Here is a 253313-nt window from a genome sequence, read left to right on the forward strand (position 1 = left end):
CAGTTCTGTAGCTCTGGATTTCGCTAGGGTTTCGCAATTACCAATAGACGACCGAATCAGACTACCGATGCAACAGAAAACGCCAAAAACGGACACCAGCGAAATCCAGAGCTACAGAACTGCAGCTACCCAATCATCACATGTACTGTAGAAAGAGAGAGGAGCGATCGATCGACTCCCTAAGGTAACTAATAAAAATACATCATGAAATTGAGCAACAGTTTTATGAAATAACCATTGTAAATCACAAATAACACATCAGAAGTTCATAATTAATAAAACAATTTTTTCAGTAAATCGTAGGACTTTCATCTAGCCCAAAAAGCATGCTTTACCAAACTACATAGTTCAAAGTTAAAGCTGACCGAAAATGGCCGTTGAGGGCACAGACCCATTATACTACAAGTAAATAAAACAACATCTCACTTATGTTGGCATCACTCACATCGTACTAGTAAAACGCGTCACAGCGATCCCGGCTGCGACGTTTCAGTGGCGGCTTCGCCGTACATTTTTGCTTCATATAAATAATAATTTAAAACAAAGCGTCTTACTAAATATTCATTCTGGCACGTTCACTGTCTATTTCGGATGGCTAAAGTTCCTTCAACACCTTCTTGAAAGCAACTCTGAAAACAGCAGCGGCCGGGGCAGCACCAGTGCAGCGAACGACAATTTGTTATGCGCAATAGTTTCAGTGACGCCGACGTCATCCATGTGATATTTAAATAATAACACATGCTTGTGAGGGTAATATCACGATTTGTTGCCTGCCCAAGGGATGGTGGTCATGACCATAATATTGATGTTGTCCTCGCCGAACCAACAGCCCGAGGGCAGACAACAAATCGTGATATTGCCCCGGGCCGAATAACCATGTGTTATTTACTTTAACACATCGAACAGACATCCACCATGACAATCACAGCTACCATACATCACTCACACCCGCTCTCCCACAAAATAACAACACTTATATTTGAAGTATGCAATATTTTATTTTATCTATTATAACAAGTTTCACATTACTCAATAACATACAGACATTGTTTGCTGAAAAAAACAACGAAATACACTCAGTAAATGTTATTTTCAGCCATGGATACTCTTTTTAGTTGAACCGTGTTTCAGCAGTGTGAATCACTCAAATTATCGAGAATAACATTTTTGAAATGAATTGAGAAATTCTCAAACGCAAGTTATTTGATAACTCTACAGATAAAAATGTCAGAGTGCCGTGGAAATGGCTGAAATTACCTTTTCACGAACGTACCACACCTATTCACAAGCCACACAGCTTTGTTTAGAGGGTTTTGGTTAGCATCGGCGTGGAACGCGTAGAAATGCTTACAGCGTAGAACGCGCTGCAGCGATCCCGGCTGCGACGTTTCAGTGGCGGCTTTGCCGTACATTTTTGCTCCATATAAAAAATACCCTATACATCAAAACAGAGTATCTTACTTAATATCCATTCTGGCACGTTAACTGTCTATTTCGGATGGCTAAAGTTCCTTCAAAACCCTGAAAGCAACAGCGGCCAGAGCAGCCCCAGAGCAGCGAACGACAATTTGTTATGCGCAGTATCGTTGCGCAGTAGTTTCAGTGACGTCATCCATGTGATATACCCATGTAATATCCACTTGGCGGGCAATATCAATCTCCTTCCCAGAGGCCTTTGCGCTTTACGCAATAGTGCCTCTGCCACAGGCAGCCTTCAATTTTGTGGTCAATCACCTCACTACGCACAGCCATTTTCTTGTACCTGTTAGATCTGAAAACGTACTACAAAAAGTGGGAAAAAACGTATGTGATATCCGAACTATTTATTAATGTCAGACCTCAGTAAAAACGCATTTTATCGCGGACTATGTTTTGCAAGGTAATGTTACTGTAGTGAAATGGCGCACGCGATACACTAAAACTTGGAAGAAAAAACGTTCTGTTATCGTATATAGTTGGGAAAGAAACATTAAAGACTAATTTAACTGAAAAAGTTTCCTAACATTTCCGTTCATCTTGTATTCTGGTGAATATATCAATACTATTTCTGGCTTGAACGGGTTCGATTTTGCGCGTCTAACAGCGATAGAACACACAGGTTCTAGTAAGTTTATAAAGTTAGTCATTTATAGTAGAAACTAGTGCTTTGGCACGTAGGAAAGGATTGTAATTTTCTAACGCAAGTCATGTATATTTTGTATAAATAACTGAACATTTTATTTAGAGTCAGGGCGTGAAACCTCTTAATAAAGTGATTAAAGTAACCGAGTGACTTACGCATAACTTTGTTAACCGACAGGGTCTTGTAGTTCGAACATATTCGAATATGCAAATGAGTTCTATGCAAAGCTGCTTTGTGCAGTGATGATAAGTAACGCGCATCGAACTGTGCGGAGTTCGGGGCAATATACCATGTAATATCCATTTTTATTCCATGTCATGTGGCCGAGTCTCAACCAATCACAGCATGCGTAACAGCAGTGAGATATGATAATTAAATAATAACACATGCTTTTGAGGGTAATATCACGATTTGTTGCCTGCCCAAGGGATGGTGGTCATCATCAATATTATGGTCATGATCAACAGCCCGAGGGCAGACAACAAATCGCGATATTGCCCGAATAATCATGTGTTATTTATTTTATGACATCGAACAGACATCAACCACGCACAATGACATGGAACTTATATCAGTCACACTCACTCTCCCGCAAAATAACGACACTTATATTTGAAGTATGCAATATTTTATTTTATGTATTATAACAAGTTTCACATTACACAATAACATACATACAATGTTTGCTGGAAAAAAAAACTGCGAAATACATCCAGTAAACGTTATTTTCGGCCATGACCGTGTTATAACCGTGTTTCAGCAGTGTGAATCACTTAATTTATCGAGAATAACATTTTTGAAATGAATTGCGAAATTCTCAAACGCAAGTTATTTGATCACTCTCCAGATAAAAATGTCAGTGCCGTGGAAGTGATTGAAATTACTTTCTCACTAAAGTACACCTTCTATTCACAAGTCACACAGCTTTAGATCGTTTTCGGTTAGCATCGGCGTGGAACGCATAGAAATGCTTACAGCGTAGAACGCGCTGCAGCGATCCCGGCTGCGACGTTTCAGTTGCAGCTTTGCCGTACATTTTTGCTTGATATAAAAAATACCCTAAAGATCAAAACAAAGTATCTTACTTAATATCCATTCGAGCACGATCGTTGTCTATTTCGGATGGCTGAAGTTCCTTCAAAACTTGAAAGCTACCCCGAAAAAAAAACAACAACAGCGAGCGGGGCAGCACCAGTGCAGCGAACGACAATTTGTTATGCGCAGTATCGTTGCGCAATAGTTTCAGTTACGTCTTCCATGTGATATACCCATGTAATATCCACTTGGCGGGCAATATACCATGTAATATCCATTTTTATTCAATGTCATGTGACCGAGTCTCAACCAATCACAGCAAGCGTAACAGCAGTGAGATGTGATAAACACATATGTAGTATCCACTTGGTGGGCAATATACCATGTAATATTCAAAAAGTGTGATATTTCCCGTATACATGGCGTGCATTGGATGGGGTCATTCCTTCAAAAAGCGTGATATTTCCCGTATCCTCGGGGGCGCAGCTACGTCACTAGACGTTCCACGTTGCTAAGACGCGCACCACTGTACATGCATTTCTATAGGCTCTGTGCGCGCTGCTGTGAAACGCCGGGGAAAATTCGAGAAAAAAAGTCAAACTCAACTTTGAAGTAACCTTGAACAATCAAATTTATATAGTAAGTAAGTAAGTAAGTAATACCTTTATTGAAATCATATCCTGTTCAGGATCTGGATTTTTAAAATACAATAAAGTTTCAAATAAAAATATATATGTTACACACGTAGAGCTAATCTTGTAACACTGTTCAGGGGAGTCTCAACAACCATCCCAAAGTACCGTTTTTTGCTAGTTTTCGGCATTTGTTTTCACCGCGAGGGTTGCCAAGCGGTGAAAATGCCCGGATGTCCGCCCCGAGGAAACGTGGCGTACATTGGATGGGGTCAGTCCTTCATAAAGTGTGATATTTCCCGTATACGTGGCGTACATTCGATGGGGTCAGTCCTTTGAAAAGTGTGATATTTCCCGTATACATGGCGTACGTTCGATGGGATCAGTCCTTTGAAAAGTGTGATATTTCCCGTATGTAGGGTGATTGGATGGGGTCAGTCCTTTGAAAAGTGTGATATTTCCCGTGTGTAGGGTGATTGGATGGGGGTCAGTTCTTTGAAAAGTGTGATATTTCCCGTATACATGGCGTACGTTCGATGGGATCAGTCCTTTGAAAAGTGTGATATTTCCCGTATGTAGGGTGATTGGATGGGGGTCAGTTCTTTGAAAAGTGTGATATTTCCCGTATACATGGCGTACGTTCGATGGGATCAGTCCTTTGAAAAGTGTGATATTTCCCGTATGTAGGGTGATTGGATGGGGTCAGTCCTTTGAAAAGTGTGATATTTCCCGTGTGTAGGGTGATTGGATGGGGGTCAGTTCTTTGAAAAGTGTGATATTTCCCGTATACATGGCGTACGTTCGATGGGATCAGTCCTTTGAAAAGTGTGATATTTCCCGTATGTAGGGTGATTGGATGGGGTCAGTCCTTCATAAAGTGTGATATTTCCCGTATACGTGGCGTACATTGGATGGGGTCAGCCCTTCAAAAAGTGTGATATTTTCCGTATATAGGGTGATTGGATGGGGGTCAGTCCTTTGAAAAGTGTGATATTTCCCGTATATAGGGTGATTGGATGGGGTCAGTCCTTCAAAAAGTGTGATATTTTCCGTATATAGGGTGATTGGATGGGCTCATTCCTTCAAAAAGTGTGATATTTGCCGTATGTAGGGTGATTGGATGGGGTCAGTTCTTTGAAAACTGTGATATTTCCCGTATACATGGCGTACGTTCGATGGGATCAGTCCTTTGAAAAGTGTGATATTTCCCGTATGTAGGGTGATTGGATGGGGTCAGTCCTTCATAAAGTGTGATATTTCCCGTATGTAGGGTGATTGGATGGGATCAGTCCTTTGAAAAGTGTGATACTTCCCGTATACGTGGCGAACATTGAATGGGGTCTGTCCTTTGAAAAGTGTGGTATTTCTCGTATACATGGCGTACATTGGATGAGGTCAGTCCTTCATAAAGTGTGGTATTTCCCGTATACATGGTGTACATTGAATGGGGTCAGTCCTTCAAAAAGTGTGACTTTTTCCCGTATATCGGGGTTTACATCGGATGGGGTCAGTCCTTTGAGAAGTGTGATATTTCCCGTATACATGGCGTACATTGGATGGGGTCAGTCCTTCAAAAAGTGTGACATTTTCCCGTATATCGGGGTTTACATTGGATGGGGTCAGTCCTTTGAGAAGTGTGATATTTCCCGTATACATGGCGTACACACTCGATGGGGTCAGTCCTTCGAAAAGTGTGATATTTCCCGTATACATCACAGTGTATATGGACGGGGTCACACTGTTGAATGGCGTGAACTCGTAGACACATGTGCGCTTGAAGAGTGTGATTCTGACAGGATCGGGTGTTCATTCTGTCGAGACACGCGTCGAAAGTATGTAATAGACATCTGATAAGTAAGTCGTGTTTAGGACGCATGATCATTATTAAAACAAAGGGTCCTAGGAATAACTAAGATGTTTCTGAAAACTCCAAAGAATGTTCTGAATTTAATAAAACTCACGAGCAGTTCATAATGTGACGTCAATTAATAAGCCATCCACACTGTATACTAAAATAATACCATCATGTTTTTGTCAATAAAAATATATAAAGTAAACAATTTCACCAAAACATGATATTACAAAATTGTTGATTGACAGCATATTTAGATTGAAAGACATATTTATCATTGAAGAACTGGTATTGCAATGATTAAGGCCTTTTCTTGGTTGATTTGTTTATTTATTCGATAAAACTAAATTTCTACAATAACTATTTGTATTAAAACTAATTTTGTACTTTTCTGAATCTGCATTACATTTTCTTTTTATTGTGTAAAATTGTTGATATCCTGGAACATGGAACATATAATAAAAATGGGTCTAAATTATCTGAATATGTGACCTAATTTATGCATTTGCATAATTATTAACATCACTCAACAAGTGTACACATATTTTGTGAAATACCCAACACCAGTCTGTACATGTGACAGAACAGTAATCCACTGATTTCATTATTCCGTAGAGCCATTAGCATTATAGACACAAAATTGCGAAAAATCAAAATATAAGTCAGCGTCGCGCATGCTTATTTTACATACTCGGTAATATAATGTGTCTCAGATAAATTTAATAACGTGGATGGAATGAAAAAAATGGCGTTGTTACGTTAAACAAAGTAAAATCGAATGAATTTTAGTGTGTTTTTTTCTAATTCTATCGAAGTTTTGAATTTGATTGACAATACTCATTTTGTAGTCTTTTAGGAGAAACTTTAATGAAATTAAATAAATATTCCAAAAATATAAATTTATGGAGCGAATCAAGTTAAGACATAATCTTTAGGAACTTCAATTACATACCATATACAAGTAAGAAGTAAAATGTCATCTTCAATGAGAAACATAGGTTTGAATAAAAGTGTCAGCGAGCATGGAACTCAGTTTAATTTAAACTTAATTTTAATGTAGTGATTACAATTTAATAGTATGTTTAAAAATGAACTGCATATTGTGGAAACCATCGAACCTGCTGCAATTTGTACTAGATTTTTATAAATTGACTCTAATATCTAGTTTCCAAGGGCATCATAAGATTCTTGATAAACATTCTATCGATGACATCAATATCACATGATATTTGCTACAGACGATAAAATCTAAGGAATAAATTTGTGGCTGCCAGTTCAAACCATCTCTTTCTACCTTGTGGTTCACATATTTTTCAGTAATTTGTCTATCGAAGTGTTCATAGTGTTCAATGTCACTTGCTTTGTTATTTTGTTCGCGAACTGGTTCGATTATTAGGTCCGAAGTTTTTAATTTTACCGGGAAGTAGATCCATTGCTCTCACGAAATATATTTTCATTTAAATACAACAAATTCTACGTTTTCTAATTGTGATGCACAATAAAACAATTGCCGAGTTGAAACATTGAGTGCCACGCAGAATTTTCTTTGTGCATTATTAGGCTGACATGTAAAAGTATGTAGTCTATGATAGGTTATTACAATTATTTCATGTCTTGGGGGATTTGAGTCATTTATTTTTATTTCACATATTTATCTTGTCTGGGTGAGGGAAAATATACTTCGTGGAGTTTAATAAATATACAAATGAGGTAATTCATATCTTGATCAAATATAGATGCACATATCTGTCCCTATTATTTAACTTTTAAACTGAAAACAATATGACCGTATCGCCCGATTGACATACATGTTGAAACGGTTGCCATTGAAATATGTAAAAAAAGGTCCCCTACCGTCATTTACACCAGGCACAACCTTCATGTTTTATCATCTTCGCCATATATGATAATATCATGTTTAAAAAGAGATGTTATGTTGTTCTAATGCGGGGAGAGGTAAGTGCTCTTAAGTCTAACTAGAGGGTCTATATTTTAGACACTCTTGACATCAAGAAACCAGAAACTATTCTATACAAAGTAACTCTAACAGATTTATAGAAAACCATCCTGTTTCACTATATAGTCATAACAGCTGTATAGATAGTTTTTCTCGTTCGAAACCTTTCAGAATCATTTCGGGAAATATCGTCTTTTCGCGCCAATCATACAATGCCTTGTGATATATATGGAAATCCTGCAAAGATACTAGTGAAATCACGGCCTGTATTGCAGCTATGAATAGAAATCACAGAGTCAGACCAAACTGTCGAAAAATTAATAATTACAGAGTTGGTAGTGCCTATGTGTACAGAGGGTTTACCGATTGTGGTAAACTGGCCACTAAAGAGAAAGGTTCCTACTACAGCATGTTCAGATGTTTATCACATTTTCAGTCCATCCATATGATTTAATCTGTTTACGCAATTGTTAACATCATAAACATAGTAATTAATATACACAAAATTACCAGAATCAAATTTCAAATTTATTAAAGCATGTACAAACTAGAAAGGCAAATGGTGACAGCACTTGTGTTGGTGAAGGAGCGAAGTTGAGGTGTTCTTATAGGAGCTTTGGTTATATGACATTGACAAAAAAAGACTTCTAAATACTAAAGAATGCATTTTAACTATAATTAGTTGAGATATTGAGGCTCAACACTGGATTGCCTTGAGGTGTTCTTATAGGAGCTTTGGTTATATGACATTGACAAAAAAAGACTTCTAAATACTAAAGAATGCATTTTAACTATAATTAGTTGAGATATTGAGGCTCAACACTGGATTGCCTTCTCTATCAAATATGGCCTATTGGAGTTCAGCTGTTGCCTTTGGTTTTTGTTTTCCATCAGCCTCGTATTGGCAGAATGATATGTTAACTTTTTTAGCCAGTCCGATGCGGGGTACGATGGTCATTCGTAAGCAGTTTATCGAATCGAATGATTTAATCTGTTTACGCAATTGTTAACATCATAAACATAGTAATTAATATACACAAAATTACCAGAATCAAATTTCAAATTTATTAAAGCATGTACAAACTAGAAAGGCAAATGGTGACAGCACTTGTGTTGGTGAAGGAGCGAAGTTGAGGTGTTCTTATAGGAGCTTTGGTTATATGACATTGACACAAAAAGACTTCTAAATACTAAAGAATGCATTTTAACTATAATTAGTTGAGATATTGAGGCTCAACACTGGATTGCCTTCTCTATCAAATATGGCCTATTGGAGTTCAGCTGTTGCCTTTGGTTTTTGTTTTCCATCAGCCTCGTATTGGCAGAATGATATGTTAACTTTTTATGCCAGTCCGATGCGGGGTACGATGGTCATTCGTAAGCAGTTTTTCGAACCGTAGAACACCTAATGTGTGTAACACTGTCACATTCTCAGAGCTCAAAGCTGGGCGTACTATTCAATGGATCCCCTTCTTTCGGGGTACCACCAGAAGATTGTCACATGGTTGACGTGAAAGTATGACATTGTTGGTGGTTTGAACTAGAAGAATTGGAATGGTACCACCAGAAGATTGTCACATATAAACGTTTGAACGAATAACCAAAGGATGGTCCCTGAGTGATTTCACCAGGATAAGGTCTCTGCTTGACTGTGTAACTTATTATTGTTAACGTGTATATTGCTTGCACGTTTTTGATACTTTTTAAAACCAAAATTTTCCAAATAATTGAGGACAACAAAAAGTACACCATCATTCACAATATATAATTTGTTCAGCCACAAGACTGCAATTTGAGATACGGTATAATATCTCAGCCATAGGAACCTATGGTAAAAGCATTATAATACTACCAAAATGGCCACAACAATCATTTTCTCGAAAATTAGGCTGGTAACCCCTAACTATTTTTAAGTGAATATCCTTATATTGGAGTACAAATTATTGGAAAATTAGTATTTGCATTCATGAGTAGGATTCTTTTTTAAGATGGGTAGATGAATGGAGGTAATACAGTAATACACGTCGCTTTTACATGACGCTCACTTTCTTGAAATTGTTGACACAATACATACACTAAGAAATGGCTAGTTGGACCTCTTAATAGATCATCTTCCGTTCACTGCCAGATATCCTCTGTTAATCATGAAATCGAACGTAAAAACAGGAGAAACAAAAGCCATGGCGTCGTAATGACGTCAAAATATTTCATCATGGGATTCGACAAACACGGATTTTTTTTTTCGGTATTTCCATGATTAATAATGTGCTATGCACCTTTTGTGGTAGACGTTCGGTCCGCGCCTTTCTCGCATTACACGAGATCTCGCATCGCAGTAAACAAAAAATCACGTAACTGCATACAGTTAGTACTAATGGGGACGCGTTGAATAATAGGTTCACCATTCATGTATTATTCAGGGGGGAGAAGTAGGCATATTTCATTCAATTAATTATAGAGAGTCACATTTGTTTAAGTATTGTACTTTCGACACCCCCTGAAATTTCTGTCCAGGCCATTAATTAAAAGATATTATTATACATCTGTCACCGTAACGCCATAAGTTACAGCGTGTCGTAATTGTGCGGTATTTTACGGGGTATTTTCATCCTATCATATTAAGAAATGCGAATTCCAAATATGGAATGATTACTCACGTAAGCGTCCTCTAGGGTTTGACCGGATTACAAAGAAGTTCGCTGATTCTGTTCTAAACCTTTTAGATTTCGGCATTTCTATGATGTATCCTTGGTAGGAAAAGATGTTACTTGATAAAGAAATGTTCGAATATAAATGAATAAATAAATACGTGAAATGTCCTTATTTTGAAGCCTTTTGTCATAGCACAAAATCACCACTACAGACAAAACAGGTTTGTCATTATTTTACTCCACACTTGACAAAACATTTTTGTCCCCGACTCACATACTCAGTGAGTACGCCCTCAGCGTTTATTTTTCACGATTTTGAAATTATTGTTTCGCTGATACAGTTTAACGATCCGTATTTTACCCTGTAGCTCTTTCCTAATAATAAAAATCTGACACTTTTGATTTGCATGTAATACATGTTTAAAAAAATGAATTCATTTACAAATACTATAAAAGCCATTTTTCTTTGGAAATACATGTATGTACGAAAAATATACTTTCCTTTTTTTTTTATAATTATCCTTACCATTGACTACAATTAGCTGTGACGTCGTCGGACTGAGGGTTGTCCTCTTTTCTCGTACTTGAGAGAACCGTCATTTGACAAGCCCCTGTGTTTTGGTGGAAGGGGGTAGCCCAATGTAAATGAACTACGAAGAACTACGTAGTTGTTTACGTACGAGGTCATTAGTTCAACAGGAAACGTGTTGTGAGCATGCGCAGTAACATCAGCTTGTTTACAAGGACGTGTACGTCGATGTCAACAACAGTCTTTCCAAGAACTGTATTAAGATTATGATGCATTTCCGATCACTTCGCCTAACCTGGCCTGATCATCAATCATGAGTATGAGATACGCACCACGACAAGCTTGATTATCCCATGCATTTGTGCAAGGTAAGGGTGATATAATATTTCCATTTTATTAATCGTGCTCTTCATGCTTAGGAAAATCAAAACTGGGAAATCTCGAGGTCCTGGTGCTATCTCAAACCCTTCATTACTAATAATAACCAGCTTGAAGAAACTTTTTAACCAGATTCTATCAAACAATGTGTTTCCAACACCAGCTACCTTGTCCCATTACATAAAAGTGGAGACAAATAGAAGCATTATAGAGGCACTTTAAAACTCTATATCAAAACTTCTCAACTATTTTTAGATAATCAAAATTATATGAAAAATACACAGTACACGGTTTTTGATAAAAAAACAACAAAAAAACAAAAACAAAAAACATCGTACCACAGATAGTATTTTCTTTTTAAAATCAATAATGAAAAAATAAATAATCTAATGGTTGCTTTGTTAATCTACTCATGGAAGATAGGACTCCTTCTACCCTGCAGGATCTGCGCAAGGCTTTTGATAGTGTTTTGCGAGATGGCATGCCATACAAATTACTGAAGGGTGGGAGTAACAGGAATAGTGTTCAGATCTATGTATTGTGTTACCAAATACTTGTATGCAATCAAAACTGTTCATGGTTGCACCAATTCATTCTCATCATTTTATCCATTCAACATTCTTTCTGGCAATATTATTTCTAATCTGGTTTGTAATTTCTCACATTATTTTGATAATGTTATAAAAATAATATTTTATTTTATTTTATTTTATTTTATTTTATTTTATTTTATTTTATTTTATTTTATTCTATTCTATTCTATTCTATTCTATTCTATTCTATTCTATTCTATTCTATTCTATTCTATTCTATTCTATTCTATTCTATTCTATTCTATTCTATTTTCTGTTCTATTCTATTCTGTTCTATTTTATTAGCTATAATATGTACCTATAATTAGAGTTCTTCAGAACACTGAGAAAAGAGCCCATTGGCTAATACCAACTATAATAGGCTAATGAGACCAGTACCCATTTTCCCTAGTTTTCTTTGAGTTCAGGAGACTAAGTACTAGAAAATAGAACTCATAAAGGTCGTCAAGATCTCCTGAGAGAGCTACGTGACTTGTTTTTGTCTTCCAAATACCAGTCTTCCATTCCTTACCGTATCACGTCTACTGTTTAAAATGCTCAGCAGGTCAGCAGAACATGATGAGGGTAGGGAATGAAACACTAACACTTTAGAGGGGGGGGGGGGTCTGGGGGAAGTTGCATGGCTTTTTGACTCAACAAGATTACCAAAACCATGTGAGAATAGGATTTATTGTTAACAACCCAAGATACATAATAGATCATAGAAACAAATGAACATCTAGATCTCATTGAAAGCAAGAAAGCCAGGAGGCATATCCCCTTATTAGATCAGTAGATGTTGACAGTGGATAACGGGGTAGATGGTTGATCCAGTCACTATTGTCCCACAGGTTGTTGTATAAATACATGTACCCTCTTGTCACACTGCCTGGAACTGGGACATGACTGACTGGTGCAATAATACATGCTTCCGTTGTAAAAAGTAAAACTTAATATGCCATGTAAAGCGATGTACTACCATAGTTGTTTCACTCCTTCAAGTGGTTTAAAATGAAGCGTTATTAAATCGTATATTTTTTCAAGTTGCATGCATAGGCATTCTTATGAAATGATTGACATGTACATGTAAAGTCAGTTTCACACTAAACATAGTGATATACATGTCAGCATAGTTAGAGCTCATAATCAGTATGGGAAGGAAATCATTGTTTGCCTGTATGTGTAACAGCAGTCACATGCAGGGGTTTTTCTAGAAAAAAAACTGCAAGAGGGAGCACTGCAATTTTGTGGCACCACCAAGTGGGGGAAATAGGGTTCTCCCTACCAGGGTGGGGAATTTTTGATAATTCTAAGTTAAAATGAAGCATTCTATGGCTTCCTTGGGGCCAAAATTACTATCAGACAGGTCACAGTTGAAGACTGTGGCCACATGTGATCCCTGGTCAATCAGAATTTTATGCTCGCCAGGCTAAGGGGTGGATGGCCATGGCATGAGGGCGCTGCGTCCCTGTTCCCTGACATGCATGGTGTAATAACAATAACTCATCATACACTTGTAATAGTGACTGAAGGTTTATTTAAAAAAAAAACACTATCACCACTTAGATGTCAGTGCATCAATGGGTATTTGATTCATATGAACGTTTTCGTTAAATCAAATTTTTCTGGCATTGTGACACTTGGAGTTAGTCGTGTGATCAAAAGACCTGATGTTATTTATTCATAGAGCTGAGTGATACTCGGTTCATGGATAATGCTAGTCCATGTACTTCACTCGTATCAAACAGCTCTCTGACAAACTGATATCATTTGGCAATCCCATAGCATGTTAGTCATATTCCACCCGGGCAGTTGCAGTGATGGCAGTAGCTTATAGGGAAATGGGACATTGAAATACATCAGAAATAACTCTGCGACTTTCTTTAAATTCTCAAAATCATAAAATTGTATTTGCTTGCATTCCAAATAATTTCAATATTGTGTATTTACAGAGACCGAGTTACAGTAGACTATCAAGACTAAGAGTCACCAGAATTATTCAACATGGTACATGTAGCAGCCATATTAATATACATAGCTGTCTTAGAAACACAATATTCTGCAACTGGTCAAGGTAAACCACATATTTGAATATCGTTTCTGTTCACTGCAAAATCCTGTGTTATTTGTGAAATCGAACATAATAACAGGACAAACAAACGTCATAGCATTGTAGTGGCATCAAAACATTGCATAGGATTCGACAAATGCGAAAATAGTTTTGAGTGTTTTCAGGCTTATTAATATATAGTATGCGATACAAATTAATTTTGATGAAATAAGGATATCTCAGTGCCATGTTCCTTTCATTGATCTAATAAAAAATATATTCAAGTACAAAATCAAATTATTTGAGACATTCAGTTCATCTATGACCCAATACACAAGATCTCACAATGAACGGGAAAATTACCTACACAGTAATGTAATAGAATACACCCAATATAAACAGCAACATCTGAACTGTACAAGTCAGTCATTTCAAATATGTTACGAAAAAGCTGCGAACAGGTGTTATACATTAAATTTATACCTTAATTTACTGTTACCGCTTTTAGAGTATGATGTATGTGCCACTGACTACGACTGCTCAAACCGCCAAGGCTACTGCCATTATGACGCATTGAAAAAAGCCTATGTTTGCAAGTGTTACTATGGATACTACGGCAGGAAGTGTGAAAATAAAGGCACATCCATTTCGGAACCAATCACCAATGACTATAAAAGTAAGTACCGGTATATTTCACTTGTATTTCATATAGTTCCTTAATTAGATTTAATTGTGTACAACCATAATGATCACAATCATATAAGCTGTAAACAAGCATATTTCATGACTTATATTATTACATGTATTATTATTATTATTTTCACTTTCAGACAATGATGCATGTATCACAGACAGTGATTGCACAAATCGCCAAGGTTATTGCCATTATGATGAATCAAATGGTACCTATGTTTGCAGGTGTTACTATGGATACTACGGCAGAAAGTGTGAATATTGTTACTGGTTTGAATCGTCATGTAATGATAATGATGATGATGATGTAATCACTTCCATTCCACAAACAACCAATGACTATAGAAGTAATTAGTATTTTTTACATTTTTTTAATTTGATGCAATTTAAAATATTAAACAAATTAATTGCAAGTAATATTGAAATATAGAAAGTACATTTTTGTCTGTAGACTTAAACAGAATGCGGCCATCATATATTTTCATTTTCTTTTCATTTTAGTTTGCCATAGAAATTATTGCGGTGACCATGGCGCCTGTTATTATACCTCTGAGGATCTCTGGTGTGTTTGTGATGAAGGCTACCAAGGAGAATATTGTCGAGACCGCATACAAATTGTTAACATCGCAAAACTAAAAAGAGACAAGATGGCAACATTAATAACAGTGTACAGTCTAACTAGTGTAGTTGTACTGGTGTGTGTCATAGTTATACTTTGTAAGGTTTTTAATACATGGGACAGTGGATGCAGGAGAAAATCTGAACAAACACATAGAGGTACTCAAATTCTTGAATTTGTATTAATTATTATACATCTGTCAACGTAATGCCTTAAGTTACAGTGTGCCGTAATTTTGCAGTATTGCACTTGGTATTTTCATCCTACCATATTAGGAAACGTGAATTCAAAATATCAAATGATTACGCATGTTAGCGTCCTCTAATAATAAAAACAAAAAAACATGGCTACCCCAGGTTTGACCGGACTCCGCACAAAGAAGTTCGCTAAATCTGTTCTAAACATTTTGGATTTCAACATTTCCATACGCAGAAGTCGATGTGACCACATACTATCTGAGTGCATACTTTGCAGTATCCTCGTAATAACCTCATAACATGCAAATAATTTACGTATGTCAAAATCATTGCGTTGTTAATGATATGTATCTCTTTGTTTTAACTTTATTGCAGATACTACTTTTGAAGGTGTAGATCTTAGCCATGAACCTGGGACATGGCTATCAAATGAAAATAATTTAAGCAATGCAAGTTTACAGCGTTCTAATCACAATGCCAGTGATAGTGGAGATATTTTGATGCAGATTACTCCGGGTCATAGTTCAGATCAGCTTGCTGGACAGCACGATTCAGAACAGACCTCAGAACTGCATGGTATGCAACAGCCCACCGCTCCATTTCCATTAGCTGCAAGTCCTAATTCAGGGTATCAATATGACGATTTACCGCCATCTTACATGGACGTATCACAAGCCACATATCCTGAACATGCACCAACCCCTGAAAGAGATCAGCATGGTTCGATGGGTAACACTCATGCTAGTGAATCCCCAACTGCACCAACCATGGATCAACCAGTCCCAGATTCACCACCTCCAAACTATGAATCCGTGATCGGAATGCGAACCATTGACAATGAAACTGATAGTAACTTACTACCAACGAACACTGATGTTACTAACGGTAATTACAGGTCCACTGCAGAGCATTATGTTTGAACAATTTAAAAGAATAAAACTATTAGTATCTCATTTTTATTTTCAGTATTTAATATAATAAAGACTTTTCACATTTTGTTTTTTTCTCAACCGTCTCTAATTTATGTCACTTTTGGATCAATGTAGCTATTTTTTTCTTCTAAATTTAAGAAGTTGTATCTAAATCTCATGATGTGTTGTGCTGCCCTCTACAGCTGTAAGATGTTTAAATTCTCAAGAACTTCATAAGAATTTTTCATCCAATAGCATTTATTGTATACTTTACCATTAAAATATGAAATATTTCAACGAGAGATGCACCTCTGTCATTTACATTAACATTAATTTTTGGACACTGGTAATAAAAATAAAAAAAATGTTTAGTTCTAACAAAATGGATTTTCAGTGCCTTTCGTTTGTTGCCTCCCTATAGAAATCTGAACTGACATATTTTAATGATCTATTAAATAAATTAAATTTTTGCTTTTAATGGAACAAATACTGTATTCAAAACATGAACAGCATTAGATTTTATTTGCATTAATAATTGAGGCATATGAACAATATAAATCACTTTCCATTGCACGAGAGAAATTTTTTTACAAATTACGCTAGTCAGGGAAGAATGCAGAATTTGTAGCTGTGAAGATTTTATTTTGAATCTTTAAAGACGATATTAAAGTCGCAATGAATTTCTTCTGTATGAAAACCCAGAACATTCTTAAATCATGATAATGATACTAATGAAAATATAGCTGTTTAAAGCGCAGTGGTCGTCGCGCAGCGCGTGTTTGAATTTCATGTAAATAAACAATGTATTTTACATGCGTTGTATACGTTGCTATGAGTCCCATATCGAGCAGGATGCGACACGACGACTGTCACCCTTTAAAGTGCCTGTGCAATGCCAACCCTCACGTTTCCCATTTTAGACCTGTGTCCCACTGAAATTGATTTTTTTGCTGAAAATGATTACTTGTGTCCAAGTAAATTTGGGATATTTCTTGTGTTGTAGCCACGCCCACCTATTCTGAAACGGTCGACTGTTTCCGGAGTGTGCCACCAAATGACAAAATGTGGTGATATATAGACACAGAATATGACTTAGTGATATATTGTATAGACACTGAATATGACTTGGTGATGTATTGCATAGACACAGAATATGACTTGGTGATATATTGTTTGGACACAGAATATGACTTGGTGATATATTGTATAGACACACAATATGACTTGGTGATATATTGTACAGACACAGAATATGACTTGGTGATATATTGTATAGACACAGAATATGACTTGGTGATATATTGTATAGACACAGAATATGACTTGGTGATATATTGTATAAACACAGAATATGACTTGGTGATATATTGTATAGACACAGAATATGACTTGGTGATATATTGTACAAACACAGAATATGACTTGGTGATATATTGTATAGACACAGAATATGACTTGGTGATATATTGTATAGACACAGAATATTACTTGGTGATATATTGTACAGACACAGAATATGACTTGGTGATATATTGTATAGACACAGAATATGACTTGGTGATATATTGTATAGACACAGAATATGACTTGGTGATATATTGTATAAACACAGAATATGACTTGGTGATATATTGTATAGACACAGAATATGACTTGGTGATATATTGTATAGACACAGAATATGACTTGGTGATATATTGTATAGACACAGAATATGACTTGGTGATATATTGTATAGACACAGAATATGACTTGGTGATATATTGTATAGACACAGAATATGACTTGGTGATATATTGTATAGACACAGAATATGACTTGGTGATATATTGTATAGACACAGAATATGACTTGGTGATATATTGTATAGACACAGAATATGACTTGGTGATATATTGTATAGACACAGAATATGACTTGGTGATATATTGTATAGACACAGAATATGACTTGATGATATATTGCATAGACAAAGAATATGACTTGGTGATATATTGCATAGACACAGAATATGACTTGGGTGATATATTGTACAAACACAGAATATGACTTGGTGATATATTGTATAAACACAGAATATGACCTGGTGATGTATTGCATAGACACAGAATATGACTTGGTGATATATTGTATAGACACAGAATATTACGTGGTGATGTATTTATAGACACTGAATATGACTTGGTGATATATTGTATAGACACAGAATATGACTTGGTGATATATTGTATAGACACAGAATATGACTTGGTGATGTATTGTATAGACACAGAATATGACGTGGTGATGTATTGTAAAGACACAGAATATGACTTGGTGATATATTGTATAGACACAGAATATGACGTGGTGATGTATTGTATAGACACTGAATATAACTTGGTGATATATTGTATAGACACAGAATATGACTTGGTGATATATTGTATAGACACAGAATATGACTTGGTGATATATTGTATAGACACAGAATATGACTTGGTGATATATTATATAGACACAGAATATGACTTGGTGATATATTATATAGACGCAGAATATGACTATATATCTACAACATTAATAATTTTTGAATGTATATATATATGCAGACTATTTTCATTTCTTTACATGTCTCCTTTCGTCAAAAATATTTAACTGAAGGTTTTGTAGAGAACGACAATCCTCGACATTTTTTTTTTTTTCATGTATAATGAGCTAATGGGTAAATACAATACTCTCATTTTTATAATTATTTATAAATTTTACAAGTCAAACTGAAACAGTTGGTTTCTATTGGCTGATTAAATATCACTGGAACTTTGCCGTCGATGGGCACTGTGCTCATTGATTGACTGGATGCATTCAACCATTGGAATTCATAGATATATATTTTGTATACGTCACTATGAGTCCCATATATGAAACAGGACGCGGCGCGACGACCACCGCCCTTTACATAGTGAGGCAGACTACAACACTGCCATCTCGTGTTGGAAAAATACAACTTCTTGTTTTTATGACGAACATTGAAGGCAATTTTTAAAAATTGACTCCACCATTTTCTTGTTTATTCATCGAAACAGCGCCATCAAATGTAAAACTGGACTGCTTTTCAAATTATTGGCTTCATTTGACAATCCTGTGACAAAAGAACATAGTGCGCTGCAGATCTCGTCCCAACGTAAACGGTTGCATCACGTGGTCTGCGAACTTGCCAAGATGGCGGACAACGACGCTGAAGAGCGTTTTGAAGAGGACCAGGAGATTTGGAACGCAAATAGCCTATTTCGCCAAGCTGTAGAAAACATCCTGTCAGTTACGCATGCATATCGAACCCTTACGGATATTGATGGTTTTACCAAAAGGTACATCGCCGTGATTGCCAAGGTACGGTTAAAGAAAATCAAACGTTTTACGCTCGATTGGTTAGAGGTCAAGTGAGCCAGTGAAACTCATTTAACGGACGAACCTGACCTGTTCTTTTACAATTCTCATTTGCTAGCGACGGTTCTCCTTAAGTATTGCAATAAAGCAAACCTGGTTCAAATCTTGCGACACTCGACTGATAACACTTGACCACGGTGATTGTGTACAGTGCTTTGTTGTTATTGTTACACGTGGTTATTATGTATTTGAACGGGAATCGCCGGAGATCGCGTACTTGCACGTAATATTTCAGCCTGGTCACGTGGTTAAGATGGTAATCCGTTGGCGCCATCTTGAAGGTGGGCGGGGCGGTATCCCTAGATATGCCAATAAGATTATTCAGCTGACTTGTAGTATTTTACACGATTGCATATACCCTGATGATCATTGTAGTCGGACCTTTGTATTCGTGTGCACTGTAGTCATTTGCACACCCTACATTGTAGGGGTTCCAGAGCTGGGATAGGACCAAATAAAACAAAAGTGTGTGTAGTTTGGATAACCCAACCCCAGGGGCACTTGCAACAGGAATTTGTTAGGCTATAAGTTAGGCTTATATAAACCCAGTATACTATAGAAAACCGTGAAGTACATACAACTTCGGTACAGACGATTGCTGTACACTGTATTTACTGAATTTAAATATCACTGAGAGATAGTTATACCTACAATTAACAATAAAATGTCGTCTCGCAGAGAAAGAGATAAAAACGACTATTTGCTCTGTGTCTGACTTTTGTTATTGTGATCCTAAATTACTGCCATAGTACATATATTCAGTGTGTAATACTTGATGTGTAAGATCACCAGCTTGTTGTGTAAAATTAGATTTCTGATGAACTTTTATCATGATAGTTTGGAGTGAAACAAGACTTCTTGTTTTCTGAGTATAAACCTTATTCTTAATTGGCTATGCATGTTGCAATGTAATGTTGCTATACCAACTGTTTAATAATCGCGGAAATAAAATAGAATCACTATTTATTTGTCAGAAATGTACTCCTTATTTGATTGATCTTGACTACTATTTAATTTTTATTTATTTTTTAAAAACAAATGCCCATTTCAGTGCAATATAAACCAAAAAAACCAAAACAAATCTGTTGGCAGGCATTTCACTAGCACTTTAAGTTCACAAATTTTGCAAGAAAACAAAGAGTTCTATTGTTATTTTACATGTTCATATGAATTAGCAGAAATATCTATACTGAGATAAATAATAAATTTTGTACAGGTTAACCTTACCACTCCCATAAGTAACTTTGATAAATTAATTAATTGGTACCCCTTCCCCACCTCTTTGTATACATTTAAAATCCGTATGTGTATATTCCTTTGTATCCTGCCTTAATCTAGGCTCCAAGGCTTGGGTTGGTTTATTATATTAACAGCTGATGCAATGAACAATACATGATGGCTAGCTAGCTAGCTGGCTGACACTATAAATTTAATTTCATCTTTGAAACAAGGAAATTAATTCTAATTTGACACTGTGCATTTGTCACTAAAAAGGAAAATTCATTTGCTATATATTTGCTTACAATTTTGGAAAACCCCAGAATAACTAATTCTGCTTCCATTGAGAATTCACGGGTCTGCTTAAAACATACCATAAAAACTCAATCAATTCGGCCACTCAAATAATTCGATTCAAATTAGCAGTTCGTCCAGTGAGGAAATCGCCCGATTTTTCCCGTCACTCTCTCAACAAAGGTGTTGTTTTACACATGCACGTAAATGCGATGTAAAGCAATTAGAATATCCACCAGATCACCAGATGTGCAGTCATAGACTCGTGTCAACCGTGGCTGTTTAAGGGACATATAAATGACATTCTGTGTCATTACAAATTACCCAGTACATCAGTTGTAAATAATCGCAAAATAAAAAAATCATTGTGATGCACAAACTATTCACGACGAACAATTATTTTAAGTCGTTGCTAGCAATCACTAACAAAACGAAGCCTTATGGGTCTGGCAAACCACTGAATTCAGGCCGACACTCGACATGCAAATTTTATTGTATGTGGAATGTCCAACAAGTCGATACAAAGTCGACATTTTGTAGCGTTTTTATTGGACAGAGTTTTGTTTACACTGTCACGCAGCCAGCGTGTCAAGATGTCTTTTTGACAGTGATGTTTGAAACCTTGTCTTGCAACCTTTTTAATTTTAATTGGGTGAAAAAATGGGGTCGTGATATAGAAGCCATTTCAGTAGCAGCGCATGGTCCCGGCAATACGGCAGATAAGACAACGAGATGTGTGAATCTCGGGACTAATCATTTCGGTATTGTACATCAGACTGAGTACTGACTGATGAAGGCTAATAAAATGCTTTACTTATTCATTTGCTATAAAATCTCTAGTTTAGGTGTAATTTTTCAAATATTTCAATCTTTCCTGAAGCTTAAGTTAAGAGTCTAATTTAGGTTTTTAGTAGTCACTGACGTCTATTCAAGAGTACAATGTTTATTGTGGCTCGCGTGAATTGGGTAACTCGTCAAACCTGTGTTAACGACCACCTGTGCAGAGCGGCCACCTGCTCATAGCGACAGCCTTAGTACAGTCCCTTCGCAATTTACATGTTAAAGACACTGGATATAGCGACCACCTGTCCAAAGCGACCAGCGACCACCCTATTGTAGACCTATTCACCCTTTAACCTTTGTATAACGACCACCAACATTTCCATCAGACGGTCTCAGCAAAAAGACAATAGCTACTTGCTAATCGCTAACAGGAAAGTGGCCATATGTTACGTTCAGATTACAGAGTACGCATTCTTTAGGGCTAATAGACAGGGGTGACCATCGCAAATTGGTTTGTGAAGTTGCGAAAAAGTAAAAAAAAAAGTTGAATATCATCTGAAAGTAACTTCTGTAGACTGGAAAGATTTTAATAACAAATTAAAACAAAGTTTGAAATGAAAAACTAGCTTGTATCCGATCGGTACTATACTATCGTTCCCCAGCCGGCCAGCATCACTTCTGTGGACTGTCTCGCACATGAAGAGCAAATTCCTCCATCTCGAAAACAAGAAAAATTAACCAGTTTTATTAAATGAGAGATGTTTTATTTACCTTGTCGACATGAAATATCCAAACAAAATAATAAAACATTTGTTTATTTCGTTTTCATCGCGGGATTGCAAAATCCGACTTATTTAAGCCGCCATGTTGTTTGTTGTTGATCGTTATAAATTATGCTAATGAAGCTAGCGCATGGGCAAAACGTATTGTTACTGAGGGGTCATCTCGGGGTTATTCTCAACGAAAGATGTTTTTTATTTTGATGCTCTTTTTTTTATAAACGAGAAAATTCGTTTCGTTTGGGCAGTTTTGACACGTCGATGCTTGCAACAAAAAACTGTATAACTGCGTGAACGATCATCATGTTTCATTTCCAGTTCGTTTGACTTACTGATTCAACACCGAGAGTTGGAGCAATTGTTATGAATTTGGTAAATTTTGTTTATTACCAATGCTTCTTCATTTTTAATGCTTGTTTGTTTGTTTTTTCAAACACGGCAATTTTGGTTTCAGTGATTGTACATGATATAATTTGTAGTAAAAAGGTAAAGCTGTGTAATTATCCAGATGAAAATAAGTGACTTTTATTAAAAGAGATCTATTCATTGTACAATGTGTAGGTTTGTTTTTATGCTTTGCTTATGATCTCCCTTAAAATATCCGCCCTAATTTATATTCATGGTTGAATAAATAAATTAGACCACCTCCACCTGTCTGTAAAGGACAGTTTGCCTCAGTCCACTGACTGTCCTTTATAGACAGGTTTGATTGTAGTATGTACTTTCAGAAATACTTCTCCGGGATGAACAGGTTAATTAGTCCCTGGGCGCGCATAGTCTGAAAAATGGGGACTTGTAATTTTGCCTATGTGCATCCATTTGCAGTTTTAGGGTCATATCTCTGACATGCTTTGATCAATCACATTCAAACTTTACACGTACATCACACATAATATCATATATAAACACATGTATTTGTTTCATGATCATATTCAAGATGGCTGAATTGTGGCCATTTTAGTGCTAAAAATTTTTCGAAATCAACAAGTGTGTGTGCGATTTGATTCACGTATGATTGACATATGATTGGCGTACAATAGATGTAAGATTGAAATACTTATAATTTACACAAATGTTTATATATAGCAATATTTTTGTGTAGAAAGATAGAGGTTAACCAATTTTTTTGGTGAAAATCATGGTTATAAATAGTCACAGTCTCGCTCACATTGGAAGTGTAGATATAAAATAGAAATAGAAATACACGAAATACGCAAAAATATGTTTAAAAGAACATGAATAACATGTAAAAAAAAATATAGTCTCAAATTATCACCACTCATTGGTAAAAAACTAAAATATTTGAAACAAGGACATTGACGATGTTTTTATTTATATTCTTTGCCCTTTGACCTTCTGTGCATTTGTAGACAAGTCAAACAACTGTCATGCACATTATGAAAGTATTTATAACCTTGATGCTTGTGAAAAACACTAAATTGATTCCTATTTTCTCGCAAAAAAATATTGTTAAATTGGCGCAAATTGCTATATACATTTGCGTGAACTATAGGTAGGTATTCCAATGGGAGTATCAATTGTATGTCCATTGTATTCCAATCGTACATGAATCGAACTGTACGCTGTCTTCACACTAAAAATCCTGCATTTCTGCCATTCCAGAACTGGATCTCAGTCGTGCATGGGACATATTATGTTCAAACTGTGTATGTCCATTAAATATAATGGGTCCTCATCATTTTTTTTTTCAGATTTGAATCAAAATGGCTGACTGATGGCCATTTTGTTTTTAACAAAATGCTGTTTTTGGAGCCATATTATCAACATTGCTGGACTGATTATGTTCAAACTTTACACATATATCATGTAATACATTTGCACATGCATCTGTTTTAAAATCTGATTCAAAATGGCCGATTGTCATTTTCATGCTAGAAGTGCATTATGAATGTCATGGACAAAATAAAGGAAAGAGTGACACAAATAAAGTGGTTCCACTTTGTATCATGTCTGTCACATGCGTGTAAATAATTATTTGGAACCAATGTAGACATTCACTAAAAACTGGACGGGGACTTGTCATTGACAATGACTTGTTTCATTCAAACTTTGTATTGGGGGGGGGGGGTCATGCTATGCTAGTTTCTTATAATCACTACATTTTGTCAGTGTATGTGCTTCCAGTCATACTGCATGCAGGTGATGCATGGAGCCCTTTTGGTAGGGATGTGACTTGTATTGAACACTGAGATTGACTACCAGTAATACCAAGTTACAATTGTACATTGTCAATGCTTGTGTGATTCATTATTTCAACCTTGATAGTTTGGGCCTTTTGAATGCTAGAGTGAGGCTCATGGATATGCAAATTAGGCAGACTGGCTGAGAAGCAACCTATTAAACCAAAGCCCTTCTTATTTTGTGTATTTCATTGCGTTACTGTATAAGAGTTTATTATTTGTTGAAGTATGGAATGTATTGTTTCACTCACAAGCCACTGAATTTACAATAATTCATTATAACTTGATGAAATCGGATAAAATTAATTCCTGTGAATAGTTCTTTTTCTACAGTATCTGCTTAGTATTCTATTTAACCCTTGAGCTCCAAATTTTTTTCTCTAAATGGGGTAAATTTGTTCAAATCTTATCTTGATCTTAATTTTGGGCCAAACAGACCAGATGGGACATTGCTTCTAGTTTTTGATCAAAAAATTTGAAATTTTTGTCAACAATTCCTGTCGAAAAGTGCAGACTATGAAAGGAACTGTTTTGCGGATGGTGCCAAAAGTTGACTTGATGCTTGGTTAAAATTTGTATTGCTGTATGCATTATCCAACATTCCATTGGCTAGTAACAGTTCACATGTGATGTTGAGGGATTGTGATTCCAGCTCAAATAATTGTGAATTTAAGTCAAATCTGACAAATTTTGTTGTTATACTGTATCACAATTATATTAATATTTGATTCAGAGTCGATTCTATCCACAATGGGATTTTGTGAAAAGATTTATTTATCAGGGATTTTTTTAAACAAGGGAACAGGGGCGCAGCGCCCTCATGCCATGGCCATGCACCCCTTACACTGGGGAGCAGATCCCCCGTCAATCATAAAATTCTGATTGACCAGGGATCAACTGTGACAAGTCTGATTTTGGACCCAAGGAAGCCATAGAATGCTCCATTTTAACTTAGAATTATCAAAAACTCCACACCCTGGTAGGGAGAACCCTATCTCCTGCACTTGGTGGTTAAACAAGGGAACAAGGGCGTGGTGCCCTCATGCCATGGCCATGCACCCCTTACACTGCGGAGCAGATCCCCCGTCAATCATAAAATTCTGATTGACCAGGGATCAACTGTGACAAGTCTGATTTTGGACCCAAGGAAGCCATAGAATGCTCCATTTTAACTTAGAATTATCAAAAACTCCACACCCTGGTAGGGAGAACCCTATCTCCTGCACTTGGTGGTGCCGCTGAATTTCAGTGCTCCCTCTTGCAGTTTTTTTCTAAAAACAAAAACCTGTTTATGTACAAGTCAGAATCAAACAATATTTGTCTTGTTGTGAATTTGGTTGAATTCTTTCACTATATCTTTATTTTCTTGTTTAGGAATTTTATACATGTCCCCCAGTGTCTGTGAGTCAGCAGTTTTACCTTGGCAACCACATCATATTTAATCTACTAGAGCTTTCTGATAAACTGGACAATGATTGTCAACAGTATAGAGCACTTATACCGGAACTGGTTGAGTAAGTACATGTACATTTCTGTCTTTTTTTGTTCTCTAATAAGTTTCATCAAGGATTTGTTGTCCCCCCATGTCATGTAGTACTGATCGGGCATATAGTGGTTACCAGTGTCTGTACAGTATCATATCTATAAGAAATTCCACACTCTTCATTTTGAAATTTGGTATGTGGTGCTCCATACAGATCTGGTGGAAATAGGTGTCAATTGTATGCGTATTTTATGCATATATTAATGCAGAGTGATGACAATTTATACACTGTTCTTCTCCAAATTTAAACACACGTGCACTCATCATTTTGAAACTTGGTATGCATGATGTCATACTGTTCCGGTGTATATTGCATGCTGGTGCATATATCAACAAGTAGATCATTTTCTGTATACTGCAAGATTCTGCGTTATAGTATTATAGAAATTGAATCTAAATAAAGGACAAACAAAGTTCATAGTGTCTTAGTGGTTTCAGCACATCACATGGGATTCAACAAGTGCGAAAGTGTTTCTGGGTATTTCCCCTATTTTTATTTCTATACACATTGTGATGAAGTCATGGTATCTCAACGTTATATTGCCCTCTAAAAGATTGTCACTGAACTATAAAAAAGAGAAGTTAAAAATCAATTCATTTGAATTTAGCGACAGAAGTTTTTCATGCATTACGCGAGATGAACGGGAAAATCCCCTAGTATTACAAAATTTATGAAAACTAATAATTTAAATTCAACACTTGCCTAGCATGATGATCTTACAGTTCTGGTGCATTGATTTGCAAAGGCTATAATAGTTTTCCTATGTTATAAATTATAGCCTTGAATATGGGTGCCCTCTAAACTCCAAGTTCATACTCTCCTATTGGTCAGAGTGAATTTGGTTTGACACATGTCAAAATTTGCATATCACCATACATGGGTATGAAAATATTCTTATCTTAAAAGTACTTGGTCTTGATATTTACCCCAGTCATTTGCATTGAGTTCCAAAACATTGTTATGTAGATTTGTTGTGTTTCAATTTTCAATGAATCCTAGATTGCCAAGTGATAGTTACTGTAAAATATTTTATTTTAGCTGGATTTAATTTTCGCTAAATAGACTTTTTTTTGGTGTTTTGTATGGAATTTATTTTCACTGATTTTTGACAGGTTTATAGGAAAAAAGGTATATTCGCTGGATTTTATTTTCGCTGAATCATTCCTTCAGCGAAAATAGTGAAAATTAATTCCAAGCGAAAATAAAGTATTCCACAGTATTCATCTTAAACAATTGTCAAAAATATTAATTTCTTTTCCCACGTTATTTGCAGTTATATTGAAAAGCTAATACTGCATGAAGGGTATGAAATCCTCTTGCCTGAATCAAGTAAAACTTACCTATGTGACCTATATATGAAGGCTGATAAAACGTATCATAGTATTGTTGGGGACAGATTTAAAGTATGTGCTGACCTGGTGATGTCTGCCTGGACTAATCCTGCGCTTGTTAAAATAGTCTCTGGAATACCGGTTATGGAGGAAGAAGGTAACTATAGCAACTGCATGTAAAACACTAAAAATGAAGTTGTTTTTTTCTGACTCTGTCGGTCATTCATGACTCGTTTCTTTCACTCTACAGCATTCGGATTTGTGTCTCAAGAAGGACCGCGACTAATGTCACAAAGAATTAAAATGTTGACTGCCAATGACCTCATTGAGGAAGCCCTTCATCTTGCCAAATGCTGCGCTGATCATCCTAAACTAGGAAAGGATGGTATATTTTTTCGAATGGCCGTTTACCTTATGTGTAAACAGCAGTATTGGCAGTCTGTGAAACATGAGGTAAGTGTTTTATCTACGACAGGTAACTAGTCTTTTGTTAAAGTTGCATGATATGTGGTTGCTATAGCAACCAGGATGTAAATGTTGTTTACTGTTGTAACTGTTGACGTAATATACATTCATTATAAATTCCCATATACACTGCAGCTAGGCAAATTTTTTTACAATCGTTTTTTCACATTCCACGTACTCAAAAATTACACTAAATTCATACAGGGACTATGTCATTGACAATGACTTGTTTGTCATATGTGTAGCAGTTAATTTGGGAATTCTACAGAACTTGTTTTGAATTGTTTGTTTTTTCTCATAGTTGGACAGCAAATCGTGCTGCGAAATTTTGGATTTGGTGAAGATTTTTCGAAATGTAGATCTTAGTGGTGCTGCCGTACATATTAGCACACTAGCTCTCTTGATGTACTGGGAACGAAAAAAACCCTGTGACTGTGTTCAAGATCTGTCAACAGTGTGGTTTGACGCTCAGATAAACCACTGCAAGGAGGACCACACAGAAATAAAAGACCGCGTGTCCTGTCTCATCGAGATCTGCAAAACCTATAAGAAAAGCGTAGTGTGTGATTTTGTAAGAAGTATCATTTCCTGTTTACCGTTAAGTGTAAGTATGTTATGTTATACTTGTATCCTCTTGTTTTGGCAAGCATTTTTGCATTAACTATAACATTACATTTTATATGCATTGTGTTCATCACCTTAAAATATTTAATAAATGAAAGACTGTTTTTACAGTTACACGCAGTGTGCCCTCTAAGTCGATACAGCGTGCCACTGACCCATGAAGATTTGCTGTGACAGAAAATAGTTCAATGATATAGTGATCTTGAACACAAATCTCACTATACTTGTAATTTTGTAAAATTAAGTTGACATTTTATAGACAAAATAAGTAAATACAAAAGAAATCAGGGGCCACGATTCACATGCAAATTTATTTTGTTCTTGAAGACTCGAGCTGACTCAACTTGATTTGAGATTTCATTTTGACTCAGGAATTCTACAAAATTAGTCTTGTTAGAGGGCACACTAGTTCTACGTATATTTTATAAGCTTTATTCAACTTTAATTAATTTGTCAGGAGCAGATATATTGCTTAGAAGATGAATGGAGGTGGTTTGTCATTTGTAATAGTTGCACCAACTTATGTATTTCAATGATTATTTGTCTCCCCTCGAGTCTCGGACCCATATTTTCATTCAAGATGCAGAACGTTGAAAATTGGGGAAACTTATACACATTGTTGAGGGGTGGGGGGAGGGTTGAATACATGACCCTGTGGAACAAATCTGTTCATTCAATGCAGTGGTTTACTGATTCAATTCAAGATGGCTGACTGGCGTTAAAAATGACTTGTTAGTTTTGTTTTTTCATTGGGACACATGCACAAAATAATGTACCAGACATGTAATCAAAACATGAAATACTACTGTAAATAATTTTGAGCTTATTAACATTAAAAAACCTGAAATTAGCAGGTCGGGGTACTGGAAACTAAGAATTTATTTGTTGGCCTCATCACATCACAATCTGTTGTTGACTCTTTCAAATAACAGAAATACGACTTTTCAAACGACTTGTAAACTCAATCTACATGTAATTAAATATTCAAAATGAGCAAAAAAGTGGAAAAGGTATGCTGACCAAGTCCTAAAATTTAACACATCTGAATATAGTATAGTACTTTTTAGTCAAAACATCATTATAATCACAAGAACCGGCGCGGCAATTAAATCAAATAATTTGACCTTTGCACATATTTAATGCAAAATGCCCTCAATGGCAAGAAATACAACATTTTTGTTTATATTGATGCAATTACAAACAGGGATGTGAAGACTAAACTTTGCTGACATTTCATCAATAGTATTACCTAAATTGGGGCGTTCTATGTCAACTACATTCATTTCCACATCTTACAAGTGTAATACAGTTTAATAAATAGACACTGTTCACATGTAGCAAATTTCAGAAGGACACAGTTATATGTTCATTCACTCACCAAACTTTATATTGAAAAAATCCATAAAATTTGTTATATAAAACAAGGCTTGTGGCTAAAAATGCATTTATTCCAAGACATGTCCAGATATTAAAGGGCCACAGTCGTAGCGTTGCGTCTTGTTCGATATGGGACTCGTAGCAACGTATACATTGTTTATTTACATGAAATTCAAACACGTGCTGCGTGACGACCACCGCGCTTTAACATAACAAGATGTCACAGTATTCAATATTTGATACATAATCAATATGTAGTCATCGTTAAATGCAATTTAATTTGAATTAAAGCATCATGACTTGTTAATTTTGATTACAGATGGAGTATTTTGTTTTAAAATAATGTCGTTCCTGGAGCCCTATTTCTGACATGCTTTGGTTCATTGGCTGATCATGTTCAAACTTGATATATTCCTCAAACTTGAGAACTCATGAAGAGTTCATGAAGACTATGTAATGCAATTACTGGTTGTCTCAAAACGAGACACAAATGTCATCAACATCTTGTTATAAGTGCTGTAGTTTTAGATTGGATGCATAATTGCTCATACTAAAGTTGTAAATTTCCATTTTTGTTTGATTTTGCAGCTTCTAAAAGAGGTGACGGAAGTTGTTGCTGAACTGTGTCTTAGCACAGTTAGGGAACTCAATGTTCGAGACAGTCAAATGAACCGATGGCAGAAGAGGAGAAGCAACCAAGACGTTATCAAGATTCTCAACACGTTGTTTCAACAGATAGATTTGGATCTATTTAAGGATAGCGCTATGACGTACTACATGCTTCATCCAGAAATGGAATCATTTAATTGGTTGAAACAGATTTATAGTACTTCTGCGGAAGAGCTGGGTCTTTCTGATGAGCAAGCTATCTGGCCTGTGCTGCCATCCACAATGCGAGCTAAGTTAGTGCACTGCTTTAGGAATTTGAGACCCATCACTGTCAGTCCGTACAACATGTGGGATAAAGATATAGAAAAACAGCTACTGTCACTGTTGGATATTCAGGGAACTCAGATCAGTCAAGGAAATAAATCTAAACCGAAAACCGTGAAAGGTAAAAACAGTTCAAGGGGTAGAAAGTCCAAGGGTGAACCTAGCGGATGTCAGAGGACCATGCTGCTTCAAGGAAGCTACGAGAAGAATAAGTCACGTAAATCTGGTTTGCCCAATGGCTCTACAAGTAGTGGCAGATCTTCTGTTGATGCAGATGTTGTAGTCCATGATGCGAAGTCTTCTGATGATGAAACAATCTGTGACTATGACTATGCACCAAGCGACATTGTAGTTGTTGATGGCGATGACGATCTTAGCAGCCAAAATCACAGTTCTGTTACTACTGAGACTTCTGTTGCTGCTGAGAATTCATCTATATCAGAGCCAAAGACATTTTTAAAATCAATAAGCAATGCTAACTTGACAGATTCAGGAGTTGATATGTTTACTCAAACGTCTAGCACTGAACAAGCTTCTCAAACAAAATCAGACAATCAACAATGGCAAGAAGTTTTAACAGATACTGATGACAAAACCTTGCATTGTGAAGAGAAATTTTTAGAAATAGATGATCTTGATAATCACTGTGAAACTCAAAAGTTGGAATTACCTGTTCTTGCTGCTGATGATGTTACTGTCAATTTGCCAGGTGAATTGTCTGTCGAGAGAGATCAAATTCTTGCAGAGGTTACAAATGAAATTCTACATAGTGCATTGACCTGTTCTCGCAAAGATGCATCCAACATAGATATGTTTCTCTCTGATAAAACATGTGAAGATGGGGAGATGGTTATAGTTGATAAGAAAGTCAAAGCATCTGAAACAAACTATGAACTTGCAGATGCATCTCAATGTGAGGAAATATCTTCAGGGAAAGTATGTTCAATCTCCAACTCTTCCGTTAAATCCATGAATGACACAGAAGCGCATTTAAATATTCATGACGATACACATCAAGACATTACATGTCATGAACCAGAATTAAAAATTGGAAAAAATCTTTGTATAGTTGATGAAGTGAAAGAAAACTCTGGCAGTATGATGGAAGTTGGGGAGATAAATGTTGTTGATTCTGCTCATAATGTTATTGATGTGGAACACTTGCAGCCTGGGGAATATAATGATGCGTTGTCAGGGTTACAAGTTCTGAGAACTGAGAGCAATGTTGATGATGTAAATTTCATTGTTAGTGATGTCTGTGAAAAGGGGCATCAAGTGTCATTACACTCATCAAACATTGACAGGCAGCCTCTAGAAGCAGAACAGTCATCGAACAATGATAAGAGACATTCCAAATATTCTGTTGTTGCACGTACTTTTATTGCTGAGAGCTCCTCGGACAATGCTGGTAATTTTCATGCACCACGACGTCACAAGGATGGTAATAACAATGTTAACAGAGGTACTCGTGTGACAGAATCTAGTCCCGAAGAACCTAATGTGACAATTGCTGACAATGACAAAAAAGAAAAAAGTTGTTCTAAACCACAAGAAACTTGCATTGCAGAACAAGTGGATAATGATTCAGGAGAGTCGATGTGTGTGAAGGAGGAAAATGATGAGGATGTCGGTTCAACATGCATATGGTTAGCACGTTTGTGTCAGTCAAACAGTGATGATAGCGACGTTGATGAAGTCATTTCAGATGACATGATTGAAACAGACAATCAAACAAACTCTAGAGGTAACATCTTTGAGATCTTATCCGATGCCTCTTGTCCTGATACGAGTGGTGGTGACAGTGATTTGACATCACCAATCAACGAAGACAAACTGCAGAACAGTGAGGCAGAGGATCATCATCTATTGTGTGAAATTGATCTTTCATTGGTACATTTGAACTCGTGTCAGAGTGAGGATGCTACCAACCAGAATGATTTGATATCAGCTCATAGTAGCAGTAGTCCTGAAAAGCAGGATGAGGTATTTAAAAATTCACAGGAAGAAAAAGAACACAAAAGCGTTACTGATTCATGTAGACCTAGTGATGAGGTAGATATAAAAGTGAGTGATTGTCCTAACAGAGAAGAAATTCCTTATTCATGTCTTTCTGAGCAAACATGCTCTCCGGCAAGGCTAACAGGATGTTCAGAAGGCGAGAGCTGTTTTCTCTCTTTTGTAGAAACTGTTGGTATGTCTCAAACAAATTGCCAGGATGAACCAGTAAAAGAACAAAAAAATTGTAACATAACGGTGAAAAATAAAACAGTTGAGCTTAGTGACATTACTGCATGTGCATACAGTCATGACGAATCGGTACCAGTACGAAAAAATCGTTCCACGAGGGGGGGAAATAGCAAGGTGCTCAAGACAAATGACATAACTACATGTGCAAACAGACAAGATGAACCAGTACAAACAAATCATTCAACAACAGTGAAAAATAACAAAACATTTGTGACTAATGACACTACTGCAAGTGCAAACAGTCAAGACGAACCGATGCCAGTACAAACAAATTGTCCCACAAAGGTGAAAAATAACAAAACGTCCAAGACTGATGACATTTCTCCAAGTGAAAACAGTCAAGACAAACTGGTGCCTGTACGAAAAAATTGTTCCACAACGGTGAAAAATAGCAAAACGTCTGAGACTAATGACTCTGCTGCAAGTGCAAACAGTCAAGACAAATCAGTACCAATACGAAAAAATCGTTCCAAGAGGGTGAAAAATAGAAAGGTGCTCAAAACAAATGATATAACTGCATGTGTAAACAGTCAAGATGAACCAATACCAGTGCAAAAAAATCATTCCACAGCGGAGAAAAATAATAAAACACTTGTGACTAATGAGATTGCTACATGTGCAAACAGTCAAGACGAACCGGGGCCAGTACAAAAAAATTGTTCCACAACAGTGAAAAATAGCAAAACAAGTGAGACTAATGACTTTGCTGCAAGTGCAAATAGTCGAGATAAATCGGTACCAGTACGAAAAAATCGTTCCAAGAGGGTGAAAAATAGAAAGGCTCTCAAGACAAATGACATAACTACATGTGTAAATAGTCAAGATGAACCAATACCAGTGCAAAAAAATCATTCCACAACAGTGAAAAATAACAAAACACTTGTGACTAATGAGATTGCTACATGTGCAAACAGTCAAGACGAACCGGTGCCAGTACAAAAAAATTGTTCCACAACAGTGAAAAATAGCAAAACAAGTGAGACTAATGACTTTGCTGCAAGTGCAAATAGTCGAGATAAATCGGTACCAGTACGAAAAAATCGTTCCAAGAGGGTGAAAAATAGAAAGGCTCTCAAGACAAATGACACAACTACATGTGTAAATAGTCAAGATGAACCAATACCAGTGCAAAAAAATCATTCCACAGCGGAGAAAAATAATAAAACACTTGTGACTAATGAGATTGCTACATGTGCAAACAGTCAAGACGAACCGAAGCCAGTATGTAAAAATTGTTCCACAACAGTGAAAAATAACTTATTAGAAATAAATGATATTGACAAAAAGCCAGAAAATTGCCAAAAAACAAAAAAATCATGGGCAACATTTCTAGAGTCTCACCAGTCAGGTGTGAGACAGTCTTCAAGGGCGAGTTCTATTGCCCGAAAATCTCTTGGAAGTTATTCCACGGAAAAACGTTGTGCAATAATTGACACCAAAAATGACAACCCTGAATTAGACATTTCAAATAATGACTCAACTCTAAACCAGAACACTAGTCAGAAAAGTAACAAGCGGTACATGAAGGAAGTCGCATCAGAAACAGCCGCACTACAACCCTCAGTTTGCGGTAACACTACATTTGAACCACCTTGTAAAAAAATACTTTTGGAGAAAACTGTTCTTCATAAAACCGATAAAGCTGACCAACCAAGCAGTGTTGTCTTGCCGATTACAGATGGTGATGAAAAATCCCTTAATATTGGGGACGAGGCTTGTCAACCCACAAGTAAATTTGAGCTTCCATTGACTCGGCAAAGAAAGGAATTCAACCAGAACAAAGCTCAGTTAGCAAATAACATAACAATAGGAGTTGATGAAGGAATGAAACATCCTAAAAAAGGTACAAAAAGAAAAAAAAGGGTCAGAAAAAATCGATTTGCCCCGTCAAAGGCCAGAAAAAAAAATCGAAAGAAAGTTAGTCGTACTAAAACAGAAAAAAGTCTCCCAAGTTTTCCAGAACGAAATAGCGCACCTAATAAATCCCAGGTGAAGGCTTGTCGGCCAGATGTACGCAAACGCTCTAGAGTATCTGTTAATTCTAATAGTAAACGTTCCAAGACGTGCATTCTTTCTCATAAAGTCGAGGCAGTTGAGTGCGAAGAGGAAGATTTAGATATCAAAAGAGCACACCATAATGGTGTGCCCTGTCCTAATGAAAAACAACCAGAATCAGATGGTAACAATGCACACAAAAAATCAGTTCTGGTTAAAAATAGAAAGTCTGATGATGAGAGCACTTCATCTGAATTGTGTTCACAGGCAAGGTATACTGACACTGCCAAGAAACAAATTAGTAATGCAACATCAAACAATGTTACGCCCACTAGTAAAGACAATTTGTCAATTGCGTTTGGTGGAGATGCGAATAAGTGCAAAGTACCTGGTATTGCAACGTACATCAAACGTGGTAAGACCAGACAGTACAAGTGGAAGAGCATTACACATATCGAGGAGGACGAATTGGAGGGTACCAACAGTAGCAGAGACACGTCGCCGGAGAATCCAGCTAAACCCACTAGGAGATGCCGGAACCAATCACATTAGTTGTGAATCAGAAGGGATGTCGGGTGTTTACACACGCAGTTCCACTATATTTATACACTCAGGAAAATATTAATCATGTGTAAGTTTTGATATTTATCACCAGCGTCTCGAATTTCATAATATTCTACTTGTACAGTTGATACCATGCTGGTTTCGAAGCATTTTGTATCGAAACTTGGATGGTGCATGTTTATTGGGGGGGGGGGGCAATATGTTGTATTGCAAGGGTATGGGTTTTCAGGTACCACATGAATACTGGGCATCTGGAAAATGCTTAACCCTTCGAGCACCATAATTTTTTTGCAACATTTTGTCTTTTGATATGTTCTTCTATATTTTTTTTGGCAATTTTGGACGAAATTGGACTTAATTTCCTACTGGCTACAGACCTTGATTCACATTTTGTGGGTTTGAAATTGTCAATGTTGACGAACGTTTACTTTGGTGCTCAAAGTGTTAACATGTGTCTTGATTTCTGTTTTGTATTGTGTTCTTTTGAATCATGTGATAATTTTGTTGAAAATCTTTACATTTATTGAGTAATGAAACACACCTAAGAATTGTAAGCAGGAATAAAGTCTTCCCAGTCTATTCAAGCAGATGTAGAGAATCTGGTGTTACTGTAGAATACTTTTATTTTCACTGGAATAAATTTTCGCTGAAAAGACTTTTTGGGTGTCTTGTATGGAATGTATTTTCACAGATTTTTGACGAGTTGAATGTAAAATATAGGAAAAATGGGATATTCGCTGGATTTTAATTTCACTGATCATTCCTTCAGTGAAAATTAAATCCAAGCGAAAATAAAGTATTTTACAGTATACTGTTATGATTATACGCCATTTTCTCAATATGCGTTTTGAAATTGTATCGTGAAAACCCCTTCCTTTTCGAAACAAACTACAGACAGAGATAAGGATTCCAAGTAGTGCGTGCACAAGGGGAATAGTAATCTCATTTGAAAGTTACTTTGTTTAGTAATGTTCATCACTTTATCTTTGCCAAGTTTTATATCCAGATATTAATGTAAGATAAGGATGAATATATGTAGCGTGTCATCTTAAAGATAGGAAGGGGGGAGCTAGTAAAAAAAAACGGGACTATAGAGTGGGGAGGTCATGGTATGCCAGTTTTCTCGAGCACCTTCCAAGTTTTTAATATGTTGATGACGTTATCTTTATATCAAGTATTACTTTTGGTCTTTCTAATTTAAGTATATGTTTTGTTAAAATAAGAAGTTTTTTTTACTGTTCACTGACTATCTATGTAAGAGAAGACTACATAGTTGATAAAGAATTGTATTAAGCATTTTTTTTGAATTGAATGTACAGATTTGATAGAACATGATCACGGATTAGTCCATTTCTGTAAAAGATTCAGTTGTACCTCCATACATTAATTTAATTTATAAAATTGCACTTATACTTATGGGTGGTACCTGCTAGCACATTGTGTGCATAAAAGCAGGGCTTGAACTTCGCATTTAAGGAGGCACCAATTTTTTTTTATGGGTGGTACAACCCACAGTTTGATGACATTTATTGGGTAATACTCCGAACCATTGTGCCAGTATTTTGTGTTCAAGTTAACTGACAATATTTATATATTTTCGTCATATTTTATTAAGACTTTGAGTATACATTGTGCAATATTGTTTTCATTAAACTCTGAGCACATCACATTCCAAGAACACTGCCAGGGATTGTGCTCATAGTTGTAATCACATCCTAACTTTTCACTTTAATATCTTTGGGACTGATAGTTATTTGTTAAACCAGTCTGTCATGTAATATATTCATAGTACTCTATCACTTTTAACAATTATGTATTAAAAACACCAAAAGTTGAAATTGAGCTGAACTTTTTGTCAACGATGGATATATTCAGTCACCCAAGGTTCAAATGCATCGTTTTTATACCGTAAAACTTTGGTATGCATTAATCGATATCTGGTTGTTGACTTTTTTCCCCCATGAGTGAAGAATCTATTGTAGTCAAAGTATATTTCAGATTTAAGAAATGTGTACTCTAAGTTTTAGTTATTAGGCTATGCCGACCTTGTTACAATGCATTGCCAGTGTTAACATTGAATTTAATGTACTACAGTGTTATAGTTTCCAGCATAATAGCATTAAAGTTCTATTTTATTACTGCAAATTTAACATCACTAGCCATCGTCCGAATCACACGGTTTTACTAATGCCAGCCATTCATAACCCACGAGCCAGTGTGTGATAGTGTTAGGGAAAAGCTGCAGTTAAATTGGGTCTTTTGATTGGGCGTGCTAAGGAGCTGGCACCACTTATCTGTTGCCATATCATAAATGTGAAGGTCTGGGGGTGATCAGAGAACAATGGTGGCATGACACTGATTTACCGGGATTCACAGACATTTCCAAAATGTCTTATCCCAACGTTGATAACATAATTTTGGGACAAGTGAATGAAAATGTAATGTCTAAATATTTGTGCAGTGTTTTTTGAAACAGATAACATACAGTAACTTGTCTGATCCAGTCTTCGTTGCACTAAGCTCGTTCGAAGAAAATGATAGCAACTTGTTGATTTCTATATTTCACCATGTAATGTGCATTTAAGAAGTGAATCGTGAAATCTGCCAAGGATAAATGGTCACAATTAAATTTTGGCTTCTGTGTTTGCAAAGTATATACAGGTCAACTGCAAGTCTGGTTTGAAAAACCGATACTAAATCTACCCTAGTAGATGATTAGGGGTTGAACATTCAAAATCAATTGTTGGGCTGGAAGAGCATGACGTGCATTTTTTTTCTCCCTTGCAATACCTAGTTTACAATAATAATGAATATTCAGTTCAGAGTAAACCAAGACACATGTTTCTGCATTGATTTGATTGGTAAATTGAAATCTCGGTGTCATGTCATTTCCAAATGAAATATATCGTAGCCATTTTGAGATGTTAACTCTTAGACACAATTCACAAAATTAAACCCATTGGATTTGTTTATAAATTTTGACAAGACCTGTAACTAATAGAAAAAGATATCTATTTGTTCTAAAATTATATCAAAATCTTAAAAAAATATAGGAAAAATGTTGCACCAACATTTTGGTAAAAAAAAAGTTGTGTTCCTTTGTATTATATGCAGAACACTTACCACCATAAGAAATGATAAAATCAGTTGGCATGGCAACAAATCTAATCACTAAATCAAATTTTCAATGTAATCACTCAAGGCCATGTGCAGGTAATTTTAGAGGTTCTTTAAAATTTAACTTCAGTATCTCGTTAAACCAAAGACACTTGCCGGTAGTCCAGAAAATATTTTTCTAGTATTTTTGGTTAATCGTACAAACTTCAGGGGGTCAGTGAGTTTGCTACTGATCATACATACATACGATCTGTAGCCACGTCTTCACTAAATACGTTCATTGATAAGTAAAACCTGCAACTCAATTGCATTGGAAATGTGGTGCTACATTAAAAATCTGAACTAAAAATACATCTTGTATATTTAAAAAATAATTGGCTTTATTGGAAGGTCCCTATCACTGCAGATTATTCAGTACAAAACTATTTGTTTTGAAACTCACTCCAGACCAATGCAGATATTCTTAGTTTCTTTGTAATAACAGTATAAAAATAATGCAATTTTGATTTTTTTAATTTGTTGGTTGCAAGTGATTAGAAGGAAAAAAGTAAAATATTTTGGCAATACATGTTTATTGTAAAACCATACCCATCACATACTACTTACTACCTAGGCTAGTCTCAAATTAAAATATACTTTTCATTCTATTCAGTATGGCCAACATGCAAGAGTGAATGTAGTTGTACAGCTCGTTTCCATAGGCTGAAGATGATCATGTGTGGATGATAACATAATTCAGGACACGTAGTTTGTTGCAACAGAATACAATTTCTTAGCACACATGTTTATTCAATCTCTTCGTACATCTCTCTTTCCTTAATGGGTCTTCACTAATGACTAAAATAATGCAGTAATGCTACACTACACAGATTCTTAGAAGCAATGCGATGTTGCATTGATTCCCCGAACTGTTCAGCAATGTAATAAACACTGCATGGCACAGGTTTTCAGAATAATGCAGCTCAGAATGTGACGTGTATCGTTTCTCAGAATAATGCTACCCTGCACTAATTATAAAAACAAACTACTTATTCACTGTCATGTAAATGAAACCTGACAGCAAGTGATCACAAATTTGCTTTTCGCCATGGTTTAAGTCCCCTGGCAAACGAGCCTTCAAGTTTAAATACTACAACATCAGTGTTCTGTGAAGCAGTCAAGTAACCTTTACATCAAGATGGAGTTGATGACAAAAATCAATCACGTTTGTGCTACAATTGTTTTCACTAATAGACTTTTTCAACCAAGACCCAATTCCTGGAACTTTGCTAGATCTCTTGACAAGCATGGAATTTATAGGTTACAGGGTATGATCACTATCTCTCGTGCAGCTTCATTTAAATTAATCAGCATCTCATCGCATATAGAAAGGTACATGACAATAACATGAGATAATTTTACAAAATATATACAAAATCCTTTATCCTAATCATTTACAATTATGCAAGCGAATAGCACCTCGTCCAAGGAATGTATTCCACGGGTAAACTTGACTGCACATTTCAAGTAACCAGCGTTTTACTTTAAATTGGGCAAAACTGGTAAACTATTAAATAAATAGACATGAAACCATTCCACGGAGATGAATATGACTTGGTGTTCTGTTCTCGATTGTTCTGTCACCAATTGTGCAACTTGGCCGTCATGGAAACATCAGTTCTCCCATCAAAGGACTCATCATGTTGGGATACCAGCCGCAATCAGCGCATGTTTCTCATTGTCATTTAAATTAGGTATGAAGACAACTCTATAGCAGTCCTGCTGTGAAAGCCGCTGAAAATACTCCGTTAAATAAGCCTACCAAAAGAATTAAAAGAATAATCTGTGTTAGCATCCATATGCAAGCCAAGCCAGATAAGCAAATAAGCCAACATACATGTATGACTACGTGTTGACCTAATGTTGGTGGCAATATGAACCTGTTTGTGGCGCTATGAACCTGTTGGTGGCGGTATGAACCTGTTGGTGACGGTATGAACCTGTTGCTGGCGCTATGAACCCGTTTGTGGCGCTATGAACCCGTTTGTGGCGCTATGAACCTGTTTATGGCGCTATGAACCCGTTGGTGGCGCTATGAACCCGTTTGTGGCGCTATGAACCCGTTTGTGGCGCTATGAACCTGTTTGTGGCGCTATGAACCTGTTTGTGGCGCTATGAACCTGTTGGTGGCGCTATGAACCTGTTGGTGGCGCTATGAACCTGTTGGTGGCGCTATGAACCTGTTGGTGGCGGTATGAACCTGTTGGTGGCACTATGAACCTATTGGTGGCGCTATGAACCTATTGGTGGCGCTATGAACCTATTGGTGGCGCTATGAACCTGTTGGTGGCACTATGAACCTGTTGGCACTATGAACCTGTTGGTGGTGTTATAAACCTGTTGGTGGTGTTATAAACCTGTTGGTGGTGTTATGAACCTGTTGGTGGCACTATGAACCTGTTGGTGGTGTTATGAACCTGTTGGTGGCACTATGAACCTGTTGGTGGTGTTATGAACCTGTTGGTGGTGTTATGAACCTGTTGGTGGCACTATGAACCTGTTGGTGGCACTATGAACCTGTTGGTGGCACTATGAACCTGTTGGTGGCACTATGAACCTGTTGGTGGCACTATGAACCTGTTGTTACTTCCCATTACCTGCATATCCATTCGATAAATCGGGTCGTTGAGAGCATCAGGGTCATCTTCCTCATCATCGTCACATTCAAAATCATAACCTGGATAGAAACACGAGAGATGTACACTTATACTGAGTCAAGATTGAATCAAAAGATAACCGGCTCCATTGGTCAATTATTTATTTTCATTTGTAGATTTCATGACAAGCGAGCGTAATTCAACTGATTTGTTTGCCTACACCAATCTGGCCTATACTGGTTAATATATAGTGCACAGCGTTGCGGACCACAGAATAGCTAGGCCATGTATGGAATAGAGCAGATAAGCTGGTTACCTGGAAAATCTGTGGCTGGAGCAAACATTCCCAACATACTTTCTAACGTTTGGCCTTCAGTCTCATCATCTCCATCGTCTTCTTCACAGTCATCCCATCCTTCATCCTGTTAACAGAGTTAACAATGTTGAAATTATTCTATTGACTCTAAAATCAATTAACACAGTTCCATGTATGTTGCCATGCAGAAAAATTACCAGTAGTCTACACTGTCCTTTGTACATTGCCATTAGATCCAAAAAAAATCTTCAAAACAATTAGATTTTTATTGTATAACATTGAAGTGCAAGCAAATATTGCAAACATTGAAGCAGATTATCATACTACTATTTGAATTTCATTATGCAATGTTTTACTTGTGTTGTTTTGTCCAATATCCTTGCAAGTGAATTTCTTTTTTTCTTTTTTTTGCCAATTTTAAATTTTCATACTCATATTGCATACATTGAAGCAGATGATCACAACAGCGGCGAACAATGGCAATGAATGCGGTTGGAAAACACACAACTCCCTAAGTCCCACCATTGCCACCAACATCAAGTGATTTTTGCACAAATTTGGCAGGTGTGAGCGGATCTGATGAACAAGGAATTTTTTTTTTAGTCTGGCCTAACAACACACAACATGGTAAAGCATCATAACGAATGGATATGACCGACAAATTTTTGATTTTCCCTAGACAGACAGTTCAAGGGTACCGCCAACTACTGCATGTTATCAATTGTCACCACAAAAGAAAGAGGCTCAATGCCATGAGGAAGTCGCTTCTATTTAAGTTAAAACACATTCATCTTTAAAGTTGCATTCATTTCTGTGAGGCATAATTCCCTGACAATTACATGTATATGCACCCCAACATTTTGAGGTTGTGGATGGGTAACTGGAAATCGACAACATGAATTGAGGCTTTGTCCAAACTTGAAGGTTGTATCTTTGCCTTGTACTCTCAAAATGAAATGGTGTTGAAAGGTCAGGACAGGATCTTTACTTTTACGAATCGGCAAACCATCATTTTAACACATGGTATGTTTTTAGCTTCGTTTTTGAAGTGATATTTCACATACATTCATACAATGACTACAACTTTAAAGCTACAGCAACACTGTCCAGAGTGCAGACTCACTTCATCCAAGTCTTCACCACCTGCTGACGCCTGTCTTGACATATTAGTTTCTACGGCATTGGACAACTCATTCACCAATAGTTTAAACATCTTTACATGTATTTGTATTGTAGTCCACTGATCTGGAGCTGAAAGTACAAAGTATACATCTCATTAATTAAAATGAAATCATTATATCTGCCTTGGAATTATTTTATGACACCCCACCTTACATTTTATGGCATACTACTATTTGAATGATTTTTATTACACAATGTTACACTTTGTTTCATATTCACATTTTTTTTTTCCTTTTTACTCTTTGAATGCCAAATTCTACATTTGTCACCCATTCACAAAATAAATTTGCATAATTTTGTTCATACATTCACAAAGATTTTGATCATCAAGATATGTATCCACGGAAGAATGATGTCCCTTTTGGTTCAAAATAAAAAAAAATAACAGAAAACAAGTCATTGCCAATGAGAAAGTCTCAGGTTGTATCATAGACATGAGCTACATGTACAGTACTCATTTCGCCCAGCCTCCCGCCCGCTTCCGGATTTCGATCGCTTTTTTTTCGCTCGCTTTGTTTAATTCGACCGCGCAATTTCCGCTTTTTTTCGACCGCGCAAATCCGGAAGTATCCGCTCGCGCAATCGCTCGCTCGCTCGCTCGCCTGGCAGAGCAACCGCCCGCATTTACAGTTCATTACCTACTGTTTCATGTACAAGTGTGTCAATTTTGTTTTTATGATGTTAAAATAAGAATAAATACAATCAAAAATTTATAGAACGACCGTTGAAAAAAATACGGTGGATCACACGGCCATATAAAATTGGTAATAATACATACGCGTAGCAATAATGTCCACCATAAACAAGATCGAACCAAACATGTGAAATCAAATACGAGACTGACACAGACACAACTAATATGAAATAAAACCATTCAATTTTTGGTGGAGAGCTAAAAATGTATACTGTAGAGTATGGTATTCATTGAGTAACCGTGTGTAGGGTGACGGTTGTCATGCACGCATGGTTTGGGTTTAACACGGGTCAAGTTGTAGATATGTAAATCTATGGCACCTATAACAATTGAAGAATATCTGCAGGAATAGTAAGACTGTGAAAAAAACTACCAATCGATTGTTATAGAATGACAGCAGTGTAAAATTTGTCAAACAAATACAATACTTGCAAATGTAATGTCGGCCAGCGCCCATCTTACTTGTCGAAGTTGTCGAAGCCGACATCAATGGAGATCGCGTTTTTCAACTAGGCGGCTGGCAAGCGGACTAACACGTTACATAAACTTGTTGAATTACAATTATGGTTTTTATTTTTGCGCCCAATGTCTCGTTATAAAATAAAGGATTCAAAGTTTGCAGGGTATTCCGTATTTTGCGAACTCTGGGCGAAATACTTTCATGAACTGTACGTAGTTCACTTACAGCCAAAACAAAGTCAGCTTGGACATTAAGTTGTGAGACGCGACAAAACAAACGCTGCCAGTGATAGATTACGTGAATAAAAACAAACAAAATAAACGCAATCAAAGGCGCCGACCACACGCTTTGGAAATAAATAGAACGCGTTGCTAAGAGGAATCGCACATGCATCTCGACGACGTCTCCGGTCATGAGCAGGGTTTGCCGCGTCTTAGAAAAATTGAAAGTTAAAAAGGAATCAGTGTCGGGGAACCATTCACAATGTTTGCATGAACAATCCCCCGCGAAAACCTTTTTTTTTCTGTTACAAACACTATGGTACCTGAATCCCGATTAATTCATAAATATGAATCGTTAAGGGTCAATTTCCTGCAATCCTTCAAGATTAAATTTGCCTCCGAAATTCTTTCTAACGATGACCTGGAAGATTGCCATGATTGAGTGCCACCATTTCTGTTCTAAGATTTATTCAGTATAATAATACAAATGTTCACCCCAACAGAGGTGCACATACAGTTTTAGCGACCCGAAGAGCTCATTGTCAACCGAGGCGAAGCACTACGATAAAGACTTTCCGTTCCCAATAAATAATAATAATAACAAAAAAAAAACTTCTCGTTCCCGACATTATGAAATTCTTTCGTTTGGGGGGAAAAACCCTGAAAAAAAACTGATTTTGACAAGATAATTTAGAAATTGATATTAAGAATAATTCATAACGAAATGTATTCCATATGTACCCATAATTTTTTTCATAATTACTGATTACACACGAATATTACAGAAAAAAATAATTTGCTATATTATCTATATTTGTGCCTTTTATTTGTCTTGAATTGTGACTGAAAGGAGCTGGATGAAATTACAAACTATGTAGTGTGTTCGACAACTCATGTATGAACAATAATTTTAATAAATATGATTTTACTTGGTAAAATTACTGTATTTTTCTACATAAAAACAAAATAATTTCACAATGTCTTTATTATCATAGCGTTGTTGGTAAAAGTTGAAAATGATACATCCACGTGAACCTGCTTATATGAGATCGAAGGAGTCTCTGTTTTCAACAGCCGTATACATCTAAAACTGCGTCATCGCTAAGTTTCCTTGGTGGACCACGAGCTCTGTTCCTTGTTTGGACGTTATCATGTTCACACAATCGCAGACATTATTTGTAAGGGTGCTTTTTGAAATGGCACATTTTCTCGATGTTTTAGCGAGTACTCCGCGGGTATATGGCTTGTTCTCACATCAGCATAATTTTTCTCGAATTCACTCATCGCTTTCCCACATGCACTTCTCGTTCTTTGCTGCTAGCTTTTTGCACTCTAATATGTTGTTGTTTTTGTCTTTCTAAACATCGAGTTTATTTTTGACATTCAACGAGATCGCTTGAATTTTGAATTTGATGACTGTTCGAATTTATCCACTTTTACAGTGATCAACATTGCGTTCGAGTAGAGTTACTAGTAATTATAAGCCTGATTTACATTTTTCTTGCGGTGTTTTTCGTCAATGTATTAAATATAAGTGCTTTGGGAAATAACATAATTATATTGCGCGAGTAAAAGAGTTTGGTGAGACTGTCACAACATACTAAAACAGATGTTTTATTTATTTCCAACGCGCGTGGTCGGCGCCTCTGATTGCGTTTATTTTGTATTTTTGTTTTCAAAATGTATCACTAGCTGCGTTTGTTTTGTTTTCCTCAACAAATTAACTGTTTCGAGATCTCTTTCATTTTTCGTCCGGCTGCTGCCAATCCAATAATTCGTCGTCGCATGTAATCAGACAAGCGATTAATCGTCACAGTCATTATACTAGTAGTTTAAGTCCAATTGATTTGTAGAAATTCAGCTATGCGATAATTATATGTGCAGTTTTGTTTTGCGCACCCAGACACGATCAAAAGTTAACCAATAGATTTTCTGAACTACACCATTCGTATTACTTGTGCAAATTGAGTAAGAGTCATAGTGTGAGTTGCGTTCGCAAATAACAAAGTGTCAAATTATTTTGAGCGCCGTTCGGAATAAATTTAGTCAAAATCACACAGAAACACACACACAACACACAAATACTAGTACTCAATACATATCGCGATTGACCAGTCATATAGCTGCTTGAACTACACACACAAGGACGTAAATATGTAAATACAGGTCACAGTTCGACTTGCGTAGCAAACGTTACAATGTGTCAAGTGATTTGAAGGCGTCTTTTTTCCAAAACAGAGAAGCAATGGGCGTTGTATTTTGAATCGTCATTAAAACCTAAATTTATTACGAATAAAAACTTAAGTTTATACATACAATGTACGATCATTGTTACTCCAGCGGTCGGTTGGCAAGCGGACGGTGTTTCTGAAGCCAGTCATAGCAGGAGCGAGCGAGCGAACAAAAGCGAGCGAGCGAGCGAACAAAAGCGAACGCGAGCGAGCGGAAAAAAAGCGGTCGGTTTCCGGTCGGAAAGCAGCGAGCGGTCGGAAATTAAGCGATAAGCGGTCGGAAAAAAAGCGATAAAAGCGGGAGGTTGGGCGGAATGAGTACTGTATATATATGACCTAATGTGTGAAGTTTAAACATGATTGGTCCAGGCTTGTATGAGATGTGGCTCTGGAATTGAATTCATTTAAACAAGATAACCACCATTTTGGATTAGATTGTGATGAATATGCATATGTTTTTGTGCGATATGAGGTCTGTTGAATGTGTGAAGATTGGACTTGATCAATCCAGGCATGTTGAATATATGAATCAGGAACGTTTTTATGGATGTCCATAGCAACCCGTCAGATTTCTCTACTGAACACCTAAAAACCAAGATATAACTAACCTTGGGCAGTTTTTGATCTTGTCCTTATTCCTTCATTGAGGTTGAAAATTTGATCTCCCTTCACTGTGATATCAACAAATCTTTTGTCATCCACTGCTATTATATGCTCCAGCAGTTTAGCTAATGCGGTTGTGCTAAGTAAATAAAAATGGAATTGAATGAAATCATTGCAAATATCTACATATCTATCATTCCCCAAAACAAATAATATCGTAGGTGGCCATGGCAAACGATTGTTTACCCTGCTATAGTAGAATGTCAGAAGATAATAGTAAAACAGGCTTACACTTCAATCTTTACAATCACTAGTTCCCTCTTTTCATCACAAATTCACAAAATAGTCCCATTTATAGTCTGTACTTTCCTTCAGAAGATTGGGGCAAAAATAGCCAAATTTTTTGAATAAAAATTGGAAATTGGAACAAATTTTGTCTGTTGGCTCCAAAATTAGGGTTCATTTCCAGAAATATTGAAAAATATTAGGAAACAAATGCAGAAAAATTTGGATGAGAAAGACTGCTGGTGAAAAGGTTGACCAGGTACATATCCTCTATGTTACATTGCCAGTTTCTAAAAATCAGCTATAGTGAATAGTTCATACCTAACTTTACTATCGTAGGCACCATAAAATAAGTGTTGTCTTGCCACCCATTCAGTCATGACGAATTCTAAAGCTGGTTTGCCAGTCGGACCAGGCACATTGTAAAGAAACTCTAGCACTGCATCAAGTTGGTTGTGTATTAGATGTGCAAATACCATAACAAGAGACTGTTTAGAAAAAAAGAAAAAAAATTCAAGTGAAGCATTTTACGGAGAATCACTGATTGGCATTGTCAAAACTACCAAAACTATTTGGAAATCAGAGCTTGGCACCTAATGTCATGAATATTTAAAAAAAGGAATGATATTTGAGTTAAATCACAATTTATTCAGTCACCAATTTTCATCACCATTTTGTCGAGTCAACTTAGAACAGCTTTAGAAACAGTTAAAAAACTGTTGAATTACGTACACACATGTGACTATGGATTGATTAATAAGAGCACAAAATTTGGAAGTTTCCAAAACATTTGACCACAGTACTACTTACCTGCACTACACTAAGCGACTCTGCCTGCTGCATTTTACTGAGGACGGCTCTTAACATAAGATCCAGGTCACTACCCAGAGCAGTGCCTGCTTTGGAGATTAAAGTAGACACCAGTCTTCCAACAAATGCTGCTGTGAACTCAGATGTCCTGGGATTCAACAGCCTAGATACAACTTGAACCACGTAATATAAACCACTATGTCCGGTTTCATCGTGCCACTGTATAAGCTGTTCTAATGCTACAGACACATATGCCCTCATGCATTCTCCGCCACTCTGAAAAAAAAAATACATAAAAAAAATATTATCTGGAACTAAAAAAGATGAAAAATGATTTTCATGAGAACTCCGGTATTAATTTTGTCTGTTGAACTGTATCAGTAGCTGCAGTGTGTGGTGAGGCTCATGATTTATTTTACATGGCAAGAAGCTTGATCGAAGGCCTAGTGTGCAGACAAATAAATACATATTTAAATACTGTAAAATACTTCATTTTCGCTTGAAATTCATTTTCGCTGAAGGAATGAATATACTTTTTTTCTTATATTTTACATTCAACTCATCAAAAATCAGTGAAAATAAATTCTATACAAAACACCCAAAATGCTTTATTTTATGATGAAATTTATGGATTACCTGCATAACAGCATTGTCATCTGTTCTCAGAGTACACTGTGCTGCTGTCGGGAATGATTGTGTGATGAGCGCATCGGATAAAGGGACAGTGCTGTTCCGAACTATTGTACATAACACGTCCATTGCAACCTGTAGACATGAATAGAGGTACTGATTTTAAATGCATCATCATGCACTGATTGAGTTTCAAGATAGCACTTGACTAAGTAAGTTAATAAATATGTAAATTAAGCTAAATTAATATGCACATATTTGTATCAAAAATTAGGCAGATGCTGCAATTGTCCGATAGTATCTGATCAATGAGCTGCATTATAATTAGACAGACTAACAAACTAACAGACAGACAGCACCATGACATTAGCTTTATTTTCGTTCTCTATACAAAGCATAGATTTACTTACCGATGCCAAGCCTAAAGGTACTTTATCTACAGGTGCATTAAGTATGCTGTCCAGCGTCGGAAGTAAACGGACTTGTAACGGTTGTTGGCAGGCTTCATTTTGTGATAGTTCTTTAAATATATCTTGAGCCAGTGAGGTGATGAGTGGATCTATACAAGAGAACAGGTTATTTTTAGCATGAATGAAATATCTAAGAAGATGATTTTTATCTGTTTATTTTGGGCCATAACTGTCACTAGACTATGACAACAAATTATCTGTGTCATACCTTACCTTGACTGTACTTCAAAAATAATGCTGTTGTCAGTGGCGTGACCTTGTTTTCAACAGATGCTGTAAATGCTTTGTCAATCTGAAAGACACCACGTTTTGTGATAAATGACAGTTATTTCTCAAGAAATTATAATGTATTTCTCACTTTAAACATTTGATGTTGAAATTTCAATATCAGGGTCCATAGCACCAGTAGCCAAATGATTTCCAAGACTTTTCCAGACCTTTTCCCAAACTTTCTTGCATACCCCCCCCCAAGACATTTTTACCCTTAATTGAGGCCAACATCATCACCAAAGCTCATCAAAGTTCTGAGGATATGGTAGTTCCCTGGAGAAAACTGGCCTTTCTAAAATGAATTAATAACTATGAAGAAATTTAAAGACTTTTCAAAGATTTTTTTATTTTTCCTGTAATTTAAAGACAACTCAAAGACTTTCCAGACCTCAAAAAATCCAAAGATATTCAAAGGATATTCCCAATGCTATGGACCCTGGAATGGCCTGGATATTTGAATATGTCAAGAAATGTCTGATTAAGGGCTTTTAACAAAAGAGTATGGAACTTATGTATGGTGATACACACTGAAGATCCAATTCCCTGCACGCATCATTCTAATGTATGTCTAACCTGCGGCATCACAGAATTCAGTTGACACTTGGAAAGGTTTGATATAATTCACTGTATTCAAAAAGTGTAAAACAATACATGCTCTACAACAGAAGATGAAAACTAAAACATGCATTTCCAAAGAACTGCATGCCAGAAAACTGATAAATTATTCATTTTCTACTAAAGATAAATTCATCAATTTTATAATGGATATAATTTTCAAGAAGCACCCTACAATCATTAGCTCTACAGTCTCATTTACATCATTTGTATATTAAGCTGTATATTTGTCTTGCAGTGTTATGATGATCGTGCAATTCAAGTGACTTTAATCAACGTAACTGGCATCTTGACTGCACATAACACCAGTTTTATAAGCTTATCCAATAAATCCTTTTCAGGAGATGTCCAATAGAATAACAAGATGGTAGATTCCTTGCTGGTACTTACTGTAATAACTATACATAGTGTTTCCATAACTAGTGCTAAGACCTCCGCTGCAAATTCTGTCGCCAACACAATTAACCCATCTAGGATATGAGTCAAGTACGGTACTAATATTTGCGTGTTACTAGATGTCTTCAAGTGATCACAGAAACCATAAACGGCTCTGACAGATGACACTCGAACTGATGGTGGCTGGTTTTTCTGTAGTCCACGGACAGTGGCTTCTAAAAATCTGTTGAGTAAATAACATTTGTTGTATGGAATCTTAAATCAGATATCATGTGACATTTTGGCAAAAGCATAAGATTCAGTTGTTCATTCTTAATGTATTTATGAAAACAGTGGTTAATGTCCAATGGACTGAATAGTTCATCATACATTATGCAGACAGATTACACACCAGTAATCAATATTGTTCCTACTGTCCATGACAAAAAGGACTCGTGTAACAAGCAGATTCTCCACCACTTTACATCCACCAATCCATGCCACGCCTATGTCAGTACTTACTGTTGAACTAATTCTGGTGTCATTGCTAATGTAAATCTGCTGGCCGCCCACAAAGCTCTACCCAGTAAAAATGGAGATACTGTCACAGATAAAAAAAAAAAAAAAAAATATTTTTTTTACAAATGTCAGTAAGCCAAGTGATAACTTATTCTACAATATAATTTGATTAGTATTTCCACAAGCTGACCATTAGTACAAAAAAACAAAACTATGCACACCAAGGCTAAGACATTCTCATAGAAATATATTTGGAAGTGGTTAATTTATGTTTTTCATACATCTACTTGGTTGTTATTTATAAACTTGTATTCAATGTTTCATTTTCTTCAGAGGATCCAATTTCTAAAAGTCAATAATGCTGCCAGTTGCAGCCGACTGCTGAATATAAAGGTAGAAAGATTGGAAGAAAAGTCAGGAATACAAAACAGACAGTTTCAAAACAAAAAAATCAGGTCACAATTGAAAGCATGTATGCACACAGAAACGTCAACTCACCTGCAACATTGAGATCAGTAAGTATTACTGACGTTAAAAAGTCATTCAATGGAAAATTTAAATTACCACTAGATACTGTGTCAATAATTAAAGCTTTGACGGAACCCATTGTTAACAAACATGATTCATGTACTTTCCACCTGCGCAAAAAATAAATTTCAACCATGTTATTATTTTATTTAAGAGAAAACAATCACTGATCAACCAAATTAGAAATGTATTCTCTAAAAGGATGCAATCAATCAACATTCATTCATTCGTTCATTCATTCATTCATTCGTTCATTCATTCATTCATTCGTTCATTCATTCGTTCATTCATCCAATCGTTTTGGATTACATCAAAACAGAGACTACAATTATTACAACCCAAATATACAATGTACATCTTTGGGCACTTCAGTGTTCTCCCCAGAAATTTTCCATAGAGTCCCGGCTAATTTGCATAATAATTAGCATATCATTTGCATAAATTAACATATTGTTTGTCATTTGGGAAATAAAACAAGACCAGTTTTTTCCTCCTTTTTTTTCTATTTATTTTATGTACAATCTGTATACAATTATTGCACTGCATGTTTAGTATTGCAAATGTCCCGCAGAAATACTGAGTTTTCTGTTTCTTTGCTTGGCCCAGCAATCAGCAACTTTATAAAACCCTGTTCGGTCCTGGTAAATTAAACATTGGGTTGATGATTCTCAGTGCTTGTATTCCATTTCTGTTGTTTTCTGGTTAAATACTACAACTGTTACGAGTCACGATACTTGCGCTACTATGTTCGAGCAATAATAGTTTTTCTGGCTGAAATTATCCATCTTTATGTATTTTTTTTAATCATTGATGTGAACAATTGTGAACAAGTCGAGACAACGGAGGTCTGAATTAGGAATTATACCACGTAAAATTGAGACTTTTCCTCCAAGAAATAACACAAGTGTCACTCCAATTTCCACACGTTTCTTGATTAAAATTCCTGATTTCTTGATAAATATATTATTTTCCATTATGCTTCACTTAACCCTTTGCACACCATAGATACTTTGTTGCAACAATGTTGCAGGGCCCATTACTAATTTGCATATTTGTACTCCCATTACCCAAAACTTCTTTACCAATTCAGTGTGAGCCAGGTAGGTTGACATGTACACAGGGAAAAGAAGACTAGGACACTGTAGTTTCATTTCATTTAAAAAAAAAAAAAACATTTTATTTACAATTCACTTGGTTTCTAATTTATTATAAAAAAATATTACTCAATGCTGTAGCATACAGGCATGGTACCTGATAAAGCAGTCATCTTTACACAGAAATACATTACAAAACTTGCACCCAAATGAAGTCTCCACAGAATAACCCTTAGGAGTTTTCTTACCAATTCTAGAACATCATTTACAAGAACGTTTCTTTCGCTTGGAATTTGGTTGCATCATTTCACACTTATGAGTAGGGAGGTTGGCGTAACTCAAGCTGTTTTCAACACCAAGTGACTGTGGTTGTGGCCCACGTTTTTTTACGACTACAGTACCCAGCAATGAGCTGACTTGATAAATCAAGACGAAAATCTAGTTGCCTATACCTTCTTCTTGGATTAGGGGAGTGAGCAATTGAATATAAAATAAAAGAATTAACAATCATTCGTTGGATAAAGAAGAAAAAAAGATACTTCCAATATTTCATATACTTCTTACTAATGGAATAGTAAGATGCCAACTGGTCACTCAGATCCACACCACCCATGTACTGATTATATTGCAAAACAGAAAAAGGAGTAAAAAATGTTTTCCCACCCCTGGTGACATCTCTCCCACCTGGTGAACAATTTGTTGTCAGCATTCGAACTTCACGTTTATCATACCAGGTACAAGCAACAACTTTCTGACTCTGACGTACAATATAGTCACCCTGTTTCATTTTCACAGAATTCTTTATTTCCCCTGGCAGCCCTTTACTATTTTTACGAATGGTGCTACAAATGTATGTGTCTTTGGAATATAAATCTAATGCTATCTGTACAGAACTGAAAAAATTATCATAATAAATATGGTGACCAAAATAAAAATATTGCTGTGTTAAATCACAGACAACCTGGTAACCAAGACCTTTCTCAGGAGTGCTTTTCTTGCCAGTGTACGGGGACATATCAAATGTGTAGCCTGTTCTGGGACATGCGACAGACCATATTTTGAAGCCCCACTTTACTGGCTTCCCGGGCATATATTGGATCATATGAGACCTGCCTTTAAATTTACACATTGCCTCATCAACAGATATTTCTTTGAATGGATAGAAATGTTCAGGAAATGTCTTACGGACAAGGTCGATGATAGGCCGAACTTTGTAAAGACGATCGCGGTTTGGGTCAGTCCGATTAGGTTCGCTAACAAAATCACTGAGATGGAGATACTGGCTATTTTTGATGAACCTGTTTCGTGGCATGACTTTTGCCACTCCGGGAACTTGGAGACGGTCATCTGAAGACCAATAATCCGGTACTTCTGGAAGCGGATGTATTCTCATCAGGATGATAACACCGAAATAGGCACTCATTTCATCTCTGTCCATTTCATACCAATGCCGGTCTACGCGCCCGGTAACTTCCTGTCTATGTCTAGCGTATTTATTTGTTTCCCCGACCAACAAATCCAAAAAATCGTCCGTAAAATATAATTTAAAAAAATCCAGTGGTTCCCCGTCAAAACCAACACCATGTCTTGGTCCTGAAAACTGGTCGTCATGTGCTTGAATGTTCACGTCGGTCCTTTCATTTGACCAGATGTTTGGTGTATCGGCGGAGTCATCGGCATCAGAGTCCGAGTCACTGTCGGCATTCAGCAAGTCTAACAGTTCATTAGGATCGATGTCACTGCCACAGTTGGTATTTTGGCATAGCAATTCACATCTCAATCTCCCTTCGTCTATTTCTTCCACTGTAAAGCCTTTAAACTCAGTGTCTGAATCAGACTCATCGAAAAATCTCAGAATTGCGTCACGATCAGTTTGCGATGACAGCTCTGAGTCGGCCGGTTGCTGTGGCATCCCGGTACTGGGGCCCGCAGTCTGCTGTTCGCTCACAGTTTGGAAATTCATCACTGAGTTAAAACTTAAAACGTATCACACAAATAGTTGTGAATAATTGCATAAAAAATCAAAAAATACTCGACAGGAATTTAATTCGTTCGATTACAAGTCAGCTGTGTTTACAAATAAATGCAAATACGCAGTGGAGGTCAACTGAATGATCGTGTCTGACAACCACTGAAAAACCTTGCATATTCCCGCCACAGTCAAATTAGTGGGTAATTTATACATATATTCGGAAGAAGTATTCCTTATTTGGCAGGATTCTTTATTAGGAATATACATAATATGGAACAGTAGGGCGGGAATTACAGGGGCAACGACACAGTGATCGTGTTTAAATATTCAAACCAACGGTAATTGATGACCGTGTCGTTTGGCCTACAGAGGTCATTGGATATTCCTGTTTAAAACCCCCATTTTAAAGCGATATTTGGACACTGTGAATGAAAAAAATACATGGATATCCAGTGGAAATACAACAGAGGCGAAATAAGGACTTGCAGTGAAAAATAGCTGGGATTGCCTTTTTTACAGAACCAGCGACTACGGCAATTTTCACGTGTTGACCTCTGCTGGCACGCAAGACTGATTGCGATGACAGTCTGACTTTTCGACATAAAAACTCGCCGACAAGGAAAAATCAAAGAAAGCTTAGAAAGAACTCCCATTTGCTGAGAGTATTGGAGACACATTAAATATAATTCGAAATTACTTAGCTGAAAACTAATTATGCAAATCAGAAAATTAATATGACCAGATTTGAGTGTAAAACTAATGAGGTCTGCGCAATATAACAGAAAATCTATGTCTCCAAGTTTAATTGAAATGTGATTAGAACCAAAAAATTATGAATTATTATGCTTATTAGGGAATTAATATGAACAGATTTTTACCCCAAACTAATTAGGTTTGTACATTGTCCTAGAGCATCTTTGTACTAAGTTTCATTGAAATGGAATAACTAGTACCGTGAAAACTCCAAAATTTCGACCCCTCTAAAAATTCGATCGCCTATTTATTTGCCGGGTTTCGGTGTTTTATTTACCTCCAAATTTTCGACTCCACTAAAAATTGCCGACTCATTCTTATTCGAAAATTGCGACCAGTTTTAGTTTTCCCCCAAACGAAAAAAAAACGATGTGAGCGTTCAAACGGGACCTTCCTCGAAGGCATGAATCCGGGTTTCTGATTGACTGAGAGATTTTTATTTTATTGGTAACGATATATTCTAAATAAACGAAGTTTCAAATAAAAACGAACACAAAAATCTCGGCATGCTGCGTTTCTGAATTGTTGATTATTACTGTACTCAGTAGTGATTATAATAATGTACACAAAATAAATTTGTTGAATGGTTATGAAATACAAATAAAAGTCAACTTAGTTTCATCGTAAGCGAACGATTCCGGTCTCGTATAAACGTTTGATGCTGTAGGATATCCGCCATGTTCTCTTAGGTCAAATAGATCAAATCGCTAATTAACCAATCAAAAAGCTGGATGATGCCAACGTGTTCAAATTACCATAGCTTATTTAAATATGTTAATGTTATTGAACGCAATGCGGAAGAGATTGATGTTGTAGTACGATATTTTGGCTTGGATTTTGATGCGAAAACGGCATGATTTTTTTTAAATAAAAAAATTAGTTGTTTTTAAAAAATAAACTGGTCATCTGAAGAATAATTTAACATTGTTCACAGTGATAACAGCTCATTCTCGAAAGGAAGCTTACCCGCTCACGCTAGTCACGATAAAAATCATACACGTGTACTCTTGAATAGACAGACGTCAATGACTACGGTAAAACTTACTCTATTTTAGCCGGCAGGATTGATTGAAATGTCCGAAAAATGACGCCAAAATACACCTTAAAAGTCCCATTTTATTTTCTTAAATCCCATTTTATTTTTTAATCCAAGGGCGAATTTACGGCAGAATTTGGTCCCTCAAATAAGGGACACGTGAGCTTTGATTCTAACCGGATACATTGCACTGGGTCGGGGAGATAGTTTGCTAAACTTCCATGTATCTTTTGTCCAATGGGTACCTGTACTTCGAACATTTGCAAGTTTTCCTAGGTAGTGCGAGACAGCTTTGTCTTTTGACCTATTAGTTTTGTGCTGACCTCTTCTCCGCGTCTTGATGTTTTGTTTTGCTTGTCATAATACTCACTGATTGATGACTTTGTTTAGATTTTGAGTTACAACTCGGCCACGACCTTTGCTTTTACCGTGAAACATGAGGAAGTTTACGTCAATTGACGGACATTGCATTTTTTAAAAACTAATGAAGCACACTGTCTATCATCCCCATTTTTTCATTTGCTGATTTCTATTCTGAAAAATTCGACCGTCCGAAAATGCACCTTAATTTTGACTCTAAAAACACGTCACATTTCTAACACCAATTATTTAAAACCGGTCGAAATTTTGGAGTTTTTACGGTACTTTAGATATCAGTGTGAAAGCTTAAAATTGGTTAATTATGCAAATTAGGTAATTAATATGTACAGATTGTAACCCACAATTATTCAGGTCTGTCTATTGTCCTACAGCATCCATGTACATTCATTGATATGTGATGTATAGTACCTGAGATATCAGTGTGAAAGTTGGTTAATTATGCAAATTAGGTGATTAATATGCACAAATATTTACCGGAAACTAATTGGGTCTGCATAATTCTAGATTCATTGAAATGTGATGATTAGTACTTTAGATATCAGTAGAAAAGCTGAAAATTAATTATGCAAATTAGGTAATTAATATGCACAATTATTTACCCTAAAACTAATCAGGTCTCTGCATAGTCCTAAAGGATCTATGTACCAAGTTTCATTGAAATGCGATGATTAGTACTTGAGATACCCATGGAAAAGCTGAAAATTAACTAATTATGCAAATTAGGTGATTAATATGCACAAATATTTATCGAAAACAATCAATCTCTGCATAGTCCTTGAGTATGTAAGTACCAAGTTTCATTGAAATGTAATGCTAACTACTTATATCAAATGCTGAAAATTAATTAATTATGCAAATTAGGTAATTAATATGTACTGATATTACCATAAAAACTATCAGGTCTGTGCAGTGTCGTATGACATCTATGTACCAAGTTTCATTGAAATGTGATGATTAGTACTTGAGATATCAGTGGAAAAACCGAAAATTGACTAATCATTATGCAAATTAGGTAATTAGTATCCACGGATTATTACCAAAAACTAATCAAAACCTAGCATTAGTTCAGAGCATCTATGTACCAAGTTTCATCAAAATCCAATGAGTGGTTCTTTAGATATCAGTGGAACAGTCATAGAACAGCTAAAAATTAGCTAATTATCATGCAAATTAGGTAATTAACGAGCATGGATTTTTACCAAAACCTAATCAAATCTGCGCATTGGCCCAGAGCATCTATGCACCAAGTTTCATCAAAAACCGATGTATGGTTCTTGAGATAGCAGTGGAACAGTCGGACACACATACACACACACATACACACATACACACATACAGACACACTAACTGCAAAGACTCCCATTTTGTGCTTCGCACATGGGAGTCAACAACATTTCATACAGGTAATTTATTTAAATAATGTTTTCAGTTCAGATGAATATAAATTGTATGTATTATGCGTTTATTTTGGATAAAAACTGCGATAGAATAAATGAACTTTCACCAAACATGCCGCTGTGTTTGTTTATTTATGCAAATTTTCACAGCTCTTCACAGACACCACATGAAAAACCCGTTGTACAAGAAAAGTATGAGGACAATTCGTATATAACTTTCAGTCTGGACGTACCTGTATTTCGAATTATTTTCATCAACAATTTATTTGTTCATGCAAAGGTCAGGGGAGATCAGAATCAACTTCTGTTTCAATCTATGAAATACCGGTCGTTTACGGCCGCATTGGGATTTTGACAGTGCATTAACGGGTGGCCTTTTACGGCCGAATTGGGTTATCTTTGGTCAGAAATAAGCGGCCGTATATGGCCGCATTGGGGCGCAAAGGGTTAATTCATCCGGATCTGAGCACGATATGCGATCCGAGTGGGAAGTTCACGCTCGCTGGATTTTACATGGGTGACGCCATCTTGGATTCACGATCACGAGGTCAAAATTGTTTACTTCATAAATATATATTTTTCACATTCTGATCTCAAAAAACAATTACAATATCAAAAATACTGATAAAAATCAAAACCTAGAATAATAGTACGACTACATTTCTAAAAATAATAATTAAAATACGTTTCGTACACACCGGAAACATGTGGCTTTTGACCCCAAGTGTGACTATATCATTTGCATATGAATATACGTTTTGCAAAAAGCGTTTGACACTGGGGCTTACGGCTTTGTCTTTATAGAACTGCTTTGTTTTATTATAAACGATATCCAACCAATGAGAAACAACAGGGGATTATCCCGGGAATTTGGCATTAATACCATGCATTTGTAGATTTAACTAGTTAGCCAGGAAACTTTACAGTCTGTGAGAGACTGAAGAAATCAGATCATGGGATAAATAATAGCATCGCGGAGAAAACACATTGCGTTGCGGGCAAATCCGATCGCGTCGCGACCCGCGACGCTGTTTTGACCTCGGGAGAACACTGCACTTTGTAACAAAGAGAACATTTGTCGACCGAATAAAAACAGAAGTCTCAGTCTTACAACACAAATAGTTTTAGTGAAATACGTGTATTGTTAACTTACCAGTTTGCATTCCCAGCATTCTTAGCGACTTCTGCTTCCTGTAAATGTCTTGTAACTGCATTAGCAATACCTACGGCACATTCCGCTTGGAACTCGCTTGCCACAGACTATAATAAATCACAAATGAAATTAGTGACTCTCTGATTTATAAATGGTTTGTATACAATTGGAGAAACTTCTGTGACGCCAAATAAATATAAAAATGCAACCCTAAAGGTATGGCCTATCATGATATGGACCTTCATCACTATTCTTTTACTCTGAGAACAAAAATTTCTCACCAATAGTAAATCCTGGGCAGATATCCTCACGGAGTAAGAAAATGTGTCTTCATCTTCATCTTCCACAAACTGATCTGGATTTGAAGTCCATGATTTTACCTAGGAGACAAATGACATAATATAAGATGGGGATCTTAATCATTACAGCAGGGAATGGAGAAAACGTTAAATATCTAAAATGTTTGGAATACGAATGACAACAGCACTAACCCCAGAGGGGCACTCAGTTAAAACTTGGGGACCAAAATTTCATTGCTAAGCACATTTTGTTGAAGGTAGAAAAACATCCCTTTTCATGTTCTAGTGTCAACAAAATATACCTTAAACAATGGTTACATGAATGTATGAACCAAATGACGATAAAAGATGAAAGCTCACAAACTTGATGAATACCATAACACCAGAAAACAGTCACAGTCATCTCAATTCTCCTATTAAGAAGCATAAATAGGTTTTTTTTTTATCTTTTTCCAGGGAAGTTTCTAGGGGGGGGGGGAATATGTTAAATATTTGAATGTGGAAACCTGTCCAAAATATTTATCGCCAAGTATGTGTTGTTTTTTCAGTTTGATGGTTGCATATCTGACTTTGAGTTGAGTGTCTGTCCTGCTATGGTGCTACTGGCTCATTAACTACAATAGTGCTAATGGCCACTCATACTTAATTCTACATACCTGTTCTTCTGTAATCTGCATATACAGTATAATGTAGTATACAATATCATCCAAACTTTTTATAATTGTACTTCGGAATCGTGGAGTTTCCACTAAACCATGCACAAAGTCAAATATGCTAAAAACTAAATTTTCAAAACCAAGCACTTCACCTGAAGAGAAATAAAAAATTAAAATTTGTCACACAAAGAAACATAACCCTGCGACTAATGCAAGGACGGCGCAGTTATACGCTGTCGCAAGAGGTAAATGTTGATGTGATACAACCAATGCATGTACGTATTCATCCACAGAAAATGTGTTTTTTTTCAATATTTTTAGAAGTAAAAAGTAAATTAAAATTGTACAGAGTCAATACAGATGGGGGGAAAAATATCTGTCACAGTTTCTTGTACATGCCGACTCTGGAAACTGTTGCCATGCACATGCACCATTGTATGTGAAATGATTGCTGTGTCTGCACCAACTGTAGTTAATGCCCTGCACATGCACCATTGTATGTGAAATGATTGCTGTGTCTGCACCAACTGTAGTTAATGCCCTGCACAGTTCTGTGCATCAAGTTTCAAGTGCTGCCACCAACAGGAAATACTATACTGACCCCATTTGTATTACACAACCTACAAATCATTCTGTCCTCTGTTGTATTACACATGTGGCATACACACAATAAACACACTATTCTGTCCTCTGTTGTATTACACATGTGTCGCCAGATTTGTGGCATACACACAATGGACACACTATTCTGTCCTCAGTTGTATTACAAATGTGGCATACACACAATAAACACACTATTCTGTCCTCAGTTGTATTATACATGTGGCATACACACAATAAACACACTATTCTGTCCTCAGTTGTATTGCACATGTGGCATACACACAATAAACACACTATTCTTTCCCCAGTTGTATTACACATGTGTCGCCAGATTTGTGGCATACACACAATGGACACACTATTCTGTCTCCAATTGTATTATTAAGAAGGAGTTTCACTGTAACTACTGTACATTGTCAACTTTTTAATTTTATGGGTCTAGTGATACATGCATTTACATAAACACATGCATAATTTTATATAATAATATATTTTATACAATAATATATTGTTGTACTACGTATCGTATATATTAAATAATTCTTATATGATTTATTTGAATACCGTACTGACCATCCGAATCAACAGGATCATCGGCATCTTCTGTATCATTAACAACAGTTCTCACGTAGACGTCAGCGCTTTCTGTCAGTGCTTTCCATATCTGTGGCAGTAGTTCGGGTAACCACTGAGACATCTGTTTAGAGAAACTTTTAACTAGGGTGGTAACTGCCTGTAAGAGACAAACAATGAAATGTGTAATCTTGAGGTATTGTATATAGAATAGCGAAGTTATATGGCTAAAAAGGTTGATACATACATGTGTAACTAGAGTAAATTAAAGCCTTGCTCAACAATCCTCAAAGATCACACAGGTATTAAAATATATGTGCATCATAGGAAATATAATGGCCTGCCCATCATTTTTACGGCCACCACATTCTCCAGAAAGAGATATACCGTGTTTTAACGAGTGTAACAGTTTGATTCATTTAGCTGTGGGTCATTGGCTCTTTTTGTGTCGGCGTTTGGTTTTTGTGGTGTTTTTTTAGTTGGTATCATCAAATTTGTTATTTTCAGACATAAGGGTTTTTTATCGACACAGAAGAGCTATGCCCCCTATAAACTAGCCTAACACAAACGTGTGTCGCCAACACAACATCTACCGTCACCTATTTATATTACGTGCAGTGGACGGTTGAACGTTATGTTTGCTACAATGATTTGTTTATCATAAATGTCTACTCAACTAACCAAAACATTATCGTTTACAAAGCCTGTCGCTGACACTGGGACACGTTTCGATCTGACTAATTTCACGCAATTGTGATGTTTGTTGTATATATGATCTTATATACCAGTGATTCAGATTGACAATCATTTTAAAAATTCACATGGCTTCTCATCAACTTTTAGGCTAGAATTGTGCTTAAATCTTGCCCAACTACTAAAGTGACCTCAAATTTGAGTTCCATAAATAATAATGATTGTATACAACAGAAAAGTACCGGTACTTAATCCATTCTGATTATCAATAAGAACAATATCACGTGTACCCGAACCAGATACATCACTATGGAGAGCAATTTGCATACTAAAATCTGGTCACCATCTTTTCTTTTATACCTCCAATTCAGTGGTTTAATGTTCTATCAGGACTACACAATATTTTGGCCACAATTAGAGGAGCAGTAGCTAAATTTCAAGTAGGCAACTCTAAATATAATATATCTAGAATTTGAATAAAAATATCAGCTATCAGATGCATTCTATAAAATTCATTCTATATTATCTCAATTTGATGATCTCAAACAAAATTTCCTGTGAAATTGTTATGGTTACAAAATTGCACAAGATTTTTACTGATGATCACATAATATTTTGGAAATTATCAGTGTCAACATACCTTAATTACTTCCATTTTCAAGCCACTATCTGATTTGTCACCATCTGGAAATGACAACGCCTGACCAAAGGCAACCACAAACTGTGACAACACTGGAAACAATAACTGCTTGGCTACGCCCTTATAAGATAGAGAATGAAAACAAAATGATAGAACATGAGCTAATTAATTCTGCAGGGTAGAGGATAGCTGGAACTGGCTACAAATAGTGTGGTCTGACAGCAATCAGTTAGGTTCTTTATTTCCATTGTGTCTAGCACATAATTACATAAATGCAACACAGACACAGTACCAGTCATGGTTTTAGATCTAGAAGAAGTAGTCACCAACACCCACTCAGCCAACATCAACCAGCCCAGTGACTATTAAGTAACATCTAACCATGCAGCAAACAATCAATCCGCCAGCCAGCTAACAAATTGACAAACTACCGACAACCAAATCAGCCATCCAATCACCATGAAACACCCAGCAACCATCAAGCATCCCTTGACAGAATATAGAATTATCAATCATACCTTGTGGAGCTCATTCATACTAAATATGAGCCCAGCACATGTATTGAATATTTCCACAGCGCGGGATCTGGTACGAATACTAAATACTTCATCATTTATGAATATATTATACATTTCTGGTAAAATCTTTGGTGCTACTTGGGGCATCTGCATATCGGTCACTTCACGGGAAAATTCTAAAGAAATAAATGACTAAATATTATGACAAACAAAAGTGAATCACTAAATACTTTCATAATTTATGCTTTATCATCCCTATTTCATAGTCCAAATAAAATTATAGGAATGATCTGAGAGTGCAACATAAGATTGCCTTTAGTTTTAGCGCCTTACAAACATGAATAATACATGCTAGTCCAGTATGAACCATTATAAGTATAAAGTAAACATTATTGGTGGATTACACATATTTGCTGCTACATAAGTCTTACCTGTGAGTACACGCATAGCACCATGGACTGCATTGCTGTCACCACTGGTCAATGCACCCATCAATTCACCGAATAGCTGCGGCCAAGCATCAGGCCAATCCCAATGCGCTATAGCTGATATAGCATAGGCCACACTGGTGCGAACTTTACTGATCGTCTCTCTAAGGCCTGCTGGGAGCATGCTTCTGATGGCCATCTTGGCCTACAAAAGAACATTCATATCTTACTCTGATATGCTGGTGCGGAAAGTGTTAGTGACTTTATTGGTGTCGGAGAATACAAAAAGTATAGGATACAGCAACAAATCAGCTTCAAGAAAAATCTTGCCCAATTCAATGTCATACTATGAGATTACAGATATGAAAATAAATCTATACACCAATTTTTTATTTTTTCTACTCTATTGTAACAGATGATATAAGAACAAAAATGTCAAATCATATATAACTTTTTTTCTTAGCCATAAGAAAAATCTTGCCCAATTCAATGTCATACTATGAGATTACAGATATGAAAATAAATCTATACACCAATTTTTTATTTTTTCTACTCTATTGTAACAGATGATATAAGAACAAAAATGTCAAATCGTATATAACTTTTTTTCTTAGCCATAAGAAAAATCTTGCCCAATTCAATGTCATACTATGAGATTACAGATATGAAAATAAATCTATACACCAATTTTTTATTTTTTCTACTCTATTGTAACAGATGATATAAGAACAAAAATGTCAAATCATATATAACTTTTTTTTTTAGCCATAAGAAAATATAAAATTATTCGTATAGATTGATGCAAATGTTATTAACATGTTTTCTTTTTCCTGTAATCATTTTTTCCCACTACAGTGTTTTAAAAGAATTTCAACAATCTTAAAAGAAAACATCATTAATACTGTTTATACTCACCGTGTCAGAGGTCTCTGGAGGTCTGAACTTATCAGAATGTTGTGACCAGTGAGCTTCCACATACTGCTTTAATATAACCGATGCCAGCTACAAATGATTGAACACATGCAAAAAACATTGAGCATTGTCACCTTTGACCTAAACCAGTATGCGACTACAATGGTGATCTAACACTGGGCTTCCACTAACACAAAGGGCGCCGCATAACTGAATTTTAATATTCATTTTAAGTAATATGCGAAATACAATATATGCAACAGTTATGGGAATTTGCAAGATATCCATATTTGAAGTTTACGAACTGAGCAGTTTGGTGGATTCGGTTATGAATGAGTTTTCGGCATTTTAGGACAATTGCTACATTCAAGCAAACTATAAACATCAAACACTACATATTTATGTACATACATTAGGGAGGGTTAGTATTAATATTAGTGTTCACTTTAACCAGCGTGAGGCGGGTGGTTGGTTGGGTCTTTCTAGTTACCAGCACCATAGACCAGTAAACACTGAGCACATAGAAGTAATTGTTGTTGAAATCAGATGATTTGAATATTATATTTTATTTTTTACCTGTCTGATGGCGAGGGCACCCTGTGGATCCAATGTAAACTCAGCAAGATATACACCAAACTCTGCAATATAAAAACTATACTAATCAGCCTGTCACACACTGGATCGATTCCAAAATTATGTATAAAAACTTCTAAAAATTGCTATGTTTTACATCTGTGAAATAAAAACAGATTTTGCAAGTTTGGCCATCACTTGCATTAATGCCAAGAAATCATGAACATCACATCAAATCAAACAAATCAAATCTATAATTGGTCTTCTGGTAGCGATGAAATAGTTGTTTGTCGTTGTGGCTAATACTCATTGTTTTTTCTAACTACATGTAGTTTAGTCACTGTAAATAGGGACAAGATTATTATGAACAAGATTTAACCAATTACAAATGGTTACAGTTTATGACTTAATCTTCTATCAGTGATTCAGTGTACTTTTCCATTTAATGCACAGAAACATATGCTATGACGTAGGGTTATAAATTCAAACAAATAATGTGGTAGATACCATGGCTACCTTCCTTGACACTAATAGATACATTGTATGATAGAAAACAAACAATAATATCATGTAGTTCGATGGTAATACCGATATTTTTTTGCTGATTTTTTTGTGATAGTTTTAGTTGTACTAATGATGTAGTAGAGGTTGTGAGAAGGTAAAATTTCACACTAATTATTTTCACAGAATTGTTTTAAACCATATCAAACTATAATATATTTCACGAAAATTCATAATTTACAAGTACTGTGGAATACTTTATTTTCGCAGGAATTAATTTTCGCTGAAAGGACTTTTTGGTCGTTTTGCTTGGAATTTATTTTCACTGATTTTTGATGAGTTTAATGTGAAATATAGGAAAAAAAGTATATTCGCTGGATTTTATTTTCACGGAATCATCCCTTCAGCGAAAATAGCGAAAATAAATTACAAGTGAAAATAAAGTATTCTACAGTAATTTACCTCTGTTTACACTAATTACAAGTCGATATGAAAATGCATTATGTGTCAGCACTAGCACTTGCAATTTTCACATACAAAAAAAAGGCAGGATAGACAACAGTGACATTCAATGTCCGGAACTGTCGCCTGGCACAAAAAGAAATATTAAAAAAATAAAAATAAAAAAATAAAAGTCGATATGATGTTGGATACAACTTTCATGTGGTCATGTGACTGCCATGTGACTTTATTGAAGATTCAAACGAGTACTTTAAAGAAACATACAGCATTTCGTGGATTTTCATTACATCTCACATCAGTTGCAAAAAACCCTGGCATTACATAATAACAAATCATCAAACAAATCATCAACTGGGATAAAGTCAGCAATAAGTGACACAGTTCTGGTGGTGATGTCTGAATTTTTTTTTTTACACAAGATGGATCCGTTTCAGATTCAGATGCACACAATATCAAAATAATTTTCAAATACTGCCCTCGCCTGCTCCCATTGTTGTTGCTGTTATTAGTAAAAGCATTCTAAACATGTTATGACAAAATGTTGGATGATGTGCCTCACGATGTGATACCTGTGTATATACTATCCTGTTACATTGATTCTGATAATTATTTGGACAGTCAGTCAGCAAGATGGCATGCAAGTACCAAGTTGAAAGCCATCTTGCTAACTTACTTACTGGTTATAGTATGTTTTACTGTCACTGTAACAGCTACCGTATTACCCCGGGCACGCGCCCAGGGGCCTGAACGTACATATCGGGAAAAATTGAGGGTGGGCGCTTACCCGAGGACCACCCCAAAAAGATTTTAAAAAGTTGTTTTTGTGATCGTATGATAAGGTCAAATAAAGGAATGCTTTCGTACACTTTGTACACGTACTTATTTCTTGATTTATGCGAGGTTTCAATAAACGTGAGCACTCTGTGGGAACACTAAGACACAGGGTCGAATTTCAAGAACAAAACTTGTTTTATGTCAGCGAATGAAGTTGTATTACTCACTGAAATTGACTACAAACTATGGTAAATATTGTAATCAATGCACGGTTACATTTTTAGTAACCGTGATCAGTGCAAGTCGAAACGGCCGGGAAAAACTACCGCTTGTAATCCAAGAAGGCGATGACCTCATTAGCATAATTTTGTTCACGCACGTATTGATACATCGCATCGTAATTACTGAAGAATAGCAGACAGGGTTATGAAACAAAAAAAACTTTTATTACTGATGTGAAATGTTTACAAACTATTGTGAATACATAAACATATCCAAATGGCGATACATAAAAAACAGACTGAAAATAAACTCTGGTCGACCTCATTAACATGATTTATTCACGCACCCACACACAAGACAATGATGCAACAAGTCCCCAACGTCGGCATGCGTCATTATGGTTATCGTAATGGACTTGAGGTCGGCAAAATGTGTTTTTCTTCAACGCCAGAAAAATAATCCACATGACCGTAATGCCATAGCTGTGATGAGGGATGGAAAGAAAGTAGCAATGTCTCAAAAGTGCTAGCTCCCGTTCACAGTCAGCTGGCATCGGTGTCGCTGGGTGTATATGATAGAGGGAAGTTGTGCAACCAAATTTGTCGAGTTCGCAGTTTTTCGCCGATAAAAAAATAACTAAGGCAAAAACTCACGGTTTTTCAGCATTTTTGTAATAAAGACATTATCCTCTATCAATAATCCGCCCCAAATAGAAACATTTCCACTAATTCTTGTGTTTTTTCGACGTTTTTCGAAAAACCTGCGATTAGGCTGCGAAAGTAGAACATTCCGGAGGGGGTGAAACGGAAGAGCCAAACTTAACGCGTAAAAATAGAACGCGTATTTTGACCTCTACGTGGCCAACCAATGGCTGGACACGGATACGTTTTTGGTCGTTGCCAAAGAGCCCCGCGTCCATCGCCTGGCAATGCTCTTCCAATGAGTTTTTACGTAAAAACACAAACAAAACGGCCCTTTTCAGGGCCACCACACACTCCAAAAAGAGAACTACCGTAACGAACACACTATTTAAATAAATCAAACGCGTTCGTTTTTGACAAATACAACTTTATTGTTGACCTAATTCTTGGCTAAAAATCACCCTGGGCGTTTAACCGAGGATGTCCCCAACATGTAACTTTTGTGAAAACAGGGGGGTGGGCGCTTGCCCAGGGAGGGGCGCGTGCCCGGGGTAATACGGTATATAATATTTTAACAAATTTGAATTAACAGAATCCTAATTATTTAGCTCAAGTGCCAAAATCTCATTGTAATAATATACTTTATTTTAAATTACCCCCCCCCTCCTGTAGCTACATGTTAAATTAGTGAAATTGCAGATTAGCTAAATTAGCCAACATATGATGCCAGCTAAAAAGATGAGTTTTACCGTACTCGACCGTGTTAGCGCCCATGGTTCTGAACTCATAAAATCGGCTTTTTTAGGGGTGTGCGCTTACCCAAGCACCCCCCTCAGAAAAGAGTGCAACTGACAATTTTAATTCACCGTGTGACAGATTGCGGGGATATTACGTATTTGAAAGTTTGAGGGAAAATAAAATTACAAAATTAGGTGCGTTGTCATTGATTCTTACAATGAAGAAACAGAAATGGTCAAATATGCACATTTTATTACAATATTAATTACGTACCACCCGAATTTACGAGCTTAAAAATATTTGAGTCTGTTGGAACACAGTCAAAGTCAAAATCTTCATCAATATCGCCACTGACAAATGTGTTGGATAGTACGCAAACTCTCGATAAAAAGCTCTTTCCGCCACGATGTATTTGCTTTTGACCTGCAGTCAAATGTGTTATCCAATCAAAATGCTGTGTGGTACCGAGACAATTCTTCGGAAATTACCGAATACTCTTGGGTAACGCAATGTGAAAGTGAATTATCGATGTCGAAGTACGATCTGTTTGAATTGATTTTGGCAAATAAACGACATGTTTTTTTTTAAATGGTAACTAGCAATTTTTATCAGTAAACTGAATACAGCATGAAATATTTACCGCATTTTACTTTTATTAACAAGTCATTGTCAAAGCGTAGTTTACGCACGGTTACCGTGGTCTACGCAATCACAACATATTCACGGCGGTCGATATTCACGCTGTATCATATAAAAACGATTACCAGTATCCGTTGAGAAATGATCAATGACCAAGTTTTAAATTAGTGGCATTTTAAAGGGGTGGGCGCTTTGCCGAATGTGACCCCGAATATAAAAATTGCGCAAAAGTGGGGGGTGGGCGCTTGACCGGGCATGGGCACTAACACGATCGAGTACGGTACAATATTCTGTATCTCTGATATGTTGATAATTACTTTACAATTTGTCATATATCAAATGGGAAGTTTACTCAGGTTAGGTTAAAATAAAATGCATTGTTTTCTCAAAACATATGTGATTGTGTTATTTGTTTGCTGTGTATATTTTTAAGGGATTTTACTTCAGGGAATATGCATGTGGCTGATATCTGTTATGTCAGATTAAACACCTATTTTGCTATGTTCACATTATCAAGGTTAAAGTCTGTAATCTTATCTGTACAATTGCTGAAACTAATCTATGATGGTATTTTGTGGTAATGGTAATTTTGAAGGAATTCAGGAATTAATAAACTAATCCATGCATTAAAGACAGTACAACCACTAATTCCATTTAGTTGATTTCCATATAGTTACATGTATGTTCTGGTCATCCACTACCTCAAAGGACAGAAATGAACAAAGTCTTTTTTGTGGGTAAACATGGATAATTTGCATGCATATTAAGTGACAATTGACTAATTTACATAAAGTAAAAATTTCACCCAAAATATGGGTAGGTAGGATTAGTGTAAAAAAAGTATTTATTTTTTTCGTCTCGTCCCAATTTTCATGCAATGCATATCCGTGAAATAAAATTCTGGTGTTCCTATCCCGCTAGGACTTTGGTTCTCTGGAAAAACATTTTGATATATCTGATATGAGTATTACCGTCATGGACATGAATATTAATTTCATGGTAATGCATTGCATGAATATTCTTATCCCAGACTTGTTCCCTATAAAAGCATTTGATACAGGTATATGCAATATATTTTATATTATTAAGGATAATGAAGATTCATGCTGTCGTAAATTACCATGAAATTAATATTCATATCAGAAAGTTTTTTTGGAATATCATATTTGAATTTGATATATCATATGTGTTAAAATTAATGAATATTCATTTTTTGATATATTTAATATCGACACTGCGGTGTGATATTTAGGGTGTATTCCACTACACACCTTAACTAATTATCATTAGTGGTGATTTTCCCTTCAATCCAGCATTAACAGAACAGGCTTCGCTGTGACACAGGTTCACTGTTTTCAACAAATTTAGTCAAAAATGGTAATTTGTGTTAAAGCATTTTTCACCGTTTGTACAGAAAATCACCTAAACTAGTAAAATGTACGATTTATTTCCAAGGGTTTTTAATTTTCCTAAACAATTCCAAATTTGGGATTACTTATACATGAGCTTGTGAAATTGTATTTGGTCCAAATACTGAGATAGATTCTTTTTTAATTCAATATTGCACTGCGAGTGCCGCTCACCGAGGCCAACTCCTAGACACGGTACATTAAGGGACATACCATACTCGACGGGGTCGGGGACCGATTAACAATTGCATCATGTGTTTACAAAAGTGGTCTGAGGTTTACGCTGTAGATTATGGAGAAGGCCATTCCGCATATAACTTAGCGTGCAAGATAAATGCGCGTATTACCACGACTCCTATAAACTGATCTCACCGACGGAACAAACGCCGCCACATTTGATGCCGGTCGAGTTTTACTACAATAAGTCCCACGACCAATAAATCATTTGTATGTTCTTGACTTCGTCCGTCCATCCACGACTGCACACATGTCATGGGTCTCTCGTGTCTGTCTGTCTTGGTTTGGGAATGTTCGCAGCATAATGCAAGATACCTACCTTCAGTTACTTCCAACAGTTTTATCTGATCCTCCCCTTCTATTCTGATTCTTTGATCCGGTGAAAGAATCGCCTGTAAGCTCTCCAACAGTACCCCTTTTAGCGATCGACTAACTGGATCCGTCACTTGCTGCGCCGCCATGTTGAGTAGAGGTGGTACTGTGCGCTTGCGCACATTTGTTGGCGCCAAATTCGCACGCATTCCCGTGTTGTTTTATTCCCCAATTTCGTTAAGGATACGGACCCGTCTCATGGAAACCACTTATGTAATTTTTGTATATTTTAGCAAATTGCATTGCGTCTCAATGCTATCCAGATCATACTGAGATACCGGAACATACTGTAATACAGATGCAAATTGGTTGCGTCCAGAAATTATCATCAACATTTTACAGCGTAAGACCTGTATTTTTAAGGTCTATGACTAAATCTGTAATCGCATTCAGACATATACACCTAGTCGCGCTCTTAAATCTGCCGACAAAAAGCTTTTAATTACTAGTACTATAAGAACCACCAAGGATAATCAAATGATTTACAGTCAACTCGTCCCAATTCACATTCGTCCCACAAGTCGATTGGTCCCAAATCATATTCGTCCCATTTCAGGTCAATTCATATTCGTCCCAAGACACTTTCGTCCTATTGACTTTGTTCGGCCTTACGATCTTTTGCAGAAATAAAATAAACAACTTTTACCATGTTTACCATTTTCGGCACAATAATTAAACCATAATCAGGAAATATGAATTACTTGATTTTACGGATTAACATAATGCAAGCGTAATACAATAAATGAATGGGATTCAGTTTTCGGAGTGCTGTAGTGTACACGATGAATGCGTGACCACGATTAGATACAGTTAGTTGTTCGGGTTCTGTTGCGCGTATTATTTATATCGTATGGCAGTCGCCCATTTTCTCTTGCTGCGCCAAACTATCTACCACTGGAAGTTAGACATCATCATTAGGACACATTTATTTTCAAAAGCTACAGCGACTTTGAGTGTAACATGTACTGGCGCTATATAAATACATTGTATTTTTGATAGATTGATTGACGTATTCACCTTTCGTGGTGAGAACAGGTAACTATCCAAGAAAAACACGCACAAAATTAGAAACTCGAGGGCCGAACTTGAAATCAATTACCTAATCTCATAAACTGAATCTCAATGAAATTGATTGCTGGGCATGCGCGGATTTGGGGGAGGCGCACCAGCCCCTCCCATGTTCGGCTGGCAAAAAAATGACAAATTAAATCAATTGACAGGCCTTTGCCACGTCATGTGCAATCTACTACTTAATCTCTGTGAAATCAGTTGCTGAATCTCAGATAAATCCATTACTGAATCTCAGTGAAATGATTTTCTGAATCTCGATGAAATGATTTACTGAATCTCAGAAAAATCTACTAGTTACTGGATCTCAGTGAAATAAATCATGCATGTAAGTGAAGTCAATTTAAAATATGCGTCTCGTTCGATAGCGACGCAAATAACCAATACTATCTACATTTATATTATTGGAAAATATGCCAAACCAAAGTTAAAAAGTTCATTATTCAGCAACTTGGAGTCAAAGGGGTGATCGTTTTTCAAGCGAGTCGTCCTAAATTCAATCACAGTCACTCTACTAGTAGAGTGACTGTGATTCAATTTAGAGCATCGCAACTGCAGTTGGAAAAAAATAAACATCCCCACAGTCCGCCAACACCAAGTACACGATGTAGTACTTTATACAACATCATTGCTCGTTACTGTACGCACGTGGATTCAGTAACAGACGTCCCGTACTGGAGTTTACCGTGGTACCCAGGCGTTCGCGTCATATGTAAATTTATGCTAATTATCGGGACACGCAGTGCCGGGATGATTCGAATCCTTGACACATACTGCAGATTGCTGACAAAACAAACCGACAAAACTGAGATATCCCCATGTCAAATCTTGTGAATGTTGAGTAAGGATAACTCGAGGTAGGTATACAAATGAAATACTATTCTTACATAAACACTTTTATTACAGATTATTACAAATGTACTTCAATCATTGATTTATCGCACCGACGTATTTATCAAGTAGACGTGAATAAATCCCGGGAATAAATTGACGCATACACATACCCAATAACCGCGATGTATCTCCGGGGATGTACCACATATAAATATTGAACGTTCAACGTTTTATCTACCAAAGAACAAAACTCGTAATATCGTTTTATTCGTTTCGATGCGTTTCTAACGCCATTTGTAAGCAATGATTTCGGCGCGTACTCGTGCGCGGCGACGAATAGAAATCTAACGTAAATTACGATGAACGCTGACATTCCGAGTCAGCCACGAACACCTTCAAACAGATCGTTCGAAAGCTGAAATCATATTCTCTCAACAATATAACAGCTCAAATATCAAAAATATTATTTATAAATTATTGCAATATTTAAAATATCACAATTTAATTGTCATTTCAATTTTGTCATTCACAACGAATTACCAATACTCACAAGCACAGTAAAATCTGAATGATACTCCAAAGGTATGTGCAAAAAACAAATATTTTGACATAAAATACGCCATAAAGAAAGCAAATAAACAAAAAATGTTTGATGACCCTTATCAATTACCATCAGTTTCTCAGGTATACGTGGATCAATAATCAAACTTGGCATTGACGTCACTCATGGTGGGTTACTCAATCAAATGACCAACTGGCGACCATGTTGCTCCTATTTCCTTGTGTAGACTTCCCATTTTTGGACATGTTTTGACCGATTTTGTTTGCTTTTTTTGTTTTTTTATGATTTTTGACAGTTTGGTGGTTATTTTCTTTCCCTAAAACACACACAAAAATGTCACACGCTGTTACTCAGGCAATTGCTTTTAAACTGGATAAGAACATCGTACATTATGGGTTACTGTTTTGTTTTGTGATTTGATTCAAACTGGTCGACTTAGGTGTCCTTGCCCATATTAGGATAAGCTTTAACTGCTTTTGGTATGAACAAAACACAAGATTTTTTTGTTTTGTTATTTGATTCAAAATAACCTACCTATTTATGTGTGGGTTATACAATTCTGTAAGATATGAGAACGATTCTATTCCTAAATACTATTCAGACTGAAGAAAACGTGGCGAATGTGCCATTTGTATTAACACCAAATTTTTAACATGCTAAATACTTCCATACTCAGGCAATTGCTCAGGCAATTGTTACTCAGGCGATTACTTTTAAACTGGATAAGAACATCGTACATTATGGGTTACTGTTTTGTTTTAACATATTCGAATCCTTGACACATACTGCATATCTTGACACATACTCTCAGTGAAATGATTTTCTGAATCTCGATGAAATGATTTACTGAATCTCAGAAAAATACTTTACTTTACTTTACTTCCTATGTCGACAGCAACTATGGTTTTAAATACTTCCATAGTGTATAATTGACACACTAACTAAACTGTCATTGACAGAGACTTGTCTCACATGAGATAACACTTGGCACTTGCAAACTGTTTTGTACTAATTTGGATTTATTCTGAATATGTTAATTAGCTAACTTGCATACCAATAAACTACTTTCAGCATGTCGTCATGATGGGCAAATGTATACTGATTTTTTTTTGCTGTTGTGTGCATTGACTGATAATTGTTTGGTATCCTCGGCGATCATTCGCAAGAGGCGAATACAGTAATCTCCATCTGAGTGTCATCGCTTTGACATAATAGCAATAATTGTTCAAATCCAGAAACTGCATGTTGTAATAGTTGAAGACATCTGAAACCCTGGTCCGTTGTTTTGATTAACTGTCACGTAGGCGGTATGTCTGAGCTATGATTGTTTATTCTTATTTCTTACAGTCAGGTCTTGCGGCCGGGTCAGGTGTGTGCTAAGTTTGAATGGGCTAGCTATTTCCAGTTCTATTGCAAACATACACCGAACGCTCCAACTGCGAACTGCTTCGCGCTGACACAGGTAACCAGTTGAAATATACACAAGGGAGTGGATATGTTATTACTATTATAGACTAATAATAACGATTTATTATTAAATAATGTAATTATAACTCCTCTCCCTTATTGTGCGCTACAAATGAAATGGGGTACTATTAATCCACGAATTCCTGGCTCAACCATGTGTTTTTATTAGTGCTTCATGGATGCTTCATGTAAACGAGCCACAGTGATAAGACACTGTTTAGACTACCTTATTTGTTTACAACTTTTGACGCTATGAACCACGTGAATCGAGCATTCGTTGTGTGCATGACCGAGTTGTTTGATGAATACAACGAACCTGTCATCAAAACAAGTTTCATTTCACTGAAAATGCGGTTGCCAAAATAAAAGATCAACTAAGCTGTAAATATTTAGACCGATTGTGAGTTGAAAATAATACGGCGTGATAAGTCAATGTCAAACGCTCAGAACGGCTGTTTTCCCTACTCGATATACAAGTATGCCACGTCATGATGAATGCATCTCGATGACTCAGGCGTACCGGTTCCTCCAGTCATGTGACCATACCAACACACGATGGCTTCGAAATATCGGCAACAGAAACCGTACCCGTATCACGGCGAAGATCCTCAAGCGCCCCGAGGAGGGGCATCAGCCATACCTGTGAATTCAAACACGGGAAGTACTGCCAATAACAGGTGATGAATCTATCGTTATTTCCAGGGGTTATTTTGACAGTGCACTATGCTGCCAACTTACTTCACAATAAGGAGTGTATATACAAGTCGTGTTTGCAGTTCACATAACATTCCACACTCGTCTTGAGAAGTACTCTATTGGGTAACTAAGAAGACGTGTTCCGTAACAGACTATTTGCCTGAACCAGTGATATCTCGACATATAAAACCATAGACTATAGAACACATGATAAACATAACCTCAGGCTGACCTCAGGCCGACCTTTTAGTTGAACTCTTATTACAACTAATCTGCATAATGCTAAGCTTTCGCAACTGCTAATAGCGCGCGATTGGTTTATAATCACACCTACACTGATACAAACGTCATAAATATGACGTCAAGCAATGACGACACAGCCATTATGCTCAGGCGACCGCCATGATGACCTAAATCGCTTCGAGAGAACTCGTCGTACTCGCAACAAATGTGTTAAATGTGCTAGTGTTACGGTTTATTTATTACAGTGAACAAAGTTCAAGTGTACACCGAGAAGCAAGTGACAATTCAGCAATGAATAGAGATTATCCGGGAAATATTGATGCAATAGGCAGCGAATGGACAAACTATCCGAACCAACCCCCTCCTCCCCCGTACCACGATATCCTAGAACCCCGCTCGCTGGCTTCAGGTGTAGATCCGGCTGAGGTATAGTGCGATTACGTATTGTTTCTTTCAGACTAGTTTTGTGTTGTGTGTTTTACTTGACGATCATATTGGTAAGCGCCTATAACATTTTATGGGGGGGGGGGGGCAAGGGTTATTTTCGTTCAACGTAATTGCAATATTTTTTTGTTCGTACAACGTAAATACAAAAAATAAATTCCGTAATTCTGTAATCACAGGCTAGACATACAACGTAATCAATCAAATTTTTTTTTCGTACACTGTGAAAATGTGTCATTTTTCTCGTACGTACAAAAATTCAAATCCAAATAAAAAATCGTAAAGCATAATCCAGGGAAATTACATTTTAGAAACTGTAAAACGACTAGATGACACAATTCACTACAAAATTGAATGTCAAGACGTAAAAGGCCCTCTAACCGAATGAAGAGCATTACGAGGGTAATATGCGCACGGCGCAGCAATGGTGGAGAATTTGAGTCGGAGAACTCTTTGGACCATTCAATGTTACATTTGTTAACACTGTAAACTGTAAAAACGTCTTTTTTTTTTCTTCGTAAATTGTGAAAAGCCCTTTTTATTTCCCGTAAAACCGTACCAGCTTACCCCCCTTACCTCCCCTCTTTTATTGACGTATAGGCGTTGTTAAATTTAGACGATACATTTCAGCTTAGCTTTACCATGTCAAGTGACTCACTGTTGAATGTACATATGCATACAGTCTGTCACCCTACTTGAATTTCTCATTAGAGTGATTTACAGTTTGTGCAGTTATTGTAACTTTGGTTGTCATATGGCTTACTGGGTTATCCTTAGGAAAATGGATAAACTATTAGTTACGAAATTCACTCGTAGTTCGGAAAACCATTAAAACTTGCTTTACCAGTAGCGGTGGTGTTCAAATATCTCAAATATTATCAAGCTGGGCGTTATTTGTAGTCAATATAATCTACCAGTATGCTACATGGACATGTAGGAAGTCCGATACAGCAGTACGCCCCCTCCGATCCCCGAACGGAAAAAAATTAGCTTTCGTATTGTTTAGTGGCCCACCATTATGTATTCAGAATTATCTTACAGGCTGTTCATCTTACTGCTCCAGCGGGGTATGAATATATGGGAGCACCGTTGCAGCCACCCAGCTATGATGAAGCAATACTTTCCGAACCTCGACAGGAAAACCAAATGAGGTAAAATGTGATAATCGATATTTGCAATATGAACCAGATATATCAGTATTTTTTTGGATAGTCCTGACAAGAGATCTGTTCCTTACATTATTATGCTGGCCATGATTTGTTTATAGTACTCGTGTCTTGGAAATGATAATGACATCACCATTTACCACCATAACTGATAGTTTTAGCTTTTATTACATTTGTAAGTTTTATTAAGTTTGTGGTTTTGATGCATATGTGGGTGAAAGACTGCGAGAAATAACCGGTTTTTCAATGCGGATCATCTTTGTTTCTACTTCGATTTAAATTAATTGGTCATTGGTAGAAGTTTCAGTGTTGGCAGTGGTTGAAGGAGTGACATCACAGACATCACATGATAACTGTTCCCCGACACTTATTTTATTTATATCAGCATTGAACACATCTGTACGGCGTGACTTGTAGTATGCATACACATTATTTAAATGACACTATTTTGCTTTCATCTGCAAGATTTCCCACTATAACTGACGACGATGTACGTGATGCGTTGCTACGTTACATTGACCATGATGCTTGTTGCTGGGGAAGAGCTGCTGCCGTTGAAATGAGTATCAACGATATACAAACCAACAGTGCTTTTCACGTAAGGCCGATGCCTCTTTTACTCTTTTAACTTTTTACTCTCAGCTGGGATTATTGGACGGCGTCCATGTACTAGTTCTCAACTTTCAATGCGAACTGACCACATATGATGGAAGTACGTGTTCTGTTTTGTCTGTAGTACACCCTTGAAACCTTTGCTGAAAGCAGAACGACAAGTTGGGTTTTTGAACCGTATTTTGGTAAGTATCTACCTATTATATTTATTTTTAAATATTCGCGAATAAATAGTGTTTTCATCAGCATATTAGTTTATTTTATTTTCCATGTTAATTGTGGTTATGCCACACTGAATGTGATAAGTACATGCTGATTGTGACTGAATAGCATTCAGTTTCCACCAATAAAATATCAATATCCATCATGTCTGATTCGTCTGATACACTATTAACATCAGGGAACAATTGTATACTTTAGGCCAGGAGATCGAATCTGTCGACGGTTACACGCCTCCGGCTCCCTGGGACATCAACGTACAACCTACCGATACATTTAAAGATGGTCGAACGTTTTTGGAAGTACCACACACAGCTACTGTCAAGGTACCGTATATATGTGACGTTTTCAAAGTTCAGAAAACCAATGTGTTTTATTTATTTATAATTAAAAGCCAACCGCTGGCTATGAAAAAAACGAGATACGCCATCTATATTTGCAAAAAATGTGATTTTATCAGGTGTAATATCTGAATTGAACTAATTTGTACATATTATACCCTCTCTCAGAATTGCAACAAATGCAGGGGCAGTGGAAGGACAACGTGTGTCACGTGTCGAGGTGTAACATTGGTAAGACCCTACGGGGAGATTATAATGTTTGTATGTTACAATGTATAATCTCAGATGATTTAAATCAGTTCAATGAAATGCGTAAAAGTAAAATGTTTACCAGTTGCCATATGCAGTCTGTTATTATAGCTCAATGTCTCCTTTATATATAGCAACCATGTACTTTTTGTTCGGGGAGTGGCCATACATCAAAATATGAGGCCAGTGGTGGCGCTGTTAGTGGAAGCCGCATTTGTGGTTCGTGTGCAGGGACGGGCCGTCGATCGTAAGTCATTTTTGTTTCGTACGTTTGTTTTTATCTCTGTGACATTTTGTTCACGGTTATATGGGTATACTGGATAGAAATCTGGTTTACACAATATTTACCGTATTTGCTTTCAGATGTCTTCCCTGTTCCGGTGTCGGCACTCAACCCTGTAAAATTTGCAAGGCAAAAGGGCGACTGAAGGTCTACGTGAAACTTACTATTCGCTGGTGAGTACAGTTTATTGCCGATGTTTTGAGATGTCAACTACACCAATCTTCACAACGTAATATTCTGAAGCAGATGACATATTTGTTTAAAGAACCAGTATTCATAATTTCATAATTTAGCTTAAAACATTGCAGCACACAAAATATGAAATAGTGAACTTCGAAGAAAAGCATGTGCATTGTATTACTGGTACGTACTACTATTTGAAAATGTATGTGCAAATTTGTTTAGCTCACTATACGATTAAACTTTTGTCACCTTTCAAAAAATACATTTTGACATAACAATTGTAAATTATTATTATTAAACTTTACTTCAGGATAAGAGTAAATATATAAACACTTTCTCATATCAGAAAACATTTGTAATACCAAAAAAAATACATTATATTTCTATACAAGTTGTGATATTTAGAAAAATACGTATCTGAGTTGAGAACTACTTTTAAAATCTTGTTCTTGCTCTTATACAATTGCACATGGAATTTATATTATTTATTCCCAAAAAAATTTACTTCGGTAGTGCAATTTGCAAACTTACGAAGAAGTATAATAGCATGTGTATATTTGACCCAAAATTATGCAAAGATTATAGAAGAATACATTTGGCAACAAAATTATGATGCTCGAAAGGTAACATCGACTGTTAAGCACAACATTTAAAAATGTATTAATGAAAGTTGTGTTTATTACATAACGATTGCTAGTGAATCATCTATGTTTTAGTGTGTGAAAGGTTACATATTACCATAACACTTCTCCGTACCTCTTTAAAAGCCACGGTTTGTAATGATGATGCAATATTTTATACATTTGTATACAGGAAAGTGCACAAAGACGACCATGTTGTGGATGGCACATCGGTAATTCCAAATGATCTAATTCGCCATGTCCAAGGTGATACCAGCTTTCAAGAAGAAAAGCAAAGAGTAAGTTAATATTTCGATTGAACATATTTCGGGAAAACAATTGCTTCTATATATATGACTACAATATCAGGGTTATATTGATTATGTATATGTGTGTTACTAAAACTAAGCTGGTTGTTCTTGATTGGTAGGTGTCTCCAATTGTATCATTCCCTGATATTAACGTGAATAATGCATCCAGACAACTCGTAGAAAAACATAGAACTTCTTTTCCCATGGAAAAAATATTGAAGCAGGTAAGTTTACATGTACACTGAAAATTCCGCTGTTTAATATTAATGCACGCACTTTATTATCAACATTTCATCCAACTTTTGACAGTGTTGTTCAGCATACAAATATTGTTAAATGTGCCGTTTTATAGACAATCTCGTCGGCTGTTCTAACTTGTTTGTTCTCACTCTTTGCAGCGTCACAAGATTCGTATCGTACCAATTACGACGGTTCAATCTCACTGGTCGAGAGAAGACTTCAACTATTACGTCATCGGGTTTGAAAAACAGATCTATGCGCCAGAGTACCCTCTAAGAAACTGTGGCATGTGTGCCATACTGTGACGTGTCAGAGTCGTGTATAGTACTGTGACGTCAGAGTTGAAAAGGGACATGCATATTTTCGTCAACTGAATAATTATTCAAATATAGCAGTATGCGAGTTGAAAGTCATGGATCGTAGTACCGCGGTGTTTCACGTCGAATTAAATATTGAAAACAATGTCAAGAAACACTAAACTGTTAATGCGTCACTGGTTGTCATCATTTTTGTTCTTCACTTAGAAATTATAGTAAAAGGTAAAACAAATCGATGAAACACTCAAGTTTATATAAATAGAGGACATTTCACCAATGTTCATACAATACAAAATCTGATAGCCTGTTTATCCCATATATTAGTTTCATACCTTTAAAAACGCAATAATTAACGGTAAAAAAATAAGTGTTTATCTCATTTGATCGGGGACCAAGATTTACCTTAATTAAAATAAAAAACGTTTATTTTTTAACCATTATTATATTTAAGGTTTCGGTATGCATTGGTAGCATTATTACCAATTTTTCTGTCCAGAATTCGCAAGAAATATTTCCACTAGACAGACCGCACGGAAAGTTTGGTATGCGGCTTAACGCCTAATATTCGTATTCGTTCGGTATTTGGAAAAGAATTTAATGATTGCGTGATGATATCTATTGTCGATATTGTGTATCTACAAATTTAATGTAGTAATGGACAATGTTGCGCTCATTGCGAAATCCCGCGTTGTGCGTGAAATGGAACGTAAAAACAGGACAAACGAGGGTCATGACGTCACATTGACGTAAAAACATCGCGTGGGATTCGACAAACCCGAAAGTATTTTGTAGGTATGATTTCCACGCTTAATAATTTGATGATGGTAAATTTTGCAGAAGTAAGTTCATCTCAATGCCATATTTCACTCTGGATGCATTTCGACATTGAACTATAAAATTCAATTTCAAAATTAAATCATATCATTTTTGCAGCAGATGTTCGTTCCGCGCCTTTCACGCATTATGTGAGATCTCGCAGTAAACAGAAAATCGTATATGCTTAAATAGAGTAGCGCTTATTCACGTCACCAGACAATACTTACGAAGCAAGACGCCTGGCTGCTAGATATGACCATTTACAACTATTTAAGCAGTTACTAAATACTTGCATTAAACAGTTCTTTTGAAACAATTGTGTCTGTCGAATTTGTCCACACTCGTTCATACTGCATAGAGTATCCAGACCACTCATGGTCACGTGCATCATTATTCTGAAATGTACATTAATCACTAACACCTATTGTTTGTATGCAAATTAGTAAACCTTCGCTGTTACAGTAATATTCATCAAAATACTGCGGAAATAGAATCAGTTCGACATGAGCAGCGTGCAACATTTTGTGTCGTTTGGTGGTTTACTGAAACAATTGGAGGCCTATCAAAGGTATCCTAATCAGCTGCAGTGCCTTCTCTACACACTATTTTGCAACCTTCAGATTTATTATTAGTCCCCGTTCGGACGTAGTCCGAAAACGGGGACTTATGTTTTGCCCTGTGTGCGTGCGTGCGTCCGTCCGTGATCACCTGTATCTCGAACATGCATGGACCGATTAAATTCAAACTTCACTCGTACATCACACATTATATGGGACATATGCACATGCATTTTTTTCATGATCCGATTAACGATAGCCGAATAGCGGCCATTTTAAGGCCGAAAATGCATCAAAATCGCACATTTTCACCATTCCGGACCCGGATCTCAGTTATGCATGGACGGATTTTTTTTTTGGATCGGGTTTGAAATGGCCGACTGGCGGCCATTTTGTTTTAAAGAATTCAGTTCTGGATCCGTATCTGAGACATGCTTGGATTGATAGAGTTCAAACTTCACACACACAAGGTACATCATGTCACAAATATGTATGTGCATTTGTTTCATGATCTCATTAACGATAGCCAAATGGCGGCCGCTTTAAGGCCGAAATGCATTGAAATCGCACATTTTCACCATTCCGGACCCGGATCTCAGTTATGCATGGACGGATTTCGTTCAAATTTGGTACATACATTAAACATAATAGGACCTTGATGCACGTCATTTTTTTTCGGATCAAGTTCGAAATGGCCGACTGGCGGCCATTTTGTTTTAAAGAATTCAGTTCTGGATCCGTATCGACATGTCTGGATTGATCAAGTTCAAACTTCACACACACAAGGTACATCATGTCACAAATATGTATGTGCATTTGTTTCATGATCTCATTAACGATAGCCAAATGGAGCGCTTTAAGGCCGAAAATGCATTGAAATCGCACATTTTCACCATTCCGGACCCGGATCTCAGTGATGCATGGACGGATTTTGTTCAAATTTGGTACATACATTAAACATAATAGGACCTTGATGCTAGTCTCTTTTTTTTTTCGGATCAAGTTCGAAATGGCCGACTGGCGGCCATTTTGTTAAAGAATTCAGTTCTGGATTCAAACTTCACACACACATGATACATCATGTCACAAATAGATATGTGCAGGTGCATTTCGGTCATGATCTGCTTTGAATGTATATGTCACTCAAATATGAACGGAACGGGGACGTGTCACTGACAATGACTTGTTACATAAGTTGTTTCAAGACTTTTATATTCACTTTGGCCATGCAAAGAGATCGTGCTTTATTTGCATCCATCCATCCATCCTAAATCTAGATTCTCAGTGGACAATGTTGTAATAGTAAACATTTTCGACTACTGCCCCCTCCCAATTAGAGACTATAAATCAATGTATGACAATTCCTGGTATACTCTGAGCTACATGTGAAACCTATTGATGACGTCAATTAACGACTACTAAGTATAACTTCCCCCACGGACAATAATGACATAAACATCCCATCCGTGTAATGCTATCGTTATTGGATGCTTCTATCCGGTTCTACTGATGTTATAATCACTGACCAACGCGCAGTGTACACGCCAACAATTGCTTGGTGCGTTCGTGAATTACAATACACAGGATACTTTCCTAAAAAGTGGAGATGTATCGTCACTTACTTTAAACAGTGATAAATGGATACCCTTTTTACAATATGTTGCCAACAATGTTACATACTTTAACACAGGCATGGATTGTTGCACAATGGGCAGAATATTCATGGAAGACATACCCCCCCCCCCACCACCACCACCTGCCCGGATGGCTGGGCGTCTCTTCTTCTGATAGGACAGATGAAATCATTTTCGCAATTCGCAGTGTTTAGGATGTCGTACTTTACCTATAATACTTTGCTGGAGAATCAAGATGGTGGTCTACATGATATGATGATACTGATGAAAAGTTGAGTACTAGTAACTAGGGAATGAAAAGTGATATGAAAAAACTGTAAACTGCATCTTTCATTGGGTAGGGGTTATATTGTTTGCTTAGAATTTTTCTTTAACAGAAAGATGCATCTCATTTATTCTTGCTTCCCCGTCTTATTGTTGTTTTTTTAATCTACCCCCCAAAAAACCCAAGGAAAGGCTAAAACTCGAAATAGCGTTCGCGATAATGGAAGTTGATCGCGAAATGTTTTTGCGATCATTACATTATTTCACAATGTTAGCTGTTTTCAAGGTATTTTTCTTAATTTATGTATCTTATTTTTATTTTCGAAAAAAAACAAACAATAAGGCGACATTAATAAGCAAGTCTACACCCCATGCTCTACAGCCGACAACATGCATGCTTTACATCGGGCTTGAGGGGGCGCTGTTTGGGTCACATCGGGTCGCTTCTATTGAACAAACAAAAACGTCTACTTTTGTTGAACGCGGAAGCTTATTATGAAAAGAGAAATTTCCAACGAGGAAGTAGAAACCACTACACCGATCAGCAATGGCGTGTTTGGTGACAATAAAAGCTTGACGCGGCGATATTCTGCTAACTCCGCTACCTACGACCCGATCCTTGCAATAGAACGTATTTTGGAGGAAACATTCACCATCGACTTGGAGAAAGAACTCAGGGAATTTGAGGAATTCTTTAGCGAAGAAGAGACTGAAGACCCAATACCAGTTGTCTCAAGGAGGTAGGCATACCTGCGTAGTAAACGTAGCGGATATTGTACCTTGTAAACAATGCAATTGTAATCACTTTCGTGCGATAATTGCCAAATTAGCAAAAATCGGGGCAGTGGTCAGCATGGCAAGTGATGATTGTTGGTCACTGTCATGCATTTCTTTCTATGGATATTTTATAGTGCGGAACGGTATTCACTCACCACCTCTGGGTGAATACGACAGTAATCAATGCATTTCTTAACAACAACACAACTATATCACAGGCCGGGCCTTCACTTTCCACTATTAATTACTTCTAGACAACTTGCCACATTTCAAACAAGAGCGCCGGCGTTTTTCAGCTCGATGCTTCACTTAACATTTCTGCACAAGCACTGAAACGAGTGAGCTACGCATGGTGACAACAACACTTTCATTGCAGTATTCTATCGCGCATATTCAATTATAACTCAAGAAACTGCCTCCAGTTTTTTGAACCGTGTTTATACGTGAAGCATTGTGATATAAGCATTTTGGACGTAGTCGGATTAATTTAGTCACCAGCTTTGATTTTTTCCAACGATATGTTAACAAATTCCAACAATATTGAAATACTTTTTTTTTTTTTTTTTGAATTTTCTACAGTAAATTAAATCGGTGTTACAATTATTTTCTTTCTTTTCGCTAAGACTGTATAGAAACAACTTGAACGTTTCAAAACAGCTGGAAGAGAAACCCCCACCTTTAACGTCCTCGTCAGAAATGCGGCGAGTTTCTGCGTATGATATGTTTGGAGAACCGGTGGCACCACCTCCCCCTGAGGATCTGACAGAGATTGAGTTGGAGGAAACAGCACAGCCGATTGAAAATGGTGTCTACAGCCTAGCAAGGTGAGTGTGAACAGCTCTCGGGTACTGCGACGACAGGGTGTCAGCGTGTTTACAGAGACACTGCTTTGTTCATATATTTACATTATTCAGCGACTACTCGGGTCAAAGGTCACGGAAGTTGAAACTGGACTCCGAGAAAGCAATTAGTATATACGTGTGTACTGCTTTTCAAGCTCTGGAACATTGGACCATGCTTTGCCGGGGCATTTATTCCGATGCGCGTGTTTGATTCTTTTGTCCCCTGAAATTGCCGTAAAGACATTTTTTTGGTGTCACGCTATGATATACCACCTCAATTAATTACATTTCCTGGACGTCGTAAATTAAAATTTTAATTATACCAAATTATATTATATTATATTGCATTGTCAAATTTGAATGTTTCTTTTATGTAAGAATTTGAATCGGTAAATTTCGTTTCAGTTTAGTATGTAAATATGTAAAGTACGAATTTGAATGCATCTCATCTATTCATATTTAATGAAGTATATATTGACTCAACATTGACATGCATAAACATTTTGTAAGAATCCATAAATTTAATTTCAGTTCTGTGCGTAAATATATAAAGTACAAATTCGAATGCATCTATACGAACCCATTTTATTTCATTGAAATGTGACATTTACAAATTTGAATGCCTCAACTGAGTTTTAATAGAGTATATATTGAGTCATAACGTTCCATGTTTATCGTATCTTTACTTTATTTTCTGGGGCGAAAACGTGTAAAGCGGTTGCCGAATTAAACTCATCACGAACACCGCTATCAATCTCTCTTGCAACATTGCAAAACATATGTTGTCTCTGATGATCCGGGTCCCTGATATCACTTATCCGATCGTCAGGGTAAATGTAATGATAATAGCCTGCCAATATCGAATAATAATGTTGATATGGTATCACGATGTATGTGTAATATTTTTCAGTGCGGCAGCAACAGAGGAGCAAGCCAGAACGGCATTTCTATCGTATGTATCGAAACATATTTGTTACGGTTCGTCAGCAGCAAATCAGTGTACCATTGACACCATACGTTGTGTGGATGCCTATCATGTAAGTGTGATATTTACACGAGATTCGTAATTCAAGGCAGTGACTGAATGCAAGACGCGTATAGAGTGTCCTGGCTCATTTGTTTTAGGACCTTCACTATATTTATGGTTTCAAGAGTGTATTACTAACAATTGTAGCTCTACATCATCACAATCACTGCATTGTCACATTCCGTGAAAATCGCCATTCGACATAGGTGAAACAGATTGAGGTTGAGAGAATTTGAAATACCATATGAAATAGTATGCACACAATTGTTTTTAATTTACCTAACATCTGAAACTACCAAAAATATATATTTTCTAATAATAATTCAATAAATATTGTGTAAATCTATGTTTAAATATTGGCGTATTTTGTGATAGTCAGCTTTGATGTCAAGAAGTCAATATTCCATTGCAGATAACAAAATAATATTGAAAACCACTACATTATTACACTGCTTTATTACACTTCCATCCTGATTCTTATCTAATGGTGAATTACATAGGTTAAGACGACTATGTTACATTAATACATCCTTGTTGGGAGAATGATTATTATATATTTGGTAAAACAAATGTAATTTTCCCCGTGTTCCATTTTTTAACATTTTGTAATAGATCTCATTGATGATGAAATTTGCGTTGAAATATACAATGATAAAATGACATTCGCAAACAAATGCCCTGGAAATAAATATTTGAAATCGCAATACATTAATTTATCAACAATTATATTTATTTGACGATAGGTCATAATTGTAATGTCATTCAAAATTGTGTTCCGCTTCTGCAAGGTTCGGACAGATTTACAGTTTGGATTTTTACTTTATGAATTTTAGATTCCCAGAGATAATCACCGAAATCATATACATCTTGCACTTATGTCTATTTTACCTATTGTAACCTTTGTGTACTATGGTAACAACTTCACTGTCTAGTATTTCGTCATTTCAGTACCTACTCGAGTCATTTACCGAAACCAGGTCGTCGAAGTTTGTTGAAAGCCCGTATGATGGTAAGTTTTTGAAAATATGCGCGAGTTTCATTAGTAGCCGTACATTTGTATCTTATATTCGCTAACACACATGTGGTTTTATACTTCCAAGACTGCGTATTTTTACAAATAGGCCCGTACTCCCTTTTTATATGTTTTTAAATAATATAGTTGATACAATGTTTCATTATCTCGATTTCCAAAACAAATTACAATGATTTTTTAATTAAATTGGTCAGGTTGTGTTTTAACTTTTTCCCATAGAGTCCTCTGTATTAACTAAACAATTTGCGTACGTTTATCTCAAAATATGGCCCGTCACTCCACTTTTGTTTCCATATATAATTTGTATGGCAATAAGCATTATATTCTCAAAATATAACAAAATTCCAAAGACTTACATGAACACCGTATTAATCAATTGCGCACGTCGCCGTCTTTGTTCGGATAAAGTTGTGAAAGCGTTGTATACAGACACATGAACATATGTTTTATCTAAAGACCACTTCAACTATACAGTCCCATTACCATCCCTCTTTACTTACTTCCCCTTACCACCCATTTAAACTGCTTGAATCGTTTTAGTGATCAGCAGAAACAGCAGACCGATTCCCGGAATCATGGACATGACACTTATACCATGGAGTTCCATGCTTATACAAAGATACACATACATACATTGTTGAACCGTGCATTACTTCCCTTTATATTGCATTCTCGTTAACTTTATTGATAATGCGTTTTTGCACTAGGGGACCAGGAAAACACTCCTCATGTTGACGAAGATTCGATTCCTGAACCTTGGAAGATCGACATTCAACCTCCCAACACGTTTGAGGATAGCGCTACTCACGTTGTGGTTCCAAACTCTGAACAGATAAAGGTACGTATATGTTTGATGCAGGAATCCTGTGAAAATTTTATATTTTTTAAAACTAAAATCATTTAGTTTATTATGAGTCCCCCAATATCAACATGCTTCTATTTTTTCAGACATGCGCACATTGTCAAGGGAATTGCAAGATCACCTGTTCTTTCTGTGACGGCGTTGGATCGGTAATTGATTATTTCTGTTAAACTATCTTACGACTAGCACCCATTGTGTTACACGTGACAATAGTTAATCGCTGTGTATGTAATTACGAAGCCCACTGTTTAAATACGGATAACATGTTTTCATGCCGGTGGCAGAAACAACCTTGTATGTACACATGGCCTGATCCTGCTTGTAATATTTGATCACAGTTCCTCCACAACGACTGTGATTTGATACACGTTTTGATCGAGTGGCTGGGTTTGGGCTTACAATACAATAAGCTACAAACTCAAATTACGTTGTAACAAGAAATATGTACGAAGAGAAATGTTGACATACTATATCTGAGTGAAAAAAAACAACGAAAATACAATTATGAGTTTTGATATTATAAGTTTGGTATATTTCGTTTAGACTACGTGTCTGGAGTGTGGTATTTCATCGTCGATGCCGACAAACGAAGAGGAGGGAAGCCACCAATGTGCAGCGTGTAAAGATACAGGCCGTAAAGGGTGAGTTGTTGGTAATCATATTCTCAGACCACTAAAGAATTAATGGTCGCAGTCATATTACATGAAAGTGAGCCTCATTTTAAAGCAAGGCAACGTTGATTTATTCCTCAGCTCCTGAGAGCGAGGTTATTTGTAGATATGTTGGCGATCGACGCTGTGTCTGCGGAAGTACTATGGGAGATTGAAAGTCTTTTGATCAGTAAAATAATTTTAGAAAAGTGAAAACTAAAGTGACTGTGAAATAAAGGTTGGTTTTAAATATTAAATATCATGACATTTGGATGTAATAATGAAAGGAAATTGAACTGGTATGAAAGGGCAGTACATGTAGCCGGAACGCAAGGTCAGAATCCGGGGTCAAAATACGTCACAACGGATGATCAAGGCGGTTGCAGAGTGTCAACAACTATGGATGAGGTAAAAAACTTCGTTTGCAGTTTGCGTGAATGGCCGGGAAGAAAAATTCATGCAAATTATGCGCTTCAGTAACAGTATTTGCTTCTTCTTTTTTTTTGTGCAATGGAAATTAATACAAGAAATGCTGCCAATAAACATGCCCTTCTAGTACACAAAACAACCCTGGGACGTTTATCTTGAGAAATTGGGAAGACAAAAAACTCCTGGAACAGTCGTTGTGAAACAATAGACATGCTTCGCCAGGGTATCAAGTTTATTTTGATTATTTGAAGATGGAAACTGCTGCTATATGGAAGAGCAAAGTTCAATGTCATTGGCACAGTAATGACGTTTTAGAGGGGTGACTCGCTAGAAGTATTCGCCGTGACTCCAGACTTCTCATTTGGGTTCTGTCACGTAACTCTAGATTTTGTCGACTCGTATGCACTTCTGGACTTGTAATAATTTTCTGGAAACTGCATAGCAAATCACATATTTTCCTTATTAACAGTTCATAGTTTTTATTTTCAGTTTTTATTGTTCATAATTATTTACAGTAATAACATATTTGTCCGATTGTGTGCATGGCAGCTTTGCCCACACACAATAAGACAGGGTGATATGTACGGATATGTGTGAGTATGTTTCATGGATTAATAGGTCACTCCTTTTTTTAAATTCCAACTACATCTCTGGAAATATCACTTGCTGTTTATCATCCATATTTTGATATCTCACAATGTGTCGATTGCGTATCTGGAAATTCTAACTACTATTTCGCAGAATTTGACCAGCCTTGCGTTTACCAGTCATTTAAGTCAACTCCCATATTGTCCTTCACAGTGAAGGTAAATGCAGATATATTGTAAATTACACAGAGGTAACATTACAAGACATTTCCCTTCACATTCCCCAGTATTATATAACAATCTTTGAGCTGAGGCAGTTATGGTTCTACACCATCACCAGTTCTCTTGTTCAATGTGTTTGTATGTCCGTCAGTTGTAAAACTTACTTCGGATGACTTATATTTTCTATACCGGTTTACCATTCTTCAAGTTCGCACCAGTTTATTTTTTCACTGTCTTAGATGAAACAGTCTAGCGTGGAGAACAGTGACGACCTTAATGGAATCTACACCTACTCTATATAAATAATAACAACGTTGTTGACGGCGTCTCGCTTTCTCTTATTAGATGCCCGCCATGTTCAGAGTCAGGACAAATCACGTGTGATCACTGCAGCGGAAAAGGAAGACTAAAAAGTCATATTGAAGTTGTCGTTATTTGGTAATGAGATTATAGTAAAATATTTGAGTTTTACATAAAGTAGTGATCATTGTCTTTGTTGATACTTTTCATACAAAATGCTATATTTGTTAACTGACACGTGGGTTAACGTGGAGCTTTGAATTCGTGATATTCTTTTACTGTAAAAATGCTAACATGGCTTGGTCTGCGCTCTTGATGTCAACAGTACATATAGCCGTTAGGAGGCGCATAAATCACACGACATGCCTAGGGGGCAATAATGTTATGCAATTCGATTTATTCGAGTCCCGGGAGAGTCACTGGCCTTTCAGTTTGGTGGGGGTGACCCCATCATAGACCATTTTCACCAAATAGTATATAATAGTATATAATAGTATATAATAGTATATAATAGTATATATTTCATATATCCCATCAGAGACGAAATTGTCACTAAATTTATTCAGTTATATGTTGAATTACCCGGACTCATCATTAAAAGTACTAAAACTCCGGTAAATGCATGGAAATGAAAAAAACAGACCCCATCCCCCGGTCCACCCTAGACAGACAAACCTGATATTGGACCTAAAGGCAAGCAAATCTATACCCCATTCTAGACAAAACAGCTAAAAATTACGACCCCCAAGGACGGCACTTCCCATAATGTAATTTGCATTTGAGTGACCCCCTGGATTTTAGTTTGAGCTATTGTATCGATTTGGGGCTTTCTCAATCAAAAACAGGACTTGAATATATAATGTGAAAAAGTTATAAACACATGTCCATTCAATACATAATTTGATTAAAGTCACGGTTATTTTCAGATGTTTTTAACGTTCTAGCAAGTTGTGCTATCTTTAAAAACACTCTTCAGATATTTTTTCTTGATATATTTTTTGTTCCTCACTAGGAAAAATAACTGGGACGACTTCATTGTAGATTACGCTAGTGCAGTTCCCGAAAAAGTGCTTCGTGAAATGGAGGGCAAATACGTGTTCAAGGAAGAGAACAGAAAGGTGGGTATTATCGTGCGATGCGTGACCAACTGATGATCGTGATTAGTGTGCTTGAAATATCTTCCGGAAATGACTTCAGTTATCGTATATTCACAGGTTTCTCCCATAACTGATTTCCCTAACAAAGACATCGTGAATGCATCAAATGAGCTAATCGAGAATCACAATACCGAGTTTGATAAAACTCTGATAATAAGACAGGTAATAAGTTTGCGTTTCTATTCGTGCTTGCAAATACAATTTTGCTTTTACCGTGTTTTTCTAAAGAAATCGGTTAAAATATCTTGCATGTCGAAGTTGTCACAATTTCATCTAAAAAGGACTGCACATTTCTCTTTTACAGGCAGAGGATCGTATATACATCCTAGTTTTCATAATAATGTTTGCACTGACCCCACTGACCTTTCCAGTTCTCATACGGAGTACATTTTGCGATTGTGTTACTCGCACTAGCCACTCGATTACAACAACCATTATTTGCGATTATTTACACATAAGCGACATATCAACTTCATCAAAATACAACAGTGCTAGCTGCCAAACACTTATTTGAGTAGCGTCCTCCTACAATTCATGTTGTTTTATTTCACTACAACGGGTTCGGCTAAGTTTGAATAAGAGATGTAATTATCGGCTCCGGTAGAATGCTGTCGTGTGAACATAGCAATTGTCAATGTCATAGTCCTCAATCGGTGTTCATGACTGTGTCAATTAGACAATGTAAATATAGACAGATTATAATTAAATGTTAGGACAGTATTCAACATGTTACCTACAAACATGTTTACCTTTACATGTAACTGTAAAGCCAGTAATTTGGCATGTATTTTGGAATTAGGTAGACACCCTATTTTACCGACTAGTATAAAACAAATGATAAAATATTGGCTAAAAATAAAACAAAGGATGAAAACATACTAGCCCATGAAGCATACAAACTTGGCCTAGAGATGGATGGTAAAGGTATATTTAATTGGGTATCCGGTATAAAACATATTTTGCACTATCTGGAAATGGATAAGTCATGGGAAAATAATGATCCAAATTATAACACCAATCTAATCAACACAATTTGCATTAAACTTAAAAAAAGTATTCGAAAACAAGAGTCAAGAACAAATGCATGAAGATAATAAAAATAAAAACCAAAAGAATAAGCTGTGCACATATAGACTGCTAAAGAAAAATTATCTAACAACAGTAACACATGCAAAACATAGAGCAGTGTTAACAAAATTGAGAATTAGCGCCAATAATTTAGAAATAGAGAAAGGACAATATAAAAAAATTCTTTGAAATTGAAGACGAAATGCACTTCTTACTTTTATGAAAGCTGTATGAAAATGAGAGGACTGAAATGTTGAAGGAAATAAATTTAATACATTGCAACATTACACATACTAATTGTTTCAGTGCGAGAGAAAATCATTTCAATCAAAAAACTACCAGCAAAATAAACTATTTCTTTTTTTAATTCTGTACTATTTTAGCGCTTCCATTTTGCTACTTCCTCAGTTTTTCGTCTTTATTGTAATTTTCTTTTTCTCAATATCCAAATAAGGGTACGATTATGCAATAAAGATTATTATTAATTAATATTACAAGCGATGTGGTAGCTCATATATAGATCATTCTCACATCGCACAGGGCCCTGGGAAATGTGACACTGCGATCAACGTAATTGACAGAGTATATAAGATTATAATAAGGGTCCCTGGTTCATTTCTAGAAAATGAAATCAAAATGACCGATCGTGAGACACGTGAACTATAAGTTATGCGACACTTCGTTGAGAATGAATGATGCGTTCAAAGGGCTTGACGTTGTTCCCGGAAATTGACACCTTGTCTTAAATTACTTTTTTTTTGTTTCATTTCACAGCGCCATCAAGTTCGCGTGATTCCAATGTCTGAGGTGAAGTACACGTGGAAAAACAAACAGTACAACTTCTTTGTATACGGCGAAAATCTGGAGAACGCGTACGCACCCAAGTATCCACAGCGGTTTCTCTGCTGTACTGTCATGTAACATTCTGGGGTGCTGCTACCTTGGTTGAATCAAATGAAGAGAATCTCATCACGTGATCCGCCTTTCTCATATTACACGATTCTGATAGAATTTTACAGGGCACACAAGGTTTCATCAATATTTATAATATACAGAGTAGATGGCACGTACAACTTATATATATATACATAATTTACTAAGAATAAAATATATACAATAATAATAATCAGGAAAACCACAAACTGAACTGCAGTGGGAATTATATTTTTGCCAGTGGCAATGCAACTTTATACATGACTTTCTCGGCTATGTTTAAACTGTGCCAACTATCCTCGGGGGCGGAGCTACGTCACAGACGTTCCACGTTGCTAAGATGCGCACCACTGTACATGCATTTATATGGGCTCTGTGCGCGCTGCTGTGGAACGCCAGTCGAGCCGGTGAAAATTCGAAAAAAACAACACAAACTCAACTTTGAAGTAATCCCGAACAACCAAATTTATATATGTTAAACACGTAGGGCTAATCTTGTTACACTGTTCAGAGGAGTCTCAACAATCATCCCAAAGTACCGTTTTCTGCGAGTTTTTTGCCTTTGTTTTCACCGCCGCGGGTTGCCAGGAGGTGAAAATGCCCGGATGTCCGCCCCCGAGGATAGATAACTTTCATTACTTGATAATATAATTGTTCATGTACACACTGTATTATTATCCAAACAAACTATTTTGGTAGCATGATGTTATTCGTTTGACGGGTTAAGCAAATGTATTCAAGTTGGTACCCGTAATTCACACGCGTTTTTTGAATGGCTTATTGTTTCAATAAAATAAATGTCATTTTTCTAAGGACCACAATGTCTTATGCTACACTTCTACTTGGATATAATACGGTTTGGAAATAATAGTCCCATTATATTTGTAGAAAAGTTAAATTACCAATTGGACTGCTAATGGTTTATTTCTCGAAAAAACGGCCCAGTTTTCGGAATCCTAACTCCGAATATCAGAATGCAATATTTAACAACAAATTGGGATTTTGAAAAACATTTAAAGTTATCTTTATTGTCTTTTTTTTTATTATGCAACTATGATTATAATATGAAGATACAACTTCCACATGTACATTTTGAATGACACTGTTTTCATTTCAAAAGTAAACTAATGTAAATGAAATGTATTTGCATGTCTTGTTTTAGCATACAACATTCATGGAATGCGTGAATCAAAATAAACTAATTTAATTTAATATACAACACGAGTATTTTATTTTCCGTGCTAACATTTATAATCATTTGAAAACTCTGATAATGCATGTTTATATCAACATCAATACGTTCATTTTCTTTTGGCGTTTAATAATTCAGCTCGCTCATCTTGAATCTTTGACAAATATAGAAGGAAAAGTTATGAAACGCAATGTTCGTATGCAGGTTTTGTTCACACAAGAACGTTGTCATTTGTAGGATTTCATAGAATATATTATCCTCAACTGGGATCTTTTGACTCAAAAAGGACATTTTGTGCCAATAGATGGCTTGCATACAGTCAGTCCCCAATTTGAAAAACAGATTTACTTACTATGAGGTACATGTACAGCGTATTAACAGCTTCTAACGAATGCCGCCATGGAAACGACCTTCAACCTTGTGCTGTGACCAGTATTGTTGATGTAATTTTATTGCATGGTGCATGTACCATATATGCAATACTATTTGGCTGTCTGAATTTGTATATATTCACATGCCATGTGGGAAGCAATCGTTCTTTTTGTTGTTTCTGACAGTGATTCTGGTCGGATATTTGTTACATCAATACTAAATTGGGTATTATTACCCGATGCCACTTAATTTTACTACGGTCTCCATGCATCTTCAGTAATGCAGTCATATGACCAACACATTGAAGAATATCAATGTACATCAACAATTTGGTACATTGTATTTCATAACATAGTTCAATTCAGTATGATTATAAATATATAACGTCTAATGAATATTCATATGATGGAGCATTACCATCACATTAATATTCAACTTCTCTGTATATATTTCCCCCAGAATGCCAATAACTATATATCAGAAATATTTACGAACATGTTTTAATTGAGTCCTATGAAGCACACTTTGCGCACCAAAGACAAATTGTGGGAAATATGTTTCCTGCAGTAATCATACGCACATAAAATTCCAAAAATCAAATGGAAATCTGAAATTTGGGCATTTAGAGAATATTTTAAGTAATTCACACAAATTAATAGTTCCAGGACCTCATTGAAGCTTACCAGTAAAGGGCGGCAGTCATCGCACCGTGTCCTGTTCGATATATACAACGCGTGTAAAATACATTGTTTATTTACATAAAATTCGAACATGCGCTGCGCGACGACCACTGCGCTTTAATAGATAATGTCAGAGTGCAATTCTTCTACATCAGTGTAAAATACAGTTATGAAGAGTCCAATAAAGTTGACAACTTAGACTGAATCCTCCTTAAGCTTACATTTTATTAATTCCACAATGATAACAAAAATATTAGTAAAATTGTTTTGTTACGAGTACAATATGATAAGAAACGACACAATAAAGGCAGCCATATTGGCCTTTGCTGGCTAAACATTACATACGGCTTTGTCTTTTTTGTAGTTGTATCTTTATACATCTTGACCATATAGAAATGTGCGCTCTATCCATGGATATGTAAAATCGTATTGTATTTCATTTCATTTATTGGTAAATCACAGATTCATTCGCAGTAGTTCACCAGCACAGCACCTCTATTTCGGAACGTGCAATCAAAAAAAGGTCACACTTTGCCGAGAACTCACAACACCCTTTAAACAGCACCCACTACTTAACATAACATAATTGAACAAAGGCAAATGTCTAAAATTGTTACAGAAGTCAAAAAATATCTTTGTTTAAGAAAGTGAAATGTCAAAACTGATCACTGATTGTGAAATACCTGCAACATTTGAAAATAATCGCACGACTTTCAACTTTGTAATACGTGTGATTGAACGCGACCGACCAGACAAGGCCAGAAATTATGTTTTGTAAGCAGGCATAAAACATTGAGAATGGTGAAAATTCAAAAACTGATTTCTATTATTTTGATTTCTTCAAACATGCTGCTCATTCATAACATTTATTTTTAACCTTTATAATAAAATCATAACATCTGTCCAGATTTACGGCAAACCAGTCAATATTTGATGATAAGTTTTATCCACCATCGAAATGACCTCTCTGAACAATAATAAATTCGATAGTAAATTTTGAGTACCAATTTTTCACATTAGTTAATTTGATTGATCTGGTCAAAGAGTGTACAAGTCGCAAACTTCAGTAAATAAGCGATTTTCTGTTCGCTGCGAGATCTTGCATAATACGTGAAAGATGCGGGTCAAACATCTGCCAAAATCAAATGATTTGGTTTTGAACTTCAACTTTTTCAGAGAAGAATATAGCGTTAAGATACCCTTACTTGACCATCATCAAATGTATATAGCATGCGTGGAAACGCCCTAAAAATAGTTTTCTGTTTGTCGAATCCCATGCGATGTTTTGACGTCACTATGACCTTTGTGTGTCTTGTATTTTATGTTTGAATTCACGCATAACGGGAGATCTCACAGTGAACAGAAAATGGTCTATCAAGACCTGCTGAATGTGCAAACATAATCACAGAAACTATTGTTTCCAACATAAAAAGAATCTAAAGTAAATATATATGTATATGCATAATAAAATACAGTAAAATTAATATTTCATCTTTTCCAGTGGCATTCTGTTGACTTTCTCATGAAACTACTGATGTCTAGATAATACAGCATGCATCAATGTTGTAAATAAATTACTATAAATTACAACAAACCTTTATATTTATATATATGTATATATATATCTGAGATTATTCAACCCAAAATTTCCCATTCCATAAAAAAATAAACAATATATAAACTACGGCAGTGCATTTATACGTTACTGGTGATTCGTATATTAATAGCACGATTGACATTATGAATTACTGCAAGTTGTATATTGAAATCTGGCTGCCATCTTTTTGTTCATACACCAGGTGCCGTGATTTAAACAGAACCCAGTCTGCAAGGGCCAGAAATACAAGCATGCACATGGAACCAAGCCTGTAAGAACCAGAGATGTGTCTGGATTGAGGTGTTCCAGAAGTAGCCTCCCCCCTGTCAAAAATATAACTACCGGTACATCCAGGACAATAGGAAAACAGCTTAATGAAATAAAGCATGTTCTCTTGTGTCTGCTTGTTTCTTAGACACCACCACCAATTATGCTAAAATAAATATAAAACAATAATAATTAAGACATAGAAAAATGCAAAACACCATTGCAAAAGAAAAAAAAAATTCCGGTCAATGGTTTTCAAAAACAGGGCATTGAGGCAATTTTTTTTTTGTTTTTGCTAAAAATCATTTTCAACTCATCAACAGAGGGCGCTGTGCAGTGGCCCACACTTTTTTTTGGTGGTGCGCACAAAGACCAGAAATGTTTTTTAAGGCCTAAATACTAATAACAATAAGAGTTACCATAGCAGTAACAATTTACCAACAGAAGATTATAAAATTAAAACTAATGCACATATTGTGTTTAGGGGTGAGTGAAGCGTAACAATAATTATACAAAATCATTTATTCATCAATTATACATTGGAATGTATCAATATATATATATATATATATTATATATTTGCAACATTATATCAAAAGACATGATGTAATAATGTAATGAACACAAGACATAAGTGAAAGAGACACAAGTGAAAGCCAGAGTCTTCTTTTTCTATCTATGTATATGTATGCGCTCTGTACCAATTTTCGGGAAAAAAACTTTTAAAGTTAATTATAGATTTGAAAATATATACAAATATTGCACATTGATTCAGTATTTTTGTGGATCATCAAACCACATAGATTACTATAGTAACACCATATAGAGTTGATTAGTACATTTTAGTTTCCCTTTTGCTCTATTTGAAGTGCACATGAGAAAACTGCATTTATTGTATGTTGGTTCATTGAAATATGTCATTGAAATAAGTGCATGTGCTTCTAATAGGGCAAATATAGTCACATAGTTAAGTTTCTGCTCAGACAACTAAAGGAATAGATTTAACGATGCATTCTTTTTTATTTAATGCTACCACATCTGTTAACCTGATTAAGTTTAAATAAGCACATGGATGAACTATGTTTCTCGTTTGATGGAAATTTTAAAATGAGACTGTGAGGTGATTTTTTTTTTTTTGAATACTGAGCTAAAATGGGAGAAATTTGAGACAAGTGCGAGTACAAGCGCATTTTGGAATGCTTTAGAAAAAATGTTTGAGGCACATAGTTCAAACTGATGCACGCGGAAACGAGAAACAGAGATATTTTTTTTCTCAGCCTAAGAAATGAAATTTAATGTTCCATGATCCTCAGCAGAGGTTAATCAAATAATGGAACTCAAGAAAGAAAAAGCATTTCAAACACGGAATGCTTAATTAGCCAGATTAACACCTTAAACAGTAGTCTGTTTTATTATCTGTCTGAGGCTGCCACCATTCCATATGATGACCTGTTAAAGTTCACCACCACCACCACCACCAGCACAAAACAAAATTTCAGCTGCGCGAATAAGTGCACTGCAAACGGCTGGAATTGTGAAATCAGTTCTTTTCATTGGCAACAGAGCTAGGTTTGATTGTGACCGGAGAGCTTCGTTTGGGACTGGAGGGGGACTGCTCTTCCAGCTGTTCAGCATGAACTGGACTTGGCACAGAGCTGCAAAATATAGCAACAGAGGTCAATAACCAAGAAATGTTTCATGCTATTGTTACATATAATCTTAATTATGTTAATTACATGCAAACATTTTAATTTGCATCATTTCCAATGACATAATAAATTATACGAGGATTTGACAGAAGACTCCGATAGAACTGTCTGATATGTTGCATAAATTGTGAAAGTAAGGCTCTGATACACTCAGCCTAATATTGAGCGTTGATTCACATCTACAATCATTGGAAATGATATTTACATGCACAAGTTCAACAAGTTAAAAAAACTCTTAAAGTGTAGTAACAAATCCATTTTATTCACCTTGTAACATGCAGTTACTCATGTCATGCATATTGACACTTATATATTTTTATTAAAAAATATCTTTTTCATATCAGTGCATTATGACAAATATCTTGTTACATTTTTTTAAATGGATTTTTTTTAATATCAACCTCTGATTAGAAGCACATATGCTTATATAAATGAGTCTTTAAATTTTTTATTCTGTTTTCTTTTCGCATTTGTATATTCTTTATCACTAGGTTTATAAAGTAATTGTTGATGTATTTTTTATTTTCATTTTGTCTCTATATAGAGACACTGTTTCACTGTTTTACATGGTTTTGTCTTAATATAGAGACAAGATAAATTACTTTTTCTGCTACCACGCAGATGCCCTTCTGATAGAGCAAATACAGAAATTTTGATTTCACTTCAAAGGTATTCTATTTTAAAAAACTGATCTGTATCCAGGTCATAATATATGTAAATATGGGAATATATTTTCACAAATGAGTTGACTGTGAATATAAAAACATACAAAAAAACTCTGTAACAGCTTGGAATACAATGAAACGGTGCCACTCTGCTGAATGGAGTGGAGATACGAGGCGGCCATCTTTTGCTAGAGATTATATTAATCCAATTTAAGTCAACACACGGACTACAAAAACGCTGGATATAACTAGAAATTTATGTTTTTATTGAATGCGACATTAACATGCAGAGAGGGGAGGTTTGGGTTGCATATAAAAATGGATACAGAAATTAAAGGATGAAATGTTTAGGCTCAATATTTTTTTCAGAAAGCTATGAACAATTTTTATATGGAATAAAAAACATACTCAGGAAATAAAACCTTCCCTGTACAATCAAATCTGAAGAAGCAGTGTTCGTTGCCTTGAGAAGACTATCAGTGATGCCAATTACCCATGATTCTGTGTCTTTCCCTCATCATGGCCATATTACAAGAAACATAGACCCCTCAATCACTTGTGGAATTAATTGTTTACACAGGTATAGTACAAGCCATTTTGTTATTACAGCATGGCACATTTAATCTTTGAATTTTAAACATTCATTTCCAGGCAGCAGGGAAATTAGGTCATAGGTCGCAGTGATCACTGTAGAATTGTATATGGGAGACATTCATACATCAAGATATTATGATTAGTTAAAATTGTTTACAACTTTCATTTGAAATTTATACAACATTTATGTTTATTTTATATAAAAACAGTTCAAAGCTTTCTGAAATATACTGATAACCCATTTTTGATTATGTATTTTACCAATAAACCTGAAATCAATGTGTCTTGCAGGCATTATTAATGTGTGTAGCATTCTCACAGTATCTTACTACAGAAGATTTTTTAGTCTATATTTAGAAGCATGCATGGTATGTGTATGACTTATTGGCATTCATGATAACTGGTCACCAGGTTGTATTTAGTGTTTGTGTGTGTACACCAATATTGCATTTACTTACAAAAACAGAACTTGTTGTGCGACACAAGCAGCCAGTAAAAATCCCACACAGCATTTGAATATGATAGCCATAGGGAGGTCCTGGAAGATAGGATTATACAGAATCAGAATTTACCAAGCATGTTCATCCACACAACATCATATTGCAGTCACCTTAATATATCAATATTCTTTTGACGTTTTATTACCAATAGTTAAATTGCTGAATTTGAGCAATATTGAGCAATAATTTCTTGGAGGAGATTTTATCCAAAGTGGACAGTACAGTAGTATAGGTCTCATGTAACAATTGAACAATTGATAGACAAAAATGTGCAAACTTGAAACAGAGGGCTATATTGCGAATAGAAACAATGTTAAGTACCCAGCATTTTACAAAATTAAAAAAAGGTATTTCTCTAGTTTTTGAAATAAAATAGTCAAAAAATTAACATAGAATCACAAAATGAAATTGATTTAACTACACTAATATACCGGTAGTGGCAATGTTAGAAAATTTGACATCTAACTCTAATTGTGTTAGTCGGCCATTACATATGTGGGGCAGATCACAGCATAAGATCGAGAGATGTAGTAAAGATCCCAGCATTGGATTTGAACCCACAAAATTTCACAGCAAAGGTCTTAACTACTGCACTATGAAGTTCCCCAATATATACACTTTAAAATGATACAGGACAACAACAACTTTTACTTCATTTAATATGCGAAGTCAATAAAACAGTTGGTTGCATGATATCCATAGCAAAAAATGTTATCAAACTTTGGAGGATTACATTCATACGTGATTCTGCACCTTGATACAAATTCTTACTGTGGTGTGAATCACAGTATTTTTGACAGCCAAATGTTTCACAAAATGAATAATTTTCTCTAGTTATTCAAATTATAAAGGCTCATGCACACTTCTGATCATTCATTTTACAAATGGGCTTTTCCCAGAAATCAAACAGGTACTGTATACATTTATTATTTCACATTTTGCCACTGCATGCTGTTATAATCACAAATTGTTTCGTTTTTGAGAAAATGATAAAAAACAATATTCATTTAGGAGAATTGAAGAAATCAAAACAGAATTATTTTAGAGTTGCACCCAAGGTAGCAGCATGCTTTGTAAATACAATTGAAGCAATCTGGCTGACTGTTTACGAAAGCAGTCATTGTAAATATGAAATACTCCCATTTTATGAGTTATGCTGTGAAATGAGTGAAGATGCTAAAATGTACAAAGACACCAAAAACAATTAATTAATAAATTACAAAGAATTATTCAATGTGTTAGATATGATTTCTGTGAAAGGTGTCTCTCAATACACTCTGAACTATCTGATAGACATATTCCAGAGTTGTTTGCTGTATCATTACTGTGTAGCATACATACATGCATATAATGCACTGAGTTGATGTTATTTCAGTTATTAATACCATACGTAAATTTAACAAAACTTAGGTTGGTGGCTTAAAACACGCACAAAAAAACAATATGAACAGCTTGGTCAGCATTGTCATTTGGGGTAGCAGATGTCTCAATTTTTATGATACTGAATCAGGATTTAACAAAAACACTCTGGTACTTTAGATAGGATTGAATCACTGGTAACTTTAGATTGTTATGCAAAACAATGTACAATGTATTTGTTATAAAATTAATGCAAATAAAATAAAAATATCACAGATATACCAGCATTCAAAAAAAAAACCCTTTCATAGAAAATATTATTTCTTAGAAAACAAGTCATTGAAAATGACACAGTCCCCGTAAAATTTTTGAAAGTTCTCTTTGCGCTCGTCATATTAAAGTGGAGGGGTTGTCGCGAGCGTGTCCTTGAAACTTGAGTTCCAAGTGGCGTATAGAACAGATTGTTTATTTAAATTAAAACCGTGTTCCATGTAGTAGTAATATGGCCAAAAATAAATAAACAGCCGTTATTTGGCCATCTTTGATCTGATTATGAAACACACTGATATGTATGATGTATGTGCCAAATACAAATAAAAATGGTACATAAATTGTGGAAATATAGTAGTAAGGCCAAAAAGTCAGATGGCTGTCAATCGGCCATCTTTGACCAGATTTTGAAACAAATTGTCATGGACATGCATCCTAACATGTTTACAGTACACATATGTGCCAAATTTGAATGAAAACTGACAGAGCACGTCCAAGATACCGCATAAAAAAACAAAAACAAGATGCCTGCCAGTCGACCATCTTTGATCCAATTGCGAAATAAATCGTCTTGGACATGTACCCTAACATGTATAATCTATGTACCAAGTTTGAATGACAACTGACAAAGCATGTCCAAAATACCACATTTTCAAAAAACAAGATGGCTGCCAATCGGCCATTTTGAATCGAATCGCTAAACTACTGCATGTGCATATGTCCCACATAAAGTACTAGGCACATGCAAAGAATGAACGGAATCGGCCCAAGGGATTCTGAGATATGACGGACGCACAGACACACGGACGGAGACCGAATTATAAGTCCCGGTTTTCAGACTTTGTCCAAACGGGGACTAATAACATGTGGAAGAACATTCTGTAATTTAAAAATGTACAAAACAAAAAAGTATTTTTTGATAAGTGCCTTACCTGTAGAAGAATGAATATGACAATCATATTAAGCGGTATTCGGAACAGATTCATGACTGTTGAACGTGCTGTAAGAGTAATCAAAAACACTGAGCATCAAAACTCAAAATAACAAGTTAAATTTTTACAGTTTAATTTTCATTTTCACAGATTCATACAGTGGAATAGAGATAGTGTTATTCTTCGCTATGGGTTGAACAGCCATTATTACTGAGCAAAATAAGCTGTCAATATTAATCACCATTCTGAAATGAATTACTACTTACTTGCTTCAGGTACATACTGCCCTCGCATGGTGCCCATTGCAGGCCAGAATATTCCAACACATACTTCAAAAACTATAAATCCAGCAAAGATGTATTCTTTGTTCTATTGATCAGAAGTAAAGCATATTTGTTAATTAAACTGTAAATTCAGTGACTTGACTTAGTCAAATACAGTCAGCATTACCATAGTTGTGTTAAATGAGATTGAGATGTGATAAAATGATGTTGAACTCAATATTAAGACATTTCCTGCCAAGAGCCTCTCACACATAGCCAACAAATGTTGTTATGTGAATGAGAGATCAGAGAATATCACCGAGTATCTTTTTAACATTGTATAATACTTACATTAGGTAAAACAATCGGTACAACTAAGGATATAGCACCAATAAATAACACAAGCCTCATAAAGGATTCCGGTGATGAGTATTTACAAAGTATTTTAAATAATGATGATCCAATCATTATTGCAACCTATGAAAGAAAAAAAATACTTTTGGTGAAAGTCACCTTCAAAAAAAAAAAAATCTGTGTTGCGGTTGAAAAATTAAAGGATATTAAATAATAAAATAACCATATTAAACAAAATTCATGAATATTTTGTTGACTTTTTTATCATTTTACATCTATTACCACATCTCCATCAGCTACAGTGTGCCCTAACGTTGGAACATTTGCATCCTGCCTTATTAGGAAATGTAAATTCCAAATATGGAACATGGTATTTGCAGGATGGCGGACATGTTTGTAAATGAAGTTCATACAGTGAAATCAATAATTTTCACCAACTTTCTCAGTTCTGGGCTTCATACAATTAGCAATTGGAACGCAAAGATGTATAACACACATACAGTATGAATGTGTAAATTTTGAATGTGAATCATCAAGGCTTGTCAGAGAGCAGCCTTCTTTAAAACAGAATGCCAGTCAGCTATTTTGAATCCATTCTGGAGAAAAGTGCTGAATAAGTTCAATGTACATATGTACGTATCTTAACTAATAAGGAACTACCAAGGACATGTAAATGTATGATGTACTGACCATAAAATTTGCAAATATCCATCCATGAGGTATTGTAGAGCTGACTTCATCATCAGCTGCCACTTCTAATCCAGCAGGCACTTCAGGTGGATCTGGTGGGGTCAACGCAGGGGTCCATTCCAATACAAATGTATACATTGAACCTTCAAAGAGTGACTGGATTAAACCAAGACACAGGATTTTGCGATCTGTAAATAAAGATTAATTACGATTAATTCCCATTGACCCCAAAGGTCAAGATTTGTACTAATTCAAATGTTTTTGGTCTGGTAACCAAGGTATTTATCATACTACCAGTCAGCCATTTTGGATTGCACCAAGAAACAGAAGAATTCACTTGTCATATGTGTACCAGTGAATGCATGGTAAACAAAAACATGTATCAGAATATTTAGTTACTTCTGAATTGACTTAAGCAAAATAAAAAAAAATAAAATTGAAGTGAAGCAAAAACACATTTGTCATTAGTCAAATCCATAGTACCAGGTAGTCTTTGTTTTGTGTTAACAGTGATACAAATGCGCTCAAATTGATATGCAAAAAAAGCTAATTAATATGCACAAATCTTAAGTTCAATAGAACTGAGGCAATCACGGAATGCAATATAGTGCATGAAACAGATCAATGTGGAATTTGTACATACGATAAAGACATTTTCAAGCTCAGCTGTGTAACTTAGGTATTGCAAGTAAATGTCTCATGAGTTACTACTATTTAATTAAATTACAACACTATAGAGGGTTGGAATACTAGATGTAATTAAAACCCATCTCATTATAAAATGATTGTGATACAAGGAATAATGATTTGTTTCAATGTCTTCAAGTTAAAGGCAATGTATGGGTTATAACATTACATTCATAGAAGCACACAGACACATATACTGTATAAGTATAGCGAAACATGTCTAAACCAGTCCCAACAGCATTTTTTCAGTCTTTCGCTTGGAGAAAGACCTCTAAACCGAAAACCACTGTAAACCTAAACAAATTTTCAGTACATTTGGTGCTCAGTTATGACAGGTCTGTATAATATTTTAACTTACCCTGTTTAATTGAAATCAAGGCACTCTTCATAGAAGACATGACATTTCCAGTTGCGTCACCATAATTCTCAGTCCATGTAGTGACAAGAAATACACACATTATCACAAGTACAGTTAATGACAAGTCAAAAGGCGCCCTAAAAAAATGAAATCATATATTAGCATATTAGTTGTATATACCCACCCCAACCGACATAGACAACAACCACTATCCTGGCATTATGACACAGAACCTACCGAACCCCATCCAATCTGACATAACAAAAATATAAAAATGTATACCACTTTTAAATACTCCGAAAATATGGTTCCTGTTTTAGACACTAAAAAAGTAGACCCTGAAATTCTGAAAAAGAAGTTCCTGTTTGAACTCTGTAAAAGTAGTTCTTATTAGAATTTTGAAAAAAGTAGTCCCTGTTTGAACTCTGAAAAAGTAGTTCCTGTTTGAATTCTCAAAAAGTAGTTCCTGTTTGAATTCTCAAAAAGAAGTTTCTGTTTGAACTCTGTAAAAGTAGTTCTTATTAGAATTTTGAAAAAAGTAGTCCCTGTTTGAACTCTGAAAAAGTAGTTCCTGTTTGAATTCTCAAAAAGAAGTTTCTGTTTGAACTCTGTAAATGTAGTTCTTGTTAGAATTTTGAAAAAATAGTCCCTGTTTGAATTTTGAAAAAGTAGTTCCTGTTTGAATTTTGAAAAAGTAGTTCCTGTTTGAACTCTGAAAAAGTAGTTCCTGTTTGAACTCTGAAAAAGTAGTTCCTGTTCCACATTTAGAACAGGAATCATTATGCATCATATCATTGATGTACATGTCTATGTACTTAAGGAATATGGCTGATCTTAGAGCCTCAAAACTAAGATATTTTAGATCAGCTTGCGTAAATTAAAACCACCACTCGTCCAATCATTATCGTGCATTTACAGGCATGGTCCACTATTATAATATTAAATACACTAATAAAATATACCATTTAAACACGAAGACATTAAATTGACAGGCTGCTGAGTAAACTGTGACATGTTTTCTTTAAAGAGGATCATTAGTACCGTAGCTGCATCCTGGCTGTAACACCTCAACATGCTACCACGTTATGACAGTATACATTGTTGAATTACATATAAATTTAGTTTACGTTTTGTTTTATTACACATATTTTTGAATTTTAAAATACAATAATATTATTAAGTCTTAAGATGAATTTTTTTTCATTACATCAGAATAAAGCTCATTATTATACATTGGTCACCATAACGCCATAAGTTACAGCGTGCATAATTTTACGGTATTGCACAGAGTATTTTTATCCTACCATATTAGGAAACCAGAATTCCAAATATCGAACAATTTCATGTGTAAGCGTCCTCTAATAATATCAAACAAACATGGCTGAAAGAAGTTCACTATTAAATCTGTTCTAAACGTTTTGGATTTAGGCATCGCATGATGTATTTCTGAGAGGAAAAGATGTATGATAATAAAGTTATTACAAGGATACTGCAAAGTATGCACTCAGACAGTATGCGGTCTCATATTATCATATTCGTAAATGTGATATCTGTTGTGTCTTATTGTTTTAGCTGTGGCAATAATTTGTCACATTCAATTCATACCACGTGATATTTTTTTACCCCAGTGTTATTCAACCAAATGACAACAGCCTGAGATAACACCCTTTTTCGACAGCATTGCCAGTGTTGGTCACTAGCGTAATTATTATCCATATTGACAATGGAACTTGTATTCTGAGCAATATTTTCAGCAAAGAATCAACACTAAATGTGGAGTCACATGTTTACTTTGGATTGATTCCTAATGTGGACATTCAAAGTCATATCATAGCATGGGGTATCACATCATAGCATAGGTTATCGCATCATAGCATAGGGTATCGCATCATAGCATAGGATATCACATCATAGCATAGAGTCTACATCTTCTGATTCCTCCCCAGAATTTCAAATGGTTTTCCCCCAACTTACACAAATCCAAAGTTGTCAGCAAAGACTTGCGCAACGATGCCTGATCCAATAGCAACCAGTGAATTACCCAGGGTGGCATGAGAAAACACAGTACTTAACAACTCACTGTCAAATCCTCGCTGTGTGAAAAAAAAATAAGATAATTTAATGGAAAGCAGAGGTCTGGCTTTTGCTTTTCTGTGCAGAGAATTTGAGACCAATGAATGAATTCTGTCCATAAAAACAACTTGTACATGCTGCGGAATGCCCTATATATCAGGTATAAAACAGGCTGCGGAGTAGATGACAAACATCCTCTATGCATGCCATCATTTCGCCTCTAGAGAGCTAGTCGAGGAAATCACTAGTGAACAGTGATATTAAATTGAACCCATTCATTCTATTACATCAATCCCAATCCCCATGAGTCTTTGTTACTGACAATTTAAAACATGGTGAGGTGTTGTGTATATGGATGCCATAATGTTTCACGTTGATGTTTTTCATTTTTCGATCTAATAGTGTGAAAGTCATTAAAATGTGTAATCATATTGTAGCCACCACCATAATAACAACTTTATTACACAACTAAATCATCAGAGGATTTAGTAAGGTAAAAAGAATAACAAGACAAGAATAAACAAAAGTAATAAAAACAAAAAAACAATAAAACTTAAAGATAAAGAATATGTACAAATATCAAAAATAAAAACTTCACTATTTTCGCAACTTTTAATCAGGGGATTTATAGATAGTATCTTTAAGGTATAGTGAAAGGGCATTTGCAATTTTCATTACCTCAAGAAAAATATCATCTGGTAAATTAGACTTGAGATCACAATCTTCAACAAGCAGCCTATCGGCTGAGATAGCTCCGCTGTTAGCAATGCACATTTCAATTAAAGAACTGAAGACATCATTAGAAAATGAACAATATGAATAGTATCAAAGCAATCAGACTTACAGTTTTTAACAAGAAGTCGAAAATATCACTTTTTACCAAAAATTACAAAAATATTCACCAAAATAAATTAATTAGAGAATTGAAGATATCATCACAAAATGAACAAATCTGAGAGAGTTCCACATGTAGTACCTATATATGTAATATCAAAGCAATCGGACTTACAGTTTTCAACAAGAAGTCGAAAATATCACTTTTTACCAAAAATGGCAAAAATATTCACCAAAATTAGAGAACTGAAGATATCATCACAAAAAGAACAAATCTGAGAAAGGTCTACATGTAGTATCTATATATGTAATATCAAAGCAATTGAACTATTGATTTTTAACAAGAAGTCGAAAATATCACTTTTTACCAAAAATTACAAAAATATTCACCAAAATTAGAGAATTGAAGATATCATCACAAAATGAACAAATCTGAGAAAGGTCCACGTGTAGTACCTATATATGTAATATCAAAGCAATCGGACTTGCGATTTTTAACAAGAAGTCAAAAATATCACTTTTTACCAAAAATGACAAAAATATTCACCAAAATTAGAGAATTGAAGATATCATCACGAAATGAACAAATCTGAGAGAGGTCCACATGTAGTACATATATATGTAGTATCAAAGCAATTGGACTTGCGGTTTTTAACAAGAAGTCGAAAATATCACTTTTTACCAAAAATGACAAAAATATTCACCAAAATTAGAGAATTAAAGATATCATTACAAAATGAACAAATCTGAGAGAGGTCCACATGTAGTACCTATATATGTAATATCAAAGTAATTGCACTTGCGGTTTTTAAGAAGAAGTCGAAAATATAACTTTTTACCAAAAATGACAAAAATATTCACCAAAATTAGAGAATTGAAGATATCAACATGAAATGAACAAACCTAAGAAAGGTCTACCCAAGGTACATATACACAAAGTATCAAAGCATTCAGGCTTGTAGTTTTCAAGAAGAAGTCGAAAAAATAAAACATTGACACGGACGACGGACAATCACTCATATGATAAGCTCCGCTCGACAAAGTCGACAGCAGAGCTAAAAAGTCTTTTCCTTTCACTTTTAAAGGAAGGACACGCAAGGATAAAATGCTTCTCATCATCAAGAGAATTCATATTACATCTTTTACATGTTCTGTCATCTAACAAAATTTTTGATTTGTTCCTTCTTAGTTCAATCTCTAGATTGTGATCACAGAGTCTAAATTTACTTAACATTTTTCTAAGGTTGAAATTATTTATATTTTTCGGATAATTTTCAAACCCAAAATTATAATAATTATATGTATTTCTGAGGTCCACATGATGTACCAATACAAGCTGTTTCAGGGGTTTAGAGAAGATCAATTGTGCAAAATATTTGTTTTCACTATTGTCAGTTTCTGATAATTTTTTTTTCTCTGGGTAATGTTGCTATATCAGTAAACTGCTTATTTTTGGCTGCTAGGCATTTTGCCGATTTGATTTATTTTTTCCATAACAAAAGAAAATCATTGTGTTTCCATATTTTTAGGATCCAAGTTAAATTTTTACTGATACACAAATATGGGGTTATCAGTAATTTATGAATGTGTCATCTCTTGTGAAATTAAAGAAGTTCCCAGTATTTTCACTCTCTATATCTGTAATTATTTTCTTAGTCTCAAATTATTCAAATAAAAGATTTTTTCCCCTTTCGGGTTTCTAATGGTCTCAAATTCTGAAAATGATCACAGAAAAATTAAATTTACTGCTATAGATATATAGTAGAATGCACTGTAGTTTGACAGATAGACATATTGCTTTAACATATTTACTTGCACGGTAGCATACATTTAAATTCCATTTTGCAAGAAACAAAAACCAGGCATGTGTATAAAATTACAAATCCACCAGTTGCGTAGGAAGAGATTAAATTGAGACAGCTTTTAAAAATAGTACGGTGTAGACAGATGCACGTTGTGAACTTAATTCCATCCACAGCATTTAAACAGAAAATTGGATAAAAATTTAAAAATTATTTTGTTATGTTTTTTAATTAATTTTAATAACTAATATGAAGATTGCATTTTACTGACATGACAACCACTGCCCAGTGATAGCATAGTTAAATGTGATACAACTTATTAATATAAGTATAAATATTAAAGCTGATATCTGTAAAACCCTAGTACTTACCGAATTATGTTCGTACACAAGCCACGATTCGAATGCACTAAACAAGATAGAAGTAGCCGTACCGCCAAGTATCCTGCCAATCATCAGTATGTGAAAATAAGGGAAGTGTTTTGTAACGCAACTCAACCCATAAAGGATACCGTAAATTATACAGTTAGCCCGTCGCCCACTGTAAAAAGACCATATATGGAAACATGAACATGCATAATTCAGTAAAGTTTATGTTGGAATAGAATAGAATAGAATAGAATAGAATAGAATAGAATAGAATAGAATAGAATAGAATAGAATAGAATAGAGAGGGGAGGGGAGGGGAGGGAAGGGAAGGGAAGGGGAGGGGAGGGGAGGGGAGGGGAGGGGAGGGGAGGGGAGAGGAGAGGAGGGGAGGGGAGAGGAGGGGAGAGAGAGGAGAGGAGAGGAGAGGAGAGGAGAGGAGAGGAGAGGAGAGGACAATTTCAATTGTACAACAATTTCTTGATTCATTTTCCCCTTCATTCCATCCATCCATCTATATCACAATGCTAACATTTTAGTATATACTCACTATTTGTCAGCAAATGAACCGATTATGGTGCCAAACACCATACTGGCACCAAATCCTGCTACAAATAGGATCTCTATCTGGTATGTAGTCATGCCATAGCTCTGATACAAAGCATATACATGTGGACCTTGTAACCAATCACCAGCTGAAAAAATTAAACATTAGACACTTATTAATTTTAACTTTTAATCACAAAAATAATGTGTGAATCTACACAGGGTGATGTACGATTGGATTGTAAACACGCCGCTAAATTAGGGTGGATAACACGGCAAAACACATGTGGCACAATGCATATGTTAACAGAATCTTAATTTAGTTCAAGTACCAACAAACTCATTATATAATGAATATACTTTAGTTTAAATTACAAAAATTAGCTATAATGAAATGCCAGCTAAAAAGACGTGTTTTACAGTAGATGATGGCAAGCAACATGGGTGACATGCGATGAAAATCTCACAGATCACAGAAAATCACAAAACGTAAATTAATATACAAGACATGAATGTCACAGTCCCCGTCATTTAATAATAAAGTACTCATGCTGAAATAATACATGGAACATCTGCAAACAATTGAATTAATATGTACTCTATGTGGGTACAACTCATCATAAAGTGATTTCCCTTAATCTAGTATTGTACTGATAACTGAAAACTTCCATTGACCCATGTCCGAAATCTCAGAGTACACAAGTGCAACCAAACTATGTCTCATACATGTACATGTATACATGCTCAAGAAACTGCATTCATAAATCCGAGTAAACCTTGATGAACTTTTAATAACAACTTTACTTCGTTGTTACAGTAATTCATCACTGAAAACCCTAGCATTACAATCTAAGCTAATCATTTATTCTGAGCATGCTCAGTTGTTCTTTCTGTGTTGTTGGGAGAGGTAATTTGGGATGAAAATCATGAAAAAAGCCCACATAGGATTTTCAGATCTGGGAAAAAAAATTACGTGCATATTCAACAGTTTCATCGATATCTGCTGCAGAATTTCTGAGAAAATATTAAAGATGTAAAGGAAACATCATAGACGGAAACTGGAAATAAGAAACTATACTCCCTTTTTAAGTGAGTCTGTAAAAGCAATGACTATACACCAATCCAACACAAATACAATCCTGCATGGTATACTCCACATTCCAGATTCATAAACACCCATCCTACACACATACAACCCTGGTACATAATCCACAACCCAGATTCATAAACACTCATCCTACACACATACAACCCTGGTACATAACCCACAACCCAGATTCATAAACACCCATCCTACACACATACATACAACCCTGGTACATAACCCACAACCCAGATTTATAAACACCTATCCTACACACATACAATCCAGGCATAACCCAATCCTGCATGGTATACTCCACATTCCAGATTCATAAACACCCATCCTACACACATACAACCCTGGTACATAATCCACAACCCAGATTCATAAACACTCATCCTACACACATACAACCCTGGTACATAACCCACAACCCAGATTCATAAACACCCATCCTACACACATACATACAACCCTGATACATAACCTACAACCCAGTTTTATAAACACCTATCCTATACAATCCTACACATATATAACCCAGACATAACCCAAACCCAGATTTATAAACACCCATCCTACACACATACAACCCTGATACATAACCCACAACCCAGATTTATAAACACCCATTCTACACACATACAATCCAGGCATAACCCAAACCCAGATTTATAAACTGCCATCCGTGCATACATACAACCATGGTACATAACCCACAACCCAGATTTATAAACACCTATCCTACACACATACAATCCAGGCATAAGGGACGACGTCAAAAGATCGATGTCGGATAAAAAACTTATTTCCTTTAGTTTGGGAGTGGGGGGTTTTGACCTCAAAAAGTTTCCATCCTACAAAAACGATTTTATTTTTTAATGAAGTCAAAAAAATCTTTGTAGTTCTATCCAATCATGGACAGAAATAACCGAAAAGGAAAAAAACACAGAAAAATGGTTTGGTTCGAGTGTAAATATGTGCGCGTCAAATGAGGTGCATTTGTAAACTCTTTTTACACCCACCCGACAACCAACTGCTATGCAATACTACTGTCCGATTTTCAATTTGTATTTAATGGTGAATGTAGTCTGACGCCATGACCAATATTTATCAATTAAGTTTCAGTGGGGGGTAGGGGGGTTTGGAAAAAAAACTAAAGGAATCAAATCGATCTTTTGACATCGTCCCTAACCCAAACCTAGATTTATAAACACCCATCCTACACACATACAACCCTGATACATAACCCAAACCCAGATTTATAAACACTCATCCTACACACATACAATCCAGGCATAACCCAAACCCAGATTTATAAACACCCATCCTACACACATACAATCCAGGCATAAGCCATAACCCAGATTTATAATGTTCTTTATGGACTGGATACGGCTTTTGCGGCCCAAGGTTGTGCGGCGGAAGCGCTGGAGCTTGCGAGGGCGCGTAAGCCATACGACAGAGGGCAGCAAAAGTCGTATCCAGTCCATAAAGGTTTTATCATATACCTTATATAAAAAAAAGTCTTTAGTTATGTTATTTTTCGCTCGTCTGGCCCAAAAGAAAACCCATTTGATTTAATTCGGGTTTCGATATGGGCCTTTTTACTGGCGCGGTTTGATACGGGGGATTCTAGTAAACGACGCAAACGCGTCAACAACTCTCCTACAATGTCACCAAACAAACGAATATATCCACAAATTACGTTTTAATGAAACAGCAAATGAACGTAAATTTATTACAATATTTTAGCGGTAATAAATACGAACTCATTATAAAATTTCTTTCTTAAGAATGAACACTACACAGTCCAGCTAAATTGGTCATTTACTGGCGTATCTCAACTAAGAAATGCACCGATGATCTTCCGTGGAGACAGTCGTCGCAGTCAATACCGATGCCAACTGACTGAGTATCGAAGTGATGTAAACTTGACACGTTTTTGTGACCAGTTATCTGTATTTTTGGTTGTGGTGGAATGCCGGCTTACGTCAGGGTAATACTGAGTCCATCAGTCCAACTGGTCTTTCGGTATATTTCCCATCCACTGAATAATATCGTCAGCCATTATCGAAGCGCAGACTCAAATTACGCGTGTTGTTTGTAAACAGAAAGTAGTTCCAGGAAAATAGACGCGTTTTCCAAATATGGTAAACGGAGCCCGGGCGTGATATGAAAAATTATTGCACGGCTCGCGCATCGGGATTCCCATAGCGTTACGAAGCCGGGCAATACGAGGTATATGATAAACACCCATCCTGCACACATACAACCCTGGTACATAGTCCACAACCCTGTGAATTCATAAACATAGCATACACATACAACTCTGACACATTTGTCAGATTCACAGACATAGCTCACAACCCAGATTCATTCATGTTAACTGTCTTCATCTAGTGAATTATCTTATATGTTATAATGTCAAGTGAACTGTCATCATCACATGAAATAATATCATGAACATTTTATCTAGATTATTGTTGTGTTTATGCCACATTAGAACCTAGCATTTAACATATACCAATATCCATAAATACTATTGATAAATACACATCATAATAATTTGCATATCAATTATCTGGTTGCTAGGTGATGGTAACTATGCATGCATTTTATGCAATTTAACTCTGGTTGAATGATTCAGCCTGTTGCTGATGGGGTTGCCATAGCAATGCAATATTCAGAAAAATTATGAACAACATGGGAACAATATTACGGATGACTAAACTATATTCCACTGTAACTAAAAAAAAACATTAAAAAAAATCATAAATTAAAAGATAATGAAACTATGTGTATGTTAATAATGGTTTAAGGGTCACTCCTGAAAGAAGACTACATGTAGTTGAAAGTAACCATGACAAATGGAATTTTAATCCAGTAATGAATTGAAGATTATGTATGTATGGCGGTGGTTTTCAAATGCATCTTTTTAACAATTTGATGAAAATTCATCTGGTACGTTATTATGAATAAATTTGAGATTTGAACAGTTGAATGACATTGACACCACATGTTCTTTTCTTGGTATCAGTAAAACCATGCATTGTTCAAATGGCAGGATGGATGTTAATTAATCCCAAAGTGAAATCCTGACTAAATGAAAACACAATGCCAACAATTGAGTCCTGCTATAATACCTTGTTATAAATGGGCTTCTTTTATAAGTTTTAGAGTGACAATGAGCATATTAATTTATTAATCAGCTGGTACATGAACAATCACAATTGCTGTTAATACTCATCATCATCATAAATACCGTAAAATCTGTATTAGAAGCCGCATCCCTAATAGAAGTCGCACCCATTCTTTTTGAATAATTTAGAATAAAAAATTCATCATTTCTCATATGTGTACATGCTCTAATAGAAGCCGCATCCCCTCTGTTGCATTGTACCATTTTAATAGAAGCCGTGGCTTCTAATACAGATTTTACAGTACTCATCATACAAAATTTATATTTAAACTCCAATTACTTCTACAGCTGATTGCCATAAAAAACATGAAGTCATAGCTCCAGCAAGTCAAATGAATTATTCCAATCTTTTTTCACTTTCTGAATGTACATATTAAGGAAGGTTTGCCCAATAAACACAAACATTTTTGATCAAACTGACCCCCTAGCCCACCATTATTTATTTTCAACCGACTTAATATAGAGACTATTTATGAATAAAATTACTATGTTTCCGGATTTACCATTCCTACTTTTCCATGGGATGAGTACCCACATCTCAACCCATGTGATTGTGCATAATTAGTTTCCTGTGAGTTATTATGTGTCAAATTTAAGTATTCATAAAACCAAATAAATTACAGGATTTTATTTTAATACCAGCAAAATGACAAAATTATATTTACACAAAATTAATTCACAATTTTCATATAATCTTCTCTTGAAAACAACAGAAATTTGTTGAGTATGATATTCTATTGAATTGTATACTGTGGAATACTTTATTTTCGCTGGAATTAATTTTCGCTGAAAAGGCTTTTTGGGCGTTTTGTATGGAATTTATTTTCACTGATATTTATTGAGTTTAATGTGAAATATAGGAAAAAAAGTATATTCGCTGGATTTTATTTTCACGGAATCATCCCTTTAGCGAAAATGGTGAAAATAAAGTCTTCTACAGTATGTGAAAAGTGTTCTAAACAATGATAAAACACATACTTCATGTAACCAGGGACAGCTCATGTAATAAAATTATTATTTGGTACCCAGTACTTTTTTACTTAGATACCGGTACAATTAGGTTCTACTGGTTAATATTTAAGTTTGAAAACATGCATTTTTTTTGTGAAGAAACAAAACAAAATTTGTATAAGAATTTGAAAATAATAAAAACACATGACCAATTGATTAAATTGATTTTTAATTTTTTTCTTCTCGGCCTAAAAATGTTTTAGTAGACATACAGAATCCATATAATGTAAAAGTATTAATTTTCACTGGTACAGTATTTAATAAATAATAAGTCATTGTCAATAATAGGTTCATGTCCAGTTTTTAGTCAACATCAGTGACATATAATTATTTACACTTATGTGACAGACATGATACAAAGTGGATTCAGTTTATTTGTGTGATTTTTCCTTTATTTTGTCCATGACATTCATAATTCTAGCATGAAAATGACAATCGGCCATCCTGAATCAGATTCTGAAACAGATGCATGTGCAAATGTGTTACATATATGGTGTATATGTAATGTTTGAGCATGATCAGTCCATCCATGTTAGCAATATGGCTTCAAAAAACAGCATTCATTACAAATAAAATGGCCATCAGTCAGCCATTTTGAATCAAATCTGGGAAAAAAAATTATGTGCATCAATGTTTAATTGGACATACCATGTTTGAAGGAAATTTGCATGATTTTGATGAATTTTTAGCACTAAATAGCCATTCAGCCATCTTGAATTGAATTATGAAACAAATACTTGTGCATATGTATGATATTATATGTGATGTGTGAAGTTTGAATAAAATCATTCCAGGCATGTCAGGTGCGAATGGATGACAGACAGACGCACATAGGTGAAATCATAAGTTTTGGTCTTTGGACTCGTCTACACTGGGACTAAATTTAGTGAAATTAAATCCCAGTCAGTGAATAATTAATGCAGATCATGACAAGTGGTACTAACTGGTTATTAAATGCAGTCATTCTAAAAGTACTGCAGTATTCTTACAACAATGTATTGTACATTTGAGTAAAGATTAAGTGTAGAACTTGTATATTGCAGAAAAGCAACAGACTTAAATATAACTACTACATAACATACATATTTAGACTGAATATTCATGAGAGGTCATGATGTCATAAATTAAATCATGTTTTTGGTAAAGATACATGTACATGTATCAACTGTAATGTTCAACACATGGAACTACAAACCATGATTGATCATTAAAATCTCTGATTTGGTAAGTATCAACAAATTTAAAGGGGCGCCTTCCAGTTAAGCCTAATCACACAACAAATTTACTTTCTGGATTAAAATAACAATGGATAACAAAAGATAGATTAACATTGTAAACAACATAAACAATAGTTTCCCATGATTCTTTGGTGCAATCAATGGGATTGAGTGGTTCCCCTTTAACAAATGGTATGTATTGTTATAAGAAGATAAGAATCGCATGTAAACATCCAATTTACATATATCTGGGTAATCAGTTTAATCTAGATACATTTACAAATTACACGAGAACGAAAAAATGAGCATTGCTACTGCACATTCTTTTAACAGCTGTTTTATTTTTGTGATCGTATAAGTGGAAATACTCTCTCCACGTTGTTTTGTTTTAAAAAAATACCCATCCTGTAGAATAGATGCTCTTGACCATCATTCATGTATCCATGGAGCACTATTGCATAGAACGATGAGGGAATAAATTAAACAGTGTTGCATATAACTACGCACGCACAGAATACAATAAATGCTAGTACGAGTGAGCTTATATAATTTCCTATTTATATTTAGTTAACAAAAGCCTTTGAATTGACCTGCGTATTCAAACTTACAGTTTCTGTTTAGCAGGATTTGTAATTGGCGGTCACTAGGGATGTTTCAGATCGCCCGAGTCGCGCACTGCACACGATACACACGGGACACTGATGTTTATAGATAGTGATAGTTACTGTAAGGACTAACCTGAAGCGAGTAGAAATACTAAGAGATACGTTGCTTGGAATCCTCGAAATTTGGCATCTTCCGAGTAAGTTACCTTGGTCTTCGTATACACATATAAAATTATACAAACAAATGAAAGTCCGTAAAATGTCGGAATAAAAACCATCTTGATGAGTTTAAACCGACAACTAACATGTGGCACAGTGAACTGGATGAGCTGTCCGTGTTACAGCTCGTGTCTACACCAGCCGATGCATTCAAACAAGGTTTTATGTCAGTGGGGGAGGCAAAGCGAATTAAACATTTGAATATCTTCCGGGTGTGGTGTGTTTGTTTGTTTGTGTGTGTATCTTCGCTCATTATGTTACCGTCACATGAGGGCGATCTTTTACGAAGCGTCACGGTGAGTTCAAGATCATTGCATAAAAGTTATTTATTTATTTCAATATTTGATTTGTTGACAATTTGGTATCAAATGATTGCGAAGAATAAGTACTATTTTTACATACACGTTTTTTTTTCAATCCCGTAAACCTTATATAATATGTAGCCTTTGCATATTGTTGATCCTTGCGTTCGATCGACCAGCCTGAGCAACAAACATAGACCAGAGGGTTTATGTAGAAACACAGTGCATAGGCCATCATACCATGTTGTATGTTATTTATTTACTGATTTACATATTTAAACATTTCCGTCATATAATGTGGTAGAATGTGTTTTATGGACTTAAAAACTAAACACACATTCTTATCACGGTTATTAGAAGTAGCAGTGTTTTTATGAAGTATTCTACCATGAAGCGGCGTAATATTCGAAGATCTGAAATATTATTCTGAAATATTTATTTATTTTGTTATTGTCAGTCATAACACGTATGACTCTTTCTCAATAATAACTATTAAAATATTACAAAACAGTAATCGGTCTTTTACTCGTAATGTGAGGGACTGTGACTGGGAGAAGAATTATGCAAATTGCATTTTGGGACCGAAAGCTCTTTTCTTGATAAACACACCACCTACACACGAACCTGCACCTGTATCTTTGCTAATTGTATGTATCGGTATAAAAGTATGACTAGCCAATCGGCGACATCGTTACATCTGGAGATTTCCCGCAGTGATGAGGGGCAGTGTTCTGGTCACAATTACCCGCTGTCAACTTTATATCAACTGGACCGAAAGTTTCAATGCTGTTGTTGAGAGGTTTTAGTGAAGTCGCGAAACAGGTGTGCTCTAAGCTGTTGGTGTCGACGTATGATGGTAATTAGAAAATTATTTATTTACTAATATATAAAAATGATTGTAAAAGTAGGCAACACCGTGGGGAAGTGGGAAATTGTTTCGGGTTAGGCCCTCGCAACACCCTGTTCTCTCCGTCATCGTATTTCTTAACCATACACCATACGGGTAAAATCACACTTTGGCCACAGATATCTTTAATCGTCCAGTAGGCATTCTAGATGACGAGGGGATTAGTCTTCTAGTATGATGCATTTCAAACACAATTTTAGTGGCCTGGCGATTCACACCGTCACCAATCTCTGTAGTATCACAATATGCTTATCTCCGTCCCGAGAAAGCGACTGAATTGATTTCTATGCACGTAATAACGTCCTCTACTACTGTATACGTTTTTAAGCTAGCGTGTTATTTCAGATAATTTAGCTAATCAACAATTTCGCTAATTCAAGATGTCGCTAATTTAAAATAAAGTATATTTTCACAATGAGATTCTTGGCACATTAGCTAAATTAAGATTCTGTTAATTTATATATTGAGTCAAATTCGTTTAAGAGAGCTTGGATCTATTTCAACGTGTTTTACAGTATTTGTTGTAATATTTAGATGACTCTACCAGTGTAAAATATATCAATGAATAAAATTGTTGTCAAAATTTGTTTTATAAGCATACATACATATATTACTCCAGCGTGACACGGTCGCGTGAGTCGCGCCCTCCGCGGTGCTCCAACCCCAAAGTTCGGTTAGCGAGGGCGCCACCCCAATCATAAACACATGTGTTGGCGTGTTTTCATTTTATAACGTAAACCAAATATACGCTTATCTTCATTTGAAAAGCTCTCTTAGAATTTGGATTTCAGCTTCGATAAGAATTATCACTATAAACAAAAATAACTAGTATATTGCTAGTACATGTACATAATTCCGAACTATAGATGGCGTACCGACAATTACTTCAGTCACGTCTGACACCGTATGTTTATTTCGGCATTGAAAAAAAAACAACCTTAAAGTTTGCTTTAGTTTGTATTGTATTATTATTTTTTTTGCTTTTCTTGTCAATCACCAGCCTCTAAAATATTCAAGCCTTAGATGCACATCTCTATACGCAAATATTTAGAGCTGGCGCGAAGGCGGACACTTGAGTAGACGTCTGGCTATTAAAACCTAAATTAGAAGCAGAAAACAGAGTGTGCCAGACATGAACAGAGATAGAAGATGAAATACATGTCACTACGAATTGCGAACATCAAATACAACAAAAACACGCCAGACTAATTACTTGTCTGGGGCATTTTAAAGACCTCGATTTGTATTTTTTCTTCTGGATAGCCCCCCCCCCCCACAACTTGAATAATAATAAGAAAAAACAAAACAAAAACATTACCAAGCGAATATACATGAATTTGAATAGAAGTTACATACTACGATAATGTAGAAACAATTGTAAATGTGTTTTTTTCTTTATACCGGCTTCATATTGAGCTAATGCCACCCAGAAAGGATATTATTGAGACATCGTTTGTATGATGACTCTTTATTCAATGCGTGAAAAAGGCAAAATTTGGGTAATCGTCTAGTTTTGAGTGGGTTTGGAAAATAATGGATTGAAGAGCAAATTACGCCATTTCCACCACCAAATTAATGTTATTTTTTAAAAATATGAATTGTATAAAGAATTATCATGCATTACACCATAGTATGAAAGGTGTTTTCATGTATAATCCAAATTACTAATCGGACTCTTTGAAATATCATTATTTTAGTTAATTTTTTTTTGCGATTTTTATATAAATCAATTAAAATTCTGTGACTTATTTACACTGTTCCCGAACCCATAGTGTTATACATGTATACCACAATAAAGCTGCTTTTATTTTAATTCTGAAAACAGATTTAAAATTGAACAGTTTCATGAGATGTATTACATGATTTATTTTGATACACGCAATATTTTAATAATAAACAACACAAATATTTTGGCGGGAAAATTATGTAATTCAACACTTTAACTCATGAATTTGCAAAACTGAGCGATTACCGAAATAAGGAGTCCTAGCTCAATATAAAGCCAGTCTATTTGAGTAATAACATATTTTCCAATTTATCTGTGCGTGAAACAAAATATATACTTCGTATTTTTCCAAACATCAGCGAAAGAAAATTACCATTGATCACAGTCCCTCGACTTGGGGGACTGTGCGTTGACTAACTTGACAATCCCGGCACCGCATACAAAAGGTTGTTTGCCGTAATGAGTATAGTATCATACATTGTTTTCAGGGGTAGCGCACATAACAATGCCACATTACCATAACAATAGACGCATGGACACGAACTGGGATACGAAGTAACTGAGCTGAAAGCGAGGCTCATAACAACACAACACGTCAAAATGGCGGAGCAGTCGAATGTGTTCAGTGCTTGACACCCAGAGTTCCGTAAGTAGTTGTCTCTTATGTTGTCGTCTTTAGTACTGAGTTCTGTTATTCACTGTTACTGTTCGTTTATATTGGCTCCCACATACATGTACTTAATGGAAGTATCTCTCGATGTTACTTCTCTTGTTCGACAGTGTTACTGTGTAGGGATTAAAAAAAAGATTACTTGTCATATATATTCATTGACAGTATTTCGTGTCTGTAGTGTATCTATATAGTTATCATTCGACGCTGTGGAAAGTCATTTTTTGCGCATTTCTAGTATACCCAATCCTGGTTATGCGTCATAGTCTGTGCGATTTGTCTGTATTGCAAGTAGATACAAGTTTAAATTTATTTTATCGTAATATTTTATTATTTATTCTCGGACCAAGTAAACTTTGTCGTTCTCCGATTCTGAGACCAACTGTCTCGTCGACGATGTTCGCTAGTTGGCGTTGGTCGTACATGAATCCCGGTCACCACATCGTGTTTTTTGTACATGTACTGTAGTAGTTACAAAGAAAATATATGCATTCAAAAGATTTTTATTTCATCAAAATTTCATATTATTTATTTGTTTACCCCCCAGTAGCTCATTTCGAGGGTAAATTTTTCGTTTGCTGGACAGTTTCTGGCATCAATGTATACATACAGATACTTAAAAGTAGTACAACACGAAAATGTGTCAGGAAAGTAATTACCAGATAGGTCATTATAGGCCAAGTGCTAATCACAGAATACCCTTATTTTAATGAATATATTTCCTTCTGGAAGGAAATGAAATAATGAGTACTACAAGAGGCATAGTTTGAACACAAATACACGAGTCAGGTTTTAGTATTCGCTATTTTATTTTTATGATATCTATCATGTTTCAAATGAACAATAAGAAAAACGTTTTTTAGTTCCTCTAAAAGAAAATGTCAGCTGTTAAGAATAGTTTTTTGTCAACATTCGAGTCAAAGCAAACATTCACATCAACACCATTATTTTCCTAGTGTATTTGTGCTACATTAACAGACTGAAATTTTTCATAATAATTATGAATTGATATATCCATAAAATAAATTGTTGAATATCTTAAATTATGTAACAGTTAGTCTTAAATGCTACTTGCGAGTTTTTGAAATGTGTGTATATTTTAGCGCATATAGCAATGACAATATTTAGTGTAAAAATCTGGTTGTTGAGAAAAATGGTAAAATAGTATGCATAAAATGCCATTTTTGCAGTGATTTTCATCGACCACAATAAAAACATATTTCCTCGTTAAAAACCAACTAAAAATATTGTTAATATTTTAATACTTCTTGACATTAAAAATAGCTTGCAAGACACTGAGTATCTTTAATTTACCATACGTCACTGAGCAAAATTTTTAGATATATTTTTACCATAGAAAACAATGGTAAAATTCCCCAAAACAGACAAAACATGCTATTTTCACTGTATTTTATTGACCAATTTTTTCTAAAATATGGTGGCCCCAAATTTTTATTTCATGTTCTTCATCCTTTAACATGATATATCAAATATGTTAAAAAAAAAGATAAAAATATTTTTTCAGTATTTTTGTGTAGCAAAAAATTAGGTATAAAATTTGTTCAAAAATTTGGTGGCCTCATACATGTGGTAACTCATGATAATGGTAATATAATGAGCTCTCTTTCAATTTATTTGACTATGACGAGTTATACTAAATAACTGAATAATAATATTCATGCTGTGAATACTAAATAACTTGAGAGTATATTGGGTATTGTATTAAAATTGCAATATTAAATTATTATTCAGAATTATTTTTAAGTATGTTTGTGAAAAAAATTAATGAACCAAATGGAGTACTTATACTGATATAAAAGGCAGATGGTAGCGGTCACAGTTCACACGTGCATATTTTATGTAAATTCTTAATCTTTAAAAGTTTGTTGTGAATTTATACAGCTGAACATCTTAATTCTTCGAACAACAAAGTCAACATTTAGAAAATAATAAATCTATAAATTTTGTTCAAGAGCTGTAGGCAATGAAAAATTAAGTCCATTATATCCAAAATTATTTAAAATTTTAGAAACATATATGCAACTTTGCACCAAAATATTGGCAGAAAAAATGCAATGCATCAAAAGAATTATGATTAAATGGCTACAAGTCAGCCATTGTCATCCCCAGGCATCTTTGAGCACAGCTGGTTTACTATATTTGTTATTGAAAATTCCATTGGGACGGAGGGGGGGGGGGAGGCATTTTATATTTTATCAGATTGCAAAATAATATTTATATTACAGTGTAGGGATATTCACCTACCGTGTGGTACATTCAAGCAAAGGTAATTAATATACAATGTATAACCATAAATTTACCATATTATCAAACTATTATTAAAGTCATGCGTTGAGTACATGTATATGTAGGAACTGAAAACCTCAATTGATCTACTAGAAACACATTTTCTAACCACTACAATAAATAAATGTATCTGAAAATAGATTGAAATGACTTGAGGTGAGTTTGCCATCAAAAAACGTGGCTGCATTAAAATTGATATCGAACTACAAAAAAGCATAGCCAGCAATGACAACCTCCTGTAAGTGGAAGAATACAACACCACATATGATCAATGATAAACCTATGTAACATCTATGTGTAATTTTAAGAGTAAAAAACATGTAAATGAGCAAAAGTAAAAACTTTTATTGAATTACTGTGGAATACTTTATTTTCGCTGGAATTAATTTTCGCTGAAAAGGCTTTTTGGGCGTTTTGTGTGGAATTTATTTTCACTGATTTTTGATGAGTTTAATGTGAAATATAGGAAAAAAAGTGTATTGGATTTTATTTTCACAGAATCATCCCTTCAGTGAAAATGTCGAAAATAAAGAATTCTACAGTACCTTAACGTTTCATCAGAACCTAATTTTTGAAAGTGTGGAAAATTATTAAATTTTGTAGCAGTGCAGATTTCACTGGACAGGGATTCATTAGATGGGGATTTAGGTTCTGCAGCTTTAATGAAATGTAGTCTGTGCAAATGCATTTAAATTATCAATGTCTGTGGGCGATAATTTATGACAAAATCCATTAACAATATTGATATGTATGGTGGAGTTGAAGAAGGGCAGTGCAATTTCCTCTGTGTTACACTCCCACAAAGACAGATTAATTTGCACTGCCAAGTGATGCGAAATTGCAATGACATTTCATCTGTAGTACTAGTGGTGCCATGTAGAGCATGTATAGACAAACTTGACATGCATAATTGGAAAAGCTTCCCGTGTACATTTAGACATAGCTCATCTGTCTCTGTGTTCAGCTACATGTACATGTGAACAGGCAGTTTATCTGTATTGGTATAGAGCTACAGGTACTTGTACAAAGACAGGCATCTCATCTGTGTTGTATAGAGCTACAGGTACTTGTAGATAGACAGGCATCTCATCTGTATTGGTATAGAGCTACAGGTACATGTGGACAGACAGGCATCTCATCTGTATTGGTATAGAGCTACAGGTACATGTGAACAGACAGGCATCTCATCTATGTTGTATAAAGCTACACGTATAAATCACACGTATGTGTAGACAAACAGTTAGCCTGTCTTGGTACATGTATATACAGCTACAGTGTACTTCAATTTGCATGGAACTGATTACCTAATTATAAAGTCTCTGATAGAAGTCTTGCACACACACCCTGGTGTTTCTTGATCTATCTACTAGAACATCATTCTATTCCAACCCATGTTTTTAGATCCTTCCACCTCCCAACTCACCACATCCCAAGTTTCCTAATCTTTCTACCTTCCAGCATTCTCGTATCCCATCCCAGTGCAACCCAGGTTTTCTGATCCTTTCATCCTTTTTATTCTTCTTTCCTTTCCACCGCCTATCTCATCCCAATACTCGGCTGGTTTCCAACTACTTTTACCTCTCATGATCCTATTCCAACCCAGGTTTTCTGATCCTTTCACCATCCATCAAAGCCCAACAGAATGTAGGTTTCCAGACCATTCCACAGCATCCTAACTCCAAATCTTCTGGTCTTCCTGTCTTCCCAACTCAGTGGGTTTCCTGATCCTCCTACATTCTATGGTACCCACCATCTGTCACACCTCCACCCAAGTTTCCTGGTATGTCTACCTCCCCAATTCAGCTGTTTTTCTGATCCTCCTACTTTCTATGGTATCCTCCATCTGTCACACCTCCAGCCAGGTTTCCTGGTATGTCCACCCCCCAAACTCGGCTGGTTTCCTGATCCTCCTACATTCTATGGTATCCACCATCTGTCACACCTCCAGCCACGTTTCCTGGTATGTCCACCTCCCAAACATGGCTGGTTTTCTGATCCTCCTACTTTCTATGGTACCCACTTCCTGTCACACCTCCAGCCAGGTTTCCTGGTATGTCCACCTCCCAAACTCGGCTGGTTTTCTGATCCTCCTACTTTCTATGGTACCCACTTCCTGTCACACCTCCTCCCAGGTTTCCTGGTATGCCCACCTCTGCAACTCGGCTGTTTTCCTGATCCTCCTACCTTCTATGCCAACCATCTTCTGTCACACCTCCAGCCAGGTTTCCTGGTATGTCCACCTCTCAAACTCGGCTGGTTTCCTGATCCTCCTACCTTCTATGGTACCCACTTCCTGTCACACCTCCACCCAGGTTTCCTGGTATGTCCACCTCCCTAATTCAGCTGGTTTCCTGATCCTCTTACTTTCAATGCCAATCACCTTCTGTCACACCTCCACCCAGGTTTCCTGGTATGTTTACCTCTATAACTCAGCTGTTTTCCTGATCCTTCTACCTTCTATGCCAACCACCTTCTGTCACACCTCCACCCAGGCTTCCTGGTATGCCCACCTCTGCAACTCGGCTGTTTTCCTGATCCGTCTGCCTTCTATGCCAACCACCATCTGTCACACCTCCACCCAGATTTTCTGGTATGCCCACCTCTGCAACTCTGCTGTTTTTCTGATCCTTCTATCTTCTACATGTATGTAAACCACCATCTGTCACACCCCCACTCAGGTTTTCTGGTATGCCCACCTCTGCAACTTGGCTGTTTTCCTGATCCCTCCTAATGTACCTTCTATGCCAAACACCATCTGTCACACCTCCACTCAGGTTTCCTGGTATGCCCACTTCTGCAACTCGGCTGATTTCCTGATCCTCCTACCTTCTATGCCAACCACCTTCTGTCACACCTCCACCCAGGTTTCCTGGTATGTTTACCTCTACAACTCAGCTGTTTTCCTGATCCTCCTACCTTCTATGCCAACCACCTTCTGTCACACCTCCACCCAGGTTTCCTGGTATGCCCACCTCTGCAACTCTGCTGTTTTCCTGATCCGTCTGCCTTCTATGCCAACCATCTTCTGTCACACCTCCACCCAGGTTTCCTGGTATGTTCACCTCTGCAACTCAGCTCTTTTCCTGATCCTCCTACCTTCTATGCCAACCACCTTCTGTCACACTTCCACCCAGGTTTCCTGGTATGTTTACCTCTGCAACTCAGCTGTTTTCCTGATCTTCCTACCTTCTATGCCAACCATCTTCTGTCACACCTCCACCCAGGTTTCCTGGTATGCTCACCTCTGCAACTCGGCTGTTTTCATGATCCTCCTACCTTCTATGCCAACCACCATCTGTCACACCTCCACTCAGGTTTCCTGGTATGCCCACTTCTGCAACTCGGCTGATTTCCTGATCCTCCTACCTTCTATGCCAACCACCTTCTGTCACACCTCCACCCAGGTTTCCTGGTATGCCCACCTCTACAACTCAGCTGTTTTCCTGATCCCTCCTACTGTACCTTCTATGTCAACCACCTTCTGTCACACCTCCACCCAGGTTTCCTTGTATGCCCACCTCTGCAACTCGGCTGTTTTTGTGATCCCTCCTACTGTACCTTCTATGTCAACCACCTTCTGTCATACCTCCACCCAGGTTTCCTGGTATGCCCACCTCTACAACTCAGCTGTTTTCCTGATCCCTCCTACTGTACCTTCTATGCCAACCACCTTCTGTCACACTTCCACCCAGGTTTCCTGGGATGTTTACCTCTGCAACTCAGCTGTTTTCCTGATCCTCCTACCTTCTATGCCAACCACCTTCTGTCACACCTCCACCCAGGTTTCCTGGTATGCCCAACTCTGCAACTCGGCTGTTTTCCTGATCCTCCTACCTTCTATGCCAACCATCTTCTGTCACACCTCCACCCACGTTTCCTGGTACTCCCACCTCTGCAACTCAGCTGTTTTCCTGATCCCTCCTACTGTACCTTCTATGTCAACCACCTTCTGTCACACCTCCACCCAGGTTTCCTGGTATGCCCACCTCTGCAACTCAGCTGCTTTCCTGATCCCTCCTACCTTCTATCTTATCCACCTGCTGTCACACCTCCACTCACAGATCAGATTTTCAGTTAGAACGACATCTATATATCAAAGATATATATAAACATGTTTCATAATAAATTATGTGTACTTGTTATATGTGTGAACAAAAAAGAATAGACATTACAGTTTATTTTAGGTTTTTCTTTAATTTAACATAATACAATGACATGTGGTGTGAATATGTTGGATGGTAATATTTGAATATAATCTTCCTGATACATGCTTCATTGCATTTGTAATAAGATTACAACTTCCCATGGTAAACATTCATTATTAATGTCTGTCATCATGTTCTAGATTCTTAAAGTCTAGAGACTAATCCACTCTTAGTTGACATTGTCATGAGGAAATTATATAAATTAAAAAAACAATCCACTGGAAATATGTACACCAACATGATATTTTCAAATTAATTTGGTTATAATATTTAATTTGTTTAATTGTAGGTTTTCAGACTGGGAAATGTTTTCAATTATGCACAAAGTGCAGAAATTGACTCGCTTGATCTCACATATTCTTGGGTAACAATTATAGTAACTATTATAGAAACAATAGCAGTCTGCAATCTGCAATATTGTTGCAACACATGTCCCTGATATCATTAGTCACACTAAAAAAACTCTTATGCAAAAATTAATTAAAAAACATCCAGCAATTTTTCAAGTGTGGAAGCAGTCGCATTTCATAGAAGATGCTTATTAGATATTTACATCTCCATGACAACCCATATTGGATATTGATCACTGTATCTTTCTTCTTTTTCCAATAACACTAACACTATTGTGAATTGTTTACAAAGTATTGTGTACATTTCATACAATTTCTCCAATGCAAGGAAAAAATCAATTTTGATCAGAATATGAATCTCTTACAAGTACCTGCTTTTATCTGCTAGTGATTGGCTTGTTTTCTTTTGGATAAGTTCCTTGTTCACCAGTTTGTGTCTGGTATTATATGTAATTACATTCCATTATAGTATGCACTGATCTGATCGAGTGTTGATGTGCATGTACTTCAGTATACTATGGATCAAGTAGATGATTGGAAACTCTTTTAAGTGGAATACTCACATTCACAGTGATCTAATGGCATAATGTGTGTGTCACATGGTACACTTTATACTGTAAATGAATTATTCACTGGGTTTTAATTAGACTGTTTTCACAGATATGTCACTAACTTAAATACTATAAAATACTTTATTTTAGCTGGAATTAATTTTTGCTGAAACAACTTTTTGTGTGTTTTGTATGGAATTTATTTTCCCTGATTTTTGACAAGTTGAATGTAAAATATAGGAAAAAAACTATATTCGCTGGATTTTATTTTCACTGAATCTTTCCTTCAGCGAAAATAGCAAAAATAAATTTCAATCGAAAATAAAGTATTCTACAGTAGTCCCAAATATACTGTGTAAAAGTACAATGGAAAATGTTTCATCTGTTGCAAATTTGTGAATTTAAAACCTAATAATTATTATGCTTGAAATACCAAAATAAGAAATTGAATATCAGTGAAAAAATAAATGTTTTCACAGTAGCCAGTTACAGATACAGGTTGTAGTGTTCTCCCAAACATGACAGCCAATTTGCATAATACTGTAAAATGACTAATTTTCACTGGGTTTAAATTTCACTGATTTACCATTTCGGGCATATTCAGTGGGTTTTAAATTCACGGTTTCGTCATTTAGATAATGTGTTCTATGCTAAATTTTACATATTCACTGGGTTTTAATTTAGCGCATTTTTCCAGTCAGCGAAATAAGCTAAATTAAAACCCAGTGAATAATTACCCCCTTTACAGTAACCATACAATAATCGATAGTTTTCTTGGAAGTTCAAGTGACTAATCATACTTCATCAACTGCGCACACGTGGGAATTGAGACCAAGCGATAACAACACACGCTAAATCTCAAAGGCTCATAGGTAGGCACTTGTTTGTAAACAATAACACGCTATGGCCATCTGATGCATGTGTAGGTGACGACTCCCCTGCTTTAATAATATGATTCTTATTTCATTGTTCGTTGTGTACATAAAAGTGAATACAGTAATAAGAAGTTGGCATAAATTCAGTTTTTCTCTTTTTAGCTTGATGAGTCATGTACATTGAGAGATGTTAATGGTGATAGTCACTACATGTGTATACTTGTCAGTCTGTTTTGTTTGTCTGTGCCTCTGCCTGTCCCATCATTTGTATCAACTCTTCTGTGATTTTTTTGACTGTGCTGATGACTTTCAAACTTGACCTGCACTCTAAAATTCTGTCCAGCCGTTGCTTTGACAACAGCCAACAAAATGATTGTTTGCTTCCCCAGTGGATCGCCAATCAGCTTATTCAGTGACTGTGATACCACCACTCGGGCACATTAGCCCTGCATGGGAGAGGTGGAAATAGTTTAACAATTTACCATGCATTCATTACAAGCATAAAATCTTCTTTCAAATTTTATAATGAAAACTAATATCAATACATGTACACATAAAATATACATGTACATGATATGACTGAAAGTAGATGAGAAATGTTGTGACACCTGTGGATGCAGTGATACAAATCCACTATGGTGTAAGGAGAAACTTTTGAAGCACTGTTTTTATTCCTGCTCAATCAGTCTCCAATGTGAAATGTTGTTTCTTTCCAAGAACAGTTGACAATTCAAATAAATGCCAGGAATATCAATGGCTTATGACAGCTTTCAATTCAGCATATTTAAAATAATACTTTCCATGTTACATAATAATTGTATAGCGCCTAATATCCATCACAATGATGCCCAATGATGATGTCAGAATGAGAGATTGCCATATGTCTTGAGTCTGGTTCTGGGCACTGTAAGTGTCTATGTATTACGTGACCGAAAACCAAAACCAAATACATGTAGATGTCCATATTGGTATTCATGTCAGTTAGTTTAAATATTTGTACTTTCACATAATATTTGTAACTACATTGTAACTGATTGAAGTTTGATAACTCAATGGCGATAAAACAACAATGTAATGTGCAAACCAACCATGCAGCACCTTTTATATTAAAACTAGCTACCATTTATCGCCAGATAAACTAAAATCAATTATAACACATTCATGTCTTTAATGGAGATGCCACATTGAAACAAACATTAGAACAAGTTTTCATGAAGGAAGTCACCACTCAGTTACCTTATATGTATAGTTTAACATGCATTGTTGCGTGACAGCGAAAGCCAACAGCTGGCTTGCACACAGGTAATATTAGACATTCTGATTCAAGACATGGATTGGTAGGTACATTATTATATACATACCCCAGCTATTTCTGCAATCTGTGCTAGTGTAGACTGTCTGGGTAGTTATTTGTTAGGTGCCTTAATAGCATCACCATGGTTGGGTAGTTGAGCATGAAACAGAACATTTCTTTTTGCCTTGCCCAAAATGTTATGAAGGGTGAGGTATATTAGGAAACTTAATTGTCTGTCGGTGATGTTGCCATTAAGAAATGTGTTTGTGTGATAACTTGAATAATTGTTATCCAAACAATGTCAAACTTGGTTATAATGTTCATAAGATTTTCTTGTATCTCGTGGAAAAATACCATAAGTTATTGACAAAATTGTTTTCTGCACTTCTCGATCCATATATTGGACATGCTCAGACCGCTCATGTTCAAACTTTATATGTTTATTGAACTTGATAACTCATATGTTAGTAAAATGTTTCGGTAATTTTTGATAGAAACAAATATATTATTCATATATTCTATGAATTCTGTAAATCAACAATAATGACTTTTGTTTTTTGCATTGCCAGCATATTAAACATATTCTTGCTATGAATCATTCTATAATTCATATTACATGTACTACTGAACTGATCATTGTCTTTCCAAGATTATTTATTAAATTACATGTAATTTGGTTTTGCTCATGGTGAAATGAAGGGGACAACTTCTGATTCCCGAATTACCAACAGATGTGATGTAATTCTATTTGCAAAGATAGGGTAGGAACAAAATATAAAAAGTAAAAACAAAACAATAGACATGTAACCCTGGGAGAAGTTAGTGGCATATTTAAAACAGTTTTTTAACAGATAGTGAACTGAGAATGGATGGGTACAAAAGAGGCAGATAGAAGAACTAGATAATACAGCTGATAGAAATATTGTATGCTATGTGTGGGTTTCGCTGAGTAAATATCACAGTAACATTGTTTTTAACTCCAACCCCCCTCCCCCAATGTTAAAATATCATGCTAGGCAAAGATAATTTGCTTGCTGACTTTTCTTGCTTAGGCAGAACAATGAGCAAATTTTCAGAGGCTGATACGAGTTAGTTGCAGATGATGGCCCTTTTATTTGAGGTGATTTTTTTATGTTGTGAGTTGGAAACACAGATGATAGGTGTACTACAACTCTGCACGATTGGAACATTTGAAATCTGTCTTCCCTTCCGATTTGTTGATGCCAGCTCATGCAATATCTGAATGCACACAAATTATAAACATGCAAATGCTATCAATTTGGAATACAGGAATTGTATGAGTGAAATTTGTCATTTGCCAACAAAGGGCAAGGAAACCATAGTTTAACTATGTTTCTATAGATTATTCAACTATGACATTTCGATAAATTAGTCTACTTCAAAATAATCTGTTCACATTTTTTGTGGTTTGTTTAATAGAAAATCTTATTAGTTTGATTACTGCTGGGGACATTTTCCCAATATTGGATCTTGAATATTATATCACACTCCTACATCTACATGTAGTAGTAAATAAATTGTCCTAGTTTTTACTGCTATTCCAAATTACCCTTTGAACTTAAACTCTGATTTGGTTACCATAGGTTTATTTGATAGCATCGTACTAAAATGCAGACCATTCAAAGGTTGTCAGTTACCCTCATTTCTCAACCAACCTTTATATTTGTGCGAATTACTCGCCTGATTACACCATTTTTCAGTTCTTAAGCTTCTTAGGTCAGGATGCAACATTTGTACTTTGGTTTATCTAAGTGACATATAACTTGTGTTGCCTGCGTATACAGTATCGTCGTCACCATGGTATTTCAAATAACACCTCACAACACGGCTTACACGACTAATTCCTCATTCAATAATAATAAGTTTATTTATTTGAGATTTTCTGGCATCTACTCATAGTTCCACAGCAATCTGAATAAAATTCAAAGTATCAATATTTTTTTGATTATTTTATTTTCCATAATTTATTTTTATTTTTGTTTATTTATTATTTTTTGGTGCGTTATTTTCTGTTATTTTTATATATTGTATTTAGGTTGCCATAACTACAGTAGTTAAGATGACCAAGATATGATATAAAAAAATAGTCAAAAATAACAATAAATCAAAAATGAAAAAAAAATGGATCCTATGCCTACATCAGATGTTCAGATTTAAATCAGATTGGTTTCACAGATATAGAAATATTAAAATTTACTTCGTTGTAACTTGGAAATTGATTATGTTGCCCTACATTCATCTTTAATGTGCTTGGTAATATCATTGGCTTTGCTTGCTTTGAGTTTATCAGGTGTTGTCAAGGATTAGTGATATCACTCAACAAGTTGTTTATGATATGTCTGTATAACAATATACCTGACCTGTTTAAGGTCACGGCACTGCTACCTGGTAGGAGTGTTCTCATAATCTACAGGTTTACAAGTTTTTAAAATCTTTATTACAATCAAATCTGGTGAGTACAACATTTGTGATATAAAACACTTAAAGTTGTGAAATATTTATTTGTTAGTGTGATCTATTTTTAAACAAAACATTCAACAAGGAACTTTTTTTTACTACATGTAGCACCTTCAGCGAGTCCTGTAAAATGGTATATTTGTTTAACAGCTTGTCAGAACTACAGAAGCATGTACATGTGTAACTGGCATAGTGGTATTTACATATGCTTTTGAACACAATGCATGTAGTAATATGTACATGTAATAAAATAATATGTGCTTGTCCATAGAAAATGATATATGCTTGTCCATAGAAAATGACATATGCTTGTCCATAGAAAATGATATATGCTTGTCCATAGAAAATGATATATGCTTATACATAGAAAATAATATTTGCTTGTCCATAGAAAATAATATTTGCTTGTCCATAGAAAACGATATTTGCTTGTCCATAGAAAACGATATGTGCTTGTCCATAGAAAACGATATATGCTTATACAGAGAAAATAATATTTGCTTGTCCATAGAAAATAGTATGTGCTTGTAATTATATATCACTAATGAGACCTTGTCTTAAAGTCAAATACATAGCATTTGAAACACTGAAACATTTAAATTTTAACATTCACTTTAAACAATACAATTATATGATGTATATGATGTATGTGATTTTTATGTATATGATATATCGGTATACAATGTATATAATATATACATATAGGTATATGATATATATGACGTATAATACATGTATGATATATCGGTACAATCTAAATAATAATAAATGTTGTCCCCATAAATGCCTTATACCTACTTGTAGGACTATACAGATAGGTCTAGAAACTTGACAGTCTGACATACCAGTTACCATTAGTAACCATACTAGATATATGTGGAACTGATAATTGCAAGTGACAAGGTGCACTTCCCAATACGTTTAACACATAAATTCCTTTTCCTTAATAGCAGTAATGGTCTTAATAATCTGTACATTCCATCAACTTAAATTGCATTTTCCACTTACTACGAGTGGCGTTACAGCTTTTCTTTTGAGTGTGATTCCAGCTACAAGGCTACATGTATATTGCTACATATTGTGTAGCGAATATCATTCAAAGTCTGTTTCTTAAGGTGTTTAATTTACTACTATGTACTTTACTTAGTTCTCAAGTGTTTATCCATTTTCCGAAGTTTGCTTATACTTTCAATTTGAAATTGACACATACTGAGTTACTGGCTATAGTTATTTCACAGCTTAATTTATAACTTGTATTGTAGAAGACTTTACACTGTCATCTAATTGTATTTATTAACTTTCATCATAAAGTAATTTATGAACTATTTACCTCATTAGTTTTTAACCCTTGAAGTTGTAATGGAGGGTTATCACACTGCAAGGGATACATGAAGATTGCTTCGATTGACAGTCGATGTGACTGCCTACTGTCAGAGTACATATATTGTTATATCTTCAGGAAATCCTCTACACAGATTCATTATGCTGGAGATAAATTTCTCTGTGTCAGGGGAAATCATAAACGGAAATTTTGTAGCTTGCAAATTCCTAAAGACACCAAGACGCAGCAACTCTCACACAATTTATTTTTTTCAAATGCCTTTCAGTGACAATTAAACTGTTTGCAATGAGTAATCTTATTATTATACATATCATGCAAATAGTGTTTGGCTCTGTTTATTAATTTTTTCAATTTTACTTGCCAAAATTCCAACCATGAAGTTAAAAGGGAATCCTTTCATCTCTATGACTTCAGACAATGGGTGTCTTGATGGGGAGAGAACTTGTGGTGAAATATTATATTGGTAGTTGTCAAAATTTCAAAAACAACAGAAAAATAAACAACATTGGACGACTTTTTGCAAGGCTACCTTATGACGGGTTCTGCCATGTTCAGTACACATACGAGTAAATGCCAAGTGAACACTTTTTCTGCAAACAAAATTTTACAAGAGTGATGATGCCATGAACTTTTCAAGAGGAAACTATATTGTGTGATCCGGTACTTGCAGCCAAATGCAGCTTTGCCCTTTCATTTCGGCATGTGTTGGCGGCAGTCATGATGACGCAATTGCCATAATCATGCATGAATTATGTATTGCATATTATGCATTCAAAAACACTGAAGCATGATGGTAAGCTGTTGACAATAATTTTATGCTGAAACTGGAGCTAACTAAATGGTTACTTTGGTAGAAATTATTCCTAACCTGACAACAGGTGGCCAAATAAGCTGTAGGTATTTTTATTTTCTTCTTATTCTAGTCGCAAAAACCATTGAAGTGGTTTTGAAAATGCTAATTTTAATTACCAGGTTGAATTCAAATGTCACTGATAAACATACATGTTTGTTTTCTTATCTTATTCTTTTCTGGTCTTTTAAAGAGCAAGTCAGTTGGAATTTTATTGCACAATCGTTATTAACTTTCATTTCTATTTTAGACCTATTGTTTATAAATGCAAAACTTCTAATGTAAATATTCAGTTCCAGTAATCCCCTGAGAGCAAATATTGGGCAGAAGTCACAATAACAGTTATCATGACAGGAAGTTCACTATCCATCTCTTTTTAGCTATATTATTATTTATTTGGAGTTCACATTTCCTAATAAGGTTGGATGCAGAACTGATATGAAAATTACGATGCTGTGTAATTTGTGGAGATACTCTGACAGATGTTTAATGATCAGTAATAGTGATTAATAATTTGTATTAATCTGTTATAATCTTTTGTTAATTTACATAAATTTAATTCATCACCATCGTGATAATGCATTAATGAAGAATGACACATGTATGCCTGTTGTGAATAAATTATGGATATATAATGAATGACATGTTGTTGCTGATGTCTATAACTATTAATGTCAAGTGATAAATTTCTTTTTTCTTTTTGTGAAAATTTAACCTTGATGACTTCAGTTTGATTCTTTTCATAACAAAGACCCACCTCCAGCAATTTATCCATTTAAAAATGGTGTATGAAAAAAAGAGCATTCTTTTTGTCAGAAAACAGACTGGTATAGCTGTAACAAACATCACTATGGTTTCCTTCAACCCTTTACATGTCTCACACCCACCTTTCTATTTTATCATTTGTCCTGCATGACATTAACAGTGTCCACAAATCCGATGTCAAAGACCTGAATAGTTTGAACAATAAGCTTTTGTTATATTTGTAAAACAAACATGGCTTGACTGTCGGGTCTGGTCGACGTATAGCTTAGTGGGTCACTATGTTCTTTTGTGATGATCACCTTTAGGGCATTTTTCGTGGCAAAACCTGACCCAGTAACTGACCTATCAGGGCCGAGTATATATTACTTGTGGTATGTTAAGTTTGATGCTGAAATTGCCTTATTATTAAATGCACTGTAAGCCATACAAGAATTTGAACTAACATATTTGATCATGTGTTAAACCCCGTAATATTGATCTTGTAGTTGTGATATTTATGGTGCCAATGGGTATAGATAATACCTAAAAGTAAAACATTATTCATTATTATGAACCATATTTGCTCTATTAGTAGTGCATACACTTAGATAAATTACAGAGATACAATGTTAAAATTAAGGAATATTCTTATGATTTTCAATATAGCCACCAGATTTTTGGTTCATATGCACTTTCAATTGAAATACATTATGTATAATAATTATAATTTCATTTATTACACCATAATAAATGTTAACAAATCATTTTAGGCTGTTATGTAATAAATTTGGTGTCATATGTTTGTGCTTTCAATATAGTAACTAAGGTATACTATACATTTGCTATATTACCTGTAGTAGCACATGTGCTTGAAAATATGAAAATTACAGATGTGTTTCTATGTTCAATATAAACTCATATTTTAATGATTCAGTGCATAGGTACTTCAAATGCAATTTTGAGTGTATACATATATGTGCTTCTATTGGAGATGCACTTCTAATAGAGAAAATATGGTAAGGTTATTTCTGAGACAATCTCAATTTTAATTGGAAAAATGATGTTAAATGTATCTTGTGAATGGGCAATTTCTTGCAATATAAATTGAGTTGCCATTGACAAAGTGAGTGAAAATAAAGTGAAAGTGAAAAAAATGGGTAAATAAAAAAAATTATATTATAGTAATGTAAACAAATTTAAATAATTTAGTGAAATCACTATCAGGTGAAAATAGAAAACAGTTAATTCAGAAAAGCTTGCAAAAAGAAGTAATACTGAGTATAAAGACCCCAAATTATGCATGTATGTGTATTTCATAAAGCTGATCACATAGGTGGAAAAAGAAGGGTCTGAAGGCTGGTTCTTTTCATTCTGTGATTTTAAGCTCAGAATGAATTCTCTTCACATGAATTACTCTCATCATCATCAACAAGCAAAACATGTTGTTTTTTTTTAAATGAATATTCACATCTAATTCCGAATTGGTAAATTTCTACTTATAATAAAAAAAATTAATATAAAGCCATATCTACATTAGATTCGTCTTAGTACTCACTAATATTAATTTGCACAATTCATTTACTTTACATCATTAGCACTGCTGTGTTTCATTCAGAAAAATTAATCTCAATAAAGTTATTATACAGATGAATATATCTTACACGATTATCAGTTCCCTGCCATGCATAATGAGCCTCACAACAAGTCATTAAAATTCTCTACCTTGTTGAGGAAATTCTCTCTCTTAAAAATCCTTGCAATGTAAAAAAAAAAAAACACACCATGGCTACGCTATGTTTGTGTTTCCTGTATTGCTATGGCAGCACCACCTGCATCTGCCTCCACCTTAGGATTCCCATAAATAATAGAGCATCCCACAAGAGTGGACAAATACATAGGTCTGTACAGGCTGTATTATTTGCTGTACGTGTTGTCAATAGCGATCGCGTTACCAGTTTACAGTGGAATATATATATATATGCAGAGTATTGTATCTTCTCTTTCTTGACGGTAAGATAGCATAAGTGTCTTTCTCCATACGTGTTAGTGAATGATAAGGATGTTAACGGCTGCTTGAACATCCAACTTATCATCAAACATTTACATCTGAGCATTTTGACTCCTTGCCTAAAAAATGTCAGCCATCAATTAAATGCTTGTGTGTTTTTTACAAAATTTAAAACATCTTCATACATCGTGCATACCAAGAACATGCATCACTGCCTTGCAATTCATCTTCAGCTAGAGTATAAGTTCTATTAAAAAATATTTCAATACATCGGAAAAATAATGCTGGTCAGAATACGCTCTTGAATTTTAACTGATGATGTAATAGTATGTATATTTTTGTAAAATACACTATTAACAACAAACTTCATACCCTGCATGGAAACAAATTCACTCATGAACATACAGTTATTTCGTTATTTCTCAGACTTTTATTTTGATATTTTCAGATAAAATAACAATTGAAATTCCACAATTTCACTACTAGTGAGGTTGCTATGGCATATGAAATGTTTCTAATGAATGTGATTTCTAGAGACACGCCTTTATTGCAGCAATGTTTATTTGAAGGTTACTTGAATTACAGTGTACAAATACATGTTGGTGCTACAGCACAGTCTAAGTGTAACCAAGATTTACCTAGCTTTAAAGTTTGAAGAGTATATGTTATTTTAGCCATACTTTTATTATAGGTTCATGCCGTCAAGATAACGAAAACTACAAATTGAGGTCACGGCACAATTATTCAAAATTTAGAGATTATTTCTTCATAAAATGTTACTTACTGATATGGGCTGAAAAAGTCATATATTGTTATTATGGTAATACATACGAGTCCTTATACTGTTAAAACTTGTTAAATATATATAATAAAATTCATACAGTTTCCAGTAAAATAATATTTTCTCATTATACTCTCCCATAATGCATTGCATATCAGACTGTGATGTATGTTGTCCAAGTTATATCATTATCATTGTTCACGTAAAAAACATATTTTATTTTTATTATTAGATAACATCATTTGTTATTCTAAACTATTTTGCATAACTTTTTAACCAAAACATTACTATATTTGGCAAAGTATTATTATTGCTGATAAAGTATTCCAATGGTTAGTTCAGCTTGACATACATGTACCTGCTCGTTACACTTAGCATTTAGCTACTCATCGAGATGAACTCACTTGTTTGTTTCTTTGTTGAAAATAGCTTGCATATAGTACCCAACCAAAACATATTTGATATCAAAGTCAGAATTTGTTCAATTTCCTGTTCTTGGCATTTCGCCTGCAATCGTGTGCCCAGTTTCATTACATGCTGCTATAAGGCTATCACTTGGGGAAGATCTCCATAGAAACTGAGATGAAAATGATTGCACTACGGCATCCAAACATGTTTTTTTCATTCCTGAGTAGAAGCTTTACTACATATGACATGCTGCCTGTGTCTTTTTGGGATGTTTTTTTTCAGTTCTGAATGATTATTATTGGTTTCAGTGTCTGCTACAATTCCCTCATGATCAGCTTCAAGAGGAAACATAATTAATCAAATAACAAATAATTAAAAACTATACGCTAAAATGCATTTCGTAATTTGGTCTTGAATGTTTTCTACAGATACATGTATTTCATTCATACAATGTAGTCATACATTCTATATGTATAATTAAATTATTATTTTTCTGTGAAACAACCGTAATTACACTATGAAAGGACCTCGAAAATTCACTGTGTGCATATAATTATACAGATGTCTAATCTAATTTATGCCTGATATGTATGTATTTATGTTCTCCATGAGAATTGCAAGACGTAGTAAGATTTTCAGGAAATGGTCAAAATGTATGTTCGCAATGGAGCTCCATTGAAGTTTACACACATGTTCCTCGTGCGAATCACAAGACCTGGTTAAATGTTTAGGAAAAGTTAACATGCATATTACAAAGAATTTATTTGTTTACATGTATGTCCAAAAATATATATATTCGCAATAGAACTCTAAAAAATAAAAAAAGATAATGCTTTAAAACTTTCCACATATTACCCATGTGATCCACTAGACACCTGGTTAGACTTTAACTATTTTATCACCAGATTTTGTTCAAATTTTTCTGCATTTTTTTTTTAATTTCTTCAATATTTCGGGAAATGAACCCCAATTTCGGAGCCAACAGACAAAATTTGAGTCAATTTTTGGTTTTTACTTACTTCGGTTTTCAGCTATTTTTGTCCCAATCTTTTGAAGGAAAGTGCAGACTATAAGTGAGACTATTTTGTGAATTTGTGATGAAAAGAGGAAACTGGTGGTGAAAAAGTTAACATCTAAGATCAATATCACAGGGTCACCAAACATGTTTTCAGTCATAACTATACAACCACATGGCATAAATTACGGCTTTGGGTTTTGATATTAATATTGATATTGAAAAAACTATTCCTGATTAGCATATCCTTCTCAATACTTTTTCTAGTGCTTGCCTAAAATGAGTGGCATGAGTCTTTAGAATGAATACAAATATAAAAACACCCAGGAGGTACAAGGATTGAGTAAATCTCAGCAGTCTGTTAAATATATCACAGTGTATAAAACATTCATGTCAATGCGAGACATCATTTGTTGAAGTAGTAGTCCTACAGTACTGTAATTCATCATTGCAGGGCGAACATGCAGTTCACAGGCATGCAACCATGGTAACTAGGTTTTTACTAAACTGTATGGCCTGGAGAAATTCCCCATGATTGGTTACTTGTTAACGTTCAATGTTGGTTACTTGTTAATGTTCAATGTTGGTTACTTGTTAACGTTCAATGTTGAATTATCCAGGCCTTTATCACATTTCTAATATCTGCTTTATACTTTAATTACAGACTGCACAATTTTGAAGTTATACTTTTTCTCGGTGTGGACCTCAACAATGCCCTGTTGTCATGGGAACCGGAGCTTCTAAAGACAACTCATCTGGCAAGAAGAAAAAAAATGAAACAGCACAGACGAAGAAACAGCAGGAAGAACAGTCACATAAGGCACTCTCCAAGGCTAAAGTGAATGGTAATAATGTAGATATAAATACATTCAAATTTCAATGTTCTTTTCAGTTGCCTGTCAGGTACAGACTGTAAAGAGAACTGATCTTGGGCTTTCTGTTTGTAATGTATGTGCGTTAGCAGCATTTTCTCATCACTACAGCAGATATGAGTATATTATCAACCACCTTTCCAGAACCTCTATGTGCAATTAAACTATGCTGTACAATTTTTTTTTTTTTTGTATTTCCAATTTTTTGGATGACCAGTACCCCGGTAACAGGGCTGAGTGACCATCTTTTTATTATAATGACTCTCCATACATGTAGCAGGTTGAAGCATTTTTGTTTAGTTCCATAATAACTATAACAAACATGAAGATAAATGTTATTACAGTGTGCTCTTTTGTTGATTTCTGCTCAATGGGTAATATGTTTTAAAATATATTCAATATTGAATAATAATTTTCTTATAAATGCAAAGCAATTATTAAAATACCTGAAATTTCAAAAATATGTTGCTTCCATTGTGGACTAACTTTGGCTGTTCAATCTTTTCGCCACCAGACTTTCTTGCCCAATTTTTTTTTTACACTATGTTTCTTATATTCTTAATATTTCTGGAGATGAACCCTAATTTTGAAGCCAACAGACAAATTTTGAGTCAATTTTCACTTTTTACTCAAAAAATGTTGCGATATAAAAGGGACTATTTTGTGAATTTGTGATGAATAGAGGGAACTGGTGGTAAAAAGGTTAAGAAAGATTGCTGTACAAATACTCATATAAAACATAAAGATATTCTTTGCACAATGTTGTATATTATTTTTTTTTTTATGTTCCAGCTGGGACATGACATTTGTGTTTTGTTGTACCAGTATATGCACTTTCCCTGACTTCTCTATGAACTTTGCGTTGTGATCAACCATGAATGAAATACCACAAAACAAAACTCAGTATCTTTCATCAGCTCATCTGGTTCCTGTAAGGCACTCTGCGTATCAGACAATGTAGGAGATAAAGATAAACCTGCCTTTCAAATGATGGATATATACATGATATACATGTACACTCTGCTTATAATATTCCATCCTTAGAAATATAAATTTTGTTTGGTTTATGTCAAAAACTAATATGATGAAAATAAAAATAAATATTTTTTTTTTCAGTAGAGAGAACTAAAAAAAATCACATGATATCTTCACTTCCTTAAAACCTTAAAAAATAAAACTTGCAATGTTGATTATCAAATTTAGGTTGTCTGTTTTCAAATATAAAAAATGAATTTGTCAGTATAATGTATAATCATTTATTGGTTGTGTTGGAAAAACTATTTGTGAAAAATAAAACTTTTGTTTAAAATGTTTTGGACAAACTGTCAGAAAGAGTATTACATATCCACAATACCAATGCTGTTACACTGATTACAAATACATTGTATAACTATACTATGTGACCTTGTACACAACATACGTAGTTAGTTGCCTGCAGAGCCTTTAATTTTGTGGAGTCTATCTTTGTGTATAATCAGAATGATGGCTGTGCATTAAGGGTTAATATGTTGATAGCATTCTACTTCTTTAGCAGTGTCTCTTGGGGTTTTATGTTTTGTAGAATGCCCTGACTTGACCTGCTCAGAATACCATCGTCATCTCTCCAACCAGCACTATAACTACTCAGTATAGTGGTGCGTTATTCTTAGGCTTCAATTTAACGTGTAAATAAATAATACACATGTACAGTGTACTTGAACTTAACCCTCATCAGCAAATGAAACAAACTAATTCTACTCATTTCCAAAAAAAAAAAAAATGCTGAAAGATCATATGTGGAAGAAGATTGAAATCACATTGTGTGATTTTGACTGTCATCTTGTGTGCTTGGAATCATACAGCCTAAGTGTTATATGTCATCTTGTGTGCTTGGAATCATACAGCCTAAGTGTTATATGTCATCTTGTGTGCTTGGAATCATACAGCCTATGTGTTATATGTCATCTTGTGTGCTTGGAATCATACAGCCTATGTGTCATATGTCATCTTTTGTGTTTGGAATCATACAGGCTACATGTATGTGTCATATGTCATCTTGTGTGTTTGGAATCATACAGCCTAAGTGTTATATGCCATCTTGTGTGCTTAGATTCATACACCTTAAGTGTTATATGTCACCTTTTGTGTTTGGAATCATACAGCCTATGTGTCATATGTCACCTTTTGTGTTTGGAATCATATAGCCTAAGTGTTATATGTCATCTTGTGTGCTTAGATTCATACAGCCTAAGTGTTATATGTCATCTTGTGTGCTTAGATTCATACACCTTAAGTGTTATATGTCACCTTTTGTGTTTGGAATCATACAGCCTATGTGTTATATGTCATCTTGTGTGTTTGGAATCATACAGCCTAAGTGTTATATGCCATCTTGTGTGCTTAGATTCATACACCTTAAGTGTTATATGTCACCTTTTGTGTTTGGAATCATACAGCCTATGTGTCATATGTCACCTTTTGTGTTTGGAATCATACAGCCTAAGTGTTATATGTCATCTTGTGTGCTTGGAATCGTACAGCCTAAGTGTTATATGTCATCGTATGTGCTTGGAATCATACAGCCTAAGTGGTATATGTCATCTTGTGTGTTTGGAATCATACAGGCTACATGTATGTGTCATATGTCATCTTGTGTGTTTGGAATCATACAGCCTATGTGTCATATGTCATCTTGTGTGTTTGGAATCATACAGGCTACATGTATGTGTCATATGTCATCGTATGTGTTTGGAATCATACAGCCTATGTGTCATATGTCATCTTGTGTGTTTGGAATCATACAGCCTATGTGTCATATGTCATCTTGTGTGCTTAGATTCATACAGCCTAAGTGTTATATGTCATCTTGTGTGTTTGGAATCATACAGCCTATGTGTCATATGTCATCTTGTGTGCTTAGATTCATACAGCCTAAGTGTTATATGTCATCTTGTGTGCTTGGAATCGTACATCCTAAGTGTTATATGTCATCGTATGTGCTTGGAATCATACAGCCTAAGTGGTATATGTCATCTTGTGTGTTTGGAATCATACAGGCTACATGTATGTGTCATATGTCATCTTGTGTGTTTGGAATCATACAGCCTAAGTGGCATATGTCATCTTGTGTGTTTAGATTCATACAGCCTAAGTGGCATATGTCATCTTGTGTGTTTAGATTCATACAGCCTAAGTGGCATATGTCATCTTGTGTGTTTAGATTCATACAGCCTAAGTGGCATATGTCATCTTGTGTGTTTAGATTCATACAGCCTAAGTGGCATATGTCATCTTGTGTGTTTAGATTCATACAGCCTAAGTGTTATATGTCATCTTGTGTGTTTAGATTCATACAGCCTAAGTGGCATATGTCATCTTGTGTGTTTAGATTCATACAGCCTAAGTGTTATATGTCATCTTGTGTGTTTGGAATCATGCAGCCTATGTGTCATATGTCATCTTGTGTGTTTAGATTCATACAGCCTAAGTGGCATATGTCATATTGTGTGTTTTGAATCATACAGCCTAAGTGTTATATGTCATCTTGTGTGTTTGGAATCATACAGCCTAAGTGGTATATGTCATCTTGTGTGTTTGGAATCATACAGGCTACATGTATGTGTCATATGTCATCTTGTGTGTTTGGAATCATACAGCCTAAGTGGCATATGTCATCTTGTGTGTTTAGATTCATACAGCCTAAGTGGCATATGTCATCTTGTGTGTTTAGATTCATACAGCCTAAGTGGCATATGTCATCTTGTGTGTTTATATTCATACAGCCTAAGTGGCATATGTCATCTTGTGTGTTTAGATTCATACAGCCTAAGTGGCATATGTCATCGTATGTGCTTGGAATCATACAGCCTAAGTGTTATATGTCATCTTGTGTGTTTAGATTCATACAGCCTAAGTGGCATATGTCATCTTGTGTGTTTAGATTCATACAGCCTAAGTGTTATATGTCATCTTGTGTGTTTGGAATCATACAGCCTATGTGTCATATGTCATCTTGTGTGTTTAGATTCATACAGCCTAAGTGTTATATGTCATCTTGTGTGTTTGGATTCATACAGCCTAAGTGGCATATGTCATCTTGTGTGTTTAGATTCATACAGCCTAAGTGGCATATGTCATCTTGTGTGTTTAGATTCATACAGCCTAAGTGGCATATGTCATCGTATGTGCTTGGAATCATACAGCCTAAGTGTTATATGTCATCTTGTGTGTTTAGATTCATACAGCCTAAGTGGCATATGTCATCTTGTGTGTTTAGATTCATACAGCCTAAGTGGTATATGTCATCTTGTGTGCTTGGAATCGTACAGCCTAAGTGTTATATGTCATCGTATGTGCTTGGAATCATACAGCCTAAGTGGTATATGTCATCTTGTGTGTTTGGAATCATACAGGCTACATGTATGTGTCATATGTCATCTTGTGTGTTTGGAATCATACAGCCTAAGTGGCATATGTCATCTTGTGTGTTTGGAATCATACAGGCTACATGTATGTGTCATATGTCATCTTGTGTGTTTGGAATCATACAGCCTATGTGTCATATGTCATCTTGTGTGTTTAGATTCATACAGCCTAAGTGTTATATGTCATCTTGTGTGTTTAGATTCATACAGCCTAAGTGGCATATGTCATCTTGTGTGTTTGGAATCATACAGCCTATGTGTCATATGTCATCTTGTGTGTTTAGATTCATACAGCCTAAGTGACATATGTCATCTTGTGTGTTTAGATTCATACAGCCTAAGTGTTATATGTCATCTTGTGTGTTTAGATTCATACAGCCTAAGTGACATATGTCATCTTGTGTGCTTGGAATCATACAGCCTAAGTGTTATATGTCATCTTGTGTGCTTGGAATCATACACCTTAAGTGTTATAATAATAATAATAATAATAATAACTTTATTGCCTCCGTGTAAAAAGATTTACATAGGATAAGTACAGCAAAAAAGAATTTTAAAATAATAACAAGATATATATAAGAATTGTACAAAAAACAATACAAAAGGACTTAACTAGTATTTAAATGTTAAATAAATCTTTTTGTTGTGTAAATATAATTGGCAAGTTCTATAATTATGCTGGGATCTTTGCTTGGGAGTATATATGTGAACTGTATATTTTTATTGTTGGATGAAAGTAGTGTCATAATTTTTTGGATGAAATTTTCCCTGTGTGTGTTATATTTTGGGCAATTCAATAGAAAATGTTCTTCATCTTCAATTGAATTTGTGTCACAGTTATTGCATATTCTTTTATTTATAGGTTTCTTAGGAAATGAATATCTGCCTTCCTCTATTGCCAAGTTATGGTTACTAATTCTAAATTTTGTCGACATTTTCCTTTTATGAGTGTCAAGTTCATTCAAATATGGCTCAAAGATGTATTCTGTTTTAAATTTAGCATATGTTCTCAGTTTGCTATTTTCTTTGGAAATCATTTCTTTCCAGAAACTGGTATACTGTAGAATACTATATTTTCGCTTGGAATTTATTTTCGCTATTTTCGCTGAATGGATGATTCCGTGAAAATAAAATCCAGCGAATATACTTTTTTTCCTATATTTCACATTAAATTCATCAAAAATCAGTGAAAATAAGTTCCATACAAAACGCCCAAAAAGCCTTTTCAGCGAAAATTAATTCCAGCGAAAATAAAGTATTCCACAGTATTTATTTTCAAGGGAAGTTTTTAAAATTTGATTAATTTGATTTTTTTGTTTGATAGTGAATGTTTTTTCTTTTATGAAGTTTAGTGAATTGTCTTTCAATATTGTATGTATTGCATTTAGCCATTTGTATTGTATAGTATTGTGTTGTGTTTGTTCTAGGTATGCCTGTTTTGTAAGATTATCATCTGGGAGTTCCTTTATATGCAACCAGTAATAAATAGCTTGAACTTTTGCACTGAGCAGTAGTGGATAATGACCCACCTCTGCTCTTGATGCTAAGTTACAGGATTTTTTATTTACTTGTAAGATTTGTTTGCAGAATTTAATATTGATTTTTTCAATTGATGTTTTGTCCTATTTAGCATTGTACTGAATGTCCTGCAAGTCTAGGGCCCATAATTCTGAGCCATAAAGCAAAATTGGTTTTATGTAAATGTTAAATAGTTTCATTTTTAGTTTTATGTCTAGATTTCCTAAAAGTACTTTGTTCATGATGTAAATTGATTTTCCAGCTTTACCTGCTAAATTTGACATGGCATCAGCAAAACTCCCATTTGATTTTATTGTGATTCCTAGATATGTATAACTGTTTGTTATTTGAATGTTATCATTTCCAAAATTGAATTGGTATTTTTTTCTCAATGTTGATGAACCGAAGATAGCAACTTGAGTTTTTGAAAGGTTCACACTCAATTTCCACTTATTGCAATATTCATTTAGTGTATTTAATGATGTCTGTAGACCAGCCTGGGTAGTGTGCTTGGAATCATACATCCTAAGTGTTATATGTCACCTTTTGTGTTTGGAATCATACAGCCTATGTGTCATATGTCACCTTTTGTGTTTGGAATCATACAGCCTAAGTGTTATATGTCATCTTGTGTGCTTGGAATCATACATCCTAAGTGTTATATGTCATCTTGTGTGCTTGGAATCATACAGCCTAAGTGGTATGTGTCATCTTGTGTGCTTGGAATCATACAGCATAAGTGTTATATGTCATCTTGTGTGCTTGGAATCATACACCCTATGTGTCATATGTCATTTTTTGTGTTTGGAATCATACAGCCTATGTGTCATATGTCATCTTGTGAGCTTGGAATCATACAGCCTAAGTGTTATATGTCATCTTGTGTGTTTAGATTCATACAGCCTAAGTGTTATATGTCATCTTGTGAGCTTGGAATCATACAACCTAAGTGGTATATGTCATCTTGTGTGTTTGAAATCATACAGCCTAAGTGGCATATGTCATCTTGTGTGTTTGGAATCATACAGCCTAAGTGTCATATGTCATCTTGTGAGCTTGGAATCATACAGCCTAAGTGTTATATGTCATCTTGTGTGCTTGGAATCATACAGCCTAAGTGTTATATGTCATCTTATGTGCTTGGAATCATACAGCCTAAGTGTTATATGTCATCTTGTGAGCTTGGAATCATACAGCCTAAGTGTTATATGTCATCTTGTGAGCTTGGAATCATACAGCCTAAGTGTCATATGTCATCTTGTGTGCTTGGAATCATACAGCCTAAGTGTCATATGTCATCTTGTGAGCTTGGAATCATACAGCCTAAGTGTTATATGTCATCTTGTGTGCTTGGAATCATACAGCCTAAGTGTTATATGTCATCTTATGTGCTTGGAATCATACAGCCTAAGTGTTATATGTCATCTTGTGTGCTTGGAATCATACAGCCTAAGTGTTATATGTCATCTTATGTGCTTGGAATCATACAGCCTAAGTGTTATATGTCATCTTGTGTGTTTGGAATCATACAGCCTAAGTGTTATATGTCATCTTGTGAGCTTGGAATCATACAGCCTAAGTGTCATATGTCATCTTGTGTGTTTGGAATCATACAGCCTAAGTGTTATATGTCATCTTGTGAGCTTGGAATCATACAGCCTAAGTGTTATATGTCATCTTGTGAGCTTGGAATCATACAGCCTATGTGGTATATGTCATATGTGTGTTTGGAATCATAAATTCCTGGTGTCATATGTCATCTTGTGTGTTTGGAATCATAAATTCCTGGTGTCATATGTCATCTTGTGTGTTTGGAATCATAAATTCCTGGTGTCATATGTCATCTTATGTGCTTGGAATTATACAGCCTATGTGTCATATGTCATCTTGTGTGTTTGGAATCATACAGCCTAAGTGTTATATGTCATCTTGTGTGTTTGGAATCATACAGCCTATGTGTCATATGTCATCCTGTGTGTTTGGAATCATACAGCCTAAGTGTTATGTCATCTTGTGTGTTTGGAATCATACAGCCTATGTGTCATATGTCATCTTGTGTATTTCTAACGACTCTTAGAATGTTCTCCCAGATAAAATTAAGTCAAAGGACATTTGAATATTACAAATATGTAAAACTGTGTGTCAGTCAATTTTAGCTGCCTTGTTTTGGTTTCATCAGTTCACAGTCAAAGATATATATTCCTTGTGCAGTCGTAAAGTCTGCTGTATTCTGAGTACACCCTACAGTATGATATCTACATGGTTCAAACCAAGCTGCCATTCATTCATTATTTATTCCTTTATCTGCATGTCAAAAAGCGCCAAGAGCTACTTTATTTCTGCTCAGTAGGTCTAATATGTCAAATACACAATTTCCGTGATCCTGAATAGTCCTGGTGGTTATCTTCTTCAATCTGCACATTTTACATTCAGCACCATTTCTGCAGGCCTTCATGATCCCCATCAATGTCAGCTGGCAAAATGATGCAGCGCAAATACTGTGTGAATGATGTTTGAATACTGAGTGAATGATGTTTGAATACTGAGTGAATGCTTTGTGAATGTTGTGTGGATGATGTTTGAATGCTGTGTGAAAGCTGTGAGAATGTGGTTTGAATGCTGTGTGAAAGCTGTGAGAATGCTGTGTGAATGATGTTTGAATACTGTGTGAAAGCTGTGAAAATGCTGTTTGAATGCTGTGAGAATGTGGTTTGAATGCTGTGTGGATGATGTTTGAATGCTGTGTGAAAGCTGTGAGAATGCGGTTTGAATGCTGTTTGGATGTTGTTTGAATGCTGTGTGAAAGCTGTGAGAATGCTGTGTGAATGCTGTGTGAATGCTGTGTGAAAGCTGTGAGAATGCTGTGTGAATGATGTTTGAATACTGTGTGAAAGCTGTGAAAATGCTGTGTGAAAGCTGTGTGAATGATATTTGAATACTGAGTGAATGCTGTGTGAATAATGTTTGAATCCTGAGTGAATGCTTTGTGAATGATGTGTGGATGATGTTTGAATGCTGTTTGAATGCTGTGTGAATGCTGTGAGAATGTGGTTTGAATGCTGTGTGAATGCTGTGTGAATGCTGTGTGAATGCTGTGAGAATGTGGTTTGAATGTTGTGTGAATGCGGTTTGAATGCTGTGTGGGTGATGTATGAATGATGTGTGAATGCTGTGAGAATGTTGTTTGAATGCAGTGTGAATGCGGTTTGAATGATGTGTGGATGATGTTTGAATGCTGTGTGAATGCGGTTTGAATGCTGTGTGGATGATGTTTGAATGCTGTGTGAATGTGGTTTGAATGCAGTGTGAATGTCGTGTGAATGCAGTGTGAATGTGGTTTGAATGCTGTGTGAATGCGGTTTGAATGCTGTGTGAATGCGGTTTGAATGCTGTGTGAATGCGGTTTGAATGCTGTGTGGATGATGTTTGAATGTTGTGTGAATGCGGTTTGAATGCTGTGTGGATGATGTTTGAATGCTGTGTGAATGTGGTTTGAATGCGGTTTGAATGCTGTGTGGGTGATGTATGAATGATGTGTGAATGCTGTGAGAATGTTGTTTGAATGCGGTTTGAATGTTGTGTGGATGATGTTTGAATGTTGTGTGAATGTGGTTTGAATGCAGTGTGAATGTCGTGTGAATGTCGTGTGAATGATGTGTGAATGATGTTTGAATGTTGTGTGAATGTGGTTTGAATGCAGTGTGAATGTCGTGTGAATGTCGTGTGAATGTCGTGTGAATGATGTGTGAATGCTGTGTGAATGCTGTGTGGATGATGTTTGAATGCTGTGTGAATGCGGTTTGAATGCTGTGTGGATGATGTTTGAATGCTGTGTGGATGATGTTTGAATGGTGTTTGAATGGTGTTTGAATGCTGTGTGAATGTGGTTTGAATGTAGTGTGAATGCTGTGTGAATGTGGTGCGAATTCTGTGTGAATTCTGTGTGAATGTCGTTTGAATGATATGTGGATGATGGTTGAATGCTGTGTGAATGTTGTGTGAATGCTGTGTGAATGTAGTTTGAATGCTGTGTAAATGCTGTGAGAATGCCGTGTGAATATTGTTTGAATGTGGTTTGAATGGTGTGTGTATGTGGTTTGAATCAGAATACTGTGAATTATGGGGGAATACTGTAGGAATACCCCATACATGCAGTGAGAACTGTGTGAATGACGGGAGAATGCAGTGTGAATACTGTGCAAATGATATGTTAATGCTGTGAGAATGCTGTGTGAATGCTGTGAGAATGTTGTGTGAATACTGTGTGAATACTGTGAGAATGTTGTGTGAATGATGTGGGAATGCTGTGTAAGTGCTGTGAGAATGTTGTGTGAATGATGTGGGAATGTTGTGTGAATGCTGTGCAAGTACTGTGGGAATGTTGTGTGAATGATGTGGGAATGTTGTGTGAATGCTGTGCAAGTACTGTGAGAATGTTGTGTGAATGATGTGGGAATGTTGTGTGAATGATGTGGTAATGCTGTGAGAATTTTGTATAAATGCTGTGTAAATGCTTTCAGAATGTTGTGTGAATGCTATGAAAATATTGTGTAAATACCGTGGGAATATTCTGAGAATGCTGTGTGATTCCCATGTCAATGCAATGGGAAGGCTGTGTGAATGGTATTAGAAGGTTATGTGAATGTTGTATAAGTGGTGTGTGAATGCTGTGTGAATGCTGTTTAAATACTTTGTGAATGTTGTGTGAGTTATTGGAATGTTTGGTGAATGCTGAGAGAATGTTGTGTTAATGATGTATGAATACTGAGGGAATGTTGTGTGAATCATGTGTGAATGATGTGTGAATGCTATGAGAAAGATGTGTGAATGATGTTTGAATACTTCATCTAGTGAATCCTGTGTGGATGTTGTGTAAATGCTGTGAGAATTATGTGGGAATACTACGAGAATGCTGTCTTAATCTTGTGTGTATGCTGTGTGAATGTTGTGAGAATACTCTGAGAATGCTGTGTGATTTATGTTATGTGAATGTTGTGAGAATGTTGTGTGAATGCTGCATGAATGCTGTGTGAATGCTGCATGAATACTGTGTGAATACTGTGGGAATGCTAGGTAGATGATGTATGAATACCTTGGAAATGATTTGAATGTTTTGTGAATGCTATGTGTGTATGTTTGTGAATACTGTGTGAATACTGTTTTAAAACTTGTTCTAAACTTGTTTATTTACATTTGTTTGTAGATGTGACTGCTACTATTGTTAAAGTGAACGTCTCAAAGGCAGGTTTTTGGCCTCCAGCAGTGACTGTTAAAGAAGGGCAGGTAAGTACAACATGGCTTATGATCAACATAAATTGCTTGCTCAACATATATGTGAGTTTACTAGACACGAGAAAGAACCTGTAACTGTGGTATATTCTCTGTGGTTCATTTGATGCACATTTAAATTACACATGTAAACAGCACAACTAAATGTTAATATTTTTAATTTAACATGCTTTTGTGATGATATCTTTAATTTTGATGAATATATTTTTGTTGTTTTTGGTAAAAAGTGATATTTTTGAATTCTTATTGAAAATAGCAAGGTCGATTGCTTTGGTACTATACATATAGGTACTCGGGTAGCCCTCTCAGATTTGTTCATTTTCTAATGATATCTTCAGTTCTTTAATTGAAATGTGCATTGCTAACAGCAGATCTATCTCAGCCGAGAGGCTGCTTGTTTTATGAAATATGGTTTTAGGGTGCTTTGATTGCTATTAACAATTCAGTAATAAGTTAATTGACTGTAGTTACTGGTAAGAAGCATCATTACAATGTGGTACTCTGCATTTCAGAAAACTTTGGATGTTTTGTTTTTTATTTAAAATAAACAAATGTGTTTCATAAATTTAAATAAAAATAATCTACTATTAGAGCCTTTTGTCTGCCATTGTCTATACAAGGTTAGGGTCAATACATTTTTAGCTCTGCTGTCATCCTATAGGTGATTGCCCGTCGTCGTCCGTCAACAATTCTATTTTCAACTACCAGCCCAAATGCTTTGATACTTGGGATGTAGGTACCTTGGTTGGACCTCTGTCAGATTTGTTGATTTCATGATAATATCTTTATTAATTCTCTATTTTTAGTGAATATTTGTGTAATTTTTGGTCAAAAATTGTATTATTCACTTCTTCTTGAAAACCGCTACTCCAATTGTTTTCATACTTGATACATGTATACTAGTATGTGTACCTTGGATGGACCTCTACTAGATTAGTTCTTCTGTGATATTAGGGGAACACTCAAGTTGGAGAAAATTCATCTGATCAGAGACAAAATGACCCATAATCCTTTGCTGCTGTGTATCTATGTAGTCATGTGTGAACACAATGTGTATATAACAGTTGATTGAGCACAACTGGTTAGACATCTTTCCAATGTATTCATCTTACCATACAGATTACCAGAGCAGATACCATTTAGGGGTGCTAATGCGGCGCTTGTGAATTACAAAAACTGTTAGGACATTGTGAATGAGGATGAATAATCTGTAGGTTGTGATGGAATAATTAAAGCACCAGTGCACATTGTGTGGGCAGTCATGTGTGCTCATAGTCTGGTAATCAAATGAATAGGTATTGCATGATTAAATAACGGAGGTAACTGAACAAAATGTTTTGTTTGATTAGTGAACTCTTGATACACTACCGTGTTTATCATCCAGTTGCCATGGTAATACCATCAATGTTGTACATTGTTGTAAGCTCCCCGTAGTACCATTATACCTATGATGCATGTATTCCAGTTGTTTATTAAAAGTGGATAAATTTGAAAAGTGTCCTATAAATTATTGACTTCTATTTGTTTTTTTAAGGTGGTCAGATATTTTATTTAAAATATAAACTATCGATAGAATATTAGAAGTGAATTAGTGATTTTTTTTATTAATTTTTAAATAATACATACATGTATGATATTGAATAGTTGGTTTGTAAGAAATATACAAAAATTCTCACATAAACCAGAAATTACATTTGTTGTATCTATAATCATTAAAATATGATTTATAGTATGACCAGGTGCAGACTTTAAGATGTCAAGACAGCCACAAAATAGTCAAAAAATATAAACAAGCCGCATTGCCTCAATCAAATAGACCGACCATGGTCAAATATTTGTTTGCATGTCTGACTATTTCTGGGTTTCACAGAGACAGGCTATTTGAGCATGGGTAGGATCTGTAGAGTTCGTGGTTTGGGGCAGTATTAACGTGTGTTTATCTAATTTATTTTCTACACAACACTTTTTTTCAAGAAAGTGAATTATTCAGCATTATAATTGTTATGCAAATTACCATAACAAATTAACACTGATAAAATCGTAATCATTCTGAGTCAGTTAAATGTGTTTCCTTTGCTTGAAGCTTCATCACCCACTTAAAGCCGGGCTTCTTTTGAAGTTTGTCAGTGTTTCTAGGACATAGTGATTTATCTATATCACGTTTTCCCGTCAACTAATTTGTTTTCCAGATTTTTAATGGGCAATTATGATTGTCTTAATTTAAAATGAGATTTTAGTAATAATGAGCTTTATAGCGTAAATGTTAAAATATAAAACTATATAGTTTTAATTTTGTTTAAAACGTTTATGTTTAAATGATTTATATTAATACTGAAGTTATGTGATTATTACCGGTCATGTGACAACCAATTTATTTCACCAGACCTGCATCGTCTCGTCTGGCAAGGAGGGAGGAATGTCTGAACAGAACAACATCGTGCAGGTGGACGATGACATAGTTTATTACATTAACACCTTTCTTGTTGATATCATTTTTTCCTATTCATAGAGGCTTTCAGCAGGCGATTTGTTAATGGAAACCTTATCTCAACTTGCATGTAGTGCTATGTGTCAGGTTTTAATTATACCTTGTATTAGCTTGTTTGTTGATTTAACTAACATGTGTTTCAATATACACTTGGTAAATATGACATAAAACAAGAATTATCATATTTTTTAAATCCATATAAAAATATTCATGAATTTTGTTAGAGCCAAAGTGGATCTTAAGCTGTAGGTGCTATGGTATGTAAATTCTGAAATATTTGAATTCATTTTCTATCATTGTGATTGTCATTTTGACTCGGTATTTAATATTAGGTTAAAGAATGGCCAAAAAATATATCATTCCTCTTTGAAAGATTGTGGCTGCAATGTAAAAGAACTCAATAAAAATGCAAATGAAAACTGGATTACATGAATACCACTAATCTGAACGACTAATCGGATTAAGTCATTTTTTGCATTGTATTACTGTTGCTTTAGAAAAAAAATATGTCAAAAAGTGTTGGATATATTTTGCTCGCAAAACCTTGTTTTTATCTAAAATGTACAGAACAGAAGTTGAAATAATCAGCAGTAATCAATATTAGTTTCATTGGGATACTGAAGACACTAAGTCACAGTGAATATTTTATTTGGGATTTAAGACAGTATAAACCCACAGTGAACATTACATTCATTTGGGATTTTAAGACAGTATAAACTCACAGTGAACATTACATTCATTTGGGATTTTAAGACAGTATAAACTCACAGTGAACATTACATTCATTTGGGATTTTAAGACAGTATAAACCCACAGTGAACATTACATTCATTTGGGATTTTAAGACAGTAAGCCACGGTGAACATTACATTCATTTGGAATGTTTAAAACAGCTAGTCAATAGTGAACATTTCATTGGGTTTTTTAAGACAGTATGTCACAGTGAACATTTCATTGAGATTTTTATGACAATAAGTCACAGTGAACATTTCATTGGGATTTTGAAGACAGTAAGTCACAGTGAACATTTCATTGGGATTTTCAAGACAGTAAGTCAGAGTGAACATTTCATTGGGATTTTTAAGACAGTGAGTCAGAGTGAACATTTCATTGGGATTTTTAAGACAGTAAGTCACAGTGAACATTTCATTGGGATTTTTAAGACAGTAAGTCAGAGTGAACATTTCATTGGGATTTTTAAGACAGTAAGTCACAGTGAACATTTCATTGGGATTTTTAAGACAGTAAGTCACAGTGAACATTTCATTGGGATTTTTAAAACAGTAAGCCACAGTGAACATTTCATTTTAATTTTTGAAACAGTGAGTCAGAGTAAACATTTCATTGGGACTTTTAAGACAACAAATTGCAAGGTTTTTTTTTTCTCACTAGGAGCCCTCAAATTATTAAATGTCAAAATTTGATAGTGGCGAAAACAAAAAAGATTTACTGTAACAACCTTGGTGTTTTGTGAAACAGTATTATTAGAAGTACTGGAATTTGGATCTTTGCTACTCATTAATATTCATACAATTTATGAAAGATTAGTTTCGTAAATACTTGACAGTATCCCTGTGTATCCATATGTATACAAATGTGCATGATTGTTTTATCTTCCTATGTTGGTGGAAATTCTGCAATCTTGAGAAATGACTCAGAAGATATTTTTTTAACGCAGAGCAGGTGGTTTCTTCAGTTATAGGTACAATTATTTTTTTCATCCATCCTGGCATACTTGTTGTAAGCAAATTGACATTTCTCTGTAAACTGGTCAGGAAGCCATGTTTCCTGTCTATTCAAACATGTTTGTCATGAAATGTTTACTGCTGTTAGGAACCTTGTGTGCAAATTTTATGTATAACCCTTTGCTATTATTTTAAACAGATCTTGCATTGAATTCTAAAATACCTGCTCTTGTTAAATATGTGGATCAACGTGCAGCAATAGGAATTGGTCTAAAATTGAATTGTGCATGTATAAACAGTTAAAAAATATTGTGAAAAACTTTGATGGGAAATTACATCAATAAATTAGATAATCAAAGACGATTCACTGCATAATAAAAATACTAATTAGTGAACAATCTTCAGTATGATTAAATATAAAATATCTATTTCCATTATTCATCAAAAATATAATTGCTTTTTTTTATTATTTACACTGACAATTACTTTGGCAACACCTGGTCTATTATTATTATCAACTGTACTGTAAATGTTTGTACATTGAATCGGATACATACGTCATGTGTCTATAACACATTCTTGTTTTCTCGAGTCCGTTTTTTTTTTTCAAACAGGTCATTTTGTTATGTGCATGTATGAGTACACTATTTACTATCTCATGTGTGCTATGTAATACTTTAAGAATAAGGGCAAAAAATTGCTGAATAATTTGTTTCCATAAGTGGGCATAACAAAAAAAGTGGTAATTTTGGGGAAATATAAGTTTTCCTATAAAAAACATGGCTTTAATTAGCATATAGCACACATGATATTGTAAGCCATTTACACTCACCTGAACATAATGTTAATAATGTTATGTAATCTGTGTCGTATACAACACGATTCCATGCTGTGTTTAGCATGTTACCTAGCAACAACAAATTTTTTTTTAATAATCTGAAATCTTTTTTTTTCATAATAAATTTTTATTTATTTTCCAGTGTGTGGTGTTTTCATGGAATGAACCAAGTGGAAATGGGCATAATATAAGACAGGTAGGATGAGAACTAGGTTTTTAATATATCAAATAACATGGGAATATCATTTACGGAGTGGTACTTTGCTTTAGTTATCAGCAGGTGTATAGAAATAGTTTTCTAAAAGAATTAATGGATAACCATGCGCATCTACTAGTACTTCTCATTTTTATTAACAATACTGAAATGTACTAGAGTGAATAACTATGAGATGGATACCAATGTAATTAAGAACATTGCGTGATATTGCATATTTACAGTCCGACTTGGGAATTAATAAAACTACTCTCTCATTAATATATGAAGTGAAAGGCACCAAGTGAAATTTGTACAATAATAATGTATTTTGCTTGATAACAGAAATCATGTCTTTGATTCATTCACAATGTTATCAAAACATTCAAGATATTTATAATGTAAGTTTACATTAATTTGGGGTTATTCATAAATACCAATAATTTGCGGCAGCGTAATCTTGATCTGTTGTTCTTCTGTGCCAGATTCTTTATTTTTCCAAGGTGGAAAAAATAAGTGCAACTTTTTTGCTATATTCTCTGTTTAGTAATATGTCAGCAATCTTGGTAATAATAATAACTTTTATTTCGAGAACCAGCTCATAACAAAAAATTAAAAGTTACTAAAAAAAAAAACACAACAGCAAAACAGAAATTAGAAATAGCCTGGTGCTTTAGAGATATCAGAAAAGAAATATCATATTATTCTTTATTTGGCAAATGCATTTCCTAATATAGAAGGATGCATCTGTCTTCTATCTTGGAAATATTGCGTCATCACCTACATCTGATACCGGTAACCTAAATAGGATAAGGTGTTGATTTACTCTATTAATAGTGCATGTGTTCCATAAATGACACAGTTGTGCCTATAGTCAAAATAAGTCATATTTTAATAATGCAATATAAATACTATACATGTATTACCTCTATTAATAGCAAATGGGATTACATAACTGACAGTTGTGTTTATAGTCAAAATAAGTCATATTTTAAATGATCTAGTAGTTAATACATGCAACTATTTGCTTGTATGCAATTCTAAGAGCAATTTAGTTCCTTGGTTCATACTACAAAGTTATAGCATGCTGTAAATCGTGGAGTTTATAACTCAGACATTAACTGATACATGTATTCATCAAATTTTTGTTGCCATTAAGTTAAAGCGGGGGAGTCATCACACTTGCGCATGCGTCAGATGACCATAGCGTGTCGTTGTTTACAAACAAGCGTCTACCCATGAACCTTTGCATTTTTAGCGTGTGTTGTTATTGTCGCTTGGGACTTAATCCCCCCGCATGCGCAGGTGACAACCCTCTTGATTTAACTGTATTATCTGTACAGAAAACAAATATACATGTACGTGTTTCTGGTCATCACATTTTTGGATTTGACAACATTTTTAAATAAATAAAATCACATTTTTCATGCAAATTTTTAAATAAAAAAAAAGCTTTTTATATCTTTTTCTTGCTGGTCCGTTAATACAAGTTCCAGTATGAATGGCAAAGCCAGTACTCATCATATGACATCAGGAATACTGAGTCGTAGACATGACTGATTACTCACTGACTATGTACTTGTCATTTTCCAGAACAAGAGCAATTATCAGACTTTGTATCAATTGATTGGATGTAACCAAATCGCGAATTTTGATCTACATGTTGCCATAGCAAAGATCAGATCTGTTTCTGTGCCAGCAAACCATCACAAAGAATATATGTTAGTTTAGGGCCAAATTACCTATCTCATTCAAGTAGTGTATTAGTTGCAGTTCAATACAGTCATGTTTTTACTGATGATTGGAAATCATGTTTCACTATTCAATAGTTAATCAACATGCTGGTATAAAATACTCAGAGGTTATCTGCTGTAAGGTGAAGCCAACATAAACCGCTTGTCTTGATATATTTGCTTGAGAAAAAAAAATATTAATATTGTGCATATAAAATGTTTTTAAATAAATCAAGATATCATCCTACTGATGCCACTTTTGTTGTCTTTGTCTGGAGTTAAGTGAATTATCGCAAGTTAGGAAAATAATTGCAATGTCATTATCAATTATGGTCATTGCTCCAAAGTGATTTACAAAGAAAAAGAATGCTCTCTATGTATTTAAAGTGACATTTGACTCTGAATGATATGTGTCATGGATATTTCTCGGACATGTGATCAAAAGATGGCTCTTGAGTTCAAATAATAACACTGTCAGCATGTCTTGTTTAAATTTAATAATTGATAATTGTTTAGTATCAAGGATATTAGCTCAGAGTATATTATAACAAATTGAAATTTGTACAAATTATGGATTTTGTCATTTATGTAGGTGTCAATACCTTAAAACAGCAAAAAACACTGGCATTAGCACATGTTTATACAGGGGTCGAAATACTCTGGTGCACACTGCACTATGCACATAGATTATTAGCTAGTGCAAGTAAACTCAAAATATAATGTGCACGCTGTGCATGTAGAAATGAACACAACATTTTCACATTATATTCACTAAGCCTAAACTAAGTTCAACCAACATTGTAAGACAATTAAAAAAAAAGCAAATTCTTTCTTAATTTTATTTAAACTTTAAAATGGTACATTTCACAACAAGTTAGTGCAGGTACATTGCAAATTCAACAAGCACACTGCGCATGCAAGGAAAAAATTCTATTTCAGTCCCTGTTATATAATTGAATTATCGATATATTCATTTTGAATATCAAGATTTATAAATTAACAATAATTTTTAAATAGGTTGTATTCGGTGCAGTCAATTTGCAGTCAGCTGTTGGTGGTTATTTGAGCGGCGATCTGAAACCACATGGAAAATACAAAATACAATTCAATCTAGAAGGTGAATTCAAATTTGTGAGGTAAGAGTGAAGTCTTTATATTCATTATACATAGCTACAGCATGTGCCGAAAGCATCATATACTCACCGAGTGTGATAGTTGTGCGTATTTTTGCTGGGAATATTTATAGTGTAATAAAATGAGCTTCAGAATTGGCATTTTATTACGGCCTACAAAACGATTGGTTTGTTGTGTGTGTGGAGATTTTTGATGATACTGCTGTACATGCATGTATAAAACTTGTAATGATGTATGTGGATCATCGTCACCTTATGTACCGTAATATTTTATTTGACATCCTTGATATCTTCTGTTGTTATTCACTGTGGGGAGGGGGGAGAGGGGAACTGGGTTGGCATGCATCATTTGTTCATGCCTATCTTTTAGTTTTTGTTATCATAGACATTTAGATTTGTCTAAGTCTCATTTTAATTCCGATGTATTCATCCGAGTGAGTAAAAAGCTATGATGGCCTTGCAGCATGTGTTCCAATTTCATGTGAACAATGTATTTTACACACTTATATCGAACACAACATAGCACGATGAGCACAATGGTTTAGATAGCAATGCATGTATCAAAGACATAGACATTGGATTAATCTAAGTCTCATTTTAATTCTGATGCATTCATCCAAGTGTGTAGAAAGCTATGCTCGCCTTGCAGCGTGTGTTCCAATTTCATGTGAATAATGTATTCTACAAACTTATATCAAACACAACATAGCACGATGAGCACAATGGTTTAGATAGCAATGCATATATCAAAGACATAGACATTTAGATTAATCTAAGTATCATTTTAACTCGGATGTATTCATCCAAGTGTGTAAAAAGCTATGATTGCCTTGCAGCATGTGAACAATGTATTCTACAAACTTATATCAAACACAACATACCGGGGTAGCACGATTAGCACAATGGTTTAGATAGCAATGCATGTATCAAAATAAGGTTTCCAAGTTTTCTGTTTACTCATCCATTTAACAATTCAATGTCTCTTTAATGATAAATCTTATATTTATCTTTAAGGATATCATAAATAATGAATTGACTTTGTTTATTATTCCATGCTATTTAGTGATGGATTTCACAGTTCAACCAAACCATTTGTTGTCACTGTCCACTTGAGAACTGAAATTCCAGCTGAGGTGAGACAATTCCCTATCAGTATTGTCTTGTATTCAATCTTTATACTTTGTGTATGTGTAGCTAAAATGTAATCAATAAAAAAAGTACCTGTAAAATCTATATTAGAAGCTGTATCCCTAATAGAAGTCGCACCCATTCTTTTTGAATAATTGAGAATAAAAAATTCATCATTTCTATATGTGAAGATGCTCTAATAGAAGCCGCATCCTATCTGTTGCATTGTGCCATTTTAATAGAAGCTGCGGCTTTTAATACAGATTTTACAGTATTTGTAGTGTTAACTACAGTACTTGTGCTTATTCAGTACTGATTGTGTTTAAATAAATAACAGAAGTGTAACATAAGTCATGTTTTAATAATAACTTTAGTAAACAACTGTTCCATTAAAGAGTACTGTATGGTAAAAAAAAAAAACATTCTTAAAAATGTTGAAGCAACCATTTTTTCTCTTTCACTCCCCTATAATCTCTCCTGGATTACGGTTTAGTAGATTGTGCTTTTCAAATCAATGATCAAGTAAACAATAATTCAAAAAAAGGTTCAAAGGGTTCATAATATTCACTAACTTGATCGCTTATACATATTGCTGTCACAGTTTCATAAATTTACATCAAATACTGTAAAATACTTTATTTTTAGCTGGAATTAATTTTCTCTGAAAAGACAATTTGGGTGTTTTGTATGGAATTTATTTTCACTGATTTTTGACAACTTAAATGTAAAATATACGAAAAAAGGTATATTCGCTAGATTTTATTTTCACTGAATCATCCCTTCAGCCAAAATTAATTTCAAATGAAAATAAAGTATTCTACAGTACTTATAGATTTTTGCAACATTTATTTACATCATCTAGGTAACTGACAAAGGATTCTCCACAAACATATTAAGAATCAATCAAGGTAATACTGTGAAATGGACCTGGAACTCAACATCAGTACCACATAAAATCTATGAAGTCAAATTATGTCCAAAACACTGTGGACTTCTGCCAACAAATACTGGGTAAGCACTGACCAGCTTTCACATTATTAAGACTTGACGAAGCATTGTTCAGTGTAGAAATGTCAAGTTCGCTGTTAGACCTCCGACTGGCTCCTACTTGTACTGATTTATAAAAGGGTATTAACTTGGTGGTATGTAATGTAGAGACAAGTAATGAATGTATACGTCTACCTGAAAGGTTAACCGGCAATCAGTGATTAAAGCATTTGTCATGGATGCAGTACGGTAGATTCATGCTTAATGAAAACTAATATTTGGTGGCAGTCATGCGATATGCAGAAAACATTGGATTCTAAAGATTCACTGTCATCATGCAGCGAGTGTTTGAATTTCGTGTGAATAAACAAAAAAAACATACGTTCTTTACGTTGAATGAACATGGCGTGAAGCTGTGGCATTTTAACATGTTGGAAATCCCTTCTATGTCTTCAAACATAAACTTATTGTTAAAATCTGAAATTAAATAGCAAATGCTTCTCAAATATTAGTATTTAAAAAGTGGTAGGTGGTAGTAATTAGTAGACATAACATAGACATGGTGGATATAACAAGACCTTGGTGATAATAAACTTTTACTTTCTCCTTGCATGTACGAAATGAAATGGCAATTAATCTTAAACAACTCAAATAATTCTCTAGTAAAAATAATTGTTCATTCAAAAGCGCAAATTAATAGCATGCAATAGAAATAAAATAGTCTAAGAATAAAATAATGAAAAATAAAATAAAATAAAAATTATTAATGTAAATTGAGTTTGTTACATTGTGTCTATTATGCCGACCCCTGGTTCTCACCTATAAAAGAAGTTGTGCAGTACTGAAACCATACCCACACCTCTAGAGTTCAGATGATTGCATGACTTATGCAAGTGTATCTGATACCGGCACATGTACAGTTGTGAATCTCACCAAGAACACAGGTTTTGTCACCAAATTTGGTTTCCAGGTTTTTCTAGAATTTCCTGGTTTTCTTGCTAAAAAATTACACTTGTACATTAAGTGAAAGTTGGGCAATGCACACCCATATATACCTTTACTATATGCATGTATTTACCAGTCTTTTTTGAAGATGTTACACAGACACTGTACATATATGTGTGCATCTAATTTTGTGATCTGATTGAATTTGACTGCCATTTAAAATCATTAATTCTTCTCAGTTCTCAGAGATTTCTCTGCCAAGCTTAATCAAATTTAATATGTTAAATATGACCATACTTATGACCATATTGCTATGTGGGTTCAGCTCAGGCGTGTCGAGGAGGAAACTATATTCCGCCTTGGAACTAAAGAACCCCATGGTATTAACAAACAGTTCAACTCATTTGTTGAGCTCACTACCTAAGGCGCGTTATTTGTTCTATTGTGGAATTTTTTGTGATTCTGCTTATAGTTCATGCGCGTTCTTACGTTCCTATGTTCTACCTGTATGTTATTACACTTTCTTCTATGCTATCGATAAAGAGCCATTGCTCGAAACGTCTAGCTATTTTTAATAGTTATTTAGGACTACGATTACCAAATATTATCTTCTATATATCATATTTATCAGTCCGAGCAGCGTTTATTTATTTATGACCATACTTAAGCTGCCTAGTTTTATTTTGTTATGTTCTGATTTAAGATGGCCGACTTGTAGTCAATGACTTCAAAAAACATCAAATTATTGACTATGTCATTTACAATGTGCTCTGGGGTCAAGCCATTATTATTATATTCTATATTTGCATAACTTTCCTGACGTACAATTGTAAATAAACAGAGTACAAGTTACATAAAAGTACTATCACTGTTGGTTGTGTCAGCATGGCATGGAAGCCAACACCTATTGTATGCCTTTGATCCCCAACCATATCAAGTAAGATTTACTGATTTTGCTAAACAGGATTTTATCCAAATATTGCATCTGGGTAAATTTACAACTTCCGCAGTAAAGTGAATCAGTTAAATAGTGGATATTACATCTGTGTTTTCCTGTTTCTAAACATTTTGCAGTGTGGGATGCAAATATCTTTTAATAAAATTGAGATCATAAATATTGAAAGTTTTCCTGTAATAACTACGCAGTACTTCATCTGTTTTATGCATAAAAACCATTAAACACCCAACAAAGTACTGAGAATGTGGAACAGGAAAGCTGTTAACAAATCTCATACAAGTCTATAAATTAATTATACATTTTTTTGATTTTATAAATATGTCACAACATCACCTGTCTTCTTGGTTACCATATGAATTTTGTAATAAAGTGTGTGATTTGTCATGTAAACATTTATTTGCATTTCAGTAGCAGTTTTGTTTGGTGCATTGTATTTTATGTGTGTCACACTTACGGGGGTGGGGGTGGGTAGGTACATTTCATTACTAACATGTGTTCAGTAGCAGTGTTTTGTCATTGCTGTGTGTTCAGTAGCAGTGGTTTGTCATTGCTGTGTGTTCAGTAGCAGTGGTTTGTCATTAGTATGTGTTCAGTAGCAGTGGTTTGTCATTGCTATGTATTCAATATCAGTGGTTTGTCATTGCTAGTGTTCAGTAGCAGTGGTTTGTCATTGCTGTGTGTTCAGTAGCAGTGGTTTGTCATTGCTGTGTGTTCAGTAGCAGTGGTTTGTCATTGCTATGTGTTCAGTAGCAGTGGTTTGTCATTGTTATGTGTTCAGTAGCAGTGGTATGCCATTGTTATGTGTTCAGTAGCAGTGGTATGCCATTGTTATGTGTTCAGTAGCAGTGGTTTGTCATTGCTATGTATTCAATATCAGTGGTTTGTCATTGCTATATGTTTAGTAGAAGTGGTTTGTCATTGCTATGTGTTCAGTAGCAGTGGTTTGTCATTGTTATGTGTTCAGTAGCAGTGGTATGCCATTGTTATGTGTTCAGTAGCAGTGGTATGCCATTGTTATGTGTTCAGTAGCAGTGGTTTGTCATTGGTATGTGTTCAGTAGAAGTGGTTTGTCATTGGTATGTGTTCAGTAGCGGTTGTTTGTCATTGTTATGTGTTCAGTAGCAGTGGTTTGTCATTGTTATGTGTTCAGTATCAGTGGTATGTTATTGGTATGTGTTCAGTAGCAGTGGTTTGTCATTGTTATGTGTTCAGTAGCAGTGGTATGCCATTGTTATGTGTTCAGTAGCAGTGGTATGCCATTGTTATGTGTTCAGTAGCAGTGGTTTGTCATTGGTATGTGTTCAGTAGAAGTGGTTTGTCATTGGTATGTGTTCAGTAGCGGTTGTTTGTCATTGTTATGTGTTCAGTAGCAGTGGTTTGTCATTGTTATGTGTTCAGTATCAGTGGTTTGTCATTGCTATGGGTTCAGTAGCAGTGGTTTGTCATTGCTAGTGTTCAGTAGAAGTGGTTTGTCATTGCTATGTGTTCAGTAGCAGTGGTATGTCATTGTTATGTGTTCAGTATCAGTGGTATGTTATTGGTATGTGTTCAGTAGCAGTGGTTTGTCATTGCTATGTGTTCAGTAGCAGTGGTTTGTCATTGCTATGTGTTCAGTAGCAGTGGTTTGTCATTGCTATGTGTTCAGTAGCAGTGGTTTGTCATTGCTAGTGTTCAGTAGCAGTGGTTTGTCATTGCTATGTGTTCAGTAGCAGTGGTTTGTCATTGCTATGTGTTCAGTAGCAGTGGTTTGTTATTGTTATGTGTTCAGTAGCAGTGGTTTGTCATTGCTATGTGTTCAGTAGCAGTGGTTTGTCATTGCTACGTGTTCAGTAGCAGTGGTTTGTCATTGGTATGTGTTCAGTAGCAGTGGTTTGTCATTGCTATGTGTTCAGTATCAGTGGTATGTTATTGGTATGTGTTCAGTAGCAGTGGTTTGTCATTGCTATGTGTTCAGTAGCAGTGGTTTGTCATTGCTATGTGTTCAGTAGCAGTGGTTTGTCATTGCTATGTGTTCAGTATCAGTGGTATGTTATTGGTATGTGTTCAGTAGCAGTGGTTTGTCATTGCTATGTGTTCAGTAGCAGTGGTTTGTCATTGCTATGTGTTCAGTAGCAGTGGTTTGTCATTACTATGTGTTCAGTATCAGTGGTATGTTATTGGTATGTGTTCAGTAGCAGTGGTTTGTCATTGCTATGTGTTCAGTAGCAGTGGTTTGTCATTGCTAGTGTTCAGTAGCAGTGGGTTGTTATTGCTGTGGGTTCAGTAGCAGTGGTTTGTCATTGCTAGTGTTTAGTAGAAGTGGTTTGTCATTGGTATGTGTTCAGTAGCAGTGGTTTGTCATTGTTATGTGTTCAGTATCAGTGGTATGTTATTGGTATGTGTTCAGTAGCAGTGGTTTGTCATTGTTATGTGTTCAGTAGCAGTGGTATGCCATTGTTATGTGTTCAGTAGCAGTGGTATGCCATTGTTATGTGTTCAGTAGCAGTGGTTTGTCATTGCTATGTGTTCAGTATCAGTGGTTTGTCATTGCTATGGGTTCAGTAGCAGTGGTTTGTCATTGTTATGTGTTCAGTATCAGTGGTTTGTCATTGTTATGTGTTCAGTAGCAGTGGTTTGTCATTGCTATGTGTTCAGTATCAGTGGTTTGTCATTGCTATGGGTTCAGTAGCAGTGGTTTGTCATTGCTAGTGTTCAGTAGAAGTGGTTTGTCATTGCTATGTGTTCAGTAGCAGTGGTATGTCATTGTTATGTGTTCAGTAGCAGTGGTATGTCATTGTTATGTGTTCAGTAGCAGTGGGTTGTTATTGCTATGGGTTCAGTAGCAGTGGTTTGTCATTGCTAGTGTTTAGTAGAAGTGGTTTGTCATTGGTATGTGTTTAGTAGAAGTGGGTTGTCATTGCTAGTGTTCAGTAGCAGTGGGTTGTTATTGCTATGGGTTCAGTAGCAGTGGGTTGTCATTGCTAGTGTTCAGTAGCAGTGGGTTGTCATTGGTTTGTGTTCAGTAGCAGTGGTTTGGCATTGCTACAAACATGTATGTGTTCAGTAGCAGTGGTTTGTCATTGGTTTGTGTTCAGTAGCAGTGGTTTGGCATTAGTATGTGTTCAGTAGCAGTGGTATGTCATTGCTAGTGTTCAGTATCAGTGGTTTGTCATTGCTACAAACATGTATGTGTTCAGTAGCAGTGGTTTGTCATTGGTATGTGTTCAGTAGCAGTGGTTTGTCATTGGTACGTGTTCAGTAGCAGTGGTTTGGCATTGGTATGTGTTCAGTAGCAGTGGTTTGTCATTGCTATGTGTTCAGTAGCAGTGGTTTGTCATTGCTATGTGTTCAGTAGCAGTGGTTTGGCATTGCTATGTGTTCAGTAGAAGTGGTTTGTCATTGCTACATGTTCAGTAGCAATGGGTTGTCATTGGTATGTGTTCAGTAGCAGTGGTTTGTCATTGCTAGTGTTCAGTAGCAGTGGTATGTCATTGTTATGTGTTCAGTAGCAGTGGTTTGTTATTGCTGTGTGTTCAGTATCAGTGGTATGTTATTGGTATGTGTTCAGTGGTAGTGGTTTGTCATTGCTATATGTTCAGTAGCAGTGGTTTGTTATTGGTATGTGTTCAGTAGCAGTGGGTTGTCATTGCTAGTGTTCAGTAGCAGTGGGTTGTCATTGCCATGGGTTCAGTAGCAGTGGTTTGTCATTGCTAGTGTTCAGTAGCAGTGGTTTGTCATTGCTACAAACATGTATGTGTTCAGTAGCAGTGGTTTGTCATTGGTATGTGTTCAGTAGCAGTGGTTTGTCATTGGTATGTGTTCAGTAGCAGTGGTTTGGCATTAGTATGTGTTCAGTAGCAGTGGTTTGGCATTGCTATGTGTTCAGTAGCAGTGGTTTGTCATTGGTATGTGTTCAATATTAGTGGTTTGTCATTGCTATATGTTTAGTAGAAGTGGTTTGTCATTGGTATGTGTTCAGTAGCAGTGGTTTGTCATTGGTATGTGTTCAATATTAGTGGTTTGTCATTGCTATATGTTTAGTAGAAGTGGTTTGTCATTGGTATGTGTTCAGTAGAAGTGGTTTGGCATTGCTATGTGTTCAGTAGCAGTGGTTTGTCATTGGTATGTGTTCAGTAGCAGTGGTTTGTCATTGCTATATGTTTAGTAGAAGTGGTTTGTCATTGCTATGTGTTCAGTAGAAGTGGTTTGTCATTGCTATGTGTTCAGTAGCAGTGGTTTGTCATTGTTATGTGTTCAGTAGCAGTGGTTTGTCATTGTTATGTTTTCAGTAGCAGTGGTTTGTCATTGCTAGTGTTCAGTAGCAGTGGTATGTCATTTTTATGTGTTCAGTAGCAGTGGGTTGCCATTGGTATGTGTTCAGTATCAGTGGTTTGTTATTGGTATGTGTTCAGTAGCAGTGGGTTGTCATTGCTAGTGTTCAGTATCAGTGGGTTGTCATTGCTATGGGTTCAGTAGCAGTGGTTTGTCATTGCTAGTGTTCAGTAGCAGTGGTTTGTCATTGCTAGTGTTCAGTAGCAGTGGTTTGTCATTGCTAGTGTTCAGTAGCAGTGGTTTGTCATTGCTATGTGTTCAGTATCAGTGGGTTGTCATTGCTATGGGTTCAGTAGCAGTGGTTTGTCATTGCTAGTGTTCAGTAGCAGTGGTTTGTCATTGCTAGTGTTCAGTAGCAGTGGTTTGTCATTGCTAGTGTTCAGTATCAGTGGGTTGTCATTGCTATGGGTTCAGTAGCAGTGGTTTGTCATTGCTAGTGTTCAGTAGCAGTGGTTTGTCATTGCTAGTGTTCAGTAGCAGTGGTTTGTCATTGCTAGTGTTCAGTAGCAGTGGTTTGTTATTGCTATGTGTTCAGTTGCAGTGGTATGTCATTGGTATGTGTTCAGTAGCAGTGGTTTGGCATTACTATGTGTTCAGTATCAGTGGTTTGTCATTGCTATGTGTTCAGTAGCAGTGGTATGTCATTGGTATGTGTTCAGTAGCAGTGGTTTGTCATTGCTATGTGTTCAGTATCAGTGGTTTGTCATTGCTATGTGTTCAGTAGCAGTGGTATGTCATTGGTATGTGTTCAGTAGCAGTGGTTTGGCATTGCTATGTGTTTCATAGCAGTGGTTTGTCATTGCTATGGGTTCAGTAGCAGTGGTTTGTCATTGCTATATGTTCAGTAGCAGTGGTTTGTTATTGGTATGTGTTCAGTAGCAGTGGTTTGTTATTGCTATGTGTTCAGTAGCAGTGGGTTGTCATTGCTAGTGTTCAGTAGCAGTGGGTTGTTATTGCTATGGGTTCAGTAGCAGTGGTTTGTCATTGCTAGTGTTCAGTAGCAGTGGTATGTCATTGTTATGTGTTCAGTAGCAGTGGTTTGTTATTGCTGTGTGTTCAGTATCAGTGGTATGTTATTGGTATGTGTTCAGTGGTAGTGGTTTGTCATTGCTATATGTTCAGTAGCAGTGGTTTGTTATTGGTATGTGTTCAGTAGCAGTGGGTTGTCATTGCTAGTGTTCAGTAGCAGTGGGTTGTCATTGCCATGGGTTCAGTAGCAGTGGTTTGTCATTGCTAGTGTTCAGTAGCAGTGGTTTGTCATTGCTACAAACATGTATGTGTTCAGTAGCAGTGGTTTGTCATTGGTATGTGTTCAGTAGCAGTGGTTTGTCATTGGTATGTGTTCAGTAGCAGTGGTTTGGCATTAGTATGTGTTCAGTAGCAGTGGTTTGGCATTGCTATGTGTTCAGTAGCAGTGGTTTGTCATTGGTATGTGTTCAATATTAGTGGTTTGTCATTGCTATATGTTTAGTAGAAGTGGTTTGTCATTGGTATGTGTTCAGTAGCAGTGGTTTGTCATTGGTATGTGTTCAATATTAGTGGTTTGTCATTGCTATATGTTTAGTAGAAGTGGTTTGTCATTGGTATGTGTTCAGTAGAAGTGGTTTGGCATTGCTATGTGTTCAGTAGCAGTGGTTTGTCATTGGTATGTGTTCAGTAGCAGTGGTTTGTCATTGCTATATGTTTAGTAGAAGTGGTTTGTCATTGCTATGTGTTCAGTAGAAGTGGTTTGTCATTGCTATGTGTTCAGTAGCAGTGGTTTGTCATTGTTATGTGTTCAGTAGCAGTGGTTTGTCATTGTTATGTTTTCAGTAGCAGTGGTTTGTCATTGCTAGTGTTCAGTAGCAGTGGTATGTCATTTTTATGTGTTCAGTAGCAGTGGGTTGCCATTGGTATGTGTTCAGTATCAGTGGTTTGTTATTGGTATGTGTTCAGTAGCAGTGGGTTGTCATTGCTAGTGTTCAGTATCAGTGGGTTGTCATTGCTATGGGTTCAGTAGCAGTGGTTTGTCATTGCTAGTGTTCAGTAGCAGTGGTTTGTCATTGCTAGTGTTCAGTAGCAGTGGTTTGTCATTGCTAGTGTTCAGTAGCAGTGGTTTGTCATTGCTATGTGTTCAGTATCAGTGGGTTGTCATTGCTATGGGTTCAGTAGCAGTGGTTTGTCATTGCTAGTGTTCAGTAGCAGTGGTTTGTCATTGCTAGTGTTCAGTAGCAGTGGTTTGTCATTGCTAGTGTTCAGTATCAGTGGGTTGTCATTGCTATGGGTTCAGTAGCAGTGGTTTGTCATTGCTAGTGTTCAGTAGCAGTGGTTTGTCATTGCTAGTGTTCAGTAGCAGTGGTTTGTCATTGCTAGTGTTCAGTAGCAGTGGTTTGTCATTGCTAGTGTTCAGTAGCAGTGGTTTGTTATTGCTATGTGTTCAGTAGCAGTGGTATGTCATTGGTATGTGTTCAGTAGCAGTGGTTTGGCATTACTATGTGTTCAGTATCAGTGGTTTGTCATTGCTATGTGTTCAGTAGCAGTGGTATGTCATTGGTATGTGTTCAGTAGCAGTGGTTTGTCATTGCTATGTGTTCAGTATCAGTGGTTTGTCATTGCTATGTGTTCAGTAGCAGTGGTATGTCATTGGTATGTGTTCAGTAGCAGTGGTTTGGCATTGCTATGTGTTTCATAGCAGTGGTTTGTCATTGCTATGGGTTCAGTAGCAGTGGTTTGTCATTGCTATATGTTCAGTAGCAGTGGTTTGTTATTGGTATGTGTTCAGTAGCAGTGGTTTGTTATTGCTATGTGTTCAGTAGCAGTGGGTTGTCATTGCTAGTGTTCAGTAGCAGTGGGTTGTTATTGCTATGGGTTCAGTAGCAGTGGTTTGTCATTGCTAGTGTTCAGTAGCAGTGGTTTGTTATTGCTATGTGTTCAGTAGCAGTGGTTTGTCATTGCTAGTGTTCAGTATCAGTGGGTTGTCATTGCTTTGTGTTCAGTAGCAGTGGTTTGTCATTGCTGTGTGTCCAGTAGCAGTGGTTTGTTATTGCTATGTGTTCAGTAGCAGTGGTTTGTCATTGCTATGTGTTCAGTAGCAGTGGTTTGTTATTGCTATGTGTTCAGTAGCAGTGGTATGTCATTGGTATGTGTTCAGTAGCAGTGGTTTGTCATTGCTTTGTGTTCAGTAGCAGTGGTTTGTCATTGCTATGTGTTCAGTAGCAGTGGTTTGTTATTGCTATGTGTTCAGTAGCAGTGGTATGTCATTGGTATGTGTTCAGTAGCAGTGGTTTGTCATTGCTTTGTGTTCAGTAGCAGTGGTTTGTTATTGCTATGTGGTCAGTAGCAGTGGTATGTCATTGCTTTGTGTTCAGTAGCAGTGGTTTGTCATTGCTATGTGTTCAGTAGCAGTGGTTTGTTATTGCTATGTGTTCAGTAGCAGTGGTTTGTCATTGCTTTGTGTTCAGTAGCAGTGGTTTGTCATTGCTATGTGTTCAGTAGCAATGGTTTGTCATTTCTTTGTGTTCAGTAGCAGTGGTTTGTCATTTCTACATGTGTTCAGTAGCAGTGGGTTGTCATTGCTACGTGTTCAGTAGCAGTGGTTTGTCATTGCTATGTGTTCAGTAGCAGTGGTTTGTCATTGCTAGTGTTCAGTAGCAGTGGTTTGTCATTGCTTTGTGTTCAGTAGCAGTGGGTTGTCATTGCTACGTGTTCAGTAGCAGTGGTTTGTCATTGCTAGTGTTCAGTAGCAGTGGTTTGTTATTGCTATGTGTTCAGTAGCAGTGGTATGTCATTGGTATGTGTTCAGTAGCAGTGGTTTGGCATTACTATGTGTTCAGTATCAGTGGTTTGTCATTGCTATGTGTTCAGTAGCAGTGGTATGTCATTGGTATGTGTTCAGTAGCAGTGGTTTGTCATTGCTATGTGTTCAGTATCAGTGGTTTGTCATTGCTATGTGTTCAGTAGCAGTGGTATGTCATTGGTATGTGTTCAGTAGCAGTGGTTTGGCATTGCTATGTGTTTCATAGCAGTGGTTTGTCATTGCTATGGGTTCAGTAGCAGTGGTTTGTCATTGCTATATGTTCAGTAGCAGTGGTTTGTTATTGGTATGTGTTCAGTAGCAGTGGTTTGTTATTGCTATGTGTTCAGTAGCAGTGGGTTGTCATTGCTAGTGTTCAGTAGCAGTGGGTTGTTATTGCTATGGGTTCAGTAGCAGTGGTTTGTCATTGCTAGTGTTCAGTAGCAGTGGTTTGTTATTGCTATGTGTTCAGTAGCAGTGGTTTGTCATTGCTAGTGTTCAGTATCAGTGGGTTGTCATTGCTTTGTGTTCAGTAGCAGTGGTTTGTCATTGCTGTTTGTTCAGTAGCAGTGGTTTGTTATTGCTATGTGTTCAGTAGCAGTGGTTTGTCATTGCTATGTGTTCAGTAGCAGTGGTTTGTTATTGCTATGTGTTCAGTAGCAGTGGTATGTCATTGGTATGTGTTCAGTAGCAGTGGTTTGTCATTGCTTTGTGTTCAGTAGCAGTGGTTTGTCATTGCTATGTGTTCAGTAGCAGTGGTTTGTTATTGCTATGTGTTCAGTAGCAGTGGTATGTCATTGGTATGTGTTCAGTAGCAGTGGTTTGTCATTGCTTTGTGTTCAGTAGCAGTGGTTTGTTATTGCTATGTGGTCAGTAGCAGTGGTATGTCATTGCTTTGTGTTCAGTAGCAGTGGTTTGTCATTGCTATGTGTTCAGTAGCAGTGGTTTGTTATTGCTATGTGTTCAGTAGCAGTGGTTTGTCATTGCTTTGTGTTCAGTAGCAGTGGTTTGTCATTGCTATGTGTTCAGTAGCAATGGTTTGTCATTTCTTTGTGTTCAGTAGCAGTGGTTTGTCATTTCTACATGTGTTCAGTAGCAGTGGGTTGTCATTGCTACGTGTTCAGTAGCAGTGGTTTGTCATTGCTATGTGTTCAGTAGCAGTGGTTTGTCATTGCTAGTGTTCAGTAGCAGTGGTTTGTCATTGCTTTGTGTTCAGTAGCAGTGGGTTGTCATTGCTACGTGTTCAGTAGCAGTGGTTTGTCATTGCTATGTGTTCAGTAGCAGTGGTTTGTCATTGCTATGTGTTCAGTAGCAGTGGTTTGTTATTGCTATGTGTTCAGTAGCAGTGGTATGCCATTGTTATGTGTTCAGTAGCAGTGGTTTGGCATTGGTATGTATTCAGTAGCAGTGGTTTGGCATTGGTATGTGTTCAGTAGCAGTGGTTTGGCATTGGTATGTGTTCAGTAGCAGTGGTTTGGCATTGGTATGTGTTCAGTAGCAGTGGTTTGGCATTGGTATGTGTTCAGTAGCAGTGGTTTGTTATTGCTCTGTGTTCAGTAGCATTGGATCAGCATTGTGAAGGTGTTCAGTATCTGCATTTTTTTTCAATTGCTTCTACTCAGAGTAGCTGTAGTTCAGTATTTTGCATGCATTTCTAGATATATATACGACTACCAAAGGTCACATAAATGTACCTAGTAAAATTAAACAGCCCATCCAACAGTACATTGATTTATTGACATAATTATGGGTTACTTTTTTCTCATTACATGATATCATCTTGAGCTTCTTTTATTATCATTAAACTCTTGTGCATTTGCGGAATAAGTTGATTTTATTACACCTGTACGTTCTTCGAATAACGAACACTAATTGTCATGTAAGGGCAAGGATAAAACCTACACAGATATTAAGGTGTATCATGAAACCCAGCCATGCATCATTCAATATTTACATGTTCAGTATTCAGTGTTCATCAATCAAAGTGCTGAGATGAGAAACAAAAAAAACTACCGGTATATTTTCAATTTCATGCATTTCTACTGGAGGTCCGCATTCTGACAAACAAGATTCTAAAACTAATATTATTGTGTATTGCTCAAACTAATATTGAATATTGCTCAAACTAATATTATTGAGTATGGCTCAAGCCAATCGGGAATCATATTTTAGATATGATTTGTTGTGTAATTTTAAACTCAGCATGATGCAGGCTGGCAGAACACAAACTTTGATATTATCCTTTGCCATTTCAAGCTGATCAAATTGTGTCTTCAACTCTTCTTCTGACAAAACATTTACAACATTAAAAAAACATTTACAACATTGCTCGAAACATCTAGCAAATTTTAATAGTTACTCAGGACAACAATTACCAAAACTTATCTACAATATATCTTCTTCTGACAGCACTGAGAAGGAGGAAATCAATGAGAATAATTTGTTTGGTAATGTCAAAATTTGGAACTTTTAGACATTTCTTATGGAACTTTTCCTATGGAACTATCAATCTTGCAACCATGGTTACAGAAGAAATGTTTAAAACATTCATGGAAATACAGCTTCAGTTGAAATTTCAGTCAGTATTGGTAGAATTGTGTTGAACTTCTTAAATGCTCTGTACTAACATTGAATTAGTCCGACATGAAAATGCTATCACTAGGTTTAATTTAATTATTAAAATTTTAAACTACTAGTAAATAGTTTATTTTGATATGAATTATTCTTTATCTGAATAATATAAATAAAATTAAAAACTATTTGGATTGATTTGCCTTTGAAATGAACCAGAGAGCTCTGCAGGCTTCAAAAATTCTCTGTCTATCACCTGAGAGGAGAAGAGCATTTTATGCTTCAAGGTACATCAAAATGAACTAACAAGACATTTTCATCTCAGTTAGATCTATCGATATGTGGAGTCTCAATTGTAGCATTATGTATCTGTACTATGTCAGTTAATTGGTGATTAGATATAAATATAAGAAGTATATTCTGAGATTGGACAGTTTTATATAACACCAAATAATATATCTTTTTTATTATTTGAACATCATTATTTGTTTTATTTTATATACCAGCAAGACATCAAAATGAACTAACAAGCCATTTTCATTTCAGTTAGATCTACCGATATGTGGAGTCTCAGTCAGCATGTATTACATTATGTCTATGAACTATATCAGTTAATTGGTGGTTAGATATAAATATAAGTATATTCTGAGATTGGACAGTTTTATAAAGCACCAAATAATATATCATTTTTATTATTTGAACATTATTATTTGTTTTATTTATATACCAGCATGACATCAAAATGAACTAACAAGCCATTTTCATCTCAGTTACATCCATTGATATGTGGAGTCTCAGTCAGCATGTATTACATTATGTATCTCTACTATGTCAAGTTAATTGGTGATTAGATATATTCTGAGATTGGACAGTTTTATATAACACCAAATAATATATCATTTTTAGTATTTGAACATCATTATTTGTTTTATTTATATTTTTATATATTTTATTAGTAAGCTCCATTTAAAAAAATATCTTAATTACTTTTTATTGAACGCATACAAATACAAAAAAGTCATCTTGCAACTTGCCAATCATTGTGGACAATTGTTATAAGGGACAGTGATTCTTTGTGACTATTAGAGACTGTTGATTGCCGTGTAAGTCTAGAAAGAAATGCTTGCAAGTCAAAAAAGATGATGAAATTTTACTGTATTTTGCTATATTCTGTGAAGTACTTTATTTACCCTTGGAATTAATTTTCGCTATTTTCGCTGAAGTAGTGATTCAGTGAAAATAAAATCCAGCAAATATACACTTTTCCCTATATTCTCCATTCAACTTTATACCAAAAATCAGTGAAAATAAATTCCATACAAAACACCCAAAAAGTCTTTTCAGCGAAAATTAATTCCAGCTAAAATACATACATGTATGCATGCAGTATGCAAAGTTCTTACCCATAACGCATTGTTTTCAAAAGCTTAGGAGTACAATATTTGAATTTAGATCAAACTTCTAAGTTGACCTGGCTCTACAATAAAGAAAAAAAACATTGTGTGACTTTTTTATACTTGTCAATAATTGCAATAATGAGTATTTCACAAGTTAAAGGGCGGTTGTTGTCACACAGCACACATTTGAATTTCATGTAAACAATGTACTTTTCATGAGCAATGTACATCGCTATATTTCAAACAGGATGCGGTGCAAAGATCATCACCCTTTAAATAATTAGTTTTATTTACAATATAAATCCCTGTCTTGATATTTGAAAAAAAAAACATTGTTACATACTACTTGTGATGTGACTTGAAATTAAAATGAAGTGATTCACAATAATTAATTAAAAATGTATATATTTGTTAATTGTTTGTGTTTTTTTCCCCTTCTAGGAGCTCAGTCGCAAGTGCATCTGGATCTTACAAGCATGAGTTCAAGTGAGTATATGCCAAGGTCACAATGACTTTATTGAAACTGACTAGTTGAAAAGAAGTGAATAGTGCTATGAAGATACAGATTGTCATGTCGACTATTCAGTGCATTGTTAATCTGATGATGTTAAAATATGTTCATATCATCTTTCAATGAATCAATACAAATGTGATTGCTTCAATTGAATGAATGATACAATTACCTCTCAACCAAACCAGAATTGCGTTTTATTATAATACATCTGTCACCGTAACGCCATAAGTTACAGCATGCCGTAATTTTGCGGTATTTTACAGTGGAACGATTACGCGCGTAAGCATCCTCTAATAATGAAAACAAACATGGCTGCCACCGAGTTTTGACCGGATGCTACACAAAGAAGTTCGCTGATTCTGTTCTAAACTTTTTGGATTTCAACATTCCCATGATGTATCCTTGGAAAAAAAAAATGTATAATAATAAGGTTATTATGAGGATATCTCAAAGTATGCACTCAGACAGAACGCTAGCATGTCATTTTAGCTAATATAAAAGAAAGTATAGTCTCGCGATCGGTTTATTGACAATATAGCCAAATTAAGATTCTCTAAATTTATGCATTGAGCCAAACCCACTAAAATAGCATGTCGCTAGTTCGTAGGTATTTTGCAGTCATTACAAATTGCAGTACCGTGATTACCAACAGCAACATATTACAAGAAATGCAGTTACAAACTGCAAGTATAGAATACTGTAGGCAGCATTGTAATTACGGTGCCATATAAATTTTAAAGTATCGATGCTGCTTCTAAAAAAGGATTTGACTCGATTCTTGTAGGTCGCCAGGGCTTTATTATTTCCAAACAGAAGGTGAAGAAGAAGGGACACACCATCTGTGTATAGTTCATGTCAGAGAAAGACAAAGCGAATTCAGAATCGATGTGACTGACAGGAAGTTTAGTCCTCGATTGCTGACAATCAAACAAGGTGATCGAGTCTGGTGGGAGTGGGACCGACTTAAGGTAAATGAAAACATTATCCACTGTTTTTGAGCTAACAAAAAGTTTTAAAATGAACTTGACATGTCTAATTTTTAAATCTTAATGATGGCATTCACATCTCTGTGTCTAATGTCTATATACTCTGTATTCTATTGTTGCACCGTATTTAACTATATTTATAACCAGACATACATACCTACAATGTATCTTTCATCATTAACATTTAACATGCATAGGAGGAACAAGAGCCATCCACACAAGATGATGAAACATCTTCCCTTTCAGATAATCACAGCAACTCACCTAAGGTAAAACTATGAGTGCATCCATCTTTGATTGATTTGTGTGACCCATGATACCCACAACAATCAGTGTACCACTGGTACCTGCTTTTACCCACATTTGTTCTTATATATCCAGCTCGCAATCTGTACATCACTGATGCCTGATTGAGCCCAGACTGGGTTTATAATATTCACATACCCATCAATCCAGCTCGCAATCTGTACATCACTGATGCCTGATTGAGCCCAGACTGAGTTTATAATATCCACATACCCATCAATCCAGCTCGGAATCTGTACATCACTGATGCCTGATTGAGCCCAGACTGGGTTTATAATATCCACATACCCATCAATCCAGCTCGCAATCAGTACAACACCAATGCCTGATAAAGCCCAGATTTGTACTTTATACCCACACAATCCATCAATCCAGTTCACAATTAGTACAACACCAATGCCTGATAAAGCCCAGATTTGTACTTTATACCCACACAATCCATCAATCCAGTTCACAATTAGTACTACACCAATGCCTGATAAAGCCCAGATTTGTACTTTATACCCACACAATCCATCAATCCAGTTCACAATTAGTACAACACCAATGCCTGATAAAGCCCAGATTTGTACTTTATACCCACACAATCCATCAATCCAGTTCACAATTAGTACAACACCAATGCCTGATAAAGCCCAGATTTGTGCTTTATACCCACACAATCCATCAATCCAGTTCACAATTAGTACACCAATGCCTGATAAAGCCCAGATTTGTACTTTATACCCACATAATCCATCAATCCAGTTCACAATTAGTACAACACCAATGCCTGATAAAGCCCAGATTTGTACTTTATACCCACATAATCCATCAATCCAGTTCACAATTAGTACAACACCAATGCCTGATAAAGCCCAGATTTGTACTTTATACCCACATAATCCATCAATCCAGTTCACAATTAGTACAACACGAATGTCTGATAAAGCCCAGATTTGTACTTTATACCCACACAATCCATCAATCCTACTCACAATCTGTACAACACGAATGTCTGATAAAGCCCAGATTTGTGCTTATATATACTTGTACCCACACACCCATCAATCCAGCTCACAATCAGTACACCACCAATGTCTGATAAAGCCCAGATTTGTGCTTATATATACTTGTACCCACAAACCCATCAGTCCAGCTCACAATCAGTACACCACCAATGTCTGATAAAGCCCAGATTTGTGTTTATATATACTTGTACCCACACACCCATCAATCCAGCTCACAATCAGTACACCACCAATGTCTGATAAAGCCCAGATTTGTGCTTTATACCCACATAATCCATCAATCCAGTTCACAATTAGTACAACACGAATGTCTGATAAAGCCCAGATTTGTACTTTATACCCACACAATCCATCAATCCTACTCACAATCTGTACAACATGAATGTCTGATAAAGCCCAGATTTGTGCTTATATATACTTGTACCCACACACCCATCAATCCAGCTCACAATCAGTACACCACCAATGTCTGATAAAGCCCAGATTTGTGCTTATATATACTTGTACCCACAAACCCATCAGTCCAGCTCACAATCAGTACACCACCAATGTCTGATAAAGCCCAGATTTGTGTTTATATATACTTGTACCCACACACCCATCAATCCAGCTCACAATCAGTACACCACCAATGTCTGATAAAGCCCAGATTTGTGCTTTATACCCACATAATCCATCAATCCTACTCACAATCTGTACAACACTAATGTCTAATAAAGCCCAGATTTGTGCTTATATATACTTGTACCCACACACCCATCAATCCAGCTCACAATCAGTACACCACCAATGTCTGATAAAGCCCAGATTTGTGCTTATATATACTTGTACCCACAAACCCATCAGTCCAGCTCACAATCAGTACACCACCAATGTCTGATAAAGCCCAGATTTGTGCTTATATATACTTGTACCCACACACCCATCAATCCAGCTCACAATCAGTACACCACCAATGCCTGATAAAGCCCAGATTTGTGCTTATATATACTTGTACCCACACACCCATCAGTCCAGCTCACAATCAGTACCGGTACACCACCAATGCCTGATAAAGCCCAGATTTGTGCTTATATATACTTGTACCCACACACCCATCAGTCCAGCTCACAATCAGTACACCACCAATGTCTGATAAAGCCCAGATTTGTGCTTATATATACTTGTACCCACACACCCATCAATCCAGCTCACAATCAGTACACCACCAATGTCTGATAAAGCCCAGATTTGTGCTTATATATACTTGTACCCACACACCCATCAATCCAGCTCACAATCAGTACACCACCAATGTCTGATAAAGCCCAGATTTGTGCTTATATATACTTGTACCCACACGCCCATCAATCCAGCTCACAATCAGTACACCACCAATGTCTGATAAAGCCCAGATTTGTGCTTATATACACTTGTACCCACACACCCATCAATCCAGCTCACAATCAGTACACCACCAATGTCTGATAAAGCCCAGATTTGTGCTTATATATACTTGTACCCACACACCCATCAATCCAGCTCACAATCAGTACACCACCAATGTCTGATAAAGCCCAGATTTGTGTTTATATATACTTGTACCCACACACCCATCAATCCAGCTCATAATCAGTACACCACCAATGCCTGATAAAGCCCAGATTTGTGCTTATATATACTTGTACCCACACACCCATCAATCCAGCTCACAATCAGTACACCACCAATGCCTGATAAAGCCCAGATTTGTGCTTATATATACTTGTACCCACACACCCATCAATCCAGCTCACAATCAGTACACCACCAATGCCTGATAAAGCCCAGATTTGTGCTTATATATACTTGTACCCACACACCCATCAATTCAGCTCACAATCAGTATACCACCAATGTCTGATAAAGCCCAGATTTGTACTTTATACCCACACAATCCATCCATCAATCCAGTTCACAATCAGTACACCACCAATGCCTGATAAAGCCACGATTTGTACTTTTTATACACATACACATACACATTTCATCAATCTTTCTCACAATCAGTACAATATCAATGCTTGATTGAACCCAGATTTGTGCTTATATATACCCACACACCCATCAGCACAAAAGCAAATTATGATTCCCACAAAAAGGCTATGCTGTTATTTTTTTCATGAGAGTATTTTTTTTATAATCATACCATTTCACTCTCAACGCACATCAAGTTATTGTTGATGCTTATTAGAAGAGGTGTCACAGTGTGTGCTGTGAAACCAGTTACTTCAGAACACCATCTCTAGCATATCAGCCCAAATGACTTAGTCGTTGTATGTGTTTTACATAAATTTAGGTTTCACACCACAATTATGATTCATGCATGAAATTTTAAAACAACTTATTCATTATATCCTACTTCAAAGTGCATCTTTGTAAATTGTTCAATGTTGCAGATATCATTAGAGTATAATAGAGAGATCATGTGCTTTCCTTGATTTTTTAAAAAACTATGGGTACTTGATTCAGCATCTTCAAGTGTAACATGTACTTTATACAAAATGTACCTATATGGCTTAAAGAGCCATGAAGTTTATAATGGACTCTGAACAATAGAGTTGATTTTCTTTCAAGTCTGTTGCCAACAGCTTCTGTTGAGTTCTGATCAAGTTGTTTTTCATCAGTTTTAGGTCACTACATAGCACCAAACAAGATATATGTGACTATGAATATTACAGCTGTGATTTTGTGAATATAAATTATGAAATATAAATTGTCCATGTGTGAAGATTCTCAAAAAGTCAAATAGACAAACTGGAAATACAGAATGATGTAGCACTAATAACTAAAGATTAATAAATTTAAATCCATGATTATGCCAGGTTATTCACATAGTATGTATTTTTCTCTCAACAAAACAGTGGATTTAATAAATATGCAAGAGATATCAAATCCTCTAAAACAGTTGCTTTGCTATTTACATTTATGTAAATGAAACTTGGCTTAAATATATATATATTAAATTATATGTCCATCAAGTAATATTCTGTATGAAAAAGTAGTATTTACCTGAATTGCAGATAATGTGAGATATTATGCTGCATTGAAGAACAATTGCTTAATTAGAAACAAACTCTAGAGTTAATATGTACAAAAAAATGTAGGTTATGTCAAGTTTGTGAAATATTTGTAATGGATATGTTAACCTGTAAACATGTGAATCTGATGGCATTGATTTACTATACTATAATAATGAATATTTATTCCTAAAATTTTTTATGTGTATCAATATTTGTTTTTGTTTTGATTCTTCCAAGGTGAGAGAGAGAGTGAGTGGGAATGGAAAGCAGTGAGTATTCACTATCAAAATCCAAAAGTGTTAGCAAGAGATAAATTAACATTTTGATTTTCTCATTTTTAGTGCAAGAAAGGTCATAATATAATACAAGTTGATGTGCCTCAGTATTCAGATGAAATAGATCCATATCCTAAACCTGTTAAAGGTGGTTTTAGGTGTGAAGCACCAAGGTAAATTAAAATCTATATTACCTAGGACAATTTTACAGTGTATACCAGATTGTTGTTTACTATCTCGATTTGAAAGCCAAAGTCACAAATTTTACCTGCAATTATTGATTTTCTTCAATGATATACACAAACTATGCATACTTTGTGTTTTGTTTTAGTCGCTCAGGAGTACTGAGTCATGTGTTTTCCAAAACTGGTGTCTACTATTACTGCGATCAGGACTATGATGACAACAGAGAATATTTGGGAGTTATTCTTGTCAAACCAAAAGAAAGAGAACATTATATTGAACTCACTTCCGATGGATTTTATCCAGGTAATGCAACGTTTAAGTCATATTTGAATTTAATTTTAATTTATATGATAGAAATTTCATATAAACTGAAAATATAAAATTAATTTTTCATATTTGATAATAGATGCTAGAACCATCAAACAAAAAGAGACTGTGCAACGCTTGTTGTATATATCATGTGTTCATTTTATGCAAGTGTGTTGGGCAATGCACCTATGTCATCTCATTTTTTTCTGGTTGCTCCCTAAGCATTCAAAGCTAATGCATTTAGATAATAAATCAACATTTTTTTTCCAACCTCATAATAAATTGTATTTCGCTTAATTGACCCAGTGTCTTAGTTTTCACCTTTTTGTGTCAATATACTTTATGTTATTAATGGTTCATTGCTAAGTGCTGTGATTGCTTTAGTTTGTACATGTATCTCAAATACTAGGCTTGTATTTATGGCTGCCCATGTACAAAAATGGAAACATACACATGCCGGAATAGATATATAATTATACATTGAAGTAAATACTAACAGTTCCTTGTCTGTGTTCATTCTTAAATGTACGATTTGATTTTTATTCTTTTTAAATGAACATTTTTGTTTTTCATTCTTGTTGCCACAGATACATATCTTATGATGATTCATAAATTTAATGATTTATATTAAAAAAAAATGCATTTTCAAAATTGCAGTTATCTTCACATGTGTCAATATCTAATATGTAATTTCTTAGCTCATCTATCACTGATTGCTTCATCTTCCTTTTTTCTTTTAGATCTTGGTGCAATATCAGCAGGGGATCGTGTCTGGTGGATTTGGGACCCACAGTCAGTACAGGATCATTTCTCCATTATGGAGGTACGATTCGACCCATGTTGTAATATATACACTGAAATTCGACAATGCAAAATATTAAAGCACATTTCATACATCACATATGGAGCACAAAATGGTCTTGGGTTTAGTATGGGTTGGCGGGCAGTTCATTCTTGCTGAATAGTTTTGTAGACAATGGCTCTGCTATCTCTATATTTATTAAACATTCTCAAAACACATTTATGGTGTCATCCTGGATCGTCATATACTCATGCAGTCAAAATATGAAAAAAACAAACATATTTCATACATCACATATGGAGCACAAAATGGTCTTGGGTTTAGTATGGGTTGGCGGGCAGTTCATTCTTGCTGAATAGTTTTGTTGACAATGGCTCTGCTATCTCTATATTTATTAAGCATCTCAAAACACATTTATGGTGTCATCCTGGATTGTCATATACTCATGCAGTCAAAATATGAAAAAACAAACAAATTTCATACATTATGAAGATGAAATAAACATTCTGTTTTTTTCCCAGGTTGATCGCTGTCTTGCTGGAAATGATAAAGTCAATTCTGACCGGGATTGTAACAGTAAGACATATTAAACTTTCATAAATTACCCCAATAATAGTGATTTTAACTGATTTTAAATGTTCTCAAATTTTTCATATTTTTGGTCATCATTTACACAGGTTAAACTTTTTTATGTTTTTTTTCCCAGTGATTTTACAAAAATTGAAAAAAAAAATAACTTTTCACGAAAAATAAAAACATAATGATATTTTTAAACTGTTTTCTGAGCATGTATCGGTAGTAAATGAGCTGATCTGTTGTACCTTGAAGTTCTTGAAATTAATAAACTGAATGTACTCTTATTTGATTCTCAAGATTTATGCAGTTATGTTAATAATGATGATGCTACCTTGATAAGCTGTATTGGTATTGAGACAATTCAACTGAACACAGTGGGTGTGTATCATTACCGTGTATCAGACAGCCCTGTCAACGTGGGCTGCTCATCAATCATTGTTAACCCCAAACCAAAGGTAAGTCATTCTAGTATTTCCTAAAGCAAGGAAAATGCAGTGTCTACAGAATTTATTAAGCAAGCCAATTAACACTTATGAAAGTGGATCTGCTGGCTATACCATGCACTGAATTGACTAATGCTCATCAAGGATTGCCTAGTTTATCTGCAATCTGTACATCTGTCTTACGGTAGTTTACTACCATTAAAAAACATACTCAGAAATCATCAAAATCCAGCAAGAGGGGTTGGGTCACTATAATGTTCAAAATTCTGAAAACTAAATATGAATGACTTGCATATGTAATTCATTGACAATTTTTTAATGATTTAGTGTGATCAATTTTTCTGTGTTTTCATGGTAGCTACCATTAACTACCTTAAATCAGACTTTGTGCTATGCATCTATATTAAGGTATTCACTTAGCTGTATGATGCATTCTGCACCGTTTTTTTTTATGGCGCAGCGTTGTCAGATGATTCAATTTATATTAACACATATGTAGCGTACATGAATGGAAAAAAATGGCATCAGCAGACGATGTGTTAAGCAAACAAACAAATTATTTAGAGCACTACAAATTTTCAATATATTTCCTGTAGTGCTCAAGAATTATTAGTCTGAACATTCTCATAAATATTATTCATTTTATTTGAAAATCTCTTCTCTATGAGAATTATTCAAAAAACATTTCTAGTCAGAATTTCTTCCACAAATATTTTGTACTGGAAAAAAACATGCAAAATTGATGATATATGTCAAAATCAATAATTATGTGACACGTTTAAAATAATAATAAACATAATTCAAGTTATTTGTGCTCATCAGTCTTTTCACTTTCTGGTAGATGCTGATAAATGTCATTGCTAGATGATTCAATTTTGAATGTCAGATTAGTATAGTCCAAATTTGCAATTACAGGACCATGTTATCACAGTCAGTGATTCTGGATTTGATCCAAGGGTGTCCACATTGTATCCTGGTGACAGAGTCTGGTGGATATGGGAAGACTGCAAAGAAGAACACAATATCATTCAGGTATAGAATCTATTCTATTCTATTCTATTCTATTCTATTCTATTCTATTCTATTCTATTCTATTCTATTCTATTCTATTCTATTCTATTCTATTCTATTCTATTCTATTCTATTCCCATTCCCATTCCCATTCCCATTCCAATTCCCATTCCCATTCCCATTCCATTCTTGCTGCCAAAATAAAAAACAGTGGGTTTGTTGTTTGTTTACTCCAGGTATCTCATCAAGGAAGACCTATCAAAGATGGATTCTGTAGTGGAGCTCCATTAGACAGTCCTGGAGCCTTTGTCTATCAATTTAGTGAGACTGGTGTCTACTATTTTATTAGGTGATTATTATATGTGGCATTCTTTACAGAATTTGCACACAAATACATATTTTATTCTTTTAGTTAAGAATTCTGTATTATGATTATACCCTGTTTACATTCAAATATGTGCAAGCCAAATTTTCAAAAATTTGTATTTTATTTTCACAGCATAGGACAGCCAAAGGCATTTGGGGCAATTGTTATATCATCACAGCCTCTGGTAAGATTATTAACTCATATTAGTTGTGCTATTTGCCATTTGAAAGCAGTTTTTGAGGTCTATGCACACACAGATAAACAAGATTGTGTTTGAATTGAAAATATACAATGTATTTAACAACAAACCAATTATTATTCTTCCACACGTAGAAATTTTCATCAGGAAATTTATTTGTATTTTTGCATGTTATATATTTTTGCTTCACACATTTATCTTGCCATAGACCCTTCTCCTCACCCGATATGGCACTGTGAGGGATCCATTATTATTCAAATAAGGGATTGAATAGGGATGATTGTTCAAGTGATGGGCTCTACTGTGTCTTGTTAATTATTATGCATATTCCTGTTCTTACCATGATGATTGATGATTATTTCTCACCTAGGTCAGTCAGGTCAGAGTCTCTAAAAATACCATACAGCCTGATCCTGTATTGGCACTGACCAATGATGTAGTAGTATGGATGTGGCCAGGGCTTAGAAAGCATGGCATAACGCAAGTCGCTGATACCAAACAGGTGTATGAACTACAATCGTACACTCAAGATATTGTAACACCAAGGTATGCTTAATTCAGATTGTGAATTTTGTTTCTCATCTTGCACTCATTTGATATCATCCACAGCACCATATCAGGATGTGTGACATTCATGGGTCAGAAAGTACCAGGATGTGTGAGTTGCAGGGGTCAGAAAGTACCAAGATGTGTGAGTTGCAGGGGTCAGAAAGTACCAGGATGTGTGACTTTCAGGGGTCAGAAATTACCAGGATGTGTGACTTTCAGGGGTCAGAAAGTACCAGGATGTGTGACTTTCAGGGGTCAGAAAGTACCAGATGTGTGATTTGCAGGGTCAGAAAGTACCAGGATGTGTTATTTTCTGGAGTCAGAAAGTATCAGGATGTGTGAGTTTCAGGGGTCAGAAAGTACCAGGATGTGTAACATTCATGGGTCAGAAAGTACCAGGATGTGTGACTTTCAGGGGTCAGAAAGTACCAGATGTGTGAGTTGCAGGGGTCAGAAAGTACCAGGATGTGTGACTTTCAAGGGTCAGAAAATACCAGGATGTGTGACATTCATGGGTCAGAAAGTACCAGGATGTGTAAGTTGCAGGGGTCAGAAAGTACCAGGATGTGTGACTTTAAGGGGTCAGAAAGTACCAGGATGTGTGAGTTTCAGGGGTCAGAAAGTACCAGGATGTGTGAGTTGCAGGGGTCAGAAAGTACCAGGATGTGTGACTTTAAGGGGTCAGAAAGTACCAGGATGTGTGACTTTCAGGGGTCAGAAAGTACCAGATGTGTGAGTTGCAGGGTCAGAAAGTACCAGGATGTGTTATTTTCTGGGGTCAGAAAGTACCAGGATGTGCGAGTTTCAGGGGTCAGAAAGTACCAGGATGTGTGAGTTTCAAGGATCAGAAAGTACAAAGATGTGTGATTTTCAGGGTTAGAAAATACAAAGATGTGTGAGTTTCAGGGGTCAGAAAGTACAAAGATGTGCGAGTTTCAGGGGTCAGAAAGTACAAAGATGTGTGAGTTTCAGGGGTCAGAAAGTACAAAGATGTGTGAGTTTCAAGGGTCAGAAAGTACAAAGATGTGTGAGTTTCAGGGGTCAGAAAGTACAAAGATGTGTGAGTTTCAAGGGTCAGAAAGTACCAGAATAATTAATAATAGTTTTGGAAAGTTAATATTGTATTTGTTGATAAAATTCCCTCTGCACTATGAAACATTAAGGTCATTCAGTTTACTGTAAAATACTTTATTTTCGCTTGGAATTAATTTTTGCTATTTTCGCTGAAGAATGATTCAGTGAAAATAAAATCCAGCGAATATACCTTTTTCCCTCTATTTTACATCCAACTTGTCAGAACTCAGTGAAAATAAATTCCATCCAAAACACTCAAAAAGTCTTTTCAGCGAAAATTAATTCCAGCTAAAATAAAGTATTTTACAGTAATTTCTAATTTCTCTTGGCAAGCTGCACTGCACTGCACTATGTACATTTGTATTAAGAGATTATATTCCACTCACAGGAGGTGTTTTGCATTGAAGTTCAGCACCCCCAATATCTACCATTATTACAGTAAAGCATTCTCAGGCAATGATGATAAATATTTGGTAAGTTGAGATGGAATTATATTTATTTTTTAAGTTTTTTAATGGAAAATCACTAAACTTCTGCAGGCTTTCAATGGATACCTTTATAGCATACTTTAATAGGACAAATAAATATTTAAAGCACTTCATATCAACCAGTTACTGTATTTAGGCATGTTAAAGAAGCTACATGTATATTGGTAATATGACATTTTCTTTGTTGTTCCACATGTGTATTCAAAAGGGCTGCTTGGTGGGCATGCATGTTGGTGTTATATACAATTGATACTTGTTAGGTGTTTAATACATTCAGGAAGGCAGAACCACCAGACATGTTCAGTGTTTGATAGGTTGTTCAGGAATTCAGACATGTTGAGTGTTTAATAGGTTGTCCAGGAAGGCAAGAACATTTTCTGTGCTACACACTTACCTGATTGTCTTGACAAGTATGTGAAAATTTGTCTTTCATGACACTTCAACACATACATGTATACTTAGAGTATGAAACTGTCACTAGCTGACAGACAGTCAGACATGATTTTCTTTTGACCAATGAATGATCCATGTTTAAAATAATTTGTAGCAGTTAAAAATGCAGTCTAGTTAGAAGCACAGTGATTGCATAGATTGAAATCTTAACTTGTAAAGTTTCAGTTGATCATGTTTGTAGATCTCTTTTTTTATATTTTGATTAGATGTGTGATAAATTACTAAAGCCTTAAATCCATCTTCAACAACCTTACATTGTGCTATCGTGTCATATTAGCTGTGTTTTTTTAGGTTACTGCAGTAGCATTAGCACATTGATTGGATTTGGTGTCTTGTTGCAAATAAATCTAAAGTGTTGTGGGAGTATACAATAACAACTGTTGCTTCTAAGTTCTAAGTTTGCACATGTACTTTGATGAGCTTCATTGTCGCTGACTCTGTTAAAACGAAATCTAAGCATGCATTGCAAATGTAAACTCGCCAGTATGTTTGCATGATTTATTTTATTATTATTTTATTATTTGAACAAATCTGTGAAAGCGAGTATGAAGCATATATGGCTAATGATGCGAAAAAAGAATTGTTCTTTTTCTATTTTTAACAATTATATTAAAGCGAGAGGGTCGTCACCTGCGCACACACGGGAATTGAGTCCCAAGCGATGATAACAACACATGCTAAAAACGCAAAGGCTCATGGGTGGACGCTTGTTTGTAAACAATGACACGTTATGGCCATCTGACGCATGCGCATGTGACGACTCCCCGCTTTAATTTTGTTTATTATTTTTTTTAGTATGAACACAGTAGCAAGTGTGTTTTAAGCACCGTAATTATCAACAATGCAAGTGATAGTGTTGTTGTACATGTCTCAAGTAATAAGGGATTCAAGCCAAACACAGTCAATATACTTAGGGTAAGTGCAACATTGTGTAATATTTTTTACTTTTTACTTTAAATTTCGCTGATTTAGCATTTCAGGCATATTCAGTGGGTTTTAAATTCACGGTTTTATCATTTAGATAATGTGTTGTATGCTAAATTTTACATATTCACTGGGTTTTAATTTGGCTCATTTTCCAGTCAGCGAAATAAGCAAAATTAAAACCCAGTGAATAATTAAACCGTTTACAGTAGTGCACAGACTTTATCTGAAATCAAAAAGTATTTTCAAAGGTATTTAGTATCCAGAAACTTGTCTGGCATTTTATCAGACACTGTTTATTGGTTTCAGTACTTTGGATATGAATGTATGCAACATTGGAACATTTTACGCCAATTGTCTTATGGGAAAAGTGAATGTACCCACTTCAGTATTCAAGATGTGTTGACATATGTCATTTATTTTGTAAGTACATGTATTTGGTGTTCATGTATCTGTTTTGTTGAATTTCAGGGTCACAGTGTTCTTTGGTCATGGAAAGACTGTGAGGAGGATGAAGTGCATAATATAGTACATGTCAACCCCCCAGACCATGAGAAACCATACACTCCAGTGTCTGATGAGACTGCCTTTGACAGTGGTCCAGCTATCACCAACAATAGTTTTATTTACACGTTTGATGAGCCGGGTAGTTATTTTGTGGCATCACAAGGAACCCCAGGTTACGTTGGCACTGTGAATGTCCTTGATAAAGGTGAGCAGTGTAACATATCTCTCAGCTGAGAAAGTGTAAACATTTACTGGTGTACTATATCTGGCCAATGTATTCTTTATAATCGTTTGGTAACTTTGGAGCTACACAGAATAAGACACAAAAAATAATATAAAATATATATAGCAATATATCTGAAAATTATTATTTTGTAATGGTTAAAATATGCAATGTGTGTTGATTGTTTTTATCTATATTCTTGCATTCAAGTGTGAATTTCTTGTACAAGTATTTAGTAATTGTTATTGTTAATATCAATAATGATGACGAGACAGACTGTTTTTCAAAATTATGCTGGCTTGGTGAATCAGAACATAATTATTATTAAAGATTAAATTGTAGCAAAAATGAATATACATTTTTTTGACAGAGGTGTTAACAGCCATGCCAGTGATATCTTCTGATGTGAATGGTGGTACGGTTGAAAGATGGCACACGGTATATTTACAATGTAGTACCGATGGTAGTACTATATTTTACACTTTAGATGGTTCCAATCCAGAATATCATGGCCAATTCACAAAGGTAAGTTGGTTATTCTAAAAAAATAATTTGAAGTTTTTTATTAATTCTTAAAACATTTTTGTGATTACCTTGATTGTCAAAAAAGGATTTACTTTAGATACATATAAAAGGTATATAATAGGAAAATTAAATAATTCACAATGTATTGGCACACTTTATCATTACTGATACTATTTCAAACCTGAGCTATGTGCACTCAATAAACACTTCTTTATTGTATTTTTTATTTTTTTATTGATTTATGATTACTACCTTTTCAGTCTCCCTTATATCTGAAGAATTTCAATTGAGGGAGAACAGCAGAATTTTATGTGCACATGTTATACTGCAGCAGGCTGATTTTTGTCTTGCTTTGAATTAGTATTCTCCATCTATAATGGACATCCAGTGATGGATTTGTCTTAGAATTAAAACACTTTCCCACAGTATGCATTCACATTTAAACAAACAATAAATACACTATAAACTTTATAATTTTTTTAGGAATTGCAAATTTTTGTAGCAGTGAAAATTTCTCTTATAACACAGTGTCAAGAATTTTGAGTAATTTTTTCTTCACAAATGACATAAAATCCTAAAATCAGGAAAAGTTTTAGCAGCAAAAATTTTACACATGTTTTAATTGTCAACTTGTCACTTAAATCCTGAGAAATGACCATACTGTTGATTCCTGTAAATTACCTGGCTACATCAGCTCTTTACACTCACATATGCATTGTTATCTCCTTTCCATGTAGATTTACAAACCAAATAAGGGCATTATTTTAAGAGAATCAGGATTACAAGTCATTCGTGCAATGGCAGTCAGTGATGATGCTTTAAACAGTAAAATATTTACATCTAAGTAAGTATATTTATTAATGATAAGTACATTATTAATTGCATTTCGATATTGATTAGTAAAGTAAAAAATTGTTATTGAAATAAAACTTCCTCTAAGTTCAGTTTTATAATTTCTGCTATTCTAAATGTAGACGATTCTGGATACTGGAAGGTGAAAAACGAGAGAATGGAGATGAAGAAATGGTTTTATCAACAGAGGAAGATGATGAAGAAGATGATGATTTCCAAGATACAGCAACAGTAAGTAATGTTATACAATGTTATACAGAGTATAAGTTTATTATTGGTTAGAAGATTATTTAATATATCTGTTAATCAATTTTAACCTTTTTTTATCTAATTTTGGATACTGTAGCAACAGTCACCTTTCAATTCTTCTACTATTCTGGCATACCCCTCGGTATTACACTGAAATAAAAACAAGAGTATTGCCCAAACTTAGCCACTGAGGGCATTGTTTCTTAAATACTATAAATGCATTAATTATTCACCTAATTTTAATTTCAATATTTTCGCTGGTATGTAAAATCTCTTTAAAAAAAATCTATAAGGAAATGTAAAAATACAACTATGCTCATTGTTTTACAGACAGATTTTTGAGCTTAAAACCCAGTGAAATTGCTCAAAAGATCAAATTAGTTACTATATTCACTATGAAGGTGAAATTTCACAAAATGATTCTCACAATTTTTGTTTTTAATTATATCAGACGATGAAATGGCATTGGTGGAATTGTGTTCCTGAAGTTCAAGGCTGGATTGTATCCCCAGGATGTGTTGAAGTATATTGGGAAATGCCTGAAGATATCTATAAGCCACAGATCAAAACATACCAGGTAATCCAACACTGTGAAGAAATAATAAACCTATTATTAAATAATAATATCTCCACATCAAACACATGATAGAAATATAGAAACATGTATAATGCGTGGAAATAAATTTTAATGCAGTTATTGAATATTACAGTTTTCAGTCTAATCTTTTTTAATTCTGCAGGTTTATGTTAACAATGTATGTTACTGTGAAGCCCTGCCATCTGACTGTCACAGTGTCCGTATCCTTGGCTTTGCTGGTGGCTGTGACTATATTATTAAAATTGTTGCTTTGCCAAAAGACTCGCAATTTCTTCCCCAAGAATCCAACAAACTGGTATGTAAAAAAATATACTTTGTAGTGCATTTGAAGTTTTGCATTCTATATCATCAATTCTAACATTTTTATTAACCTTACACAGAGAAAAAACCCTGTCCTTTTTCATAACATGAATTTTCTGGAAAACTGTTTCTCTTGTAGTTTTCCACTCGGAAATGGACACAAATGATTTTCATGTATATATACATCATCTTCATAAAATGCAAATATTTCTATGTAATTCTGTGGCCTGAAAATGCTATTATTAAAAACTATATGCAATATGTCCTGTATGATGTTCAAGTACATTTCTTATCATTGGAATTACTCAATACTTAAAATGCCTCAATGCTTTTTGCATTCTTTCATTTATCATTCACACTATTTTGTGCTATTCTATGTTTCTTAGAGAGTGCATATACCAGAGAGAACTAAGAATAAGGGACCCCTTATCAGCTGTGAAATACAATATCAGCCTGATGTGATGGCAATAGTATGGATGGCAATACATGACAAGGAAAACCCAGTCACATCATATAGACTGTATGTCAATGATCAGAAGTGTGGAGATGAGGTATTAAAGTATTACTTTCTTTAGCTTGCAGTTAACCTGCCATAAAAACAATAGAATCCACCCATCAGTTTGCATACCTGCCATAAAAACAATAGAACCAACCCATCAGTTTGCCCACCTGCCATAAAAACAAAAGAATTCACCCATTAGTTTGCACACTGCCATAAAAACAAAAGAATCTACCCATTAGTTTGCACAAATGCCATAAAAACAAAAGAATCCACCATCAGTGTGCACACCTGTCATAAAAACAATAGAATCCATCCATCAGTTTGCACACAAGTCATTAAAACAATAGAATCCACCCATCAGTTTGCACACTTGCCATAAAAACAATAGAATCCACCCATCAGTTTGCATACCTGCTATAAAAACAATAAAATCCACCCATCAGTTTGCACACCTGCATAAAAACAAAAGAATCCACCCATCACTTTGCATAACTGCCATAAAAACAATAGAATCCACCCATCACTTTGCACACCTGCCATAAAAACAATAGAATCCATTCATCAGTTTGCATACCTGCCATAAAAACAATAGAATCCACCAATCAGTTTGCACACCTGTCATAAAAACAATAGAATCCACTCATTAGTTTGCACACCAGCCATAAAAACAAAAGAATCCACCCATCAGTTTGCACACTTGCCATAAAAACATTAAAATCCACCCATCAGTTTACACACCTGTATTAAAAACAATAAAATCCACCCATCAGTTTGCACACTTGCCATAAAAGCAATAGAATCCACCCATCAGTTTGCACACATGTCATAAAAACAAAAGAATCCACCCATTAGTTTGCACACCGGCCATAAAAACAAAAGAATCCACCCATCAGTTTGCACACTTGCCATAAAAACAATAGAATACACCCATCAGTTTGCACACCTGTCATAAAAACAATAGAATCCACCCATTAGTTTGTCCATTAGTGTCTGTGAGTCTGAGGAACTAAAAACATCTATGGAAAATATCCGAAGAGAACTACAGGTGGAAAATGACCATCTATTGGATGGTGCAGCTGTTCGTGCTCGTGCGGATTGGTATGAATTGGGGGAAAAAACACAAAATGTTTGTTATGCCTTGAAAAACAAAATGCCAAAAAAACTCTCAAATCACTCAGTTTGCACACCAGCCATAAAAACAAAAGAATCCACCCATCAGTTTGCGCACCTGTCATAAAAACAAAAGAATCCACCCATTAATCAGTAGAATCTTTCATACGTTTTCAGATAATGCTACTAATTTATTATTATGTGTTGCATATTTATTGATCTTTAGGTTGTGCCAGATGAAGGAAGTAACAAATGTAAAGTTGTCATCCAAGGATGTGAGATAAATACTCTATATAAAGTGTGTGTTATAGCTGAACAAGAAGGTAATCCATCATCAATTGTAGCCAGTAGAGAATTCTCTAAATTTTTGTTGACAATTATAAATATATTGAAGCAAATTGACTTCATAGTTGTAAATATTAGATCTGTAATTAATTCAATTTACCACACAACTTATCAACTGGGGTTTGTAAGTAATGCTTAAACAATGGGGGTTTTAACATTATGGATTGTATTTTCGAGAGATCATGGAATGATTTTATTATTCCTGCTACAAATGGTGCATTAATATTAAACCCAGAAAACAAAACAGCTAAGTCTATGGTATTAACAATTTGCTGTAAGAGTTCCATCAAAATCCAGTTGAGAACAAATAAAAAATCCAGCATAGATATATTGGTACACCACAGTCATGTGATTGTTACACATTGAAAAGTTGTCTTTGATGGTGACTCCAGCACGATGAATACAATAAATTAAAGACAGTAGACAAAACTTAACAAGACATATGTTAGTTACAATTTATTCTTAAATTTCTTTCTTCATAATTTGTCATAAACTGTAGTTTCTGAGATCAACCAAATGTATTTATACATAATCTGATTAACAGGTAATGAAAATGGTTTAGTATCCAATGAACTTCCAGTGTTGCTACCACAAACCACCCAACATATCATACTACCCCAAGGTAGAAGTCTATTAGAAGAAGACCTCCAGTGTTATATAACAGTTACTAGAGGGACTGGTCACCCTCCTGGTAAGTATGGACTTTGGATTTTATCATTTTTTCAAATAACATCCAGATTTTTTTCAATATAATATATTAAGCCATATTGCAAAGCCTGCTAATACTGTAAAACATGTTTAAATAGTTACCAGTACATGCCTTTTTAGCAAATTTGACTCAATACATGAATTAACAAAATCTTAATTTAGCTAAAATGCCAACAATCTCATTGCGAGAATATACTTAATTCTAAATTAGTGACATCTTGAATTAGCGAAGTGACAGGTTAGCTAAATTAGCTAAAATGAGATGCTAGCTAAAAAGACATGTTTTACAGTATATGCTAAACCTTCTTACATTTGTATATTTGAGTTAGTATTTACCCTCCTATGTATTTGGTGTCATTTACTTGTTCTTGCACTACTATAGATGCAGAGAGGGAACTGCTTCCAAGCACCCAGCTTACTATGGAGCTAGATCTTGACCGGTCTTACACTCACACAGAGACTATACTGACACAAACCAATATTCATTTAGAGGAGCAACAGGAAAACCAGGTAAAAGAGCATGCCGAGTGCAGTGATGATCATAATGTTAATGCTGCTTCTGATGATGATAGTAATGCACGATCTAATGAGTGTGAACAATCTGTGTGGAGAGCATCTAGCTCAGACTCCAGTTCTTCAGAATCTGGGAGCTCTTCTGAGAGTGATGAAGATGAACTAGTTAAACAAAATGAGTTAGATGAGGGGGAGGAGGAGAAGGGAGATGAATCAGAAAGAGAGGAGGAAAGGGAGGAGGAGGTTGGGGAGGGGAATAATGATCTGAAAAGAAGTAAAGAGACTGCTGACTCTGATACAGAAGAGGTCTTGGTAGAAGAACAGATACACGATCAGGAAGAAGAAAAAATGCATCTGGAAACTTCTGATAATTATGAAATGCATGATGATATTAATGAGCATGACACATATATTAACAATGCGAGTGAAAGTGATCATGATAAAGATAGCAATCACGATAATGATAAAGATAGTAATCATGATAATGATAAAGTTAGTAATCAAGATGTTGATAGTGAATTGCATGGTGTTGCTGTGATGCACACACTTATGGATGAACACATTGATGAACAAAAGGATGTTGGACCTGTGCAGGAAAAAGAGCAGAAAAAGAAAAAGAAGAAAAGAAAGAAAAAAGATGAAAATGAAATTGATGTGGTTGCTAAAGCCCAAAAAGAAATTCAGGTGAATAAGTGAAATTATCTTCGAACTCATTATAAATTGAACAAGTGTAAACTTGCAGGTGTTCCGATTTAGCAACATATACCGATAACTTCAATATATTCTGATATATGTTATATAGTTTTTACATTACATCATCCCGGGTGATATGTCATATAGTTATTTTTTTTATTTTTATATTTTAGCCATATTTACGTTATGGTTAAACTTGTGTGCACCCGCTTCATGATGAATAAATCATTTGTCAGCAGTGTGCCCTCGATGCTCAGGAACATTTTTCTGCACATGCCTTCTCATGGGGAGATTTTTGGCAAGCACTGCCCTCTAGTTGTAGGAATTGTTCGCGATTAATTGCTCCAGATTGCAATATATTTACTCTACAGAGGTTTTGTATTATGAGGTTATCACCTGACTTCACATATATCTTAGAGCTGGTTGATAACAGTATGGGTATTGTTAAGTAAATAGAATATTATTAACAACTAGCTCTCTGAATAAGTCCTTCTTCACATATTTTTGAACATGCATAAAAGCATAAAGTCAACAAAGTTAGTACTCATAACACATGACTGTGGTATGATAAACTAGCCCTGAACTATCACACACATTTTAACTACATTTGTGTATGCGAGATAACACAAGATTATGTTTGCATATTTGGGAGAATGGAACAAAAATTGGTACATGTATTGTAGTATTACTTCACCAGCAAAAATACTGCATAATATCAGTATCAATGTTAAATTGTTATGGTCTTTTCACAGCATATGCTTGACTTCACGTGAATGGATATATGCTTTTTTAACTGATGATTCAAGTTAAAATGATATGTTAACTTGTACTAGATTTGATAGTTTTTAAATGCTTCTGTCATGTAGGAGCTTCCAGTGCCAAAAATTTGTTGTAAGAGTGAAGCTAAGAAACCGGAGATACAGGTAGAGTGGAATTGTGAGAAATCTCAAAGCAAGAGATATATACTACAGCATTATCTGGTATGTGTGATTGGTACAAAGTTTGGTGATGTCCAAAGTCACAATAGGTGAGCATTATCACATTTCACGTTTTGTTTATTTTCAGTTGTTAAGGTTAGAGATTAATCAAATCAAATCAAAGTCAACCCAGCCAAGATCCTTTGATTGGCTGACACCACCTTCAACTTTGGATGAGGTCTTTACATTTACTAAAACCCTATCCAAAAATTTTGGTCAGATTTGTTTATGAATGCCAAAGCTTAAAGCGCAGTAGTCGTCGCGCTGCGCATGTTCAACATTTGTGTTGATAAACATTGATTTTTCCACAATCCAATGCACTCTTCAAATGGAAATCACAAGTATGAGGTTTGACCTGGGCGCGACTTGCACTGATTACCGCCGGTGACTCCTTCGATGCCTTTCAATCACCTGAAAAAATACCCAATTAAAGCTTGGAAACGTCTCAGTTTGTACTTGTTGATCTGCGCAACAGTAAAAGTCGCCATCTTTGGTATATGAGACCCATATATCTCGCACCGCAGCCCGACGACTACCGCGCTTTAATAACAAGATCCTTTCAAATGTAGACCCAGAATTGAGGGCTTTTTTGAATCAACATTCAGCTAATAACATAAATGATGTCATTTGTGTTTACCACTCATTGATGGTTGACCATATTGTTACAACCTTGGTGTACATGTGATGGTAGAAAGATGATAATATCTTTATTTTTTAGTTTTGAGACAGGTATTTTAGAGGGCAAGGTATGTTATCAACATTGTTGGACAGTGAAAGAGTCTACTAAGTTGAAAATATCTGAATTGGCCGAGTCTACACAGTATAAGTAAGTTTGGATTATAACGTATATTGTTCCTGATCAAATGTTAATGCAGTAGACTGTAGTTACTCTGTTAGACAGACCTGAAATTGCACCTTATCGCATGGTGGTATAAAAACCAGTCATATATTCGAGTAATGGATTTCTGTTGGATGACTGTTTCTTTCCTTTCATCCCCCTGTAAGAATGGTGGGACTTCCAGATCTATAATCTTAAGTAGACTGTTAATCTGAGAATAAAATAAAAGTACAATGATGATGATGATGATGCTTGTTTCTAGCTTGAGGAACCAATTACAGAGGACACCAAAATAAACTGATCAGGAAAACAGATATCTTTCTTGCAATCGTCCGTGCAGCATTGCAATATTCCTAGAAACCATTCCAGTGATGTTTGTTTTGATTTTAAATATTAACAATGAGATGCTCCTGAACACAACCAATGAGATTCATATAGATTTGGAGTCAACATGAAGTAAAGATTTTGAGTGCAAGAATTGTGGGAAATTTTCTATTATTCGTCATCTGTTTTCTGATTGGTCTTTAATGATGTCACATGCAATATAGCTTAAATGGATACATATTACCAATGGTCATAACCATATTACTTTTAACATTTATTTTAACAATTGCTGAATTTATGGCCTGTAAATTCACAACTTAATGAATGTCTAAAAATTGACCACTATCAATATGTAAACATTGTTGTGCATCTGTTCTATGTCTCTTTTATAATTACCAACAGCTGAAGGCAAAGTCATAACAACCACTGGTTTTGGTATATATCAATTTTTCAAGGGAATCAAGAATGATTTTCTGATCAGTTTCTTTTGTTGTTCGCTGTATATTTTCATTGTAGATAAGATACCGTCAATGTCAGGTGTCTCATTTAAAGTTTAATAAAATTTGTATTTAAATTTTATTTTTTTCATCAGAGTATATGTGTCTTGTGTGTTCACACGTAAGAAGAGAACCGATGAAAAAGTTGAGGTGAAATCTGAAGAAGTGATCTGTGTGAGCGGTGGTCGGCCATCACCACCAATTCTGAGCATCAGTAATATCGGTCTACACCAAGTCTGTTTGAGTTGGGAGTCTGGCCTCACACATCCTGATGTGATACTGAAAGGATACCAAGTGTATCTTAATTTTAAAGAACTGGGTGAACTATTGTCTCCACAAACTACCTCATCATTAATACAAGATATTGCCATTGGTAAGAAGATAACATCACATACACAAGCTATTGAAAAAACATTTGTATTAATCAACTGGAAGGCTGTCATATAAAGTCAAAGGGGCATCTGTATTAATTCACTAAAATATGACTCTGTATCTCCTGTTTTTGTGGACTACCATTTTATGAGAAGAAATTTTACCAGTGTGACAAAACAAAATGCACTCATTGTAGTGGCAGCGAATTATTCTCACATAATTTTCTGGTTTCAATAATTATTGTAAAATATAAAATATATTCTCATTCTTTCAAAGCATAAATAATTCACTGTTTTTAATTTCCCTCTATTTGCTGGTAAAAGTGAAATTTACTATTTAAAATTCATGACAACACAATCTGTGAAAAACTCAAGTTTTCCCCAAATATCAGGATAGTGTAATTGGACACCAGTTAAAATTATTGCTTTAATATTATATTTATATATTTATTTATTTATTTTAAAATAGGAGCCAGTCATCATGTGTATGTGGAATCAGTGACTGACTTGCCAGTCGGTAACAGTGAAGCATCCAACGTTGTTACAATCGTATGTCCTCAGCCATTGGACCCTCCAAGTATCAGTTGTCTTCCCTCTGTTAAAAACTGTGCTGCCTTGATAGTCTGGCCTAAACCAAAGGGTCCAGACTCACAATTAGTGGCTGCATATAGGTATGTATTCTACAGTTGAAGTTATACTTGCTTGATTTTTTGTAATTTTTCAAACAATTTTGGATCACAAAGTAAAATACAGATATTATTAGATGCACATATTCCTAAAAAGTTATCTATTGTGATTCTAGGATATATGTAGATAACAAAGAAGTTGGTGAATTAGATGTGAAGAAGTCGGACTGTAGGGGAAACAGTTATCAGTATTACATAACAGATTTACAACCAGGTGTATCTTATGATGTTACAGTCAGAGTAAGTTGTGTGCTTTGTCAGAGTAAGTTGTGTACTTTGTCAGAGTAAGTTGTGTCAGAGTAAGTTGTGTACTTTGTCAGAGTAAGTTGTGTACTTTGTCAGAGTAAGTTGTGTACTTTGTCAGAGTAAGTTGTGTACTTTGTCAGAGTAAGTTGTGTATTTTGTCAGAGGAAGTTGTGTGCTTTGTCAGAGGAAGTTGTGTGCTTTGTCAGAGGAAGTTGTTTGCCATATTCACAAATTTGTGCTGCTTATTTGGGTCTTACATGTGCAACAACTAGATTGGTTTTCATCAATGATGTGCAGTGTTACTCTACCAAGGGGAGTTACAGACTCAATCAGATACAGCCTTTTCTTTCAGTGGAAGATGCTTAACAAATATTTTTAGAAACATCTTCCAAATTGATATGTTGAATTAATAGTAATAGATATCTTTATTAAACTCACACAGACATACACTGGTCAAAAAGAAGCTGATTTATATTCTGGTATTGTCTACTGTGGTGTGCTGAGTTCTATATCCAATGTACTGCCAGTCATGTGTACAGCTCCTCCAAAGTCACCAAGGCTTAGATTAGAAGGACTTCATAATCATGGTATTGATGTCACATGGGAAATACCACAACAGTATGGAGATGCAGCTTTGTCTGTAAGTGAAATAATAAATAAATAAATTATATAACTGGACAATCTAAGGATACACTGTATTAAATAGAATTAAACATATTCTATTATACATCTGTCACCATAAGTTACAGCATAGTCGTTGCATCTTATCTTATTTGGGAATGTGAATTCCAAATACAGGACGATTACATGATCTTTCCGAGGTGACAGACATTTTTGAAAACTCAAGGGAGTTCAATCAATTTTAACTATATTGCTTGGTGGTTAAATTGGAAAGATGTATAAGAATATATACATACTTTTCGTCATCCTTGTATTAACCTTGTATAATGACTTGATCTCTCTCCTGCAATATAGGGCTTCCAGATGGTAAAAGACGGGAAGTTGTATGGCTCAATAATTGCACCAGATGTGTTAAGTACCACAGTGAGTGGTGTTACACTGGGAGACGTGGCCACCTTACAGATTGTAGCATTAACAAACCACCCTGTTGGAAAATTAGAACATGAAGGCAGTATCTTCAGTGGAAGTGATTCTGGTATTGATAACACATCTGCAATTGTGCAAGATGAGAAAGGTATACTACTCAAACCACCATCGTTTCCTCATCAGCCAGCTGTTATACATCTAAAACCTCAGAAAGGAGAAGGTAAACATGCAACGTGTTGGCATGGTTTGCAGAGTGTACCTCCCTTCTCCTATGGTATTCATTTTATATCTCTGGCTTATTTCACATATGTCTTCCTGATTTTACCCCAAATCATTCAGATATCCAGGTTATTTACATTTTGTGTATTGTTAGCTTTGCGGCCAGAAAATGTTATTATTAACTATTATTCTCGTAATTAGATTAATTTTAATATTTGTTTTCAGAATTACCTCTTATGGAGAAATTCTCAGCTTGTAAGCCTGGACCGAAGTTGATGGTTAGTTACACTGGTTTAGTCCAGCCACCATCTAAAGTATGGTCAGAAAACTTAACTGGACATTCAGCCATTGTGGCATGGACAACTGGTCAGTCTTCTCATTTTACTGTGTTTTTATAATTGTTTTTTTGAATTGTGATTAATATATGATCATACCAAGCATTGAGAGTGTATTAGTCTAAAAATATGTTTGGTGCTTTGTCATTGTGTGTGGTGATCATCATTTAAATTTGTTTTACAGATGAAAAGAAGAAAAAGCATTATGTATCACCTGAGAACTATCAGGTGACGTGGTGGCCAGGTGACAATCCAGACACAGATATAAGAAGCCAGTCTACCACAAGTAAGAACATCTTTCATCTTTTCTTCTTACTCTCTCCATCTTTTTGCAATATAACAGTGAGAACAACTGCAGACATGTGTCATGCATATAATGGTGTTCATTTGTTTTTCACAGATGATCACATCACTATATCTGGGTTAAAGCCAGCCACAAAGTACACAGTGATTGTGGAAGCCAGAAGAGCTCAGCTATATAGTTCATATATAGAAGGTAATTCATGTACTCATTTATCTTGTGATTGTTTTCAATATCTTGTTCTTTTCATAATTGTATAATATGAGGTCTGTAGTGATATATCAATCTGTAGTGATATATCAATTTGTAGTGATATATCAATTTGTAGTGATATTTCAATCTGTAGTGATATTTCAATCTGTAGTGATATATCAATCTTTAGTGACATATCAATCTGTAGTGATATATCAATCTGTAGTGATATATCAATCTGTAGTGGTATATCAATCAGTAGTGGTATATCAATCTGTAGTGGTATATCAATCTGTAGTGATATATCAATCTGTAGTGATATATCATTAATTTTATTAACAATGTATATTTGTGCAGTACATTGTCTTCAATATCTTGTTACTGTAAAGTAATAAATGAAATTTGTTTTCAGTGCTCTATATCACCATTTGTCTATTATGGTTTTTTTTTTTATTTTAATGTTTTATATTTAATTATTTTTTACAACTAAAACAACAAGAAAGGTACATCACATTAAAGTGTCACAATAACAAAAGATACAGCCTACAAAACACAAACAAATAATATAAAATGTACAAGAAACTTTTTTAATATTAATCAAAATGGTGTTGTAGCGGGCCCAGTTTCTGAATAAAATTTTTTTCACTTAAAATATGTTTTTCAGTACTCATTTTCTCCTTTACATTTCTAATAAAATGGGTTAAAGACTATTATGGTTAGAATTGTCACTCTAATATACTGTATAATCTAATGATGTGACAGCTTTGACAGATTCAACTCATACCTACTATTGTATTGCAGCAGTATATGAAAAGGATTAAAAATGTCCAGTCTCAAGTGACAAACAGTCATATATCCCAATTTATTTGTCTGCCCAATTTGTTTTCTGCTTTAGTGTTATGAATGTAGAATTGAGGAAACCTTTATTATGGTTCGCAAGTTATTTCTTGTTTAACATGGCTGGTTGACAACAGGATAGCATTTTGTAAAATATAATTTGACTACCGGTATATAATAAGAAATATGTTACTAAAATGGCAATCAGTCATCCAATTAGCTTTAACTATTTTGTGATTTACATATTGCTCATCCCTAATTTATTTAAGGTTTATGTACTTGCTAATGCTTGGAAATTCACTCCTACATCTGTGTTTTCTTATCTACAGAAGAGTCAGAGGAGAGAGATAACAGTACATTTATTCTGACTGCACAGTCAGAGCAGTTATGTGTTACTACTGGGTGTCCACCAGAACCACCTACCAACATTGGAGTCATCACTAGTAGGTGTAATAGTCTACAGATTGCATGGCATTCACCTGTAGAACATGGAATTGAAGTTATAGGTGAGATCTTAACTTGTGTATGATTAGAAAACCAGTAACAGCAATGTGCTATGTACATATTGCAGTACACAGTGTAGTATGGGATATTTTTATCCTGGGTGTATCCTAGTTTTAGCTGAGCTACGATAGACCATTGTCACTTCTACAGTCATGCAATCTTTGCTGGATTCTCAACCTAGCCAGCTAAATTGGGTGATCAGAAATTTGGGTTCTTTATTTGCTTTAATTTTTGTCAAGAATTTAATAGAAAATTATAGCATGAGTTTGTAAAATTTCACTAAGATGAAAATAAAATCTTTGGCACCTCTATTGGGAGGCTATTGGAGATGTGTGTGTTATATACAGTACATGCACTTCCATTGGAAATGTGTGTGTTATATACAGTACATGCACTTCCATTGGAAATGTGTGTGTTATATACAGTACATGCACTTCCATTGGAAATGTGTGTGTTATATACAGTACATGCACTTCCATTGGAAATTTAACAAATGATAACAAAATGTTTGACCAGTTCTCACTGTATTTTCTAATACTTTTTTCAGTAATTATATATATATATTTATTTTATGACACTATTGCAGGCCGTTGACAACAAAAAGTTCATAAATACAAAGGAATGATCATTCCATCTTCATCAACATTGGAAATAATATTGTCTCTTAATTTGAAACTGTAGAAGATATACTTTGATAAACAAAGAAATACAAACTGGTTATGAGAATTTAAAAGTGAAATAAATTTTAATAATTATAACAGTAACTTAAACTGAACATGTTAAATCTAGATTCTCTTTTTTAATACAGGATTAAGGGTTTATGTCTTTCCCAGTGAAAACAAAAAAGTTGGTTACTCTCAGTGCATGGAACTGTTGCCCGATATAACATCGTTAATGATACAAGACCTTGCAGAAAGCACTGAATATATAATACATGTACTTGCAATAACTCAAGAATACTTTGACCAGTTGCCATCGAGAAGCAAACGCAAAAAGAAATCACATTCTCTATCAAAAGATTGGGAAAAAGTTCCCAAAGACTCACCGTGGCTTCCATATGCAAGCATGCATGCAATTACCTCTGGGACACATGCTCCAGCCGATTTAACATGTGTCACATCCGCTATGGACACTATTGTGGTGAAATGGACACCACCTCAGGTGCTTGGAACAAATAAATTAGAAAGTTGTGTGGTTAGGTGGTCTGAGGAAAGTCGGAGTAAAACGCCAAGGAACGGTAACAGTCGTGGAAGTTTGACCGTACATCCAGAGGATACAATGGCTGAGATTACTTCACTGATGCCGGGAAGAAATTACAAGATTTTAGTTGAAGCGCACATCTTGGTAAAAATGACACTTGAGGAACAAAAGAATAGTGATAGTGATTATCGTAATGCACAGGTTGCTTCTGATGTGATTATAGTTAGGACGAAAGCTCCTGTAAACCCACCTGAATTATTTTTGACTGGGTACAGTTCTAACCATATTACATTATATTGGGAAAAACCAGTGTTATTTACAGCAATGCAAAACAAAGGTAAGTACTGAACATTTAGTGCCATGCAGATATAGCATTTTTATTTGCAGGATGAATGATAATATAACAGTAATCGACTATAACAAGTAGATATTCCAATATTAAAAGCTAAAATGTTATCGAAATGTTTAATGTTTCATTTTTATTTGCAGGACGAATGATAGTATACATTGTATGATTTGAGCAGCAACTATTCTAACTGTAATCAGCTATAACAAGTAGATATTCCAATATTAAAAGATAAATTTTTATTGAAACATCAGATGTTAAATCTTTTCCTCTTTATAGACATGTCTGGTTGCAGTAGTTGTATAAAACGCAATTTAGTCGGTTATAGATTAGATGTGAATGGTAGAACACATACCAGATTGGGACCAGCAGCACAGAACTGTACATTGACAAACTGTAGATGTGATAAAAAATATACCATTGTGCTAGTAGCTTTAACAACAACTGAAAATGAGAGGAACAGAAGAAAAAAGGTGAGTAACATGTAGACAATCCTTTCTATTATTGATTTCAATCTTCATTTTCAATCAAGATTTTTGCTGTGTGTTGGAGGTGCTGGATTTGGCATCATGGAGAGAATTATGTAAGATTTGACAACAGTAAATAAACAGAGATGTCAACACAATATGACTAGCAACCATGACAGATCCGGGAACTTTTAATGCAAATATCAAAAGTTCCCTCAAGAGGGCGCTATAACATATCTTGTGTAACATTGAGATCATACTCTCTAACATTGTGCAGCAGTAAGAATACTTGTACTAAAATTATGTTTTAAAGCTGCTAACAAATCTAGACATTTAATTATAATATAATTTTAGATTTTAATTTAATTTATGTTTTTATTTTTAACACTTTGACTTCCATACGCTCCACCAATGGGTTTTTGTGTGATAATTTTCTGAAAAGCCAACCCAGAACAGAATATTGGGTTTCCATATTACTATCTTAAAGTACATGCTGCAAAAAATGCATTTATGGTATCACTGCCTTAGTAAATGCTTGTCTTGTGTCCTGTAGATTGAAAGTAAGGAAGCAAATTGGAGAGATAGTAGCAGTACTATAAGTAAAGATGACAAGAATGAGGAATATGATGAAGCACCATCCCAGGCTATCGATGTTATTTTACCAAAACCACAACCAGGTAGGTTACAATATCAATTCTTAGTAGAGCTGATTGATACGAGCGTCATCATGGTCTGTATTAACTGTAGGTAAGTGTATAATACCAGCCCTTGATGAGACATGTATTGGCCACCTTATGAATATGTGATATCAGGGGATAACCTTTTGATCGCATGACCAATTCCAAGTGTCAAAAGACAGAGAAATTGTCGTTTTATGGATCAAAGTTTAAAATTCATATTCTACTGTATGCTAATAAAGTATGATGTGTGTCAGGGGTCAGATTTGCTGTTAGAGTCATCAACTGCTATTGAGAATCAGCAAAAATATTACCCTTCTATCTCTATCTTTTCAATATAAACTTCCAGAAAATATTATTGTGTCATTCTAAGAATTTCAGTCCAAAATTCTTGTATTGCTGTAATAAAAGCATATCGTTGTATGATTAGTTTTTTTTCTCACTGCATACTCTTTGAATGCATATAAAATGATGATATTAATAACTTGAATATTGTAATGTTTACTATACCATATCAGCTAATGATATTTCACACTAAATGTCACTAAAAGGCACTTTGGGTGTGGTGGAAAGTGTGCCATTCATTAATACCAATCCATTTTTTGAATTAAGTAATCCTGTTATATGACAACAACTTAGCATTCTCATCATTATACAATTTATGTTTTATTTACTGTAATAATACTGTTTAGCTCCGCTGTCGACTTTGTCGAGCGGAGCTTATCATATGAGTGATTGTCCGTCGTCGTCGTCGTCCGTCATCGTCGTCCGTCGTCCGTGTCAATGTTTTACTTTTTCGACTTCTTCTTGAAAACTACAAGCCTGAATGCTTTGATACTTGGTGTATATGTACCTTGGGTAGACCTCTCTCAGATTTGTTCATTTCATGATGATATCTTCAATTCTCTAATTTTGGTGAATATTTTTGTCATTTTTAGTAAAAAGTGATATTTTCGACTTCTTGTTGAAAACCGCAAGTGCAATTGCTTTGATATTACATATATAGGTACTACATCATGTGGACCTCTCTCAGATTTGTTCATTTTGTAATGATATCTTTAATTCTCTAATTTTGGTGAATATTTTTGTCATTTTTGGTAAAAACTGATATTTTCGACTTCTTGTTGAAAACCGCAAGTCCAATTGCTTTGATATTTACATATATAGGTACTACATGTCGACCTCTCTCAGATTTGTTCATTTTGTAATGATATCTTCAATTCTCTAATTTTGGTGAATATTTTTGTAATTTTTGGTAAAAAGTGATATTTTCGACCTCTTGTTGAAAACCGCAAGTCCAATTGCTTTGATATTACATATATAGGTACTACATGTGGACCTCTCTCAGATTTGTTCATTTTGTAATGCTATCTTTAATTCTCTAATGTTGGTGAATATTTTTGTAATTTTTGGTAAAAAGTGATATTTTCGACTTCTTGTAGAAAACCGCAAGTCCAATTGCTTTGATATTACATATATACATGTAGGTACTACATGTGGACCTCTCCCAGATTTGTTCATTTTGTAATGATATCTTTAATTCTCTAATTTCGGTGAATATTTTTGTAATTTTTGGTAAAAAGTGATATTTTCGACTTCTTGTTGAAAACCGCAAGTCCAATTGCTTTGATATTACATATATAGGTACTACATGTGGACCTCTCTCAGATTTGTTCATTTCATGATGATATCTGTAATTCTCTAATTTTGATGAATATTTTTGTAATTTTTGGTAAAAAGTGATATTTTCGACTTCTTGTTGAAAACCGCAAGTCCAATTGCTTTGATATATTATACATATAGGTACTACATGTGGACCTCTCTCAGATTTGTTCATTTTCTAATGATATCTTCTGTTCTTTAATTGCCATGTGCATTGCTAACAGCGGAGCTATCTCAGCCGACAGGCTGCTTGTTTAATCTTGTTCTCTGTCTTGCTGATTTTCAGGGGCTCTTGTTTCACTTGAAGCTAAATTCACCAGAAGTGCCAGTAAAAAAAATGCCAATGAACACAGGTATATTTTTTTCTCTTTCAAAACATTCAATCTCTTTTTACCTGTAGTTTATTTGATACATTTCCAAGCAACTGCAAGATTATTTCAAGTAAAAAATATTGTTTGAGATAATGTTTTCTATTGGTTAAAATAATTACAGCATTGTCATAAATCATATTATGTATTTCTTTCCAGGTATGGTTTCATAAACATAGAGTGGTGTACACAGAAATCCAGTGATTCCCACACACCCAGTAGTACTAGTGGTATTCAAGGCTTTGATGTGAGTTATGTATCAAGTCATGATGACAAAGAGCATACTAAATCACTACCACCCAATGCTACTAGTTATGAATTACCAATCAAAACAGAAAGGTAAGATTTATGTATGTGCCTAGTATGTATGGATGCTAAATGTACACTTCTGATAATGTCACAAGACCATAATAGTGCCAATATCAGGATTTATGAAAATGGACACTTTCAGTATCTGTGACTTGCATGCTTGTGATGATATCAATGACAAGTTGACATTAATCTTTATGGACTGAATATGGCTGAACACCCGGGCTTGAAAGGATGTGTAAGCCGTACGACCGAGGGTAGCAAAAGCCATATTCAATCCATAAAGGTTTTATCATATAGATTTAATTACAATTTTACCACGGCATGACCACAAACACACAACGTAATTTAGAATGACGCGTTTTGTTTGATGAATGCCGGGCTAGATACAGGAATTGTTGCTCTGATGTGAGGGCGCACTTCCCATTACGAGTCCGGGCAATGATATGTGCCAAGAATTTAACCATTTCAACAAATAATAGTAAGGTATACTTTGCTTATAGGACTGCATCACAAGTGTATATACACTGTTTAAAGTGTTTTGGTGATTATAAGATTGTTTTTGCCATTCTAGGTTGATATATGATATCAGTGTACAGCCGATCTATGACGATGACTATTATTTCTCGCCATCACAAAACCTGACATACCAATGTCCTGGATCTCCAGATCCTCCAATGCTATGCTGTACTTCTATACACAGTGATCATTTTACCATAGAGTGGGGTGAACCTACTTTGTATGGTGGTGTGGAAATCAAAGGTTATCAGGTATATTGTAATCTCTTCATAGTTTACTAGTAAAGGACTGCTTGCATGATACATCAGCAGAAACCCATTCTCTTCATCTTTAGAAATTTCAAAATATATCTCGTTCAGAAAATTATTTTGTTTAAGTTATATTCCTTTGAATACTATCACCACAACAAAGGGATTGTTTTAACTGACGTTGCACACTGCACTTTATTTATCGGCAAGTTGGATTCTGTGTCAATGTTTTAGTCTTTCGACTTCTTCTTGAAATTCTCTAATTTTGGTGAATATTTTTGTCATTTTTGGTAAAAAGTGATATTTTCGACTTCTTGTTAAAAACCGCAAGTCCAATTGCTTTGATATTACATACATTGTATATCGGTACTACCTGTGGACCTCTCTCAGATTTGTTCATTTTGTGATGATATCTTCAATTCTCTAATTTTGGTGAATATTTTTGGTAAAAAGTGATATTTTTGAATTCTTGTTGAAAACAGCAAGTCCGATTGCTTTGATACTATACATATTGTTCATTTTCTAATGATATCTTCTGTTCTTTAATTGCAATGTGCATTGCTAACAGCGGAGCTATCCCAGCCGACAGTCTGCGTGTTTTGATTATGGTTGGTGTCAGATATCATGACAACAGAGTGACATGAACACAGAATATGTTTTCTATGGCAGTTATACATTATACCTAGCATTCATATTCACCAGTCTATGTGTGACATACATGTATGAATAGAATAGAATAGAATAGAATAGAATAGAATAGAATAGAATAGAATAGAATAGAATAGAATAATTCTTTATTACATCCTTAATGAAATCTGACATTTCAGTTTTCGTAAATGCTGTTTTAAAGCTCTTTATAATAAAGTACAATTAAACTAATAAGATGGAAACATAACCCAATGCTAACTGTCTGTATTTTTATATTTCAGACATACATGAATGACAAAAAGATTGGCAATGTGTTGAATCCATTACATCGGAAAGCTATTGTTCCTTGTAGGCCTAATAAGTAGGTTATAAATTTGTATAACATCACAATTTTGTATAACATATGTATCGGAATGGAGCAGAGGCTGACACTGAATCAGAATGGGGCAGAGGCTGCTACTGAATTGGAAAGGGCCAGAAGCTGCCACTGAATCATTGGGATTACAGTTTTTCTGTATCTCCATGCATGCTTTATACTTGCATCTAGTAATCTCTGGTTTCATCTAGTAATCTCTCATACCACTGGTGAATAAACTACCATAATACAATTGTTTACTGTACTAGCTATTCACTCATTCATCTATAATTTTCTCTGAATTATAATTTCACAGACAATACATTGTTAGTTTGGTTGCACTGAGTGCTGATACAAATTTTGATAACTCGTTACCATCAGAAGATGTAGTAGTAGTGACACCTAGTTGTTACCCAGGCAGTGATAGCTGGAGATCTACTACCAGTACATGTAGTGTAGATACTGCATATACTCTTATTCAGGATGTTGATGTCAGTATTAGAGATGTCACAGATACCATGATTACAATCAAGTGGTCAGTGCAGGCTGTTGATGGTGAGTACATTTGTGTAGGTCAGTCGTAGTCAAGTTGTTATGATGCAGATTTGTGATGTAACTTTATATGGAGTATTTATTGTATATTAAAGATGGTTGCCGCTAGCAATAGGGACAGGAATTTTCGGAAATTTTGCTAAATTATTCTTTGTAATATTCTGTTTCAAAATCTGCAGAATTTTTTGCATTATGAACCTCAATTGTATGCATTTTTCAATTCATTTGTTTTTGCCACAATTTTGATTTGTTCTTTGTCTTTTATTAGCTCTGCTGTCGACTTTGTCGAGCGGAGCTTATCATATGAGTGATTGTTCTTCGTCATCCTTTGTGTCAATGTTTTACTTTTTCGACTTCTTCTTGAAAACTACAAGCCTGAATGCTTTGATACTTGGCGCATATGTACCTTGGGTAGACCTCGCTTAGATTTGTTCATTTCATGATGATATCTTCAATTCTCTAATTTTGGTGAATATTTTTGTCATTTTTGGTAAAAAGTTATATTTTCGACTTCTTGTTAAAAAACATAAGACAGAGTGCTTTGATACTTGGCGCATATGTACCTTGGGTAGACCTCGCTTAGATTTGTTCATTTCATGATGATATCTTCAATTCTCTAATTTTAATGAATATTTTTGTCATTTTTGGTAAAAAGTGATATTTCTGAATTCTTGTTGAAAACAGCAAGTCTGATTGCTTTGATACTATATATATTGTTCATTTTCTAATGATATCTTCAATTCTTTAATTGAAATGTGCATTGCTAATAGCGGAGCTATCTCAGCTGACAGGCTGCTTGTTCAATGTGACCTTTCACACAGCAAAATACTAAATGTGTAAATTTGCACATTTTGTACCAGGTAGCCATGTCCATCTTTACTATGGATGAAAATACATCCCCACCAGCAGTAGTAAATTATACACATGTAGCTTACTGGTTTGCTACAAATTAGCAATATTGATATTACCTTACCATCACAAACTGTTACTATTAAACTATTAATATATTGCTATTTTCTTTGTTGTGAGCTTATATAGCATTACTGTTTTTTGGGTTGCTTGTTCATCCACAGTAATCACATTAACCTCTACAAGTTGCTACCCGGTATAATGGTGCCTCCACATTGCATTCTCTCTTCAAAAACTAAGCATCCTGTGAATCGCATATAAGTTCTTCAATTTCAGCATTCTCATAAAGAGACCCAGATATTAAATCAAGACATTTATATAGTAAATACAGAATGTAGCATATATATGTAATTTTTCCCCACACAATAAAAGCATTACAGTATGTAATGTGATGTCTAAACTGTATTCATCTTTCCCAGATGAAGACATGAAGTACATAAAGTTACAGTGGAGCAGTGTAGCCAACCCTAAGGTAGGTAATATATGTCTCTCATATTTAGTTTTAGTATGCAATTGCCTTTACAATGCTGCTCTGGGATTTGATTCAGATTTATGCTTACAAATATGTACCATGTAGCAAATTTTCCATCATTAAAAATAATCTAAGATGTAGTAATATAATAATAATAATCTGTCTATAGACCCTTGAGACAAAACTGGCTGCTGATGAGACTGAATATACCATTTATCGATGTACACCAGGAACGAATCACTTTATCAAAATATATGTCATAGGAAAGAAAGATAGAATAATTTGTAAATCTAAACAATACACCGTCCAGACATCTGATGCTATTGCCACACCAGTACTCTCACTCAGGTAAGGGACACATGGTTATAAATCTAAACAATACACCGTTCAGACATCTGATGCTATTGCCACACCAGTACTCTCACTCAGGTAAGCGACACATGGTTATAAATCTAAACAATACACCGTTCAGACATCTGATGCTATTGCCACACCAGTACTCTCACTCAGGTAAGGGACACATGGTTATAAATCTAAACAATACACCGTCCAGACATCTGATGCTATTGCCACACCAGTACTCTCACTCAGGTAAGGGACACATGGTTATAAATCCAAACAATACACCGTTCAGACATCTGATGCTATTGCCACACCAGTACTCTCACTCAGGTAAGGGACACATGGTTATAAATCCAAACAATACACCGTCCAGACATCTGATGCTATTGCCACACCAGTACTCTCACTCAGGTAAGCGACACATGGTTATAAATCCAAACAATACACCGTTCAGACATCTGATGCTATTGCCACACCAGTACTCTCACTCAGGTAAGGGACACATGCTTATAAATCCAAACAATACACCGTCCAGACATCTGATGCTATTGCCACACCAGTACTCTCACTCAGGTAAGGGACACATGGTTATAAATCCAAACAATACACCGTCCAGACATCTGATGCTATTGCCACACCAGTACTCTCACTCAGGTAAGGGACACATGGTTATAAATCCAAACAATACACCGTCCAGACATCTGATGCTATTGCCACACCAGTACTCTCACTCAAGTAAGCGACACATGGTTATAAATCCAAACAATACACCGTCCAGACATCTGATGCTATTGCCACACCAGTACTCTCACTCAGGTAAGGAACACATGGTTATAAATCCAAACAATACACCGTCCAGACATCTGATGCTATTGCCACACCAGTACTCTCACTCAGGTAAGCGACACATGGTTATAAATCTAAACAATACACCGTCCAGACATCTGATGCTATTGCCACACCAGTACTCTCACTCAGGTAAGCGACACATGGTTATAAATCTAAACAATACACCGTCCAGACATCTGATGCTATTGCCACACCAGTACTCTCACTCAGGTAAGGGACACATTCAAACATTACGCTGTTCAGACATTGCATGCTATTACAACTATGCTATTGATGTTGTTACGTGAACTTCCAAAGGTAATATTCCATCAATATGCTGGCAGGATGGAGAATACAAGTGAAATATAAATGCAGAATACAAATTTGGACTAAAGTCACATGTTATTGCAAATATCTTTACAGAAGAAAATAATTATTCTATCATGACGTAAAAACTGGGGTTTGATTTTGTATATATTAAACTACTGTAATTAAACTACTCTGTTAGTAGCGCATCTCTAGTAGAAATACATATAAACCAACAATCACATTTAATATATTCTAATGGACTCATTAAAATAATATTTATTGTGACCATAGAAACACCTCAGTCTGTAATGGGTAATCATGTGCACTACTAATAGAAAAAATACAAATACAAAATTTTGATTAAGCAGAATTCTAAATGATAACTGATGATGATAACCGATAACTGAACAAAGTTATTTTTCTTCTGATTGTCATCAATCCGAACTACTTGATAACATATACATTGTTTGTACTCTGTTAGGTCATGTACATTTACACATACCATAATAGACTGGCTAGAGCCTGGTACTTACGGTGATACAGAACTCACTGGGTACAAGTTAATGATAAATGAGAAAGAGGAAGCACAGCTCCCATCTGATGTCACAAATTATACATTCACCAAAGGTGAAATGTGCAAGGAATATCGATTCACCCTTCAAGTAAGAAAAATTAAATTGTATTGTGTTCTTTCTGTATTAAATGACTTCATAATTAGCCCCCGCCGGATCTGCGATTCGGGCGGGGGGTATTAATTTGGGTTGTGTCTGTGCAATGTGCGTGCACATTTTCATGTTACCAGCTTTTTCTCACACATGTGTGATCCAATTAAGTTCAGAGTTGGTACAGAGACAGAAATTGATGGTGCTATGGTGCACATCAAGTTATTTTTTTGATTCTTCAAAGTTTCACTGTGTTTTTCCTTGATTTTTAACATTTTCCCTTCAAAATCCGACTTTTCCCGAAATTACCAGATTTTAATCCGAGTTTTGATGACGCTTACGCAGTTCTCGTCTCGGTGGAAATCAGTCAATTTTGTGAGGATATTGTATCCCGGAATCTTTATTTGCGCAACGCTTCTATGGACAAAATTGTGTCTCGTCAATTTCAAAGGTAAGAAACTGTGCTTGTTATGGTATTTATACACTTTGTATTATCGTTTGTGTCTCCGGTTTGGTGATCGTGAGAAACTATTGCTAACCTGGCGAGAGTTTCGCCAGAAAAACTGCCTTTTTATTATGGTTGTAGGAACTGATTATGTATTGTGTAAATTGAAAGTTTACCTCGTGACTTAAGGTTTACAGTGCTCTCACCGGGATTCAAACGTCGTGGTGGTGTCGATGCAATGCTGCTCTGAGACACTTGCCAGACTCTGCCTCGCTCAAAATCATTATCGCCATGCTTGATTTCCGCAACATTTACATTTGTTTATGATTTCCACAGCTATTGTTCTATGAGATGCGTCCTTGCTGTTCATAAACAGCCATAAACAAGTTTAGTTGGGTCGGCATGTACTCATTGAAAGTGTTGGTTTATTTACGTAATCCACTGATCACGCAATAGGCGAAGTTAAAAATATGTCGCTACTCAGGAGAGCTTGCCCACAACGCTAAATGTCCCAATATAAACGTACCGGTACGTTTATTTTTTCCACAGAAAAATTCCATCCGGCACATTTTTATTTGGGACGGTACGTTTATTTATTTTTTCTAAATCCGATTAAAAAAATCCTGCCTTTTTCCCCATGAGAAACGAAGCCAAAAGATTGCACTAAAACATCGGTAAATCTGGTCTTTCGTGTTGCTTTCACCATGAGGTCGCTGAACTGTCATATTTAAATGCTTTATGGTAATTTGAGCACATGGGCACCATCCAGCATTTTGATTGGTTGATTAGCGACTTGACCTATCTGGTCATTATAAACACGCGTCGTGGGCATGGATAACATGGCGGATATTGTCTCATCGAGCGTTAACATGTAACCGAAAACATTTGCTTACGATAAAACTAAGTTGAATTTTACTTGCATTTCATAACAATTCAACGAATTTATTTTTTGTACGTTAATATAATCACTACTGAGTACTAATTAACAATTACAACACTTCGAAAACAAGTAAGCTACCGTACCGTGCTACCAAAAAAAAAAATAATGCATAATGAATATAGTGAATATTTGTTGTTGTCATGTGAACAGTTTTTTTGATTGACTGTAATTTTCCAACATTCCATGACGTCTATTGTAGCACCAAATTAGGGCTTGTCACTCCTCCTTGACGCCTATTTAAACGATTAGACGGCATCTTGTCGCCAGCCACGAATGTCACACTAGACGAACTTGATCGATACTGCTGACTATTCCATGCATTTTTTATAGACGCACGACGACACGCAAATCGAGAAAAGTATTGTCCTTGCAACAATTTTGCGCAATACGTCACCACTGATTTTAATTTTTATTCAACATTAAAACAAACTACAGTGAGTTGTTCTATGGTCGTATACAAATAAAATGAACTACATTAAGATACAGTAAAGTTAACCAACTAAACAGAATGCTAAATAAAGCTAAATAATATTACAAACACATAGAATCACAATAAACTTGTACGATACAGTACAATACAATACTCTAACTACTATTGCTAAGGAGTGGAAAATCACATTCACATTAGAGTCATAACTATGGAAAGAATATTTTTATATTTGGTGGAGCTGCTCATATATCATGAGCATACATTTTTGTATGTACTGTGCAGTTTCCCAGCCAGTCAGACTACTTCGCTACTTCGCTACTTCATTACATCTTGCAGCCTTTCAAACAGTATATTGCTAGAAATGCATCAATTGTTGTCCATGTATATTCCTAATTGCTCAGTGAAAACTTGCAATTTCTTTCTGGCTGGTATAAATATATTAAGTAATATATTTTCGTACTGAAAAGACAGTACGAAAATATCTTTTTTAATTAAATTTAACAGCTAATGGGAGCATATATGCTACAATCTCTGCTTACTTTTGACTAAATGTTTTTTTGTTTTTTTCAGGTGCAGAGCCAGAATTTTTTTCTCGGAAAGCAAAGCCACTGAAACTGCATATACAATGTATTACAAAAGCATACTATTCGCTGCATGTCTGACAATTGTATAAAGTTTTGCAGGTCGTCTTTTTTTTTTATTGAGAAGTGCTGTCAACCAAAGCATAAATATGTGTTTCTCTGTACATAAAAGTTCAATTCCACATGATTTGTTAATATTAATGTATGATAATAAAAACTTGATAATATTTTTTCTTGATTCTTGCACTTTATTTGTATCATTGTCATATGAGAAGTACTCTTGTCCTTATTTAGAGATATTGAAACTAATTCAGGGCCATAAACTACATGTAGATCTGTACATGAAGTACATGGGAAGTAAAGTTGTTGACACAGGTAATGTACACCAAGGATCATTGCAGTTTCTCAGTTCTTCATCTGGTGCTAGTACTTGTATGACAAACGGTATCTTTGCTCTGTTACTGTTTGAAATATCAGAAGTTTTTCGCTGGAACAGTTCTGTGATTGACGGTGTTCTTGTATTAGGAATACAGTTGTACAAAGAAGTTTATCCAAACAGACACAACACTGACTCTTCAACATATTTGCAGATCTGATTTGCATACTTGCATGTCATTTCACCTGTTGTACTTGTTTGTTGCTCTCTGGTGTTCTTGCTGAGAATGCCATAGAAATCATGTTTGCCAATTTACATCCAAACCAAAAACTGGACAAATTATATGTTGCAACTTTCAGTGTCATTCATGCCCTGTTTGATTGGATAAAGTTTTACGACTTGGAGGTCATTTTTTCCCTCAAAAATCTAAAAAAAACAAGCTTTTTCTAGCTGTTAACAGCTTTTTCTCAGATATGTCATCCAGTTTTGTTCAAAGTTGGTACAGGGACAGGTAATAATTGTTTACAAGTGCACATCGCATTATATGTTTAACAAGTTATAAATTGTCTCAGAAAAGCCAAATGAATAAATTTTTACCCCACCCCCTAAAATTGTAACATCAATTCTGAACATTTAATAACAGAATTTTAATACAGCTCATAATGAATTACCGGTAATTCACTCTGACACAAACTAAGTTCAATATAAGTTTTTAAATTTTTTTCTGAGCGGGGGCTATGACATGACATGTCATGTCTTGTTACAACAAAGTTGATAAACCTAAAAATTGGTCATTTTATTTTATTTGCAGCTGCCCTGTCTGTATGTATGTCTGTATGTATGCATGTCACTTTTTTGTTCCACCTTTATCTCAAGAACCACTAATCAAATTTTTGTGAAACTTGGTACATAGATGCTCTGGGATAATGCGCAGAGTTGATTAGGTGATTAATCAATTTTCAGCTTTTCTACTGATATCTCAAGTACTAATCATAACATTTCAATAAAACTTGGCACATAGATGTCATATGACACTGCACAGACCTGATAGTTTTTAGGGTACATATCAATGACCTAATTTGCGTAATTAATTAATTTTCAGCTTTTTATATTTCAAGTAGTAATGATCACGTTTCAATTAAACTTGGTACATAGTTACTTGAGGACTGTGCAGAGACCTAATTAGTTTTGTGATAAATAATTGTGCATATTAATTACTAATTTGCATAATTAGTTAATTTTTTGCTGTTCTATGGCTGTACGAACTGATGTCTAAAAAACCACTCATTGGATTTTAATGATATCTTTAAAGAGTACCCATCACATTTCAATGAACCTAGACTATACTTGATATCATGCACTTTCGGTGTAATAACACCCGTGTGATATTTTTAGTATTACACACTTTGAAAGTGACATCACACTTTAAGTCTGTGATGTGATTGGCCAATACAGCTAATTTCACCTTTGACCTAATCAGTAAAGTTAGTACTGAATTATGCAACACTTATGATGAGACAGATTTTAATGACAAATTATGTAGAAATTATTACATATTATACTTATTAGATTTTTAGATTCTATATAATCTCTGATTTTATCGCTGTTGAATAAACAAAGAATTGAAGATATTAATCACAGTCTCAATTCTCCCAACCCGAAAATAGTTCGGGCATGATAATGTTTCGTCTGCTGTCAATCGTACAAATTTGCATCTCAAAGTAAACAAACCTTCAGCTGATCGAACGTTCGAAATCATGATACATATGGGCGACTTAGTCAATACTTTTGATATAGACGTGACAGAATTTATGAATGACGAGCAAGAAAGACCAAGTGAAGGTACGTTTACGTTTTTTCTTTCGTCAGAACTGATAAACTGAGATCATGATCACTCGGCGTATTGTATGATCGCATAATGCATTGGGTAAAAATACATCACAATACTGCGAGTACTAAATAAAATGATTCCACAACATGAATTTATTTTTATATTTATAATAACAAATGTAACATTTCTTTTCGTCACAGAAAATGCGTCCTTGGGTGAAGCGACAGCACAGACCACTGACAGCGACGGCGCCGAGGCCGGGCCTTCACGACCATGTAGATTTGTGCCAGTCACCGATGACGATGTCAGAAGAACAATCGAAACTCAACAAAACAAAAACACAGCCAAGAAAACTCTATATGATATGAGATTACTGGGCAAATTTTTGAAGACACCAGAAATAAACGAAGCTAGAGAAATCCACGAAATCCCTCCAAATGAACTGGAAACAATTCTATGCAATTTTTTTATCAGTGTCCGTAAACCGAGCGGTGATGACTACGAGCCTACTTCCTTACGATCTATGCTTTCTAGCTTTGAACGTCACCTGAAACGACACAAATTTTCCCCAAACAAACGCCTCACAAATCATAGTGCCAGAAAGCATCTCATCCAGAAATTAAGTGACCAAAATATACCACCGACACCGCGACAAATAATGCAGATCTCCGGTCATCGTAACATTCAGTCCGTGAATGCCTACAGCACTATATCAGAAAACCAACACAGAGAAATTTCTGGCATTTTAAATAATCAAGTAGCCACCCCTAACTATAGCACATCAAACCCGTGCCAAACATCAATACCTTAAGTTATGCAACCTCAGCCACAACGTAACATCGCGTCCCAGCTGACCTTAAGTTCACAATCTACACCGATATTTGGAGGCCCCATTTCCGGCGGAGTATTTAATGTACACGTACATTACAACATTGCCAACATTGATAGCTCAACAATTCCACCGAAAAGACGTCGGATGTATGTGTTTGATTCCTTTCATCAGATGAGAACTAAATAATAACTTTCAATCGACGCAGCGTTGACTTCCATGTTTGATCTCGTGGACCATGTCAATGACGTCATGGAGTGACGGGGAAACCCCCGATAAATACTTGTAGTTCCTACAGCTTTTTGATGTATTTAGTAGTTTTTATTGCTTTCGTTTTTCGCTTTAAGTGTCTAAGTTAAAAATAATGTAATTTGTTTATTTGTATTCTAACTAGGTTGGTGTTTGGACTTTTATTAAAGTTCTTTTTGAACCCTTTTGTCTCTTCAATGACTCTTCACTTTTACTTGTTCGACTGAATCAATGCGCCCAGTGTTTGCGTTGTCGATTTCGGCTGCCGACGACAGTGGAAACATTTGGCTTTGAATTACAAAAAAAAAAAAATACATGTGATAAATAGGATCTCAAATTCGTGACCGTGTAATATCGGATTTATTAAACTCGTGTAGTAATTTCCATATGTTCCTCGCCAAAGGCTCGGAACATATGAAAATTACTACACTCGTTTAATAAATCCGATATTACACGGTCACTCATTGGAGATCCTCTATATATTAATTACTAATTTGCATAATTAGTTAATTTTTTGCTGTTCTATGGCTGTACGAACTGATGTCTAAAAAAACACTCATTGGATTTTAATGATATCTTTAAAGAGTACCCATCACATTTCAATGAACCTAGACTATACTTGATATTAGTTTTTGATAAATATTTATGCTTCTTAATCACCTAATTAACATAATTAATTAATACTGATATCTCAAGTATTGATCATCACATTTGAATAAAACTTGGTACATAAATGCTCTAGGACAATAGACGGCCGATTAACTTTTATAGTTATTGATTCAGTCTTTTCTAACATACATGTATTTAAATGTTACAGGCATTATGTAGTAAAGCTCACCTAAACAGCAGTCTATCAGAAATATTGCGAGTTACTTGGCCTGGTGTTTTGCCACCCACACTGAGAAGAGTTCCAACCAACAAACGCAACTCACTCAAAGTAGCTTGGAATGACTTGTATAGTACTGGTGGTGTGAAGATTGCTAGCTTTAAGGTCAGCATTTGTATGAGTGTGTCATGGGATAGTACGTACAATGATTAGGATTTGTGATAAATACATCCTGAATCTTAAATACGATGGCATGTGACTGTGGAATGTTAGACAGAGAAATAAAACAAAAACAGAACACTTCTAAAATGCAATCTGTGCTAATTTCCTCTGATTTAAATGCAATTCACAAACAAAAGTCCACTTGTATTAAGAATGATTATTATTTTCTCTGCTTTTTTCCCAGGGTGTATGTGTAGAAGTGACAAGTGAGAATCATAAACGTAGAGGGTCTAAGAATGAAGTCGTCAGAAAAGAAGCAGGACCTTTACATCCAGATGCAAGGACCACAGAGTTTGTTAAATTGATGCCACATGTTGAATATGAAATATACTTGGAAATATTTATCCACGATTTAGACACAGCCATCAAGTCTGATCCGATATATGGCCAAGTTGCCACCATACCTGGACCACCAGATATAAATGTGTCTGCAGCCCATGTTGATGAAAGATGTGACTTAAACATAGAGACATGCAGATATATTAATGAAAGAGACAGGTAAATTAGGCCTTAATAAAAGTAACCTGCAGAAGATGGTTTAACGCACCACCAGCTGCAGTGTGTTAATACCAAATTTAATTTAAACTTGAGCAAATCTAATATTAAAAAATGCATTGTAAATAGTGAAAGACACATTATGATTAAATCCTATAAGGAGATCAGGGACTCCAGTATGATTCACTTCTTGGGTGTGTACACTTTAATACCATTCTGGGTGTTCACAAATTCTGTGGAAGGCATGTTGTTTGTCTCAGAATTTAAAAACAGTGCCATGTTGACATGGAATATTAGAACACTACTTTAAAATTGCTCTTCACATTCCACATTAATGTTAACCTTATTCTATTTAGATTACTGCAACATCTCAGTCTATATCAGTACACAAGTGTTGATTCACCTGGAGTCAAGCCTCCCGATGCTCAGGTAGGTTACGCAAAATCAAATCCAATAAAAAAAAAACAATGATGAATTTCATGCAAAGACCAATTTATTGGGCTCTACACTACTACTGTGTATACAAACTCTCACCCCATGCTCTGGTTGCTACTTTCTATCATATCTAACAATTATTTCTATTTAAGACACTCAGCTGATGTTTGTTTCTAGTTGAATTATCAGCTTAATGCAGTATACATGTTCTGTTCTATTTTATTCTCAGGCTGCTAGATTGTCTTCCACACTGGTTGATGTAGAGAATAGTTTAAAACATTGTTTATTGAAATTAGAGAAACTGTCAGGTATGAGATCCCAATTTTCGTAATTTCTCTATATTTTTGCATGATTTAAATCTTCCTGTTGGTAAAATATTAACTAAATTATGTTTGAAAGCAAACTAACTGCTCACTTATGTTACAGGTACAATGTATGTAGATGTTGAGTGGACGCCAGCTGAGGATGATGGAGATGCACTTGTCAATGGTTACCAAGTCCTTGTCAATGGCAAACAATATGGATCTCTGCTTAATACATATGTAAATCATACAAGACTTAAAGTAAGTTATTTCACAGTATTTGTGTGGACTTCAGCACTTTTTACATCTCATCAAATATTATCATCTGATTGAATAAGAACAATATGTTTTACATTTATTGTTTTTGATAGTGTTTTTGCATCATTTGAGGGAGCTGTCTCAAAAAATGACATTAATAGAACTGCCCTCATCAGTGAATATTTGAATCTATGGTATAAATTATCAATTCATCTCATACAATTCATGAGAACCAATGGAATCCCCTATTCCAGAGTGTATTATTGTTTTGTACAATTAACTATAAATTAATCACTGTATGTGTTTTCAGTTAAATGCCTATGATCTGGTGCACAGAATCAGTATTGTAACCGTTACCAACCATCCAGTGGGTAACAGTGAACCATCAGATGAGATTGCTGTCTTCACAGAACCATTCCTACCATTTGCCACGTTCTGTTTCCATAACATACACAGTAAAGATGTCAGGTCAGCAGACTTGTTTTAGTCTCTCAAATAGTGTTCTATTCTTTCTCATAATTATGTCCACTTATGATTTCAGCAGCTATACAACTAATACAACTAATACGCAAGAACTTTTCAGTAGACAAGATAGATGCATGCTTTTTTTTCCAATGTAATATGTCAAAATACTAAAAACATAACTTAGAAGAATGAATGAGTGAATTTGGATACACTTTCCTATCACTAAGTTTTTCTACAGCCTGCTGCTAAAAACATTTTTCAAATGAAATTAATTGAAATTCCAGCAATATAAACATACAACACGTTGCTTGAAAACATGAGAAGTTTACAGTTGATGTTAGCACAGGGCTGTATGGAAAAGATTCAAGTTTCCGCTCCAAACACCCTGTATGGTTTCCATCCCACAATCCTTTGCGAAATCCAATATGGCGGAAGCACATTTCTGCCCTATACTACCGGTACCAGTAATACCAAATAATGAGGTTTATAAATATTTTCAATTCAGATTCCCAGAGGAAGGCTGCTGTGCGTATTCTGATAGCTTGTCAAAGGAACTGAATTCAGACAGTCTTGGTACTTACAACATAGCTGCAGTTAATTTAGGAACTTTACGTCGCAGAGTTCCACCTGCTGCAGTTACAGTATTAGATGTCTTTGAAGGAGCTTGGCACTTATTGATACCAACAAAACTAAGAAAACCAACTATCATCTTGTTTTGGACAAAATGGTGAGTATACATCATTGAACATGGAGTCTATTAGATACAGTTATAAAATCAACAATACTTTAAAAAATTTGACTTATCTCTTAAATTTTTTTTGTAGGTGTCTTGCATCAAAAATAGCAATGAAGTCATTTGTACGTTATTCCAGAGGCCATGGAAAAAGAGTAAGTTGCTCAAAATTATTTATTTGTCAAAATGAGAATTAGAGTGGTGTCATTGTAGTATTGAATGCAAAAGAGATTCTAAGACTGATTATTATAAATCTGTCACTGTAACGCCATATGTTACAGCATGCCGTAAGTTTGCATTATTCTATGTTTTTTTTTCATCCTACCATATAAGGAAATGCGAATTCCAAATACAGAATGATCACGTGCGTAAACATTCTCTAATAATAAAAACAAACCTTGCTGCCAAGGTCGCTGATTCTGTTCTAAACTTTTTGGATTTCCGCATTCCCATGATGTATCCTTGGAAGGAAAAGATGTATAGTAATAAGTTTATTACGAGAATACCTCAAAGTATGCACTGTATGCTGCCGCATCGTCCTCCACTGCACGCCGGTCGATAGTCCTGCTGTACTGTCTTCATGATCTTATCATTATAGTATTTATATAATATGTTTCTGAAAGCTCCATCTTTGAACCTATTACCCATTGACTGTTAATACCAAATTATTCACTAAAGCAACTCAGTAAATGTAAAATAAATTATGTAAATTAACTCCTCATTTGAGCTACTGATTCAAACTTTTTCATTTATAAGTGTGTATTTCATTTTCTAACTAAAATGTAACACCTAAATTGTGGCGTTAACCTTCAAGTTGTCTGTATCAATTTCATCAATTTCCTCATGTACATCTGTCTTATTCTTTAGATTTCCTTTATTACCTGTTGTTGCGCCAGTTATGAATCTACCACAAACCATAGACATTCTTTAGCAGAGGTTATTGTAGAGAATGCTTGGAGAGATGATAAGTGCATCCGTCATTGCTGTTCATGTCATTCTACTTCTCCTGGATTCAACCCAGCCAAGAAAAGCACTGCTAATAATAAGCATAAATCGGGAAAAGGTAAGAATTGTGTATGCTTGTTTCAAAATGACATTGTAACATTATTAGTTTTGATTTGTATTACTGAAAAAATGTTCAATGTATACTTTCTTTGACAGAGGTGCTCTACAATTAAGGATTCATAAGATAAGGATATGCAACTTTCATAATATATATATATATGATATGCAATGAAGACCTCCTTATAGTTACTGTATACCCACAGGGAGTTGGACAAACTTATGTATTTTAATAAATTATTAAATAATAAAATGTTATATAACTTTTCTTTTACCCCCCCCCCCCCCCTTCCTGGTATTGATTTCAAGTAATCACTGATCCTTGTTTATACCACGCTTTCCTTTATCACAACTTTGTTACGCGTTAATGTCATATGCAAATTTTAGCGCGTGATGTAGACACTCCCTATTATAGTAAAATATCCCAAGGGTTGAAACACGCCAGGACTGTGGCATAAAATCACGCATTCGAACCTTTCAAAGTTCGTTTTCTTTACATATATGGCATCTGTAATGACATGGATGGCATTAGAAAGTGACACAATTGCATTTGCACTTGAATATTTATTAAAACTCATTGCGATCGAGCGACATGGCAGGAGCACAACCGTAAAGCCGGAAACCGGATGTTGCGATCTTTGACCTCTATCGCAAAGAATGACTTGTATATTGTTGTCACATGATCAGAAGTAAACAATTTTCCCATGAATTGTGCTGCTGCCATGTTGATTATTTTCATTAGAAAGATCTCGAAGAGCAACGCAAACGACATTTGAAGTAGAAACCATTTTACAGAAGAGTCACTGATTCATTGAAGCTGTGTCGCATTGGAGATTACACTCCCCGGATTTAAAAAAATCGCACAGCATTTCTTGTTTATTAATGCATCTCATGAATAAATTAAATGCCCCACCGGCTTTACGGTTGTGCTCATGCCACAGTCCTGGCACGTTTCAACCCTTGGGATATTTTACTATAGGGCGTGTCTACACCGCGCGTTAAAATTTGCATATAACATTAGCGCGTAACAAAGTTGTGATAAAGGAAAGAGTGGTATAAACAAGGATCAGTGATTACTTGAAATCGATACCAGGAAGTGGGGGGGGTAAAAGAAAAGTTATATAACAATTTATTATTTAATAATTTATTAAAATACATAAGTTTGTCCAACTCCCTGTGGTATACCATAAACAGAAATGAGTGAAATTATTTGCTGCATTCAAAAATGTAAAATCAACATTATCTGAGATGAACATGAACTAGTACTTTCGCAGACTCACTAATTTTAATTAAGATTTCTAGATTTTGTGATCATGCATATCGTATGAATTCGTCAATGTGGGATCTTCATCGCATTTCACACTCTTGCATACCCTGATATTGATAAAATTCGTATACGTGTATTATTGAAGAAATAAAAACCTTCATGCGACTTCCATCACATCACAAAAAATGCCTTTTTATAATATATATTTAATTTTAGTCAAATTCTGCTAGTTTCCATATATAGTTACTTTAATTTGTAAATTTACAAGCCCTTCGCTCACAATAAAAATATACCATGTAGCTATGACATTAATAACTAATAACATCTTCAATGTTTACCCTTGAGTTATAATTATCTTTCTTGTTTTTTTTTTACAGGTCTTGTACGTAACGACAGTAACAGTAGCAGTGATTCGTCCAATGTCACAGGTGTTGCTGAGTTGTTCGGCATACAAGGTGTTCCAACAATGGTAGTTATTCATTCAGATGGTAAGTTTGCTGACTAAGACTCATGAACGGTAGTTTATATTCTCAGATGTATAGAAGATCATTGGTTCAAATAAAGCATCTGTGGGTTAATATATTTTTGATCTTAGTAACAACACATTTACTAATTTCCAAACTACACTGCCAAATTGGGTTGGGATAAATGGAAATATCACAGAACTGGAGGAGCCAGGAATGGGCCAATATATACATATATTAAAATTGGTCTACCAGTAATAAAAAGTACAAATATCATGGATGCACCAGTCTATGCAATTTCCAGTTTAGTGCAGTCAAATATGATGTGTGAGACATAGGTGATAAATACACAAAATGAATGCATAAAATGTGGGGTGAAAGCCAAACTGTATGATTGTACGCTTTTGTTGATTGTCAACTGATAAGATTCCATTGTTGCTGGTCTCAATATATTTATTGTCATGCTCAGGTCACATTGCTTGGCAAGGACGATATGCAGCGTATGAATACCCCGACTTTGAATCATTTACTGATCACATGTTATGTGAGGTGATGGAGACAAGGTGCCCTGTCACATGTGATCACTGTAAGCTGAAATCTATATCTGAAGAACCCAAACTAAAACCCATTGCAGGTATGTTTGTTGTTATTTAAGTGTAATCATCACCTGTTTTGTCATGCTCACTGATTTCACAAGCATTTGAAGACACTGGAAATATTTCACTCACACAAATGATTATTTACTGCATGTGTGGAAACTTAGAACTTGAACCTATTTATTTCTGGCACAGTAATGCACATTCTCCATCAGTTAATATATAGCTAACTTTACTGCTAATAGAGTTAAATCACCACAACCATATTTAAAATATAGTTTTCAAGGTAGCTGTATTATACATTCATGTATATTTGCAAAATTATCTTTTACATTTTGCTACCCTGACTGAAAAAAAAATCAGATGCATCGAAGAGCAGTTTTTATTGAAAAATGATCGATTCTGTCAAGGCCATATAAAGTCACATGATTTTCTGGCATACAAGAAACATAACATCTGCAAGCAAAACATAACAATGTGCAAATGTATTTTAGAGTTTGATGTGCTGTTTAAAGTTTTGAGTTCAAATTCTAAGCAAAGACAAATATCACTGTTACGTTATTTTAATGTTCATAATGTTTGTAACTTTGTCAGATATTGTACCATGTCGTGTTTATCTGTCTTAGTTCATCTGGTTTGTGTTTGATGCAGCAGCTGGGGTCGAGTGAGTGCATGCTGTTTATTTCATTTTCACCGATATAGGCACAGTAATGAGCACCCACAATTGTATAAAACTTCATCACCAATTTAATTAATTAGGCACAATTTAAAATTTCTGTTATATGAATGGCTTTAATAGCTTATCACTTATTATTATTGTTGACAAAGTGAGTCTTCTCAGAGTTCATCTTGTCTGTGTGTGTGTACATACATTTAGGAAACTAAATTTATGTAACACACAGCCAAGTGATGATAACATCATAAAGTGACTTCTTCTCTTTGTTTTACATTTTCAGAAATTTTTATTTTGCCATTTGAGATGAAATTTAATTAAATGTAATCTTAGAAAAATTTGATTTGGAATTTATTGAAGTGGAATTAAATTGTAATTTAAATTTACGGTAGTAATATTAATGATCAAAATTATTATCTAGCATGTGTTCCAATGAACTGTGCATCAGAATTTAATGTAATTTAATACCTGGGTGCTTTGGGATAATCTGCACATCTAATTAGTTTGTTGCTTGAAATGAGCATATTAATTACCTTATTTGCATAATATTCAGCCAATTTTCTGATTTCTTCTCTGCTTTTTGGATTTTAATTTAATAACCTAGTTCGTTTTTGGTTAATTACCTAATTTGTATAATCGTAACCAATTTATATATCAAAGCACTTATAGGACTATGACATGGTGATTCATGTACCAGATTTTTACTGAAAATTAGATTGATATTTGGCATAATAATGTAAAACTGTGATTGTATAAAAATTCCATATAAATGAAAGTTTCAATGAATTTGAACTTCATTTAAAGTTCATTTGAGCCAGCCACATGTGACCATGTTTGTGTAAATTAGCTCTGCGTATATAACCTGGATCATATTATTTCAGCTAATCCCAAGTCGGTAAGGGTAGTTATATCAGAACCGTCAACATCATCAACATCAGGGATTGAACCGCTGCAAGCCAATAATTGGGTTGATACCGACCCAGATACCAGTTGTCAGCTGCCTAGGAACAGACGTGGTAAACACAGAAGAAGCAAAGATAAAATGTCTGAACCGCAACTGTCAAATGGGCCGTCTCTGCAAAAGAAATCTCACAGACCTAAGTCTTCCTATTCCCAGTAGACTAGATATTCAACACTAACTTACCTGGTCTTATACAAATTATACCAGTCTGCGCATCCGTGTTCCGAAAATAATGTGCTGTAGTCATGGAAACAGCTAATCAGTGACGACACATAAATCTGTGCGAAGTACAAAGTTACAAAGCAATTCACCAGGCCATTCTTGAGTGTACTCAGAAAGGCTAAATTCCAGGCTAAATATAATGTACTTTAAATTACAAAATTATTTGATTGAATACAATGTACATATTTTCCATCAAACCATTGTTTTGGAAAGTGATTTGACGCCCGAATTGAGAAATGTTTTGAAACTTATTCACACAGCAAATAAACAGAGCCTCCATTATGTGACCTATTACACACAGTTTATTTTTCAATTTTCACTTCACTGTACTGCACTCAGGTTTTAACTTTTGTATAATACATGTATATACATAAACGTTTGTACTATTTTACCTTCTATGCAACAGTTAAGAATATTTTCAAACTATATTCCAGAATTATAATGATTCTCTGTGCGAATGTAAACATTTATTGAATTTTTATATTCAAAAGTCTTATGTCCATTATTTTCCCTTTTTTGTAAATAATCTTGAACAAATTTTATTTGTTGACTGTCACCTCCTAAAACTATTTATTTTTAATTCATGCATATTGAATAAAAGTATGCAGTGGGAATGCAGTAAGGGCATCAATATTGACACATTTTGTAGTCTTTCATTTTAATTATGTATGATGTCTTATTACAAATTTTATCTTGGGTATTTTGGTTTTATAATCTTTTATAAAATAAAGTCCAAATTATTGTTAAATTATACATGACGTGATTAGGACTTTCCAATTTGTGGTTGCCTTAACTCTTTAAATGCACAAAAACGTAGCTGCATAATCTTTTCCTTTTGCTTGAAAGTCAAGAAGAATTTATGTTCATTGGGCCAAAGAAATTATATAAAAATACACAAGTTTTCAAAATGATCACTAAAATGTTGATGTGAAAAAATATGTTTCTCAAAGGATTAGAGTGTGTGTCTTTTTAACAGTTTCGAGAAATCCAGATTCTTTGGTTTTGTATAAATATAAACAAGTACACTTTTTTTAGTTTGAAATCTAAATTAAAATCATTAAATTACTTTTACAAAAGGAAATCATGCAGAGTTCATTTATTCAGCATGTATATTTGTAAATAAAGACTTTACAACTTTTGATGAAGAAATATTATTTGCCATGTAAAATGTTTTGGTGCGATGATGGTTGCAGTATATTTATAAATGTGTTATTGTAGTGGATGCAATTCACATTTTAAAAGGACAAAATAAAGTAATTTTTCAACAAACTTTATTGTTTTTGTGAGAACGATACTGGCAATTGTATGGAAAAGTTTTATTGCATTGCTTTTGATTGGGAAGTGAAATCTTATTCTGGTTGTCCAAGGTAGTGGTTGGTTTTATTCAAACTTGTCATTGACATCACTAATGGTAGATTACTAATGCATGCCATTTTGTCGCATGGTTTAATTCAAAATGTCCTTGTGGCAGCTATGTTGATGAAGTACGAAACAGATATTGTAAAATGACTAATTTTCACTGGGTTTGAATTTCGCTGATTTACCGTTTCAGGTATATTCAGTGGGTTTTAAATTTACGGTTTCATCATTTAGATAATGTGTTCTATGCTAATTTTAGCGCATTTTCCAGTCAGCAAAATAAACAAAATTAAAACCCAGTTAATAAATAACCTTTTTACTGTAACAGTAATTTAAGTTATGAGTTAAGAACATGTATGCTAAGCCATATAGTTCCGTAAAATTCGTTCAGTGAATAGAATAAAAAATCCATTCAATCGTACACTCGCTAGTATAAGTATTCTACTTTTAAATAACTACATGCTATTTTAACGAGTTTGGCTCAATGCATACATTAACAGAATCTTAATTTAGCTAAAATGCTAACAATCTTATAAGAATATACTTTCTTTTGAATTAGCTACATTTTGAATTAACGAAATTACACATGAGCTAATATATCTAAAATAACGTGCCAGCTAAAATATAGTATGTCATCGCATACACAAGGTACCAAATCGTGGCAATACACTAACAGCCTTGGGGTTTAAATGCGATGCTGATAACAGCACAATGCGCTTGACATATGGGAGGTCAAATGTTATGAAGCTGTTGGTGATATGATATGGGCAATTGTTTGACTGGTTTTGGGGCAGCATACCACTTAGTGACTGGTACTTCTGAACTTCTGTACTTTTGACTGGACAACTCAGAGATGGCGGCACGAAATTTTGCATGGAGGGGCAAGATCTGCTCACCTTCCTACGGGGGTCAGCTCCCCCTTAAAAATGTTGACATCTAGCCCCTGTATTTTGAGGGGCAAATTTTACTGACACAAAGGGTTTCAGCTGGATTTTAGAGAGCGACACCCCAACATTTGTTTTCGAGGGGGCGGTCGCGCCCCTCTGCCCTTCATGCTGCCGCCACTGTAACTGATGATGTCTTGTCGCAGTGAGAAGGCGTTTAGGTATTTTCTGGATGAGAAAATCACTGTCGTTTCTGCATTTTTTCCATTTTGTGACCCACTGTATCTGTGTATCTCGATTCATTCTTTTTAACCATGCATACATCATCCATCAGACTACTCTACATTATGAATTGTACAACATCTATAAAGCACACACAGAATACAAACCTCTGTCACAGGTTTGATTTATATTCTACACTATTGTACTTTTATGCTATTGTTTTCATTGAATGACAAAGCACATATTGACACAAGCTTCAAGTTTATTTGTAAAAAGGACAACAAAATTAATTCTCGCTAAAGAAATAAGATAGTAACCCTATATAGCACTGGTGAAAAAATATTTCAAATTATAGTTTTCTCAATGACAACGAGGTATAATCAATTGCTCTTTGTTTCAAAGACAACCCCTCTCAAAAAATGACATCTCATGCAATGAATAATAATTGAAATGAAAACATCCATGTTTCTATGGTAACAATATTAAGATATACCGGAACTAACAGACTGGTTCATTTTTGAAGAGCAGCCACTTCTAAATATAACATAAAAATCAACGCCAGCAAAAACATGGCTTTCTTTGCGAAGGTAATTTACTTAGGTATCTGGTATTTACATGTAACTTTAAGAAAAACACGATTCATTCAACTTGAAAGATCAGTAAATGAAAAATGTCGACATTCTTGATTGACATTTTGTTATGAACATTCGACTAGTTAATGGCTCAAGTTTCCCAAAAGTAAAACAAATTTGGTTTGCAACATTTCCTGTAATGACAATTAGATATCAAGTTGCTGACGCCGCATTAAATTGAAGCGATAAACTAGGATTACCTATTAAAGATGTATAGATAGGCTGGATCAAGATGTCAGGTTGGAAATAACGCAATGCACTGCAATATAGACAGTACTGCAGTATGTATAATCACCTCAAACATGTATTTAATTGTGAAGTATTAAATTAGCAAATATAAGTCGAAGCTATTCAGTTTAACATTGGGTACAAGTAACGAATTATGACTATAATTAATTATATTCACTCTGATTATGTGATATTCATTTCAATGTCACGCTACGTTTTCAATTTATCTTTGATATCAATTATGTTCGGTTTCACCACTGCAGGAGTACCATATATTTTAATCATAACGCTGTGTCTTCCGTGTTGCTTTGGTCGAAATATTACTCTATAAGTACCATCACCATTGTCTATCGCTGTTGTCTCAGTCAGCTTTTCATCAGGGCCACCAATGGTAGTATCCAAACTGATTCCAGACACGCCCAGTGGTTTTCCATCCATTCCATGTGGGGTGATAGTAATTTTACATTCAGTACCAACACACTTATCAATGGCCTGAATATCACACCTCGTCTTTCCACCATAACCAACAAATACTGCCCTCTTCACCAAACATTCAGGTACATCGGTTGGATGAAAGCAGTGTGGAAATTCTTCAACTTTGACAACGTGAGGTGAAATGACTTTTGAAGACACTTTGTCCATCTGACTACTGATATCATCTTTTGCTGTTAATAGTTCAATGTCACTGCTATGTTTCAGTGCGTGTTCTGCAAATTCAGCAGTGCTATTAGTGACTGTAAGTTCTAATTCAAGGTCATTCATTTCGCTATTTAAACAAGATTCTACCAAGTCCTCCTGTTTTTTCACTTCAGAGAGAAGTTCTGTCTTTCTAATTTCGAGTTTCTTAAACAATTGATTGAAGAAATTCGTGATTTCTCTTTGTTCATTTGTGCTACTGTCCTTTAAGTTGGCCTGATCCGCGTCTACCTCTCTGATTAGAGTTTTTAACACGTTGCTCCTTTTTTTCAAAACTTCTAACTTTTTTTGTATGATTCCAGTATATTTTCCTAACGCCTTCTCTATCTCGATTGGTTCATGTCCATCCGCTTTATTGTGATCCAAAAACGCACATTGCAGGCAAATAGTTGACTGACAGGCTTGGCTATCACAAAATAGTGTAAGCTCCTGATTTTGATGATTTCTACCTCGGGAGCAATATGTTTTACGTCGCAGCATTGATTCATCTATACCTTTCGAGGATGCTGTCAATTCCTCCATTGGTTTCAGCTCATGGGTTTTTAAACCAAGTGAATAGGCATGTGCTTCATCGCAAAGATTGCAAAGGAATGCACGGCAATTCATACAAAACGAGATGGCAGAGGCATCTTGATTTCGGTTACAGCTTTGACATGGGATGAAAAGTTTCTTGGTTACCTTTTCCTGTGTTACAAAGTATTGTCGTTGATTTTGTATGATAAAATTATTAGGTATACCATCAACGCCGTTATGTGGAGTTTGCGTTTTTTGTCTGCATTCTGGGCAATTGAATTCTTTTGTTGTTCCAATATAGTTGGACAAACACGATTTACAGTATGTGTGCAGGCAGGGAAGATATTTTGGAATCTTCTCTTCATCATTGTACGGCTCTTCGCATAGTTTACATGTTAGAAAACGCTCGTCAAATTCGTCCTTGCTTATTTGAACACGTTTAGCGTCTGCCATGATAATGAATACCGAATATTCTTTTCTGAAATATATAAGTGAGTCTGAGAGTTGGCTGTTAATATTTCTAATTGTACTAGACATAATTGCATTAAACATTTTGTTATTTTTCGTGTTTTAACCCTGCACAGTTCAGAGATTATGTATTTGTAAACTGTTAATACACATTAATAATTATTTATGATGTAATGCAGTGCACAGTTACATTGTGGCATTTCGATCTGCGGAAATCAAGTTTTGAATACAACATGCACAGGAGTTAGGTTTACCAGTTATCGTCCAGATTAATAAACGGTCTTCACGATTCAAGCAGAAATAAAAACAAAACATGCACCGTCAAATGGTCTACCGGGTATAAAATAATTGTGTGTCAAACATTGGTTAATAATAACACCGAAGACCGATGACATGACTAAGGTGGGTTCGACGTCAATATAACTTACCCCAACGTAACTTCTACGATAATGTATGAGATTATACTAGTGCCAGTAAGGTGCACAATAATAGTTGATCTGATGTTCTGACTGTGGTAAATCAGGTGTGGCAGTAGTTAGTTTCTAAAAAGATCAGGATATTTTAGTTACAAACACATTACTTATTTGTGAATGTTAATGATATTAAACTACACTCATGCATGAGTCATCAAGGCACGAGACGACTATATATCTACATGTATGTCCAAAGGGCGTGTCATTCTAGAGATCGTGAATCCTGCGATCTGATTGGTAGTAACGCAATCTCCCAGGCAGAGTTCTATTCCACGAATATATCTTTGCCACCACGCGATATTATGCTTGTCGTTGATTGGTCGTTTCGTCACAGTGGAACTACTTACAGTAGTTTATTGAAACACTTACAATTCCTCAGAAGGAATTAAAATGGTTACACTAACCGCTAAACACATATATAAAACTTAACAAATTTTACAAAAATTACTATCTAAAGCACAATAAGGGTTTAAAAAAACCCAACAGGCTACAATTACAAAATAACTATTGATATATGTAGGTAATAATATTGACAAAAAAAATAGATCAAATAATAATAAAAACAAATTAACAGTAAATCAACGAAACATGGAAATCAGAAAACAAAAACGTATTAAAGCAGAAAAGTAATTATGTTAATTTGCCAGAAGATGTTGCTGTCTAAGGTTCGTGCTATTTTTGATAAATTGGGCAACTGGTATTTGTACATTCAGGTTTGTATCACCCATTAATTTAAAAAAATAGTTGTAGTCACTCAATATGATGTGCTTAGTAGACTCTTCAAATAGTGCTTTTCGCGATTTTTCGTAAAAAGGGCATTCAATCATGAAATGGTACTCGTCTTCTACTTTGTTATTTAAACACAGTTCGCAGATTGTTCTTTCCCATTTCGGTTTTTGGTTTGGTGTACCACCCTGTTTAAATTTTTAATTTATGATTGCTCAGACGGAACCTACTTAGACATTCACGTTGTTCGGCATTCTTTATTTCGATCACATCATTTTCTAAAATTAATTCATTTTTGAAATTTTTGTACGTTCTGAGTTTATTTCATCTCTTATTGTTATTTTGGTTATCATCAGTCCCTCCGTTAATTTCCCTTTTCCAGTATAATTTATATATTTTTTCAACTTCCAAAATTAATTCCTTGGTTTCGCTGTACTATCTGCTTTTTAATGGTTTGTTCATAATTGCTGCCTCTCTTACCAATTCATTTGATGTATTCATTGCTCTGTTGAAGTATTTAATTAATTGTTTTTTGATGAATATGTCGAGTGGGTATTTTCCCAGTTCCCCATAAATACCCAAGATTGATGTGTTCTTCCTGACTCCAAAAACAAAACGACAAAAGTTTAGGTGAATTTCTTCCACACTTGATTTGTATGTGCTTTCGTGACCCCAGATGTCACTTCCGTAAACTAGTATGGGCCTAATTAGTTTATCGCAAAGGGATAGCATTGTAAATGGATGAAAATTTGGCTTATGTCCAAGTTTTGCTTTTAAACTAAATAAAGCTTTTTGGCAAAGACGCCCAACAAAACATTCCAAGGCAGGTGTTTGATTTTCGAACCTGACGAAAATGTACGCGTTGTTTATAGATTCTGGCTAATTTTAAATTGAGAAGCTAATTTTTTACTTTACGTAACACAAACGGTGTGGCAGTAGCACGATTTAGTCGTCAATACTACGAAGTGCTTTCGTTTGTTTATATTTCTTCGCCTGGCAATCCACAGGACGGTCGGTTTGATGAACCGAGTAACACCTTAGTAACGGTTATTACGCGATGGATTTATTTTCTTTTGTAAATCATAACTATTTCACCGTTTTCAGTGCGTTTGCAAAAAAATCATTATCAGCTATCGGTGAAATATTTTAAAACTCTAATAACAAAAATACGCAAATATTACGCGTAGTAAAAGTCTTGTGGTGTTTCACCACAAAATGGCGGTGTGTGGTGGCAGAGATACTTTCGGTAATTTAACCGCAAGGAGCTCTGGGAAGGAGAATAGTAGTAACGCCCTATTATGTTAAACGCTTCGTCCCCTGTGAGTCGGAATTTCCATAGTTAGGTATGAGCAGGCAGGCAAGAATAATATCCTTACCTGCTAGGATATCTCTTCGTAGGGATGGTGAAATAAGCTCAACAAAAGACAACGTTAGTATTCTGCAGAGTGTTTTGGCTGTTCGTCATATTGCGACCCAGAGTTTCCGCTTCCTGTTTTGGGCGAAACTGAATAACGTCACTTCCCGTGTTTGGTGTTGACGCTGCATGGCAGCGATATTGGCTAGGTTGGAGACAGACAATTGCAGATCCTGTATCATCCGAGGGGTAACAACTGCGGGATTCGAACCTTGATCATTCTGATGACTGATTACTGCAGCTGCTTGGGCTAGTGCGACCGTTGATTGGGAAATCGGCGCTACAGGATGATCGGTAAGACTGCTCGTTGGCGGATTGCTTTGTTGTTGGATAATTGCCAAAGTTTCAAAGTTTATTAGGAATCCAGTCAGCTAAATGCTGTTTTACAAGGAGCCATTTAAAATATTACATTAAAATACAATACAGAAAATAACTATAAAAATATATACAAATATCCAAGCAACAATCACATTAGAATATTTTTAAAATTTACCAGTATTTTGTAAAATCATGGATGTACTAAGAAAGGATGAACCACTGACCAATTTTCTTTGATCAATCTGTTTTGCCGCTGATTATTTTGAAGTAATAAATAAACATTGATGTTTACTTCTAATTACGTTTAAGATCGTAATCGCGTAGCTGGGTGATCCCTAAATCTGTTTGCACTGTGCGTTCGGCAGTTCTCGGAGTCGGTCGGCACATCCGGGTCACGTGCCATTTCCGCCTAAGCAAAGATGGCGTCGCACGTAGTGGAGCACATTACCGCTGAAGAAAATGATAGTTTTGATTATAGTGAAATTGAGGCGTTAGAAGAATTTATTCTGAGTGAGGATTCGTTTTGTTTATGTGGAGGTTCGGAAACGAATGAGATGATTTGTTGTGATTCTGGAAATTGCGAGTTTGGGTGGTTTCATTTTGCCTGTGTCGATCTCACACCAGCGACCATACCAACAGGCAAATGGTACTGTAAAGAGTGTTCTTCAGGTATTTAATTGAAATTTTGTACATTGTCGACTAAAACTGTTACTTCGTTGTGAAATATTTTAAACCATCTCCAGTGTTGATTGTGTTATAGTAATTTCTATAAATTTTATATTTGTTCTCTTCAGGTTGTAAGGCGAAATTTTCCCAGCGAAAACCCAGTAATAACGGCAGTGTCCGTAGGAAAAGCAGTAACGGTAATGTATTGAATATTTATCAGCCTTTTCTCATTTTTTTACATGACCCATAGATTGTTTTCATATACACATAAAACCGGAATTTGGAAACTTCTTTACCCATTTATTTTTTGAAACCTATAAAAGCTAGGACCAGGTTTATAAACATGTAACTTTTTTTTTCAGTGACCACTAGTCAAGCACTTCCTGAATACACCTTGGAGAATGCTATTTCTGATCACAGAAAAATTCTGTCTAATGCTGTAGATGATGTTTTATCAGATCCAATGCTTCAACTGAATGAAGACATGGAAGAAGATATAGTAAAGGTGTTAACAACTATGAAAGACACTTCCTGTGAAGCTAATGATCTTGGTGTTGCATTGATTAAAGAACTTTGGCAGAGTGCTGAGTCTGTCAAGGAATCTAATTTATCGCTAGACATTATGTGTACTACATTTCACTCTCTCAGCCTTGGTAGTAAAATTCCATTGATATTTGATAATTACCTAGAGTCACGCAACTTGTGTATACCATCAAGACCAAAACTGTTTTTGTCTCAATTTTTATTAGATTCTCTGATAAAATGTTTATTGCAAGCGAAACTTGGCAAAGCTTGTACAGAAGTTACCACTGATGTAGATTTAAGTATCACTAAAGAAGAACAGCAAGTACTTCGGTATATTGCAGGTTATGTGCCATTTCATTTACAGAAATTCTATTCCAAGTTTAATAGCAACTTTGCACAAGCTTGCCTAGATGCTATTCAGGATTGGAAAAGTAGGGACAGTTGTGTAGACTCCAACAGTTTTCTGCATTGTACCAGGAAATGGATAGATTTGGTCAACCGTGGTGGATTGTACTCAGTAAATGACAATTTTTACCTTTTTATCAGGCGTATAGAGAACGAGGCAAGGAAAAACCTGAAGATTGATAAAATGCAATCATATAGGGATGTTAATCTAAAACAGAATCTTGTTTCTGCATTATATAAATCAGCTAGCATTGCAGATGGTTGGAATATTGTCTCGAATCATATTGAAAATTGCCACGTTGCCAACTCATTATTTGGTAGAATTATAGATTCATATGCAAGTATTCGATGTAGGTCATATGCTAATGTTTATATGTATTTACGAAAGCTGCAAGACCAGAAGGTTTCAAAAAAAGGGGAAAAAAGTTTAAGGAAACAATTGTGCAAATGAGGTGGCTGTTTTTAAAAATGATGGATTGACGTGCAATTTTGATGGAAAGATTTTAAGGCGGCATTCCCAACTTCTTTTCAGAACATATGACAACTGTATATTTAGACTTTTTGGTATTAATAAAATATTTATTGCCATAATATTCATGAGTATCAATATGTCCATGCATGAAGAGAGCTCAGGGGCCTATATGGTAAATACATCACTGACAGATAGCATTCTTGAACATGCATATAAAACATTTATAGGGCATCAACTGTCAAAACACCATTCACATGACAACACAGAAATAACAAAATTAATTTTTACTAAAGATGCTAATTTACATTTTTTATTTGAAAGAAATAACCTTGTATATCCACTAATCATGTGGTTAAAACTGTAATACCATGCCTTGTTTTAATGACCAGCCCCCCCCCCCCCCCAAAAAAAAAAAACTTTTGCAAGTGGAAAAAGGCGTTTCCGCTGGGTATATATACAACAATAAATTTACAATTATTGAAGGTGGATCTCAACACTGATTGTGTGGTCAAATATAAATACTGTATCCCCCCTTTTTTTAAACTAACAAAATATTTGAACCCCTATTAAGCACAACATTGTAATTAATCACAGCAATGGTGTTGCCTGAAGTCTCTTCCTTGGTCTTCTTTGAAGAGGTGTATCAGACAGCTGTTGGTTCCCTACATCCTGTAAAATACAGTTACTTCTGATGGTTGTTTGTACTTGTTGGGAGCCGGCAACATAGAGCGATAAGGCATTTCTTCCAAATTCTTCAACTGATGGATTGTCATTGCGACCAACACAGGAGCGATGTCTGCTGAAATACTCCTCCAGTGGATCCTGGGAAAATTTTTCACTTAGGATGAATTTTACACCAGTCTCCTGAAGTAACTCTTTAGTCAGCACAACAAAAGACTTCACTGCAATAGCATAAATACAAAATTATGAAAATCAAGTTCTAAAACACACAATTCAGTGTTTTCTCAAAGAAAACATGGTTAGTGAGAAAGTTTGATTAGTCACTCAAACTTGTTCAAATTTCATTCTGGCTTTAAGTGAGAAAATTCCAAAAAGTACAGAAGCATTTGCTTTTATAGAAAATTTCTTTGAGAAATTTGACAGCCACTAAGCAAGTAGAGCCCTGGTGGGATCATTTATTATCCCATGATAAATGCTTTCATTTTATTGAACACGGAGCAGAGACTAAAGCATCAGTTTTAACTCACCTGTTATTCTCAATCCCTCAAGAGTTTCTCTGCTGAGACACATTTTTCGCCTTTCATTTAGTGATAAATTCTCAGTACTTAGACATTCCTCTTCCCATTCCCTTAAAAATTCAAGGAATTCATTTTCCAACCACTGTTGGATAAAGAATATAAAAAGAAAATAAATGATCAGAACATGAATATTACATTGACTACTGGACTTTCTGAAATTACAACTGTAATTAAAAAAAATCCTTCTCATTCAAAATTTACTTGTGAGTCCATATTATACAAAAAACAATTGGAAATTCTTAAGAGCTTGCTTTGAATGGGACCAATTACAGCTGTACATACCTGAAATCTCCAATCTCCTAGGTCTTTGTAAGGTGCTAGGACTGATTTTCTATTTCTGACATCTTGTCCACATCTTGAAACATTGAGACAATCAAAAAATCTGTCTATCATGAAAACAAATTTCTCAGTAGACTTTGTATCATGTCGTCCTCTTGCTTTGAATGCATTAACCACACTGGAACTTAGAACCTATTTAGTACAGGATAAGTATTACACATGTATCATATATTTTTGTATTTTGATTTACAATATTTAACACACGAGTGGCTATATTCCTAACACACCACAAGAAAATGCAGACTTCTCAGCAAGGTGAATGGCCTTCACATTTTGTAACAAAAATTTTCTGCAGCAACAGTTTTGGATGTGGGATTTACTTAATTTTCATTGTGCAAATGTACTTACTTGTGCTGCCAATTTCACTTTCATTCTTAATGAAGGGGATAAATGTAAATGTTCATATGTAATCTTGGAAAGTTTTCTCAATGATGCCACTCCACTCACATTACCAACACCTATGTCATCTTCCACCAGATCAACTAGCTGCTTCCAGGAAATGCTTTGTTTATTGTACTGCATGGAAGAACAAATTATATACTGTAAAATTACTAATTTTTACTGGATTTAAATTTCAATGATTTGGCATTTTTAGACATATTCAGTGGGTTTTAAATTCACTGTTTTATCATTTAGATAATCTGTTCTATGCTCAATTTTACATATTCACTGGGTTTAATTGAACGCATTTTCCAGTCAGCGAAATAAGCAAAATTAAAACCTAGTGAATAATTAACCCTTGTACAGTATCATAAAAGAATTGCTAAGGTTAATAGCACACAAAAATAAAATACCAGTCACTTATCCCTTAAATAATAATTTTAAATTAATGTGAAAAAAAAACTCTGATTTTACTCACATGTAAATTCCTGGTTTTGTTATGCCAGCCTGAATTTTCCCAATTATTACGTGTGGTTTTAACCAGGTGTGGAACGTCACATATAAAATATATATTTCTATCTTGGCTATATCTGTTCACGGTAGAGTGGACTACAGTGGTTTCTTCGTTATTGGTTTTATGGATTCTATAAAACTTTCTGTTCGGGGTGGCACCATCTGACACGAAAGCACGCACTTTAAATCCAGCGTATTCCAGGAAAGCAACACCTTTCCACAACACAGCATATAATTTGTTGCTTGTGAACCCAACGCATGGGAACCATCCAAACACTTCTTTTAAAGATGTGCAAATACCTCGCATCATCAATACCATAATGTGAGTTGCTAGTGGTGTTGAAAGTGCCTTGTTAACTGGACTGTCCTCCTTTATTTGCTGCAGGAGATCTTCAATTTCATTGTTGATGTTGCCACAGTCTGTGTAACCAATTAAATTGCCAGTGTTCTTTGAATATACTAAACCAGACTTGATTTTAATTTCATCAAATATTATCGAAACATTTTTTTCATAATCCTCCATCCCAGCAAAATTATGGTCTTTTTTTATTCTCTTGATGATTTCAGCATTAAATCCACTTTTGACCTGTGTGAAATGGGTGTAGTCCTTGAGAGTTGTCTCGTGTGGTAGTATGAGAAATCTGGAACCTCTAATCATACGATATGCAGAAGGCGATTTTGAATGGAGTGCTATACACCATTTTATCAGTGCTGGGTGCCATCTTCGACCTGACTTTGCAGTGCTTGCTGCTTTTTTCTGTTGTTCCCACAATAAAAATTGGGGACTGTCCTTTCCAAAGGTGGACGCTATTTCGCTGGTATTCTCCTCTAAAACAGTTTCTAAAGAATTTGATAAACTGTCGTCGAGTAGTTTACCGTCTTTTTCAATGACTTCTTCCAATCTGTCTTCCAGTCTCTTAACTTTACGTTTCAGTTGCATGTTTTCTTTCACTAGATTCTTGGTCTTTTCTTGTAACTGGTCATGGCTTAAATAACTATTTCTGGTTTTTGATGACACACCAGGATTGAAAGATTTCTGAGAACTCCTCATTGCTGCCAGGTCAGATTTGTACATTCGACAAACTCTGCACAATGTTTTACCCTTTTCATCAACCAAGAGTTCACACGATTTAGTCCTCACAGTAGATTGGGGGAAAAAACCTACTTCTTCATACCCCTTCACATTGCCTTGGTGCGTACTAAAAATAGCTGGTGCATTTGGTGATTTTTTTCGGCAGACATCATCAAATCCTTGAATACCACTGCATACCACTGCTTGCTGTAAGGTGTCAAACAGGAGTTTTGCTGACTTTTCATCTAGAAATTCAGAAATTCCTTCCAGCAATGGGCATTTACTTGCAGTTCTGCCATTGATCAGCAAAGACCAAAGGCCCTTGCAGTCCACTTCTAGCCTAACCTTGATGCAATTACTGTTGTTCCCCAATTTCAGACAACAAATACTGTTGCCAGCTTCAGTCACCAAATATCCAGCTTCTTTTCCAAAATTTGAAATGACTCTGAAAATTGCAATGTCATTACCTTGGTCAGTGCATTTAAAACACAAGTCACAATCCTTATCATGTGCTTGAAACTCAGCTCGGACAATATTGAGTGATGATTTCAGCTTTTTGCTTGTTTTTTGTTTGTGTCTCTGTATTTTTTGGTAACAAATATGGCACACAAATGGAGGGAATACGTCTTCATCTTCATTCTCAACACTGAGTGAAAAGAACTTCTGCAGCAATTTTGAAATATCATATTTAAATTTTGGCTTTAATCTCAGTTTGCTGTCTGGTATAGCTCTAGATAGACCGCATAGACGACAATGTTCACGCAGTTTCTCTTTGTGATAATTCATTGCAGTATGCTGTAAAACAGAAATATAGATAATGATTAAAAAAATTAAACATAAACTATAAAAACTACAATATGGTGTCTTGAACAAGTATGAACCATGGATGTAAGTACATCCATGTATGAACCTACCGGGTAGAAAACAAAATACTAGTAACTATATAATAATAATACATCCAGCATGCCGCCAGCCATTTGTGCTAGGAATTAACAAATAAATTTGAGTTACCTTAAATATAAACAAGCAACTGCGTATAAAAAGTACTGAATCCAGGCATGTAATGTTCTCTCTGTTTGAAAGCAATAAAAAACAAAAATTAGGCAAAATTTCCCAAAGATAGGTGGACGAAAAATCAATACAATGTATAATGGACAAAATATTAGAAACATCAAATATAATATAGTATATTTTCTTTAAATTACATCTATTACCAAAAACATGATAATAATAAGCTACAACCCTTAACAGCATTTCTACCCCCCCCCCCCCCCACACACACACCCCTGTATTTATTTTTTAGGTAATGTAGTAAAATATTAGAATTGTAATTAAATAGAATCATCTAAAAGATTGCCATGATCATAATACTTGGAAGGCATGAAGTTACAAATACATGAAGTTTGCAAGCTTTGTAAAAAAACATGCATAGGGAATATTTACCATTTCCGATTAATTTTAGAAGTAAAACAATTGAAACCATTGTCATGTCGATTGTGAAAATAAAAACAAAACCCGCTTAATAATATTTCCTCTATAATGCATGGGGCTACTACGATGTGACACCCTTAATTCGTCAAGAGTCGGGTGAAAAGTGAAAACAGATTACCAAAAAAGTAGCAAGTTGACGGCGTGTTTTCAACCTGCTATCTTGTGCTATCACTAACGTCGACCACGGTAAAAAACAGAAAAGATAAAAACTCAGATCTGATATTAAACTCGTTTGTCGCAAATTTTAGGAAAGTTGAAATATCATACGATAAAAAATCAAAGCAAAAATTTCAAAAACCACGAAGAAAGCACTGTTACTCACCCGATCGTCAACAAACTTCTGGCAAGCTGATTTATTTCCGGTGTTTGAAAGGTCATCTGTCACGTGGGCGAAACTGCGCATGCGTGTTGGTCGCTGTTTTTTAATGCGCATTGAAATTGTAAACGGTATGAAATATTACATTTTTCACGCGATGTACACACCCCTTTTAATGACGGCAAGACTCATCTAATTACTTTGATCTGGTTTTATCATGTTTTATCTGAATGCTTATTGGTAAGACAAAGGTTTGAAGAGGATTTTAACGCATTATAACACCAAAAGTAAACTTTCTCGAGTGCCTTTTTAATCCTCTTAACTAAGTGGTTCATCCTTTCTTAGTACATCCATGGTAAAATATACTGAGAATATGACTTCTTAAAACCAGCAAACGTATCGTGATTACGCACTTGCTGGGGAGAGAGTTCCATTCTCTGACAACTGAAGTAGTGAGAGAGAACTTGTGGCCAGATGGGACCCTAAAGTCACCCGTACACTTGAAACTGTGTCATATGGGTGCACTTCTCTAAGATACTCAGGTGCCAAATTATGGGACACTCTTCACATTAAACCATCATATTAAAATGGATTCGTTGTTTAATACTCATCCATCGTAAGTTAGACAACATATGCTCAATATGGGTCCGACTCACCGTCCGAGGACCAGCCTTCAAAATAATTCGCATTGCGCGATTTTGTAGTCTCTGTAATCTGAAGATGTTCTTACCAGAAGATACAGACCACACGGTTGAACAGTAATCCATATATGGTAATATTAAGGATCAGTGCGCACATATTACAGATTGAGGCAGGAAGATACATCAACCAAACAGTAGAAGGGAGAAAATGCCACTACTGTCAGGAAAAACAAATAGAAGATGAAAGCCATTTTCTATTTAAATGTTCTCCCTATGCTGAATTAAGAAACAAGTTCCTCCATACCACAAAGGTCATTACAAAAATTGACAAATCTGATATTAAAACACTGTGACATTCCATAAACAAAAGATAAACAATCACTAATTCATTTGGCAAAATATATCTTTGACTGCTTCAATTTAAGAAATGACACCCATTAACTATGTCCGGCGTTGTCGTTGTTGTCGTCGTCGTTAATAATTGTTATTGTGTGCATGATAACTGCATGATACTTTACTAATTCTATTCCAAACTCCATCAAACTCGGCCACCTTATTCATCAGTATAAAACCTTCCCTGAGTCTGAACAACAGATGTCTTGTATTAAAATATCATGCACAAATTGAGAAAATCTGATAAAATATTTTTAATTTTTCTACTTGACTCATCACTTGTGATACATGTGATCAAAGGTCACTGATCTCAGTGGAAATATGCATTGTTGTATGTGTTAAATGAAGCAAATCATTTATCTTGTAACAATATCCTTGATAATGTATCCCCCAAATCCCATGGGAATACTATACTGGGTTTCAAAACCAACTCATGGAGAGATTTTTTGCACAGTCTGATACACATTTGCAAACCTACCAATAAAATTTTTACAGCAGACAAGATGTCAGAAAATCCTATGAACTGGGTGCCAAACTTTGATCAAGATCTGAAGCTAATAGAAAATGTGTTTAGTTCAAAGTTATCAAATCAAAAACAATACATAAAAAGCAAAACGTTGCATCCACATTTTGAAAAGAAAATTGTACTAAAATTTATGTATTCTGTATTTGGCAAACAGTTCATTCGACAAATGAAAACGCATAAGAATATGTTTCAGCTATTAGAACAGAATGATAGAGTTTTTATAATACTAGTTTAAAAACGCACTTCAAAAACAAAGATTGCAGTGTTTGAAGATGTAGATTCTCAGGAGGCAACAGTACTGTTGACTTCTCCCTTCACTGAACACCAACTAACTATTTAAGTTGATTTGCATACAAAGCAGAGCGTGCAACATGATAACTATTCATAGAGGGTGATTTCTTCAATAAAGGTATTATTATTATTATTATTATTATTAGAGAATAAAAAAATGATTTACATGTTTGGAAAGGGATGAATGCAGAGCAGCGTTTTAAAATGTACAGACCTCTATTTATTTTTTTAATTTTACTGTTAAAGTGCTCATCAAAGTTGAGGTGGGTATCTATAGAAACACCAAGATATTTTAAGGCCCCAACTTGCTGATCAAGCGACGAGTTAGTTAGTATCAGAGGTCGTTGTCTGGATTCTCGTCGTTTGCCTTGTTTGTGTCGTTTGCCTTGCTCATCGTGCTGCTACTGGTCGGGTGTAAGGAGCAGCACGATGAGCGTTGACTTTTCTTGCTGGAGGACGACCTTTTCGTTTAGGAGCCATGATGGACGTGGACGATCAATAGTAAACAATGGCGTTGATTACAACTTTCGATCTTGAACCAAACTCACAACCAGGAACTCTTGTGAATCTGCCCGACGTATCACCAGGAAACAATGCAAGGAAGTAAATTGACAACACGATTGATGTTGAGGTCACCTACTATAGTTCGGAAACAAAGACGAAATAATAGCGAAAATACATAATAGCAAAAGTGACGGCATGCATGAGTGACCAGGAACAAAAACTGAATAAATGGAAAGTTCACAGGACAATGTATAACAAGTGACGCGCTATGTGTGTACACAAAAACTTGGCCCTGATTGACTAAAAGGGAAATGTCAAAAACAAATACACAACAAGAAAATAAAGTATAGCAGGCCCCTTAATTACTGGATAAAAACACGTGTATTTACAAACTAGTACCTGTGTAACCACAAGTACACAATAAGTTTAGCAACTGTAATTTTGACTCTCTTGGGCAAGACACTAAAAGAGTTTATCCTGTATAGTTTTGACCAAATTGCTGACAGTGACACTTTACAAATGTTAATTACTTTTTTAATTCTATAGATCGTGAATTTTTCGATCTGATTGGTAGAAACGCCTATCATGTCAGCATGGTAATTGTGGGGAGTGGGTCTGTAACAATGTTCACAGACTGTTTTTTCTCCCTGATTGCGTATTAGTGCCTTTACATTTGGATGAGGGGTGATTTTGCATTCAGTCCGCTATCACGAACACACATGAGCTCCAGGTTGTCAAACGTCAGCAGTAACTTTATATAAATTTACTCACATCTCTCTAAGTATCAACCAACTAATTGACTCTAGTACTCAGTAAATGTTTTCCTATAGACACACACAACTAACTTTCAAAACTAGAATAATGGTATTGTTTGTTATTTTTTCCAATTATCTTCAATATCTGGTCTCTGTACAAAATGTCTGTCGCCCTTTAGATTCAGATTTCGACCCCTATAAGCTCTATAGGTTATTACGAGGATACAGTACAGCGGAAGTATCGACTGACGCGCAGCGCAGTGCATACTTTGCGGTATCCTCGTAATAACCTTATTATTACACATCTTTTCCCCATAGGATAGATCATGGAAATGCCGAAATGCAAAAAGTTTAACACAGAATTAGCGAATTCCTCTGTGTGGGGTCTGATACGAAACCCTTGGGGCCGCCATGTTTGTTTTTATTATTAGAGGACGCTTACGCGCGTAGTCGTTCCGTATTTGGAACTCACATTTCCTAATATGGTAGAATGAAAATACCCAGTGCAATATTACGACACGCTGTAACTTATGACGTTACGATGACTGATGTATAATAATGAATATTAATAATACACTTGCAAAGATACGTTCATCAAATGTCATCATCATAGTGTACTGATGTAACTTCTGATCTAACATAGTCGGAAAGCTATGTATGCCCCAATGCTCGGTCTGTGACACCAGATTTTAAGTTGCGCACCATTGAGATCCCCGGCGCTGACATTGTTACACTGTATCAACGCAAATCTCAACGCAACTTCAGCATTTGAATGAACTGTTAATGTTGCGTTCAATCAAAGATCCTAGCAAATGCAATCACAAAAACAATTGGTAATACAAATTATAATTGTAACAGCAGAATACGCACTAGTAATAAAGTGAAGTGACTTCTGAAGACTGTATGCGTTTTGCGAACTTCGTATACAGGGCCCCAGTTTAGACTACCTGTCCTACCATGGCAATAGCCGAAAACGCGTGTTTTTTTTTGAGTGCAGCGGATTGCCAACCAGCCTACCGGCTTATATTATTGTCTGTTTCATGTATTCACACCATATTACTACTTCGTTCTATAACCACGAGACGGGATTCTATCTTTTTTCATGTTTCGTATACATCAGTCATCTGTCTGTGTGTTAGATAGTCATCGTTATTTCTTGCTTGGTCCCAATAACCCTCACAAGTTGGAATATCTGCATTATTTAGCTTTAATTAGTTAATCGTGGTCAATTTCAATTCTCTGGCCAGTGTATTCAAATGAATGCAGTGACCTCTCGATAACTACCTTACCATTATTTAACTTATTAGTAACACTAATCGAATTTGTTCCCAGTTGAGTTAATATAGTGTTGAGTAGACACCGGGAGAAATGAGATTGTTACTATTATATTAAGCATAGCACTTTGTACTTGATCACATAAAAATTGCTGTTTTACAAATTGTGCTGTTTTAAACAATGTCGGTGCAAATTTGTAATTATGTGAACGTATCACAATTGGCTTAAAATAGTATTAGCAAACCAGTAGTAAATTGGTGCATAAATATGCAAATGATGTACATACAATCAAATCTTAGATTTACTCTTGTATTTTACAGACAACAGACAACTACAATGGCGGGAATAAGTGATACAGATCTTCTACGTAATGGTGAAAATAAAGTGCCACTGAAGTGTTCACTCTGCAAACATGTGTATGACGTCACCAACAGAACACCAAAGTATCTTCCCTGTCTTCATACATTCTGCGTACTTTGTCTAGCTGGTCATGTTGGTAAAATATTCCAATGTCCCGGATGTAAACAGAAGAATAACATTCCTAAAGGCATTGATCTAATTCCAACAAATTTCGCATTTCTAAATTATAATCAATTACTTTGTCATAAGGATCAGATTAAGCACAGTAAACTACCAACGTGCCAAAGCTGTTGCCGTAACAACCAAACACTGAATGTTTCACATTGTTCGGACTGTGAAGCATACCTTTGCCAAAGTTGTCATGACAACCACATTCACATCGAATCTTTGAGCACACATGAAGTGAAAACCATTGAAGAATTGAAAGAATTATCAGAAGAATTACTTATCTCATTTTTTCATCGAAAACGATTTTGCTCAAAAGGAAGTCATAATGATCAGAGAATAACACTGTTTTGTGATCATCAGGATTGTCAGT

General features: G+C 35.3%; 8 protein-coding genes and 1 long non-coding RNA gene across 14 annotated transcripts; 6 read left to right on the forward strand and 3 right to left on the reverse strand.

Annotated features, from left to right (window-relative positions):
* The first annotated feature begins 10980 nt into the window (after positions 1 to 10980).
* LOC100370233 (uncharacterized) lies at positions 10981 to 16283 on the forward strand. The gene is made up of 6 exons (XM_006822487.3): positions 10981 to 11146; positions 13681 to 13802; positions 14287 to 14454; positions 14609 to 14818; positions 14973 to 15248; positions 15663 to 16283. The coding sequence occupies exons 2-6, from the start codon at positions 13733 to 13735 to the stop codon at positions 16205 to 16207; spliced, it is 1269 nt and encodes a 422-aa protein (XP_006822550.1). The 5' UTR covers positions 10981 to 11146; positions 13681 to 13732; the 3' UTR covers positions 16208 to 16283.
* A 23561-nt stretch (positions 16284 to 39844) lies between these two features.
* On the reverse strand, positions 39845 to 71713 carry LOC100369939 (importin-9). Its single transcript, XM_006822482.3, has 23 exons — positions 71565 to 71713; positions 65626 to 65687; positions 65053 to 65139; positions 64141 to 64342; positions 63710 to 63885; positions 63192 to 63311; positions 61859 to 62018; positions 60683 to 60834; positions 60009 to 60107; positions 59728 to 59834; positions 51912 to 52051; positions 51417 to 51495; positions 50910 to 51138; positions 49848 to 49926; positions 49575 to 49723; positions 49171 to 49299; positions 48535 to 48810; positions 48046 to 48212; positions 47445 to 47578; positions 43172 to 43299; positions 42049 to 42154; positions 41733 to 41812; positions 39845 to 40893 (listed from the first exon to the last, which is right to left on the reverse strand). The coding sequence occupies exons 1-23, from the start codon at positions 71704 to 71706 to the stop codon at positions 40774 to 40776; spliced, it is 3123 nt and encodes a 1040-aa protein (XP_006822545.1). The 5' UTR covers positions 71707 to 71713; the 3' UTR covers positions 39845 to 40773.
* Positions 71714 to 75402: 3689 nt separating this feature from the next.
* On the forward strand, positions 75403 to 82604 carry LOC102806685 (protein SSUH2 homolog). Of its 2 annotated transcripts, none has more exons than XM_006822481.3 (12): positions 75403 to 75543; positions 76733 to 76913; positions 77973 to 78082; positions 78563 to 78695; positions 78834 to 78894; positions 79130 to 79254; positions 79438 to 79500; positions 79653 to 79765; positions 79882 to 79974; positions 80798 to 80903; positions 81035 to 81139; positions 81314 to 82604. In XM_006822481.3, the coding sequence occupies exons 2-12, from the start codon at positions 76779 to 76781 to the stop codon at positions 81458 to 81460; spliced, it is 1191 nt and encodes a 396-aa protein (XP_006822544.2). In that variant the 5' UTR covers positions 75403 to 75543; positions 76733 to 76778; the 3' UTR covers positions 81461 to 82604. The 2 variants fall into 2 exon arrangements, with proteins under 2 accessions (XP_006822544.2, XP_085353123.1); XM_085496997.1 differs by lacking the exon at positions 75403 to 75543 and adding an exon at positions 76068 to 76225.
* A 2603-nt stretch (positions 82605 to 85207) lies between these two features.
* Positions 85208 to 95849, forward strand: LOC100370826 (protein SSUH2 homolog). Its single transcript, XM_085496998.1, has 11 exons — positions 85208 to 85483; positions 86144 to 86344; positions 87273 to 87399; positions 88338 to 88398; positions 89130 to 89260; positions 89371 to 89433; positions 89828 to 89925; positions 91518 to 91610; positions 92485 to 92590; positions 92687 to 92791; positions 94472 to 95849. Exons 1-11 carry the CDS (start codon positions 85239 to 85241, stop codon positions 94616 to 94618), a joined length of 1377 nt encoding a protein of 458 aa, XP_085353124.1. The 5' UTR covers positions 85208 to 85238; the 3' UTR covers positions 94619 to 95849.
* Positions 95850 to 97079: 1230 nt separating this feature from the next.
* On the reverse strand, positions 97080 to 120287 carry LOC100370679 (solute carrier family 61 member 1-like). Its single transcript, XM_085496999.1, has 11 exons — positions 119992 to 120287; positions 112744 to 112888; positions 112200 to 112368; positions 109094 to 109212; positions 107120 to 107256; positions 106075 to 106262; positions 105382 to 105507; positions 105034 to 105136; positions 104768 to 104835; positions 102165 to 102244; positions 97080 to 100393 (listed from the first exon to the last, which is right to left on the reverse strand). The coding sequence occupies exons 1-11, from the start codon at positions 120134 to 120136 to the stop codon at positions 100279 to 100281; spliced, it is 1395 nt and encodes a 464-aa protein (XP_085353125.1). The 5' UTR covers positions 120137 to 120287; the 3' UTR covers positions 97080 to 100278.
* A 1-nt stretch (position 120288) lies between these two features.
* On the forward strand, positions 120289 to 233927 carry LOC100370084 (uncharacterized). The gene is made up of 65 exons (XM_085497000.1): positions 120289 to 120373; positions 123501 to 123658; positions 143555 to 143735; positions 154887 to 154966; positions 160126 to 160179; positions 162927 to 163045; positions 164106 to 164175; positions 165033 to 165181; positions 179553 to 179597; positions 180410 to 180593; positions 185310 to 185416; positions 185575 to 185732; positions 186479 to 186561; positions 187062 to 187116; positions 187414 to 187571; positions 188475 to 188591; positions 188807 to 188919; positions 189070 to 189121; positions 189507 to 189682; positions 191148 to 191232; positions 192496 to 192615; positions 193096 to 193336; positions 193725 to 193879; positions 194617 to 194723; positions 194854 to 194962; positions 195432 to 195557; positions 195721 to 195873; positions 196265 to 196429; positions 197717 to 197813; positions 198380 to 198526; positions 198926 to 199740; positions 200616 to 200776; positions 201445 to 201552; positions 202481 to 202758; positions 203226 to 203427; positions 203559 to 203682; positions 204131 to 204328; positions 204664 to 204883; positions 205180 to 205320; positions 205474 to 205575; positions 205690 to 205785; positions 206949 to 207125; positions 207932 to 208660; positions 208949 to 209142; positions 209690 to 209813; positions 211762 to 211828; positions 212003 to 212182; positions 212727 to 212922; positions 213849 to 213928; positions 214239 to 214477; positions 215803 to 215855; positions 216025 to 216203; positions 217816 to 217996; positions 224495 to 224668; positions 224910 to 225223; positions 225577 to 225649; positions 225885 to 225963; positions 226082 to 226218; positions 226526 to 226683; positions 227186 to 227407; positions 227505 to 227568; positions 228281 to 228476; positions 230120 to 230230; positions 230676 to 230840; positions 232357 to 233927. The coding sequence occupies exons 3-65, from the start codon at positions 143615 to 143617 to the stop codon at positions 232593 to 232595; spliced, it is 10122 nt and encodes a 3373-aa protein (XP_085353126.1). The 5' UTR covers positions 120289 to 120373; positions 123501 to 123658; positions 143555 to 143614; the 3' UTR covers positions 232596 to 233927.
* On the forward strand, positions 218347 to 220937 carry LOC146747710 (uncharacterized). The gene is made up of 2 exons (XR_014928883.1): positions 218347 to 218447; positions 220382 to 220937. It is a non-coding gene; the product is annotated as an uncharacterized LOC146747710 (long non-coding RNA).
* A 1440-nt stretch (positions 233928 to 235367) lies between the features above and the next one.
* Positions 235368 to 240371, reverse strand: TRIM (tripartite motif protein). 4 transcript variants are annotated; one of them, XM_085496491.1, is made up of 3 exons: positions 240236 to 240371; positions 238089 to 238202; positions 235368 to 237670 (listed from the first exon to the last, which is right to left on the reverse strand). In XM_085496491.1, exon 3 carries the CDS (start codon positions 237643 to 237645, stop codon positions 236194 to 236196), a length of 1452 nt encoding a protein of 483 aa, XP_085352617.1. In that variant the 5' UTR covers positions 237646 to 237670; positions 238089 to 238202; positions 240236 to 240371; the 3' UTR covers positions 235368 to 236193.
* On the forward strand, positions 240344 to 242778 carry LOC146747711 (uncharacterized). Of its 2 annotated transcripts, XM_085497001.1 has the most exons (4): positions 240444 to 240567; positions 240901 to 241260; positions 241386 to 241454; positions 241620 to 242778. In XM_085497001.1, exons 2-4 carry the CDS (start codon positions 241011 to 241013, stop codon positions 242636 to 242638), a joined length of 1338 nt encoding a protein of 445 aa, XP_085353127.1. In that variant the 5' UTR covers positions 240444 to 240567; positions 240901 to 241010; the 3' UTR covers positions 242639 to 242778. The 2 variants fall into 2 exon arrangements, with proteins under 2 accessions (XP_085353128.1, XP_085353127.1); XM_085497002.1 differs by lacking the exon at positions 240901 to 241260 and having other exon boundaries at positions 240344 to 240567.
* The last annotated feature ends 10535 nt before the right edge of the window (positions 242779 to 253313 follow it).

This window comes from Saccoglossus kowalevskii, chromosome 3 (genome assembly GCF_978046115.1).
Source record: "Saccoglossus kowalevskii chromosome 3, keSacKowa6.1, whole genome shotgun sequence".
In the NCBI taxonomy this organism is placed as follows: Eukaryota; Metazoa; Hemichordata; class Enteropneusta; family Harrimaniidae; genus Saccoglossus; species Saccoglossus kowalevskii.

Coding starts and splice junctions, on each gene's coding strand:
- LOC100370084 (XM_085497000.1), top strand. CDS start 143,615: ATGGGAACCGGAGCTTCTAAAGACAACTCATCTGGCAAGAAGAAAAAA. Junction 186,562..187,061: donor ATCATTTCTCCATTATGGAG/GTACGATTCGAC, acceptor TTTTTTTCCCAG/GTTGATCGCTGTCTTGCTGG. Junction 217,997..224,494: donor AATATCGATTCACCCTTCAA/GTAAGAAAAATT, acceptor TAAATGTTACAG/GCATTATGTAGTAAAGCTCA.
- LOC100369939 (XM_006822482.3), bottom strand. CDS start 71,706: ATGGCGGCGCAGCAAGTGACGGATCCAGTTAGTCGATCGCTAAAAGGG. Junction 62,019..63,191: donor TGAAAATGGAAGTAATTAAG/GTATGTTGACAC, acceptor TGTCTCTTACAG/GCAGTTACCACCCTAGTTAA. Junction 49,724..49,847: donor ATTTTTGAAGTACAGTCAAG/GTAAGGTATGAC, acceptor TCTCTTGTATAG/ATCCACTCATCACCTCACTG.
- LOC146747711 (XM_085497001.1), top strand. CDS start 241,011: ATGGCGTCGCACGTAGTGGAGCACATTACCGCTGAAGAAAATGATAGT. Junction 241,261..241,385: donor CTGTAAAGAGTGTTCTTCAG/GTATTTAATTGA, acceptor TGTTCTCTTCAG/GTTGTAAGGCGAAATTTTCC. Junction 241,455..241,619: donor CCGTAGGAAAAGCAGTAACG/GTAATGTATTGA, acceptor TTTTTTTTTCAG/TGACCACTAGTCAAGCACTT.
- LOC100370679 (XM_085496999.1), bottom strand. CDS start 120,136: ATGGTTTTTATTCCGACATTTTACGGACTTTCATTTGTTTGTATAATT. Junction 107,257..109,093: donor GCTGACAACTTTGGATTTGT/GTAAGTTGGGGG, acceptor TCATTTTTTTAG/GGCGCCTTTTGACTTGTCAT. Junction 100,394..102,164: donor GCACAACAAGTTCTGTTTTT/GTAAGTAAATGC, acceptor TATATTTTGCAG/CTCTGTGCCAAGTCCAGTTC.
- LOC100370233 (XM_006822487.3), top strand. CDS start 13,733: ATGGTACATGTAGCAGCCATATTAATATACATAGCTGTCTTAGAAACA. Junction 14,455..14,608: donor AATCACCAATGACTATAAAA/GTAAGTACCGGT, acceptor TTTCACTTTCAG/ACAATGATGCATGTATCACA. Junction 15,249..15,662: donor ATCTGAACAAACACATAGAG/GTACTCAAATTC, acceptor ACTTTATTGCAG/ATACTACTTTTGAAGGTGTA.
- LOC100370826 (XM_085496998.1), top strand. CDS start 85,239: ATGAAAAGAGAAATTTCCAACGAGGAAGTAGAAACCACTACACCGATC. Junction 85,484..86,143: donor ATACCAGTTGTCTCAAGGAG/GTAGGCATACCT, acceptor CTTTTCGCTAAG/ACTGTATAGAAACAACTTGA. Junction 89,434..89,827: donor TCTGTGACGGCGTTGGATCG/GTAATTGATTAT, acceptor TATTTCGTTTAG/ACTACGTGTCTGGAGTGTGG.
- LOC102806685 (XM_085496997.1), top strand. CDS start 76,104: ATGGCTTCGAAATATCGGCAACAGAAACCGTACCCGTATCACGGCGAA. Junction 79,975..80,797: donor GTGAAACTTACTATTCGCTG/GTGAGTACAGTT, acceptor ATTTGTATACAG/GAAAGTGCACAAAGACGACC. Junction 81,140..81,313: donor TGGAAAAAATATTGAAGCAG/GTAAGTTTACAT, acceptor CACTCTTTGCAG/CGTCACAAGATTCGTATCGT.
- TRIM (XM_085496491.1), bottom strand. CDS start 237,645: ATGGCAGACGCTAAACGTGTTCAAATAAGCAAGGACGAATTTGACGAG.